Source organism: Mytilus galloprovincialis, chromosome 4 (genome assembly GCF_965363235.1).
Source record: "Mytilus galloprovincialis chromosome 4, xbMytGall1.hap1.1, whole genome shotgun sequence".
Lineage (NCBI taxonomy): Eukaryota > Metazoa > Mollusca > Bivalvia > Mytilida > Mytilidae > Mytilus > Mytilus galloprovincialis.
The window spans coordinates 94,888,130-95,131,922 of NC_134841.1; the positions used below are offsets into that span (position 1 = coordinate 94,888,130).

The following is a 243,793-nucleotide window of genomic DNA, read 5'->3' on the forward strand; positions in this document are numbered from 1 at the left end:
ATATGGTTGTATGCATATACATGTACACTATATTCACAATTTCGTTTCAAACTCCATCATTTGTTTCGGAGGGACGATAAACAGTCTACATTCAATTTTTGGTTTTGGTTAAGATTATTTGTGGTGAATACTGGCCATATATCTCTAAGAACAAACAAAAATACATGATGAAAATACTCAATCAAGACACTCGAAAATAATAGTTGTAGCTAACAAAATAATCTAGCTGCAAAAAAAATCACTCCTCCCTCCCTCTCTATTGTTTGTGCCCAATCAAAGCAACATAGAGGAGACACGTGTAAAACGTACTTATGAAGTCTTCTCCATATTACAATAAGGGTATACATACAATCATAATATTATGAATATGCATATGCATATAAAACGAACACATTTATTGGATATTATAAAGGACGAGAAAACGGGATCAGAGAAACGACAAAGAAAACATATCCGTGATCAACCGTGACCGAAGTATTCGATTGATCTTTAAGTTTAATATTTTCAAGAAATCGAGAAAAAAAAAACTTTACAAAGATCTAAAAGAAAATGATGACTATTTTGATAATTTATGACTTTTTATTCCACTGATGTCCTAAAAGTGATTGACATTTACTTTACTTCCGTAGGGTGATTGATTCTAGTTATAAGTTGAAGAACCATTGTGTTGTGATAAATATATATGTAATGAAGTGTGAAATGTGTGTTTAATTCACATACAGGAAGACAATATTTTGAACGCCCTAGTTTCGTATTGGTAAAAGTACTTCTAACTAGTACACTACAAGAGTACAGACGACCAAGTGTGTTCAAACAAATACATGCATTAGTAGTTCACAGTAACTATCCTTTTATGATGTGAAAATATAGTTTCGTCATAGGCTTAGAGTTAAAAATAATATTTTTCACAGTATGATTAGCACTATAGTACCGTAAATTCTATATTTTCAGAAATGTTTTTTAGGGGTCTGATATGAAAAATTTATTATTTGCAATAGTGGTCGTCACTCGGCAGATTTGGGAAAACATGAACTCTTTCAATTATGAAAAAAGAAGTAAAAACGGGAGAATATGTGATGACAAATGTAAAACAAATAACACATTGATATCGACTGAGAGTCGAGTTGCCGTGACTTTGGAGGGAAATATCCAAGTCGACCCGTCCTTTCTTCGCTTCCGCCGCCATCAGACGGCAGTGTCCATTCCGTTTTGCTATCGTTTTCCCGCCTTGTTGTTTCCACGTTTGTTTCCTCGTTTAAAATTTGTCTTGACGAGATTGAAAAATACTACTCCGACTCATGAGCTGTTTGGAGTTTTCTTTTTCTATTTCGCCTCTCCTTTCTGTTTATCGCCACTAGCCATTTCCCGGTTGAGCCGGGAGACCTTTTCGAGCTGTATATTTCTTTAAAAAATTCTCGGTAAGATCATTCAATAGATGTAACATTATTCCAAAAATTAATTCATCATTCTTTTCTTTTTAATCTTTACCGTGTTGAATAATAAGAAGGAAGTCGATTGCAAAAGTGGTAATGTTTATACTCAAACATTGTTTGAAACCTCTACAAACACAGGTCACCTTGGTGTATTCTGGACATTCTGTTTATAAAATGTCCTAGTATATCAAGTCAGGAAAATGGCAGATGTTATCTTATAGTTCGTTATCTGTGTGTTGCATTGTCGTTTTGGTATTTTTGTTGCATTTCAGTGTTTCTGTTCTTTGGTTGTTTTCCTCTAATAGTTGATGTGTTTACCTCAGTTTTAGTTTGAAACTCGGATTCGTTTTCTCTCAATCGATTTATGACTTTCGAACAGCGGTATACTACTGTTGCCTTCATTCATGAACCCAAAGGATGGATTGTTTTAACCTTCATCACCTCCGAGTTTGACAACGTCCGTTTACAACATTTGTTACTTGTTATATTACTACTGCATCATCAATTGAATTTAAAACATGTCGATTTTTTCCTGAACAAGGAACACGTAATACATTTCCATGCATGATGCTTACCTGTAGTTTGAGAAGTTACCCTAATTTCTACAACGTTTGAAATTTGAATCTAAAGATATGTTTTTACTGGAACTTTGTAAGCAATTTTTCAATCTGTCCGACAACTTATCATTTAGACTGTTTACTGGCATCAGAAATTTTTGACAAAATGCATAATTATTTAACCTTGTTATGAGCACATTTTAATCAACATAATATACGCCGTAAATACAATTATGTAGACCAAAACATTTCCCAGAACATAAGATGTACATTTGCAAATGGAACGATAAACACTATAGGTCATTTTATGCATCACTAAAGTCACGTTTTAATTATAATTAGTTTCATTATTTACTTTTCAGTTGTTCATTACATGACACTAGTTAAGCATTTCGTGACAACCTACGCACAAACAAATGTAAAAATAAGCATTTGACAAAAACTGCGTCATTTGAATTCCAGAAACTTCGAGAAAAAATAATGTGCATTGAGTATACAACTTTTAAATTCCTTGTTATGGTAATTTTAATTGCTTTTTATGAGGTAATCAGACTTGATCATGTGCACGTAATGTGACCTTTAATTGTTTATATCTTTCTCGTTTGAACTCTGATGAATAGCTGTCTCATTGGCAATCATACCACATCTTCTTATTTGTATAAAGATTAGTTTTAACGACCTTCTTAACAAAACAGCATATATCATATAACTCAATTATGCAATTCCGTGACAGATAGAACAATAGGTGTATTATGATATAAATTACAATCGGTTTCCATAAATATGTCTTGATATAAAGTATTGAAAATGTCGTATAAAATGTGCATCGTTCGTATATAATTGAGTTGTGTGCGACTTTAATACAAATGAGAGGTTAAGCTAGCTATAAAACCAGTTTCAATCCACCATTTTCTACATAAATGAATGCCTGTACCAAATCAGGAATTGACAGTTGGATTCCATTTGTGTATATAAACTTTTGATTTTGACATTTTAGGAATGACATTAATATTTTTCTGTCTATGAAGAAATAACATAAAAAAATGTGGTGCACACTGAATATTTTAAAGTGTGCACCACGTTTTTGATGTTGTGACTCAGTTGAAAAATCGAAATTATTAGTATCCAGGATAAATCGCATACAATGTATTTCGTATTCAAATTTATGAACATAGATCTTTTTACACTATGTATGAATTAAGAAGTTCAAAAAACCAAAACAACGACAATTAGAGATCAAATACAGTCTACAATAATAGACTTGTACAATAAACCAAGCTCTAAAGAGTGTATAACTATGATCTGACTAGATTTAAACAGGGACTGGTTTGGAAAGTTTGTTAAGTAGAATGAGCGTATATAGTGTATGTAAGTTACCAGTAGGTTGTTTATTCATGTCATTATTATTTATACTGAACTCATGAGATGTCAGTGATTTAAAACATAAAGAATTAAATTCTGACATTATTTCTTTACGTGATACAATTTCAAATATCCACAAAACGTGTATTTCAATGTGAAGTAAACAAAGAAAATGGAAACATATGCGTTATCTGCAGTTATATATTTAATTTTGGTTAACTCAGGTATCAATTTTGATAATTGAATAAAAGGGTTATGAGATAATATATTGAAAAATACTACAGTTGTTAGTAAACTTATCGCCTATCAATAATCGAAAACTTTCCTTTTCATTGTGAACATTCAAAACATTGAAATAGTTTGAAAAATGTAAGTACTATGCCTTCTATGATTTTATGAGTTTTTTTTTTTTTTTTTTTTTTATTTCATTGTGATATATTTCACTTTAAGATTCTTAAATTAAGAAATTCAAGATTTTATGTATATATTCAATTTTGGGCGTTCTCGTTGTAGGTTAATCAAGAACAACGCTTCGTGCATGTGGTAACCAAATTTTTAAAGTGTTATTATCATTATTTGATTTTAGTAGTTTGACGCGTATTATTGTTGAAATTAATTCCTTCCTTCTCCGAATAACAAATTTTTGTTGCGAATAACCTAAACAATCATTCCAAACATTTAAAAAAAAAAAAGAGGAACTATATCACTATGTGTCGAACGCTTCGATCTCTGACAAATCGATTGTAGTGACCATTTTTACAGTCATAAGTCTTAATTCAGAACATTTTCAGGTACACTTTTTGTGGCAAGCGATTAAATTTAAACATCTTCAGTTTTTGTACAGAAACCAGAATTAACGTTTTGTACGCCATACGCCTCCACCTTTTATAAAAACATCTGTGACTTACGAATAAAAAAGGTATAGGTGGCACGGTAATATTTCCTGGCCCATAAGGGATAATGATAGCCTTTTTAGAATTTTCACCACTTTCTAACACTGCAAAAAATTCTACGTTCACAGTTAACTGAAGTACTTTCATTTTACTATTCAGAAATGAATTTGAATATGTATCATGACCGTTTACTTTTTTTGCTATTTTTAAAAACCTAAGGCCACTAGTACTTTTAGGTCTTTTATGGTGCAGTGAATACAACATTTAAAAAAATTCTCAAAAATTCATTTTCATCTGTATGTAAAATTATTTCATATTTTTCTACACCTGATTCATCCCTCAGTTTGGGAAAGTATGTTCAGTTGATACTGTATTTTTTGTCCACTCACACTGTTTATATACATTAACCTAAGTAGGGTACACAAAAGAGCAACCTAAATTCTGGGATGCAAATACTACTGTGCCACCTATAAAGATCATCCAAACTACGAAAATTAAAATGCATTGAAGACAGAAACAGAACAGTTTTTGGTGGGGTTCGTGTTGCTTTGCTTTAAGTTTTCTATGTTGTGTCTTCTGTAACATTATTTGTCTGTGTATCTTTTTATTTTTAGCCATGGCGTTGTCAGTTTATTTTCAATCTATGGGTTTGACTGTCCCTCTAGTATCTTTCGTCCCTCTTTTATAAACTATTCAAAAACAGTATAAATTTTAAAACCTACTTTGATATTTTTTTATGACAAAAATGGGGTCGTTTTGTAGATTTGCAACTTTGAACACAAAAACTCTAATCGAAATTGGTAGATTGCAAAATAATCAGAGATAAAATCGTATTTGTACTTTTCCGGTGCAATTCCGGTGATATTGGCGACGAGTTCCATTATATTTTAGAATGTTCGGCAATGGACGAAAGTAGACAAATGCTACTAAAGCATCATTTTGTAAACAGAATAAATATTTTAAAATTTCAAGGTCTAATAAATAGCAACAACCCGTCTGAACTAAACAATCGGTTTAAATTTATAAGAATTATTATGAAATGCCTAGAATCTCCTGGGTAACTCCTTTATGTCTCTACTTTACATTTGTATCTAAAATTTATACTATGTTAATTTATTTGTATATGTCTCTGTACCATTGTACCTTTGGTTACGAGAATAGATATATATATATAATCAAAAATAATGTTTCCCATATGTACGAGATTGATTGACGTTATCAATTTGTGTTGAACAATTTAATGAAATTGAAATGATAGTTCATCATCCTCGACTTTTCCACAGTATAGTAATGCTTTGTGTCGAAATAATTTGAAGTCATTAACCCATAAAATGCTGTTAAGTTGAACAGAACCAACCCCACCAAGGGAACAAAGTTATACATAGATAAGATGCTGTTATACTGGAGATAACAACAAAGCAATATCTGAAATTACCTAAGCACTTGACAGATATATACATGTTAACTAAACTCAATTATACATTATAAATAAACAAAAACAATAAATAGGTATATGTAGCAAGATTGCAAATGAAACAACTATCCATATAAAAAGAACCAGAGAAAATGTGATCAACTATATGTCACCAAGTCAGGAATATGACAGGTGTTATCCATTCGTTTGATGTGTTTGTGCTTTTGATTTTGCCATTTAATTATGGACTTTCCGTTTTGAATTTTCCTCGGAGTTCAATATTTTTATGATGTAACTTTTGACCAGTCAGCCTTACAACAATGTAAAAAACCCATACTTTTATAAAGAGCTTTAAAGAGGCCCTGTTGAAATAGAATATGAAAAAACATCAGAAAACAACGACATAATTCAAACTATAGCAGTGAATGAAAATCAATATGTCAAATGACAACTTCTGGATTATAGGTTTCTGGCTTCGGACAGTTTCATAATAATTATGGCCGGGTTTAACATTTCTGTGCGTGCTGTGGAAAGAAAATATTTACAATCGTCAGACTATCAGAAAAATAAACTATTTATTTTAAAATTATTTTACTTACTACATCACGTCATATGTAAGATGACAGTTCTGCATTATGCCTAGTTCACACGTACATTTTATTCGAACGTTTAGCAACGACAATAAAAAAAAACTGTGTCCTATTTGTATAATCTTGATTTATGTTATCAATTTGTGATGGACAATTTGATGAAATTGAAATGATGTTTGACAATCCTGTACTTTTTGTTCAGTTTAATATTGCCTAAAGCCAACATGATTTGAAGCCATTAACCTACAAAATTCGCATTCAATTTGAATTGAGTTCGAATCGAATGCGAATAGAATTCGCTAATCGCGTTATACACTCTTCCTTTTTAATTCGAATTGTTTCAAATTGGCTAAATCGCATTAACCAATTCGCATTGTTGATACGAATTAAAATTAAAATTAAACGAATTACATGTGTACGCACCATAAAAAAGGTAGGATAAGAAACACTGCCTCGTAATATTTTTACGTGAAACAGTAAATGAACAGAAAAGTCGCTGATTATAACTAATCTTTTTAGGAAGATTTTTGTATCTGTATCCTTAGATAATGATAATATAAATCGAGGGAACTGAACGCCTTACCTTGCTGATCTGTTCTTATTTCCATATGAGTTGAGTTCCTTCAAAGACGTTAGATCAGTTAATTTTCTTTCCATAAACAATCCAAACGTTTTTTTATTGGGTTCCATTAATATTCCATCCAACAAATAAAGTAACAACAGATACTGCTTCATTCGCCTCATTTTTAGACTTATACCTCGAATTTGACATACACAGACATCAAAGTACCAAAATCCATAACAAACGAGTCGATTTTAAGTTTGAAATTATCAATGTCCTCGACGTAGTAGCAATATACCACTTTCACCCACCTGCGTAAAGGATATGCATTTCCCAACTCACTCGATATCCAAGAACTTGCAGCTGCTACCTAGACTGTATACCTGTATAGACCATATTTGGTAATATCCTATTGGTGTTGCTCGGTGCTTATACATCCTGGTAATGTGTTATTGTTGTTATATTTTGAAGTCTGGTCGTACATTTTTGCTAACGTGCTTTGTCGTTTTTTTTTACATATTTATTTTTACACTGATAAAGATTATAATCAATGTTGACTGCTGTACCCATATTTTTGACATTTTACCCATGTTGTCTGGGTTTTTTTTTTGTTCACACATTGTTGTGAATATAATGGAATTTTATGCGACTGTCATACACGTGAGAGGTTTAGCTGGCTATAAAACCAGGGGACTGTTCGTTTTGAATTATCCTTGCAGTATGGTATTTTTGTTATTTACATTTTATCAATATAAAAAAATTTGTAAGAACACATTCTAGCACCCTAACAAATAATAAAATACAAATGACATATGATACCACATCAGTGAAATTGTCAAGTAAAAATGTCCTAAGTGTGTTTTTGTCAGCATTATGGATAGCGTAACAACTAACAATATTGACAGTTTTTACTAGCCATATTATCTATTTGGTTTTCATTACACATCAGGATAGAGCCTAGATGAAACCAGAACCACCACCAAGTCTTACTTTTATTCGAAAATAATACTCCCTTTTGATAATTTGGTCGTTATTTATTTATTTTTTTTATATTTTTGCACATACTAGTATGTGTAATAATTGACCCGTAGACACGAAAAAAATCGAAAATAGAAATGTTGTATCCAGTTTCATACTCACGATATATCTTACAAAACAAAGGAGTTTCCATTTGTACAATATCTAACTTAGATAGACATTGTCAGTATATTGTTATTTATGTTATTTAATGTAAGCCGGATATTTTTTTAACTTTGTTTGAAATTATTTGTGCGCTAGATCAGTGGTTAGGCACCGCGGTCACCATAATTTCATATTAATATACTACGAAATTAAAAGGGGGAGTCGGAGAGTGATTATCAATACTCCCTGCGTTTGTGTTATTGCTAGTTTCAATAGTAGTAGGTTGATGAAACATCGTTAAATTTGGATAACAAGACCCTTTATTTTACATACATTTGTTTGGTGATATATATTTTAAAAGATCTAACTGTTTGAAATACCTAGGTCTATCTCCTTACTCTAAACATATGATTGGTCACTAAATATAAGAAGTCATCTGCAAGGCATTCATAAATCGAAATTCAACAGAACCAAGCAAGAATGACTAAAGAAATCAAAAGACAAACAACATTATAAAGGAAACATACCAATGCAATACCAGGAAAAGGTTAAGACTGACAATCCATCTACTTGTGCCTTTCCTAGTATTGTAGTTATTTGTTAGGTGTTACTAGTACCTTCATTGAATTAAGAATAAAAATGTGAAGTATGTCAAAGAGACATCACGCCGACCAAAGAGTAGATCACAGCCGAAGGCCACCAATTGGTCTTCAACACAGCGAGAAACCGACACCCGAAGGTATGCTTCAGTAGTCCCTTAAATAAAAATGTGTTCTAGTTCAGTGAAAATGGAAGTCATATTAAACTCAAAAACAAACTAGTGAACTAGAATTTGTTTAAAAAATACTTAACTAACAAAGGCCAGAAGCTCCTGACTTGGGAAAGTAAAAAAAATGCAGCTGGGTTAAACATGTTTTGTGTGACCCTCCCCCTCCCCCTCTAGTACATCTAACCAGCCAATGTAGAATATACATACACACATCAATGTAAAACTCAGTATTAATGCATGGTAACAGAATATTGTATCATTCTCATAATTAATTTGCACTTTTCAGATAAAGAAAGACGTGACACAGATTTAGAGGATATTTGTACTGAATGCCATAGAAACTGAAAATGTCCAATGAAAATATAAAAACACATACAATAGCAAATAGTACACGGACTGAAGTTGACGGTAAAACATATGAAAACATTTCAACCGTAAATACAAGCGGGGAAATGACAAATGGGCAACCCGAAAGAAGGAAATCGTTGGACCACACGAGAGATGCACTGGTGAGACCAAAAAGAAAAACATCTCTCGACCATACATGGGAACCTCAGAGTCAAGTAGACATTGATGTGCGCATGTGCAAGGCGTTATGTAAAAACGAGGAAAACAAATTCATGAATATGGATAGAATGTTTGATAGACAAAAACATGAAGCTATAAAGTCACAAGATTTTGCTATGTCAAAATACCATAAGAAATTGGAACGATATAAAAAGGCCAAAAGTTAAAAGGAAATACATCGTTTGAATATGTTTCAACCAAACAAAACTTATTACCTGTTGATTTGTTATTTTATTTCCTTATTGATATTCAAATGATATTATATCTTGAAATTGTTATTACATAAAGATCTGTCAAGTCCCACTTGGATTGCGTAAAGTTTAATCAATTCATGAATATTCAGTCATTGCTGTATGGTCCTCAATGATTGTAAAAGTTAGCTTAAGATAGTTGATCTAAATGTATAGCATGTTTGTTTCAAATGTTTTTCATTACATTGAATTTCATGATATTAGTATATATTATTCAATAATTTTTTTTTAAGGATAAATACAATTGTAAAAGTGTCTCTGAAAGTAAGAAATACATGTAGGCCAAATATATGAATAAAGAAAAAAGTAAAATCACAAAATACTGAACTCCGAGGAAAAATGAAAATTCAGGTCCCTAATCAAATGGCTAAGTCAAAAGCATAAACACATTAAACGAATGGAGTACAACTGGCATATTCCTACAGGGCAACATTGCTTGCCGCTGTTTAAAAAGTGCAACACACACAAACGCAAATATACATAGAAGAGAGTTATTTGATAATAACTGCCATATTCCAAATATGGAACAGGACAGAAATATAGAAAATATAGGTAGTTAAACCTAGTTTTGTGGCATGCAAAACCTCCCGCTTATATGGCAATGTTTAAAATATCACACATTTTACAACAACACTAGGTGACATCCGAAACAAACATAAGAAAACTCAGCACAGAGAAACACACTAATAAAAGAGGGACGAAAGATACCAAAGGGACAGTCAAACTCATAAATCTAAAACAAACTGACAACGCCATGGCTAAAAATGAAAAAGACAAACAAACAACAGCACACACGACACAACATAGAAAACTAAAGAATAAACAACACGAACCCAACCAAAAAACTAGGGGTGATCTCAGGTGCTCCGGAAGGGTAAGCAGATCCTGCCCCACATGCGGCACCCGTCGTGTTGTTTATGTGATAACAAATCCGGTAAATAGTAAATAATTCGGTTTGTCACATTCATGAGAGGGAAGATGGGGATTGTAGTTACGACGTAAGGAACATATCCGATATCATTTGTGAAACGGTTATTCCATAACGGTCAACCAACTCGTGATGGCGTCCGTAAAATTTACGAAGGGAGGATTTCAACTTCACCATTTGGAACTCTTGGTTCAATAGCTTCCTTGTGAGCAGCAACCCTCTATCAAGAAAATCATGATAGGAAATGCAAGCACGGGAATATCGTATCAATTGGGAGATATATACCCCGTATAAGTGTGAGGTTTAGCGCTATAAAACCAGGTTCAATCCACCATTTTCTACTTTTGAAAATGCCTGTACCAAGTCAGAAATATGACAGATGTTGTCCATTCGTTTGGTGAGTTTTGTCATTTGATTTTTGATGTGATTAGGGACTTTCCTTTTGAATTTTCCTCGGAGTTCAGTAGTATAGGGATTTTACTTTTTATACATAAAACAATTAAACAGTTTTCGTTTGCATATATTTACAACTTCTCCTTACTACTTCATTATTATATTTCTCTTGTCTGCACTGTTGTGATCTGTCATATCGATATCCTACTGTGAAGTGCATATTCTGTTATGTGGAATTTACCTGGAAGATAAAACGATATGCTAGTACATATATTTGTATTTGTGTATTTTCAAATAGTTTGAAAATGTAATGAACAACGAATTTATACAAACCTCTATCAATAATAAAGAACAACTATTTTCTATGTAATTCTTAGCAATACAAAAGAGCAACCTGTTACGCTAATAGGTCGCCCGTTTGTTTATTAAAATCATCTGTTATAAGTTAGTATTTGACAAAAGTATGCATGAAGATTAACATGATTTTATGTATCATTTTGACATTTATTCAAATTATTCAGAAAGTAATTAAAACTTAATTAAGCCTGTACATACACCTTCTTAAATACAGAGCAAGCAACATGACAAATACTTTTGTACAACTATAATTTGAATTATAAGGGAAAGAACTCAAATCATAAAAATCAAATAATATTACACAACCGATATTCAACAATGGCCGTAACATAATGAGTTTTAAAAATAGATGCATTAAAAAGTATTACAAATCAAAACGAATTCAAAGGCATTTTTAATAAGGGGCAAATCCATTAAAAATGACGAAATCAAACGCTATCACATAACGGAACTAGTGAAAAACAAATGCTTTATTCGAAACCTGGTCCAGGTATTTACCGTTGAAAACTAGTGGGTTTAATCTGGTTATATAGCTAGCTAAACATCCAACTTGTATGACATTTGTTTATAGTTCCGTTATATTGACAAAAATAAGTAAGCAACCCAAACAGACATGTGAGGTTAATGTAACAATACATAGGATCTAGTTGCCAAAACAATGAAAACAACATGTTATAAATGTCATGCGTCCGAAGCACACAGCACAAACATACCACACAACTAACTAAACATTTCATGTGATATGGCGAAAAATTATTTCTGATATCTTATTAGATAATAAATAAAATTAAAAAAATGGTAATAACTCATTATAGGTTACACTTTGTAAATAAGATGTTTCTCAAATCACGCCTCTTTTGGGAAGAATATTTATAAAAAAATAATTTTGTTTACATACTGGTTCCCAGTTATTTTGACCTTTGAAAAAAATAGTAGTGCATATGAACTTTCAATTGTAGGATGATTTTCTTTCAAAACTTCATAGTTAAAGTGGTACAGATTTAGCCGTAAAAGGAGTTCCTATGGGAAATTGCATTGTCAATATTTACAGAAATGCAACCTAAAAATATTAGGTATAAGGTGATAAATACATATAATGAGTGTATTTAATTATATAATAACTTGCGGAAGGTCGCTTTGATATCAAACGTTTCTTCTCTACAATAATACCGATTTTGAAAGAACATAAAATAAAAACTGTACAGAACATGGTTGCTCTTGTTGAAAAGACGTATTGCTTTTATATATTTATATGTATTTCGTTTTCGCTTTTTACATATTGATCATATGACAATCAGATAAAAAATAAGATAAGAAAAATACCGGATACCTAGGAAAATTCAAAACAGAAAGTTCATAGTCAAAAGCCAAAATCAAAAGCTCAAACACATCAAAAGAATTTATAACAACTGTCATATTCTTCAATTCATACAGACATTTGGTTTTGTAGAAAATGGTTGGTTAAACTTGGTTTTATAGCTAGCTTAATCTCTCACTTGTATGACAGTGACATATAATTGCATTGTATTGACAACGATGTGGTCAATAATAAGTTATGATCCTAATCACTATAAAAACAAACAAACAAATATACCAACAAAGAAAAAGGCATACATTTTTGTTTCTACAAAATAAAAGAAAATTTGCAAATACGAGAGACACAAGTACAAAAAAATACCATAGCACTATTTGTAGAAAACCTGGTTTATAGCTAGCCAGACATCTCTATTGTACACTTTAACCAGTTTCACCAAATGGTGTTGTTAATTAATCTCAAGCCTTGTTTGCATTGTACGATTATCTTTGCTTCTTTTTTTCGTTCTATTTATCTAGAGTGCAAGTTCTTAAACAGCAGTTTCCTTAAAGATTAAGACACCATATTAACTGCATATCGGTCATTGTCTACATGTTAGAATAAAGAGATGTGTAAAACAACTATCTTCCGCAGACTAAAGAACGAGTATGTTAACAATTTTGTGGCACTGTTCGGCCAACAATTAACAAAAGTCATATCGTATACTAAGCTTGTTACAAAAACAAATATGACAAAATATTGAACAATTCAAAATGGAACATAATTGTCCTGATTGATTCATGTTAATACACACAACAAAAGAAAAAAAACAGGGAATATTGCAACAAACAACAAGCACAGTTAAACATGCCCCTGACCGGAGACAGGCCCATAAAAATGTTTGTAAACAATCAACCCTTCCCTTTCATGGGAAAGTGATGAATCACCACAATATTAGAACAAATAATAAACATTCAAAGAGATAAGTTTAATTTGATTAGGCATTTTGTATCCGCTAAAATATTCTTGAACTCGTTTTGAATATTGACTTATCTCCCTTTTGCCAAATGAAACGCAAAACAATCTTTTATATAAAAAAAAGAAGATAGCCATACTAAAGCCGTAAAGACTGTCAGTAAATTGATTACATAACTTTCTATTTCAGTTGACTCCCATGCGTGCTTTTGGTGTTTATTTATATATGCACATGACGAATTTCTTGTTTTGTGTGCGTGCGATTGTAATTATCAGGATCAGTACTAAGAAAGTGCAAATGATTTGTACTCTCTTGGTGCAAATAATTGTAAACATATATAATACTATAACTAGCCATGGTGCAACAAATGCAGAAATCAATATCAAAGTACATGATCTGAATTTTTCGGAAAGTCCGTAGTCAAAAGGCAAAACAAAAAATCAAACACATCAAAAGAATTAACTGTCATAATCTTCACTTGGTACAGGCAATTTCTTTTGTAGAAAATGGTGGGTTGAACCTGGTTTTATAGTTAGCTAAATCTCTCACTTGTATGACAGTCACATACAATTGTATTGTATTGACAACGTTGTGTGAACAATACAAACACACATATTAGGTAACAATGTCAAAAATGTGGATACAACAGTCAATGATGTGTTATGCTCCTAATCACTATTAAACAAACAATATTATAAGGCATACATACAAAAATATTGGCAAATACGAAAGACACAAATACAAAAAATTAATATAGCACAATTTGTATAAAATGCTGAATTAAACTTGGTTTTATAGCTAGCCAAACCTATATATTTTACAATTTAACCAGTTTCAGCAAAACGGTGTTATTAATTATTCTCAAGCTATATTTGCACCGTACGATTATCTTTGCTTCTTTTATCGTTCTACTTTTTTAAAGTGTAAGTTCTTAAACAGCAGTTTGCTTAAAGATGAAGACACCATATTAACTTCATATCGGTCATTGTTCTATTTTGTCATTCAGTTGTTATCTATTGACTTTTACCTAACACCTTATTTCTTTAAACAATGTATTCACATTTATTGCAGTTTCTCATACGAATGCATAGATTAATTATACAAACAAGAGTTAATGTTTTATTTTTTTCATTGTGTACTTGTCTTGTGCAAGGAAAGCACATAATAACGTAAACGTCAACAGTGACGAAAAGCTTCATTAGTATACGTAAATTAATGCCGGTTTTGTATTTATATTGATGTTAAAAAGTAAAATCACATAAAAACTGAACTCCGAGGGGAATTCAAATCGGAAAGTCCTAATCAAATGGCAAAATCAAATAATAAAACACATCAAACGAATGGACAACAACTGTCATATTCCTGACTTGGTACAGGCATTTTAAGAGATATGTAAGACAACTATTTTCCAGAGAAAATGACGAGTATGTTAACATATTTATTGCACTGTTCGGCCTTCAAACATTAACAAAAGACATATCGTATAGTTAGCTTGCTAAAACGAAATCAAAATATTTAACAATTCAAAATAGAATATAATTGTCCAGATTGATTCATGCTTAAACACACAACAAACAAACAAAAACAAGGAATATTACAACTTACAACAAGCACTGTTAAGCATACTCCTGACTCGAGACAGACTCATACAAAATGTTTGTGAATGCTGAACTCTCCAATTTCCTGGGAAAATATTAGAATACATAATATACATGTTAAATTTTTATTAAGCAATTTTTGTCCGCTAAGAAATATACTTGAACTCGTCTGAAAATTGACTTATCTCCCTTTTGCCAAGTAAAACGAGAATACATCTTGAATATATAAAAAAGAAGATAGCCATACTAAAGCCGTAAAGATTGTTAGTAAATTGATTACATAATTTTCTGTTTCAGTTGACTCCCATGCGTGCTTTTGGTGTTTACTTATATAGGCATATGACGAATTTCTTGTTTTGTATGCGTGCGATTGCAATTTTCAGGATCAGTACTAAGAAAGTGCAAATGATTTGTTCTCTCTTGGTGCAAATAAATGTAAACATAAATAATAATTAAACTAACCATGGTGCAACAAATGCAGAAATCGATGTTAAGTACATGATCTGAATTTTTCCACTTTCAAATGTGTCAAAACAATCCAAGAATCAACATCATGGAAATTCAAATTCCAGTAAACATTTAGTATCAATAGAAAGCAATAGTTTTGTTCTGATATATGTTTTGCCCATGATTTTAGTTAGAAAAAAAAAACATGGTAAAATATGATATTACAATTTTGCCTGACATAATGAATGTATCGTATTATCGTCAATATACAGAATCAATCAAAGTAAGCAACAGCTAGATAAATTCCTTGTTTACCAAATATTTCTTTAGTATTTAAACACCTTTTGATAATAATAAAAAAAAAACGTATTTATAGCAATTTGACTAAGCATGATAAAAAATAAACTTTCAGAAAAAATATACGAACGAGAGAATGAAAAGTTATGAGACAAGTATAAAAACTGAAAAGACGTACAGTACAGACAAGAAACAAATAAATTTGACAAGACAGAGACAGTCGAATTGACAGATAGACAAACATACAAAAACAAAGGAAACATACAATACCTTTCAACTTTTTCGGCGGAAAAAAACGACAAAAAAAGATGAAAATTTTTTTGAATACTTTTCCTCGATTTCTGATATCAGTTTTTATTTTCTAAATATTACCAAACATTCAAAGAAGCTTACATCAACCGGGGAAAAACTAATTTACCTAATAAAGCTATATGGTTTAATTTTCAAAGCAATAACACATGTGGTCAAAGAAGACACACAATTCTATTTGATTTCGAATGGAAAGGAAATAGTTTGACAGAAAAATAAAACTAGAAATACACTATTGCCGAACACATGTTATTTAATCATTTAAACACAATTGGTTCGAAGTATCGATGTTTTCAGAAAGGAGTAACATAAAATTGTGTTTTTGAAACAAGTTTTAAAACCTTCGTGCAGGGCTTAGTTGTCATGCAGTGTCACATAAAAGTTTAGATATAACTGTAACCTTCGTACTATTAGAAAATATAACTGAAGTGTTATTCTTAAACAAGTTAATATGTTTAAATACTATTACCTAAATAGCAGTTAGAATAGAATAATGAGAAATTATTTTTTATAGTTTTGTTGACTGTATTGTTTGATTTTCTTCAATTAATGTTTTTAACTGTCCCTTTTTTTCTCTTTGTCCCTCTTGTGGAATTATTTTCTTGAAAAAAAAAGTTTCGTGAATGTCTTACGTGTCATTGGTATTTGTTAAGAACTAATACGTACGGTACCCATATCGTAAGTGCTTTTCTTATTATATACTTTCCTTCAAATAAATAGAAAGGAATATCACAAGCAATAACTTGTTCTTTGACTTAAGTTTCGTACCTTTCCTAGTAGTAAACGACTATAATATTTAAAGACTGGTGCTTCATTACTTTCTAGATATTGAATTACCCTTTGTTCTAACACGTATAAAATTACCTTATATTAAACATTAAAACATAATACTCATCAGAAGTTGATATTGAAAGCAATTCTGTTGATAAAAGTTTGAAATTTTTAGGTTAAGATATTATCCATGCGGCCATGTTGACAAAGGATAAGATTCACCGAAACAGAAACATAATTAATTTTCTGAAAAAGAGGTCCAAATATTTTCCAATCACTGTTTGCATTCTCCCTAGTAGGGGTCTGTGTATCTTGTTTTTATCGTATTGAATATTTTGACAGTAACTTCATATATATTGAGTGCTATACCAGCTGTCAAAAAGGCATTCAATAATGTATTCGTCTGCCACATATACAAAATTTTTCAATCCTGGTATCTATGATGGGTTTGTTTTCAAGCACTGGGTCGATGCCACTGCTGATGGAGTGTGTATTCCCCTAGGGTAAAACCAACCTAGAAGTCAGCTCTTCTGTGTTGAAATAAATTATCATAATTACAAATTAATTGTTTACAATACTTGACATTTTTGAAAAACTTTGGCTTTTCTACCTCAGGGATAAATTAATTTAGCTGTATTTTGCAAAACTTTTAGGAATATTTGGTTCCCAATGCCCTTCAACCTCGTTCTTTATTAAGCCTTTTTAACTTTTTTTATTCGAGCGTCACTGATGAGTCTTTTGTAAACGATAACGAAGATGACAAAGTCTAGTATTATCATTCCAGTAACTTCTACTGAAGAAAATATCATACATGAAACAAGACTTAATTCAAAATTGTAACTTAACATCACAAGGTTCCTATCATGTATGTTTAAAATGATACTAGAAGCTTTGGTAGTTTGTTTTTTTTATATCTGGATTAAGAAAATGTTCGATTAAATATATTTCTGTTCTGCTATCATTTCTTTTTACAATATTTAAAGCAGTAATACGCAGGTTTAGAATGTTGAAATTTCTTTAGACATTTTTATATTACTAGTATCTATTTTAACTCAGATAAAATGTCCACGAACCCAATGATGTGAAATTACTCAAATTGAAAAACAAATTATGTATCCTTTTAGAGACATTTTTTCTCAAAATGCAGTTACTTTGGTGCATTAATATGTAATGTTATTATTACCACTGGGTAAATATCTTTGCTTGTGGACTGATGGATTTCAAGGGTAACAACAATCCAAGTACTTTCGGGTATTGTCTTTAGAAATAATGAATTTGCAGTGATAAGACTCAACTTTTGGTCCAAGTTAGATAATTTGATTATATCATCTATATGAGGTGCATATTATATTTAATAGATTTTGTTTGCCTCGAACATGATTCAAAAGAGTTACTTTGTTGAAATTCAAATCTGAATGGTGAGGATAGAATTTTTATATTTCATATATGTCTGTACGAACAAAAACATATTGCTTTACTCCGACGTCGCGCCCGTTCTTGTTTTGTTTGTTTAGGGTTCATGCAATCCCTTCAGGTTTTTTTAATTTAAATTATAAAATCAACAATTGAAATTTACAATATTTGAACATCAACCATTGCTGCATCTAATTTGCATAAAATAAAACAAGAAAAATGTGTACATTTATTCTTCTTTTGAAATTTATGACTGAATTTGATTTTTATTATAATTCTGAAAACAGTTTCTGTTGTTAACGATTATAATTTGTTCAACAATGAATAATTTTTCACCATGAAACTCATATTAAAAATCAAATCCAGACAGTATTGTTTTTTTTTTTTTTTTTTCTAATATAAGTTTTTATCATTGCTTTTGATCAAAATCTGTTTTTCAAAACAATTACCAATCAATTAATTATTATATTTTAAATAACATCATATAGATTAGTTGTATAAGAAAAGAAATAAATTCGCTGTCTTATGAACACAACCATGTAATATTTTGAATAAACTTAGATTGCCTTGGCATTAGTCTTAAAGTTATATTAACAGAAATTGAATACTATATCTAAATATAAAAAATGCATTATCTGAATGAACATAATATTATCAAGTGGAATGCTCTCCATTGAAACAGATGATAATTTTATGACTATTTTCCAAGAATTTAGATTATCCCTGTATTTGATTCATGTAATATAATTAACGTTTTGCAGTTAGTTCTATAAATACATGAAGCACCATGAAGTCATAACAAACCACACGGAAACTATGTTTTTATTACATTTAATGAAAATGTCAATCAACCAGAAGCTGGCAGATGGAATAAGAATTTCCCTCTCCTAATTATAACTCCTTATTTTAATTTGAACTCGATCAACTTCAGTTTCGATTCACGAACTTGTGATCTGTATAAACAGTTTATGTTTTTCTGAACTTGTAAGAGAAATTTGATAAGAAAATTTTGTTTACTCTGCAGTTAGATTTGTTATGAAAGGCTACTGAATTTGACATTTTCTTTATTAAAAGCAGAAATCCATTTAAGATCCGTTTTCTTGACACTTGTAATACAAGAAGTGATTCATTCATAAAATAATAGGGAAATCAAGCAAGTAAATTGATAAATTGATGTAATTGTATTTTAGATTGGTGACAACACCCAATATTATCAAATTATAAATAGCGTTTTAGAATTGTCGTTTCACAAAATAACAAATATCTTTCTGTATCAATACTACAAAGTATGGTAAGGATTCCGTTTTAATACGGGTTTTTATAATAAAAATGAATACAATAATTTTGATCATTGATAACAGCTTTTGTTAGATTACTGTGTAACCAATTTAGTCTGTATTTTGCTGATATTACCCAGAATGTCTGAGTTAAATGCACAGATATGAGCTTGATCGAACTCTTACGTTTTTAGATTCGAGCATCACTGATGAGTCTTTTGTAGACGAAACGCGAGTCTAGCGTAAATACAAAAAATCCTGGTATCTATGATGAGTTTATTTGCATAAAATTAAGCTTAAAAAAATCTTATGGTCATTTCGCCTCGATAAAGGGGTGACTTTTTGCGCCGTTTTGAACGCCTTACTGTGTCTTATTTGACGACCAGTAATAAAACCTTTGTTTCTTTGAGTATTGTAAGGTGCTTGTGAAACTTTTGTCCTTTATAATCCTTCGATTTATTATTTCACGTTAAATTTGTAACTTAATATTACAAAATGGTTTAATGAAGGAGATTCCAATCGTGTGAACTTAATAAAAGAGAAAACATGAAATAACGTAAAACATGTCGCTTTACACATGACAAAATTCTCTTTATGTCAAATACAGACAACAATGAAAGCTTAACAACCCTGGTCCCGTCCAAGACATGCAATCTTATAACTAACCGATTTACGCCTTGATATGCAAGATTTATTAACTGTGCAAACCGGGAATGACAATACAGTTAAGCAATAACATGTCATCATAAACGGATCCAAAAACTTTTCTAGAAAATGTCTGACGCAGCATTGCAAAATTGATTGTTGTATGACATCAATAGTGAAATTTCACAGATTCCAAAATGATACATATTGTGCCTGACTTCATGGTTACATACATTATATGTTACAAAGAGAACAATGAAAGATATCTATCGAGAAAGAAGGTAATAGTCAGATATTTAGCAGAACGCAAAGTGACTTCAATGTAAAAGACAATTTTAATATAATTTAATTTTGGATGTAACGCGTCTTCTGATTGGCTGACGTTATTTTGTTATGAGCCCATAGACATAATTTAGTCATGTGACCGTGACGTCCTCAACGTTTTTTCATGGTTTTCTACAGTTTAAAATGGAATTTATAATTAAATTATAAGAAATGGCTGTAATATTCTTTCTGTCTATTCGAAATAACATAAAAAATATGGTGCACACTGTTAAATAACCCGCTACGCGCGTTATTCAGTGTACACCAATTTTTTTATGTTATTTCTTCATAGACAGAAAAAAAGTATTACAGTCATTCCTTAAATAAATGTTGGCATATAAGATGTAAACAACATATTTTCCTTTGATCAATTGACTTACTTCAATGAGTAAAAAAATTTGACTGTGGAAAAACCTTTTTTAGTAAGGCTGTTGTCCATGTCTACATACTAACATTATTTCAAAACCAGGCTATATTGAAGACCCATTGGTGATTTTGGTTGTTTTTTGCTGTTGCTCGGTTTGGTGTCTCTATGACACATTCCCCATTTCCAATCTCACCTTTTAAATCTATAAACAATGTCTCTGACGTTTTTTGTTGTTTTTTTTTATGTAAGCAGCCCGTACATATGAGTAAATAGTCTACAATAAGCTTTTGAAATACCATTACAATTTGATTTTTAATTTCAATTAAGCCTGTAACTACTAGTATTCAAATCCATTTTTTAAGGAATGAATAAATGGCGTTTGTTGAGTTTTATGTATTTCAATTGTAAAATTAATATCTGTTTTGTGAATGGGGAACATGTCTTTAATTGTTGAGTTACTTTGCAACTAATTTACGAAATGACATATAGGAGCTGACAGTTGCTAAAGGATAAAACATGTTTGCTTTGACGTTTCGACTACATTAACTACACCTTTGACACGAAATTTTTGCGTATATGCATGTTGATTCCACGTTATTTGGATTATACATAGATTATAACCTAACGAGACATGTTTTCTATATCAAGTGCATCCTGCAGTTGTTACCGATCAGAATATTGACAAAGTATTTACTTAATTACAATAACAGTTAAGAATAACTTCATAATTGGTAAGCCAACTGTTTTATTTAGTGCTAAAATCTCTAGCTTCAGTCACCGTGGTGGCAACTATGATTGGCAAGTTGTGTTCGGGTTTATTTAGCTGTAAAAAATTGCTTATATTATCACCATTTATTCATCAGGTCATTACGTGTAGATATCACGTAGAAATTAATTATGCAATATAATTGATTTTCTCTTGAGATTCGTTCCATGTTTCTTCGATCTCCCGATTAAGGCACTAATAAAGATAGACATGTAATTTAGATCTGAGAATTGGTTTAAAAATCAGTGATGCTTTTGTCGGACTGTGTTTGTACTTGACAAACCGATAGTTATTACAATTGATTAGTATATAATTCGATACCCTGAAAATGCTGGTAGCTTTTAAGTACAGTTAGTTTCCTGACATTTAAATACAAATACGAAAAAAACATGGCAACGGTCAAAGTTTTTATCAACAACAGGCATTAACTTTGCTTGTTTTTTTTAATTATATTATTTTGGGGGTCAAGGTAAGACAGTGTGAGACAATGTGAGACAAGTTTAACAACAATGTGTGAAAGGAAGAAACTTTGCAAACAAAGTTTATTTGCATAAGAAACAGGGGACAAGTTTATCATCTTAACACATAGATTCTCTAATTAACTTTACTTTGTTATCCTTTTTATTTTTTCTCGAATTTCTAACTTGAACGTTATTCTTATTATCAAACGACATTATAACTTATTTTTATTGTTATTTTTATGTGTATTGTTACACTGTAGATAAGGAAGGAATTGTATCTCACAAAGATGTCATTCCCGACAAATACTTCAATGGTCTGTCCTTAGTAAAAATGTTGGATAGGGACTATCGATTGTAGACGTCTCTCTTATTTGATTTTCTTTATGTGTTCGCATAAATCAGGGGTCAAGTTTTTCTCTTCTGAATTGTTTGTATTTGTAAAGCTGATGATGCTTCTTATACGTTTTATATGTCTCTAACTGTTTGAACTCCATATTGTGACCAAAGTTCTTTATATCCATGTCATTTGGTCTCTTATGGGTAGTTATATCATTGCAATCATATCTCATCTTTTTATATTTATATAATGCTACTTTTAGTTGTTTATTATAACAATAGACGTACAACAGTCGATTTTAGTGTGAACATATCCTTTCTCAATTAGCAAACAATATATTTCTATCTAGCTTTCAGAAACTGCAGGCATTCTTTGCTTAAAAAAGTAATGTTCCTTTGCTTTATATTTTGGCAAGTGTGTAGTGAAAATGTTCCATTAATCTATACTCCATATCATTTCATTTCAGTAACATATCAATACTATATTATATTTAATTGTGTTATGGTAATCTTTAATTTATAAATTCAATTTTATAAAACATTCAATAATCCGAAAGCCGAATTATTCCTGAAGAAATTTGATATGAAATTCTACATTTTTCTTCATTCAAATTTTAAAATTACCAAAATAAGTAAACAAAATAATTTTATCTTTTTTGTCCATTTTAAAAGACAGCAATATTTTGAAATGCGATATTGAAACAGATAGATTGTTATTGATACTCCACTGTACTCCTTTTGTATTTGAGCTCTCCAATAATACACAAGCGTTCGTGACTTTATATGTTTTGTTCATGCTGTTCAATTTTTACATTTCCTTTTTGTATTTTTGGAGATCAGCTTTTTATTGTCTTTATATTCTAACAAAAGCGGTGTCGGTTTTCCTTTATTTACTATGTGTTATTACTGCCAGTTGCTTTCTTTCCTTTTTTTATAAATAAAAACTACCTTTTCTGGTAAGTTAAAACCAAAATGAAAAGATGTAGATGAGCTGCACATTATTCAAATTAACAAATAAAAATTTGAATTATAATTGGTGTTGTCTAAATAAGATAAATATGTATTGCTATATAGTCATATATAAATAAACTCATCAAAGATACCAGGATTGAAATTTTATTGTTACGACAAATGCGCGTTTCGTCTATAAAAGACTTATTAGTGACGCTCTAATAAAAAAAATGATAAAAAGTCCAAATTAAGTACAAAGTTGAAGAGCATTGAGGACCGAAAATTTTTATAGTTTTGCCAAATACAGCTGAGGTAATCTATTCCTATAGTAGAAAAGCCTTAGTATTTCAAAAAAGCATAATTTTGATAACAGTTAATTTATAATTATGAATATATAAGTGCTGACTACTGGGCTTGTGATACCCTCGGAGAATTTAAACTCCACCAGCAGTGGCACCAACCCAACCCAGTGCTTGTAAATAAACTCATCATAGATACCAGGACTAAAATTTTATATTTACGCCAGACGCGTCAACAAGAGACTCCTCGTTTTACTATGTATTTTTCAAAAATATAATAAAAAGTATGAGTCACCGTGCTATTTTTCAAGCTATGAGTAGTTGAAAATTGCATAAATTTATTTAGATTGTTCATGAAAAAATATATGTGTGTGCATAAAAAAATTCTATGAGATAAATTTTTGAGATAAATTGTGAGAAGATAGGTTTTATTATATGTTTTAAGAAAAATGGTGTCACCGAATATGCTACAAGAAAAAAATGAAAAATTCCCTGTAAGTCAAGTATATTTTTTTTTACTAAAAGAGTTATCTCCTCTTTAATGGCTCATTAAAAAAACGATTCTTAAAACAAAACTATGGTTATGTGTTTAAATATTTTGAAAAATACAATACAACACCAAGTTTTCTTTATAAATAAACAGTCTAACCATTAAATTGAAAATCTGTCTCCAAATTTGCAGATTTGGGCAAATAACTACACCGATTTTGTACTGCGATTGTACAATCCAAGATGTTGATATACTATGAATCTACCTTAAGGAAAAACAATTCCTAAAAAAGTGTTGCCAAATACAGCTAACGTAATATATTCCTGATGTAGAAAAGCCTTAGTATTGTAAAAAATTAAAGTGTTGTCAACAGTTACTTTATAATTATGAACAAATCAAACAAATTTTGTGATACATTCTTTAAATATTCTTAGTTTTGCATTGAGAATACACGCGTTCATTCCTGATTTTATGTTTTTGTTTGTGTTGTTAAATCTTAATTTTGGGGGTAGTGTTTGGAGGATTGATTGTTTATCGTCCTTTTTTTTTTTTGACAATACTGGTCTCGGTCTTCTTTTAATGTTCAAGTTTATTATTGAGACTTGGTCCCTTTTCCTACGTTTGTAGGTCACATAATCCGATGTAGATCCAAGATAAATCAAAGATGTACAATTTGAATACTGTCTTGATCAGTATTACCATTGTTTTGGTTTTCAATAAAATAAAACAAATATGTATTTAAACATTTGTGATGACGTATCCTGAAAATATTCATGTTTTGACATTGCATGTTCCTTGAGTTTTTATCCTAGTAACCTCAATATATAGAGATCTTCATTTCATTATATGGTCATATGTTCCAGTAAGGTTGCAAGCTGATGTAAAGTATATAAGTAAAGTTTCGAAATGTTAGATTACTGGCGGACTGACGGATGAACGGGTCAAAAACTATATACTCCCACTATTTAATAACGTGGGTATAATAATAGCTTATCCTACTAAAAGTAAGTCATGATTAATTCCTTGAAAAAAGTCAAAGCATAAGCTGCGCTTCACATTTACTTGTCAGCAAAAGATTGCTATTGGGAAAAGATTTATTGATAAAAGAAAAATTGGAAGTTGTATAACCTATTAGCTTTTATGTCTTCCATCACCAGAAAAGGGAAATTAACTTATATTTTATCTATATTTATACGAAAGGAGTTGTCAGTTTATAAGTCTATATATTCCATGGAGAGTTAAGAAGAGATGAGCTTGATCGCCAGATATTTGCTAATTTTCCAGTTGAGATTTGATTTGACTGATGTCTGGGTTAATCGGTCTGCAATCATCCCTGATTGATAACGTGACCTTTCGGTATATAATTCGCTATAAAAACTTACATCCGGACTACCGATAAATTCACAGCTAAATTAATAACTATACGTCAAGTATACTATTTTGATTGAAGCCTTTATTGATAGCTAAAGAATATGTAAATATGTTCTACAGTCGCGGAGAACTTGAGAGATCGCTGACATTCACAGCACGAAAACTTCTACAAAGAAAAATAGATGGAATCAAATAAAAACATACACTAATTGTCTTCTGTAGACGATTGAAGATGTCGACTGCAAAGTTGAAATTGACAAGATGCAAATTTATTCAATCGTCTGAAATATAAATCTATGTTGACATTTATCTATATGAATCCACAAAGGATGTAACTATCGACATCTTTAACGGGATCTTGTCAGCTGTGCCTCAGAAGTTGTTCTATAGGAGACTACTTGTTGTTACGTATTGGAATCCAAATCAATCAAAACGATATAAAGAATTTACTTGCTAAGTTCTTTTAACTTTTCAGGATTTATATTGGTTAATATAGGAGGAACTAGTATAAATTTTACATAACAGTTGTGATTTCCTTATTGTTGTTTAAATGCAATGTAGCAGTAAACAAAAAATCTAGTTACAGGATCATTCGCTTCCTTTTTAACACATATTCAGTTCAGCTATCCAAAGAAAACTTTTAAATTCTTTTATTAAACAGTAAATCACAAATTTACCATAATAGCATTATCGCTAAGCTCATCAGAATTATTCTTTTTTTAGGTACAAACTTAATTGTGTAATAGTCTATCGATTTAATGAAGTTGATATCCTACCTTAATGCTTGGTTTTCATTGATATTTTTGGGGGATTAATTAACATTATTTCAAATTAGTACTAACAGAAAATATACATGCAAAAACGTGAGAAAATTATATAACTTTAATTGGTACCTATATATAGAAAAATAAGAGATTTGTTTCCCTAGAAATAATAAAAAAAGAATGAAAATTACCAATATCAGTAAAAAGTACAGTAAAACATAAAAAGAAAAGAGGCGAGGATACCAGAGGCACATTCAAATTCATGAGTCGAAAATAAACTGACAACCCCACATCTAAAACAGAAAAGGACAAACAACATATCAAAACACCTAACATAAAAAAAAAACAAATACTGAGCAACACGAACCCATCCATCTGTGGAATGCAATATTTCACAGAACTTCTTGTTTATTCATAAACTAGTGCTTGTATCCATATTAACACGATTTAACACTGTTTATGAATATCAAAACCTTGTAAAATTGAACGTGTTTTATAATTCTGAAAGGGTTTTTTTTTTGTCAAATAAGATATGTGATGAGCTCAAAACATAGTGTGCATAATCAACACATGTAGTCGAATAACATAAATATGGAGGTTCTTTATCATTACTTATTATAATTTATACCAAAATGATTTAAAACCTTTTCTTAATTTTGTTTTCCACAGAAAAATAACCTAGCTTTCGAAATAAAGAGAATGATAAAACATGTTTTACATTAAGGAGAATTCATGCTTCACGATTTTCTAATTTATACAGTTTTTATTGAGGAATCAAGGTGAGAACTATTAATCGTTATACTTTTATTGTTATTTCAATATAAACATGAGTTATTCCAATTGCGACACAATTCTATTTCATTTTTAAAACATCAGATGGAATTCTCACACTTGCAAAACATAAAAAGTTATGATACCCTTGGTTCATTGTTTTACAAGCGATAGCCACCACCTTTGTTCTATTTCCATATGAGCCAGAGTCAACAGGCGTTACATGACGATTACAGAAGACGTCAAAGTAATTATATATTTATAAATATTGTACTAATTAATGCAATGAACTTTAACCCATATAATCGTTTCAGCTGTATCTCTGGTTCGGACTTATTAATTGATGAGGAACTCATTTTTCACGGAGTTTCGACTCTTGTGCCTGGCATTGCGCTATTTCCTCACGTCAGGCACTTTGAATTGTGTCATTGGTATATTCAAAGTTCTAAATTGTCTTTGCTCTAAAATATCTCAGTGGTTATATGTATCCAACTCAACTTTCATAGTCTAGACATTGTTGGCTACAATCATATACGAGGTAATCGTCTACCCAGATAACCTTCCTTGTTATTTTGGGGCTGTTTTGTGGAGGGTATTTCTCAGAACAGGACAAATGAAGCATCGAATAATGCCATATCAGCTTGACTATTTCTCGGGGAAAGATCTATGAGAGATCCAGATATTGACGAATTTCCTTTCTTAGATTTTTCAAGATTTATTTTCTCTCAATGGATTTATGACTTTTGAACACCAGTTTAAAACTGTTGCCTTTATATGCATAAAAAAGAGCTATTCAAATTGTCTTTGAACGAATGAAATTCTTTATTTTACGAAGGTAACACATTTAACAATTACATGTTAATCTTCCATGAGGCCTTCCAAAACTATTAATACAAATAGAAAACAGAAAAAAGGGAAAAAAAAAGAAAATACATAATACAGTATACTATATACTTGATATCAAAATTTCACAATTTTTCATGAATATAAAGCCTTTACATACTATTGTACTCATATATAACATTACTGATACACATATTCTCAAAGGCAAAACAAAAATGCATTTTTCAAAACAATGTATTCTTGTTTTTCATTTTTGCTAATGAACTTTGTCTATATGCCTTTGTGTGTTTCTTGGATACCTATGACGTGGTTCTGTACATATAAATCCAGTCAATGTGTTATTATGCTATATGTTAATTTTTTGTATTCCTATCTTTAGTTTTTGCTAATATGTTTTGTCTATATGCTTTTGTAATTCCTGGTGACATATTTGTTTCTTTTTATAGTGATTAAGATGATAACACAGTGTTGACTGCTGAACCCCATATTTTGACATGTTTACCTATTTTGTCTGTTTGTTTTGTTCACACATCGTTGTCAATATAATGAAATTTGATGCGACTATCACATACGTGAGAGGTTTAGCTAGCTTTAAAACTAGGTTAAATCCACCAGTTTCTACATAAGAAAATGCCTGTTCCGATTCTTGGAAATGACAGTTCTTGTCCATTTGTTTGGTGTGTTTGAGCTTTTGATTTTGCTATTTGATTAGGGACTTTCCGTTTTGAATTTTCCTCGGAGTTCAGTATTTTTGTGATTTTATTTTTTATATGCTATCTTATCACTGTCAGAAGTATAGTCAATAACACATATTATAATGAGTGCTGTTAAAAATCTTATAGATCCGAGTGAAATTGAAACTGTCTCCTATTACTTTTTATGATAAATATATATAAATGAGTGAATTTTAACTAGGCTCTATGACAAAAGTGCCGATTTCAGCTTTCCAATTTCTTATAATTAAATGAATGTTATTCAACTAACAAACAACATGTTGTTGTGGACTATCTTCTTTAGTAACTAGAACCAGAACAGTCATCTCATCTGTAATATTCACAATTGTGACATTTTCAAGAGTGGGTATTCAAAAGCTCGTGGTGCATGCATATTAAGAAACCCGTGGCAAAAACTGTTAATATTTTTAAAAGTGGCAAACTTTGTAAGAGTATGCAAATTTAGAAGAATTTCAAATCATTGTCATAAAACACCTATCCACCCTATTTTGAAGTTACCCTCATTCTGAGTTAGAAATGGTAGGTGTTTTGTTTCTGCGTGTCTGGTCATTCGAGAAATATCTAGATAAATATTTGTTAAAATGGTAGAAAATTAATTGTTGATTTTTAGTGCATTTCAGGCAAATCATATCTTGAAATACCAGAACAGGAAAAAGGAAAAAATGTTATATTTATGGCCAATTATACTTTTGAAATTCAATTTATGTAAATTGGGCGGGTTTTTATTTGTGTTGTTTTCACCACTGCTTCATTCTTAATCAAATTTAAACTGTAAAATAAGTCATTGAAATAAACATCTTTATAATTTTTGGTTCATTTGATATATTTAAATGCTTTGGTTGTAGACTCGGAATATATTTCAAATGTATAAATCTCTCAAAACAAAAAAATACAGTATGTTCCAATTATAAAGATCACTATTAGTTTGAAATGTACGGTTTACCTGTTTGACTTCTGATGTAAGCCATTACTTATCCAGCAATATATCATTTGTGTAAATATCCTGAAATTATTTATTACACGTTTATTACATTTTTTTCTCTTTCAATTATCAAGTAAGGGGAAAACATTAAGTTATTAAATGAGAAATGGAAGCTGAAGGCAAGTGGCTTGTTACTCTATCATACCTTTATGTAATTGCTTCATACAGACTATTACAATTAATCTTTCTGAACAAAATGTTTTAAATAAGTTATTGTCACAAGTGTATTCAATAAATCTTAAACACAAAAACAAGGCAATAGTTGTTTGTCATATGGCGTCGGTAAAAACCACTGCAGAATACAAATACGCTGGGAATTACTGGAAGAAAATAAAAATAACAATAGATTAGCACAATGAATAAATTAGATGAAAAGACAACATCATTTATAATCCACTTCCGAAACATGTTCATTTTGCATTTTCAATTTATTGCAACTCCGAAGCGTATGCAATTTGTCTTCGAATTTTGCAATGTGTGTTCTCTCAATAGAAATGTCATCATTTAGGCCTTAATTTTAAATTACAACCCCATGAAGGTATATTAGGGGGTTAAGTGATATGTTTTTTTTTTATAAATGACATAATATGACAGTTGCTTCGCATACGTTCCTTTGATAAATATAGTCAAGGGTAAGGTTTTGTCAGGTTAAACGGACTGGCGTTTTGTCTTTTGGTGGTATTTTTAATTTACATTGGAGTTTCTTTATGCTTGTCATTCACTTTCGTTGAATATCTATTTTCAACTTCTTTATGTATACTGCTGTCTTCTTAATTTAATTCCTGGCTTATCAAATTTCTACTGCGATATATAAAGTCAACAGTAGTTTACCGGTGTTCAATAGTAATAAATCGATAAAGCGGGGGGACGGGTAACAATCCACAACCGCGGGAATATGACTTGAAGTGATTTGGCAATTACTCATCATAATTCGTTGATTTTACCAAATATTTCAGTTTCTTTTATGTACATTGTGTGTTTATTTCAAAACATTAAAGCTGCATGCAATTTTCTCGAAATCTGTCAAAATTTTTGATAACATTAACGGTACCATTTCGATAATAAATGTCTCTTCAGTGATGATCAATGCCAAAATACCTGATAATCCAAAAAAATATTCCAAAAAAGGACAAACGTATTGGCAAAGCTGGCCAAACACAATGAATCCGTCGATACTGAATAAGTGCAACTAAAACAAATGCCAATGCAAACTACGTAGAAACGAACTATTTGATAAAAAAACTGCTATATCCCTGACTTGGTACAGGACATTTATAGAAATAAAAATGAGTTGAATCTGGTTTTGTGGGAGATGAACACCAGGACCAACCCAGCAAACAGAAACGCTTTTGGAGTTATATTAACTCACAGAAAAACACAGGGATCGCCCCTCTGAAAGACAATGAACGATTATTTAATACCGCAATAGACAAAGCTAACATCGTGAACAGACAATACCAATCAGTCTTTACTAAGGAAAATAGCGACGACACACCAAAGCCATCAGATAAACAATATCCACAAATGCCAGAGATTACAGTTACAACAGAAGGCGTAAGAAAGCTATTGAACAGATGCAACCCAAGTAAAGCATGCGGCCCTGGTAAAATACCAGCTAGAATCTTAAGGGAAAGTGCTGACGTTCTAGCAACCCTTTTATGCATTGTATTTAATGCCAGTATTCAATCTGATACAGTCCCAGAACTGAAATTGGAAACAAGCAAACGTAATAGCAATATTTAAGAAAGGAAGTAGATATGATGCTAGCAACTATAGACCCGTCTCACTTACCTGTATATGTTGTAAATTCCTGGAACACATCATTGTCAGTAACACCTTGAAACATCGATCTAGACAATCACAAAATACTTACCAACTGTCAGCATTTGTCATGAACTTGCATCAGCTCTAGACAGAGGAGAGCCGATTAATATGGTCATCCTTGACTTTTCTAAGGCCTTTGATCGTCACGGGTTTCATATAAACGGCTGCTAAACAAACTACAGCATTATAAAGTTACATGCAATATTCAACCAAGATTAATGGCTACAAATACAGTTTTTCCCAAGAACAGTGACAGTTTGGAACTCACTACCAGCAACTATAGCTGAGGCTCGCTCCTTTGTATCTTTCGAGAGCGAGCTTTCAACACTTTCCATCTAATCTGTGCAGTCCCCCATTTGCCAAGTAAGTCAAATGATGGTCTGGAGCTGTGTCGGCGGGGATTATTTTCCCTGGTACGGCCACGGAAGCCGGATTGGTTCAGGCCAGATGAACGAAAAGCAAATGGGAACCCCCACCTTTTTTTATACATTGCTTTATTATTTTTTTTTTTATTTTTTTCTGTCATACTTTATACTCACTTAATTGTATATTCTTTGGTTATCTTACAAAATTACTCTTTTTCTTGCGCCCACCGGAAGCGTTGAGTATTGGTCAAGTTATATTCTTATAGTAGTCCGAGTTTTTAATAGTCCGATTTTGGGAGGCCGATTATGTTATAGGCCGAGTTTATTATAGTCTGATTTTGTTATAGGCCGAGATATCATGTTCTTTGTTAGTCTTGTATTATTTTTAATTTTAGTTTCTTGTGTAAAATTTGGAGTTTAGTATGGGCGTTTATTATCACTGAACTAGTATATATGTAAGACTCAGATCGAAGTCCGGTCTCTAATCGCCGTCCGTTCTTCAAATCGACGTCCAATGCTGATGTCACAATAAAATAAGATTCCAAATCGACGGCCAATCCTATCACCCTCTAATCGACGACCAATTTTTAACTTCTCTAATCCACGTCCGTTTTAATGGACCTATGGAAAGATCCAAAAGCCGAGACTCAGACATATTTGGCCAACATACCGTATTATACGGAAATATACCTAAAACAAATGAATAAAACTGCCGAAATTACAGAACTAAAACTTGAATTGTCCGAGAGAGGAGTAAAGACAGTTGTAGGTCAATATTTTTACAACCAAAACATAGTATATGTGACAAATAAAAGTTATAAAACATATTTTTTTAATTGTGCTTCCGATGTTTACAGGTAGTAATATTAATTTTGTTGTAACTTAGGAGCTTCTTAAAAAACAATGAGATGTGGTGTGATAGCTAATCGGACAACTATTATACACCAGAGTTGAAATGAAGTGTTTGTAAGCAATTATATAGCCCTTTACCTTTATAGCTTGCTGTTTGGTGTAAGCCAAGGCTCCGTGTTTAAGGCCGTATTTTGACCTATTATGTTTTTTTTTATAAACTGAAACTTGGATTGAGAGTTGTCTCATTGCCACTCATACCACATTTTCTTATATCTATAGGCAACCGTACGTCCTTCAACAATGCTAAAGTCGGCAATTAAAGGCCACCACAGCATGAAACATATAAAACAATTATTATAAAACTAAAAACTGAAACTGACTTATAACAAAAAAATCCGAAAAACAAATATGCAAGACATAAACCAACGACAACGGTGAACCACTAGACTACAGACACATAAAATATTTGGCTGGGTTTAACATGTTTGTGAGCGCTTAATCTTCCATTAACCTGAAACAGTGGTGTAACAGCACAACATAAAAACATAATGCCAATTTATTTTGTACATTTTTCACTCCAGGTGTAAAACTAATGAATTTGTTGAATACTAGTATATCTTACAGAGTTCAAATTATAATACCCTAAAATCAGTTGGTACTTTCTCCTTCATTTTGTCCATTGTTGAAAACTGAGTGTTGCCCAATATCAATGTCGTTTTGTTTTCTTTGTCGTTGGGTTCCTATATCTTAATACGTATACTCACATGCCATTTATCAATATGCATGTATAAGTGTAAGTGCAGCAATTTATTATTTTATTATTCATTGATATTGGAAATTAAGAAGACTACAATAGTTATCGAAGGTACCAGGATTATAATTTAGTACGCCAGACGCGCGTTTCGTCTACATAAGACTCATCAGTGACGCTCATATCAAAATATTATAAATCGGACGTCGTTTTGGCAATACATGACGGTACATTGGACGTCGAAAAGAGGATCAAACGACGATTTGAGAATGTGACGTCAGATTTGGACGTCGATTTGAGGAACAGACGTCGATTAGAGACCGGACGTCGATCTGAGTCTAACATATATATGTGTTTAGGGACCAGCTGAAGGACGCCTACGGGTGCGGGAATTTCTCGCTGCATTGAAGACCTTTTGGTGACCTTCTGTTGTTGTCTTCTCTATGGTCGGGTGGTTGTCTCTTTGACACATTCCCCATTTCCATTCTTAATTTTATTAATGAACACGTTTCCTTTTATACACGTCGTCACATGTTATACAGACGCAAATGCATATATATGGATTTAGAATTTTTCTCTAAATTTCTGTTCAGCATACTTGGTCATCTTTATTCTACCTGTAAGTGCCAGAATATGTAACACATAAAAACCGTAACACTGAAGACTTTAAATGGGGAAAAAAACACAAAAATGTATATACCACAGTTTTGCTACTGGGTCTATTATTGTTAGCTCATAATAATGTTATTTCGGATAAGAGTGACATTGTTTTTTTTTCAACGTAAGCTTCCGATCCCCGTACATAATAAGATACTTTATTTCGGAATACCAACATCAGTACAGCTCGAGGCTGAAAGTCGGGAAGGCAAATAAATAAGACATCTATGCTTTCAGTAACGACGGCTTCACTGTGTTTGATCAAATTTCCAATACAAAATGAGACTCCTTTGATGAAGACTTTCAAAACTGGAAAGGAATCATTCTAAATACTAGAACTGAAATATCTTTAAACATCTGGACGGAAAGTTAATAATTTAAGTATGACTCACATGCTTGAGGACATAGATTTACTACAGTTTACTATTTTAATACATGCTCTATATATTTAGCTACTTAGTATATTTATGGACAATCATTGTCGTCCTCTGTACAAACTACCGACTTTTTATATTTTTAAACATGTACAATTTGGTGTATTACTATAAGCCAGTTGCAAATTTTACAGTTATGGATTAGTTATTTGAAATAACTATTATCAGACTATTGTTCAAATCCTAGCTCTCGAAGTCGTTGACACGAAAACCCCAGTTCACAGTGCTTCAACCCTATCATTGATAACCAGAAATGGTGGAAATCCATACTTTATTTTTTTAATACTAAACTTGAACAGCTTACCAATGCAAAAAGAACTAAACCGTTTCGGAAGTTCATGGTTTTCATCTTTGATATAAACGCTTTATGTATTTAAATTTTTTTATTTATCCAAATGTTCGACCTTTTGTTGTTTTGTTTTGTTTTGATTTGTTTGGTTTTTTTTTTTTTTTGTTTTTTTTTTTTTTGTTTGTTTTTTTTTTTTTACAAAAATAATCAGATAGTATACCGAAATCTGTATGAATGTCAAGTTATAAGTATTATGGTTACGAAAAGCGCGTTTGTGTATCGAAGTGGTATCTTTAATGACTTTTTTTCAAATAAAAACAAAATCAGTCAGTCTCATGTAAATTTCAAACGTATTATGATCATTTAAATCAATCATTGGCTGATTTTTTTGCAGCTACCGTCGTTTAATTTCAATGTCATACCCAGTTACATATCCAATGGTCAAGAATTCGTGTAAATCTAGACTACTTTGGTAATTATTAGTAGAGTTTCCGTCAGTAATGGGGGTTTTAAAAAAAGTGATTTGATTGAACAAGTCAAACAAACAATAGAAATTATCGAAACTCTAAATCTATATTTGTCAAAATGAGATAAAAACTAAATTCGCACATTTATGTGTTTTATAATATTCATCAAAAGAAGCTACTACAGAAGAAAAGAATTTTTATTTGGTCTTTGATTTCATAGCTAATAATTTATAGGTTTTTATACTCTTTTCTTTGAACTACGCATGTGCAAATTATTATTTATTTATATTTATTCTTTTATTATTTATTATTTGTCTATCTACTTTTAAAACTGTTTTTTTCTTTTTTTTCTTTTCTTTTCTGACTGCATTCAAATCAATTAAGGACACGGTTTTGAAGGATATATTGAAACGCTAACACATGCTACCAATGTCAATGAACACAATAATTACGTCATAGGAATAGCATTGTCATAAGTGCACAAAGTGGAATGATGACGTTATTCTTTTATGAATATTACTTATATTGAATATAAAATATGCAATTATTGTTATCATGACTATTATTGACACTCATAACAAATCTTCTTATTTCTATTACGACTTCCGTGGACATGCTGAAATCTTTTAAACTTCTTGAATGGTATCCTCAAGAACACTCAAATGTCCTCACAAATCTGGAAGACAGCCAATTTCATGAGTCAACCATGACTCACAGACTTGTAGACACTTATTAGACACAATCTAAATATGTGTAAAGTGTATCATGGAAAAATCATCTTAATTCTATGAAATTGTAAAATATAGAGTATTTTCAATCGTTTAAATATGAAAACTTTAATATATCAAAGCAGCCTAGCCTAGAGGGAATACGTCTGCTTAGAACAGGTTACTTACACTTATCAATACCAAGATCTTTGTGTAATTCTAGTATTCGGTATTAATAACATTTTAGTCCCAGGTGTATGTTCATCAATTAGGGCGATATAAGTTTACCGATGTTCAAAAACTGTTAATCGATTAAGACATTACAATTCATAATAACAAATAGAAATGAGTGACATTCCTGATAATTCATAATTCATTTCCTTAAAATGACGCTGAACAAACATTACTTGCCATTAGAGGGTTTAGGCTATTGTGTAATGGCTTTCATAGACGCACTATATATTTGGTCTTTATTCAGCGGATCAAACTCAAGACTCTTTTTATTATGCTAAGTAATATGGTTAATATGCATATTGTTTGCCAAAATAGCTTATATTATTAGATACAAATAACAACAGTAAACCACACATAGAATGAAATTCAAAACAGTGTGGCTGTGGCCATTGATTGACACATTAAATTCATCCATTGACTGGGACAATTTACGTGAACGTTTGTCTGTAACGACCACAGTTCACGACGTACCAACTATAGACATTTAAACTGTGGGGTCACCAAAGGTTTCTTAACGCCTTTAATTATAAAATAATTCGAAAAATTAATCAGGAATAACCTTTATGTTTTGATTTATATAATTGATATAAATCAAAACATCGTATTATTTCTGATTAATTTTTCGAATTACTTTATTAAGGTGTTGAGAACCTTTAGTGACCCCATAGTTTAAGTTTCTTTAAAAAGTACATAGTGAGCAGTGGTCGTTACATACAAACGTTCACCTAAATTGTCCCAGTCAATGGATGAATTTAATGTGTCAATCAATGGCCACAGCCACACTGTTTTGAATTTCATTCTATAAGTAGTTGGTACCGAATAAATTTTAGATTGAATGACATCAGATTAATCTTTAATAACAAACGTAAAATCACAAAACAACTGAACTCAGAGGAAAATCAAATCGCAAAGTCCCTAATCACATGGCAAAATTAAATGACAAAGCACATCAAAAATGAATGAACAACAACCGTCATGTTCCTGACTTGGTACAGGCATTTTCAAATGTAGAAAATGCTGGATTAAACCTAGTTTTATAGCGCTAAACCTCTCAATTTGTTGACAGTCTCATCAAATTCCGTTATATTTACAATGATGATATAAAGTATCTTTTTGTCTTTGCCTGTTGTATCCGTCATTGATCTACACTGCAAACTCCAAAGGGGAAAGTCCACTTAAACCTATAATAATCAAACGCTCGACAACATCAAACAACGGAACGAATAGAAAACAACTGTCATATTTCTGACTTGGTACATGCATTTTCCGAAAAACTTTGAATTTTTCGAAAAACTAAGGATTTTCTTATCCCAGGAATAGATTACCTTAGCCGTATTTGGCACAACTTTTTTGGAATTTTGGGTCCTCAATGCTTTTCAACTTTGTACTGTTTGGCTTTTCAACTATTTTGATATGAGCGTCACTGATGAGTCTTATGTAGACGAAACGCGCGTCTGGCGTATTAAATTATAATGCTGATACATTTGACAACTATTATAGCTAGATAAGAGTCCTACAGTTAGTAATAGTTCCAATATATTGCAACAATTTGGTGAACAATCCCAACATGCAGACATGCTAGATTAACATAATAGTCATTGGGTTTAATACTATATTACATGTTTAGTCATTAATCAATGTGCTAGGACAAACAAAAATATTTGACTGCACAAAGAACAGGACATACTAAATGTAGATTCACTATTACTTGGGGAAACAACAATCGTTGATTTCATGAAATGAGGTAAAACTAACGCATATCGTATGTTTAATTTTAAAAGTTAACTAATGCTATCTTGTTGAAATGCGAAACGCAGAAGAATAACAAAACAAGGGAAGTGAACTTAAAGTCATGTGATAATACCAGGCGTTTCTTCGAAAGGGTCCACATTTTATAAAAAACCGACTAAAACCAACTTTGTTTGAACACGACAAAACTCTAACACAACGATTCATCTCATAACTAAATAATTTAACTTGGCAAATTGTATAAACAACTTTAACAATCCTGCAATGGGGATTACGAATTCAGAAAGATAACTCTTGAGAATTAGATGTCCACAGACAGCGGTATCGTTGATTGTAGATATACAGTCAACGAATTAAGCATACTAATAGTTGAACTGATCTTATGTCAGTTTTGCCTGAGTAAATTTTAGCTCTAGCTTCAATATCACCATCTAGAATGTTTTAAAATATGATGCATCGGATAAATCATGCAATTGGTTGCTTAATCACATTTGGGTTTCATAAGATAACTTACTGTGCTGGCGATTGAGAAAAAGATGTTTATTTATAATTAGTCAATAAAAAAAAAACGTTAATTAAAGACGTAAACAAAATAAACAACTCAAGAAAAGCACTGATCTACCCTATAGAGCACTGAACAAAACACAGTAAATGAGCAGTCTGAACCTAAATGAAAATATTGAATATACGAAGCACCTGTTTGGTTGCTTACTATAAAATTATGTCCTTATCATTCTAAAAGGAAAAAATGGATCGTAAATTGCGAATAACAAAAATTTTGAAAAACTTTTTTCATAACGTTCTATATAAGATATCGATACATGCATTCCATAAGGTCAAATAAAGTCATTGATAGTCAATCAGAGATATCTAAAATGATTGTTTAAACTTATTGGGACAAACGGAACATATAGGTCAAATAAAGTCATTGATAGTCAATCAGATATATCTAAAATGATGGTTTAACCTTATTGGGACAAACGGAACATATAGGTCAAATAAAGTCATTGATAGTCCATCAGAGATATCTAAAATGATTGTTTAAACTTATTGGAACAAACCGAACATATACTTCAAGATAACTTGTTTCAAAATGCACATGTAGTGTATCAATCAATTATCACTTGCTTGTAATTCTATATCGTCATGTATGATAAATCCCTATTTATCTCCATTCCTCTTTCAGTTTTCTATGAAAGAGGGAAATAAATGAATTGGAAGTACATAGAACTTAAATGTGTTTGCTTCCGTCTCTCCAGTTATACCAGTAATAACACATTTTAGATATCAACGATTTATCATCATAAATGGCTAACTTATTGTCACCAAAACAGTGACTAAGACGTGAATCATAATCGAGTGTTTACACAGATGCCAAAGGGAAGAAGCCTGTCAAGGATCAATTGCTCTTAAAGGTATTATATTGCATAGCAATTAAATTAACAGGACACTTGGCCACATTATGATGAGAAAATACATAAAAGCCATAATATACCTTCTGATAACGTCTGAAACAAGTTTTAAAGAGTAAATCAAACTATTTGTAGTCTGTCTTGCACACCTATGTTTTGCTAGTTAGATCTTTTGAGATTACATGTAGTATGTTTCATGCGTCTATTTCAAAGCGCAGAAAACCGCTGTACTTAAATTGATCTGGAATTTTTTTTATGTTGTGTTAAAAATACTTTGAAAAATATTGGAGAAGATACCAAAGGGTATAATAAAAATCAAAACATACAACTACCTCACAATTACGTTTCTTTGTTCGGTTAACCTTGAAATCAGGGTCAAAACCTTAATTTGAATTGATGAAAGTATGAACAAAGTAAAATGATTATGTCATCAAGGTGACGTCACGTCATGAATATGACAGATGTTTCCCATTGGTTCGATGTGTTTGAAGTTCATGCGACTGTGATGCATGTGAGAGATTTGGCTGGCTTTCAAACCAGGTTTAATTCACAATTTTCTACATAAGAACATGCCTTCATCAAGTCAAGAATATGACAGTTATAATCCGTTCGTTTAGTGTGTTTGGGCTTTTTATTTTGCCATTTGCCTAGCGACTTTCCGTTGTAAATTTTCCTCGGAGTTCGGTATTTTTGTTATTTTCCTTTTTGATAAAGGACTTTCCAATTCATATTTTCATTGGAGTTCGTATTTTGTTGGTTTTTTTCTTTCTTTTTTTTTTTTTTTGGAGCTTTCAACCTAAATTGTACCTGAAATGTGGTTCAACAGACTGGCCAATAGACCGGAAAAAAATTTGCTTCGCTATCATTTTAGGCTGACGACAAATAAAAATACAAATAACAGGTGCAAAACACTATGCAGATGAGCCAAACCAAAAACAATTATATAATTTATGTGCTCCTACATCATTAATAGGAACTATCGTCTTCCTCTTGACAAATAAAACGTTGGTGACGTCACAATGGATAATTCTGGGATTTTGACTTCGACATATTCGTGGTCATCTGTATCAGAATTATACAAGTACCAACAGGGTCCATGATACAATCAATTGCCATCGTCTTGCATTGACATTTAAGCAACATATATCAATAAACAAAGACAATAGTAGTATACCGCTTTTCAAAAGTCATAAATTGATTGAGAAGGAAACATTCTGGATTACAAATTAAAACCGAGGGAACCACATCAACTATAAGAGGAAAACAAAGGAACGACAAAAACACTGAAGTGCAACATAAACAAACGCCAACATATATATGTCAAGCCTTATTTCCTACATCTTGGATTTGTTTTCTTCTTTTTCTAATAGCCTTCATTCCAACCAAAACACAATGTATAGAAGTACTATTTTTTAGTTTTCTTTGTATTCACAGTGTTATGTTGATAGTATTAGCATTTTAAAATTAAAATATGTAGATCGTTTGCTTTGAGTTCTATCAAATGCAAAATCTGTTATTGAATCTGATAAAATTATATATATATATAAACCACCATATGCTGTATTGCATTTCAGTAATAGTTAGGAAGTTTTACGATAATAGGGAAGCTCTCAAACGACAAGTAGATGGCAATACTTGTAATACTTAGTGACTAAGTGATATATCTATAATATAGATATCAGTAACAAACTAACATACTGTGATAAAGTTGTTTATCAAATAAAATTATTTGAGTATAAGTACCCTTGTATTTATAAGCTTTAAAGTAGAATAACTATATATATTATATGCATATATTACAATAAGCGCATTGAAACTAATCTATTAAAAGATTTTGGAACTCAACTTCATGAGCTCAACATATGTTCAGGATTACCACCGTTAGGAAATGTTGATTTCATAGTTTGGAAAGCAAACTGCACATAAAAAAAATAGTTTTAAAAAATGCGAAGACATCCGCACTTATGAGGGCTTGCTGATAAAAAAAATAAGTTCCTGAAATTTCTAGAGTATAATATTTCAACTGCTTAAATAGCCACAGAGTTTTGGAGACGTATGTAATGGGTTTACTTTGAATGTAATACGAAAGATGAAACAAAAAAATAACTGTATGGTGGGTATATGAAAAGGAAGGGTTTTCGATTAGAATTTTTTGTGATATCTGCTAATGAGACTTGCCATAGAATCTATACATGTGCAACACGATGAATGACAATTGTAGTCATTTTTTGGTCTTTTTGGTTTTAAAAATTTGATTATCCCTGTTGTATCTTCCTATTTAACATTAACATTAAAGATATCAATTGTATTGCAACCTGTTGTGATTAATGAGTTTTCTATCATTGTTTAAGGTCAAAATAGAACTTTATCAAAAACGTGGATGAAATAGAATCAGTTTAATTTGTCTTGAAACTTCTGTTTAGAAATGATGTTTGATAAAAAATAAAATAATAGAAATGGTAGAAGAGCAGATGATTCTATTCAAAAGTACAAAAAAAAATAACGAATTACGAGGGAAATCCAAAATAGAAAGTGCTTTATCAAATAACCAAAGCTAAAATACATAAAACGTATGGAAAATAACTGCCATCTTCCTGACTTGGTACAGGCATTTCCTTATGTAGAAAAAAGGTTATTTAAACCTGGTTTTATAGCAAGCTAAACCTCTCACTGGTATGACAGTCGCATAAAATTTTATCATATTGACAATAAAGTGTGAACAAAACAAACAGACACAATAGGTAAAAAAGTCAAAAATAGGGGTACAGCAGTAAACAATTATTAGTTAAAGACCACAGACTTCTACGGAACATCATATCAAAAGAATAAAGTGTTAAGAAAAATATAAGAAGTTGAAGAGGACATTACAGTATTTCTGCAGGAATTTAACTCTCTTTTTAACTTGAATGTTTGCCTTTTCTTTTATCAATCCCTAAAAACGGTTAAATCACAAAAATACATTTATTAGAGTCAACAGACTACTTCAACCAAATATCCTATTTTAATGATTGCTATTCCAAGATTTCAAAGACAACATTGTTAATGTCGACAGAAACCATTAACTAAGTTTTCTTTGACCAAATGTTTGTTGTAAGACTTTGAGTGTCAACATGGATTCAGATCAAAACTTTGATAGTGTTAACAGGGTATTAAATCGACTAGGTTTACATTTACGTCTGATATTTCATTCTTTTTGTAATATTTTTTAGAATTTTTTTTAACCTTATTCACATTCTGTTGTTGCAATCATTCGATAGAAAATTGTTTAATACTCTCCGCTACCCACAGGAAGGGCAATGCTGCAAAATATGAAAATATTAACCATCTATTTTACGTAAGACCGTCTTTATTGTCATCGGTTATGTTGGATTGCCCGGTCTGAAAATCAAAGTTATCCCTTCTCTATAGTATACCTACATACAGTAACTACTTTAACCCTCCCTATGAATAGTTACAAGTATAGTATACCTACATACAGTAACTGCTTCAACCCTCCCTAGGAATAGTTACAAGTATCGTTTACCTACATACAGTAACTGCTACAACCTCCCTAGGAATAGTTACAAGTATCGTTTACATTACCATTTGAGTTCATACAGCTTATATACCCCAAATTAGTCCAAGAAGGTTGTTATTGAGTGTAATCCTTTGAAGGACTTAAATGTTGCCGGACAGCTGATAGTATTGCTTGCATCCGACAGTAAAATTCGAATTCTAAATACAAGGGCTATGCATTTTGATCGACAAGAATAAACGCTGGAACATTTGTTATGATTGATGGAATAGATTTATTGAATATAAGCGATCTCAATGTCGGTCAAATAGCGCCCATAAACCCTTTTACTTCCTGTGCGATTATGTCACGATACAAAAGTACACCATTAAAACGAATCGATTTCTGGGGTATTCAAATTCTAAGAGTACATAACCATAAAGAAGAATAATGCTTCTTGATGTCTGCATTGTCCGTTAGCAAAATTATGTGCAATTATAGACCTAAGACTAATAATTTCTGTAATGGTTGTGCGAAATGCGTCTTTCATTAACACAAACATGTTTTCTTTGGTAAAATCAATTGGAGATTAAATAATGTTATCAACATACACCCAAAAAAATAAGTGACATGTCCACAAGAATCATGCACAAATAAGTCATGCAGATTTGAGTTTAACCAGATATCTTCAAATGCATCATTTTAACCAGAATTAAACACCTTTATGTTTGTCATTTATTTGGAGTGCCTAAGGTGGTTGGGTTGTCTACATAGTCCAACTACTGTATCACAAGCCTGACAACTTTGAGGTTTTGATTGACTACACATATTAGTTGTCCTGTCGCAGGTCGGTGGTTCTCTTAGTGAACTTCTGTTTCCACCAACAATAAAGACTACGGAAAAGCTAATAGTGCTACAAGTTGGGATAAACACCAATCAATCAATCTTTTTTTTATAATTTTCATTTTCTAGCTAGTATATATAAGCCATAACTGAAATAAATTGAATTTTATGGCTAATATGGTTAAATAATCTTAAATCAGGTCACTAAAATCTGTTTTTATTCGATTTCATTAAGTATTTGTGTTTTTGTTATGATTTTCAATAAAAATGAAATCAACAATCATTTATATTATACATACTATGTGTGTGTGTGTGTGTATATATATATATATATATATATATACAACTCGTCTAAACATCAACCCAACAATGTTAGATCTGTAAATTTGCTTTCGCAAATTTTTGGTTCTTCCCTCGCCGGGATTGGAACCCATGCTACTGTGATATCGTGACACCAAATCGCCTGCACTGCAGCCGTCCCGCTAGACCACACGACCACCTGGGCTCTCAAAAAAAGAGCTTTCGCTGGCCGTGTGTTACCTTTCCTCGTCAGTTTTAATCTAGCGGCGTACTACAGTACATGATATATAAGGCATGAAGATGTTATTGTTACAGATCAGCTAAATTATCTATAGTAAAGGATCCTACAAATTAATGTAATATACAGTCACAGAAAATAATTATATTTATAAGTACGTCTCAGTCAGTGACAACTCTACAACAGATGTATCCATCGGATCGCCATCAATGATGGTGATACATGGCTGTGTACATAATGTATATACAACTCGTCTAAACATCAACCCAACAATGTTAGATCTGTAAATTTGCTTTCGCAAATCCCGGCGAGGGAAGAACAAAAAATTTGCGAAAGCAAATTTACAGATCTAACATTGTTGGGTTGATGTTTAGACGAGTTGTATATACATTATGTACACAGCCATGTATCACCATCATTGATGGCGATCCGATGGATACATCTGTTGTAGAGTTGTCACTGACTCAGACGTGTATATATATATATATATATATATATATATATATATATATATATATATATATATATATATATACGTCTGTATTTGTATATTCTCCGGGTGCATTTATAGAACTACATTCCATTTTATCTAAGCTTTTAAATTCATACTAAATTATTGACGACTTTGAAGAAGTCAAAACATTAACTGCCTACTGTGTTATTAACCAACTGTATTTTCAAATATTTTGTACACTTAGGATATAACAAGATAGTCAATAATAATAACTAGTCCATTGTTCTCTTGTTTTTCATACAGGTATTAACTTATTATCAAGAATCGTGATAGTTCATTTAAACTTTAGGTATTTGAGAAAGGTATTATTCGTTCATAAAAATCTTGATACTTTAATATTTCTGTATCAGTGTTTGTTTCCTCCATGAAGGTAGTCCTCACAGTTTATCATTGTGAACGAACATGATGCGAAATGTATATTTTCAATTTACTATAAAAGCATAAAGTTCCCCAGCTGTGATTGAGATCCTTAATATAAACACAGGTGTCAGTCATTTTATAAATATTTGTAATGACGGGTACATCAAACATTTAACTGGCATACATAACCTTAAACTCTTCTTCTGTACTATGAATTCAAATGACATGAAGGTTGGCTAACTTTAAAAAGATAGATTAAGAAATCAAAACTGCAAGACAGTGATGTTCCTGTATACCTTTTTTGATTGTTAATAGAAAATCATATACGTACGTCCTGTATGAATACAGGCATTATGGAATTATACTGAATGGATCTATGGGAAAAAATGTAATGAACAAATATTGGAAATGATCAGATAATTTTAAGAAGCTAAGAAAATATCATTGTTATGTGTCTCTTACTTTGCACAGAGCAAGCCATATATCAGGACTGAATATTTGTAACTGAATAGTAAGTAAAGAACCAACTAGCAATTCATCCCGTTAGTCAATCAGTGGCGGATCAACGGGGGGTGGGGGTGTTCCGTATGTTGGAACCCATCCTTTTTTTGGCCGATCAATGCATTTGAATGGAAGCATATAGTTGGAACTCCCCCCCCCCTTTTTACTCTGGGTTGGGACCCCCCCTTTTTTAAATGCCTGGATCCGCCACTGTCAATTACATGAACGTATTAGTTGACTAAGTATCTAAATTGATTTGTTTGTCTTTTGAAAATGTGTTCCCCGACCAGTGTTTTATGAACGTTTGATTTGCATTATGATTGTGTTTTTGTTATGCCTGGTCTTTCCTTGGAATCAATTCACGTCTTTATCTTTGTCGCTTTTAAACATAAGTATTATGAAACACTTAAGCAGTGATAACAAGTGCCGGAAGTTCCACAAATCAGCTATTGTTCTTTTAATCTGTTCTACTGAATTACAGTTTAGTTGAAGTTTAAAAGTACTACTTATATTTTTTCTATGGAACACTTCTTTTCTTTCTTTTTTTTTTTGTTTTTTTTTTTACGGTACTTTCAAAGCACAAAGATTAGTTTTGAAAAACTGTTTTTAATAGAAATGTGAATCAACAGAACGTTGATCGTTTACAGTATATCTACTGACCAACAAAGATATTTACACAATAATAAAATCGCACTTCGACTTGTGTGAAAATATGATTTATAATTCAATATCATCACTACTGATAAAAGATTACAATTCATAGTTTATCTGTTTAGTCTAAAATGTGCAGTTTTTCATCGGCGATAACATAAGTTCATGTCAACATTGGTGATCTCTGGTGTTGTAATGTTTGTTTAGTTATGTCATATTATCGACTGGTAATGCGAAGGCCGCTATCTTATCACGTGACCTGACATCTTATCACATGACAGCACAGTTTGTCGTCTTCCTGTTTTCAAAATCTTTCACTACTAACAGATGCCTCCTTCATAAAAACAAAAACCTTTATCATAATTCCCATTGAGATTTTGTAATAATAAGATATCATATGACGATGATTTTTTTTTAAACATCTATCATTACGGAACATCTCAGACAGGTACCAAAATAGTTAAAGAAAAAACAATATAAGGATTTTTACTTTTTGAACAGGCTTTTAACTTTATGTTTGCTGTGTAAGGTTGGACAAACCTCGAGGGACCAACAGTTTAAAAGCTTCAGTCAATAATGATTCTTCTCTTATTTCCTAGTTTTACGGTAATTGGATATAAGAAGATGGGGTGTCAAAGTGCCAATGAGACAACTCACCATCCAAGTCACAACTTTTTATAGCTGTTTGCTCATTGTTGAAGGCCTTATGGTGACCTAGATGTTAGTTTCTGTGTCATTTTGGTCTCTTATGGAGAGTTATCGCATTGGCAATCATACTACATCTTCTTTTTTATAATTAGTATAAAGTAAACCATTATAGGTCAAAGTACGGCATTCAACACTGACATACAATTGGCTCACACTGAACAGCACGCTATAAAAGGCCACCAAATAATCGGTGTAAAACCGTTCAAACGGGAAAACCAACAGTCTAATATATATGAAAAACAAGAAACGAGAAACACTTATGACTTTGAACCACACCAAAAAAACGAATCTGTGCTGCATTACGTAACAACGACTCCATATAGTTGTCTTGGTTAATACTATTCTAATAGTATGATGATGTCTATTGATAAGATAAGTTTCTTTTTGTTTTTCAGTAAATGCGCATAAACAGAGGTATAGTCCTTTAATTATTATTTTTCAAAAAAATTATAAATGTTATATAATATAAACTTCACTATTCATTGCGTGTGCACCTCATAGAGAAAAGAATGCACTCATGTCAAAATTCTGACTAGCCTTTAAATTAAATATTAATTCGTGTTTAAACAAAAAGGTATTTTTTTAAATTTATCTGTCCTTTCGCTTGAAAAATCTATAAATCTAATCAGTTGAAAGTCTGATATATTCAAGTACGATCTTATCCCTAGTCAAACCTGGCTGACAGATGTCTGTCAATGGTTGACTTATCTAATCCTATATTTGTACATAAATGGAGACATTTGGTCCAGAAAAATTACGCTTTCTTATCGAGAAAGGTCATATACTAATACGGGTTAAACGATTTGTTTGCAAACATTGTTTGAGCGGGAAATGTAGTTTTCACACTATTTGACGCGTTATCACCATTACTGTTTAAGATAAATAAAACTATAATTTGTTATGTTTTTTTATTTACTGGCTGCTGGTAAAAAATCAATTAAGAGAAATATAAATCTTGACATCAAACTCCTTGACCTACTGTGTTTGTTTGGTTGCTTACATTTTAAAATTAGTTGCGTTGGTGAAGAACATTATAAAATTGCTTCGTTGGGGTTTTTCCTACAGCCAAAAAAAATAGGAAAATAAAGATGGAAAAACTACTTCTCATGTTGAGAAGACATGTTTGTATAATTCCATATTTTTTATTCACAACCAATTATGCAAATTAAGATTAATAATATCACACAAACTGATTTATGATGAATCTTTTTTTTTCAGGTGCCAAACTCAAATACGGAATCTAACGGAAGAAAGTGAGCCATTAATTAACAAACCAATGAAAAAGAAAAGATATATTGTTTCACCTTATTTTTGATTTTTCAGATACTGAGATTTATTCAAAAATGTATTTTTATCAAATAAGTTAAATATTTTTAAAATCATTTCCAAATTTTCTACAATTGTCTATTAGTTGTAGTGTTATTCAAGCCTTAATACAACTTGAGGACAATTTTAGTACCAAAATCTAAAACAATAACATGATATTTGTAATATTTTCCATTGGAGAACATTCAGGAAACAAAATGATTCAATTTGGATTCGAAAGACAAAACACAGCTTTGATACACTTCCAAGCCGGTTGAAGTGTTTAAATGCCATTTATTTCCTTTTAAAAAGAATGGTATACCATTGTTACAGTTATTGGTTTAACCAGTTACCTCCACTACCTATATATGAGTCACTAGAGTTCAATCCCTCAGGTCAATTGTAAATTTATTTTTTCCGATTGGATTGTGAAGGTACTGACCAAAGGTCAGTGGATTGTTCTGGCAACTTGTTTCTTCCCCTTCTAAAAATTCCTGTAATTTAGGTTTTTTATTTATTTATTTACAGAAGGAGCGTTAAACCTTATTAAAAATCGAAAGTTTTGTGTATGTTAGTTTTTATGACGAGAGGTATGTTCCTTGTATAAAAATCACCAGAAGAGATTAATTCTTTTTTAAATTCCTTCAAAATCTACTTTTGTAAACTAAGACACGCCTTTAAAAAACATTTTAAATAACATTAATAGGTAAACTATGTAATTGTTGAACACTTGTAAAGTATAGCAGACTGTAACAGACCACATATCTTATTCTGATCATAATGTTTTAATGTAATTGAACATTTCCATGTTTGAACACTGATATTCTTTACTTAAGAGCACCACTAATTGATATGATTTCTCACGTACACAGAATAATTACCTATCTCAAGAGTTATTAATAATATTGGTAAAGGCAGAACAAACAAGACACAAGAGAATTGTTTGCTAAAGCTCTCATACTAGCTGTTTGTACAAACTATCAATCATTCGTTATAACTTAATGGATGTTCTGTTCTTGTGTCGCCTAAATCAGTGTGTCGTGTCTCAATATACCCAATCTGTAGAAATGATAGGAAATGTCCACTGACAAGTGCTTGGAACGTCTTGTCCAAAGATTGTAAAACTTCTTCATGGTGTCCATGCTTTACTTAAGATAATTGGTTTGGAGTATTTCTAGCTACAAACATATTGACTGTTTATCTCCAAACTGAAATGTAATAAAAAAAAAAACAAGAATATAGAATAGCAACAAATGACCTCCACGGTTGATCCACAAAGTAACAAATACGATATTTGGATATCAATTTTGCATTCCTGCCTTAAAACTGCACAGTCTAAACAGTAGTAGATTTTTATACATTGAATAAGTAATATTAAGATTTTCGTCATATCTTTACTGTATTGGTCAAAACTCGATAACGTTTGTCTGGTTTTGGGCAGAATTTGCGATATGTTTGACTCAATTATTTATTAACACTGCGTTACAGAATGTACATGCATTGCACACCTATTCAGTTTATATATGTTTTTGCCACATAAGGTTCAAATCCTTCCTACTATGGTATACGGTTTATCGGTTTTTGTCTACTCTTTGTTAGAGTTTTGGGATAAAGCTAGGCATATTTATACATTTTCATAACTGTTTAAACAATTTGATATGTTTGTTCCAGTCTCGAGGTTCCAGGAATTAGTAAATTTTGAAAGGGGGTTTGAAGGCAGCAAATCTGATTTGTTTAGTTTTTTGATAGACGACCATAGATGTTGACGTCACAAATTAACACTTGTTTGCAGATGTCATAGGAAATTAATTTATTATATGAGTGATTAAACAAACTTTGTTGAAGTGTAAATTTTTAATCAAATAAAACGAAAATATGAAATAAATGGCTAATAAAACACTTTTTCATAAAAAATTAAATTGTGTCACATGCGATATATGCCAATTTTAAAGTTGCACCTTAGATGTTATTTTTCATTGACTTCTACCACATATATCTTTTTGATTATTATTATTATTAATATCACTATTATCAATCTATCATTCATGTTTGATTTTTTTAGAATCATCATGGAGTTCCAGGCCAATATCAACATACCATTGTACAACGCAAACCCGGATAAGGCAAGAGAAAAGTCTTTAGTTTTTGTTTAAATAAATTGGAGAAACATGTCCTTAATTTTGGTGCAAATGAAACTACAAAATTTATGTATTTTAAAAAGTGGTGCAAGCAAAACGTTAGTGCAAATGAATCGTGTTGCAAAGGGAGAAAGATGCATAAAATATACCTTATATAGAACAAAAATGTTTTAAAACACGTTTGTTTTTTCATAAATCTCATTTTCTATATTACATGAATTTATCTTGTATACTGTGTTTCATACTACAGTAATTTATTATGTCCGTTTCTGAAGACTGCATATAGACTACATATAATTGTTGTTAGGAATATAGTTATGATTCTTGTATTTAGGGTTCATTATTGGCATGTTTATATCAAAATGTGTAGTTTCCAAACTAAGGGTCTTTAAAGGTCTATCCCCAGTTTCTTCTATCGTGCCGTATCTCTCATACTTTTCAACTATTAAAAATTATAGTGAATGTGTAATATGTATTACGTAAGCTGTAATTCGTTAGTATTAGGTGCATCATGTTAAAATAACACGTTAAGCAATATTTTTACAGCAAAATGATTGTTAACATTATTTAAATTTGACCTCATGTCAAATTATGACATATATAGATGTCGCTGCCAGCATCAAGTGAGTGTCTATTTGTTTTCTTTTTTTCATAACCTTCAAGTGATGTATTTTGCAACATGCATGTAATATGAAAGGTTCGTGAGGTGATTTTCTCACGTTAGCTTGGTTTTTACAAATATGATTTCAAATATGATGTCAACATAGAGGTATTTTTTCTTTATTAAAAACGAGTTTAAGATTCAGCCGTCCCTTGTGTACTATTATTTGCCTGTGTATCTTTTTCTGTGTTTAGTCATGGCGTTGTCAGTTTATTTTTCGATCGATGAGTGTGACTGTTCCTTTGGTATCTTTCGTCCTTTCTATATAAAATAAAACTGCAATAATGAAAAAAAAACATTAATAGTTCTTTCATTTTTATGAAACTTGCTACTGGATGTTAAGCAAACAAAAATCAATCATATGATATGTTAACATCACAATAGGTATGTTGCATTCATTATCATGCACTCTGTCTCATATCAGCTTTTCAAAAATGATTTTATAATTGGAAAAATGAGTCTGCCCAGCGGGCGTCATCTTGGCTGTACGACATATCTAAATGTGATATCTTGTTTGAAATCAATTGACTTCTGTTGAGAGAATATTGCACTTTCTTTATCGACGAGTCTGCGTGTGGCCTAAAAGAAGAGTCGGTTTTACGTGTCAAAGTATACATATCATTTTTATTTTTACCCTCATACGTATAGTGAAGGTCGTTAAAAATCGCCATACCATTGTTTACTACAGTATATACTTTGGCATTCATATAAAGGTTAGCGATTCGAGGTTATGCGATGATTCGTTTTCGACGTTTAATTTGAATAACTTGATTTTTTTAGTAGATCCAGAAACAGGTATGGAATTGAGATTGAAAATGGCGGGAATCGCCAAAGAGACAACAACCATCTTTGGGAGAGTGCGGGATTTTCTCCCTGTATTAAAGACCCAGTGGTGGCCTTCGTCTGTTTTTTGCTCTTTGGTCGGGTTGTTGTCTCTTTCATACATTCCCCATTTCCATTCTCAATGTTATATTGATATACTGTTCCAAGATAGACCTTCATCCTAGTAAGAGATTCGTCTAAAAAAATCTATTTTAACCCACCACTTTGCCAGTGCCAATTCAGAACTAAAGTTGTCATTTTTAATTCGTTCCATCAGTTGAAATTTTAGTGTTTTTGTAAGTGAGTTTTAGTTTTCGGTTTATAAATAAATAAATACGCTGTTTTTAGAGTCAATAAGGTTTACAAAAGAAATATATATGTAAATTTTATTGAGATTTTAACCGACGTTGATGGTTTTGAAACGAGATTGACAGCTTAACGGTTTTTTTATTTTCTTAAACTTTTATATTCAGTTCTGGGTATTCCATGATTGAGAGAGCTAGCCAACGTTGATCCTTTAAAATTGCATGATTGATGATGGTAATTTTTATTCTCTTGTTTTATTGTAATTGCATGAGTTACATATTCCAAAAAAAGAATTCTGAATTACTTATAATTCAATTCGGAAGAATATACATGTAAAAAAGAGGATGTGGTATGATTGCCAATGAGACAGCTCCACAAGAGACCAAATGACACAGAAATTAACAACATTAAGTAAACAACGTCCTTCAACAACGAGCAAAGCCCATACCGCAAAATCAGCTGTTAGTTTCAGTGGATATTGTCAGAGTGAATGGAATTTGACATAAAAGATTTGGTGAATCAAGACAGGGTTTTACCTCCACTCCCCATCCTCTCTTCCCCAACCAAAATGATTTCATAACAACTTTAAGCTTCAAATTTAAAAAAAAACGCAAAAATATAAAAAATGGTAAGAAACTAGACACATTTCATGAAAAGAAGAACAAGCCTGATTTGATTAAGTTTTATATACAGTTGTTTCATGGGTGTGCGCATCCACATACTCAAAAGACAATACAACTTAAGTAAAATTAAGATGTTTTACAAAGTGTACTTATTACGTTTGTACATAGGGAGCTGTCAAATGTAAAAACTATGTTTTTATTTTCTGAGGACCTTTTACCAAAAGTATGTAATGGCAAATTCATGATAATGTATGGTAACTTTTAAAATTGTACTATATTTTGGTCTAAATGTAAAAGCCTAACTGTCCTTACATAAGCAAAATACATACAGAGGTCCTAGTACGATGTTCAATGGTAGAATAATGTTCACATTTTATGCCAGGTTCTAAATAGCGACGACGGATGGTTTGTTAACCAAGTCAGGAATATATAAATTCGTTTGATATGTAGTTTTTGATTTCGCCATTTGCTTAGGGACTTTCCGTTTATGACTTTCCTCTGGGTTCGGTATTTTTGTTATTTAGCTTTTTTGGTATACTAGTAACCAATATGAATCCTAATTATTGAAAAATACATAGAAACGATATTCACTTACGGGACGCCTAACTTGTGGCAGTAACATTAAAATACATCTATTTTATTTGGTCATTTTTTAACAGCAACCTTAGATGTTATTTTCAACAAGCCCTATTTGTTGAGTTCCAGGATCCGCCACACTGATTTATTTGCGTTGCTTTATTCGTTACCATTTGATCGATGATGGTTTAACACTGCGTCAGAACACATGTCTCGGCGAGAATAAATTGTTACGTTACTTAAAATGATATTTGTTATTGCAATAGGAGATAATTTAACTCCTTATATACAATGCAGAGCGAACCAGCGTCCATTTATTTTCAGAAATAATTAAAATGAGCGTACCAGTTTGATAACTAAGGTCTAGTTATATGTGTACTTGCATGATCCATCTGAATACCTGTATCCAGATATTTTACCATCAGAACAATATCACCTATATGAATGTTACTATATAACAATCATTAGGCTGGATCATTTGACAAAGAGGTTTTATAAAAATTAGAGCCATTAAAAATTCATTAGCGTTGGCAGTAATTTTGTGGCGGATATTTGTCATTAATCTGTCAGTCTGTTACACTACAGACAAGTGTCCTATCTGTGTATTATTACAGTCATTTAGCTGACAGAATAAGTGTTGCCCATTTAGAAAAAAAGTGTAAACGATTTGGATGTAACCGAATCATTTCGACTGAAATAATGAGGGTGTTAGTATATTCTGTTATTGTGTGTCAGAAGTATAATAAATAAAACAGTTTACTATGTATTATGTAATAATGAAGTTGAAATTTACTACCAACAAACGTGTTTTCGAACGTCAATATTTCTAAAATTTGTATTGCAGGCGTCTCCATTTGTATAATGCAACTATAATAAAAATATTTTTTGTTTTATTGACAAAACTCATTGTCAAAAGGTTTTTTTTTCTTTATTTTCTTTTTTCCTATGCACCAGATGAACACCCTCAAATATAGGAGTCAGAGCAGAACTGAGACTCGAGGGAATGAAAGAAGAAAATAATAACAAGCCATTGTATTAATCATATAAAATTATTTAAACAACTTTTGGACTAAGGGCAGACGTCTCATTGTATTCTAAGCATTCTTTCATTTACCATTATTATCTTGTTGTCTTTCTCTTTAATTGCAGCTTTCCGGTCGCCATTACTGTTTTGTTATCTTCCTCTTTAGTTGTATCTTTCCTGTTATATTTGATATCTTGTTGTTTTCAGTTTAAGTTGTAGCTTTGCGGTTATTATGTTGTGTTCTTCCTCTTAATTATTTTGTTGTCAGCCTGCGTTTTATATGTAGCTTTCAAATTATCATTATAATCCCGAAGAATGGCAGGTGGCATACTTGAAGCAGGATATCATTATGCGAACCCGTAAGGTTTACGGGTGTTTAATAGTTTTGTGTCGTTAAGCCCTTCGTTTTCTGTATTCTATTCTTTATCGAGCAATTAACTTTGTCTTTTTTTTTTTGTCTTTTTTTTTTAACCTTCCGTTTACTCGCGCTTTTAATTTTCTCTACGAATAAATACAAACAAGGGTGGTATTTACAAAGGCAGTTCTTAAAATCCTTCTATAGTATGTTTTAAATAACTATTAGAGGACCTAAAGAGTGGTCGTTGTTGGCTTTACGTCCAGTGACAAAAAAGTGAATGATCATTCGTACTTTATTAAAGCACAAATTACACCCATAAGAGGGCCAAAGGCATGACAATTACATGTAATAACAACAATTTATTGGCGACATTAAAATTTACATAAAAAATAGAAATAACCAAAACATTAAACACAACAAATGACCTCAATTGCCCCCTGTCCTGAGTTCCATAGACTGTTTAATAAAGAACCTAAAAATTTCACTTGCTGTCTAGTGGTTGGATTTAGTATATATTGGATTTTTTATAAGAAAAGTCTTTGTATTGAGTTTTTAAATCATTAAAAAAGACATGTCTTAAATCATCATTTATTTACATATTAGAAAGAAATGGTGCGAAAAACAATATATGACATACATGTATTTAGCAATGAGAGTCATTCTGTCTGTTTTCTAGAAAATTATTGTACATTGCAGAGGCAGAAGTTTTGCCTGCAACAGAACTACTAAAAAAGTTGTTGCAAATGTTATTTTAACTTGCTTTGATCTTGGTTTTCTTCTACATAGGGCATCAAATATAAGGATTCTACTGCAACCGTAAGTTGCTACGTTTTCATAGATCCCACTTAGACAATCGGACACCCTCTTTGGCATGGGTTTTATTGGCGGATGGGACACCAGGGATGACAATATTTTTTATATCCCAGTGCTTATTCACCAACTTTTCTTATGTATCTTATCTGATATAAAACTATTAAACTGCAATAGTTTAGAAAGCCATTTATTATGAAAACGGTTTATAGAAGAGATCTCACTTGTAGAGATCCTTTTTTTAAGGCACAAATAAAAAAATGACCTAAATGACACTTTCATCATATGACTGAATATTTACACTACCACCATCAACAAGTCAACATTTTATAAACTGATAACGGTGACATTGATATAAAGATTAGTAAAATAACTTATTAGAAAATAATACTAAAAAAGTAAAAATATATCATCGACAAAGGTGCGAGCTTAACAATGGGTAATGAGAGTTGTAAATGGGGAACAAAAGACAAGATATCTATTACAAACAGCAATCAAAAAGCCTGCCTTCAAACATTTCACCTGAATTCCAAATAAAATCAAAGTCAACTCAGGTGTCAAAAAAGGTACAAACAATGCGCAGGTTTAAAAATAATTTTACTAAAGAAAGGAGAAGGGACGAAAGATAGGTAGTGAAAATGCAACGCACAGAAAATATATATCTGTTTGACAAACGTGTCATGATGACCATCCAATTCGTGATAATGACCTTATGTGGATAAAAAATATCAGATACTAATCAATCTTCCAAGGGTTTTTAAAGATGATTAATCTCAGATTATTGGAGATGACAGTTATCTTAAACCAGGTTTCATTGCCGTTTCAAATTAATCTTGTTAGAGAATACAACTCGGCGAAGTTTTCAGAAGAAAGTCTTAAATGACATATGTACTATACCTTTATATACTTTTAAAGTACTATCAAGTTTACTTCTGACAACACAATGTATTAGGTAATGAGTGTATCATCCTAATATCATCTTACTTAAACAGAAACAGTGCATCTGTTCAAATTCATAGGACTGAGAGACAGAACTATTCATGGACTAAACCTGAGACTACTATAACACATATGTGTTATAGTAGCCTCAGACTAAACACTGCAATGGAAAGTTGCGATTGTAAAAAGGAGATATTGCTCATTGGTTTGAGTCATGAAAGCAGGTATAAATCAACTCCCAGCTCATATTAACCGTGTGCAGTCAATGAACATTATTATGAGTATCCAAATTGATTAAAAAAGAAAACTTTTACATTAACTTACCTTATAAAATGGCATCATATGCAAAATTCGTATGTATCGAATAGATTTAAACTGATGAATTTGATATAATAAATACTAAAACGAATATTCGAATTGCAAAAGTCATACTACGAATCATTAAAATAATGCATCTAAAAGCATCAACATTTTGGGACCGGGTGCTTTCTAATTCACCAATTTGACATTGGAAAATATGCTTTTGATATGCGATTGGTTATAGTATACTAAACGGTACATGAATAGTTCCCCTTAAGTGGTGTCAGTCAGTCAAATAAAGGAGTAAGCCAAAAGAGATCAACATTTTTATTTTATTTCAAAGGGAACAAGGTATTTTTATTTATTGACATTTTTCATGTTCTTCATGTACTAGAGTTGGTTTTCATTGAGTTTGACGTAAACATTTTTTTCTTTGGTTGTATATACCCTTTGTATAGCTAGTTTGAAATCATGCTCAGTACGGTTACGTGCGATTTGAAATATGCAACATTTTCCCGAAACGATTTGTAGCATTTTAATTCGAACAGTACAGAACCGACAGTATACCCGGGAATATATATCTGGGAATGATTTGATCGTTGTATGTACTCGGAGAAACAGTAGAACCAAGTTTTCGGTGGTAGAGGTAAGTGTTCTGTTTAAAGTTCTAAACAATATAGAATGAAACACTGTGTATTCACTAGGAGAGAAGATAGTATCCAAAAAGAAAAATATCGCTTAGGAATTTTTTTTTAAAGAAATTAGACATGAGATGACAAAATTCACTTGTGCGAAGTTGAAAAATGCATGTAAAATATAAAAGAAAATATCAAAATATTTAATCAATATAACAAAATTATTTTATTAGGTGGTGAGGTCATCATTTCGCAGCAAATTAAAAAGATAAAGAACATAGTCAAAACTATTTCATATTTTTCCGGTTATTGCCATTTTTCTAAACATCTTTAAAAACCAGTTTACATGTTAAAAACTACTGTGTATCCTTAATAAAGAAAGAATTTGCCTTTCATAATCTACCATATTGTGTAAAAACAATTCTGTTTGAAAGATGTGAGACCCACCTATCAACATTGCAAAAGGTTTTCTCATAATATAAATATTCCTGTATCTATTTCAGAAATCAACGGAAACAAAAGTATGAAGTGTGATTAATGAAGGAAAAAGCTGTGCTTTTTGTTATATAACGTAGACAGATAAATTGACCGTCTCGGTTTCCTGTCGGATGACAGTAAGATCTTATTAGGGATAAAACCCTACAATTCTTCATTAAAAAGTTCCGTAAATAAATGCCTTAAAGTTGAAGCAAAATCAATAAGAAAAACTTGCCATGATTTAAAAATGAATTACTGCAACAATAGACAAGATTTCCATATTATCTTAAGGTTTTCTTCTTTAGTTTCAATTTCCCCCCTCTAGTCAAATTTCGACTTAAAAGACACGTTGTTAGACAGATAAATTATTATATTATTTAATAAAAATGATAAATTGTTTGCCAAGAGTTTGACATAGGTGGTAAACTTTTTTCATTCTGATTTATTTTCAGCTTAATTTTGTCCTGTATTCTATAACTACCTATGATAAATGATTTTTCGATGCTTCATATCAACTGACATATGCACAATTCAAAATTTAAACTAATTTGTCTTGCAAAACTTTCTTTTGACGGACAGACTGCTTTATTAAACAATCTTTGAAGGCCATAAATTCGTCTCCTGAAAGATATGCGGCAAATGTGTTCGATGCACAGTATAAATCAATCAAATTGTTAATAATAAAGTAAATATTTTATGATAAAGTCACAATTTTGTCAGATGATTGCAAAAAGATTGGGAAAGCGAGGTTTCGGTTGTTTCAGTCTAAAATATCCAATATACACAGTTTTAGACACTGAATATAAACAAAGCAAATCCATAGAGAAACAAAAATAATGTCTTTCAAATTATTTTTACAGTTCAGAACATTAAAAATTAAACATTAAACTTTTGGCATTGCGTTTCGTGTTTTTGTCCATTTAATCAAGGATTTGTATAGTAGCACTCTTATTATACAAATTCTGGATTTAATTAACTTTAGAATAGGAATTTGATCATTTACATCAATATTTTCAGCAAAATACCGATTTCGCATTTTGTGTTTATAACTGTTGACAAAACAGCCAACAACCTTTTCCCCGTTTGCTGAAGTTAACTGAAAAAACCTTTTCCCCGTTTGCTGAAGTTAACTGAAAAAACCTTTTCCCCGTTTGCTGAAGTTAACTGAAAAAACTCAAAACTAAGATCACTAAGTAGAGAACTTAGATACGGACAATTTCTACTGAAGTTTTTATCGTAGAGAAAAACGCGTCAAAAACAACTGAACTGACAGCTTCTATTGGACACTTTAGGGATCCCACTTTCCCACACCACATAAATATAAATTTCGTTTTATATAAGTATGTTGTTCTTTTTTATATTTCTCTGAATAATGTGTAATTCATTGCATAGACCAGTGCCACAGCCTTTGCCTTGAAATCGAAGCGGTAGGTAATCGAGCTTTTGATTCGAATTTAGAGACTTACTGCATATGACTTAGATGAAGAACAACTATAAAATTGTTTATCTTATATCTTTATATTTTGTTAAGAGCGTGTAGGTATATTTTTCGTGAATTGATACACCATAGCTATTCTTTTAACTAAGTAATTTTAAATTAAAACTTTAAAAATGTTTAATTAGTGATACACTTGTGTTTGGCTTACATCAAACAGTCCAATTTGAGTAAAGCTGTTTAATGTTCAAAAGAAGTCATGTCTTTACGAAATCATTTTAATTCAAATTTCTCTTTAAGTTTTTCAGTTCCCTTCTTGTAGACGTATAAATGTTACAGCAAGCAAAAACTTTATTTCTTCTATACAGTTTTTATTTTAATATTTTCCAACATTATTCTGTTGTGTGAAAAGTTTAAGCTAGAAATTTGAGAACTTTAATGCATTACTTTGTTCTCATATAAAATCATATTATCGTTCTTGATTTTACAAATTGAAAATCATCGATGAAACAATTTGACAAAATTAATGATGTTTTTATTGACGTCTTCTTTTATTGTCTTCTTCTTCTTTTTCTTCCTGGTACGGGAAAGACTCCGGTGCCGGAGTATGGAATTGTATTTGATTGTATAATTGTTTGTTTGTATTGCGTGACCCTTATGGGTGTAATTTTGCAATAAAAATACCATATTTCAGTTGAAGTCTGATGAAAATTGGTCGTATTGTTATATTATATACAAAAGACCGTATAAACCTAAGTTAGCATGCAATCTACTGCATCGTAATGTGATTTTCAAATTTTATTTTCTGTGTCAGCTCACTCTATTTTTCTTGGCTTTTCTTATATGAAACTTAGTCATTTCCAATATACAAATATTAATGTTGTGACATCGATTTCTTGATGACACGTTGCTAAGCCATTTGAGAATTACCACCGAGAAAACTCCATTACTGAAGATTATCAAAATATAGAAGATGTTGAAGACGCAATGCTGATAGGACAGAAAGCAAACCTTTGTGGCTGCTTAAAGTACATAGATAAAAGAGATTGCTGTGTTATATTGTCATAAATTCCAGTTTGGTTTATTTCAAATTCTGTTTGATTAGTCTGATGTAGGGGAATGATAGATATAATCTAATAACACTCCACGAAGAGTGCCAAACTGCCATTCAAATTAGAAAAATCACACTTTTTTGACTGAAGGTTACAAAACAAACATATTCAAATCATATAACGTACAAAGACAGGTGATTGATCAAATATGCAAATTAAAAAAATCATATTATGATTTAGTTCTACAATAAAAAAAAAAGTTTTGTATATAAGGTCACCTGAGAATGTATAATACCTTTTCATAGCTTTCCTCCTCAGTGGATCCAACAATTTTCAAAAGGAGGGGGTTTCAACCATATGTCCCCTTTCAAATGCATTGATCAAAAAAGGGGGTTCCAACTCCCGGACCCCCCCCCCCCTGGATATACCACTGCTTCTTTTTTCATTTTAAATTTTACAAAATAAAAATTATAAGATTATAAGAGACTTAATTTCGCTGTGTTCGGGTATAGTTTTATGCTGTTTTACTCAAATGAACCGTTATTTGTACTTGTAAATGGTTCATTTGAGTAAAACAGCATAAAACTATACCCTAGAAGGCAACATTTTTGTTCATTGTTCCCTAGTTTATTTTTTCTAAACAACTGTTGTTTTATTTTTTATCAGATTATAGAGGCCATCTCAACACATTTATTTATGTTTTCAAACAAAATATATTGCAATTGATAACCATTGAATTTTACTGTTAGGTATGTCTTGATCTATATTATATTTATACAAAGTATTTAATGTATTTACCTTTAAGAATTGGTTTATCATTTCTCTACTGGTTGTTTGAAACTTGAATCTCATAACAACTTCGGAAAAACAAAAATCAAAAACAAATTTGAAAAATTCAAGGAATACTAATACGTTTTCCTTGTTTCGAATAGCAGTTGTCAGTTCTTTTTAATTATGTGAGTAAAGTAAAATATATATTTTGACATATTACATTTGCGTTAGCTAGGGTGAATGATGAAGAGTGTATACGTAAAAGAAAAATACATTTCATTCCATTATTTGATTAAGGAATTGGCAGGTACAAGTTGTTTATGTTTATTGCACTCAAAGTTTGTAGATCGATGACTTTCGATATCTTTCGATAAACTTTGTATAGATAAGTTTGGCTGCTTGGTGGTGGGATTTGATTCTTTTCAACACATACAAATAAACGCTCAAAGTTTGATAAAACATGAAAAATATAATCTTCCAGCAACTGACGTGTCTGACAAATTGCTATCTTACAGAAAAATATAACGTGTGAAAAAAATAACAGATTAATTAACTTATTTTCTTTCATTCTGTTGAATGAAGATTACTCGTAAACTTTAATGCATTATGAGGAGGTCTCTTTTTCTATTAATGCATGTTAAAGGCTACTGTATTCTGTAAACATACATATAGTCTATGTAAAAAGTGAAAATATTAAAAATACCGAACTCCAATAAAAATTCAAAACGGAAAGTTCTTTAACAAATGGCAAAATGTAAATTGATGACTAGAATTATTTTATTATTTTCCAAATAAATAAATTTGGTGTATTTACTGTCTTCTGATTGGTTAAAAGAATTAGCTTTATTTTCAATGTTATCAATTTTTATGACGACACGCCCACTCTAACGTTGTGTATTCATACGCAAATATCTGTGTACGTTGTTATTCGTATTAATATACATCTTTGAGCCTTATTTTTGATAGAAATTTATTTATAATTAATGGCAATAATTTATTTTTAATTTATTGAACCATAAAATTAATTTTTGACTCTTCACATTTAACATAATCCGCTTCGCGGATTATTCAATGTGAAGAGTCAAAAATTAATTTTATGGTTCAATAAATTCAAAATAAATAACAGCCATTCATTAATTATTTATTATGCCTCCAGTCCGCACGATACATGATTACCCCTGTGCGTTCTTTCGACTTTTTTCGTAATGTTTGTAGATATTAAGGTGATTTTGGTTTTTACGTTTAACAATCAGCATGGATTTCATTTTGGATAACTCACTTTTCACGAAATAACTGTCCTTGGAATGAAACAACAGACTGGATCAGTTTTTTTTAACTTCACGATTTATCAAGACTTATACTATGAATAAAAGGAGACGTAGAGAAAAAAATCGATGAGACAACAACCCAACGACAAAGCAATCAATGAATATCTAGAGGACAACATACAGTTTCAACAAAAGACAGACGCATAAATAATATGCAAGCTCTTAACTGTCTCGAGCCTATAAAAGTTCGAAACAAATTTAATAGCAACAATCAGAGATCTGACATTCAAATTGATTCTCCAAACAGCGTAGAACATTAATATGCGACTTGTTTCTGTAATCTTACCGCTCGAAAAGCACGTTCTACGTGATATATGTTTCGTGCGAGATAAGTTTGTTGTTTAAGTGTCGAACATCTTGTAAAGCAAAGATTTACAGAAAAACTAGAACTCGCTAACAGATTTACTGATAAATTGATCTATTGTTAGAGAAAAGGCTGTTTCTGTTCAGTGATAAAACCTGCATTCTTGTTTCCGTTTAAGATGAATTTGTATTTCATGTTTGGTGTTACGTATATTTGCATCTTTTATACATTACAGCACATGCAGATGTCGCCATTCATAGCATTAGATATAATATCCGGCTTGGTTAATATCGTAATATCTTGTTTTGCAATGTTTTATCCTCGTTTTATTCATTTAGTTTAATTTTTCACATCCTTTATTGCAGTCATGAGGATTAGAAATCTTGAACATTTCTTTATATTCGTTTTGTAAAAAAGTCTATATTATTCTGGTATACTGACATGCTTAGACAAAACAATATGAAAGAAAATTGCATAATAAATCTGAAATTTTGATTATAGCAAAGACGAGGATAAGAATGCATGCATGTTTAGTAGAAATTGTTACCAACCTCTAGTATATGTGAATTTATTTCCTTTTTTCTTTTTTTTAAATTAAAGTGATTTTAAGCGAAAATGTATCTCTAGTTTTATTCATCAAAATTGGCGGCCTTTTGATAGTCAGTACTTTGTTTAAAATGTTCTTGTCTCATGGAATAACACACACATATATATTTAATAAAACTATGACACAAATTCCCATACGTTTCGGCCATTACGGCCTTCTTCATTGGAATCATATATATATATATATATATATATATATAGGTAAATGCCTTAAAAACAATGGATCAAGAAAATAACAAAAATAGAATCACAAGCCAGGGTTATACCGAATGTTTCTAAACAAATTGGGAATTTTATATCTCTATATATTCAATTTTCACGCTATATAAAATTAAGAATTTATGGAAAGATTAATTTAAAAAAAAAAAGATGGCAAACAAATCCACGAAGGAAGTGTACACCTTCAAGTAGGTGTGGATATTTGAAAACTGTAGAAGAAATGCACTACTCAAATTAAATTGGTACCATTTTTTACAAAGTATGATGAACAATTACAAAGAGACCTCGTCCGCAAATTAAGACATAAAATTAAACAATTCCATTCATATTATAGCAGATACACAACTTCAACATTTGCCTTAACTTTCTGTGAAGTTAAGGAATCAGTCTTTTATAACTTTGCTGAAAATTACAAAGGTCTGTAGGGAATTCCGCAAACAATTCCATAACAAAACAGGTACAAAACTAGTACACAAAATAAATACCTCATTTCTCTGCTCACTCAATTTCACCGCACTATTTCCCTGTTATTACGAAATAGTTAAAATGTGTTTTTCAAAATTATAAATAAGGTAGATCTTTTGAAACATGAAATAAAAGAGAATCCTTGTAAGTGAAACGTGCATTTGTTGAAAGTCTGTTAATTTCTGTGTCATTTGATCCCTTATGGGGAGTTGTCTTATTGACAATCATATCTTCTTTCTTACATGAACCCATATTGTGTTATATAATTAAAATTGATATAAATTAAGGCCATTTAAAGTAAAAATTCAAAAAGTAATTTATACATATTCAAATCCTCAACGCTCGTATTGCAACTTCTGGAACATATGATACTACATGTATTTGACACCAAAGCTAGAACCTCTTTTGTCACGTGGCGGCTTACTAAATATATCACGTCACTCGAAACTATAAATAAACAGTATTTGGAAGGAGTTGAAGATCTGTTCTGTTATATGGCATCCAATGTTCGATTGAAGTACATGCTTCGTACTTAAGATAAAACCGTAAGCTTAAAGCCATCAGGAAGTATGCCAAATAAAATACAAATTCAATAACTATTATTAAGTAGAAGACGATTACTTAACTTCATCTTAAAACTTTTATTTTTGTAGCTGTCACACTTTGTTATGTAATACTGACATCGCAATTGTCTTTTAATTCTATTTATGTCTGCTTCTTTTACTTTCTTAAAGTTCAAGTCATTAAAATTTATGATAAAACATGAATGAAGAATAAATATATACACTATAGCACAAGATGTCTAAACCACACATATCTATGCAATCTGTTCAGCACAAGTTCAACGAAAACTAAGAATCAACACATTTAAAGGCACACAGCAACTCAGTTTATTGATACCCGTAAATGAGTATTGGTCCTTATGTTTCTTTTTCATAGGTTTATCATTCAATTTCAAAATTTTCTCCAAGTACAAGTAAGGGTTTCAATTGAAAGAACAACATAAGATAATGTATTTCGTATACTTAATTACCAGTAAAAAGCCGATGTATAATGCTAACAAAGACGGATAAAAGTAGATATCACAAAAAAATCAGTAAATTGTCAGAAACCAAAGGAATTTTAATGTTTATAGATATAGGAAGCTGTGGTGTGAGTGCCAATGAGACAACTCTCCAAAAGTATGTCTGTTCATGTATCGCTGACGTTGCTTGCAGATTTTCAATTATAAAGCAAAGACCTACTCTAAACCGTCATCTAAAGGGACAGGTACCAAGCATTTACATAGAATTTGTCGATATCTATAAAACAAATCTTAGAATTAACAAGAAAATTCTATTTACTCAAAAGACAGATGAAAAGTGTGTTTCAGCATCTACTACACTGGATAATATTCCTAGATAACTCTGTCTTTTAACACTTATTATCTAAACAGTGTTCAGTGACGAAAATAAGTTGGTTCTTATGTATAAGTTAATTTATTTTTCTAAGATATGCAAATATATCAGTATTTATTTTTCTTAGATATCTATGCAATGAAGTAATGATAAATAACTGTTATGAACAGTGTGGGTTGAAAGACAGACGTATAGTATACAAAAAAAATATACGACGGAGTGTTTACATGGTCATATTTCAAAATTAGATTGCATTTCTAATTCAAGCAATGTTTTCTCAATTTCCCGTTCGCATATTAGTACGTGTTACTAACAATGTCTTCTATGTTTATATGAATTGCTGTTGATTCAATTTCAGACATAACTATTTGCCTTGCATGCTAAAGTTTATACTTGATTACTACGAGCCTTGTTTTTTTTATCCACACAGATATATATTGAACATAAATGATAAAGTATCTCAAAAAGGCTTAAATTAATGCATACTGAACGAACTTAACGAACTGTATAAATAGTTTGTTTGCATACATATTCAATAAAACTCAATTCCATGGACTTGATTTTTTCCAAATTAACCAAACATTGCAAGACAAAACCCAACGTTAGACCGTATTTATTATATAAATTAAACACTGATCTAATGATAGTTATAAGTAAGAGGTTTTTATTGATTCTTTAGTGGTTAAAAGTTTATTTAAATATTACAATAAATGCATTTATGGCATAAATTGAACACAATTTGTAAGTGCACAACCTCTTTTTTCATTGAATTTTATAAATAAAAGATAATATTTGTAAAATTATTTTAACAATATAACCTTTTAACATTTAATTGGTTTTTTGGAGTACTCAATAACACACTATATATCTCCAAATAAATTAATTTCAAAATTACTCACTGCAAACATAGTTGGGTTTATTTTCATTTGCAACGGGTAGCTTGCACTCTCTGTATACACGTTATCGAGATTTTATATTCAAATGTATTTTTAATTCACAGTGTAAATTACGGTAATATTTTTATTCCTGACTTCACACTCGTTTTTGGTTGGGATCAATGTGCTCAAAATTATAGTTTCTGTGTTGCCCTTTGTGAATTATAATCGTCAACTTTTTATAGTTTACCCATCTGTCCTTTTTCGAATTTTTGTTATTGTTAACTATCTTGTTATCGTTTCGTTTTTTTTGTTCTTTTATTAGACGTCCTTCTTTGGCAGTTAATGTTTTTTTTATTCTGTTTTGTTGTTTTGTTATGCATGGATTCTTTTCAAGGGTCTAGTTGCTAGTAATTAATATCATTAATTCATTAAAGACAAATAATAATAAAAAAAATATGTAATTTTTTAGGCCTAACAGTTACACAATTTTGATTATTAGAGCTGGGTATATTTTTTATATACGCTTACAAATATTATATATGTTATAGAATTTCCAGTCACTTTATTTTCTCTGCAATTAAACATAGAAAATATTATTCAAGAAACATGCTTCATGCACTAAATTGACTATCGGAAAAATATAATGTTTACAATTTCAACAACAAATCGTACTCATTAATCCGTAGTTGTGCCGATGTCATGAGTCATGCATATGCAATGTTTACAGTGTGTTCTTTTGTTGTGCTGTGTTGCAACACTGTCCCGTATTAAAGCGCTTACAAAAATGGAACCCTGTTAATTCTTAGTTGACTGTCCAAAGTTAATAGCCGTGGGAGGACTCGAAATGTCGAGAAAAATACAGACCACATTCACCATCGTAGATTAGAGAGAAAAATAAGTCAACAACACACCTGGCAGAAAATTAAAGACAAAAAAGCACTAACCCAACCAACATCATCGGATGCATGACAATTGACAATGAGCTATCTTTGATTATAAGAACACCACTTAGCAGTATCCACAACTTTATTTGGGTTGTGTATGCCAACAGGCATTGTTTTCTCTGTAGTTGTAAGTTTGTGATACATACATTATTATTATTATCATACTGGTGGGTATACATGTAGCGTTACATTACAAACTAGGACACTGCAGATAACAGTCAAAGCTTTTAAAGGTTGGTATTTCGTGAACGAGTTGCAGTCCCGATTCAGGAATTTTTATTTTCATATTCACCAATATGTATGCAATGTAAAATGACGTAAACAATATACTCTCGGGACTATATATAAATACTGGTAGTAAATCAGGTACAATTACAGTTTGTGTTTCTAACGATACGTTATAGGGATTCCAAACGCTAACATGCACGCAGTGTTGTAAAAAAGTCAATAGTTGATTAGAATGAATGTTCAGATCATGAATAAATACAAATACTCGGTTTGGAAATGTTATATTGTAAATGCGGACAAAATACTTAAACTACTACTTTGTCTCGGCTTAAATTGAAATTACTAGAAAAAAATAAATATATTGTTTATAAACCGTGCAAAGCTCTCATCGGTAATCAAGGTAGCAAAACACCCCGTAATATAGTGTGTTTTACAGCATTCTTATGTTTTGTTCAAGTATTCTTGAAATATTATTTATATAGTTTAATGTTTACTTTAACTGATATCCAAGCAAAAGTTGAAAATATGAATTAGTCATCAAAAGTCATATTGCATTTGATATCCCAATACAAACAAAACTTCATATAAAAACAATTCTGTTTTTGTAACGTTCTTTTTGGAACGGCTCTACTAGAAACAATTTTGCGTCAATGTCCATTACAACAACGTATATATTAACTATGTCCAAACTATTGTCATCTGTTCGATCAGCAGATAAACCAGGACTTATGATTATACCAATACTTTCGTTGATTCATAGTGTTTCATTTTGTCAGTCTTAAATTTATGGACTTCATCCTTTTTGTAATAGGCCTTGGCATTCGATATTTTTGTTATACTTTTACGATACGATAATGTAAACTATATGAAAACTTCCAACCATGATTTATTTAGTTTAAATTAAAACTCCGCATAGCACATATTCACTTGGCTCAGATGGAACTAGCATATGGCGAAATAAAGCAAAGCCAAATATGCAGAGAAATTATATCGTACTTTGTATACTATAGAAACCTTGTTTTATAGCTAGCTAAACCTCTTACTTGTATGACAGTTGCATCAAATTCCATTATATTGACAAAGATGTGTGAACAAAACAAACAGACTTGATAACTAAAAATACCAAAATAGTGGAACAGCAGTCAACATTTTGTTTTAATCTAAATCCCTAAATACAAACAAATATGTAAGAAAGGATGACTGCAACTCAACATTTGTTGCAATAGATTCAACGACAGGCTGTATATATCTCTATCAAGGAATGTATGGTAAGAAACGGAAGGTTCAATATATCATTTAAGCTCTGAGATATGTACTAGATATGCATGCGCTGCTATAGAATGTTTTACGCAGAAATGAAAAGTTAATTTGCAGTAGGGAAACTGAAATTATCATTTTTTCTCCAAGTGTAAAAACAAACCAAAGATACAAGGATTATAATTTGATATGATAAATTAGAACAAAAAGAAAACGAACTCCAACAGTAATGTTTCGTCTACATAAAACTCGTCAGAAGCGCCCGAAAGAGGGACACAGTTGGTTCCAATAGGCATGTTGATTACATGTTGAAAAATTATATGTTCTTGAAGTGTACAAAAATATGTATGCCGATCCGGAAAATGAGAATGGTTATAAAGTAACAGTGCAGTTTGATTACCAATGAGAAAACTATCCAACAAAGTCGAAATGACGTGGATTTAAATAAATATCACGGTACTGCTTTCAAAAAATAGCAAACTCCATATCGTATAGTCAGCAATAAGGCGCCTACATAAAAGATCACTAGAATATTTACATAAGCAACTTTGTACGAAATGAAAACAAGCAATGCAAGAATATCACATGTGCTCAATATGTCTATTTTTTTTTTTGTACACAATTTAATTGTAATAAATAATATTAATTTGCATATTTAACTTTGATGGACCAACAATCATGCAGGCTTGTTGCTCGATTTAACATAGATCTAAATCAAGGAATTATCATTAATAGAACCAAATATACTAAATGCAATGATATCTTAAAAAAAGACAAAGAGAAAACTCTGTTATTGGGTTCTGATCTAAAGCACTCTATTAACTATATTCTAGTAGTTCCGTTTGCATCTTATACGCGTATTATGGGTTAAAAAAAAGGAAGCAGTACTCAAAAAGAAAAGTATATAATCAGCATAATAGTGGAGATTGCATGCATGTTATATCCAAAAGAATGAAACAATACTTTAATAAATTCCTACTTCATGACGCTTGTCAAGATTCTACTTCATCGGGAAGCTCAAATCTGAAAATTTGAAAGCATTTATGTGAACCAAAACATTTGAAGATAAATATGACCAAACAGGTCCTTAAATATTAGCCAAGTTATCAATCTACTGATGCTAGAGTATGATATTATAACAAGGAGGATCAGTATGTCTGTATCTAATATAGACCATTTAAAGGCAATGTGTGTGTAAGTCACAAAGAAACAGTTCTTGTCACTTTTATCTTGTGAATCATTTTGACTATACGAGAATGAGTTGTGTTTTAAAATATGCAAAAAGTTAGCAGATACCAGAAGCTTTTTTTCACAAAATGTCTTACCACAAAAATGTATCGTAAGTTCCATTGAAATGATCATGACTTACATGTATGTGTACTTTTTTCTTGAAAGAATGTTTTGTGAAATGAGTCGCAGCTTTTTAGGTTTACTACGCACGTTTCGTCTTCACAAGACTCGTCAATGCAAGGATTTGTATAGTGAGATTATACAAATCCTTGCCTTAAATAGATCTCAATTCAAAAATGCAATTCAAACATGCAATGATCTTGGCATATATAAATTATAATGTGTGCCAACTTAGTTTAACTAATGTGACATATGATAGACTATTCGATTAGCTAGCAAGTTGTTCCCCGGGCTTTCTTGTTATTTGTACAAATATTGTTTATTGAAATTTGCTGTTGTAAAACTTAGAAAGTCGTATATGAAATTACTGCGTGCATCTTCCTCATGTATAATCTGTTTTTTTCAACTGGTTTTTGGTAGTTTTTTGGGGTCCTTTTTTATGATGAAAAATAATGATCCCCTCAAATATTTTATAAGGTTTTTGTTTTTTTATCAAGTATGACCTCGAGCATCACTGAAAATACATTGACACATGCATCTGGTGCAGTGAAATTTGTCCCGTTTAATGTGATTATAGAAAAGGTTTTCCAAATCGGCGTTTCAGTCTGATAAGAGCAATTTCCTCCATAATGAGAAAAGGTTCTATGCTGTCAGGTTTTTTTGGAATGTAATGGCGACCTTACAGTATATAAAAGTTCGGGAATGTTGATAGAATATAGAATCAAATAGAAGTTACAAAGAGGACAGAATAAAGTGATAAGATATTAATCATTTTGCACTGTAAAAATGAAAAGTTGCGATCATCAACAAGAGCCGCAATCGTTGATTAAAATCATAATTATGTTTTTGCACTATTGAATGTTTCTAAAAACAAGAATAATAAGACAAACAATTAGAGAGAACATCAAAAATGCACCGGATAGGAATGTACTGCCCCATGAATATTTATTGTTGATGTACTCTGTCCATAAAAAAATGTTTTCAAGGAATTTAAAAATGCGATAGAGATCTTCCTTTATTTAGTGCAGAAGTCATTTCACAGTTTTATACTACAGTGGTCTGATTGTAGGCTCTTTTTTTCATGTGTGACTTTATAAAATAATACAAAGAAAATAATAAAAAGAAAAAGAAGATATATTGTTAATCTTGGACTTTCCAAAATGCTCCATTTTATAATAAAGTTTTTTGTAAAACAAAGAGTAAATTAAGTTAAATGTTGTTTCCCCTATTAACAATTGCAATCACAAAATAACTGAGTTTTATCTACGGAAACGTTGATATCAAAGTCTTGTCTGCAAGAAGAGTTCATATCAATGATAAGAAATGTAAAGAATAAAAATATCATAACATACCAAACCTCTCAATATATTACCGAACAACTGCAGTGAGACCGAAGGTGTTCAAGTTCATGTTATTTGAGGAAGAAATAAAAGGATAACAATATTTATAACAATAATTAAGTTGTACTTGTAGGTACTGCATCGTGAATATTGAATTGTATTGCTTTTTTTTTACAAATTATAAAGAAAACCGTATCTTTTTGTTGAATTAATTAATAATTTGAATCTGAATTTGTGGAGAAAAAAAAAGATTCTCTGAGGTACTATTTCCCCAAAAAAGCTACTGGTTTCTGGTTAATACATGCAGTAATGTAAACAAATTGTTTTAAAGAACTTTTTTTCATCTTACCAAAAAGGAGGCTGCTACATTTAACTCTTAACGTTTCTACACATCTTTTGCATCTCTGGCTGGCTTTCAAATATGTGCGTTTTAGTTCTCTTGTTTGGAAGCTGAACCCAGAAAAGGACTTGAGATGCACGGAGTTTATAAAAGGATGAAGTTAGAAAGAATGAAAGGTCAACGTTGCATGACGTCTATCGATAAGAATTTAACCGATTCGCTTTTGAAAACGAAAACGTTCGAATTCGCTAAAGAAAACGTATATATACATCATGTACATTGCGGTTTTGAGAAAAGGGCGCAGAAAACCGAAAAACTTTCAAGTTGAAAAAAATATGAACACATACACGTTGTCTAAAAATATAATGTTACAAAATATAATATTACAAATCTTACAATGAAGACTTGAAATGGATCGAGTATGTACACAGCAAAAGTATAATGATATATTTTCAGTTGTATTTCTATTATCTTAGCGAACCCTCGCCAATAGTACACTGTCAATATTATAACTATTTCCCACATAAACCTGTGCAAAACGTTTTCGAGTTTTTGGTTGATTGATTGTTGGTTGCTTAACGTCCAGTGGCAAATATTTCATGCATGTTCAGGACGACCGACCAAACTTCATAGGCCCGCCAAAGCTCAAAACAGTTATTTATTATAGTAAGTTGTGCTTCAGTCTTTAACTAATATGCATAAAAATACTATTCCAATCTAAAACCTTCTTATTGGCAAAAGCTTGTCAGTTCCACACATGTCACGGTAGCAAATAAATGTTTTTGTTCATGTGGATATACTTTTATGTGGTATAGAAAATTGTCATAATTGTGTAAGAACAGTCAACTTGATAATTTATTGTCGTTATCAGTTTAACCTTGTTAAAACCACATGCTCTCCGCTCTATAGGTATTTCCATGTCACGTGACTTCTAACTTAATCATGTTTAGATTTTCATATTGTAGAGAATTAGTGAAGTTTTCACTTTATTTACATAGAAAATAAGGCTGCACTCGTGAAGGTGTGTCTATTACAAGGAGTTTAATTCATATCGTAACTTATAAAGAGCAACCAATTAATATAGTTGTTTGTATAGCTGAGGGCTGGACGAATACAAACTCTTTTCCAATGTTTACTAGGAAAAAACTTACTCCATTTTCTTACTTTTGTGAATTGAATTTCGAATCTTTGTTAAATTAACAGATGATAACATATAGTGTCGAGTGACAATTTATAAGGATGCGAAAAAGTTGACATATATGATTATAATATTTCATAAACAGCTGCCTGGATTAACTATTTTACAAGGTGAGATTTCTAATCTAATTTGTTACCTAACACAATTGGTAGATTTTCTGCATTGTGTTTTTTTGTAACATGTACAAGAAAATTTGCATGCAATTGATTACTCGATATATATGCATAGATTACAATGAACTTTGTATAAACTTACTAGTTGTATTTTTTTTAAATGTTGATACAGTTGTCATGTTTTGGTTTTATGTAATTGTTGGAAAATTAATATGGATGTCATGTAATTGATGACAAAAACTCTAAAAACACCTGAATAACGATTGACACGTATAGTGCAAGATTTTGTCTTACATATATGATATACATCTGAATTAATGAGACGGGACAATATTGTTTCTTGTCTTGTATTTTTGTTATTCTTGGTTAAGATAAACAGAGTGACATTTTGTATGGATGTAGTTGTTACCTTAGGAAGAAAATCTACGGTATCAAAGCAGGTATGAAATTTTATCTAAATTTGATAAAAATTGTACATTGGTTGGCATGCCAGGTATGTCTGATAACAATCTCTGTCATCATAAGCAGGTAAGAATCCAGGTGTAAAGTAGTATTCACCTTTCACATTTCCGTGATTATTTCTTATATTACTATTCGTCTTGTATTCCATGATTTCAAGTTATACTGTTTTTAGATATCCCATAGAGCTGCTCACTATTCGGCAACTTTTTTTATGGATGACACTTGCAATAATACTAAAAAAATATAATAAATATAATATTATACCTGCATTTTACAACTATAACACTCAAAAAAAACTTTCATTGCCAACTAAGGGAATATTGACAGGTCTCGACCACTGACTTTGATAAAGTTAGTACTGTTATAAACTAACTTTAAATGATTAAATACCGCTATGAAAAGGGCTTTCATTAATTTAATGTAACGGTAGATTTTATCTTGCATTTGACCTTGCCAGCGAATTGATATAAATCATAATTCCACCCGTGTCAAAACCGTCAGTACTTATTTTTGGTTTTGTCAATTTTTCTGTCAAATATAAAGAGGTTCCTTGCGTCATTTCTGTGTTGTTTCAATGAATTTGTCATTCACGGAGATAAACACAGCTTTTATTTTACGTTACAATCTAATTTTCATTAATCAAGTAATAGATTTTTCTTCTGTTTTTAGTCTAAAAAAAAAAAACACACACATTAAAACTCTCAAACTGTCAAGTTCGTTTTGATAAATTAAGTTGATAAAAATAAATTAACATAAATATCGAACCCCAAGGTAAATTCAAAAGGGGGGCTCATAAAACCTGACCAAATCACACGTTAGAATATATCAACCTATGGAACTTCAACGAATAGATAACAATATTTGTTACAGAGCTAACAGTTTTAATTCACTTCTACAAGACCTATTCTTAGTAATGAAGTCCCTGGACAAGATTAGTCCTTTAATTATTACAATTATTATCATTATTTAATGTCTCGTTGGGTCCAAATAAATATATGTTGTTCTCAAAACTTCTGGTCCTTAGAGTTTATTGTTACGGTTTACATAGAAAAGTGCTTCAGAAAGAAAGAAAGAAGCAAACTTTGGTTTGAAAGAGCTAGACTTCCTAACAATATTGGGCGATAAATATTTGACCAAAATATAATATTAATATGGACATGAATATTTGTGTAAGCCTAAAATAATGAGAAAGGGGATAACAGTTAACAACCATGTCACAACCCACTGTTACAAATACAGAAAGGGGATAACAGTTAACAACCATGTCACAACCCACTGTTACAAATACAGAAACAAATACATAAATCGATGTTATCATTGGCCTTCTAAATGAATTAGTACGTAAATATCGTCATATTCTAAAATGACATATATTGTTCATTAAAAACGCATTATCAACTTGTAATTCACCAAAAGACCATGTAATACTTGATGTAGTAACATAACTCTTAGAAATAGGATAAGATAAGGACAAGTGCTCGCGTGATATGCGTCAAAATTAATTAAATCTTGCTAAGAAAATCGGCTACCGAATTGAAACTTTAGCTAACACTTGTCATCGGATAATACATTAACGACATCTTTCTTCCTTTACAAGTAAAAAAAGATATTGGCTTCAAAACTGAAAAATGTATTAAAATAAATAATGTGTTTCATGTTCAGTTTCTGTGTGTTATATTGGCTGACGATAAATTCCTTCCGGTCAGCAAGTTAGCTTTTTACAATAATACTCCATTAATCCATAACTTTTCCATCAAAATTGAATAATATGTTCGGCTCTTATGAATGGAACAAATATAACAGTTTGGAATAGCAATTCTGTTGATTCACACATTTTCTATCTTAATTGCATTTTAAAACAAAAATTTAGTAAAAACTATAGCAACTGTGGACTTTGTTTGACGATATCTGTCACAGTATGGGTGAACACTTTTTAGATCTTAGATTAAATTATCATATAATAATATTTTGTATAGATGATTAATCATAATTGACCTGTCATTTGTCGCGAATTGTTCAAACACTATGTCACCTGATTAGATGTGTGCTAACCGATTTGACATTCCGCCCCGCTGGGCTTACTATTTTTACTAATTTTAGCACCAGATATTCTGATAATGATAAAAACTTGCAACACGCAAGGTGCACTATAGAACTGGATTAAAGGATTATTATTTAAGCAGGTATTTATACAAACTTCACATCTTTTATTTCTATTTTTGGAAACATTGAACGTCTCATACACTTGAGTTTTTCTTTCAGATTTTGTATTTTCATTTCGGCTTACCTAAACTTTGAGCGTGTTTTCAATTTGTTTTATTTTAATTCGTTTAAATTAAATTGTTCAAATAAGACCATCTAATTTAATTAATTCATACCTAAGTTAACGCAACTATCTATGTATTCCCAGGAAATGGTGGAATGCAAAATTCGCGTATACACAAACAAGTACACGGGGTCACACCCCGTAGTATAGTTATTTAACGGTAACTTTACAGTTTTATCTGGGTTCGTGTTAGAACTAAGAAATAACTAAGCAAAATAAGCATGCTGTAGGTAGTCATATCAATAAAAAAATAATCCGAATTTATATTTTCTTTAAAAACAGAAAATCTGTTTTTATCGCATTGATCCAATATGAAATAATATTATAAATTTCTTATTAATTAATTTTCAGAAATCGTGACTTCTTTCGATACACCCCTTCCTATGTATTCAATTCAAAAAGCTTCATTTTGATAATGTTACATCAATCTATAGCCTTTGTTGTCCCAGATGCTAGAAAAGGCATCATAATATATATGTTAAAGATCACAGATTATATTTGTTCTGTTTTCACACGGTCCAATAAATACTGAATAGTTATTAAAACTAATTGAAAAGTTAATAACAAAGTTACCGCGTTAAACCATTCAATAAATACCTTGTTCTCAAGTAAACATTGGATGAAAGACGTTCGGGAAATTTATGTACCGAGATCAGCGTATACTCAATCATTTTCCAATAATTTACGGATTTGTGACTTTAAATGTTCACTGATACTTATGAATGATATGGAAAATGGTCGTAAGATAGCTTTTCTTGGCCGCCTTTGGAGGAGCACTCACATAAATTTAGTTTGCGGTAGTTTTATGTTTTTGTAATACTTAGATAGTCAATTATCAGTTTATTTATTGGAAATTTATCTCTATAACTATAAAAATTAGAATAGGAAACTCTTTAATGATTTATAGGCATTGAGTTGTCAATAAAATATATTAAATTCACCGTTTCATATGATGTGAAAGTGATGTAACAAGATATATACCCTTCATTCACGACACACTTATTCTATGACCAAACGGTAAATGACCAGAGAAATGTAAGCATGGTATTATATGGGTGTGATGTAACAGATTAATGTATCCTTATTAAATCATTATCCTATTGTGTTTTTTTAAAAGAGAGAGAAAAATAATTGCCCCATCCCGAGAGACTGCCCCTGCTCCCTCCAAACTTCCATGCTTACAGACATATTTCTAACACGGAGAATGGTGAAACTACCGACAGGTCTGTGCTGTAGATAAAATTCGGTGGCATCCAATCAAAATTAATTTATCTTCGATAATCCTCGTCTTTTCACCTTTGCATCCAAATCTGGACAACGTTGCCTTTCGACTTTTGAGCAATTTGAGCCAAACGATCACAGACAATGTACAAGGACTAGGTACACTCATTCCCAAAGGTTTACATGCATGCTTGCAATTTATTTATTAAACGAGACCAGATTTTAATATGTTATAGCTACTAATAGATCATAATAAGAATAAAACAGGTAATTAGGATTTCGCCCGGAGAGCAGAATGCACGTAGCGGTCTCTTTTCAAGAGACGAATTTTGTTTTAAAACCTCGACAGATAGTAAATAGAGCGCTTAATTATGATCGATGGATTCTTTTTAACTTTACAGTCTTTGTTCATACAACTTTTAGATGTTAAAAATAACTATAAAAACATTGTAAATATTGATGGTTATTTTTTTAAATAAAAGGATTACTCGATTACCGATCATTACATGTAATTGGCTTATGATTGATTATCAAGGTGATAACATGGGGAAATCGTCAAATATGGGTTCTTCTTCTTATGGTTATCCATCAGATTTTTGATGATTACTAACTGCTGCAGTTATACTTTACTTAAACTGTTAGACCAGTTAGGTAAGATCACGGGGGGTCAACTTCCTATTATTGGGTATACGGGGATGTGCCAAAAATATGGGTCATAATTTTGCAAGATTTTATATAAAAATGACTCTCTTTTTTAATGACATCCTATATTAAAATGCAATTGCGTTTGAAAACTATATTGATTTGGGGTATGATCTACATATCATATATAAATATATGCTATTGAGAATCATACATTATTAATGGTCAATTATTATATTAAATTAAATCAATTCATTTGAAAGTTCACCTTTCAAACAAAGTGCTTTCAAATAAGTTCCCAAATGAACACCGATGAGTTAGTGCTTATATAAGCATGGGTCATATTCTTTAAATATTGTATATAAGTATAGGTCATTCTTTCTTAAATATTTATATAACTATAGGTACTGAATTTCAGTGAATGTTATATTAAAATGGGTACGTTTTTTGAGGCAAAAATGGCACACCCCTACCAAGAAAATATCGAAGTTACCCCCCCGTGGGTAAGATGTTTTGGTTGCTGATTGATGATAATTCACAATTTATTTCAAAAGCAGTTTTGAATTTTATAAATAACTGTTTTATGTCTTAACTTGAAAATTCTATTTCCAAAACTGTTCATAATTTTTTTTAGTCTAAAACAAAAAGGACCTGTTTGTGTATCTGAAAAAGCAGCATATATTTTGGCAAAGGGAGTGCCTCTGTTTTTCCAAATTATATTAAAAAGAACCAACAGAAATGTACAATGACATTTCCCTTTGAATTTAAAAATGTGAAATATATTACAGAAGAAAAATATATATGCATCATAAGCAATTTATGGCAATGTATAAGGTTTTTTGTACAAAATGAATTAAAAGTCTATAATGAACGGGATAATTTACCTGTCACAGTGAGGCCAGTTTATGTTATTATCTGATGATCATTTCCTTCAATGACACTTTTGTTGGACCGTATCAAAATCAATGAAAAGGATTCGTTTATTCGCGTACACACCACTGTCAAGGTTTGAAATCTTCACAATCAAATCACTTTCTCTTTCCCAATACAGAACGAGAGGCTTTGGGATCTTAGCTTGCAAATGGATTTTTTTTTTAATCTTTTCCATCGGAAGATGTGTGCCTATTGAGTCACCAACTCATTAACGTTTACAGATTTCAGATTGACATTGTTCACACAAATATTTATACAGTAGCGGAGTAAATAAATACAGTTTTTGTCCGTTCTAGTGGCTTTGACATGTTTTTAATTTTACTTTCATTGTGAAAACCTTTGTAATTTTGGATTAAATTTGAGGAAACATTGAAATGAAGCAAATTTGTGGAGCTTCAAGAGAGAAAATTATGTACTCATAGTTAATCAATAGTACATTGAAGAATTGTTAGGCATCTATCAAAAGACTGAATTTCCTTTCAGTGTCATATGCTGAATTAAATGGAAAAATCTAATCCGGCTTTTATAGAAAATATTTGACATGAGTGTCAAATTCAGTATATATTAGAGGCGGTTTCAAATTTACTTTACGAAAGCAAGTAGAAGTTGCTATTGAAAGAACACCTAATGATATTTTAAAGTTGAAAATTTGTGGAAATTAAGAAAGTTATTGTTGTGTGCTGTGTAAAGTGAATTGACATTTAGCTGTAGTAACCACTTGTACGGTGAAGTACATTATATCATATGACTTTATAATGTGCTCAATTCAAGGTCTCATTCAATATTAAAAGGGATTAATTATTTTTGTAATGTAAGACTTTATTTGTTAAAGGTAAGTGAGAGATATCCTTTTCTTAAGTCATCAACATTCTTGCTGTATCAATAAAAATTTCGGCTATTTCAAAATCGCAGAAAAAAAAGTGAAGAATACAATCGGATCTTTCAATAAAAAGAGAGGAACAGGAATTACCAAAAATGTGGTATGATTGCCAATGAGACAAGAGACCAAATCACACATAAATTAACAACTATAGGTCACAGTATACTGCCTTTAACAATGAGCAAAGACCATATCACATATGTACATATTATGAAAAAAATCCAGTATAACTGATAGTATGATCTTCTGTTATGGATATTTTAAGCTTTGTTGACAGTTAGACATATCTGATTCCAATTAGTATAATTCTTTATTTGCAAAGTAAAATAGTAGGAACTTAATATTGCTATTTTATGTGAGGAAAAAAATCTGCACTATCAACTAATATCTTAGAAGGCGTTGATTTTTTATCAATTCACTGATTGACAGATGAGCTTCAATCTTGAAGAATCTTTTCTTTGTGAAGAATTCCTCAGACAAACCTAAAATTGACGAGGGGTGATGATATATGCTCCACAACATTTGTTTTATATTTTGTAAGATTTGCTCTCAATAAGTATAAACCATGAAAACCTTAAAAAAGAGAAGTTTTTATTGCAATTTCTCAGTAAACATAGGAACTGCTTCAATTACCTGTAAACATCAATCACAAATTTCTTCAGCTTATCAGTTGTTGAAAAGGTTTAGTGTTAATTTTATCTTTTAAATATATTATGCCATATATATTATGTTTTAATGGCAAGATAACGAATAGAGTGTTTATTTTTTTTATTTTTTGTCATTGCAGATCATCAGAAGTAAAGATGAAGACACTTGTTATTAATTTAGTATTTACCCTGTTCTCATTCTGTACAGCTTATGGTAAGTCACAAACTAAACCTCTCCAGTATTGTACAAGGTCAGAAAGGGAGAGGAGGTTACTCTAAGAAGCCGTGTATAAATCTGGATCAAATTTGAAATATAAAGACTTGAACACCAATACTAAGCAACAAACAAAAAAACAAAAATGACATGATTTTGGTTTGTCTGACTGAGTTTAAAATTATTTCCTCAAACAGTACCAAAGTTAAGTTACTGCATATTTGAATGGGTCATAATAATAATTCCTTCAAAATTCTATAGAAAAGAATATGAATTAAATCAGTGATCATTTATCATTGCTTGAGACTTAAACCCAACATATGCATCTTACTATTTATTTTTTCATTTCTGCATTTTCACATAGATTTTAGGGAAAGGATAATTCACCTAGCCACCATCCCATCTTGAAAACTGTAAACAAAAATATTTCAAGGATGGCTTGAGTATTGACTAACTTGTGACACTACTAAATCAGTCGGTACAAGACCCGACGTTCATGCTTAGTTTAATCTGGGGTAGTAATTAAAGCCAAAACACAAATTAGACGTCACTGTACATGATTAACAAAATTGATAAAAAATCAATGTTTTTTTTGTGATTTTTCAGTCAGTGAATTTTAATCTGATAAGAAAAATGTTCTTTTTGTTTTGCTTTCTTTGAGAGGAATCATAATAAGTTTCTAAGTACAGAGTGATTACCATTTTGTGAAATCATATTGCGTAAAATTGGCTGATATTTCTTAATTGTTTTAATTTTAGTGCTGTTTTTTTGTTGATTAGATCTGAAAATGGTGGAGCCTAAAGTATAATAGATGAACAATATGTTCATTAATAGTGGTATATAAAACATATATGTCACCTCCCCAGCAAATTTTTAACTTCTACTTTAATTAAATTTTCATTTCTATCTGTCAGTTCTGGTTGTAATTTCGGCTTATTTTGTTGTTAGTAATGATATATTTTCAGAGATTATCTCGATCAGATCAAAATATTTGTCTTCCTAAACAAATGACTTTCCAAATCAGCTGATGATATTAATCTAAATGGGACATGTTAAAATCTATAAACGCTAGACATACTACCAAAGTAATTTGAGTTCCTCTAGTATAATATAATAAAGCTATGCACAGAATTATGAAATCGTAATGAAAGTTTGATAAAATTTGCAGGGACTCCATTTGTGTAATAGCATTTTGTAGATAAGTTGTTACCAAAAGCCCAACGGGACGTTGATTAATTCCATAATCTACATGTCGTTCTATATAATATTTGATATTTTTATCCATCTTTTACAAAAATTGACATGTACCAGTTGCAGATGTATTTTCCTCGTTTTATTTATGTTGCAAGAAAGTCATAAATTAGATCCAAGCTCTTAATTTAGTTTTGAGAAACATATATTTAGCTGTGTCAGAAATGTAGTCTTTGTTCTTATTCATAAAACAGCAGATTGTATATGGTTATAATCTTAATTCCTTAGCATTTTGCTTTATCAACTGAAAGTTCGAACTTAGAGCAAGATTGAAAGCAAAATTATTTTTCCCAAGAAAGGTTCCATTTGAAATTTATTTCTGAGTAATTTTATCTTTTTATGAATGTGAACTGTGGAAAAAAGGGGTATGTAATAGTTCAAATCTGCACAAAGTAATGTCCCTTATCTTTCCCCCCTTGTTTTTCCAGGAAAAAAAATGGTAAAAATTATTTATATTTTGATTAAAAAAATCCAAAGATCTCCTGCATATAACTTTAGATGCATCTGCTTTTGGTGGTCAAATGGAAATTTAAAACGCTAAACAATAACATGCATTTTACTATTTTTGCTAGATGTGCCCCCCAGAAAAAATTAATTAGTGATGACAGAGGTTGAAACAATTTCCCTAAAAACCCAAATGAGAAATGAAGACAGAGATGACTTTGGATGTAATAAGGATAAGATAAATGATGACTTTTTCATCTGTTCCTTACTGTTTTCTAATAGGTTTACTGTGTTTATACTAGCTGGTATATTAGTGTATGGGGAAGCCATTTTACAGTTGGTTTGCTTCACTAGAAAAATGTTGGTATTGACTTGGAAGCATCGCAAGCTGAAATGTAAACAATTAAAGATGGCTTGTTTGAAGTGGAATTTCCTAAATGAGCAAAATGTTTCTTGTCTCTCAAAACCATCTGGTTTGCTTTGGAAACAGAATCTTAATTAAAACACAGTTCTGGCACTACCTAACTGCTGAAAGATTGCAATATGAATTTAATTTTTCAATTAGAAACTAATTAATCTGTTCATCCATGTAAATTATAACATGTCAATATTTAATGTTCGGTAATTATGATGACGGACTTGGACCATGTGTGTTAGTATCACTTTCTAAACCAGCATTTCTTGTAATTCTTGTAGTAATTCTTATATTTTCTTTAAAAACATGAAAGACCTTTTTATTGTTTTTGATTAAGTAAGATGTGTGATAAATTATTAATAAACCAAATATTTTGGCTTTTCCCCTTTGGGTGTAATTGAGAAGTTGATGTACATGACTCTCAATCTTAATAAAGTGGTGGACATGATCTTGACCTTTGGACTTTTATTGTATCATGTTTAGGTGTGGATATGCATATTTTAATTGATACAGGAAATTAAAAGGGTTAATAATTTACTAAATTAACAGATACCAAGTAGTGCCAACTAATTCATGGAGATAAAGGAAATTGTAAATGATTAGGACAATGACACAAGTATAAGCATGTGTTTTTGATTGAAAATTATGCATGTTGGGCTTTAGAAAAGGCAAAGTCCACTAAACACTAGTTTAACACTTTTCCTTCTTGTATTCAGTAATTTTAAATAAGTGCAGTTTGGTCACATTGATATTTAACCATTCAGGCTGACTTTTCTCCTGTAAATCCAACCACTTTTTTTCATTGTTTAATGCTACATTTGAAGGTTTTGGAAGGTCTGTTTAAGTCATCATTAAGGGTTAATTTATAACATGTGCACTAATTATTTGACATGCATTGTATTTACAGTTGATCTACAATTGATGAGAAGCATGTGATGACATTTCTGTGGGTGGGAAATTCATTTTAACATGGAAAAAGCGCATATGCGTGTTTTGAATCCCGATAGAATCTAGTCTTTAATGCATGCCATCTTCCATCTAAACAACAAAGAAGCTAGACTGATCTGCACACGTTAATCTGATTTAGTTGAATTAAATCAATTTCCTGATTAATCTTTTCTTTTTTGTGACAGACCGAACAAGATTTTTGTAATTCACTTCTATTCAGAAGATTTCTAGTGTAAAAATGAAAGTTATTTGTCCAAGACATTTGTGTGACAGTGAAATTTTCTTGTGTAATTGTAATTCTGTAAAGACAAACAAAAGAAAGTTTGTATTACCACAGTTAAAGGTTAAAAGCTGTTCTTGCTGTAAAAATCTTATAATATTTTTAGTTGAGGAATAAATGACACAAACTATATTTATTTACATGTGTCACTTGAAAGTTGTGTAAGATGATGTAAGACTGGGAGGCAATTTTTGATATTTTATGAGAAAAACATCTTTTTAAAAAGACCTTTGATAATAAGAAATTTGTGAATGCTAAGTACATGCATATCTTATCTATTTAATATAAATAAACAGTCAATTTGCAGCACTAAATCTCTTGATTGACACTCCCAAGTGGCAACTTAGACATATCTTTATTTTCATAATATGATATATCATAATTATATAATGCATTTATGACCATTTGATGCTTAGGAAGTAAGTGCCCCATTACCAGCGCATAAACTAGCATGTGCTTGTAAGAAGGAGGGAGGATCTGATGCACAGAATTTTCAAGAAAGAAAAAAAAATTGGAAAAAAAAACAAATTCAGTGTTAGAAATAGGTAGACTTTATGAAGTAGTTATAGAGAAATAAAGGATATCAGTTATCCATCCATGACACAAAATCAGACAAAAAAACTAAAACAAACCACAAAAAGGAAAGGAACAGCACTTTTATTGCTGTTCTTCATCTCATAGTCACTGTGAGTGAGGCCTCAATAAGCTCTTAAAGATTCTTGCACCTTTAAAAGTAAATACCTTCCTTGACTACAGAAATACCATGAAAAATCTACATTTATTTCTTAATATATAAACAAATAACAGCTATGATCACTAAAATCACTCATTTTTTCTTAAAACCTGTGTAATGCCAAATATCTGGCCTTGGATGTTAACCATATGGCGTAAGGTGCTACAAAGTTTACTAAACAAAAGTGGATATAGATGTTGCTAAACTTACTGATTCTCTTCATTACTCATGATTTAAGCACACCCTAATAGCTTTAATATAGTTCTTAATGAGCCCAAGCCTCACAAGATGCAAACTAAAACCTAATTCTTCATCATAACTTTCAGTTATATAAAGGAGACTGATTCTTCATTCTGGAGTTCCATGTAATGTTTGAAACTTTGTGGCTGTTTAGTGAAGGAAGCAATTAGTTTTGTAAACAAATGATTTAATTTGTTTATATTTTTGGCTGATACTGGCAATAGAAGCAGTAGAATAAATGGATTCTGTTTCTATTAGTGATGTTTATTTTCACAAAAAAAAAGACATGCCTGCTAGATGCATGATATTTACTTTACCAATTTGAAAAAAAAAAGTGATTAATTCACCATAGAAGTCACCTCTACCATCTTAATTTTTTTGCCTTATAATTGTTAATAAATTGCTTAATTTTCATTTTAGCATATTACACTATAATCTAGAATAGGAGACGTGACAGCCGTGTTTGTGGGTGTTGAATATAAATTACGAACATCCTCATATTTAATAAATTCAAAAAATTGTGACATTTTAGATTATCTTCATAGGGACACCTGCATTATATGCCATATGATTGATAAAATGCAACATTATAGCATAGTATTTAGTTAAGCACCTTGACTTGACTGTGATATCAAATTTCATAATTGTGCTCCTGGTTGCGTTTTCTCATTTAGTTTATGTTGACTGTCACTGCTAATCTTAAATGCAATTAATTAAGTGCTGTTTGAAGTTTACATAAGACGACAGCCAGAAGGAAATGTCATTTTGTGAGTCAGTTAAAAGACCAACTATTTACATACCTCATTTAATATCTATGACAATTATAAATGGACACAACTTTTTATACCTATTGGCACTTTGTAAATTATAAGTAAAAAAGCACAGGAGTTTTAGTATTTTTTTGTGCATTAACAGAAACAAGCATGTTTTAATGAAAAACAATAGATAGTCCAATATTCACTTGTTTTTTCAAATGAGAAAACAGAAAAATCTTAATATCTTTTGAAAGGAACAAGATATTTAAAACAAAAATGAATTAAATTTTTTTTCCTATAAAATTGTCATTTTCAAAATTGCAAAGTAGTAGAATCACACAGACATGGGAATATATCCATTCTGAAAAAAAAACTATTTTAACTGGGAAATAAATGAGATTTTTTTCAAAATAACTGAAAACAGATGCTGGCTGCATAGAAAAAGTCTTTCTTTTTTTTTTTAAAAAAGACAAAATATATTTTTAAAGAGTAATGGCCTTAGTTGCAGGACGTGTGAATCAGGATTATAAAATACAATAAAATAGATTATCTTGACATTTGAATTTCATGGTACAGATAGTTCATCTATCTTTTAGAAAACAGGTGCTTCTTTTACATTAGTTTGTTTCCCTGGCAAACTAAGGGCTGATCATATAGAAAGAAAGTTGGGCATATTCCAATAACAGATGCTTTTTATTTAAGATCAAAACAAAATGATATATATAGGTTACCCCAACATTAATATTTCACCAGTCTCCTTTAGGGGTAAGTGTTGTCCAGCTCTCTGATTAATTGCCTGACACCCCTTTTTGCCCTGTATGAAAAGTATTATTGAACAATTTATGATTAAATCAGGAAATATATGAACGTGTTACCTAAGGAAATCTTCAGGAAAAAACATGATTTACAGTGTGGGGATGGTTAGCCATTAACTACATATAGGAGAAATGTTTTTCTTGTTATTAGATAGAGAAATATTATTTTGAAACAATGAAACAGAGACTGATTTAGTCCATTGGCAGCCTTTAGATTTTATAACAAAAATTCATCACATTCTATTAGCCGTATAGTTATCCTTAATGTAACCACAATTGAACTTCATAAAATTTTTGAATTTCAAAATTCAATTATGTGATAAACATATGACTTATAAAGATGAGTTTATTTTTGGAGGGGATTATCTTTTGTTTGCTTAGAAGGAGGATGTTTGAATAAAATTTATCAAGACATCTTCAACACCTGAACAAATATAAAAGGGATAAAAATTTACCTAAAGATCATGTATATTTGGCAGCAAAAAAAGCCTGACAGAGGTGTCAGACAGCAAATATCAAGGGATGATGGCTTCAGCCGAGGAAATCATTAGGATAATGAACAAAAAACAATAAAATACATTCTTTACAAAAATAAAAATTGCAAAATCAAAACGTTTTGCAATGAGTTGGCATGTGGTGTCTTTAATTGCAGTACCTACTGTGTTTTAATTGTAAACCAGACATTCTCCTGGTATTGTTAAAAATTTGGAATTTCGGTAGATGCACTCATTATTTTTTATTCTTGCAGATGTATTTTCATTCTCTGTTTTTCATGTAATAAGTCAAATCATTGTCACATAGCTTTTCAAAAGAAAAATTTCTTGTGCAAACCTAAATTATGCAATGATATGACTAGTTAAATATTCATATATAAGAATTTCTAGTTTGGCATTTTTATTATAACTTTTTGTCTGAATAAGGAATGTGTTATTTTAATTAAGTAGTCTGTCTTTTATTCTTAGGCCAGTCATGATTATACTGCATAAAAAGCCATGTGTCATTATTGAATGTCATCTATATTTGCACTAAGCCTTATTCTAATCAAGTTCAGAAATATTAATCTATTTCTAGGATATTATGACCCATTTAGTTCTGTCAGAGAGTGAATAACAATGTTCTTGTGTAAATTAAACACTGATTAAATTATATTTTATTTAAATTTTGATTGATGCATTCATGTAATATTATACATTTTCAAATTTATATGTAAATTGACCAAATCTTGACTTGAAAAACAATTTGTTTTTTTGCAGGGGAACAATGGGTTTCTCTAATAACAAACCAAGTTTATTTTTACTTAATTTCTGAATGAAAAGTGTATTTTTCTCCCAGTTTTAAGGTCAATTCAAAGTCTCCCCAATTTGACTTTCATTTTATGTTTGGTAATTGTTTTTAACCTAAGGATAAAAGGAGGATCAACTTGTGTTCATAAAGTCCTGAATAGCACGAAATATCTGCAACTGGACATATTACACAATCAATAATTGTCTATCAAGTTATGGAGTTGCTCAGCTTTTCACTCCTGTAATGTAATATCCATTTGTTAAATATCTATTTGAAATATGTGCTCAAATCAAGTTATTTGTTTTATCCTAAGCCCATCTTGAAAAAGGAATAAGGGGATTTGTCAATTCTCACAAATCTGTATTTTCAATCAATTTTAATTTGAGAACCAGGGATGATAAATTTATACTTGGTTATGTAATTGATTATTACTGCATCATGAACAAATTACAGAAAATAAATTTTTAGATTTTCCAAAAATGATACCAAAGTAATGGCTTTTATATCCTCAAGGTCCTTTCACCTTTGTGTGAAAATTCTTATGAATCTTTTAAAAAAAAAGCTTCAAAACATTGTTTTATTGTGTCAGTTGTAGATATGAAAAATTACTGTATTGGTCCTAGTTAGAAACAGAAAGCAATACACGTTAAATGGGTCTAATCAGCCATTTTGAAACACAAAAACATAATTCTAAGTTTAACATGTTTTTAGGAAAAAATTAGACCAAATATCATATATGTAAACAAAATACAAGTTAGTATGCCTGTCATTAATGTTCAGTAAAGACAAATTACTTGATTTGCATAAGTAGGTCATTACGAAGCTGTTTTGTCAAATCTTTCAACAGCAATTTCTCTTAACAAGAACAGAGAATGATATATAAGAACGACTACAAGAGAAAACATAGCTTCCACACCTGTTACATGTATTATATCATTCTTATAATCCTTTTCAAACGCATTCTTATTTCTTTGTTTAGACAATATTGCCTTGAAATTGACAAGGGAGGTAATTAGCAACTGTTGTCCGTTTCAGAAGTCACAAGTTTCCAAAGGATTGGATGAATATTTGAGAAACTTTTCTTAATACTTTTAAGGGATTGGCTTCATAATTAACAGGGATTGTGCTAGAATTCCCTTAACCATTAGGTATCAATAATATTTTTGGTGAAAGGAAGTGAAACAGGAGTTGGATTAGTATTAACAATTAAAACTTGAAAAACATAAAATTTTGGGACCAAATATCAAGTATGTATAAGGGAAGGATATGTGTACTTGTCTCACTATCTCAAGAGCCCACTAGGTAGGGCACTTATAACCAGGACTTATGATTTCATCCCTGACAACAATACTGTGTTAAGCCTTTCCAGACTAGAGCTTGCAGTGCTTTAAAACCTAATTCCCACATTGGTGACAGAATACAACACCTATTTATAAGCTCACACCCTAAAACATTGTTTACCAGTCAAAATCCATTTATCAAAATTATTAAATATTTATAACAGATATATTATACCTAAATACTCTAATTTCATTCTTAATTTAATAAAATGGAGATAACTGTAACATCCATTAAGGAGAACTGTCCCCAGGGAGTGGATTCAAATTATATACCACAGGCTCATGATCTATTTATCATATGTACATACAAATCAGGATTATTTTTCAATATTGCAAAATAAATTGTCTTTTTATATCAATATTTAATTGTCTACTTATTGTACCAGTCATATAAAGTGAATTTGATCCTCTCTTGGTAGACTCAGAAGAAAAGCTGTCAAAACTTCTCTATATAGTATACAATAACATAGTTATTAGTGGGAGTCATGTTAGAATATGGTATCACAGTGATACTGGTACTCAACACAGAATATCAGTCTTTTGTGTAGTTTGGAAATTGAATTTTAAGTCTCTTTAGATTAACACTAGATCAAAGGGTTTTAGATGAAATATCATTTAGCTGGACAACCATTTTTTTTTTCAATTTATAAAAAATTTTGACAGTTGAGTTTGACCAGCAAAAATGTCATAAAATTATGGCAAGTTTAATCTAAACCTCAGAATTTTCACTTTAGTATAGAAGTTTTTTTTTATCTAAAAATTTGAGTTTGCTGGTGGTCTATATATATATATAAGTGATTTGACACATGCCACTTAATGATAGGTATGTCTCACAACCCTGGAAAATCACTGAAATTTAATCGTATTTATTCTGCTCCAAAGCATCCACGTCATAAGAATCATGACGGGTACTAGTGAAATGACGTCTCCCTTACAAAGGATGATTTGAAGGCTAAAGAGAATCACGGATAAGTTCTCTTTTTAATTATTGGAAAATTCACATCAGGTTTTTTTCCAGTGACATTTGAAATTTGATAGTTGCACATTTGGGAAATTTAGAATTGGATTGAGATGGGGGGAATGTTTCACTGAGTAAATTTACTACTGGTTCATAGAGTTATCTGTTTCAATGATTAAATCAGATAATCCCCAAGTGGTAACCATGCCATTTAGTAATAGAAAAATAAAATAATGGTACATGTATTTAGGAACAATGCAATTTACACATAAAAAACTAAACTTGGTAAATAACAAGTATTTTAGAAAAGAATATACAGCATTTGAAAAGTTGACAGTAAAAAAAATCACTAGCAAAAATGGCAAAAAAACATTGCAAAAACTAATTCAGAGTACACAGTAAGAGTTTGATATTCATATCAACAAAGATGCTGAGACATGCAAGGCACCCGTTACAATAAAACATTAACAGTTAGATATTCATATCAACAAAGATGCTGAGACATGCAAGGCACCCGTTACAATAAAACATTAACCATTTTAGTACTATAACTGTAAGAATTTACTTTTATTTTTTCCATCATATTTTCTACAGGTCCACCCACTTTAGCACATCCGTATAAAAGACGACAAGTTGTGGATGTAAACACTACTAAAAAACTCTTGTGTCCAGTGGAAGCTAATCCACCAGCGTTAAATCAGTGGTATAAAGATGGAGATGATGTGAACGGAATATGGGATAAATTCAAGATTTTATCGGATGGATCTTTACGTATAACTGACATTACAATGGAGGATGCTGGGAACTATCTGTGTAAAGCTGTCAATGGTTTCGGCAGCTACTCAGTCAATTACACATTAATTGTAAAAGGTAAAGATTTCATAGGATAATTACTTATTTTTTTCCCAAGTCAGCTCCCTGAAAAATAATCAGACACTTTGTGTTGCTTAATGTCACAAAATTTTAAGTGTCCAGGATTGAAATTAAAAAAGAGGCTAGCAAAGCCTCAATATAAAATCATAATCTCAGAAGCATGGTCGAAGGTAAAAAGAACAGAAGACATTCTTTCATAGAACACCAACAAAGAACACTAAAGATGGAGCAACTAGAGAAATAATTTATGAGAAAATAGTACAAATGTATTGTGGTTTTGTTGTCATTACATAAAGTTACCAGGTTTTTTTATTCTATTGAAAACATTTCATTTTTATTGCCCTACATAATGGAACTGGGGCAATTAAGCGAAAAGTCTTTTTTTTTTGTGACAAATCTCCTAAGATTTAATGTTTTCATTCTTTACTCAAGGGTATAGTTGTTATTACTACAAACCAAATCAATACTCCACTGAGATTACTTCTAATTATCCTTAAGTGATAATCTTTCTACTCTTGTTGGAATAAAAATGGCTTTTTGGAACCATGAAATTGACTAAAACTAGAATATTGGTAATTATACCAGGTAAATTTCCTGCCTCCGTGACAATAATATCATCCCAATAACATACAAATCTTATTGAAAGAGACAATGCTGTAGATATTGCCATTTTAGTTGCTGTTAAAACTCGATAATGCTCAAAAGATGGAAATTTGACAAATATATTGAATATTGAATTAACTTTCCTGTTAAAGTACTTCTGAATCATGCTCAGTAATTGCTGAATGTGTGTATACTTTAAAAACCTCTTGAGGGAATATTGTTTAAACAAGTGTTTCATTTTAGAAATTGAAGTTAATTTCATTTTTGACATTTTCTTTTTTCATATTGTAATGATTTATTCGAATAAGGAATATTTGATTTGACACAACTCATTACTTATCAAAATAATACATATTAATTGACATCACTTGTCTTAATGTATGGGTGCAGTACACTTACAAAAGGGGGATTTTTAGGGGGAATCTTATTTTTATTTGGCATCATATATGAACACTTAAAAAGATCTTTTAATTTCAAGTGGTTCTTTAAAACTTCATGTTTTTTACTTTTACAGAGAAAATATTTTCAGATTTCTGAAAGATTTTCATGTTAAGCATATATCATTATCCTTTAAATCAACACAAACATCAAAAGAAAACAGATAGCCATGAAATATTGAGATAAATTTCTGTAAAACTGACTTCATTTTGCTTACTAATGAATCCAAATAAAGATGGTTTTGTTGAGGGTCAAAGGGTTAGGTGATTGTTTTTTGGAGGGTCACAGGGTCAGAAACAGAAAAGTAAATTAGTGTTTTTGTGTAAAGGGGTAAGAAAGATCATATCCAGGAACTGTCAAATTAGTTTTTTTAAACACTTTTTTAAGTTGAAAAGTTTTTATGCAGATATACAGAATGGTTCTCAATGTAATGGAACCTACTTCAGCCTTTAAGTGAATTCTACTTTTTGATAAAGATTCATGGGAAAATAATTATTTCAAATCATTAAAACTACCAGTAAATATACAATATTTTAATGCCTTTTATTATGATGACACAGATAAGATAATCATATTGAAAATAATATTCTGTTTGAAAGTTATAGGTTCTTAACACCATTTAAATCAGGGTTAAAGAGCTGAGGGTATAGTGTTTCAGTTTAAAGAAGTTTGACAGGGCTTAAGTGATCTTTAATTAATGTGTTTTTGTAATGAAGACCTCTCTATATATTCATAAGGTACTTGTGGACAGTTTGACCTGGAGTGAACTCTAATAATAACTTGAGGTCAACCATTTAACTTTTATTACCCCTTTTATTGCATTCAGTGATTTATTACAGGAGGTTTTGTATGCAGGTCATTTAGGGTGATAAGATGGATAGCAATGTAAACAAATCTTCTGAAATCTCTCCTGCAATTCTGTGCCTTTCATTTTTACTAAATTTAAACTTTTTTTGTTTTACAATGTTTAGTCAGAATAAAAATGAATGTATTTTTGTGGTTTATGTTTGGATTGCTGTCTCATTATAAACATATACCTTACATGTAATTTACCAAAAAATAAAATGTTGCTTCCAAACATTCTATTTTTTTTTCATTTTTATTCAGAAAGTTTCTCTTTAATATGTGTGAAATTTGCAAGGGTTAAAACATTCTAAGTGAAAAACATGTGAATCAGGTGTGCTAATAACAATAAATTTTGCCTGATTGAAAACTGGGACCATCTGCTGCATTTGACCAGCGGACATTGGTCCATACCTGTACTTGATGTAACTATACGAGTACATTAGACAGGTAACTAACCCAATTCTAATGTAGTGAAGCTGTTATCAGTCCAAGTTTAAAGGGGACACCCTTTGTTTTTAAGTGACAACTGATAAGTTTGTCATATTTAAATAAATAAATGATACTAAATGATGGCACCCAAATAAGACTTATAATAATACAATAGATGGTAATGATGGGAAATAAACATTGTAAAGGTCGCCATTGTAAATATCTATAAATGTCAACATTAGTAATTTACATAACTCACACCACTGTAGGAAATTAGGCTGTCATACTGAAAAATGTCACAGAACTGGAAAAAAATATTCAGAAATGTTTTTCGTGTTGGTTTAATGGGTTCTTGATATATTCTGACAATGTTTTAGCCCAGTGCAAATATTTACTTATATATTTGAATAAATAAACCTATTTTTTGTCCTCATTCGACATCAGTTAGACTTGCTCAGAATCAGCCTGAGTTACAGAAACTGAAGCGGTAATTACAGAATGAGACTTTCTTCTACATTTTCCATGGCAACCAAACCATGTGTCCTTGTACAGTTATAGCTTAAGCAATTGGTGGATACTTCATCTTTTCATATTCTAAACTTTATAATTTTATTTTAATTGAATTATGAGAAGTCTTTCAAACCTATGAATTATTTTCCCAGTAAAATCCTGTAGGTCTATTTCTAAATATTTTTTTTATATTCTCCAAACACCTGGAACTTTTGTTTTGGGGGCCATGTTTAATTGAATCCAATTTTTGCACCTAGTTGACACAGAGTGAGTGATTCTTCTCTTTTTATTGGTGTAAAGCTGTTTGAATATTGTGAATGAACATGTCTTAATACTACGGATTAGTGAATCTACCGTAGCACACCTCAAATTGTGGTGCGAGATCACCATTGAAGTCCTCCATTCTTGTGGAAAATATAAACGGTCTTCATTGAAATAAGATGTTGTGGTCTTCACTCTCAGCAGACGATATTCAGTTTGTAATCCTCAAATAAAAGAGAAATTTAAAAAGAAAAATTAACTTCCCATGACTCCAGGGGTGTATTAATTGAAGATCTAATATCAACGAATGCTTCAACAAAACATACTGTGTCTATGCATTTATAGATGGAAAAAGACAAAATACCGACTTTACAATAATTCTAAAAAGAAAGTTTTTAAATATTCAGATCTCTGAGTATTTTTTGTGATGAAGTTACGTTTCTTTACTAAGTTTAACTAAAAATTTAAATATTAATCAATACCTTGAAATTGGTGATAGGGTCAATTGGTCCATTTTCAGAGCATCGTTTGTCACATCTTATAAATATCTTGTATTTATTTATGAAACAAAGTTTTGATTTTCAATTTAAACCAAAGAGTCATAGTTATAGTTTTAAAAATAACAAATACTTAGTGATAAAGATATCACATGGATTGATCCTATAAATTGATTCCATGTTGAAATATGTTTGTACTTTTATTCAAAAAAAAAAAAAAAAAAGAGATAAAACAAGTTATTTTGACAATTGAACAAGTGACATGTGTGTTTATGTAGTACAAATACACATTTGGTAAACTCGACCAAAAGGAAATGAAGAATAAAAACAAGGGACAAAATCTGCTGTAATGCGACGTGATTAATGAGTCTTTGGTTAATTGTAACATTGACAGCCAATGCACAATAAATGAATTAGTCATCTTATGCAATCAAATTAAGAGCAACTCTTCACTTTTCTAAGCTTGATTCCTGAAAGAATCCCTATGGGTTTTTCTGAAATCTTCAGAGTTAGTAGGCAGATGTCACCAAAAATGAAAATGTCTTTTTCTCAAATAATGGTTATAAGACAATTAAGACCCTGTCTTGACAATGTTAAGTTCTTTGTCTCCAAAATGTAAATAGTTTCATGACACACTGCAACATTATTATTAGACACCTTTAATTTTTTGCATCTCATGCAATTTCTAGTATAAAAATCTGAGAAACTTAGTTTTATTTGTTACTTTGGAAGAGAATAAGGTGGGAAAAACCACTGTTCTAAATACATATTTATTTTCATTCAAACATTAACAAAACTCTTTATTAAATGATCTAGATTGGACTTAAGTAAACTGAAATCTAGACACAATATTGGTCATTTAGACCACTGGACAAACACATTTAGAAGGAATTTCATTTTCTTTAAAGTTCTCCCGATTTCAATCTCCAGAAATAACAAAAAGTCTCAGGGCGATTTAAACACAATCGTGTTTAAATCGGGAGAGGTGTATTGCAATTGTACCTAGATTTCTAAAGGAGTAATTGAAAATAAACAACTTAAGAAAGCATGTGGCATTTCAAAGGTATTTACTGACAGTACTTTGAGTATAAGGTTGTGAAAATAAATACACCAATATTCAATTAAAATGGCAGACCTAGTAATAATATGATTTTATACTTTAGTAGTGAGTTCATGTTTTCATAAATAATATTATTGTAATCAGATTTCACTAACTCCATTAAAATTTGGCTCAGAAATTAATATTCTCTTTGTGGTGTGACCTAGCTTGTCTTATTTGAACAATCAAGATTGTGATCTCTTGGTAGCTTCTGGTTTTACTTCCAAGGTGCCATATCTCATTTTTACTTTTTTGACATGAAGAAAAATAATCTCAACTTTCCTTTCATTTGTTGAAATAGCTGTTGGAAATTTAAAGAAAACACCTAATCTATTAAGTTTCATGGGGAGTCTTGTGTATGTATGATACTTTACAAAATCTACGGAAGGAGGAATTAAAATATTGTACTGGATTCTGAAATAAGAGGGGTTCCAACATCATATTGTCTGAAGTTATTTTATAATAAAAACTCATTGAAAATTACACTTTATGAAAACAGTGCCCTTAGTTCCACCAATTAATGAATAAACAATCTGCATTTTTTTTGTTATTTTAATGCTTATGGGTGAAATTTTCTTTTACATGCAAAGGCGACAATAAGCTGATCTTCAATCTCTGAATTTGATACAAAATTTGCAGGTTTGGTTTAAAAAGACGGAAATAGAAAGGATTCAAAAGCAGAATAAATGATTTCATTCATAAGTTATCGTTTAGCACTTTAATATGTTGTTACTTTTAATTTTTAGTGAAATTTACTAGTTTTCCTATCAATATAAGTTTGATGTAACCATGTTGTGAAGGGAAACGGATTAGCCGATGGGTTAACCAGTTAATTAAAAATACCAGCTTGCAAATATATTTCCCGAACTTTCTGCAGTGCATATGGTAAAATATTTTGACATGTACAGTTGTATTAAATGTAGAGAAACCTGCACTTAATTGCTGACATGTATTTGTTTAAGTAGCAATATGCACCTGTAAATCACTTTTTCATATACCTTCTATTAATGTCAAATTTATAAAACATAACGGGAATAATTCAATTATTTTAGTGGATTAATTTTAATGGTTAATACATCTGTGTTATTATAAATCCAATCAGAGGTTGGAGTTAATATAATTGGACATATTTATGGAGAACCTAATGATTAGACCACAATATATTACTAACTGGACATCATTGTAATGAATGCCCTGTCCATCAGATTTAGTCTGGACATGACAAGACCATTGTCCACCCTTGACTGACCACTATAAGGTTACCATTAAAGTCATTCAATAAAGTCTGTTAGCATTTCGTTTCTGAAATTTTTTGTATGATTTGTATGAAATTTTTATATTAGATCTGAGGTAATGAAGGGGTATTCAATCGTATTACATCCCGCTACAGCCAGTTCAATAAATGAAATTATTGTCATGAATAACTTTAGCAGCTACAATTATTCAAGAATAAGATCACAGGAAAAAATTTCAATATTACAAAGACAGCAAATTCTGGGATAGAATCAGCCTATCGAATAGAAATTTTCTTTTAATAAAAAAAAAGCTTCATTCTTTGATATAGTTACAAATGAATTTTATAAATTTCTGTCTTTAATAGCATATCATACTTTAAATATCTCTGCACATCTTTAATGCATGCGCCTGTAACATAAACCAATATTATGAAAGCCCATAAATTTTTATCATATTACATCTATAACACATTTATTGCCATAATAATTTTTTAATCTATATAATTACAAAAGTAGTTACGTTATAATAGTGCCAATTTAACACTAATACACCAGTTGATACAGGAAAAATGATACTGGTAATATTATCAATATTGACCAAGTTTGCATCGATTTTAATTGGTTTATGTGATAATATCCCTATGATTACATCTTATGGACACGTATTTTCCATAATTTATAACACTTTATTGGTAAAAAATATCACACTTTCTATGCTGTTTAAAAGCAAATTAGATTTCAATCCTGTCTATTCTGAGTTAGATTTATGTTCACGCTCTATCAGCAAATAGTATGTCAGGGACTTTTAAAAAACATCTAGACAAAACTGATATCTCTAGAAAAAAAATTTTACTGATTTTTTTCGGGGTTAAATTATATCGAGAGAAAAAAAGTTGGGGAATTAGTAGTTTAAATAAATAAAATTGAAATAAGTGACCTTAGACATACCAGAAAACCCATGTCCATATGTAAACATCAACAACAATATTAAATATGAATTATAAATCCATTGCAGATGTCAATTAAAGTTTTTCTCTATTAAAAATGAATTAAATTGAATATATATCCAGATAGATTACATGCCAGCAAATTTATTAGGTAGAATAATGATATATTTTATAACAATGGAGAGTGTAAAATATCTTATTTCATTCCCATTAAGTTGTGCATTAAGATTATTATCTTAAAGGCTGTCTGCCTCATCTGGCTTCATGTTACATCTTTATAACTTCACATTATTTAGAATCAAGTTTTTTTTGTCTATTGTGGTGGTATCAGCATATTCTATGTAGAGAATAGTACTTGTTGCATCATTGTCATATCAGACTTCTCAATCCTTTGATTACAATTTTGCATTATGCCCCCTACAAACTTTAAAGAAACCTTCCTGGAGGGCATGTAGCACTTGCCTTTCTTTTCTCCAGAAGTAATGGAAAAAAGGGTCATCAAAAGCTTACATAGTCTATCCCAAGGTCAGTAGTTTTCTGGGCACTCCGCTTTCCACCACCAATAAAAACTGATCACCATGAAATAACACAATTATGCTGAAAAGTGGCGTTCAACATCAATCTATCAATCAGATGCAGAACAAACACATCACATCCTCCTCTAAATTTCCCAATAAAAGCTTAAGTCTAAAAGTTGCGGTCATGTCTGACTGTATGTTCAGTAACATAATAAACTTTAGAATTATGACAGTCATCTTGTTTACTATGATTGGGTTTAATAAATTAAATTTCTAATCATATGTAAAGTAAGAATGTTATTAAATGAGGTTAGTCTTGTCATGTTTATTATATAGGTAGTGAAATGTCTGTGGCCGTTCTGACAACACTTCTTATGTACAAGTATACAAGACAAGGAAACCGTCAACATAATTATTGTATTATCATATCACTATTTAAAAGCAAAAACTATGTTAAACTATTAATAAAAGAATGGAAAAAATGTCTGTGTGAAAGCATTTCCTATTTAGTTTTCCTATATATGACTATCTTTTCAATTATAATAAATGAAATTGTTGACAATAGATTTTTAATGCTGACTTTAATTTTTGTTAATTACTAAACAAACAGTATTACGATGAGGAAACTGTTTATATTATCTAATAATGTTGTGATGAAGGAAAATTTAATTGGATTTTATTAGCATGATTTATTTCTTTTCGTTCAAATATGAAATTATATATCTACCCAGCTACCATTTTTATAGTGACCACACAGCCACAAAGTACTGTTTACTGTTGAAGGCTTGTCAGGTATTAGTTTACAAAAGGTTCTAATATAACAAAAACTATTGCCTTTATTATTGGACTTATTAAACAGTTTGCATGACACAATGTATTTTATCATCCCTACGGTGACACTAATAGTGATGTATAGGCCTTTAAACCATCTGCTCTAGTAATTTCATACCATATATTTTTTGTAAATTTTACCATATTTGTTATAACTAATAGTCTTTGGAAAATAATATTTGATTATGGCCATTTAATTGAGGGAAACTATTTATGTAACAGTATCAGATCTAGGATTTCAGTTTAAGGAGAAAATAGGATACAAAAAACAGGGATGATTTTTTGTCATTCCTCCACGCCTTGGTTTTCCGGTTTGAATGGTTTTACACTAGTCATTTTTGGGGGGCCTTAATAGCTTGCTGTACCCTGTGAGCCAACGCTCTGTGTTGAAGACCGTACTTCGACCTATGTATAATGGATTACTTTTACAATTCTGACTTGGATGGAAAGTTTTTTTATTGGCACTCATACCACATCTTCTTATATCTAATTTTGAATATAGAAAATATATATTTTTGATGCAGAAAATTAAAGAAAATGATTAAGTTGTCAGAACTAAAGTGAGTGTTGTTTAGAAACAGTATAGTAATTGTACTGGAAATGAAAGAATTAAAAAACCAAGACATTGTCATATTTCTTCCCTAATTAAACGTTGAAGTATTGAAAACATTGGTGACATGCTAAGTTTGGCTCAGGTTAGGGTTTAATATCAACATCGCCTGGTATGTAGGAGAAAAGTATATTATTGATGTAAGGTAATGTCTTATTGCATGAGATTGTCCCATCAATTTCATTACCGAGACATGAACATATATATGTTAAGTTATTTAGGAGATGAAATATTGACATGGTTTTAAGGTGAAATACGAAATTGTTGTAACGATAAAAGTAAAATTGTAAATGTTTTAGTACTTGACAATACTACATGTAATATTAAATTTGGTCCAAATTAAACAACAATCGTAAACGACATACAAGGCTTCATACATATTGTATGTGTTTGAATAAAAATAACCCAAAAGTAAAAACATGGCGGAAAAATAGATTTAAAAAAAGTTCCCAAGACCCCAGCTGTAGATGGCTGAACCTTTACTGACAGAGGAATGTTGGATGTAAATATCATTGACAGGGGGTCATTTTCTTGTCTCTCTCTGTTTCAGTCACTTGACTTGTTAACTTTAGATAAGACAGAATCACTCATTTTGTTGCTTCCTGGTAAAGAACATTGTGATTAAAATGTAAATGTTATAAAGCCTGCAATCTTAAATCTTACCACACAATATCAGAAGTGTATTGTGATTAAAATTTTAATGTAGGCCTGCAATCTTTACACACACACACACACACAATATCAGTGTTTTTATAAAGGATCTTGGTTTTTTGTCATCTTTTATAAATTAACAACATTCAAACATTTTACAATATTGCCCCCAAACTAATCAAAGTAGAAAACTTTCTGTTTCTTGGAGAGATTATTGCTTCCTTGTCAGAAATATGACAATTACAGTAGGGAAAGACAAAATAAGAGCCACATATTTTGTCTTTCCCTACTGTAATTGTCATATATATATATATACTTGTATATGTCTTTTACCTCTCATTGTTGTCTCCCTTCGTTTCTCTTGAAAGAAATCTACATTCACAAAAAATTTGATGATGTAATTGTACTCTTGAGTAAATGCATACAAAAACTTGCTTCATTCATTGATAGCAATGACAGCTTAACATATTATATCCCCTTGACAGAAACACTTACTGTTACAGAATACAGTATATTAAAACATTTATAATCCCTATCTGCAAGGTGTTGGATGTAAATTGGCTGTAATTGAAAACAGGTCATACATTTGCTCTTACAAGAAAAAAATAAGACACAGAAAAAATCAAACATACAATGTCAGAAGTTTTTTCTGTTTAATTGATAGATTCTGTTCAGTTGAAACATTTCTTTCCATGAAATATGTCTCTTATATTTAGTTCACAGTGGGGCCCCTGGTTTTATCACTTAAATCCCAGTAGCGAAAATACATTATGATAAATGCCATATTGCCAAATACTCATTAAGAATGAAGTAATATCCAGCGGAAAACAGTTTCTTATCTGCACAACTTTTAAACAAAGGTTTTCTTCACGAACAATTAAGTTATCATATTTTCATGCAACTTTTGTCTAAATGAGCCAAATTTAATCATATTTAAGAATGGAGATGTTTTACATTAAATCTCACAATTCAGATTAAAAAGAAATTTAAACTGATTACAAGAAGTAGTTATGAATGGTTTATAGAAGCAGTTAATTTATATTTATTGAATGAAAAGATTGGTGCATGTATTGCATATGTTTTATTGAGATTCTGCAAACAAGCTCTTTGACTGCTGACAAATAATGTATTAAATTTTACTCTTTTAATAGATGAATCTACAGGCATGGTTAAACAAGATAATAATCTGTATCCCAAATCAGATAGTGAAGACTTGTCCAAAGATGGAGGTACAAATATTTATCATAACTAGACCAAAAGGTCATATGTACTTTAGTGACAGCAGTTATAATCAACATTTTTTTGACAAATTTCAAATATACCCCTAGCAGAGTTGATGGTTTTGAATAAAATTTAGAATGAAAGAAAATGACAATATAACCCTAATATCAACTATGGTCTGAGTAAAAATACACCAAAATGTCTTCTGTGCTTGAAGCAATATAGAACTTAAAGGTCAACTATACTTGGAGAGAGAAAAGCCCAATGTTAAACTAGAATTTAAGTTAAAAAAGCTCAATGTGTTAAGTCAATTGATGGAAGAGATATGAGTTTTAACGCACAAAAATATTTAGAATAAGGTCATATAAAAGACTAATTATATTTATCATTATTCTTTTTGTTTTAGCTTCTCCACATTTTGTTCACAAAGACAAGATGAAACGACAACATTTCGCTAGACCTGTTTCAAGTTCTGTGAGATTCAAGTGTAAGGCGACAGGAAACCCGATTCCACATATAGCTTGGTTAAAAGACAATGAAGTTATCAATAATCATGGGAAGAAACCCATGTGGACATTAAAATTACTGGAACTGACCAAAGCTCATTCTGGAAAATATACATGTCTAGTAAACAACCGACTAGGGTCCATTAATTATACATACACGTTGGACGTTATAGGTAAGTGCACTAATTAAACCCATATTCTAACACTTTAGTCATACTTAATGAATTATTAATATTAAACTGTAATAAACTGCTAAAGATGACATTACAAATGGATTTATAGCGATTTTTTTAAATGAAATCATCATTGTAATGGAAATGAGTAATGAATTGTGTCAGTTTATCTGTCCCAAGTTAATTGTGGTACACAAACGTTGTGGTATATCCTGTGATTTAGTTCCTGGACGTAATATAAAAATAAACAATAGCTCTTTTCAGTAACATCCACAGTACTGCTTATGTAATAGGCAAAAAACTCCCTTAATTAATGAAATTCAAAATTGAAAAGATTTCATTCAGTTTAATAATGAGACATTTAACAAGAATTTATTTCAATTCGACTTTAATGTTGCTAGTATCAGTCTAACAGGCGTCCAAAAAAACTTTTTCTTTTTTTTCTGTTTTCGTCAAACACTGTACCGCCATCACAACAGCAATAAAGATAGTTTCTCCTGGTTTTGATACATTCTTTCTAATTTGATCTCTTGATTTGCACAAAAAAATATATTTAAGTCCAAGATATTAAAGTTACTAAGATACCAGTATACTTGACAGAATAATGGAGTCATAATTTAGAATCAAATCATAAGACTTCTGATATAGATGTCTGTTATCTTTTCTTTAAAACTCTGAGATTTCAGTCATATAACATTACGTAAAAAGTGGGGTAATGAAATATAAGTATATTTTACTTCTCTGATAAGACAGAAAAAAAGGCATTATCATTTACATTGAACTCTTCTTTTTGAACAGGTTGTCTTTCAAATTTGTATTTAAATTTGACTTTTATGCCTCTAGTATCAACCAGACTTCCAAAGTTGAACAATTTCATGTTTTTGTTGTTTCAATCAAACACCATACCACCTTAACAACTGTAATAAAGTTATTTTCTACTGGTTTCTATTTTGGTTTTATATTTCTATCAAAAATGTCAGCTTTGCACTACTTAGTATTTATCAGACGATGAAATGAACTTTACAACTGATGATAAATTCTTTAACAATCATTACAAAAAAAATGAAGTATTCTTATGTTAACTTTTTATGAAATCAGAAATTGATGATAATTTATATTTTTCAGAACAATACCAGGAAAAACCTGAATTAATTGGTCCTCATCCATTAAACACAACAGTAGATTATGGCCAGCAGGCATCTTTACAATGTAAAGTCAAAAGTTTAATAGAGCCACACATTCAGGTAAGATATTGAGTTATCTCCCATACCATGCTGCTATGTTGAGTGGTATATGAGTTATCTCCACTTTTTGCTGGAATTTTTTTAATTCCTTCTGATTCCAATGCATAAAGTTTTCTATTTTATTTATCAAACAAGTTTATTAAGAATCACAAGAATATTTTAAAGCTTTATTTATTTATTTTGTAACCTTTTGCATTTAAAAAAAGTATATAGTATACTAAACAGTATAATTTTGCTCATTTTCAAACATGTGTTCACATTTTTTTTTTGTTTTTTTTACATCCATGACGATGTCCTCTGTCTTTTATTTTAACCTCATCATGAATTTACAACAACAAAAATCAAGGATAATTGTATATGTAAATTTTAATTATTTTCAGTGGTTAAAACTCCTTGAGAATGCAAAAGTTGAGAACAACCAGTCAACTATAAAAGTAGGAAAAGAATTATTTGTTGTTTTAAAAACTGGTGATGTTTATTCCATTCCTAACGGGACATTCCTCAATAAACTAGTGATAAATCGGGCCACAGAGGAACACAATGGAATGTACATTTGTTTAGGAGCTAACATTAGAGGATACACCTTTAAAAAGGCCTATTTACACGTTAGACCAAGTAAGTACAATTGAGGACCATCTCAAAATGGACTATTTACATTTTTCATCATTCTTGATACTGGTATATGTAATTCTGCTACAGTTGCCATGAAAAAGTATTCTTTTATACATTCATTGAATATGTTTGAATTTTATCGAGGCATACATTCCTGAATTGCTGAGTGGAATGAGAAAATTCAAATATGATAGGTAACCCTTGTAAGGTAACCATTGTACAGATACATCAGGTTTTAAATTAAAATTGTATTATTTTTATGTAAAATTGGTTAATAATTAACTGGAAACCTTTTGAAGTGTGTATTAAAATAGCAATGATTGCGTTAAAGTCTATTGATGCGTAAGATTATAAGCAATGGATTAAATTAGTGGAGGGATGATATCTGCAATATCCTTTATATAAACGAGATGCATCTAATGAGATCAGGGGATAAATAAGGTTAAAGTACATATTGACCAATCATGTGGAAGAAGTCTTTGATTTGTTTTTATTTAGTTAGAATATTAAATACTTTGAATAATCATTGATCCAGGTGGGTTACAGATCACTATGTATTTTGCTATAAGTAAATGAGAATGCTGACTATTCGAATAGATTAATTGTTGCAAATTTAAAATTAATTGAATGTACAATTAATTATTTCTCTTCTATTTCAGATCCAGCATTATCAGAAATGACCTCTGATACCTCCAGTTCATCGCTACCTCTAACAATAGGTGTGCCTACGTGTTTCGCATTAATTGCAGTGACAATTGCTATAACTCTCCTTTATAGGAGGAAAAAAACTGATAATTCATCAAACATTAATAAGGGACCACGATTTAATGCAGTTCCTACAACAGAGACTGAATCGTTTCCTTCAATGCACTCTAACCATCCTACGAACTTACATGTGAATCCTATGCATGGGGTTCCACATCCGAACTTATATCCTGGTCTGCCTAACAGCCAGTACACTGGTATATCTAATAACCAAATGTTCCCATCGAGTATGGGCTCATCTAAAAATCATAGTATTGACTTCTATACAGACATTTCATCGGTATCACAGAAACATCACCATCATCACCATAATACACCACAGTTCTCATCATCCCAGTATTCTTCATAGCCAAAGAGAGACAACTTTAATTACGGAATACCTCAGACTTTATTAATCGCCAGTTATCGAGAAAAGATCAAGAAATTTTATTCTGTATTTTACATGTTAGTGAATGTTCTGTTATGATATTGAACTGTTTTGAGTTTGTTAATGAATGGGAAGGGAGGGAACTGTTTTTGATTTTTTACTTCTTCAAATTTTTGATATTATGGTCATCAATGGTCAATTATCTTATCAAAATTAATAAAACTGAAATGTTCTTAAATTCGGTTTGTATCTATGTCTAGTACAGTGATGTTTATGATTAAATCTTCTACTTTTTGGTTCAGATGCAAAAATGGGACCGAGTACAGAGTAAAATTTCTGGAGAAAACCAGTTGATTTATAGAAATAGTGACTAAATATTTTTGTCATTTACTGCAATACGATTTTTTGTTATGTAAATACCTTTTTATAAAAGAATTTATACTTATTTGTAGCAAGAAGTGCTTTTTGTTGATTCTGTTAGTTGTGTATATAGTTAATGTGATTTAATATATAATTTAATTTCATTCCTAAGGATTTTCTTTCACCAAAGAGGATTTCTTATTATTTTATTAATATGATTTCTGTATAGAAGTATTTAAGATATTTAAAGAAAAATATTTGAAATTCAGCGAAGTAAAAGGAATCTCTATTTTGTCCTTTCAATATTAGTTGTTTCATATAAAATTTTTAAAAAATGTATGTTAAATGATAAATCTTGTTTTCCTTCTCTCTTTTGTTAAAGATATTTTTTATTTCTGAAATATTGTGTGTTCAGTAATTAGTATTAATATTTGAACTGAAAGCTCTTTGAATATAAGCATGGATGGACTTATTTCTGCCAAGTTAATGCATTTGAAACAAGTATTTGAATTCAATAAGAGAATCTATGTGTATATGTGACCAGTGGGTTAAAGTTAAACCAAATGTTATTATAAAGATGATTTGAAATCAGTTGTAAACTATGATTTAGAAACTTAAAACAGGGTTATCACATTTTACTTCATTTTTTTTTTTTTTTACTTTTATATTGGTACGAAGACCACCATTCATGAAACAAAATATATTTTGTGATATTTATTTTATGCCAAAACGCTGAGATATGTTTTGTATATGTTGTATTTGTAAATAGTTTGTACATTGATCGTAGAGGTGTATCTTTGGTGCTGTATTTTAGGCAGTGAAGCCAAAATATGTATAGAACCTAGTCAACATAGCTAATATACAGTATTTGAGACATATCAACAAAAGTCTTTATCACAACAAATGCTTTATAATTTTTTTCTTTATAAGAATTTTTCCTTGTGGAGTAGGTTGCTTGAGTTCTCCATTACAACTTTGGAGAACAGATAACTATTTATTTTGTCTTTGCAGACTTTTTAATACTAACATAATTATTTTTTTTTTTTAAAGTGGAACTTTATTTCACAGATATTTAGGACAGATAGCCATATTCTATAAATTTACTACCAAACTGTGCTTAAATCAGAATCTGAACTTAACCTTTCAATAAGATTATATGAGTATGAGTACATTAAGGAATTGAATCTAATGTAATCTTAATTTTCTGTTCTGTAACATTTAACGTGAATCTTTCACATAAACAAAAAACTTTTTCTTGATTTTATTTTCTTGAATTTATTTTAACTCACAACAACTATTTACTCTAGTTAAATGTTTCGATGTTGATACTGGAGAAATCAAGCACCTACACCTTCAAAAATGTGCCAGCGCACATTTCTTTGGATTTGTAAATTTTCATGAACATTTGTATATAGAGAGACATTTTCCATGCTTTTTTGTTGAACAGATAGTTAAAACGAAGTTGCAATAGATAATACTGCGTCATGTGATTATTTATTTTAGTTTCATATTTTGATACGGTTGAATGATTTGTAAGAGAAAGAAAAAGATGACTGTTAATAGAATGTATGAATCTTGAATATTGACTGTGATGGGTGATAGTTGTATAAGAATGGAAGCTGTGATTGAAAAGTGAGGTTGTACATGTTGAAAAGTGAGGTTGTACATGTTGAGAATTATGTCTGTGGTCAGTGATACACAAGTGGTTGTGTTGAAGTATTATCTTCATTGCTGATATGTGAATTAACTTGAATATTGTCAACTGAAAATATAAAATTTATCACATTAAAAATTCTCATTGAAATTTTATCCCCAAAAATCTGTCTCTTTATAAATAGAGATCAATTCATTTAAAGAGGGGATGTTTCTTATGGGTGTTTTTTTTCACGAACAGCTTACAAAATCTACTAAAACAGAAAGTATAAGTTAAAGTTAAAATACACTGATTTCTATGTTCAATTAATACTGAAATATTTAGACTGATTGTTCCTTTATATTGAAAGTGATATCTCACAGCATTGATAGTACTTATGAATGATTGTTTTGAAAGAATAAGAGAATATGTTTATGAATGATTGTGTGATATCTGAATGATCCTCTATGACTGTGTGATACCTGTACGAGTCCTGAATGATCCTGTATGACTGTGTGATACCTGTACTGAATGAATCTGAATGATCTTCTATATTGTTGCTGTCTACTCCTTTGTTTTTGATAAAAGTCAACCAAAGAAAGTTGACATATTTGTTACGCCTTCAAAATAAATAGTAAAACAAAACATGTCTTTTTTCATTATTATATTTAGCATAACCATGCTTATTTTATGCCATTGTGAAAGACCAGAAGTAAATATGCCATATTAGGCCATGTCCATGTCACAATTGTATCAACCTCACTGTATTGATACCAAAATACTTCATTTGATGCAAACTAGGATAATCGGATAGTTATTCACCTGCTCTAAAAGTGGGGATATATTTCAAGCATCTTGTCTGTCTGTCCATTAATCCAACAAACACTTTTCTCAGAAACAAACAAACAATTTAACTTTACGTTTGATCAGCAGCTTGACAGTGATGAGTTGTAACGAGTGATAAACATCAGATACTTACTTCCTGTTTTATTATGCCTTGAGTTAAGTGCAAGATATGCTTAGCACATCTAGTATGTTAATAATTATTCCCATTTGTTGAGGTCACCAAAACACCAGCAGCTGAATCTAGTACGTTTATAGTAATGACCATTTAATGAGGTCACAACAACACCAACAACTGAATTAGGATCAATTAGTACGTTTATAAGTATGCACAGTTAATGAGGTCACAATAACACCTACAACTAAATATAATACGTTCATAATTATGAACAGTTATTGAGGACACCAAAACACCAAAGCTAAAAATATATGGTTTAACATTACACCCAGTTATTGAGTTCACCAAAACACCAAAGCTGAACATAATACAGTTATAATATTCCCAGCTATTGAGTTCACCAAAGCACCAAAGCTGAACATAATACATTTATAATATTCCCAGTTATTGAGTTCACCAAAACACCAACAGCTAAATATAATACGTTCATACCTATGTTCAGTTTTGAGGCCACCAAAACACCAACAACTAAATATGATATGTTTATTATTATGCACAGTTATTGAAGCCACCAAAACGCCAACAGTTAAATATAATATGTTTATAATCATGTTCAATTATTGAGGCCACCAAAACACCAACAGTTAAATATGATATGTTTATAATTATGCTCATTTATTGAGGCCACCAAAACACCAACAACTAAATATAATACGTTTATTATTATCCACAGTTATTGAGGTCACCAAAACGCCAAACAGCTGAATATAAAACGTTTATAATATGCTCAATTATTGAGGTCACCAAAACACCAGCAGCTGAATCTAGTACGTTTATAGTAATGACCATTTAATGAGGTCACAACAACACCAACAACTGAATTAGGATCAATTAGTACGTTTATAAGTATGCACAGTTAATGAGGTCACAACAACACCAACAACTAAATATAATACGTTCATAATTATGAACAGTTATTGAGGACACCAAAACACCAAAGCTAAAAATATATGGTTTAACATTACACCCAGTTATTGAGTTCACCAAAACACCAAAGCTGAACATAATACAGTTATAATATTCCCAGCTATTGAGTTCACCAAAACACCAAAGCTGAACATAATACATTTATAATATTCCCAGTTATTGAGTTCACCAAAACACCAACAGCTAAATATAATACGTTCATACCTATGTTCAGTTTTGAGGCCACCAAAACACCAACAACTAAATATGATACGTTTATTATTATGCACAGTTATTGAAGCCACCAAAACGCCAACAGTTAAATATAATATGTTTATAATCATGTTCAATTATTGAGGCCACCAAAACACCAACAGTTAAATATGATATGTTTATAATTATGCTCATTTATTGAGGCCACCAAAACACCAACAACTAAATATAATACGTTTATTATTATGCACAGTTATTGAGGTCACCAAAACGCCAAACAGCTGAGTATAAAACGTTTATAATATGCTCAATTATTGAGGTCACCAAAACACCAACAACTTAATATAATACGTTTATAATTATGCTCAATTATTGAGGTCACCAAAACACCAACAACTAAATATCATACGTTTATAAATATTCTCATTTATTGAGGCCAGCAAAATCACCAACAACTTAAAAATTATACGTTTAAAATAATGCACAGTTATTGAGGACACCAAATCACCAACAACTAAATAAAATACGTTTATAAGTATTCTCATTTATTGAGGCTACCAAAATCACCAACAACTTAATATTATACGTTTAAAATTATGCAGTTATTGAGGACACCAAATCACCAACAACTAAATAAAATACGTTTATAAGTATTCTCATTTATTGAGGCCACCAAAATCACCAACAACTTAATATTATACGTTTAAATAATGCAGTTATTGAGGACACCAAATCACCAACAACTAAATAAAATACGTTTATAAGTATTCTCATTTATTGAGGCCACCAAAATCACCAACAACTTAATATTATACATTTAAAATTATGCTCCATTATTGAGGACACCAAATCACCAACAACTAAATAGAATACGTTTATTATTATGCTCAATTATTGAGGTCATCGAAACACCAATCAGGTAAATATAATACATTAATATGTATGCTCAATTATTGAGGCCATCAAATCACCAACAACTAATTATAATACGTTTATAAGTATGCTCAATTATTGAGGTCACCAAAACACCAACAACTAAATATACTTATACGTTTATAAGTATGCTCAATTATTGAGGCCACAAAAGCACCAACAACTAATTATAAAACGTATATGTATAATCAGTTATTGAGATCGACAATACACCAACAGCTAAATATCATTTAATTATTGGTATGCCCAATTATTGAGGTCACGGGCAATGCAAATACAGAATGTGGCGGGGTTTAACTAGTTAGATGTCGCCAAACCCTCTCCCCTACATGGGACAGTGGTGAAACAACACAACACAAGAACACAGTATGTAAAAATAAAAAAAATAAACGAAAAACAATTATGCTAAACAGCAACAAAAACCCATCACTCAATTACAAACTCTTGACTTGGAACAGGCATATAAACAGAAGGCGTTTAAACTATAAATTGAAAATTGCTTAACTCGATCGTCAGATGCATATGGATACAAATAAAAATACATCTAACAAAAACAAAGAGTGGATGTGGACGGGTACTTCTGCACAGAAAAGACTTCACATCAAGCAAGAGGATATAGTCCGGCGGCTACAAGCATATTTCAGACGAATTGTGCACATCCTGTTACAAGCATGAAATTTGGCATAGACCTTCCTCAACTATTACTCTTTTATTTCAGATAGGGAGGCATTTGAAAAAAATGTCTCACTTCCGGTAAAATCCAAAATGGCGGACGTCATACTTAAATCAGCCCAATATCGAAGGCTAGCGTGTAAAAATGTGTTATTATCATGCTACTATCATAATATTTGGTACAGACCTTTGTTTTTTACTACTTTTGGATAAATTAAATAGATTAGATGTCTTCAGAAACCCCACTTTCGGTTAAAATCCAATATGGCTGACATTGTACTTAAATTATCAAGTGGGTGAAATAAAAGGAAGTCAATAGGTATAATTTGTATTGCCTGATATAAATATTTTTTCAATATATTACAAAATACAATATATCATAAATAATTAAATACACAAATGAAAATACATAAACATAGATATATAACCAAATTTTTTGGCAAACATCCGCCACTATGAATTTATAAAAGGAAAAAAAAAATTTAACAAGGGAGGGAGGGTGGGTAATTTCAACGTAATATCAAATTCAAAAATGTAAAGAAAACACTTTGCAATAGTATAAATAAACAATTAACAACAAAGGAAAAGTTTATATCCAATAAAAAGAGCGAAATAATATAGTGAGTAAATTTAATGCAAGAGTTTATACTAATGAAAATCTAGTTTGAACCAGTGTGATTACTGAGGTGTAAAATATAAATTTCACTGTTTTGCTAATTAAATAATTTAAATCTTAAATTAAACCAATTATCAAGTGGGTGAAATAAAAGGAAGTCAATAGGTATAATTTGTATTGCCTGATATAAATATTTTTTCAATATATTACAAAATACAATATATCATAAATAATTAAATACACAAATGAAAATACATAAACATAGATATATAACCAAATTTTTTGGCAAACATCCGCCACGCCTGCAAGGCCGCCAAAAAAAAAATAAAGATAAAATAATAACTATCAAAACAGTTATAATGATGATAAAAACCAGACATACTATCATCATTCTTTTTTCTCACTTCAAATAAGCTCCATCCTTTCAAAATGTGTATAGATAATGAAAGGACAAAACAGCAAACCAACTCAAAATATATGTAGATCTTGAGTAGTAAGAGGAAAACCAGCATCATATTCAGGATGCAAGTTCTCTGAAAAGAGAAAAAAGAATAATTACAGTAAACAATATACATGTATGAAGTAAATAAAAAACACAATTGTAACACATTACAATTTATATACTCTGATGCTTAATAATATTGATTATCTTTTTTCTGAAAAGTTCTGTACCAGCAAAATTTAAATGAAGCCCATCTCTCGGAGCAAATAAGGAAGAATCTGGAATATTGTCGAGTAAGAAACTCCTATACAAATTACAATATAATAAATTATTTCTTTTACACAATCTTTTTAACTCAGTATTAACTTTATTAACTTTAGCTCCAGTTTTCATGTGATCAACTGGTCTAGGAAGAATAGAAGTAAAGATCAACTTAGCAAATGTCATCTTTTTTAACTTGTGAATTAAATCTCCGAAATATGATATAATAGTATCTACGGATTGAGACGAAGAAATATTATTAGTACCAACATGAACTATAACGAAATCTAATGAAATTAAATCTACTTTCCCAGATGAAATTAACTCAGTAAGACGACCAATAGTGGCACCAGGAAAGGCCTGAGTTGTACACCCATCTATTCCACTAACATATTTAGGTATAGACGCTGACACAATGGTCGCCCTTTTTTCAAAGAAATTCCCTGTAAAAATTTATAATAAAACATCTGAAATATGTGCCGTCATCTTTTCTGCTACTGAAATCTTATCATCTAATGAAAATTTTAAATATCTTTTATAAGCATCGCTTTTCCAATCTCCGTACAATTGAATTAATTCAGTAGGTACTTCGGCTGCAAAAGCCCAGCTAGCCCCCCCTCGCCTAAAACTATGTGTAGAATATGAACAAGCATCTAAACCAATCTCAGTAATTAACTGTCTCAATATTGTCTGAAATTGTCTATACGTGACAGGTGCACATAATTTATGTTTTATAAAACAATAAGCTGGACTCTTATCAGAAGTACAAACTAAAGACTTCATATTCAAAAAAGCTTGAACGGGACACAATGGGGAATCTGGTATCGAGACTAAAGGTATCAATAATTCTCTCTCACCAAACTGAATGGTTTTCGACCATTTAACACTTATCAATAATAGCTTACGCTTACAATCGAAAATAATACTATCCCTACAAAGCTGCTTATTATGATCAAAAGTAGAAATGGAGTCTGGCACCAAATTAGATTTTCTAAACATTAGAAAAAAGGCATGTAAAAATAAACACCATATAGTAGCATCATATGCACTATTCATATCCAGCTTCTTATACATTTGAAGTAAAATGTGAGGAGTAATTGGCAAGGCCTGTTTTTGACAATGTGCCTTAATTCTACATAAACCTCTTAATACTAATCTCAAATGAAAAGCTTCAAACTGTGGATATTCTAAATCTAACAATAAATGCAGATATCTTACTGAACTAAGATAATTCTTTATAGAGTCAACAGATTTAAAACTTCTACTTAGAAACTGTGCATATAGTGTCAAAACATGAACTGTAGCAGGAACAGGCATAAGTTCAAAATATATACAAAACATAAAATATGATTCTAACTGAGTTTTCTTATTTTTATAAGTACTCTCCGCAAAAGCATGTTTAGCAGAATCTTTACATTGAAACCGCAGAACCTCTAACTCTGTAAAATAAATTACCAATTATTTAAAAATGAAAAATCTGACATGATAACTGGTACCTCTTCATATCTATCTACTGAAATAGCTGACTTAAATAACTCTCTGTATTTATGACTACAATGCCATCGAGACAAATAGTCAGCAAGTCTATTTTCTACACCTAAAATGTGTCTGGCTCGAACTTCAAACTGAAAACTTGCTTGAATAAAACAAAGCTCTCTCAAACAAGTTTGCATAAAAGCATCCTTAGATGAACCTGAATTCAAAAATGTAAAGAAAACACTTTGCAATAGTATAAATAAACAATTAACAACAAAGGAAAAGTTTATATCCAATAAAAAGAGCGAAATAATATAGTGAGTAAATTTAATGCAAGAGTTTATACTAATGAAAATCTAGTTTGAACCAGTGTGATTACTGAGGTGTAAAATATAAATTTCACTGTTTTGCTAATTAAATAATTTAAATCTTAAATTAAACCAATAAGCTTATTTTTTAGGGAGGGTAACTGAAATGTGTTTTAACGTATTGCTACTATCATTACATTGTGTATGAACCTTTCTTTGGTGTTTCTGATGGATACAATGCATAAGACATATGTCTTAAAAACCCTTTCTTCCGGGTATATCCAAAATGGCGGACAGAGAAATATCAATTTTTTATTCAAATTTTCATTTTTTTCAATATGTAAAGAAATGATTTTATTTTGTGCTGGTCATTAAACTTTTGGCTTAAAGTTATCCTCAAAACCACTTATTCTAGCATGTTGTAAATATTTAGATATAAAGTTGACACTTCCGGTTAAAAATATGACGTAAATTTCAAAGATGAGTCCTCAATCTATTTCTTCGATTTAGAGTTTTGGATAGATTGATTAAAACAAAATAAAATCACTATAGTACTAAAAATTATTTAAAATTATTACTATTTGGCCAAGAATACATGTTTATTCACAGTCACCATGACATGCACACATCGCAGTGCACGGGATACCCGATTTTCCACATTAAAAATGACCGCGGAATCCTTTCTTACATCCACAATGTATAAGCTTTTGACAAAATGATGAGGCCTCAAAAAGAGTTTTTCAAAAGTTATCCTCTTTGTCCCCGCCTGGAGTGGGTAGCATAAGAGCCAATCCCAAGCTCGTCTCCCTAAACACCTGCCTAAGTATATTGCATTATTTACATGCTGGAAAAGACTAGACCAAGTTGAGGGAATAGCCTCGAAAAGCCGTCCCTGTTGCGCAAATAGTTATTTTCTTGCTTCGTTAACCATGTTATACCCATCTGCTAAGTTTGTGCGATCTTACAGTAAAACCCCGGTGATTTAGTCTGATTAATCATCATTCTTTTTGTTAAAGTCACATCTTCAAATGCAATCAATGTCTCCCACATAGTCTTTTCCCCCCTTTCAAGCAAAGAGAGAACCATATCACAACAGGTAAAGACATGGATAACAATAAGTGTTTCAGATCACCCAGATCACTCATTGCCTAGTGCATTTGAAAGGCCATTGATAGATATTAATCCAAAGTCTTTTGCCCTCCCAAACACAACGTCTACCCCTATGTCACGGAATAGCGAAACAGTATTGACAACATCATCATTAACGACTGTTCGAATCATGACTCGTTTAAGTGCGTGTTTCACTGCATCAGACACATGCACCATGATTTTTAGTGTCTGCCTCTAAATGTAAACTTGGTGCTGAACTTGAAATACATTACGTGGTGGATAAGATAGAATATCCTGACCATTTGTTGCTATAACTACCATACGCATCCAAGACTTCATCCACTCGTATTTCAGTTTCAAGGTATTTTATTTAGGTAAGGACATAATACCCAATCAGCATACTCAGTAGGCCGCAATTCACATCGGAGAGCTGATTTCCAACATTTACAAAGACTGTGGTATTGTTTCTCACATCTTAATAAATTCTGCAAAAACACATATTTTCTTGCCTTGTTAACCTAATCTGTTTCTTTTTTTTTTTATCTTCCAACAAAACCACGTATCGTTTTCAATGACATTAAACATCAAATCCATATGGTGATGTTGGCTGGTCAATCATCATTCTAAATGCTATAGTCACATCTTCAAACTCCATTAATGTCACCAACGCAGTTCCTTTTCCAGCGAACGTGTTATCTTTTAATGCCTAGTGCATTTGAAAGGTCATTGATTGATATATATCTTATACTTTTCCCCTTCTAAATGCAAACCAAAGTTTGTCTGCCCTATGTCACGGAATAGCGAAACAGCAATGACATCAGTATCGACTGTTTGAGTCATGACTCAGTTAAGTCTATGTTTCACTGCATCAGACACATCTATCTTGATTCTAGTGTCAGTCTCTTCGTGTAAACATGGTGCTAAACTTGAAACATCATCAAGTGGTGGATAACACTAAACATCCTGAGCATTTGTTGCTTCAACTACCTTGTACTCAAAATTGTATTGAGCAAGCTCCTGTGAATGAAAACTTAAAAGTTCTTTCTTACTGTCGTCATCTCTCAGAAAACTTTCCCATCTTTCAGGATGTTTTTAATCCTGGGTTCGTCTGTGTATTCCCTTTCCCCCAAATGTTGCCCTTGCTTCTTTTAGCAGCTTTAAAACTACCAGTATTTCGCTATTCCGTAACAAAGGGGCAGACGAACTATTGATTGTATTTGGGGAGGCAAAAATCTTTGGATTAATATCTATCAATGGCCTTTCAAATGCACTAGGCAATGAGTGATCACACACTTTTATTTCTGACCAATACCTTATGACGGGTTGTGATACTGTTCTCTCTTTGCTTGAAAAGGAAAAAAAAAGACTGCGTGGGAGACATTAATGGTATTTGAAGATGTGACTTTAACATAAAGAATGATGATTGATCAGCCTAAATCACCGGGGTTGTACTGTACAAACTTATCAGATCTAACATGATTAACGAACCAAGAAAGTCAATTTTTGCACAAAAGGGAAATCTCATTTTAAGTGAGGCTATTCCCACGACTTGTTCTAGTCTTTTCAAGCATGTAAAACGTGTAATATACTAATGCAGGTGTTTAGTGAGACGAGCTTTGGATTGACTCTTATGCTACCTAGTCTTGTCACTAATGGATTGCGAAGGGACAAAGAGGGTCCCTTTTAAAAAAAAACTCTTTCTGAGACCTCATCATTTTTTCAGAAGCTTGTACATTATGGATGTAAGAAAGGATGCCGCGGTTATTTTTAATGTGTAAAATCGGGTCTCCCGTGCACTGCCTTGTGTGCATGTGGTGGTGATTGTGAATAAGCATGTATTCTTGGCCAAATAGAAGTAGTTTTAAATATTTTTTAGTACTATAGTGATTTTATTTTGTTTAAATCAATCTATCCAAAACTCTACATCGAAGAAATAGATTGAGGACTCATCTTTGAAATTTACGTCATATTTTTACCGGAAGTGTCAACTTTATATCTTAGCATTTACAACATGCTAGAATAAGTGGTTTTGGGGATAACTTAAAGCCAAAAGTTTAATGACCAGCACAAAATAAAATCATTTTCTTTACATTTTGAAGAAAGTTGAAAATTTGAATAAAAAATTGATATTTCTCTCTCTCCGCCATTTTGGATACTTCCGGAAGTAAGGGTTTTTAAGACATATGTCTTATACATTGTCTCCATCAGAAGCACCAAAGAAAGGTTCATACACAATGTAATTATAGTAGCAATACGTTAAAACACATTTCAATTACCCTCCCTAAAAAATAAGCTTATTTAAGTACAATGTCCGCCATATTGGATTTTAACCGAAAGTGGGGTTTCTGAAGACATCTAATCTATTTAATTTACCAAAAGTAGTAAAACACAAAGGTCTGTACCAAATATTATGATAGTAGCATGATAATAGGACATTTTTACACGCTAGTCTTCGATATTGGGCTGATTTAAGTATAACGTCCGCCATTTTGGATTTTACCGGAAGTGAGACATTTTTTTCAAATGCCTCCCTATCTGAAATAAAAGAGTAATAGTTGAGGAAGGTCTATGCCAAATTTCATGCTTGTAACAGGATGTGCACATTTTTTTACAAAGCCGCCGGACTAATAATTTACCGTCAACTAACTCAGTAACTTTTATCAAACAAACAATCGCAAGTTTGTAAACTGAACGGTAAAAAACTGCAGTTGACACGAAGAAGAATATCCGCCAGAATCAATAGGGAAGCAGCAGTATAAATCTGCAAAAATCATGCCATTTGTTTTAAATTGAATCACACATTTGTGCTTTAATTTACTGATGTGCTTGCTGTCATATTGAATTGCTGATTTAGTTTTAAATTGATAACACTTATTTCCACTGATTGAATTTTCCAAGCCAAAATGCTCGGAAATTCCAAAACGTCAGCGAGGTATCCTCGAAAGAATGACAGCTGCAAGTGCCGCTTGACACATCTTTGTCAAATTGAGGACAATGTAAATGGAATGTGCATTAGATGTGAAATATTTAGTGATAAAACAGTTAAATCAGTTAAAGAATACATTAAGAATACGGACGAATGAAACAACTAAATACCAACAGTCTTAGCTGATATGAAAGACCAAAAAAATGAATTTCAAATATAACAGTGATGCAGTTAAGTTTTGAAGATTATGTAGAATCCCTGAAATTTTTAGGGATTGTGTAGAATCACTGGCTAGTTTAGGGATTATATATAATCACTTAAATTTTCAGGGATTATGTATAATCACTAGAAAAAACGTCAGGGATTCTACATAATAACTGAAATGAAGAAAATGAATAAAATTAAAATAATCTATTCTATAAGATCACTTAAAAACATCATTATGAAGTAATATAAATTGTAAAATATTAAGCACAATACATCAAAATGATAACCTCAATTTTTTAAATGTTAGGCACACGCATATCTAAATGTGAAACACAATGTATCAAAATAATATGCTTCACGTCTGTTTTACCACAATATCCACCTTTTAAAAAACCTTTTCTCATGCACATATCGAATCAGATTTTAACGACAAGCCTAAGAGATTTGAAATTTTCAGTAAAAACATCTGATGGTACGGCCAACTCTCTCCCCCCCCCACCAAAAAAAAATAAATACATGTAAAAAAAAAAAAATTAAAATTTTGAACTGGTTCGAGCAAGAAAGATACCATGTTTTGTGGCCAAGCAAATATCCTTTTTCAGACTTTTTTTTTTAACAATTGCCATTATGTTTTTGGGTTCCCTTTCCTTTTTCATTTATTTACCTTCAGTTGTGGAATTGCTTTGAAAATATTACACCAAATGCAATCTTCCTCTTAAAATTGTTCGATTTGTCAATCCTTAGTACTGCCTGTTTTTCTGTACATTTAGATGCCTAAGTTCTCACAGTTTGAATTTCTTCTTCATTTGAAAAAAAAATCAAACCATACTTGAAAACTGATGTTCTATAATCTTCTTCACCATTTGCTTTACATGTATCACAAATAACACGTTTTGTGGGTTTACAAATAAAGCATGAATATCTATTTGACACTGGCTTTCAATAAACAAACAATGCATGTAAAGCTATTGCTATAAAGGGAAATTCAATGTTGATTATTGAATTTGAAGTCTTCAACTTTATCTCGAAACCCTATGTTGGTTATATCTTTTAGATCATCTTCTGTGTTTAAAAGCCAAATTATTTCATCTGGCAAGGCTTATGAAAGAAAAAATATATAATTTGTCAAATATCAAACAAAGGATCATTGAATTATTCATAATCCCTGAAATCATATCAGGGAATTTGTAGAATAATTATTAAAATTTTCAGTGATTATGTAAAATCACTGGTAATTTTCAGGGATTATATATAATTACAAATGGTTTAAATGATTCTACATGTTCCCCGAAAAATCAGGGATTCTACATAATCCCTGATTATACAAATTCACTGTAACATATATTTGCCAGACGCGCGTTTCGTCTACAAAAAACTCATTAGTGACGCTCGAATCCAAAAAGTTAAAAGGGCCAAATAAAGTACGAAGTTGAAGAGCAGTACGGGCCAAAATTCCTGAAAGTTTTGCCAAATACAGCTTAATAAAAGGAGACACACCGCAAAAGTCCTTGAAACAACAATCTTTATGTAAAATACTTATAAAAGTTACTCCAGCGATTTACACATACGAGTAATGCATGTCCCGGAAACAAGTTTCAATAAAACGTAATCATCAAATAAATGAAATAACAATTTTTTTCTCTTGATAGATCAGGCCGAAATTCCTTGATTTGGCTACAGACTATTTCTTGTTTGATGTTGTTCAAAATGACCTGTTAAAGTGTTCTCGCTGCATTGAAGACCAATTGGTGACCTTCTGCTGTTGTCTGTTCTATGGTCGGGTTGTTGTCTCTTTGACACATTCCCCATTTCCATTCTTAATTTTATTGCCATAGTGAAAGAGACGGGATTTATGATGTCAGACAATAATCAAGCCCTTGTAATGTTGGAAATGGAGTACATTTTAAGTTTGACCTTTGTCTTTGGGGAGGCAAAGTTTCAACAATAGTGAAAGATCCACACCATGCAATGGTATCAGAAAGTCACATATATATTTCACACAGAAAATAGTACCCCTGATTCTATGACGTACTTTAAATTCGCTTGGATATAGAGTGTCTTCTCTGAAACATGTCTACGTTTTCAAAGCAGCAATGACCTTAATCGCATTCTTTAGAGCCAGGACACCACTAGGACAACACAATCAGTTACACTATAAATATTTAATATCCGACGCCGTAATGGCTGTATGAATTACGCAGTTTCATGTATTAAAGTGTTTGTCATTTATTAGGAAAATACCACATATTTTGAAGCCAAAACATCCGATAATCCATAACTGATTAAAGCCGTTCAGTGTTGCCAAACATAGAAAATGTTGTCCGTAGAAGCTGGCTTTAATTCTAAGTTAATTTAAATTGGACAAAGAAAGGTAATTCAAAAATAGCTTTGGAAAAAGTAAATTATGGTATTTTAATTTAGCGGTTGTGTATCCAAGATGAACAAAAGATGAATAGATGATATGGTGGCTGCTAACCGGCCAGAGGAATTATTACAACCACATTCAGAATTATAGAAATAGTTAACTGCAAACCTATTTCGTACGCCGGAGACATATACCCCGGGTATTTTAATATCATTTGTGCAAAAGTTAATAATAAGTATGATGGATCGTATAGTCTTTCTTACGTTACACTACGGCGTTCTCAGTGGAGAAGCAGGAAACATAAATGCTCAAGTCTTTGGTTTGTCTGACAAATCGTCGGGCAGACGACCTCAAGCACGATAAGTCTGCACGCTAAAATGACACATGCAGTTTGTAGAAATAGTGAGGGTGTGATACTCCCAACAATTGTTGAGCCGAAAATCAAAAGGTTCAAAAATGTATTTTGACATCGTCGGACAACTTGAAATTGTATAGCGGACAATAAGGAACGTCGGACTTAAAAGGGATATCGGACAATAAGGAACGTCCGGACATAAAAGGGATAGCGGACAATAAGGAACGTCGGACTTAAAAGGGATATCGGACAATAAGGAACGTCCGGACATAAAAGGGATAGCGGACAATAAGGAACGTCGGACTTAAAAGGGATATCGGACAATAAGGAACGTCCGGACATAAAAGGGATAGCGGACAATAAGGAACGTCGGCAAAAAAAGCAAACCCGAATGGTGGACAAACAAGGCACTGTACAATTCCGGCCTCATGAGAAAAAGAAACCAAACATAGAAAAAACAAAGGACACATTCAGACGCTTTAGCTTACCATATCATTATAACTTATCTCATCACTTAAACTGTTATAAATCTATTGACTCTTTCCCTGCTCAACCTTTAAAATTATGAGTTGATATGAGTTCGCCATATCTTTAAGGCTAAGCTAATCCTATAATAGTATTGTACATTATAAACAATCTCCCTATTTTGAAACAACCCTTTTCAAGTTCCATCTTCAAAGAAGTATGGACAATCAGATCATACAAATTTCTTCGTAGTGACATAAACATTTTATACGGTGATGCAGGTCAGGGGCGGATCCAGCCATTTTAAAAAGGGGGTTCCTAATACATGATAAAAGGGGGGTTCCAACCACATGTCCCCATTCAGTAGATTGGTCGTCCAAAAAGGGGATTCCAACCCCCGGAACCCATCCACCGCCACTGCAAGGACTTTCTATACTAAAGTATAGCCTAGAAAGCCCCTGGGTGAGGCAAGCTTCGCTTTTTAGAAAAAAGCTTTTACTTGTATTCTTCTTCTATATATGTTTCTCCTTCCGATTATGGAGATCCTCAATGGACATTATGCAAGTTAATAAAAACTTAAATAGTACTTTACTTAAAGTTTTCCACAGTTAACTTTTTTTTATCCACTGTAGAAACTTTCGGAATTTCAGTGCTATTCCAAGTTTTCTTTCGATTTTCAATTATTTTGGACTTCCGGATAAACAAAAACATGTGATCAGGAAATCGTGATGTTCAAAGTTATTGAGTCTGGTTTTTCTGCTTTAAAAAAATATTTCCTGCTTTTTCTGCTTGTTCTTGTTATAAAGTCGTCTTCAGGTATACCTAATTCGTTTTAGAATAATTTGATTATTGAGATTTTCATTATCTAAAGTTCACGTAAAAATTAAACCTTGGCTTTTGGTTGATTTGTTTAGGTATCAGGTCCGTTCGCGCCCAAAACATTTTCGCACCCTACACGTTCGCACCTCGCACGTTCGCACCCAAGGTACGTTCGCACTCTACACGTTCGCGCCCAATTTTATTTCACATTCCATTTGAATAGTTGGAAAATTATGATTGTTGTTTAAAGTTGCTTTGGTTGCTAATGGAACATGTCATAACAAAACATTTAATTAATCACTTAGAAAAAAACAACTTATTATACGACCTCCAGCACGGCTTCAGACACTCTAGATCATGTGAAACACAACTTCTATCTTTCATACAAGAACTGGCTTCAAATTCAGACAATAACACCCAAACAGACCTTGTAATTATGGACTTTGCCAAAGCCTTTGACAAAGTCCCACATCAAAGACTCTTATACAAACTACACTTCTATGGAATACAAAATGAAACACTTAACTGGATCTCTGCCTTTTTATCAAACCGCACACAAACAGTTGTCCTGGATGGAGAGTCATCAGACGTTGCTCCAGTTACTTCTGGTGTCCCACAGGGAACAGTTCTGGGTCCAGTTCTTTTTCTGGTTTACATAAACGACCTACCAGAATATTTGAAAACCAGTAAACTCAGACTGTTTGCCGACGACAGCATCATTTACAAAAGCATCAAATCTAAAGAAGATTGTGATAGCCTTCAGGAAGATCTTGATGCTGCTGCAAAGTGGGAAGAAGACTGGCTGATGGCTTTCCATCCAGACAAATGTACAGTTCTCACAGCCTCAAATAAGAAAAATACAATTAAAAAAGACTACATCCTTCACAGTCATACCCTAGAATCTGTCTCCGCAGCTAAATATCTTGGTATAACACTGCAATCTGACCTAAAATGGAACCAGCATACAAACAACATCATTGGCAATGCAAATAAAAGTCTAGGATTTCTAAAAAGGAATCTAAAAACATCAATCACAAACATTAAGTCCCAGGCATACCTAGCACTTGTCTGACCAAAACTAGAATATGCTTGTTCGGTTTGGAACCCTCATACTGCTGAACAATGCAATAAACTTGAGATGGTTCAACGTCGGGCAGCTAGGTATGCCTGCAATCGTTACCACAACACCAGTAGCGTTACAGACATGCTCAATACCTTAAATTGGCCTACCTTACAACAACGCAGACTTAAAACTAGACTTATAATGTTCTATAAAATTGTTCACCATATTGTCGCCATACCATCAGATTTACTCATACCAACAGACAATAGAACCAGACAATTCCATCCACAAACTTACAGACACATACTTACTTTTAAAGACTGTTACAAATATTCCTTTTTTCCGTTTACTATTACACAATGGAATGTACTACCTCCAAAGGTACAATGTAGTACTTTCTCCGACCTTAAATATTTTTAGAGAACAGTTGACACCTACTGTTCTCTACAATATAAAACAGTAAACCTAGTAGTTATGTAAATAGTTTTAACCACATGTCATGTTAATATTTGTTTATTTTTGGCACTTTTCTTTTGTAAATATTTATTTATTATTATCCTACGCATGCGCAGCAGTTAGTAATCATCAAAAATCTGATGGATAACTGGATACCATAAGAAGAAGAAGAAGAAATACTGAATGTATTTATAGCTTGGTATGAGTAAAACTTTGAAGATTTTAAATGAAAAACACTTGCATGGTCCCTTTGACCTGAAACAATAACACAATTAAATATAGCAATACACTATTATAACCAAAACATGATAACATTTATTCAACACAGAAGAAAAAAAGATAGTCAGAATCTCCTTTCATTTTAAAACAAGTCAATGAAACAAAGTTATAGCAATACACTAACCAAAACATGATTAAGAGTTATTCAACGCAAAATAAAACGTTGACAGAATCTCACTTTATTTAGAAAGGATTATTAATTTTTTTAACAATACACTACTATCCAAAACATGATTAAGATTTGTTCAACACAAAAAAAATGCTGTCTCACTTTATTTTGAGACGATGACACCAATTATACTTATAAGAATACACTTGCCAAAAATTTGATTACAAAGTTATCAAACACAAAACCAATTAAAATTGGGCGCAAACATGTAGGGTGCGAACGGACTTTGGGTGTGAACATGTAGGGGGCGAACATGAGTGGGTGCGAACGTGAATGGGCGCGAACGGACCCAGATTCATTTGTTTACCACACATAAAAACTAAATTACAACTCAGAAATTTTAATCGTTGAACTATGGGTCAAACTTTGGAATCATCCAGCTCTTAAATCAAAATGACTTAAGGGATTATTGGAGCAGCTTTAGTTAGTGTTTATATGTAAATAATTTTGGTGGCAAAGGGGGAATAACTCTATTTGATACTTGATACTTCAAACTGCACAGCAAATTGTATTGTCATTCCAGACAGAGTCACACAAGCTGGTTTGTCACACAAGCTGGTTTGTCACTTTTAATGAGGAAATGGTTTTAACAAGTATATTTGTATAGAGGTGTGGAAATACTGTGCCTGACTTGTACTTTTGACCACCTTGGCAAATTATTCGCGGATGACAGCCTACTCTTTCGTATATAGCCAGATGATGAAAAGAAAATATGAAATGACAAATCTACCCACACAAGAGACAGATTATTCGATCTAATTCTTTCGTACAATCACCAACCAAGCAGACAGTGAACTTCTTCAAAAGAAGTTATCAGCATTGGAAGACTGGGAAAACAAATGGCAGATGAGTTTTAATGCAAAAAAATGCCTTGTTATAAGAATATCACCAATAAATCGACCAGTGATACAAACATCATACCAACTACATGGTCATACTCTAGACACAGAGGAAGCAAGTAAATATCTTGGAGTAACCATCAGCAACAATCTAACATGGGATAAACACATAGATAATACAGTAGGCAAAGGAAATAGAACGTTGGGATATATACGTAGAAACCTCAAAAGCTGTACAAAACCTGTAAAGCCAGCTGCATATGTATCCATGGTAAGACCTGCAGTGGAATATGCAAGCACAGTATGGGACCCAACCACCCAAATTATGGGTGTCACAAATATGTTAAAATATCTAAAGTGGGAAAGCCTCGAAGAACGGAGGAAAACAAACAGATTATGCATGCTATTCAAGATCCATCATGATCTTATAGACATACATGTAGACCGTCACCAATATTTGACCCCGAATGATATTCGGACCAGGGTAAAACTGCTTCTTCCAAGAAAAAACATGTACAGACATCTATGACCAATCTTTCTTCCCTAGGACAATCAGGGACTTGAACAACCTACAAACACCTGTTACAGCAACCACCACCGTTGAGGGATTCAGAGCTGCCCTAAAGACATGCTCTGAAAGGAAGTAGGAAAAATTAGTTGTAAATAATTTTAATTGTATATTTTTGCAAACGTTTTAACTGTAATTTGTAAATAGCCAAGAGAAATCTTGCCCCACACTGCATAAAGTTTTCGTGCGTAACCAATATCATTCAGCTTTGAATCTGGTTCCTTAATTACCTGGAAGAAGAAGAAGAAGAAGATCTTGTCAAATTTGCTAGTGGAAGAGTAATAAGAAATAATCAGGATAATAGATAAGCTTTATTTAGAGTCAGCATAGTATACAAATAACAAAATAGCATAAGCTCTCATGAGCTTTTAACCGACATTACAAATTACACTTGTCCAAATTCAATGAAAAAAACATATGGAATTATTATTCTCACTACTTTTAAATGGTTAGTTATACACAATGTATTTTTCAAGCTAAAGAAAACAATAATGAACACCTGAAAAACCAAATATTAAAAGTCAAAACATATGTTTTAAAATAAAATGTTTACTTTAGATAGTTTACCTTGTGACAATTAGATTTTATAAATTTAGATAGTTTAACATGTGACCAGAGAAGTTATGGACAGGGTTCTTATGTGTGTGTTTGTAACTCCACCTACTGTGACAGAGTAGAATCTAATGTTATTATTCCTAAAGGCAGATATACTGTGTACACTTCAAATAAAGATGGATATCGTCTTCATAAAACCTATGGCCAGTTTAATTCCACCCCTTCTACAACCAACAAAGGTAAAATACAATTTAATTGATTAAGTTTTTTTAGCTCACCTGGCCCGAAGGGCCAAGTGAGCTTTTCCCATCACTTGGCGTCCGTCGTCGTCGTCCGTCGTCGTTAACTTTTACAAAAATCTTCTTCTCTGAAACTACTGGGCCAAATTAAACCAAACTTGGCCACAATCATCATTGGGGTATCTCGTTTAAAAAATGTGTGGCGTGACCCGGCCAACCAACCAAGATGGCCACCATGGCTAAAAATAGAACATAGGGGTAAAATGCAGTTTTTGGCTTATAACTCAAAAACCAAAGCATTTAGAGCAAATCTGACAGCGGTAAAATTGTTTATCAGCTGGGACAAGATCCCTAATGCGCCTTGAAATGAGGAACTCAAAAGTCACGTGTAAACAAAAATTCTCTGTGTAGTGATATTTGACACTTTTCTATGATAAACAAGTGACTGAGCTTAACTATTTGAGTTAATTTAGAAAGTAGGGGAACACAGAATAAATGTGTAAAATCTATGGAGCTATTAAATGTGTTCAAAGTATTAAAATTTCAAAGAACTTTTTGTGTTAAAAATGGGATTATTTACCATGAGGAGCCGCATCACAAAAGGATACTCGGGGTTTGCTAATTTACGGAAAAAGTAATCTCACTTCGTACCCCGAAAATTTAACCACATATGTCAAAATGTCTCAGCTTCGAAACGAGCCATCACACATATCCAAGTTAACGATATGGACTGAGCAACAGAAGAAAACGTAACCATTACGGCCTATGGAAAAACTAATGCGCATCTGTACCCAATTTAGAAGCTCAATTCCAGAAGTTGTCGGACTGATTTATGGATGATTTCACCTGTACACCACCGAAAATGATGGTTAGTATTTTTTTATTTATACCTAGTTATCATAAATGGTTTAAGATAAATATTATTGATAAAGATCAGCAAAAACTCAAGGAAATTTTCGCTTTTAAAATACATTACTGGCACGGGCTGAACACTTTTTTTAGGCACAATCATAACTTTGTTTACCTATGAGAGATCCCAAAGGAATTTGTTTGCTACATTGAAAAGGCAAGAAATGACTTTTAAATATTATTAAATTGTAAGTAAACATGACACAATATAGTCTTTGTTATGTAATTATCACTCTGGTCTACAGGAATACCTGATAATCAAGGGAGATAACACACTTCATACGAGTAAAGTGAGATACATCATCGCATGTGGTTTTAACCAATGATTTGACCCCTGGTCAGTAGATATCATATGCATAAAAAACAGAAAAAACATTTACATGCTTTAAGAAAATCATGAATTATTATTTTTAATGCACATGAGCAAAACAAAAGATATTGTCATTTCTCAGCACTGAAAAAGGGGGAGGGTCAAACTTTTTTGAAAACAATATTTCTGCACCTATTCAATTATTAAGCTAGTTAGCTACTACCCATTGCTTCTAATACAAAAGGTTTAAATGAAGGTGGCTAAGCCACAAGGGAGAAGCATTTGTCTTTCTTTGTGATTAAACTTTCAAGAATAAGATTTTTCTCTCTCAATAATACTTATGTATTTAAATCAAATGATAACAAAGCCTGAGTATTTTTTTTGTCTTATTTCAGTTCCAGACGTATCATTATTTTCAACCTGAGATGGCAAACTAGAGGTTTTAAAAAGTCCTGAATAACTGGTAAGCATTTTGTTTTATTAGGCAAGCTCTAAATTGTTTTTTTATGATATTTATGCAATTGAAATTACAGTTGGTATGTTAAAAATATGCTAATATGAAAACTGTTGCTATGGTCTTGGTATTAAATGAAAAGGCTTAGTTACAGATCGTTACGACTCAATATTTCGAGTTAAATCTTGCGGCAACTGTTTCTCATGTAACACTGCAAACTATATTTAGCACTACTTTGATCTGTCGTTATTTAATGACGCCATTACACATGTGATGTCACAATGTTTCCGTTAAGACCTCTTGTGGATTTCTCACTGATAAAAGGTTTTCACTGAAATACATGTAAAAAACATTTTTTTCTCAAATAGAATTATGTGAAAGGACAATTTTTGAAAATTTGCACTATATTGTACTCTAATTATATGATATGGATGATTTCCAAGTAGTTTAGAGTGGTTTTAACAGTATTAAATACCAGATTTCCACTAGTAAGAATAATTATTTTGGTGTTGTTTTTTTTATACAACCTTCATTTTTGCATAATTTCTCTGTCAAAATGCACTTTAAGGCACAAGAAAATTTTGTAGAATGCTTTAACAGGGTCTGTGTATTGTAATAAGAGGTTATAATCAGAAGTTTTGTCCTTGTTTTGACTAGTGAAGGTATTCTGGAAGAAATTACTGATACATACTCATTGTATTCAAAATAAATGAATATAGCGACGAAAGTGTCATTGCCTTATAGTGCTAAAACAACTTTATTTTTTTTCAGAAATGGACAAAAATACACAGATTTATTCAGAATGTTATACCGATGAAGATCACATAAAAATATTTGGAAAAATCAGAAGTATGGATTTCAATAATTTAGAAGCTCAATTCCAGAAGTTGTCGGACTGATTTATGGATGATTTCACCTGTACACCACCGAAAATGATGGTTAGTATTTTTTTATTTATACCTAGTTATCATAAATGGTTTAAGATAAATATTATTGATAAAGATCAGCAAAAACTCAAGGAAATTTTCGCTTTTAAAATACATTACTGGCACGGGCTGAACACTTTTTTTAGGCACAATCATAACTTTGTTTACCTATGAGAGATCCGAAAGGAATTTGTTTGCTACATTGAAAATAGTCCAGCCCTGGCCTCAGTGACTCATTTTTTTTAATTTTTTTTTTTTGTTGTCACTGAGTCCAGCTCGCCCTCCATTACCTTCAATGGTGCAAGCTCCCGGGTAGATTACCCGGGGACGATAGAGACAATGCCAGAGCGCTCAAGTAAGAAAAATGTATCACAAATGGTAAAACTTGATAAAATAAACAAGTTGCATACCTGAAATGCTTGTACACTATATGGAAACTCATCTTAACAGAAGGAAATCCCTTGCAGTCGGAGCTGTGGACATCTTGTTTACATCAGTAACGCTATATTACGGAACGTGACGTTTCTACGCTATAACGTTAGACGAAACGAATTCAATGTATCGATACAGATTTTCAACGTTTAAACTCGTTAAATCAACTATTTTGCACCTCAAACTATTTAAACGCGGACCTTATGGCACTGAATGCTGCTGGTAAATTATGACACTTTAAATCATGTTGATATATACAAGTACACACCCGTGATATCGCGGGTCCGTGACTGAATTAAAGTATATAATTATGCCTAAGCCTTATTTTAGTAATTGGTATTGTCATCTGATAAAGTCATGTCGATTATAAGATACACAGTTTTCTCTGCTTTCAAATCTTTCTGTTTGAACCCGTCGACCTTGAACTTATCAATTATTGAAAATATTAATTATTTGCAAAACAAAAGGTCCAGGCTATCCAGGAATGGGGTATTTTTTAATCAACAGCATTGTCCTATATTAGTTATCTTAGAAAGTCTTGCTGGTTGCTGAATAAAGCTACAATAGGGAACAATTTGACAATGATTGAATTTAGTAGTGTCAGCCCTTTGATTATGACCCGTGTATATAGCAAAATCCTAAATACACCGTTTGGTGGTGCGCCTGTCAAATGCGGAACGTACAGATAAGGTAATAGCTAACAGGTGAATATACTATTGGTATCGGTATCGGATTAGACCCGGAACTTGTTAATTATTGGCAATATTAATTAAATATTAATGGAAAACAAAAGGGTCTGGAGTGGTGTAATTTTTAATCTACACCATTGTCCTATATTAGTTATATATAGAGTTGAATTCTTTGATTTGTCGTTTTTACCCGATGACGGCTGACAAATTGGACCTCGTAATTTTAGTATTATAGATGTGTACCTTCTGTTGTTCAGATGAAGTTTACTGATTGTGTTTTTTTCTTCAGTTACCGGCAAGTGACAGAAAGTTCAAACCAAATTAATCAGTTTTAACTTTTCCACATATCATGGTTCCTTTCAGTAAATGACAGGACAATTATTATAATAAATTTCTTCATTAATTTATCATCACACTTTTATTTATTTAACAATTTTTTAATCCCGAAATTCCATGAAAATTCCCGAATATTTAATTTGGGGTTGCCGTACGGCCAACAGGCGGCTCTGTACGTCCATTTCCTTGCGATAACATATAATATATCAACCTTTTTGAATGTGAATTAATTGTTACTTATGACAAAATGAAGAACAACTTTAATACTGACGATTTTCATTTTCTCTCATTTTTTGTTTTAAGTTCTTGTTAATACTTCAACGCGGTAAGTCTTCTTTTTTTTTTCTCAAGCAGCGAATGATAAGTCTGAAATTGTTTTTCACTTAAAGTCTTTTATTAGTGTATTCAATTAACATTAAAATTTAATGCAATTTAATACATTTTTCTTTCTTTCAAATTAAAGAAACACATACCCGCTATTAACATATGGACCAAAATAAAGTATTTTGGATGGTGATTAATCATTTTCCAAGTCCATTTTCCAAAATCGTATCAGGGCCAGACCATCTCCGTTAACATTCGGATTGAATAATTGTTAGAAAATAAAAGTGTTATGATTAGTTGATGAAGAGATTACATATTGTCCCGTCATTGACTGAAAATTTACGAAGAAACGGAATAATCGTTCGAATTATATTAGATTCTATTTTTTTAGTCCTAGAAGATATGACCAACTATGAAAACATTCCTTAACAGGTGTGAATGGTTTTTTTACCCGCAGAAATGCAGCAAGTTAATTATGAAATCATTAGAAAATAAAAATTCTTTTTGTTTTGGTAACTATGTGACATTTTTAACTGTTAATTTCCCTAGATGCAGAGTGTCGGCAGATTTGTTGCAAAACGTAACGGTTATTTGACATTGATTGCTTTATCGTTTTCCCCGGAATATTCTGCTCATTGTTATCATTTTTAAATATTCTATTGATACCTACATTTGTGAGCATCTGCAAGATTTATCTATATATATACATACATGTATATATCTTCTTATGCATTACGGACTGAGTTTTAACACTTTATTTTTATTCTTGCAATAACTTCTCATTTATATTCTTGCAAAAACTTCTCATTTATAATGCACGTCGTATCCCTATGAAATTTTGTTTTGGAAGAAGGAATTTAATTTATAGAAACTCAGGTTGATGTATGAAAATCCGGGAATTGTAACCCTATTAATGCAATTTCGTTAATCCCATCCGTTTGAATATGATCACAAAAAACACCGATAGAAAAATAGAAAAACAAAATTTATTGGACTGAAAGAATACGAATTGAATTAGGAAAAAGCAAAACACAAGCAGACGTTGAAACTCATGATCATACAAAAAATAGTTGTTAGCATGGAATGAGAAAAAAAATGGTTATTGTTCGAATAACTTTCCCTGTATTCCAAGTAAAAACAGTCTCTGAAATTCATTGTTCTGTACAGAAGAAATCCGATATAGAACCGATATAGTTTCTGGATTTTTTTTAGTGTTGGTGTTTCTTTGTGTGAATAAATGGAGATATGGGATATACAATAAGATAGCAAAGGCTATGCAATTAACGACATCAAAACCATAGACATTTTTCAGTTTCCTAGTACATATTTGTTTAAGTCGTTAAACTTCTAATTGAACTTCTGGAGAAAAATCAAACCATAATGAAATCAGGAGATGTGGTATAGTTGACAATGAAACAATTTTCCACCAAAGACCAACTGACGTACATGATAGCTTGCTAACATTGGTACATTTGATAACACCAGTTTATCATTTCACTACACTGCATATTCACTGATACATGAATTGTCACCACATTCCTTATAAAATAGCACCATCATATTGTTTTGACCGTTCTGCAGTCCAATTTGCACTGGGTATATATAGGTTTCATATATACGGCTTATCTATTAGGACGGCAGTCTTTTAAATTTTGCACTAAAGCTGCGTATATCGTCAGGTCTATTTGGAAATGACAGCCACAGGTTGCTGGATTTGGCATTATGATACATGATATAAAATAACACGCAGAATACAGACTCCGGCTTACATGTCGTACATGCACAATTTTAAACTGGAGTGTTTTACTTATATAGAGGGTGCATATGTTAGCGTAATTTCATTCCACCGTGTATTTATTCCGGGTATCTGTTTTTCACTAGAGAATATTGGAAGTAAAAAGTGTCACGAGTGTCGATCTTGGTATCGTTGTTTTGTTTATATTGACCGGTTTATTGTTTACATATACATTTATGGGTTGAAATTAGGGAACCAGTTTAATAGTCCTTCATTACTGAGTAAAAATATAAATTTTTCGTCAATAGACAAGTTATAAAATTGATCGTTGTTTTACTGCTTCATTATACAAAATATTTCGAAGGTCTGCATATAAAGGACATAAAGTAACTACATGTTTCTCATCTTCAATTTCGTTTTTACACATAAAACAACATCTTTCATTATTGGCTTTTTCTCATATCGTCCTGTTTCTATTTTAAGTGGCGCAACGCCACTTAAATTTTGCATAAGCACTTCTAAATTTAATAGATATATTTTGTTTTAAATATAACTCTGTACAATATTGTTATTTATATCGCTTATAAGTACGAAGCTTGTTAACATTACTCTGTGACAAAATTTTTGTTTGCCATTCTGCAATATATTTATTAAATAAAACATTTTCTATCTGTAGAACAATTTTCTTTATGCAGCACACTATCAATACTAGTATACAAATCAAAGTTACAATCTTTAAGTTTTTTTCATGACTCTATTACACCAGTTTTTCTTATTATTTACAGCATTTTTATGTGACCATTTGAAAAATTTATAATTTATTCTGTCATTGGTCATGGCACTACATCTTGCCCAATGCCTAAATACACATGTCCATTGTTTTACACTAGGAGGTCTCCAGCCCATGTCCCCGTTAATTTCATCATTTGGCGTATACTTGCCAACACCTATAAAAAAAAACCTATATCTCTGTTCTGGACAGCGTTGATACAAGAAAAAGAACGAGTGCCCCAAATGGATGCAGACCAGACCAGAGTATCAAATAATGTTTTAAAGGTACTGTGCTAGAAACCACAATGTGCTTTACATTTAACAATTAATAAACTTAGAGCTCGACTGGCAGACCCTGCTACAGTTTTAGCCATAATATTATGATGAGTGGTGGATATTTGGAACTGGATCCGGATTAACCAACCTTTTAAATTCTGTTGATGGATAAAAAGCAATATGCGAATTTGTCGCAAAAATTGACGTTTTCCTATAAAATTACAAGACCAAAAATGGTGACCCAAGTTTTTATGCATACAATGACTTATACTGATGTAACTCGATTCAAAATACAAGTGTGCCAAAAAGTTTAGAAATCGGGAGATATGCCATTCGGTATCGTGTTACGAGTTTAAACGTTGAAAATCTTTATCGATACATTGAATTCGTTTCGTCAAAACGTTATAGCGTAGAAACGTCACGTTCCGTAATATAGCGTTACTGATGTAAACAAGATGTCCACAGCTCCGACTGCAAGGGATTTCCTTCTGTTAAGATGAGTTTCCATATAGTGTACAAGCATTTCAGGTATGCAACTTGTTTATTTTATCAAGTTTTACCATTTGTGATACATTTTTCGTACTTGAGCGCTCTGGTATTGTCTCTATCGTCCCCGGGTAATCTACCCGGGAGCTTGCACCATTGAAGGTAACGGAGGGCGAGCTGGACTCAGTGACAACAAAAAAAAATTTTTTAAAAATGAGTCACTGAGGCCAGGGCTGGACTACATTGAAAAGGCAAGAAATGACTTTTAAATATTATTAAATTGTAAGTAAACATGACACAATATAGTCTTTGTTATGTAATTATCACTCTGGTCTACAGGAATACCTGATAATCAAGGGAGATAACACACTTCATACGAGTAAAGTGAGATACATCATCGCATGTGCTTTTAACCAATGATTTGACCCCTGGTCAGTAGATATCATATGCATAAAAACAGAAAAAACATTTACATGCTTTAAGAAAATCATGAATTATTATTTTTAATGCACATGAGCAAAACAAAAGATATTGTCATTTCTCAGCACTGAAAAAGGGGGAGGGTCAAACTTTTTTGAAAACAATATTTCTGCACCTATTCAATTATTAAGCTAGTTAGCTACTACCCATTGCTTCTAATACAAAAGGTTTAAATGAAGGTGGCTAAGCCACAAGGGAGAAGCATTTGTCTTTCTTTGTGATTAAACTTTCAAGAATAAGATTTTTCTCTCTCAATAATACTTATGTATTTAAATCAAATGATAACAAAGCCTGAGTATTTTTTTTGTCTTATTTCAGTTCCAGACGTATCATTATTTTCAACCTGAGATGGCAAACTAGAGGTTTTAAAAAGTCCTGAATAACTGGTAAGCATTTTGTTTTATTAGGCAAGCTCTAAATTGTTTTTTTATGATATTTATGCAATTGAAATTACAGTTGGTATGTTAAAAATATGCTAATATGAAAACTGTTGCTATGGTCTTGGTATTAAATGAAAAGGCTTAGTTACAGATCGTTACGACTCAATATTTCGAGTTAAATCTTGCGGCAACTGTTTCTCATGTAACACTGCAAACTATATTTAGCACTACTTTGATCTGTCGTTATTTAATGACGCCATTACACATGTGATGTCACAATGTTTCCGTTAAGACCTCTTGTGGATTTCTCACTGATAAAAGGTTTTCACTGAAATACATGTAAAAAACATTTTTTTCTCAAATAGAATTATGTGAAAGGACAATTTTTGAAAATTTGCACTATATTGTACTCTAATTATATGATATGGATGATTTCCAAGTAGTTTAGAGTGGTTTTAACAGTATTAAATACCAGATTTCCACTAGTAAGAATAATTATTTTGGTGTTGTTTTTTTTATACAACCTTCATTTTTGCATAATTTCTCTGTCAAAATGCACTTTAAGGCACAAGAAAATTTTGTAGAATGCTTTAACAGGGTCTGTGTATTGTAATAAGAGGTTATAATCAGAAGTTTTGTCCTTGTTTTGACTAGTGAAGGTATTCTGGAAGAAATTACTGATACATACTCATTGTATTCAAAATAAATGAATATAGCGACGAAAGTGTCATTGCCTTATAGTGCTAAAACAACTTTATTTTTTTTCAGAAATGGACAAAAATACACAGATTTATTCAGAATGTTATACCGATGAAGATCACATAAAAATATTTGGAAAAATCAGAAGTATGGATTTCAATATGGGACAAGATCCCTAATGCGCCTTGAAATGAGGAACTCAAAAGTCACGTGTAAACAAAAATTCTCTGTGTAGTGATATTTGACACTTTTCTATGATAAACAAGTGACTGAGCTTAACCATTTGAGTTAATTTAGAAAGTAGGGAACACAGAATAAATGTGTAAAATCTATGGAGCTATTAAATGTGTTCAAAGTATTAAATTTTCAAAGAACTTTTTGTGTTAAAAATGGGATTATTTACCATAAGGAGCCGCATCACAAAAGGATACTCGGGGTTTGCTAATTTACGGAAAAAGTAATCTCACTTCGTACCCCGAAAATTTAACCACATATGTCAAAATGTCTCAGCTTCGAAACGAGCCATCACACATATCCAAGTTAACGATATGGACTGAGCAACAGAAGAAAACGTAACCATTACGGCCTATGGAAAAACTAATGCGCATCTGTACCCAGGTCAAGATCTATCTGCACTCAAATTTTCAGATGAATCCGACAACCCGTTATTGGGTTGCTGCCCCTGAACTGGTAATTTTAGGGAATTTTTGCTGTTTTTGGCTATTATCTTGAATATTATTATAGATAGAGATAAACTGTAAACAGCAATAATGTTCAGCAAAGTAAGATTTACAAATAAGTCAAATGACCAAAATGGTCAGTTGACCCCTTTAGGAGTTGTTGACCTTTATAGTCAATTTTTAACCATTTTTCGTAAATCTTAGTAATCTTTTACAAAAATCTTCTCCTCTGAAACTATTGGGCCAAATTAATCCAAACTTGGCCACAATCATTTTTGGGATATCTAGTTTAAAAAATGTGTGGCGTGACCCGGCCAACCAACCAAGATGGCCGCCATGGCTAAAAATAGAACATAAAGGGTAAAATGCAGTTTTTGGCTTATAACTCAAAAACCAAAGCATTTAGAGCAAATCTGACATGCGGTAAAAGTGTTTATCAAGTCAAGATCTATCTGTCCTGAAATTTTCAGATGAATCGGACAACCTGTTGTTGGGTTGCTGCCCCTGAATTGGTAATTTTAAGGAAATCTTGCTATTTTTGGTTATTATCTTGAATATTATTATAGATAGAGATAAACTGTAATCAGCAATAATGTTCAGCAAAGTAAGATTTACAAATAAGTCAGCATGACCAAAATGGTCAGTTGACCTCTGAAGGAGTTATTGCCCTTTATAGTCAATTTTTAACCATTTTTTCGTAAATCTTAGTAATCTTTTACAAAAATCTTCTTCTCTGAAACTACTGGGCCAAATTAAACTAAACTTGGCCACAATCATCATTGGGGTAACTTGTTTAAAAAATGTGTGGCGTGACCTGGCCAATCAACCAAAATGGCTGCCACGGCTAATAATAGAACATAGGTGTAAAATGCAGTTTTTGGCTTATAACTCAAAAACCGAAGCATTAAGAGAAAATCTGACAGGGTTTAATTGTTTATCAGGTCAAGATCTATCTGCCCTGATGTTTTCACATGGATCGGACAACCCGTTGTTAGGTTACTGTCCTGAATTGGTAATTTTAAGGAAATTTTGCCGTTTTTTGTTATTATCTTGAATATTATTATAGATAGAGATAAACTGTATACAGCAATAACGTTCAGCAAAATAAGATCTACAAATAAGTTTGCATGACCAAAATAGTCAATTGACCCCTTAAGGAGTTATTGCCCTTTATAACACAAACACAAACACATCACTATCACCAAAACACAATTATGTCATGAATTTATCCGTGTCCATTGTTTAATATGCACAAACCAAGGTGAGCGACACAGGCTCTTTAGAGCCTCTAGTTTCAACTGTTTTTATTTTGAAAAAAAATAAATTGTAACTTTCCTTTTATATAAACATGATGATTTTTGGGACACTGAAGTAACTTGAAAATGTAAGCCAAGGCATTTAAGAGCTACAGGTTAATTTTACTCCATTTTTTTCCATGCCGAAAATGAGAAAATTTAATAAAGAAACACAAGATTTTTTAATCTTAGATATCATTGATTGATGTGAGTCTTTTTTGTAAGATATTTATTGTTTTCAAAGAGATAAAAGAAGCTCATTAATTGTATCAATAATTTTCTAGGCTTGCCTTTTGCATTCAGACAGGTGTACAAATGTATCTCACTCATACTGTCATGACTACTATTAAGTAAGGGTATTTGGTATGAATCCAAATGATGTGGATTTAAAGCTGCTTTCTATATTTCATGAATTTATAGTTAACTTATGTTCTGCACTCTGAAGTCAAAACTCAATGAGAACTGGTAATAAAAATAAAATACATGTTTATCTGTATAATCAGATAGTTTTGCACCACATATAATTTCTTACAATTCAAAACCAAACATTTTGCCAAAAATGCCAACTAAAAAATAATCTTTTGAACAGACATTTTGAGGCATAGAAAATAGGAAAGGTTATGAAATCGTCTACATAAATATTTTCTAAAATTTTTTACCTTGCATTAGATCTATCTAATACATGTAATTATAAAATGTTTTAATTTCACAATCAGTTTTTCAAAATCAATCATAGCTGACATATTTATCTAAATCTTTAATTTTTATTTAACCAATCTGAGATACATGTGTATAAGCATGCTGACTTCAGAACAGTTCATATCTATTTAAAAGCAGGTTAACTTTCATAATACCCATTATTAGAAATTTTTATTACTTGTATGCTAATTTTCTTTATTCCAATGTCAATCTCTCTTCTTTTATTAAGTTGAAAGAAGTTAAAATGACCATATATATAAATGTATATATTTTGATTTATCCATGTTATACTAACCAAAAAATCTACATGTATTTATGATGCAGGAATATTCACTATTAATAAAAATGTGACGTACCAGACCATGATTGGCTTTGGTGGAGCATTCACTGACGCTGCAGGGATTAACATTGCTAGCCTGTCAACTGAAGCTCAAGAAAATCTACTCAAGTCTTACTATTCTCCTGAGGGTGAGTCAAAACAAGAAAATCTACTCAAGTCTTACTATTCTCCTGAGGGTGAGTCAAAACAAGAAAATCTACTCAAGTCTTACTATTCTCCTGAGGGTGAATCAAAACAAGAAAATCTACTCAAGTCTTACTATTCTCCTGAGGGTGAGTCAAAACAAGAAAATCTACTCAAGTCATACTATTCTCCTGAGGGTGAGTCAAAACAAGAAAATCTACTCAAGTCTTACTATTCTCCTGAGGGTGAGTCAAAACAAGAAAACCTACTCAAGTCTTACTATTCTCCTGAGGGTGAGTCAAAACAAGAAAATCTACTCAAGTCTTACTATTCTCCTGAGGGTGAGTCAAAACAAGAAAATCTACTCAAGTCTTACTATTCTCCTGAGGGTGAGTCAAAACAAGAAAATCTACTCAAGTCTTACTATTCTCCTGAGGGTGAGTCAAAACAAGAAAATCTACTCAAGTCTTACTATTCTCCTGAGGGTGAGTCAAAACAAGAAAATCTACTCAAGTCTTACTATTCTCCTGAGGGTGAGTCTAGATCTGTTGATTGTGTTAATTGAAGACACTTTGCAAGTATTGTTCTTTACTTCTGAAGTTTACTTATTTAAGTAAGCAATATCTTACAAATTAAGATATTTATCATATATTCAACTGTTCTCCTTATGGTGCCATGATACTAGCCTACTTCTGAAACTAAATTTACTCATTTTTATACGACCGCAAAAATTTTAATTTTTCGTCGTATATTGCTATCACGTTGGCGTCGTTGTCTTGCGCCGTCGTCGTCGTCCGAATACTTTTAGTTTTCGCACTCTAACTTTAGTAAAAGTGAATAGAAATCAATGAAATTTTAACACAAGGTTTATGACCACAAAAGGAAGGTTGGGATTGATTTTGGGAGTTTTGGTCCCAATATTTTAGGAATTAGGGGCCAAAAAGGGCCCAAATAAGCATTTTCTTGGTTTTCGCACTATAACTTTAGTTTAAGTGAATAGAAATCTATGAAATTTTGACACAAGTTTTATGACCACAAAAGGAAGGTTGGGATTGATTTTGGGAGTTTTGGTTCCTAGTTTAGGAATTAGGGGCCAAAAAGGGGCCCAAATAAGCATTATTCTTGGTTTTCGCACAATAACTTTAGTATAAGTTAATAGAAATCTATGAAATTTAAACACAAGGTTTATGACCATAAAGGGAAGGTTGGGTTTGATTTTGGGAGTTTTGGTCCCAACAGTTTAGGAATAAGGGGCCCAAAGGGTCCAAAATTGAACTTTGTTCGATTTCATCAAAAATTGAATAATTGGGGTTCTTTGATATGCCGAATCTAACTGTGTATGTAGATTCTTAATTTTTGGTCCTGTTTTCAAATTGGTCTACATTAAGGTCCAAAGGGTCCAAAATTAAACTTAGTTTGATTTTAACAAAAATTGAATCCTTGTGGTTCTTTGATATGCTGAATCTAAAAATGTACTCAGATTTTTGATTATTGGCCCAGTTTTCAAGTTGGTCCAAATCGGGGTCCAAAATTAAACTTTGTTTGATTTCATCAAAAATTGAATAATTGGGGTTCTTTGATATGCCAAATCTAACTGTATGTAGATTCTTAATTTTTGGTCCTGTTATCAAATTGGTCTACATTAAAGTCCAAAGGATCCAAAATTAAACTAAGTTTGATTTTAACAAAAATTGAATTCTTGGGTTTTTTGATATGCTGAATCTAAACATGTACTTAGATTTTTGATTACTTACTTACTTATCCTCTTTGCTCCGATCTGAGCATAAGGTCAACACAAGTCCTCGCCACTCTGTTCTGTTCTTTGCCATTGTTTCTGCCTCTCCCCATGTCATCTTTAGGTCTTTTAATTCATTCTCTATTGTCCTCCGCCATGTTGTTTTGGGACGTCCTCTTGGTCTCTTTCCCTGTGGTGTCCATCTAAGGGCTGTTTTTGTTATGCTTGAGTTTTCCTTTCTCAAAACATGTCCAAGCCACCGGAAGCGCTTCTGTGTTATCTCGTCGATTATACATGACGACTCTGTCATTTTTAGTAGGTTGGTGTTCGAGATGGTATTAGGCCAAAATATTCTGCAGATTTGTCGGAGGCAGCTGTGGTGAAATGAAGAAAGTGCCCTCATATCTGCTTTCGTAACTCTCCAACATTCACTTCCATACAAAAGAACAGGTTTTACGTTGCTATTGTATAATTTGATTTTTGTTTTTCGGCTGTATTGCTTTGATCTCCAGATGTTCCTTAGTTTTTGAAATGATGTTCTTGCTTTTGCCAATCTGTTTTTGATGTCCTTTTGTGTAGAATCTTTAGTGCTGATGACTGTGCCCAAATAAATAAATTTATCAACTTTTTGAATTTCATTTCCATCAACCTCTAGTTTTCTTTGAGATGAGGTGTTTAATCTTATTTCCTCTGTTTTCTGTGTGTTGAGTTGGAGTCCGGTTTGGCTTGCGAAATGGCTGAGTCTGTTGGTCTTTTCTTGCATATGATCATGCCGAGATGATAATAAGGCAATATCATCTGCAAAATCTAGGTCTTCCAGAGATTTTTGATTATGGGCCCAGTTTTCAAGTTGGTTCAAATCAGGATCAAAATTATTATATTAAGTTTTGTTCAATAGCAAGAAATTTTCAATTGCACAGTATTCACCAATAGCAAGAAATCTTCAATTGCATAGTATTGTGCAATAGCAAGAAATTTTTAATTGCACAGTATTGCGCAATAGCAAGAAATCTTCAATTGCACAGTATTGTGCAATAGCAAATATTTTCAAATACTCAGTATTGCGCAATAGCAAGAAATATCTAATTGCAATTTCAATTGGAGTTATCTTTCTTTGTCCAGAATAGTAGTTGAATCAACTTAAATCTTTGTTTTATACAATACAGATATATAATTAATATTTCAATTGGAGTTATCTTTCTTTGTCCAGAATAGTAGTTGAATCAACTTAAATCATTGTTTTATACAATATACAATGTATATTCACTTTTTCTACCAACTGATAAATTAAAACAATCTTTACCATTCAGTGATAACAAGCACTTTATTTTACATTTTAATATTTTATGATGTATTTAAATGAGTAGTTATTGTTGCAAACTCCATTATAAATTTGAATTGAGATCAGTTTTGGAAAAAGGGAAAGGAGGATGTGAAAACAAATGGGGGTGGGGGGTTAAATTTTTCTCATTTCAGATTTCATAAATAAAAAGAAAATTTCTCTTCAAACATTTTTTTGAGAGGATTAATATTCAACAGCATAGTGAATTGCTCAAAGGCAAAAAATATATTTTAAGTTCATTAGACCACATTCATTCTGTGTCAGAAACCTATGCTGTGTCAACTATTTAATCACAATCCAAATTTAGAGCTGAATCCAGCTTGAATGTTGTGTCCATACTTGCCCCAACCGTTCAGGGTTCAACCTCTGCGGTCGTATAAAGCTGCACCCTGCGGAGCATCTGGTTTACTTTAAAACCAGTTCAGTCATCTCAGGACTGTTTACTCTTGGTACATTTTGTAAATCAAACCTGTGATACCTTAATTTCAACCTTAGTAATAGTTGATGTGTACAAATGTATAACAACATGTTTGTGTCTTCATTAAAATAGACTGCCTTGGATTTCTCACAACAAACCAATGCCATAAAACTTTATGATTACCAGGAAATTTTGGTGTGTGACTGAATAAAAAAGGATGTGAGACTTGACCCTCAGCGCAAGCAAATTAAAAATAGAATAACAAAACATCAAATTGGAATAAGTCTTAGATGTCAAGTTCAAATAAAGATGTGGTATGGTTGTCAATGAGACAACTCTCCACAAGAGACCAAATGACAAAGAAATTTAACAACCATAGGTCACCATACAGCCTTCAACAATGAGAAAAGTCCATACTTCATAGCCAGGTTATATAAGATAAAAAAAAACTTAAATATTGAATAGTTTTTGAAGGAATCCAAGTCTACATAGCTGATAAAGATTATATCTATGTAGACATATTGATTAAGTTGACACTTGTATAGTTACCTTAAATTAATCATTCTAATTTGAATTTAAATTTATTGTTGTACATGTATATTATTTTTGAACAGGTATTGAGTATACTGTGGGAAGAATACCAATGGCTAGCTGTGATTTTTCAACACATCCATATTCCTATGACGACCATCCTGGAGATTTTATGTTACAAAACTTCTCATTGGCTGTTGAAGATTTAAAGTATAAGGTGATTGTTTTAAAATTTAGATACAAAACAACAATTTAATGTTTTTTAAAAGAATGGAAGTATATTAATATGTTCCTGAATAAGACATTGTTTAAATTATGATTTTTGTCTAACAAAGATTTGCTAAAGACACAACCTGTTTAAATTCTTTCCCATATAAGATGGATAAGTTTAAGGTTGGGTCTTTAAATGTTAAATAAAATTAATACATCATATTCTGTCAAAGTGAGATAGTGATGAAATTATCCAAAAAAAATGAACGTTCAAAGTGATTTGTTGTGGGTATGTTAACAAATGAGTGCACTTATAACTGTCATAAAAAAATAATATTTTCATAGAGGGGTGTAAAGGGGGGTATCTACACTGAAGAACGCAAAATAAAATTGCCATTTCACGATGAACGAACAATTAGAAATTTCTTGCACATTGATCTTTTTACCGATTTCACAATATCCTGTTGTTTCTGAAAATTTAGGAAACCAGTTTTGGTTTTTATTTAGATTCCTTACATTATAGCAGCTCAGAAAATGAACAAAAGAAACCTGACTTTATTTGGAAGTCCTTGGAGTGCTCCTGCTTGGATGAAAGACAATCAAAATATGACAGGAAAGGGAAGCTTGATAGGGCAACCTGGAGGCAAATACTATAAAACATGGGCTCAATATTTTGTTAGGTAAGAAAGTCAATATATATTTTTGGTACAAGATGACTTCAATATACAAATTTAAATACAGACATCTGGCTATAGTTTAAAAATGATCATATATTGATTTACGCAAAAATTCCTACCCATTCATATACTGTATAAGAATATCACAACCCATTATTTCCCAGCTATCATAACATCTTGAAACACATAATTCATATTATATAAAAAGATCAGAACACAGTTTTTACAGACATTTCTGTAAAAAACTGTGTTCTGATCTTTTTATAATATGATACATACTATACACTCCCCTTTCAAAGGTATTTTCCTAAGAATGTACTTTTAGAATGTGCCATTGCTGCTCCAAATCACAATGTGGTCTCTCTCTATATAAAGGTGTACACTGATGTGCTGCTGGTATGGGTCACCTTTTTGAAGTGCCAAATATATCAATGGGGTACAATTTGACAGATATAATATATTTATAATAATGGGTTAGAATTTATGTCCATCTTCAGTTAGCAATAATTTGGAATTTTATTTTAATGATTTATTAGTATGTTTCACTTGTAGATTTTTACAAGAGTATAGTAAACATGGCATTGATCTATGGGGTATAACAGCACAGAATGAACCTTCAGATGGAAAACTTCCTAATTTCAAGTTCCAAGCTATGGGATGGACAGCTGCCCAACAAAGAGATTTCATCGCATTAGACTTGGGACCAGCTTTGGAGAAAAATGGCTTTCAGTATATCAAGTTAATGATATTAGACGATGCAAGATTCTTATTACCTTATTGGGCAGAACAGGTTTGGCATTGAATTAACAAAGAATTTATAAAAAAAAATTGAGACTTTAGAGACAAAAAGATTCCAGCATAATTTGTTAATGATTCTGTATGGTGCAATGTTCTTTTAACCTTGTAAAAGGTTTGACATTGAATAAATGATGAATTAAATGAATAAAATTGAGAATGAAAATGGAGAATGTGTCAAAGAGACAACAGCCAAAGGCCACCAATGGATCTTCAATGCAGCGAGAAACTCCCGCACCCAGAGGCATGCTTAAGCTGGCCCCAAAACAATAATGTATACTAGTTCAGTGATAATGGATGTCAAACTAAACTTGAAATATACACAAGAAACTAAAATAAAAATCATAAAAACTAACAAAGGCCAGAGTCTCCCGATTTTGGACAGGCGCATGAACACTATGTGTTCATTTACTTTCATAGATAAAGTAAAACTTGCATGGTTTCGTGGAAGTCTGCTTAACAAACCTATTGAAAATTTGTCATTTGTTGAAGATTGCCCTAGTCACAACAGGTTGTACGATTTTTTTGTCGTGGAAGATCTATAAAACAGTTGTCATGCAAAATGGTAAAAAAAAAATTTCGAGTGGTCACATCAGCTACGATATGTCGATGATGGTTCCATGATGGGTACAAGACAGAAAAAAAAGAATTGTAATTGTACTGTAGTGGGTTTGTCACAAGTCAGTCTTGTGACAGTCGTGAGACAGTTGTACGACAATCGTGAGTTGTTTGTGGCTATTTTTTAGGTTTTTATGTGACTTTGTCATGGGATCCGCGTGTTACTGTCCTGTCACTGTCGGATCACTGTCACTGTCGGATCACTGTCATGCCACTGTCGTACGATTGTGGTGCCACTGTGATGCGACTCTCAGAGAAAGCTCTTGAAACATGCCAGGCTCCATCTGTATGAATCCAACGAAATCACCGGCAGATTCCTGCGCCAACTCTTGCATCAGTGTGATATACTGCCCAAACATCAGGCACCGTTTGATCCATGGCTATCCAACCAACGTCGGGCATTTCATTGGTTCCTTTACTGTTCATGGGCTTGAATCAAAGATTACAGAACCATATTTTGCCCTTGTTGGAGTCCAGGAAGGCGCAGGGTCGAGCATAATCGTTCTGATGGAATAGCCATCCTCTTTAAAGGGTACACAATATGTTTTTCCAAACATTCATGACCCACGATTTGACCAAATTTCATGTCGTGGCGCTGCATAGATGTGTTGTGGGTTCCTTGTGACCAGGGCTTTACCCACTAAATACACCAAAAGAGGTATCCAATGAATGATAATGAACATTCAGTAGCATTGGAAGAAAATAAACCTTAATTTATATTGGATCAGTGAATACATTTCTGTCACAAAGGAAATCTTTGACATACCAGAACTTATATAACATTTTTCTCAGGACTACAATACAAGGATTTCTGAATTTGGTTTCAGGGTTTATTTAAGTCAGCTATATATACCATGTGGTGTGTTTTCAGATTCATCACTCAACAACTTTTAATATTTGCTAAAAATTTTGGTTAGGGTATCATCAGTGAGCCAACTACTAAAAACTCATGCACTTGAGCAAAATGATAAACTAATTTGCATGTAAGTGTTTACTGTAGACAATAGGAAATTTAATGCTAATGCCTTATGTTGATATTTTCAGGTATTTTCCAGTCCTGAAGCATCAAAGTATATCTCTGGAATAGCTGTCCATTGGTATGAAGATTTTATTACTCCAACTATAGCTTTATCCAGTACTCATCAGAAATTCCCAGATAAATTTATACTGGCTACCGAGGCCTGTGCAGGATCTATTCTACCATTTGGTAAAGTTATTCTGGGAAGCTGGGAAAGGGCTGAAAGTTATGCTCATGATATTTTACAGGTAAATTGCTATTTTTACTTATTTAAAAGTGTAAGAAAATTTTAAAGTTTACTTTGATCAGTATCTATATATAACAATTACATTATTTTATATTGAGATTAAATTATGAATTATTTCAACTTTTTTCACAGCTACATATCAGCTAATCCTTACATTGAAGAAGGAAAAAGTTATCAGATCTATTTATAATTTCTTGCAAATTAGACAGAAGCTTCTTTGATCAAAAGACAGTATATAATGTTAAATTATGAAACGTTGTTTATATCAAGAGCCTACTTATTGCAATATATCACTGAACATCTGTGCCAAGAGTGCATGAGACAATCTTATTATGCATATGGAAATTGTTGCAAAATTAAAATGGGTTATTTAGAAGGCATTTAATTTATAGAAACAATTGAAATAGCTCTATAGAAAAAAATCATGTGTGAGGATATCCTTAAGCAAAAAAGTCATAAAAATAAATGCAGATTCAACGATCTTGAAGACCTACACAATTTAAATTTCTCAAAAAAAAAAAAATGAAATTTGACTCATTGTGAAGTTTTATAGGTAAATGTAGCAATGTTCTGTAAGATGTGCATGGAAAAGGTGGTCAGCTAGATAAAGTGGTTCTGTGGTGAATGATCTGTGTGTCTAACAAAACCATAGGTGTTGCAACAGTAATTGCCACACTAGTACAGATTTATATAGACCCCATTTAGACCTGTAAACACACTGGAATAAATGCATTGAACTCTATTCCATGCATCTCCATGGTTTTAAACACAAGTTATTTTAAATGTATAATCAGCTTGTTATTTCTTTCAGGATGTCAATAACTGGGTTACTGGATGGACTGATTGGAATATAGCATTAGATATGGAGGGAGGACCAAATTGGGTGAAGAATTTTGTAGACAGTCCCATAATTGTAAATGCAAAGAAAGATGAATTTTATAAACAACCAATGTTTTATGCCATGGGTCATTTTAGGTTTGTAAACAGTAAGATTCATCTGCCAAGGAAATGATATGAATATCATGTTATTCTAGATAAATTTATATTTTTTTCCAAACAGTCAATATTTATTACATCTTTCATTGATCAATAATATGGTCCCCTTCTTTCTACATGTATGTCCCTATAAAAAGAAGATGTGGTATGATTGCCAATGAGACAACTGTCCACATGAGACCAAAATGACACAGACATTAACAACTATAGGTCACCTTATGGCCTTCAACAATGAGCTGGTTTGCTGTCAAATTGAAATGTCTAATATTCTAGATGGACTTGTAATAACACCTAGCTACAATTTTTTTTACAGTAAGTTTGTACTTCCTGGTTCAAAGAGAATAGACATTAGAGGGAGTGAGGTTGATGGTTTACAAATCTCAGCATTCTTACAGGGAGATAACTCTATAGTCTTTGTAAATCTTAACAGGTAAATCAACAAATATCAGCATTCATACAGGGAGATAACTCTATATTCCTTGTAATACTTAACAGGTAAGTCAACAAATATCAGCATTCTTACAGGGAGATAAAGCTATAATCTTTGTAATACTTAACAGGTAAATCACCAAATATCAGCATTCTTACAGGGAGATAACTCTATAGTTTTTGTAATTCTTAACAGGTAAATCAACAAATATCAGCATTCATACAGGGAGATAACTCTATAGTCCTTGTAATACTAACAGGTAAGTCACCAAATATCAGCATTCTTACAGGGAGATAACTCTATAGTCATTGTAATAGTTAACAGGTAAGGTGGCAGAAACCAGTTATTTTACAATAAATCTTTAGAATTTGTTGTAATACTTAACAGGTAAGTCAACAAATATCAGCATTCTTACAGCTTTATACTTAACAGGTAAATAAAAAAATATCAGCATTCTTACAGCTTATGCTTTATTCTTTGTAATACTAAACAGGTAAATCACCATTCTTACAGGGAGATAACTCTATAGTCTTTGTAAATCTTAACAGGTAAATCAACAAATATCAGCATTCATACAGGGAGATAACTCTATATTCCTTGTAATACTAACAGGTAAGTCACCAAATATCAGCATTCTTACAGGGAGATAACTCTATAGTCATTGTAATAGTTAACAGGTAAGGTGGCAGAAACCAGTTATTTTACAATAAATCTTTAGAATTTGTTGTAATACTTAACAGGTAAGTCAACAAATATCAGCATTCTTACAGCTTTATACTTAACAGGTAAATAAAAAAATATCAGCATTCTTACAGCTTATGCTTTATTCTTTGTAATACTAAACAGGTAAATCACCATTCTTACAGGGAGATAACTCTATAGTCTTTGTAAATCTTAACAGGTAAATCAACAAATATCAGCATTCATACAGGGAGATAACTCTATATTCCTTGTAATACTTAACAGGTAAGTCAACAAATATCAGCATTCTTACAGGGAGATAAAGCTATAATCTTTGTAATACTTAACAGGTAAATCACCAAATATCAGCATTCTTACAGGGAGATAACTCTATAGTTTTTGTAATTCTTAACAGGTAAATCAACAAATATCAGCATTCATACAGGGAGATAACTCTATAGTCCTTGTAATACTAACAGGTAAGTCACCAAATATCAGCATTCTTACAGGGAGATAACTCTATAGTCATTGTAATAGTTAACAGGTAAGGTGGCAGAAACCAGTTATTTTACAATAAATCTTTAGAATTTCATGGATTTATGATTTTATTTTCTTGAAAATTCATTCAAGCTTATATACAAATAAAATGTATGGTTTCAAGGAACTAAGATGTGTGCGTGCTTATGTTAATATATAGAAAACCTTTAAATTTGGGTGTCTGTCCAGCATGGAAATTTAAAAATTTATAAATGCATTGCAAATAAGGCAAAAAATGTGATGCTCTGATACCAATCTAATCCTCACCTGCAAAATCCTGCTAAAAGCCGACAAGAATTTTAGCCAAAATTCAAGAGAGAAAGGATATTCAGTGAATTAGAGCTTTGTCCGAACCTATCCTTACCATCAAAATCTCAAGATATTTTTGTTTACATAAAACTGAATTTTTCCCCCACTTTGATTGGATGCCGTCAAGTGAGGAGACCACAATTTTGACATCTGATTGGACCTATATGTGAAGGAAATCCCCAACCTGTGTATGCAACTACTTACTTGTGTAGTACAATAGCCTAGAATTTACATTCATTTATTTTTTCAGTCCACATGATGCAATTATATACCTCAATACTTAACTATAACAAAATTTCTGCGTGGGACACATGTTCTGGTACACCAAAACTGGTACCTGCCACCTTTAACCACTCATTGAAAACAATATAATTCCATTTTTTTAGTCTGATTGAGTTCTATAGTCCTTTACCATTAAAAATACATGCATTTTATATGGTTACAGCACAAAAGAAAACATTAATAGGCTTTGTAAGACCAAATTTATTAAAGCATTATTTGCGTCTTTTGCCGTCAAACTGCTTTGAATGCAAAAAAATTAGAAAAAAATGATTGTGTTCATATTTAATAAATTTTATTGTGTGAGTTGTCTGGTACAGTGTATGAATTATCCAACAGTTTTTAAAACTACTTAAGTTTATTGTTTCATGCATGATATAAAACCACTTACAACTGATCTCAAGAAGTATTTTCCCATTGTTTGAGGTATTAAATAGTCTCAATTCTTGTCACTATCATTGTTCTGTTGACTGCAGTGCTGAAAAAGGCTTAGTTATGAATGAACTAATATTTTTGGTACATATGTTTCACTTTGTAGATCCATGATGCACTAAACTAAGTGTACATTTATTCGCAATCAGTCTCATATCTCTTCTCCACATGAGCTAGCTGTGTAGGCCGCATGTTGACATTTTAGAATTGCCACACTATTGCTGATGAGAGAGACCAGTTTTCTTATTTCTATAGCCTGTCCTACAGTATCAACTATGTAGTAGACCTATAAAAAAAGAAGAATTCATATATTCATAGTTAAAAAGTAAATAAATAAGAAAATGTCCATATCATATGAAATAAATCATTATAACAGGTAATATACAGTATAATCAGCTTTTTCTTGTACTATGCTGAGGCTTATTTTACTTTTTTCTCTCTTTGTAATTGCTATTTCTATATAATTTATGGTATAAAATCATTGTTTGGTGAACATAATCATTTTAAAACTAATCAATTGAATGTCATTGTTTGTATTGGGATACAGAGTTATCTGTCTTGATATTTGATAATTCTTAAAATCCATGTAAAAACTATTTGCTTGCAAACAGACCTATACATTGACTGTGAATAAAAGAAATATATTACCACACACCTGTAGAACTCTTAAAAAGGCACATTTTGTGATATGTTAAAATCATGTTTAGGCTTAAGGTGGCAGAAACCAGTTATTTTACAATAAATCTTTAGAATTTCATGGATTTATGATTTTATTTTCTTGAAAATTCATTCAAGCTTATATACAAATAAAATGTATGGTTTCAAGGAACTAAGATGTTAATATATAGAAAACCTTTAAATTTGGGTGTCTGTCCAGCATGGAAATTTAAAAATTTATAAATGCATTGCAAATAAGGCAAAAAATGTGATGCTCTGATACCAATCTAATCCTCACCTGCAAAATCCTGCTAAAAGCCGACAAGAATTTTAGCCAAAATTCAAGAGAGAAAGGATATTCAGTGAATTAGAGCTTTGTCCGAACCTATCCTTACCATCAAAATCTCAAGATATTTTTGTTTACATAAAACTGAATTTTTCCCCCACTTTGATTGGATGCCGTCAAGTGAGGAGACCACAATTTTGACATCTGATTGGACCTATATGTGAAGGAAATCCCCAACCTGTGTATGCAACTACTTACTTGTGTAGTACAATAGCCTAGAATTTACATTCATTTATTTTTTCAGTCCACATGATGCAATTATATACCTCAATACTTAACTATAACAAAATTTCTGCGTGGGACACATGTTCTGGTACACCAAAACTGGTACCTGCCACCTAAGTCAACAAATATCAGCATTCTTACAGGGAGATAACTCTATAGTCTTTCACATGATGATTGGACATGATTTTAACTGTTTTGATTTGAGGGAATTTGTTTTCTGAAAAACCAAGTGTTAATGATGATTGAAATTACAACAAAAATGTATTACAAAACAAAATTTCATACTTGTGCTTACTATTACACATCTTTTTGATAGACAATAAATAGTTTCATTTATTAGGCATTTTACAGTTTCATAAACAGTATGGCTACATATAAACTCAACCTGTAAAACTTATGTAGTAAAGCAAGAATTAAAATAGACTCAACAGTAACTATTTAGAATTATAATTATACCCCCGCTTTAAACCCCGCTTTAAAAAAGGGGGGGTATACTGTTTTACCTCTGTCTGTCAGTCCGTCCATCAGTCCGTCCGTCAGTCCGTCCGTCAGTCAGTCAGTCAGTCCGTCCCATGAAACTTTCGTCACATTTTTCTCAGGAACTACACATCCACCCTTTCTGTAATTTGGTATCAACATTTATATATGTCAGCCATACCGTGTGATGCGTTTTCAGATTCATCACTTGACAACTTCCTGTTTACCGAACACTTGTCTGATTTTACACATGATAGCCAAGTTGAAAATTTTCGTCACATTTTTCTCAGGAACTACAATACAAGGATTTCTGAAATTTGGTTTCAGGATTTATATAAGTCAGCTTTACCGTGTGATGCGTTTTCAGATTCATCAATCGACAACTTCCTGTTTACCGAACACTTGTATGATTTTACACATGATAGCCAAGTTGAAAATTTTCGTCACATTTTTCTCAGGAACTACAATACAAGGATTTCTGAAATTTGGTTTCAGGATTTTAATAAGTCAGCTATACCGTGTGAAGCGTTTTCAGATTCATCACTCGACAGCTTCCTGTTTACCGAACACTTGCATATTTTTACACTATTAATATTATCCACTTGCGGCGGGGGTATCATCAGTGAGCAGTAGCTCGCAGTTTCACTTGTTTCTATTGTCTTTACTTTTTCAGATCAGAAAATGATGGCATCATATCTCTACTTGATCCAGAATTGGGTTATATTAATTTATCATACTCCAAACATTCTATACAAACTGTTATATGGTGGACATGAGGATTCTGAGTCCAACCTCGCTCTTTATATCATGGTATTGTGGCTCCAGCATATTATCACTACTTTGAACAACATGTGTAGACTGTTTTGATCTGTGCTACTCTTATGATGTTGATTGGATTGACTTGGAATTTGGATTAGAGTTTATTTTAAACACATTTTTAAAAGGTTATTTGAGGGGGATGACACACTTTTTAAAAATGACCGATGTAGGATAAAAGGGGGGGGAGGGTATAGCATGTGGAGATGTGGGATATGGGGTAAAAAAGGTGGGGTCTAGGAAAATGAATGGGGAAAAAGTGGCAAATGTAAAAAATTACAAAAAAGCAGGATTTTGAATATAAGCACTCTTTGTCACTCTGATCTTATTTCAGTCAACATCTTATTAATTTATTAAATGAAGCATTGCTATCACTGTTATGTTTCGTACTAAGAGTCACATGCATTGCAATTCCTGTTCATATAATGTCATTTAAAGCTCAATTCGTGGATAAACATGAAATCATTGACATTTAATACTTTAGTTTCATTTAAAATGTGCCATATTGTTATTTATATAAATAAATCATGTTAAGTTTATGTTATTTGTTATATTGACTTATACATAAAATAAAAGTTAAGACAGAGTTTATTATTGAAAGAAAAGTCAGGTCTGAAAGGAAGCTCAATATATACTTCATAAAGAATTGCTGTGATCAAAGTTCTTTAAAATATATTGAAGATTTGAATAAGTGGAAGAAAGATGCCTTTGGATTTAAATGGTTTGTTATAAACTCATCATAGAAACTAAAATTAAAATTGTGTATGCCCAACACAAATATTTTCTACAAAAGACTCATCAGTAACAAGTACTTGAAACAGAAATGTAAAAAATGCCACATATAGTAGGAACTTGAAGCGCATGGAGGAACCAACATCCCAATTACAGCTAAGGTAATCTTTTTGTGGGTTGAAAATCATTAGTATTGCAAAAAAATGCAAAATTTGGTAAACAGTCAATTTATAATTATAAATCAGTGATATTTCATGTCAACACAGAAGTCCTGACTACTGGACTTGTGATTCTAAAGATACAAGATTTCAATATCCGTCAGGTGTAATATTCACATATCTCACATTAAATCCACTGTGCTGAGATTGATTAAGTTTAAACTGTGCAAGGCTGTTTTGAAGCTTCAGTGGTCCTCGAATGTTAGAGCTACATGTAATGCTAATGAGTACCTGCTGAGTCAAAGCAAAGACTTGGATATATCTATTTGCTGCTTCCCAGTTATGAATGCGTATTTAACAGTGAGAAAATCACAATGTGTCCTAGTAAAATAAAATGTAACTGTGGACTGATATGTTGTGCACATGCAAGTAAAAAATCAGGCTCAGTATGTCAGTTTAGCAGGGTTTATATTCATATCATTTCTCTTGTCCTGGTTATACATTTAATTTGCCACTGGATGATAAAACCAGCAATCCATCAGCATCTGATGTTTTAATTGGTAAGAGTTATCTCCCTTTTATTAAAAAAACAGTTCTGGTTTGTTATTCAAGCTTCATTTGTTTAACCATTAGGAATCAGTTAGTATTTAACATGTGCACTAACTTGAGAATGCTCAGGTTTATTTACTGCAAGCATTATACTATTGTTGGGATCATTTTAAGTAAGGTACCTTTTGATTTAAAAAAATGTTATGATTTTTCATTCATGTCCAGCACATGCATATTTGAAATATTAGGGTTTGCTTTTCCAAAATAAGTGGACTTTAAATGGGAAATATGAGGCAACTTTTAAGGATATTCCAGGCAATTTTCTCTTCAGGACAATAGTTGAGCCTACAACTTTTGTCGCAGAAAGCTCCACATAGGGATATTGATCCGGTGGCGGTGTCAGCAGCGGCGTTAACTAACTTCTTTTAAAAAACTTTATATTTTAGAAGGTGGAAGACCTGGATGCTTCATACTTTGTATATAGATGCCTCATGTTACGAAGTTTACGTCAGTCACATGTCCAATGTCCTTGACCTCATTTTCATGGTTTAGTGACTACTTGAAAAAAAGTTAAGATTTTTTGTAATGATAATTATAAGTAATAGGATAACTGTATTTGGTATGTGCTTACCTTGTAAGGTCCTAATGACTGTCAGACACTTTTCACTTGACCTCTACCTCATTTCATGGATCAGTGAACAAGGTTAAGTTTTGGTGGTCAAGTCCATATCTCAGATACTATAAGCAATAGGTCTAGTATATTTGGTGTATGGATGAACTGTAAGGTGTACATGTCCAACTGGCAGGTGTCATCTGACCTTGAGCTCATGGTTAAGTGGTTATATTTAAGTTTTTGAGTTTTGGTCTTTTTTCTAATACTATACTAGTATGCAACAGGTCAACTATATTTGGTGTATGGAAATATTTTATGATATTAATGTCAGTCACACAGGTTTTATTTGACCTTGACCTCTTTTTCATGGTTCATTGCTCAGTGTTAAGTTTTTGTGTTTTGGTCTGTTTTCTTAAACTAAGCAATAGGTTAAGTTGGTTAACTATATTTGTTGTATGGAAGAAATAGCTGCCTGGCACGATTCATCTGACCTTGACCTAATTTTCATGGTTCATTAGTCAACGTTTAGTTTTCTTGATTAATGTTAGGTTTATATGACAGTTGTAATAAAGCTTTATATTTAGGACTGTCAACATAAAATCAATGATTTGTAAAGAAGCAGAGACATTTCAGTGTGTGCAATCTTGTTTAATAGCTTCTGATTTATTGCCTTTACAATATTTCATTTATTTCTTGCAACAATTCTATATACATATGGACAGGCATATATTGCATTCCTGGGTGTAGGTGCATATATGTTGGTGCATATATCTTATTTTATTGCTAAAACAAAGCTTTGTATTTGTATCGCTATAGAATTAGTAAAAAATCTAGAGTATCAATTTGAAGTAGAATTTGATTAATGTATTTTTCTATTAAAAATTATCTTTGTAACAAATTTAAAATTCCAATTAAAAAGCTTGTTGATTTGTTTTATCTGTGCATAATACACATACCTAAAATATAGCACTCATGATATTAAGCAAATAAACAGGGCCTCACCAAATTGCGGGTTGCCCTGTAGTGAACAGTCTGTCCACCCGTAACAAATTGTATATCTAGAGAACTGTTATAATTTCATACTTTATTCTTGACCTGTATATTAAGAGGGTATTTCATGATGTTTGTACAACTTCCAAGGTCAAAAACTTTGGTTTAAGTTTCCAACCTCATGTCCTATGGTAAAGATCATGTCTGCTTTATATCTTGAGAACTATTATGATTTGAAAGTTTATACTTGACATGTATATTAACCAACACCAGAAGGTGTGTCATAATGTATTACAGCTTCTTAGATCAAAGGTCAAGGTAAAAAACTATGGTTTTTAATTTAATTGAAGGTGTGTCATAATGTATTACAACTTCTTAGGTCAAAGGTCAAGGTCAAAAACTATGGTTTCAATTGACAACCCCATATTCAATGGTAAAGATTGTGGCCACTCTATATCTTGAGAACCGTTATGATTTCAAAGTTTAGACTGACATGTATATTAACCAACACCAGAGAGTGTGTCATAATGTATGTACAACTTGCAGGTCAAAGGTCCAGGTAAAAAAAATGGTTTCAGTTGACTACCCCATGACATTTAATAAATCGTGTCTGCTCTATATCTTGGGAACCGTTATGATTTCAAAGTTTATACTTGACAAGTATATTAACCAACACCAGACAGTTTGTCTTAATGTATGCATGTCTTCCTAGGTCAAAGGGTAAGGTTAAAAGCTTTGGTTTCAGTTGACAACCACATGTCCTATGGTAAAGATACATTTTTTTACCACACATTATTCACAGCGGGCCCACAGATATAACTCCCATCTCAATGATCTACTTTTCCAATTAACTAGTAAATTCAGAAAACTGGTGACAAAACTGCTCAGTATAAAACCATCAGTAAAAGTTGATCAACAAGAAAATTACGTTTTCAACTTCTTGGCCCATTGCAGCAAACTTGGTGAATGAAAACTCCTCTTCCAATGCCCCTTATTTAGTTACTGGCAAATGAAAAACATGGCTATCAGAAGCAGTCTTTGGTAGAGGAAATTAACGAGATTGTTTAGAACTTTAAAACATATATAAAATCATCAATAACATAGTTATTTGATACTTTTTGTCTTCAAAAGAAAACAATACTGCGCATTTGCAGGTTTACAGAATAGGCTTAATAAACAAATGGGTACAGTATTTACCTGACTAACCAAAAACTGGACAAACATGCAACATAATGCTCTTCTATGCAAAAATCGTTATTCCTTGCATTTTGTGTACTGTTTGTCATTTAGTTGTTTTCGGGGATTTTTAGCCATGTTTTTTTTATGCCCCACCTACAATAGTAGAGGACATTATGTTTTCTGGTCCGTTCGTTCGTTCGTTTGTCCGTCCGTCCGTCTGTCCCGCTTCAGGTTAAAGTTTTTGGTCAAGGTAGTTTTTGATGAAGTTGAAGTCCAATCAACTTGAAACTTAATACACATGTTCCCTATGATATGATCTCTCTAATTTTAATGCCAAATTAGAGTTTATACCCAAATTTCACGGTCCACTGAACATAAAAATTGATAGTGCGAGTTGGGCATCCGTGTACTTTGGACACATTCTTGTATAGTTTTTTTTTAACATATGAGTTTGAATATCCCTTTTTGTATCTTTCGTCAATTTTTTAGACTGCCTTACAAAAGAACTTGGAACAGACTTTTTCGGATAGGATATAGGTACGATACTGTTGTCAGGTCATTAAGGATTGCATATGTTGGTATTAATATTGATTCACTCATAGGGTCTTTGCATCGGAAATAAACACATTTATTTTAAAACCATTTGTTGACATGATACGGGTTATGTTTCTCTCCTATATTTCTGATGGTACATTACTAAACCCCTAACGGCCGGAGTACTTGATTTTCATTTGATGAAGACATATTAATCTTTCAATCAGTTTGATTGAGGTCTGGAGCACAGGGACTCGGTTAGCAGATTAAAATTTTATAAATCAATTTTTTTCATTTATTTTTTATTATTTCCTGTCTTTTTGCATTACTTTATTAACGTATTTAACGTTGCCATCACTATTTCTTTGTTTTCTGGCTATGTAATTTTTCAGTATACGGATATGGATAGTAAACTGCACCCGTATACTGAAATTTATCAGTATACGGATATGGATAGTAAACTGCACATTCTAGAGCTGGCATGTCAGTAACTGCTAGTGGTCCTTTGTTAATTTATGTATCATTGTCATTCTGCGGCTTAGTTTCTTTTGTCACCTATTCTGACATCGGACTCGGACTTCTTTTGAACTGTGTTTTACTGTGCGTGATGCTTTGTGTTTCTTTATTCTATATTGGCTAGAGGTATAGGGAGAGGGTTGTAATCTCAAATACATGTTTAACCGCGCCGCATTAATGCGCCTGTTTCAAGTCAGGAGTCTCTTACCTTTGTAAGTCTTGTGTTTTTAATTTTTAGCTCATTTGTATGTTTTTTGGAGTATAGTGTGACGTCCATTTTCACTGAACTAGAACACAATTTCATTAAGGTGCCAGCTAAAAAACACCCCGGGTCCGAGATTTTCCTCGCTGCGTTGACGACCTATTGGTGACCTTCGGCTGTTGTCTGCTCTTTGGTCGAGTTGTTGTCTCTTTGACATATTTCCTATTTCCATCTTCAATTCCACATATCATAACTCAAGTTATTGTCCGGAACAAGAAGTATGATTGTGTTTAGCCCATAATTCCTACAGTTTAAACATTAACCACCAAAATCAATCCGAACATTCTTTTTGTGGTATGGAACCTTGTGGTACATTTACATACAGATCAATTGATACACTCATACTCAGGTTATTGTTTGGAAATCAAATCTCTCAGCCGGACGGCGGAGACGTATTCGGTTTCGGCCGTATAAAATAGCTTTCTCGTCTTGGAAGTAAAAGGTAGCGACATATTGTCCGGCAGATGATTATTTTAGGTTGAAAACTGAACATATGGCTCTAGTTATGTTTGGTCTGACATATATCAATCACCCTATACCATATTTTCAATGTTTGATTAACACGATTAACAATATGTAGAACAGTTGTCGTGTTGTCTCTTTGACGCATTCCCCGTTTCCATTTCATTTCTCTTTTCTTGTCGGTAAGAGAGGTAGGGGCATCTAATATTTTTTTTTGTGTGTGATTTTTTACCGTTTATTTTGTTTTCCGAGATAGTTTGAATATGGACATATAGTTCAACGTCTCTCCTCCTCCCCCAACCACCACCACCACTTTATCCTTGGTTGGGAACCCCCTTTTAAAAAGCCGACTATATCGGATCCGCCCCTTAATGTACAATAATTTTGAACGGATATCAGGTTATTTGGAAGACGCACATAACAGCATTAACCACTTTGCGATTCCGGGAATGATTCATAATTCGTATCAACACACAAACAATAATATATATGAGTATGAACAAATTCTGTTACTTAACTGAACAAATATTTTAAATTGAAATCATTTCATTATATCAAAAAATAATACGTGAATATAAAAAATAAAATCAATTTAATTGATTACGTACTAGTCTACAAATTACCACAAATACGAATACTGTTTTGTAATCCTAATGTCACAATGTTTTCCATTTAGAATAGCATTCATTTTTGTGCATTAAACTGTTCATGGTCCTTCCTTTAGCTTGGCAAGATTACAGTGACCTGCTACGACACAGATAATTACAATACTTAGGAACACTAAATAATGTTGTTATTGTTCACTCCGTTTATTCAGCTGGAGGTGTTTCTGCAGCAGCCTTCACTACTTTTGCCTTGCCTTTCTTTCCAGCTTTTTTCTTTGGAGATTTTGCCTTTTTTGCTGGTTTAGATTTCTTGGTCTTCTTCGCAGGTGTTGGCTTTTTAGCCTTCTTTGGTGATGCAGGTTTTTTAGCCTTCTTTTGAGGAGTCGAAACAGTTTCCTTCTTCTTGTGGGATTTCTTTGCTTTTTCTTCTCCCAGCCTAAACGAACCAGAAGCGCCCTGTCCTTTGCTTTGAGTCAAAGTTCCATTTTTCACTCCTGCCCTTAAAGCCATTTTTAAATGATTATTTGCAGTTTTTTCTTCGACACTAATTTTATAATTTCCTATGATGTATTTAAGAATTGCCTGTCTCGAACTTCCACCTCTCTCCTTGAGACTTGTTAGCGCATCCTTTATCATGTCTCTGTAGTGTGGATGGTCAGATGGTGCTTGTTTTGACTTCTTCTTTTTCTTGCTTACTGTTGGTGTTGTTTTCTTTTTAAGCGATTTAACACTAGCTTTCTTTTCAGGTTTTACATCCTCATCAGACTTTGGTTCATCTACCATCGTTTCTGCCACTGCGTCCTCAGACATAACAATGTAACTTTCGTCGTCTTTGCCTTACAAATAATAAGAGAAACAGAAAGTAGGTATTGACAGTTTATTTATATTATAAACGCGGACCGCGGAGAAAGCACCAACAAGGAAGCAAGTGCGTGTGTATTGCCGATATTGTGATTTAAAATGGCGATGTGTTTCCACTCATAAGAAAAATGTTGTTTCTGGCATCGACTATGAGGTAAAATCGCCTGAAGTTGACACTGTGCGAATAATCAATGCCTTAGAAGTTCCGTGCATCTTAAATTTTTTTCTGAATTGTAGTACATTTATTGTGGTTTGTATAAAAAGAAGGGGCCACTTATCAATGACCCTGTCAGTTTTGTTGAAAAATGCTGTTTCTGGAGAAATACTTGCAATTTCATTTCTTATATTGAATAAATAATATAAAAGAAAGCTCGAGTAGAAAGGATCAAGCTTTTGGTATACAAAATATAATATAGTTATTCTTTAAAATCACATTTCAGAAGGGTACCCAAAGCACACCATAGCCTTCTTTGTCTTCTCGTACGACAATAATTTATGCAGTTATCGAATATTCCTTGATTGTCATATAATTTTGAATATATTAAGATATTTATTCATTGTTTATTTTCTAGAAATTCTGTAAAAAATAACAGAATTATGATCAAATCATTCAAAATAAAGGAAACTTATTGGGACATCATTAGCATACTGAATTTGCGCCATCTTGCCTTTATATATAAATGATATATTTTTTATATTTATCGAATGTTTATATTAGCTATCTTTCTTTCGATTTGTTTATGATAAATTAAGATACACTTATAGTTGTCATAGTTTGGTCAAGAGAGTCAACAGACATGCTCTTAAAATATAATTGCATCTATAATTAACAATGTCTGACCTACTTTCCTTTTCGGGTTATTTATAGATAGTCTACAGCTAAAAATCCTTAACATATATTGATATTATAAATGTCTTTTTAACTAAAAAAAAAAATAAAAAATCCATAAATTGTAATTTTCAAACATTCTTTTTAATTACCTAGAGTGCTATTAAGTTTGCAACTCAGGCACTGAATCGTTGTCTCTAAAATAAATATACAAAGTACCTTAAATTTATACCTTTAGTTTTGTAAAAGTATATAAGTAGATTATTTACGGACACACACATGCCTTTGGTCTGCAAGAAAACATATTGGTTTTTTTTATTCTCCATGATTGTTTTTCATTCTATACTAATTTAAAACGAGTCTCAATAATAATTTCTCGATCTGTCTACTTTTTTTCCCCATCAAGTGAAGATGAGTGGCGGAAGATATTTTTGATTCGTGGATATTATCCTCTTACAGCATACAATGAGTTTTTAACTTTTAAGCACTTACAGGGGTTTTACAGTGTTATTTCGTTAGATTATCATGAATGGTTTATTTTTTCTTAAAAGTTGTAGAGAGAGAAAAAAAAATGCCTCCCTTTTTTCCATGATTCAGCCTTCTATCTAAAATAAGGATATGCTATACAACTTAGTAAATAGAGAATTTAAAGTTAATATAGAAATAAGAGAATGTGTTATATGATTGCAAATGACACAGGAATTAACAACTATAGGTCACTGTTCGGCCGTCAACAATGAGTAAAACCCATTCGGGATATAGTCGCTATAAAAAGTCATGAATTGACAAAGGTAAATCAATCCAAGTTAGAAAACTAACGATTTGTGTACAAAATAATGCGCTAAAAACAAATATGATATACAGCACCAGACGACAAGCAATGAATTCCAGGCTTCTGGCTTGGGATAGGCACATATACAGAATGTGGTGGGGTTAAATATGTCAGCCCCCACCTAACAGTGGTGTAACATTACAATATATGATCAACTATAAAAATCAGTTGAAAAGAGCTAAACTCATCAGATCGATACTAAGCACTAAAACACAGAGTGGAAGTGGTCGGATACATCCCACAACAAATAGACACTAAGTCGTTGGCATGATACGGGTTATGTTCTTCTCATATATTTTATGGTGGTATGATACTAAACCCCTTACGGGAGGGATTGTACTTGATTTTCAGATGATGAAAACATCATTTTTCAATCAGTTTAATTGAAGTCTGGAGCTGGTATGTCAGTAACTGGTAGTACTTAGTCCTTTGTTAATATATGCATCATTGTCATTCTGCTTAGTTTCTTGTGTTACTTATTCTAACATCGGACTCGGACTAATATTTTAACTGAGGCTGCGTATTTTTGTGTGCTTGTTTATTCTACATTGGCTAGAAGTAGTTATAATAGATTGTTTATATCTCAAAAACGGCACGTTTAACCCCGCCGCATCTTTGCTCCTGTCTCACGTCATGACCCTCTGGCCTTTTTTAGTCTTGTATCCTAAATACAATCTAGGTTCATTTGAATCTTTAGGAGCACTTCGGGTGCGAAATTTTCTCGTGTTGGTGGCCTTCGATTGTATATGCTCTTTGGTCGTACATGGTCATTTTGACTCATTCCTCATTTTTATTCGCAATTTACTAAGCACATATCTGAGAGTACCAGCAGGCTAGTTCAAAGCCAACAGCAACTCATACAAAAATTCTTGCATTAAGACTAAAAGGTCTCTTTAAACCCTTTGTTTTTATATTGCTGTACTATTTTCTATTGATCAATCTAATTATAATTTAGCAATTTTTCACTAGACAGAGAGAAGTGTATGGTGTCGTCAATTATTGGTAAGGAATGCGTTTTACACTAAGGTCGTGTCATTCAGTTCGTTTTTGACTCAAGCCTTTGTCTATCCCTTTATATAATTATGTAATGAGGTGGTTTGCACCATCATAGTGATAAAAATAACAAAGAACAACATGAGGAGCTTACTTACATGAACAACAGCACTATACATCAACAGAAAAAAGAATAACGCAAGTGGTGTATCAACCAACAAAACAGCACTATATACCTAAACACAACAAAGAATAACGAGAGCAGCTTATCTACCAACAAAACATCACTATATAACTAGACACAACAAAGAATAACGAGAGCAGCTTATCTACCAACAAAACAGCACTATATAACTAGACACAATAAAGAATAACGAGAGCAGCTTATCTACCAACAAAACAGCAATATATAACTAAACACAACAAAGAATAACGAGAGCAGCTTATCTACCAACAAAACAGCACTATATAACTAAACACAACAAAGAATAACGAGAACGAGAGCAGCTTATCTACCAACAAAACAGCACTATATAACTAAACACAACAAAGAATAACGAGAGCAGCTTATCTACCAACAAAACAGCAATATATAACTAGACACAACAAAGAATAACGAGAGCAGCTTATCTACCAACAAAACAGCAATATATAACTAAACACAACAAAGAATAACAAGAGCAGCTTATCTACCAACAAAACAGCACTATATAACTAAACATAACAAAGAATAACGAGAGCAGCTTATCTACCAACAAAACAGCAATATATAACTAAACACAACAAAGAATAACGAGAGCAGCTTATCTACCAACAAAACAGCAATATATAACTAAACATAACAAACAATAACGAGAGCAGCTTATCTACCAACAAAACAGCACTATATAACTAAACACAACAAAGAATAACGAGAGCAGCTTATCTACCAACAAAACAGCACTATATACCTAAACACAACAAAGAATATCGAGAGCAGCTTATCTACCAACAAAACATCACTATATAACTAAACATAACAAAGAATAACGAGAGCAGCTTATCTACCAACAAAACAGCACTATATAACTAGACACAACAAAGAATAACGAGAGCAGCTTATCTACCAACAAAACAGCACTATATAACTAGACACAACAAAGAATAACGAGAGCAGCTTATCTACCAACAAAACAGCACTATATAACTAGACACAACAAAGAATAACGAGAGCAGCTTATCTACCAACAAAACAGCACTATATACCTAAACACAACAAAGAATAACAAGAGCAGCTTATCTACCAACAATACATCACTATATAACTAGACACAACAAAGAATAACGAGAGCAGCTTATCTACCAACAAAACAGCACTATATAACTAGACACAACAAAGAATAACGAGAGCAGCTTATCTACCAACAAAACAGCACTATATAACTAGACACAATAAAGAATAACGAGAGCAGCTTATCTACCAACAAAACAGCACTATATAACTAGACACAACAAAGAATAACGAGAGCAGCTTATCTACCAACAAAACAGCAATATATAACTAGACACAACAAAGAATAACGAGAGCAGCTTATCTACCAACAAAACAGCACTATATAACTAGACACAATAAAGAATAACGAGAGCAGCTTATCTACCAACAAAACAGCACTATATAACTAGACACAACAAAGAATAACAAGAGCAGCTTATCTACCAACAAAACAGCACTATAACTAAACACAACAAAGAATAACGAGAGCAGCTTATCTACCAACAAAACAGCAATATATAACTAAACACAACAAAGAATACCGAGAGCAGCTTATCTACCAACAAAACAGCACTATATAACTAGACACAACAAAGAATAACGAGAGCAGCTTATCTACCAACAAAACAGCACTATATAACTAGACACAACAAAGAATAACGAGAGCAGCTTATCTACCAACAAAACAGCAATATATAACTAAACACAACAAAGAATAACAAGAGCAGCTTATCTACCAACAAAACAGCACTATATAACTAAACACAACAAAGAATAACGAGAACGAGAGCAGCTTATCTACCAACAAAACAGCACTATATAACTAAACACAACAAAGAATAACAAGAGCAGCTTATCTACCAACAAAACAGCACTATATAACTAAACACAACAAAGAATAACGAGAGCAGCTTATCTACCAACAAAACAGCACTATATAACTAGACACAATAAAGAATAACAAGAGCAGCTTATCTACCAACAATACATCACTATATAACTAGACACAACAAAGAATAACGAGAGCAGCTTATCTACCAACAAAACAGCACTATATAACTAAACACAACAAAGAATAACGAGAGCAGCTTATCTACCAACAAAACAGCAATATATAACTAAACACAACAAAGAATAACGAGAGCAGCTTATCTACTAACAAAACATCACTATATAACTAGACACAACAAAGAATAACGAGAGCAGCTTATCTACTAACAAAACATCACTATATGACTAAACACAACAAAGAATAACGAGAGCAGCTTATCTACTAACAAAACATCACTATATGACTAAACACAACAAAGAATAACGAGAGCAGCTTATCTACCAACAAAACAGCACTATATAACTAGACACAACAAAGAATAACGAGAGCAGCTTATCTACCAACAAAACAGCAATATATAACTAGACACAACAAAGAATAACGAGCGCAGCTTATCTACCAACAAAACAGCACTATATAACTAGACACAACAAAGAATAACGAGAGCAGCTTATCTACCAACAAAACAGCACTATATAACTAGACACAACAAAGAATAACGAGAGCAGCTTATCTACCAACAAAACAGCAATATATAACTAAACACAACAAAGAATAACAAGAGCAGCTTATCTACCAACAAAACATCACTATATAACTAAACACAACAAAGAATAACGAGAGCAGCTTATCTACCAACAAAACAGCACTATATAACTAAACACAACAAAGAATAACGAGAGCAGCTTATCTACCAACAAAACAGCAATATATAACTAAACACAACAAAGAATAACGAGAGCAGCTTATCTACCAACAAAACAGCACTATATAACTAGACACAACAAAGAATAACGAGAGCAGCTTATCTACCAACAAAACAGCACTATATAACTAAACACAACAAAGAATAACGAGAGCAGCTTATCTACCAACAAAACAGCAATATATAACTAAACACAACAAAGAATAACGAGAGCAGCTTATCTACCAACAAAACAGCACTATATAACTAGACACAACAAAGAATAACAAGAGCAGCTTATCTACCAACAAAACAGCACTATATAACTAGACACAACAAAGAATAACGAGAGCAGCTTATCTACCAACAAAACAGCAATATATAACTAAACACAACAAAGAATAACGAGAGCAGCTTATCTACCAACAAAACAGCAATATATAACTAAACATAACAAAGAATAACGAGAGCAGCTTATCTACCAACAAAACAGCACTATATAACTAAACACAACAAAGAATAACGAGAGCAGCTTATCTACCAACAAAACAGCACTATATACCTAAACACAACAAAGAATAACGAGAACAGCTTATCTACCAACAAAACAGCACTATATAACTAAACACAACAAAGAATAACAAGAGCAGCTTATCTACCAACAAAACAGCAATATATAACTAAACACAACAAAGAATAACAAGAGCAGCTTATCTACCAACAAAACAGCACTATATAACTAAACACAACAAAGAATAACAAGAGCAGCTTATCTACCAACAAAACATCACTATAACTAAACACAACAAAGAATAACGAGAGCAGCTTATCTACCAACAAAACAGCACTATATAACTAAACACAACAAAGAATAACGAGAGCAGCTTATCTACCAACAAAACAGCAATATATAACTAAACACAACAAATAATAACGAGAGCAGCTTATCTACCTACAAAACATCACTATATAACTAAACACAACAAAGAATAACGAGAGCAGCTTATCTACCAACAAAACAGCACTATATAACTAAACACAACAAAGAATAACGAGAGCAGCTTATCTACCAACAAAACAGCAATATATAACTAAACACAACAAAGAATAACGAGAGCAGCTTATCTACCAACAAAACAGCACTATATAACTAAACATAACAAAGAATAACGAGAGCAGCTTATCTACCAACAAAACAGCACTATATAACTAAACACAACAAAGAATAACGAGAGCAGCTTATCTACCAACAAAACAGCACTATATAACTAGACACAACAAAGAATAACGAGAACAGCTTATCTACCAACAAAACAGCACTATATAACTAAACACAACAAAGAATAACAAGAGCAGCTTATCTACCAACAAAACAGCACTATATGACTAAACACAACAAAGAATAACGAGAACGAGAGCAGCTTATCTACCAACAAAACAGCACTATATAACTAAACACAACAAAGAATAACAAGAGCAGCTTATCTACCAACAAAACAGCACTATATAACTAAACACAACAAAGAATAACAAGAGCAGCTTATCTACCAACAAAACATCACTATAACTAAACACAACAAAGAATAACGAGAGCAGCTTATCTACCAACAAAACAGCACTATATAACTAAACACAACAAAGAATAACGAGAGCAGCTTATCTACCAACAAAACAGCAATATATAACTAAACACAACAAAGAATAACGAGAGCAGCTTATCTACCAACAAAACAGCACTATATAACTAAACACAACAAAGAATAACGAGAGCAGCTTATCTACCAACAAAACAGCAATATATAACTAAACACAACAAATAATAACGAGAGCAGCTTATCTACCTACAAAACATCACTATATAACTAAACACAACAAAGAATAACGAGAGCAGCTTATCTACCAACAAAACAGCACTATATAACTAAACACAACAAAGAATAACGAGAGCAGCTTATCTACCAACAAAACAGCAATATATAACTAAACACAACAAAGAATAACGAGAGCAGCTTATCTACCAACAAAACAGCACTATATAACTAAACATAACAAAGAATAACGAGAGCAGCTTATCTACCAACAAAACAGCACTATATAACTAAACACAACAAAGAATAACGAGAGCAGCTTATCTACCAACAAAACAGCACTATATAACTAGACACAACAAAGAATAACGAGAACAGCTTATCTACCAACAAAACAGCACTATATAACTAAACACAACAAAGAATAACAAGAGCAGCTTATCTACCAACAAAACAGCACTATATGACTAAACACAACAAAGAATAACGAGAACGAGAGCAGCTTATCTACCAACAAAACAGCACTATATAACTAAACACAACAAAGAATAACAAGAGCAGCTTATCTACCAACAAAACAGCACTATATAACTAAACACAACAAAGAATAACAAGAGCAGCTTATCTACCAACAAAACATCACTATAACTAAACACAACAAAGAATAACGAGAGCAGCTTATCTACCAACAAAACAGCACTATATAACTAAACACAACAAAGAATAACGAGCGCAGCTTATCTACCAACAAAACAGCACTATATAACTAGACACAACAAAGAATAACGAGAGCAGCTTATCTACCAACAAAACAGCAATATATAACTAGACACAACAAAGAATAACGAGAGCAGCTTATCTACCAACAAAACAGCAATATATAACTAAACACAACAAAGAATAACAAGAGCAGCTTATCTACCAACAAAACATCACTATATAACTAAACACAACAAAGAATAACGAGAGCAGCTTATCTACCAACAAAACAGCACTATATAACTAAACACAACAAAGAATAACGAGAGCAGCTTATCTACCAACAAAACAGCAATATATAACTAAACACAACAAATAATAACGAGAGCAGCTTATCTACCTACAAAACATCACTATATAACTAAACACAACAAAGAATAACGAGAGCAGCTTATCTACCAACAAAACAGCACTATATAACTAAACACAACAAAGAATAACGAGAGCAGCTTATCTACCAACAAAACAGCAATATATAACTAAACACAACAAAGAATAACGAGAGCAGCTTATCTACCAACAAAACAGCACTATATAACTAAACATAACAAAGAATAACGAGAGCAGCTTATCTACCAACAAAACATCACTATAACTAAACACAACAAAGAATAACGAGAGCAGCTTATCTACCAACAAAACAGCAATATATAACTAGACACAACAAAAAATAACGAGAGCAGCTTATCTACAAAGAATAATATGAGTGGATTATATATGTTACATTGATTTTGTAAAATCACTGAAAATATTGCCACAAAATTACTGATTACAAGTTTAAACTTGATACTAGTATTAGAAATCAACTGTTACACAATTCCCCTGCTTTTCAATTGACACACCTATTTCGTTCATATCGATTCTTTCCAGAACAACATATTTAAAAAAAAAAAAACCCTTGACCATCACAAATGGAAGTCTTTTGAAACTGCTTGTCGAACAGATATGAAATTGTCAACTGATACAGCGGATGATCTAAAAAACAGGGAGTCAGTGGATTCAGGCTGGTTTCAAGTGTATGACCCTAACAAAATGGCTTGTTTGATAACAAGACTGGTCCGTCTTAAAAGTTTTCAAGACATACATAGAATTTGATTTCTTAATCTGATGAATACATTTTTTTGTCTAGTTTTTATAACATCGTCACATTGAAAAACTTCATACCTACACTGATTAAACAAATATTTACATTTGATCTGTCTTTAAAGTCTGCAAATTAACAACACAAATCTTATTTGCTATTATCAGACCCATATTGTATTATATGTCTCTGCTATTATATACCAGTTTTCATGTCACAATAAGATGATCTAGTCCTGATGTGCATTTAACTTTTGCCACTGAATCACATAGCCTAAACGAATCAATGTCTTACTCTTTCTAGACATGTTTTCTCCTCTCATAAAGGCAATCACTGCAATGTAGTGTCTTTATAGTTGATAAAAAATTTAATATAATAGGTTTACACGCCTCAATTATTAGAATTAGATTTTGTAAGTTAACTTGGTCTTGATAGACGTATGTGTCTAAGCGATTTTTGTGGAAAGACGGTTCAAGCCGTCAATTCCCTATGTGGTTGACCAGAGTGACATCCCCTCACGTCATTCATTTTGTTTTTATAGTGTGGAAAATCCACCAACAAATCTTACCGAGATTGATGAGAAGGAGACACACAAATGAATAGATTGACTTTAAAAACTTTTTATCACATTTCCCTTCTGTTTCTCGCGAAATTATCGTATCTTGGGCTCTCCTTTACACTATTTACGTTTCTTTTACAATCCTGAAAAATCAGTATGACGAGATATTCTAAATATATCCAACCTACATTATATTTTATAGTGACGTCATTGTTGGAATGCTACACTAAGCAGAAGCAGGGACATCCTTCACTGGTTAGTTAAATCATTCTCAGAGTTCGTGCACTAATTAAAAATTGGTATTTGTTACAGTGAGTTGCTTATAGGTGTTACTGTAAAACTTTACCTATAGCTCAAGCTGTTTTTAAAATTGACAACACAATAGGGACACTTAAATTGACCAATTACAGTTTAAATTTTCAGATGGATATGTTGTTCATTTCTTCACATGTCCCTTCAAGATTCTCATTTTGGATTATTATTTGCAATGTTTGAAATCTTTTGGTGTCATTGTGCATACAATATTGGATTTATTTTATTTGAATTCACTTCTTAGATTTTTTATAGCAATTTTGCTTCTTAAAATGTGATGTGTTTTTTTCAAGATTTTATTGTCATGAAGGACATCAAGGAGGAAATAATTCATTCAAACTGTTTTGTGGGGCTTACATATGATGTTGTACATGTAAAATTCGAAAATAAGTTTGGAGTATACCTTGCTGTGTTTTTTCTTTGAAATCTATTATAATATTAGTGGGACTTTTGTGCATAAAATGCTGTGTTTGCTCAAGGAAATTCAAATTTTCATACGATGGGATTTAGTTATGTTAAAGATTAAAAAATTTCAAAACTGGAATTCAAGTAGGAGATATAGTGTGAGTTCATCCAACATGTTTCTGTGGCTTTAAATGTGATTTTAAAAACATTCATTATTAATTTGGGATCTATTACAAACTTAAGATGATTTACCATTTAAATGGGATCTTGGAAATGAAATAAAATGTTGAATTAATGCAGTGGATATAGTCTAATCTAGTGATAAAGTGAAAAATGAAAGTAAAATATTCTAAAATATTCCTTTTTAAGTGTTTTAAGTGAATGTGAAATTGGAAATAGTCATTATAAAATTCTGGATCAAATATTGTTTGATTTGGAAATTTATAATAGGAAATGAAATAAAATGTTTACTGTGGATATAGAAGAATCAAGTGATATATAGTAAAAATATAAATAAAATATTACAAAATATTTGTAAAGTGAGGATAACTATTTGGAATATAGTAATGGAAATGATAAAAAAAAATACAAGATTCTGAATTATGTATAGATTCTGCACCTGTTAAATTAGGATGTATATCATGGGAAGTTAATCAGAATTTATACTATGGATTTAGAAAAAAATCTAGTGAAGTAGTGAAAAATGAATAAAATTGGGAATTATTTAAAAACTTTGGAATTCTGGATGAGATGTCAAATATCAGTGTAAAAAAATAAAAGAAATTGTTTATTCAAATATGATTTTGATGTTTCATAAAGTGAGTGAAATATTACGACTGGATTATTTAGGGTATTTTAAAACACTGCTAGTAGTGGCTATGCAAACATTAAGATGAAATGTAGTGCATTTTAGGCCATGCAATTTTAAATAAACTGCAAGAAAATAACATATATGATATAGTCATTCTTGTTTGGCTTGATAACTCCTAATTTTTTGAATGACAGTAAAATAAAAATCTCTCAATAGAATAATCCTAGGTAAGAAAAAGTTCAGGAAAAAAGCATGCTGAAACTTTGGGTTAGGTGAATAAATTTTTTTACAGGTAGCATCAAGGTAGATTTAAATCTAACAATACCAACTGGTCAATTTAAATGTCCCTATTGTGTTGTCAATTTTAAAAACAGGTTGAGCTATAGGTAAAGTTTTACAGTAACACCTATAAGCAACTCACTGTAAATTTAAACATAATTATGTTTGCTGTAGATGGTTCAAACATCAACATGCAATACTTGAATTTGTAGGTCAACAATTTTCAAAGTAAACAAAGGCCGTGGTGATACATGAAAATGGTGAGAGAACTTTTTTTTTTCTTCATTTTTTCTGTAAAATTCTGTTTTGAGAATCTTCCTCCAATTCAGGAGCATCTCAATTGATGAGTAATTATCTACTAAAATAAAAGTTAATGTATCTGAACACTTAAAATGTGACATTTAGTATATGATAAGTAGTCTTCCATTAAAACTAAATTTTGTGTACCAACATAATCATTATAATGGTAAAAATAAATAAATAAATTAAAAATGTTGCATTTTGTAGTTTAAACCTATTTATTCAGGAAATTTACTAATATTTCAAAATGTAGGATCTGGAAACAAGCTTCACACAGTTTACATCAATCATATTGTTTTTTTATTAGTTTTTTATATTGTTTTATGAGAGTTGTAACTGGGAACTTAATCAATGGAAATTTAAAACTGAATAGATTTTTCAATCCTATATAACTTTCTTAATAAAAAAAATAAAAATCTTAGAGTACTGTCACAAAAAAAAAAAAGGAAAATGGCCCTAGCCTGCAGTTCAGTGGTACACAATTAAGATTTCAAAAAATATTGTAGTTTTTGTTAAATGACAGAATTCAGTTGAATCTTAGATAATTAGCTATCAACTTTTATCGAATGTTTCGATTTAGAATATGCAGATCTCTTCCATTGGTCCAAATTGAATCATAAACTAAGGAAACGAAATTACATTAAACAACAATTGATTTCAATATCGTAAACCTTTCTACATGTTCTAGCTTTTTCATTCGTTATATGAAGAATATCAAAAGATACCCCAAAAAAAAATAGCAACAAGTGCCGTCTTTCCCCTCAGAGCTATTCAGTTCTTTGATTTTACAGTGTGGCAGTTGTTTGATCGGAAGTATTAGTGTTAGTCTTAGAGTATAAGCAGAGACCTGTACATGTCTCTGGTATTAGAAGCCCGGGTAAAGTTGCACGCGTAACATTGAAATTATCAAAAATAAGCTAAAGACAAGGATTTGTTTAGTAAATAATCTATACAAAGAAGAACTATACAAATCAGTGCTTTAAAAATAATAATATGGGATAACTGATTAATTAAAAAAGGAAAGGGTAGATATCTTAAAATATCTCGAGACAAAAGAACATGTCTAACTAATATATGTTAAGGCTTAAGCCTTTTCTACTTCAGGAATAGATTACCTCAGCTGTATTTGGCAAAAATTTAGGAATTTTGGTCCTCAATGCTCTTCAACTTTGTACCTTATTTGGCCTTTATAACTTTTTTTGGATTCGAGCGTCACTGGTGAGTCTTATGTAGACGAAACGCGCATCTGGCGTAAATACAAAATTTAATCCTGGTATCTATGATGAGTTTATTTAAAACCCTTAGAAGATGAAAACCACTTTCTCCTCTATTGTCAAATTAATAATAAATAACGTATAAAACTTGTAATGACATCGCAATAGATAATCCTGTATTTCCAATTCTGTCTGATACTGAAAAAATAGTAGTGCTGCAAAATTATTCGAATATAAACCAAGCGGAAAAAAAAACAGGTTCCTTTATGAACAGTCTTTAGAGCTGAGGACAGAGGATTCTTAGTTATTTTGCTTGTATATATATATATATGTGTGTGTGTATTTATATACACCTATTGACTGGGTGTGAGGGTACTAGTAAGTTTGTTGTTCCTGAGATAACAACTATTGCTCGAGGCGAAGCCGTGTATGCGAAGGGACAACAAACCTGCTATTACCCGCACAATCAGTCATTAGGCGTTTTATTATACTGAACAACCCAATTATTAAGTGTTTCCGAAAGTCTTCGTATATCATCTGAAAGAAAAGAAAAATGTCACATTACACAAGACGAACTTTACATTATTTTTCATATTTCATGTTGTATTAATAGATATTTCATTTACTGCAATCAAGACTGGGAAAACTTGTGTTAAAATTTCCAAGCATGATAAAATAAATTCTAGCTAAAGTACACCAACTGCAAATTCAACGACAGATCCATATTATAAATTTAGTACTATATTTTAGATCCTTAAACATGCGTCCATAAGATTTTCTTTCTCTTTTATAAATTGCTTCTTGTAAGTGATATTTAATTTGAATTTGTGATATACACGGCTGGTAATCTACACACGCAGAACATTTGGTTCTGCAATGAAAACCGTGAGAGGATTTTCCAGTTGTGCTTGAGTGGAGCAATTGTCACCGCTTCGAAAGGTATATACATTTCTAAATCGCAATTTTCTTATTCGACTGATCAAATATTGAAAATCGGAGAATGCTATGCTGTGGTGAATACTTTAACGAAGAGATACATGTATCATTTACTGTTGTACGTGGAGTTGAACTCCTACAAAATAAGTTGCCCCACGAGAATTTGCCTAAAAAAGTGACATTTAAATTTTAAAATGGTTTTAATTACAGACCCTCAAGTTCAAATTTACTTTTTATTCAGTCAATGGGTATGAATGTCGTTTTGGGCGGCGTGTACGCTGTCCGGTGTAGATCGACATCTTAATAAATCTAAAAACCTCATATTTTCATTATGACATGCGTGAGGGGATCGGTTCTGATTGAGGACATCGTGAATGCGTGAGGGGACGTAAAATCCTAATATTATGTCCAAACTATGAGTATTTGAAAGTTGCCTAAATGTGGTCAGATTGTTCATGAAAAAACACATTTGTGTGCATAAACTGAGGGAAACACATCAAATATAAGAGGAAAACTACGACATAACAGCAACACAAAATTAAACTTTAACACACACAGAAACGAATTACAATTTAACAATGGCCATTTTCCGGAATTGGCACAGGACATTTTAAGAAAAAATGGTGGGATGAACCCGGTTTTGTGGCATGCCAAACCCCCCGCTTCTACGGCAATGGTAAATATATCAGTTAAATACAACATTACATGACAGGACTACAATACAAATAAATGATAGAACATATAGGACAGAGAAATACTCCAATTATAGCTAACAAAAGGTACCAGGTTTAAAAAACACTTATACGTCAGACGCGTCATTCGTTAACACAAGGCTTACCAGTGACGCTCAGATGAAAAAAGTTCGAAAGCCAAGACAAGTACATTGAGGACCAAAAGTTCCAAAAAGTTGTGTCTAATACGGCTAGGGTTTCTGTCTGGAATTAGGAACATCCTTGTTATTTCGAATAATTCATAATTTTGCAACCAGTGATGTTTTATAAAATGAATATAAAATAGATATACATGATAAAATCGAAGTGATGACTAACTACACAATAAAAACGGATACATAAAATTACCTAAACCAGCACATAAAAATTCACAGCCAAGTTAGCCATAACCATAAACGCACAAAGTGACGTAATATATGAATTTCTTAACCAATATCCCAAAAATAGGATAGACAGAATTCAGGATTAGATTTGCAATACTGATATAACATAAACAATCTTTAAGGCAACTTTCAACGACTGATAGCTTGTATACAAAGATATGATTTCAAGTCCCCTCACGCATTCACGATGTCCTCAATCAGAACCAATCCCCTCACGCATGACAAAATGAAAATATGAGGTTTTTAGATTTATTAAGATGTCTATCAACACCGGACAGCGTCCACGCCGCCCAAAACGACATTCATACCCATTGACCGAATAAAAAGTAAATTTGAACTTGAGGGTCTGTAATTGGAACCATTTCAAAATCGAAATGTCACTTTTTTAGGCAATTTCTCGTGGGGCAACTGATTTTGTAGGAATTCAACTCTACGTACAACAGTAAATGATACACGTATCTCTTCGTTAAAGTATTCACCACAGCATAGCATTCTCTGATTTTCAATATTTTGATCAGTCGAATAAGAAAATTGAGATTTAGAAATGTACATACTTTTTGAAGCGGTGACAATTACTCCACTCAAGCGCAACCGGAAAATCCTCTCACGGTTTTCATTGCAGAACCAAATGTTCTGCGTGTGTAGATTACCAGCCGTGTATAGACACATGCAGACTATACCGTTTATGATATAAGTGTTTGATGTTGTCAAGCGAACAAACCCATGCCGCGGTATGAATAGTTAATGACATCATTATTGTGTATTAAAAAGTGCGGGAAATATGATTATATAGTCTTTGAAACTATTGACTGGCAAATAGTCTGTGGAATGAAATAGCACATATATTTCATTCTTTCTTGTATAGAAAAATGATAGTAAGGTATAATAAAATCAGTTATTTTTTGTTGTTGTTATTTTTTGTTTTATGTCACAAGTAGCATTTTACTCGTAGGATCCTACTTATATGACAATTAAAGAATGACAGTGGCTATTTTGCCGGCTGCAGCAACATATCCTCCTAGGCGCTATTTTGCCGGTTCTGGCAAAATAGCGATTTATATCGAGGTTTGCTATTTTGCCGTTCTTAATTAAGATTGAAATAGATCGAAGTATAGAAATTAATAATAGAAAAAAATATAGAAATATACACTTAAAAAAAATGCCTATACAACTATGTACGGAAGCCGGTTAGACATTTATACAAAACGTGCATATCATTGTAAAATTGATATTCATTACAGTCTCTAAAACATGTCTTTTTTAAACATTTTTAAAAAGTAAAATATGAAAATTGATACTAGTTTTTTTTTCTTTCTCTTTAATAGGAGGTATACAAACGATTCTTTAAAAAAATCTATATAATACACATAAGCAAAAAAATATATATAATACACATAAGCAAAAAAATCTATATAATACACACAATAAAAAAATCTATATAATACACTTAAGCAAACAATCTATATAATATACATAAGCAAAAAATACGAACCCATATATAAAATCGATATCATGCGGTTTAAAACTTTTAATAAAACAAAAAGTAGCACCCAACAAACTCAAACTGCTTTACGAGTGTTACAGTGCCTTACTTTTCAGTGGTGATTTTCAAATATTTTTTTTAGTCTGGGCCCAGAAAGGTGTTGCCACTGCAGACATGAACTGGACGTAACATTTGATTCTTTTGCGTCTGCATCACTTTTGCAAAATTTGCAGATAGAGTGGGGCGCACATATTCGCCGGGGACACAATTTCGCCGAGGTGTAAAAACTTCAAAAGATGGCTGAAATGGGAGAAATATGCAGTTAAATTGTATTTTTATAATAAATATGATTATTCTTTACACTTAGACAAAAATGAGGCACTTACCGCAAAGGACAACGATTTACGGCCAATTTCCTGAATGAAAAACAGGATTTCAAAGAAATATTTCTTAGTAATTCTTTGACTGATTGCCCTTAATTTCAGTCCTTTACATCTTTGAAATGTCTGCTATTCATCTATAATGCAATTGATTTGATAAATACTGGTTAAAGCTGCAGTTGTTTGGTTTAAAATAGATGTGGAAAACGGTGAATATGTGTCCCCCATTGACCAAACATTAGGAAATTTCAAACACCCTTCAATTTAACTTTTTAGACAAACACGTTTTCAAGCTTCAGAAAATTTTGCATTTGAAGTTATCTTCATGGAGAAATATCAGTATACTTCATAAACATATATAGACCTGAACATCAACTGTAGAAAACATAGAAAGATATGGCGAAAATGAGCACCCCACTCTATATACATTTAAGTATTCAACATTTATAGAATGAATGTGTCAATAGCTAGATTTCTATGCGCCTATGTATCGTGTGTACAATATTTTTTCATATTATTCCATGATAGTCTTGTTAAAAAGTTGAAATAAGACCGGTAAAATAGCAAAATTCTATATAAATCGCTATTTTGCCGGAGCCAGAGCCGGTAAAATAGCATCTAAGTGGCTATAGCCACTGCCTAATGGAATAAAAGTAAAAAGTAATAAAATACAATATGTATTTGTAAAATTGCTTTTGTAATCATTGGGACAATGTATAAGATTTGAAAGTAACAAGAATTGAGTTTTTCTTTCCATTAATACATCGTATTTTATGTATTAGATATAATGTAAGGCGCATCAAGGATTTGTATAGTATTGTATTTCTCACTACAAATCCTTGGGCTCACTGAGATTTTATTATACATACATCATCATGTCAAGGACGTATCACATACATACGTCCTTGATCATGAAAATCTGATGCGATACAAACTAGGGGAAGATAACTCCATTATTTACATCAACAGTTATCTCCCATATAATAGTGGGTGTGAAGGAGGATGACGATTAAAATGGTCTAAATTCAAGTTAAAAGAATGTCCAACTTTATTTCATATCTAACCAGAAATGAAACTGAACGGGGTAAAGAGGTATGACTGTTTTCTTTATATTCATACGCTTGATTATTTCCTGAAGTCAATGGGAAAATGTAACCTCACCTGAAAAACAGTAAACGTATATTTGATATTGTTTATGTATACGAATAAGTTGTCTACTTTATTGTATGTTAAACCTGTTGTAAATAAGTTTGTTTAAATGATATAAATTACACATTGGTTTATAGTTTTCTCAATGTGTCAATATATATTCAGTTTTCCTGTATACAGTACAGAAGTTCCTCTTGGTCACAAGTTGGTGTCTTGTTGTTATTTTTCAGTGTACATGTACATTGTGAATGACACAATATTATTCCATATCCACAATACCATCAGGAACAAAGACATACTGTTTATTTCCTCCAATGGAAGTACTATTCCTGGATTTGATTATATTTGGAACAATACCAACAAACAGACTAAGAAATGTACCTTTGGTCTGGGCAAGGATTTGTTACTATGCAAATCCTTGATCTGGGCCATAATATATTGACATTTTTGTATGTATATTCATAAAATATCATTCAGTAGATGAGACATTTATTTGATAATTCATGTTTGAAATATTAATATTAGAACTTGGCATATATACTATGTATAAAACATACATTTGACAAAATTAATAATTATTTACATATATTTTTTTTAATGTTGAATATTTGAATTAAAATACATTTATCACCTTTAATGCATAGGGATAATTTTACAATATACATTTATTCATGTGTAGCACTTATAAGTTATGTTGATTATGATTTTATTAGAAGTTATCAAGACTATCATTGATGCATAATTGTAAGAGAAAAACTTATTACAGATGTTAGTACAATCAGAATTACCGGTAATGAACATTTATCAGTAATTTTCCTTATGACTTTCATCTTATTCTAATTTAACATTTTAACCATTTTTTTTATTTTTTTATAGCTGGAAAGCTGATACAAAATTAATTTTCTTTTTTGAAAAAGATTATAAAAAACACTAACAGTGAGGTTCAGGTTACTCTCAACCTGAAACAATAACTTTGATATAGTAATTATTTATTATTTTATTTTGAGACTGCATGGAAAAGGACTGAATTGACTTAAGTTGGAACGAGTTATGGTCTAGGGGACGACATCAACAGATCAATGAGGGATAAATAACTTTATTCAAATAGTTTGGGGGTGGGGGTCAAAATTGCTGCAAGCTTTGTTTATTATTGACAACAATTTTGTATACATTCTTATTGGTCAATGAATTTTTCCAAAATTAAGTTAAGAGGGGGGTAGGGGGTCAGTGAAAATACTATGTGAATTAAGTATTTTATCCTACATTGAACTTTTGATGTTGTCCCTTAACTTAATACACATGTTCACTATGATATGTTAGATCTTTCTTATTTTAATGCCAAATTAGAGTTTTGATCCAGATTTCATGGTCCACTGAACATAGAAAATGATAGTGCGAGTAGGGCATCCATGTACTATAGACACATACTTAGTCTTGTTAAGGATTAAAATGATTAAAATTGCATATATTTTCAATAAAAAAATCTAGCAACAGCATTCAGACTTTCATCAATGGATATTCATTAAGAAAGAGTATTTACATCACAGTTGATTTTCTCTATAATATTATTTTTTATTTGCTATTAATTTTTTACCATGAAAATACTATTTATGATTAAATTTTTTATGCCCAACCTACGATAGTAGACTTAGTACACTTGAAACTTAGTACACATGTTCACTATGATATGATATGATTCAAAATTAAAGTTTTGACCCCAATTTCACGGTCCACTGAACATGGAAAATGATAGTGCGAGTGGGGCATCCATGTACTATGGACACATTCTTTCTTAACATGTTTCAATCGCAAAAATATATAAATATTTTATTCTTATTTTTTTAATCTTAAGCATCATTATTTTTTTAATTTTACCTTTAAAAGTCATAGTTTGAAAATAAATTGATTTTAATTTGAAATTTTATAAGTATGATTTGTATGATTAATGATTGAGAAATTGATAGTCATCACAAGAGATCATTTAACATGTTTAAAGAAAAAGGATTAAATTTTATCCAAATACAGTAGCTCTTCACATGTATTACAGGTAATTGAGATACAATGTATGAATCTTTAAAGAAAGCCCATCAATTTACAGTTTTTGGGATACGATTGCTTTTAAGCAATCTGTAGACTTTTACCGTTGACTCAGGGCTCATTCCCTCACGTCAACCATTTTATTCTAAACATTCAGCAACATCTCAGATTCTTATGATTGTCTTGCTTTAAAAGGTAAAAACAAGTAAAAGGATTGAACATAAACAACTTTCCTGTAATGTTCTTCTCATAATCTTCATGTTTGATTTTTCCCTTGACTTACATGCGTGTTTTTAACAACACGGAAAATCAGAATTAAGCAGTATTTATATTTCGTGTTTTTATAAATTTAGAAACACGTCAGAGGGAATTCCCCAGTTTTGATAAATGCGAGAGTTCTTTGAATTCCGATAATTCTATTTCTGTCATGTAAGAACTGAAGTGCAGTTTTCTATATATTACCGTTATGAAACTGATACTGTACTCTCATAAAGAAATTGAGACTCATTCATCATATCATAAATTAAATAAACGTTCTTGTTCCAAATCGCACGTCGCGGGTTTGTTTATGTATTAATGCACATGCGTATAGTTTTCTTGATTTCAAGGGGTATCAGATTGAGTGGTTGTTCTGGATTCCCCGCTTATTAATTAATTTGAAACTCATTGGATTCTTTCTATGTCTGCCTGCTATTGAGGGTTTAATATTGTTGTTGCATAATTTAAATCAGTTTTAGATCAGCTTGATCAGTTAAGGGATCATGATCCCAAGAAATATTGGAAACTCATAAATTCACTTAAAGAACGTAAAAATGATAACACTCTAGATTCAGCCAAGCCAGATGATTGGCATGAATATTTTTCAGAGCTCAATAAGCCATCAAATTTACATAGTAATAGAATACATGAAATAAAGTCTGAGGTAGAAAAATTGGAGAAAGTAAAACAATTTTGTAAATTAGATTTTAGAATCTCAAATACAGAAATTGCAAACTCTGTGAGAAAACTTAAAAATGGAAAAGCATCAGGTTTAGATGGTATTCCTGCAGAAATGTTAAAGGCAGGTTCATCAGTTTTAGTTCCATTGTTACAAAAACTATATAATATTGTATTCTCAACAGGATTTTATCCTCTACAATGGTCATCAGCATATATAACCCCGGTTTTTAAGTCTGGTGATCCATGCAAACCAGAAAATTATAGAGGTATTGCTATTAACACCTGTATAGGTAAATTATTTAATTGTGTTTTAAATAATAGACTAGACCACTTTCTTGAAGAACATGATATCATAAGTAAATGCCAAATTGGATTTACAAAAAAATCAAGAACATCCGATCATATATTTGTTCTTAAGACTTTAATTGACAAGTGTATTAATAGCAAAAATGGTAAACTTTTTGCATGCTTTGTAGATCTCAGAAAAGCATTCGACTCTGTTATTCATACAGGTATACAACTTAAACTACTCCAACACAACATAGCAGGACAGTTTTATGCTATAGTTAAAGATATGTATAATAAAAGTAAGCTATGTGTCAAAATTGACAACCAATCAACTCCTTTATTTAGATCATTTATTGGAGTGAGACAAGGGGATGTTTTAAGCCCCAATTTATTTAAACTTTTTATTAATGATCTCCCTGATGTCTTTTCTTCTTGTGCTAACCATGTCAATGTTAATAACCAAAGGGTTGATTGTTTAATGTATGCTGATGACATTGTTATTCTCTCAGATTCACCAGAGGGATTGCAAGAGAGGTTAACCCTGCTTAACAATTACTGTTCTAAATGGTGTTTAAATGTAAATGAGAACAAGACAAAAGTTATGATTTTTAATAAAACAGGGAGACATTTTAATCTCCCTTTTTACCTAGGTGAAAAAGCTATTGGTTGTACATATAATTATAAATACTTGGGCATTACTTTTATACCCAGTGGAAAATTTTTTCAATGTAAAGATGAACTGTACAAAAAGTCTATGAAAGCATGTTTTAAATTACAACAATGTATGTCATCGTCAAACCCTAGTGTTTCAACTTTACTTCATTTATATGACCATACTGTAAAACCAATTTTAACCTATGGATGTGAAGTCTGGGGTATGTTTTCTGTAAACTCAGCTGCATGTAAGAAAAATGATCAATATATTTTAGAAAAGGTGTTTTCAAATGATACATCTGAAAAATCACATATCAAATTTATGAAATATGTTTGGTGTAAATAAGAAATCCAGTAATCTTGCTGTGACTTCTGAACTAGGGAGATACCCAATGTATTTTTATACGACCGCAAAATTTGAAAAATTTTTCGTCGTATATTGCTATCACGTTGGCGTCGGCGTCGTCGTCGTCGTCGTCGTCGTCGTCGTCGTCGTCGTCCGGCGTCCGAATACTTTTAGTTTTCGCACTCTAACTTTAGTAAAAGTGAATGGAAATCTATGAAATTTTAACACAAGGTTTATGACCACAAAAGGAAGGTTGGTATTGATTTTGGGAGTTTTGGTCCCAACATTTTAGGAATTAGGGGCCAAAAAGGGCCCAAATAAGCATTTTCTTGGTTTTCGCACTATAACTTTAGTTTAAGTGAATAGAAATCTATGAAATTTTGACACAAGGTTTATGACCACAAAAGGAAGGTTGGGATTGATTTTGGGGGTTTTGGTTCCAACAGTTTAGGAATTAAGGGCCAAAAAAGGGCCAAATAAGCATTATTCTTGGTTTTCGCACAATAACTTTAGTATAAGTAAATAGAAATCAATGAAATTTTAGCACAAGGTTTATGACCACAAAAGGAAGGTTGGGATTGATTTTTGGAGTTGAGGTCACAACAGTTTATGAATTAGGGGCCAAAAAGGGGCCCTATTAAGCATTATTTTTGGTTTTTGCACCATAACTTTAGTTTAAGTGAATAGAAATCTATGAAATTTTGACACAAGGTTTATGACCACAAAAGGAAGGTTGGGATTGATTTTGGGGGTTTTGGTTCCAACAGTTTAGGAATTAAGGGCCAAAAAAGGGCCAAATAAGCATTATTCTTGGTTTTCGCACAATAACTTTAGTATAAGTAAATAGAAATCAATGAAATTTTAGCACAAGGTTTATGACCACAAAAGGAAGGTTGGGATTGATTTTTGGAGTTGAGGTCACAACAGTTTATGAATTAGGGGCCAAAAAGGGGCCCTATTAAGCATTATTTTTGGTTTTTGCACCATAACTTTAGTATAAGTAAATAGAAATCTATGAAATTTAAACACAAGGTTTATGACCATAAAAGGAAGGTTGGGTTTGATTTTGGGAGTTTTGGTCCTAACAGTTTAGGAATAAGGGCAAAATTGAACTTTGTGTGATTTCATCAAAAATTGAATAATTGGGGTTCTTTGATATGCCGAATCTAACTATGTATGTAGATTCTTAATTTTTGGTCCCGTTTTCAAATTGGTCTACATTAAGGTCCAAAGGGTCCAAAATTAAACTTAGTTTGATTTTAACAAAAATTGAATCCTTGGGGTTCTTTGATATGCTGAATTTAAAAATGTACTTAGATTTTTAATTATTGGCCTAGTTTTCAAGTTGGTCCAAATGGGGGTCCAAAATTAAACTTTGTTTGATTTCTTCAAAAATTGAATAAATGGGTTCTTTGATATGCCAAATCTAACTGTGTATGTAGATTCTTAATTTTTGGTCCAGTTTTCAAATTGGTCTACATTAAGGTCCAAAGGGTCCAAATTAAACTAAGTTTGATTTTAACAAAAATTAAATTCCTGGGCTTATTTGATATGCTTTATCTAAATATGTACTTTGATTTTTGATTATGGGCCCAGTTTTCAAGTTGGTCCAAATCAGGATTCCATATCAAGTATTGTGCAATAGCAAGAAATTTTCAATTGCACAGTATTGCACAATAGCAAGAAATATCTAATTGCACAATATTGTGCAATAGCAATTAATTTTCAATTGGAGTTATCTTTCTTTGTATAGAATAGTAGTTGATAATATATGTTGGAAATTTGCCAGACATGACTATGATGTCATTTTCTATTTTTATTTGCCAATAACTTTATGTAAATAACTTCATTGGAAATTTGCCAATATAAAATGTTGCTGATGAAGCTTTTTTACCTTATCTTATCTAAAATGTTTTAGATAATGTATGTTGGAAATTTGCCAGACATGACTATGATGTCATTTTCTATTTTTATTTGCCAATAACTTTATGTAAATAACTTCATTGGAAATTTGCCAATATAAAATGTTGCTGATGAAGTTTTTTTTATTGTTTTATACAATAAACAATGTATATTCACTTTTACTACCAACCAATCTTTACCATTCAGTAACATTTTAATATTTTATGATGTATTTAAAAGAGTAGTTATTGTTGCAAACTCCATTAGAAATTTGAATTGATATCAGTTTTGGAAAAAGGGAAATGGGGATGTGAAAAAAGGGGGGGGGGTTAAATTTTTCTCATTTCAGATTTCATAAATAAAAAGAAAATTTCTTCAAACATTTTTTTGAGAGGATTAATATTCAACAGCATAGTGAATTGCTCAAAGTCAAAAAAAAACTTTTAAGTTCATTAGACCACATTCATTCTGTGTCAGAAACCTATGCTGTGTCAACTATTTAATTTTAGATTTAAATAAAAAGAAATCTTTAATTGATTTGTAAAATCTTGACATTTGTTTTGTGTAAAAAAACCCATGTAATGTCAAAAATTTGATCACAATCCAAATTCAGAGCTGTATCACGCTTGAATGTTTTGTCCATACTTGCCCCAACTGTTCAGGGTTCGACCTCTGCGGTCATATAAAGCTGCGCCCTGCGGAGCACCTGGTTACATCTTATTTCCTTATCTTATCTAAAATGTTTTTAGATAATGTATGTTGGACATTTGCCAGACATGACTATGATGTCATTTTCTATTTTTATTTGCCCATTACTTTATGTAAATAACTTCATTGGAAATTTGCCAATATAAAATGTTGCTGATGAAGTTTTTTTTATTGTTTTATACAATAAACAATGTATATTCACTTTTACTACCAACCAATCTTTACCATTCAGTGATAACAAGCACTTTATTTTACATTTTAATATTTTATGATGTATTTAAAAGAGTAGTTATTGTTGCAAACTCCATTAGAAATTTGAATTGATATCAGTTTTGGAAAAAAGGAAACGGGGATGTGAAAAAAGGGGGGGGGTTAAATTTTTCTCATTTCAGATTTCATAAATAAAAAGAAAATTTCTTCAAACATTTTTTTGAGAGGATTAATATTCAACAGCATAGTGAATTGCTAAAAGGCAAAAACAAACTTTTAAGTTCATTAGACCACATTCATTCTGTGTCAGAAACCTATGCTGTGTCAACTATTTAATTTTAGATTTAAAAAGTTTGAAGAAGAAATCTTTAATTGTAAAATTTGTAAAATCTTGACATTTGTTTTGTGTAAAAAAAAACCATGTAATGTCAAAAATTTGATCACAATCCAAATTCAGAGCTGTATCACGCTAGAATGTTTTGTCCATACTTGCCCCAACTGTTCAGGGTTCGACCTCTGCGGTCGTATAAAGCTGCGCCCTGCGGAGCACCTGGTTATTATTATATTATATTAGCAATGTTGAAATATTATCATCGACTCGATAATTCTAAGAACATGTTATTATATGATGCTTATTTATGTAGTAAAGAACTTCACAATAATAAAGTGAATACATGGTTTTCAAGTATAGACTGTATTTTAAAAAAGCTGGGCATACAAACATGTAATTTAAAAACCAGTATCTACTCTTTCACAAAATTTATCAAAGATAAGCTATATAAAAACTATCTCCATTTCTGGAAGGAAAATAGAAATAAAGTTTTACAATCAGATCAAGGTAAACTTACTACCTATTTTTCCTTTAAAACTCTATTTTGTTTTGAAAAATATTTGGATCTAAAAGATTTTAGATTAAGACAATCAATCTGTAAAATTAGAATAAGCGCTCATCCATTAAGGATTGAGACTGATAGATATGCTAAACTTCATGTGAATAGGACACTGAGAAAATGTTTATACTGTACTTTAAATAAAGTTGAAGATGAGATACACTTTGTAACTGAATGTCCACTATATATTGATAACAGAAATGAGATTTTTACTGAAATTTCTCTAAATTGTAATAATTTTCAATCTTTGGACAATTTTTCAAAGTTTTTATGGCTATTTACACAAGAAATGGGTTAGAAATGGGGTTCCTCCTAGAATTAACGGTGATAAGATACGAAGTGAATAGTCCGAGATTACTGGGTACAAGTCAAATCGGCACCTGGTCAAATCGGCACCTGGTTAAATCGGCATCTAGTCAAATCGGCACCTATTTAAAAGTCAATTCGGCATCCAATAATATTTGATATAATATATGGGACTGGGAAATGGGGTTCCTCCTAGAATTAACGGTGATAAGATACGAAGTGAATAGTCGGTACAAGTCAAATCGGCACCTGGTCAAATCGGCATCTAGTCAAATCGGCACCTATTTAAAATTCAATTCGGCATTCAATAATACTTGATATAATATATGGGACTGGGACTATTTAAGTTTGTAATTTAAGTATTCTAGCATAAAAGTCCCCCACGGTCCCAGCTTGTCTGGCAAATCAGCCGTCGGCCATCAGAGTAATCTCGAACTATGAAGTGAAATACCTTCTCTCTCTCTCTCAGTGACTGCTGTGGAAAGTAAACTTGGAATTGATAGCACACAAATAAAACACAATAAGTACATTGCTCGTACACTTGTATCCAGGATTAGCTATTTTTAAAGTTGAGTGACTATTCAGATTTATATTACCTTTGCATGTGCAGTTGAATTAGTTTTGAAAGTAATACTATCCAGCTGTACCAGGCCTTGCGGTCATAAAACTTTTGAGTCAGTTTTTTTGTACTCATACTCGAAAATCAACCAATGAAATTGATTTCTTGTTTCGAGCATGATTTTTGTGCTCCAAGCACTGAGCAAAGTTTTATGCCTTCAAGGCCATAGTCCAAATAATTATGACGTCTTGGAAGGCTATTATAATTTTTTTCTTTGAAGCCTTACTTCGACGTCGAAGTAAGGCGTCAAAGAAAAAAAAATATAATAGCCTTTCAAGACGTCATAATTATTTGGACTATCAAGGCCAGGGCTGCCAAAAATGCGTGAGACTCGCGCATGTTCATGCTTTTTTGCAGCAGTATCCTTGGATCAATTTTTTCCTCTTTGATCTTTTCTATTTTGGCCAAATCTCACGAATTTGTTTAATGAAAAGTTGGCAGAACTGCTATACATGTGTCAATGAAAACTATATGGCAATCGTATCCCTCAGAGCATTCTGCTCTTTGATTCAGGAAATTTACCAAAAAACATGACAGCTTACAAGCTCAAAATATTAAACATGACAGGGGCAGATCCAGCCATTTTAAAAGGGGGGGGGTCCCAACCCAGGACAGAGGGGGGTTTCCAACTATATGTCCCCATTCAAATGCATTGATTGGCTAAAAAAAAGGGGGTTCCAACCCCCCTCTCCCCCCCCCTTTTTATCAGCCAATGCATTGCAACATTCTTGGGTTGTCCTTATAGAAGGTTTGAGTTGTCTCCATAAACAGTTTGATTTGTCTTCAATATGTACAAGGTGTCTGTTTAGTTGTTTGTCTTCAATATGTACAAGGTGTCTGTTTAGTTGTCTTCAATATGTACAAGGTGTCTGTTTAGTTGTCTTCAATATGTACAAGGTGTCTGTTTAGTTGTCTTCAATATGTACAAGGTGTCTGTTTAATTGTCTTCAATATGTACAAGGTGTCTGTTTAATTGTTTGTAGGCCATATGTACAAGGTGTCTGTTTAGTTGTTTGTAGGCCAAGTAGTCTTGTATATTATATGTACAAGGTGTCTGTTTAGTTGTTTGTAGGCCAAGTAGTCTTGTATATTATATGTACAAGGTGTCTGTTTAGTTGTTTGTAGGCCAAGTAGTCTTGTATATTTATGACCAATGACTTTTGCAATGAAAAATATCAATCCTGGTACATTTGTACTGGAAAGTGTTCCTCCTCACATTGACCTTCAGTTTGGACTCTTTCAAATGATGAACCCTGAAAGGAAGTTGATTGATATTCTGTTTTATTTGCACTGAACACAATTGTAAATATACATAAGAATCTAACAGTGGTAACTGTAAAGAAAGAAAATCTCAAGACACCAAAAGGTAGGAGTTATTCATTAATGGACATGTAATATTTTCATGTAAAAAGCTTATATACTGAATCTAATATCTCTTAATGTATAAACTGTACTGTCATATAAAAAAGTTCTACAAAATTATTGAACTCCAAGTTAGATTCCAAAAGGGGGAAATCTATTTAAACTGTTAAATACAAACTATCAACCCTGACTCTTTATTCAATTGTAATATTTAGAGGGATGGGGAGCCACTATCTGTCCATCCTCTAGGAAAAGTACTGAATTTCTTCTGTCCCTCCGTGTATCCAATGCAATAGATGATAACTTGAGTATCTTGTGTTGATTGGAAAGATAAAGCTTATTGTTTTTAGGGTCAGATGATCAAAGGTCAATGTTACTGTTTCAAAAATATATTTTTTATTTAATGCATTTTGATGGTTTGTTTGCATTCTAATTTTTTTATCTGGATTTATCAAACGAATACCTGCTACTATAAACATGATAAAGGATTGATAAATCATAGGCAGATCCCAGGGTTTTTTTTTTTTGGGGGGGGGGGGGGGGGAGATGTCTAGGGCCACCCTTTTTGTAGGAAAAAATTGGTTAAATATATAGGGAATCACTGAAGGATGACTATTGCAGGCCCCTCTTATGGAAGTCAGTGCACCCCCTTTTAAAAGTTCTGGATCCACCAATGCATATTAGATGAAAGTCTTGATATAAAATATTTCTTAATTGACACGACTATAGAGTTATTTGTCCTAGAGTCAACATAGAAATCAGTAACAACAAATACTTTGCACTAGCTTATATATAGATATTACAAAATGTATATTATCTTTGTTTAGGATGATAACCTAGTTTTAAAGGATTGATTATTTACTTATATGTATATCAATGACTTGTATATTTGCAGGTCATAGTAAAAGTTAGTCATATCGAGTGATATAAGAAGTTTATAATGATGTTAATCAATGGATATCTTACATAGATTACCATATATATCCTCAGGTTACATCAGTGTCAAATATGTACAAATTGTGTACCTCAATAATCAATCCACCATGACATATGCAAACATTAATTCATAGGATAATACCTGTACCAGTACTATACATGTAAAAAATGTTTTTAGTTAGGAGAATACAGGGTGTATCTTCTCCATTGATGGTAAATTGACATTTTTAATATCTAATAGATTTTTGTAAAATAATAATAGCATGAAGGTTTATATTTAACCAATTAGGACTCATGAAAGCCCTACGGCTTATTTCCGGTTGTGTAGTTGAAAAGTTGGAAGCATTAAAAAGAAAATAAGAGATGCTTACATATTTATTATTTTGACCTTGGTGGATAAATGTCTCATTGGCAATCATACCCTCCTTACTTTCATAAAGTATGAGTTCCTAAATATTAGAAGACATTTTTTCAAATAAAATTATTTCCTGGTAAATATATATAACAAGTTTATTTTTATATAAATTAGTAACTATTTTTTTAAGGAGAAGATAAAGATCAATCAATTTCAGGAAATACCTAGAAGAATGGGTTATCTATTCTTTTTAAAAGGCTTCAAAACATTTAATAATTTGGAAAAGATATGTCCTAATATAGTCTTAGGACATGTCCTTATTCTAAGACTGCTTCAATAAATAGACTCCATGTGATAGTTTTAAATATTGATATCTGATATAAAGACTATTTTATGACAATAGTCTGATTAATGTTTGCCTGCAGATAAAATAGCTTTTTACTACAATAGAATATATATTTACTAGTCATGCTAGTAGAAAACTTTAAATTTCAGTACATCGTGAGTAAAATAAATCCATCCATGCTTCGTTTTTTACAGGGTTTTAGAGAACATAAACATTGCAACTTTTCAAAAAGATATGCACTGTTTCTATATACATGTATAGCTACATATACATAAAGTAATTTACATTCAGACAAGCATAATGAAGGTTTTAAAATGGTCACTATCACCAATGCCAAATAATTTTAAATTTTCAGTGTTTCAGTTCACTACCATCCAATTATAAGTCATTTATGCCTTATACATTGTACCACCTGTACAAGTAAATCTTGGTTTTATGCCAGATTATGTAAATTTATAATTAATGTAATTTAGGCTTTATTAGTTTGAATAACACCCACTGGCACTTCCCTCAAAGATAGGAACAAGCAAACAAACATTTTCATGTCTTTAACTATATAACTGTTCTTCAGAATGGAAATGTTGAGATACAGCATTATCATCGAATGCAGGTAGGTAGTCCATTCAATACTCCAGAGTGTATAACACCTTTGTTCTCCAAGATTTGTTCCTCCTTATTATCCTAAAAATATGATGCAAAATAGAATACACTCAGAATCATTATAAAGACGCTTAATGGCCAACTTTTGAAATAAATTTCAAGTACAAAAAAATGTATATGACAAAGTTACTGTCCAAGTTTTTTAAATGTGATTAATTTAAAGAGACTGTGTTAAAAGAAAATAACAAAAAAAGCTGTTGTGTATGTAGTAAGTTACAAAACAATATAAATTTCGGAATTGAACTTTGACCATATAATAGTTATCAAAGGTACCAGGATATACATATATATTTTAATAAGATAACATAAAGGCATACATATACATTATAATATTATACAGCAAACATTTGCATATTATATATTCATTTACCATATTAACTTTAAAATGTAGATATATTTTTTCCAATTTGAAATGATAAAATTGAGTCAGTCATTCATTGAGTTTGTTTAACATGTTTAAAATATGAATTCTTGTGTACATTGCGTTCTTAATTTTCTATTCAAATGTTTTGTACCTTATCCTCACTATGGATGCACCACTGTTATCCAAACTCATTCACACTGATTACATAGGATAGCAATTGTCACTGAATTATTATCCTCACACTGATATGGACTCACCTCAAATACATAATATATATCAATAAAGCCTCATAAAATCTATTACCCAAACACATTCTTTGCTGCACAGCCCCTAACACTGGGTATTATATGTCACTGATTGTTTATTCAAATCATTGGATATGTCACTGATCTTAGTGATCTATCAACCAATATTCATACCTGATCCTAATACTAGATATGTCACTGATCTAAGTGATATATCAACCAATGTTCATACCTGATCCTAATGCTGGGTATGTCACTGTTCTTAGTGATCTATCATTCAATATTCATACCTGATCCTGATGCTGGATACATCACTGATCTTAGTGATCTATCAACCAATATTCATACCTGATCCTAATGCTGGATATGTCACTGTTCTTAGTGATCCATCATTTAATGTTCATACCTGATCCTAATACTGGATATGTCACTGATCTTAGTGATCTATCATTAAATGTTCATACCTGATCCTAATACTGGATATGTCACTGATCTTAGTGATCTATCATTCAATGTTCATACTTGATCCTAATGCTGGGTATGTCACTGATCTTAGTAATCTATCATTCAATGTTTATACCTGATCCTAATGCTGGATATGTCACTGATCTTAGTGATCTATTATCCAATTTTCATACCTTATCCTTACACCAATTTGTCACTGATCTATCATTCCATATTTTCATACCTGATTCTCACACTATATATATCACTAATTTATCATCAATTTCAAAGCTGATTCTAATTCTCATACTTAAAATGTGCCAACATCTTTACAAGAAAAGAGAAGCTACAAATGTACAGTTTGTGCATCAATGAGACAGCAAACCAACAAGAAAACTTCACATACAAAGAAACATTGCTTTTTATTAGCTCACCTAGCCCCAAGTGCCAAGTGAGCTTTTCTCATCACTTTGTGTCCATCGTCGTCATCGTCGTCCAGCGTCGTCTGTTAACTTTTACAAAAATCTTCTCCTCTGAAATTATTGGGCCAAATTAAACCAAACTTGGCCACAATCATTATTGGGGTATCTAGTTTTAAAAATGTGTCCGGTGACCTGGCCAACCAACCAAGATGGCTGCCATGGCTAAAAATAGAACATAGAGGTGAAATGCAGTTTTTGGCTTATAACTAAAAAAACAAAGCATTTAGAGCAAATCTGACATTGAGGTAAAATGTTTTATCAGGTCAAGATTTATTTGCCCTGAAATTTTCAGATGAATCGGACAACCTGTTGTTGGGTTGCTGCCCCTGAATTGGTAATTTTAAGGAAATTTTGCTGTTTTTTGTTATTATCTTGAATATTTTTATAAATAGAGATAAACTGTAAACAGCAATAATGTACAACAAAGTAAGACCTAAACTTAAGTCAACTGACCAAAATGTTCAATTGACCCCCTAAGGAGTTATTGTCCTTTATAGTCAATTTTTAACAATTTTCATAAAATTTGTAAATTTTTACTAACATTTTCCACTGAAACTACTGGGCCAAGTTCATCATAGATAGAGATAATTGTAAGCAGCAAGAATGTTCAGTAAAGTAAGATGTAGAAACGCATCACCATCACCAAAACACAATTTTGTCATGAATCCATCTGCTTCCTTTGTTTAATATTCACATAGACCAAGGCGAGCGACACAGGCTCTTTAGAGCCTCTAGTTAACAATCTTCAACAATAGACTAAACAGCATCTTAAATTAAATCAAGCTCTTAATTGTCCTGAGACAAGAATATTTATGAATATATTTACCAGAGACAATAAAAAATGTGCTATTGTGAGCACTTAGGGTAATTTTAATATTATATAATGCACTGTTATAATTATTGTATAATATATAATAATAATAAAAATAATAATAATATTGCCTGTTTTTCAATTAAAGTAGCAACAGCTATTAAAGGAAATAGTTGAAATTTATCGCACCAATCATATATCTGTACTTAATTGTTAAAATATAATATATCCCATTCACAGGAAGTAAAATGTATATGAAACATATATACTTGACAGATAACCATAGTATCATATAAACAGAACTTTTGTAATTGATTAATCAATGAAATTACTTAAGCTTTAAGTGCATAACTAATTGCATGCATTTATCGAGATTTCTGATCGCAGGACACAAATGAGAGATGAAATGTAGCAACTTATGACTAATTTTTAGAATACATGTAATGATATTACAATTTTAAATATGAAATTTGGTGAAGTACTGTCACATTTATATTTACAAAGCGAAAAAGCCTTGCAGAAACTCTGATTTTAGAGTATAAATTCTGCGCTCTAACATACATAATATAACTCCAATAAATAAATTCAGATTTCTTCTGCTCTTAAACTACCATGACGATTCTCGTAAAACTTTATTGGAATGATAATGGGAAACCCTTTGTACAGATTTTGTTGGTGTTTTAGTCCTGATTGGGTGGCATATCCTAAAAGTCAACGTAAACAAACCATTTGTAATTTATTATTGTTTATTATTATAAAGAAAATCTCATTTTCCCCAACTTATTTATTGATTCTGATGAATGAATTTTCAATTAATTTCCTCTGAAAATAATATTTTAAATCATTCTAAACTGTATAGGAATGATCAGGGCGATAACCTCTTGAAAGTCCATGCTTTAATTATATTGGTGTTTGATGCCACATAGGTTCCCATTGTGTTATATGGCAAAATTCAGAAACTTTAAACAAGTGGTCAGTATGACAGATGTGATATACTGTATGGAAACCAAAAGATTGTAAATAAAAATGTTGTTTTCATTCTGGTCAGCTGTAATTCAGGGCCTTTCACAATTGTCTGCAGCCAGACACTTTTCTAAATTTTCATTATTTTTTAGATACAGGAATTTTTTTTTTAGTAAAGATTCTGTTGAGAAGTCAGGTTTAATGTTGGAGAACTTTAATGTGATAACATAAGTTTAGGTATTCAGCATAGCTCAAAATAATAGTTCGGTCTCTTAAGAGCCACTAGACCTGATGTCAATTATTTTAATTATATCCTTTTATTTTAGTAAATAATTTTTTCATGCTTAAAAATAGGTAAGGAATAATGTGCAACGTAATATTGGAAAACAACTAAAACAGTCTTACCATAAAAGGACATGCTTCCAATCCTTTCTGAGTACATGATATTAATAAGCAGAGGCTAATTAAAATGAGGAAGTAATTGGTGAAATTTTATTTTTCAGACATTCAAGTCCTACATTGACGAGGACGAGGACAACGAAAAAGTAAGTCACTACTGAAACCTTTTTTCTTATGAATTATTATTATTTTATTTAACACATAAGTGTACATGTATATATTCAGAAGTTACCGAATAACATCTATCAATTATAGCTGTAGCATTCTATCAATAGAAATATTTTATTATGAGTAGAGATATTCTTGGTGTGTAAGATATAAAAAAATCTTTGTTTAATTTATTAGACGTTTTATACCTTTACTTGTGGGTATAACCTAGTTCTAATAAATTCTTCCACTTAAGGAAGTAAAATCTTATTGTTTTGAAATAAATGGTTTTATGTACAATTTCCTGGTTAGAAGTACTTATATTAGGAAGGATGTTCACTGACCACATTTATAAAAAGATGGAGGTATTTAGTTCAAGATTATGTGTAAAAATATCACACTTTCAAACATTCAGATTTTCTTTCAACAATCTTTCCTGTTGTAAAACTTTTGCGATATTAAAGGAAAATCCTGTTACATATTGACATTTAAGGCGTTAACACTTTCATAAAACACTTGAAATCACATGAATTGTTTTTTTTTCTTACATACTATAGTAGAACTTCTTTAAAATATAAGAATTTCCTGACTGTAAAGAAAATTGTTTTGTCAAGGTATTGTTAATTGTTAGTGTTGGTTTGAAACACAATACTTTATCGTAAATCTTGTGAATTGATCTTAATATATTAAAGTAAAGTTATTTAATACTAAATTTGTTTATTTTCCTTTTTTAGGACGACATGAAGGAGAGAGCCTCATCGTTCTTCCAGACAGATTTGTCTCCACGACTTCTTGCTGGTAAGATATAAAAAAAAAAAGATCTGATTTCCAGTCAGCTAGGAGTTTTATTTTTAGTAACCAAGGAAGTTTAAGAGCTTAAGCTTGTTGTTTAACTGTAAACACAAAACAAACTTCACATGAAAACGAGACTTCATACTTATATATAACTTGAGTTCACATTAGTAAGTGATAAATATAGATTCTTACATTGATACGAGTGGATTATCGGGTTTATCCAAGCCAGATAGTAAAATTATCAATTTTAAAGTACGAGCCTTGGCGAGGACTTTAAAATTTACAATTTAACTATCAAGATTGGATAAATCCGATAATCCACGAGTATCCACGAGATAAATTTCCATAGAATTAGAGAAGGGATAATATTGGGTAGCCATATATATAGCTAGATATATAGGTTTCTGTATATCAGTGTGTTGACAATTGTTAGGGCGTCCTCTGTGTGGTGTCTATAGCTTTTAGGTTTCTTATTGCCCAAGTGATATATACTCTTTTTTGGTGGAAGTTCCAATTTTCAAAAATATTTCACTATAAAATTGTATATTGGTTATATTATAGAAATCAATCATAAGTGGGAAATATATGACATATTTGATGAAATAAAAGTTTATGCATTCGTAGTAAGGATGGCTATATTTTCTAAAATCAATACTCATATAATCTGTTTAAATTTAGTTGTAAGTGATATTGTGTGTTTTCTTTAATTAATCTCATATCATATAAGTAGTTTATCAAAAGCAATACACATTTTTGAATTAAAAATAAAAAAAAAACAATTGAATATATGCACAAGGTAGCCAAGTAACAAAAGTACACTGTCAGTCACTTCATACACCTCATCAGTAACTAGCACTTTGTAATGTTTTTAATTGGACCAGTAGATGGAACTGATTTCACTAGTACTGCCAATTAACAGACTTAATGCCACATGTCTTCATTGAATTTTCACTATTGTTTTTTTGTGATTATTTTTTGCTGTTAATACTAACAGTTTACACTTTTCATCTAGAGAAAAAGGGGGGAAACTTAAATGATGTTAACTGCGATGTAAACTATTGGTCATGTATAACCCATACAATTTATTTGAGTACCAGAATACAACCTCTTATTTTTTTAAACAAAGAAATTATATAGTGTTTTACCTATTGTTTACATTTACAGGAGAATGTAAGATAGCGGAGGCTGACAAGACATTAAGTTTTAGTGCCTTTACTGACAGGAAGTCTGGCGTCTCAGGGAAACTGTTTGTCACTAACTTTAAAGTTTCCTTTGTCACAGAGGATAGATCATCATATGAAGGGGTATACTTATCGCCTTACAATACATAGACATTTGCAATTTTGAAGGCATTTTCCTGCCACTGCCTTAGCGGACAGGGCATTAAGTTTTACCTTTGTCTGTCTGTTCTCTAACTTTAATTTGACTCAACCAAATGTTATGAAATTTATACACAATGCTTAATACCACAAAAAACAACAGATCAAATTTGTATTTTGGTGGTGTCAAATTAACTGTTCCCTTTATAGTTGGAAAAAGTTTCTGTTCTACAACTTTAGTTTGCCTCTATCAAATGTTATGAAACTTATGCACAGAGCTAATTACCACAAAATTAAGATCAAGTATAAATTTGGTTAGCCGAACTTTCACTATTCTTGAACTATGTCCCTTCATAACATTATATGCAAACCATGGCATCATCTGTGTTCCAAGAACACATTTACATTGTACCATTTATTTTTGATACATCATTTCCAGAAATTGCAATAATAAGTCTTACATTTTTGTCAATTTAAAAATATTGCAATTATCAATGCATGCAAATATGCATGAATTTACAGTAATTTTAAAAATAACATGTATGTGGAAGTCAACAGCAAAAAATTAACGTAAAAACATTAATTTTTTAGCGGAAATTTTCTTTAAAGGTTAAACTCTTTTATAGACAGTATTTATCCAAGAAATAAATAAAAAGTAAGTCCAAATGAAAAATTTAGAGTTAACAATAATTATAAGATTGAAACTAAGAAATTCATTGATATCAGACATAAGAATACATTCGACATACAGTTTGTTAGTTTTCTTCAAATACAAGAATTCAAACAGTTATTTTAAAATGATTCAGCATTTGTACTTTACAAAGTGTTTATAATTAAAGAATTCACATAGTAAACTTCTATTCCATTTTCATAGAACATTTTAAAGATCTGTATTGGTTTTAAGAAAACATTTTGTTTATTGCTGCCATTTTATTTCCAGTCAAATAGAAGACAAAGGAATTTATTGATGGGTGATTTTGACATTCCACTAACTTCAATAGATACTGTTTATCAAGGTAATAATATTTTAGATATTTGTCTCTGGTAAATACATGAAATATCAGGCACGAGATTTTCGCATTTATAATTGTTCTACTCATTTAAACATGGTACAAGGATAATTCTTTTGCAATTAGATGGGCAAACTCATGTATCTATTGATTATATGTTTAGCCTAAAAATCATTGGTCAAATTAATAACATTTTATAAGAACAAAAAAACAAAGAATGCATTTAATACATGTATCTATTCAATTTCATCAAACAGTGTAAAGAAATTAATTTAACTAATGATAGGAATGTTTTCATCGCTAAAAGTTCTTTATGAACTTTTGTTTACAAATGTGAAGTTATACACCTTGTGTTGGATTTTTCTGTTCAACAGGTATTTTTCCATGGAATATTTTCTGAGTACAAAGTAGCATTAATCATCAGCATTACCTTCTTTTTTCATTTAATAGCTAATAATAAGTTTTTAGCAGTGGACAAGACGTTTCCCATTGAAGAAGGTTGAAATGCACAGAGGCAGATTTAAGGGGGCATAGGAGGCCTGGGCACTCCACTATTTTGTGGGAAAAGTTTTGTTGATTATTTAGGGTAAACTGGAGCAGGCCCCTTCTTATGACAGTCAGTGGGCCTTCCTCCTTGTGAAAATTTTTGAATCTGCCACTGATGTAGACATGTCATTAGAATATTTTATAACCTTAAAAATATAGAAATGATATATTTTTTTTTCATGTACTAGTAAACAAAAATGTATATAGATTGGTGTTTTCTTTTCAGAAATAGACAATGATCCATCACCAAAGAGTAATTACTTTGATCTTAAAAGCTCAATTATGCTTTTGAATTGTTATTTTCCTAGTAATATAAAATTGTCACTGTAATAGGAAACAATTTGCCTAATGCCGTTATTAAAATAATGCAAAACAGCTTGATAACTCACCAAATAACTTTAAAACATGACATTTAAGTTATCCAGTTAACCTTCAATCTATGACGAAAATTTAACATTTTTTGGGGAAGACGGCTTGAAGCCGTCAATCCCCTATGGGGTTGACCATAGTGACATTCCCTCACATCATTCATTTTGTTTTTATAGTGTGGAAAACCCCCCAACAAATCTTACTAAGATTGAAGAGAAGGAGACCCAGAAATGAATAATTTGACTTTAAACAATTGACAACTAATAGTGTTTGGCGAAAGGTGCTTTATTATAGTAATGCATATATAGTTATACCAAGCATGGTATCAATAAGCTACAATGAACAAAATGTGAATATGAAGCACCTGAACCCCAATGTGGGTAATAATAAAAGTAATTAGAAAAAATTAACAATGAAAAGAAAAAAAAAAATGTTTTATATCAATTACATAATAAAAGTGGCCTGGAACATGCTCTTTTGCTTAAAACCACATGGTAATATAAACCCGGATGAAGTATCAAAGGGATGCAATTCTTACAAGGTGTTATCAATTATGTACAATGAGAGTTGCCTCCCATTGTACGCACTTATTTACACATTTCCCTTCTGTTTCTCACGAAATTATCGTATCTTGAGCTCCCCTTTACACTGTTTATGTTTCTTTTACAATCCGGAAAAATCAGTATGACGAGATATTCTAAATATATCCAACCTACATTGTATTTTATAGTGACGTCATTCTTGGAATGCCACACTACACAGAAGCAGGGATATCCTTCACTGGTTATTTAAATCATTCTCAGAGATCGTGCACTAATTACACATTGGTATTTGTTAAATTTAAACATAATGTTTGCTGTAGATGATTCAAACATCAACATGCAATACTTTAATTTGTAGGTGAACAACTTTCGAAGTAAACAAAGATCGTGGGGATGCATGATATAGGGGAGAGAAACGATTTTATTCATTTTTTTCTGTAAAAATTCTGTTTTGAGAATCTTCCTCCAATTCAGGAGCACCTCAATTGTTGAGTAATTATCCACTAAAATAAAAGTTAATGTATTTAAACACTTAAAATGTGACATTTCATTGGATTAGTAGTCTTCCATTAAAACTGAATTTTTGTGTACCAACATAATCATTGTAATGGTAAAAAAAAAAAAAAATTTTGCATTTTGTAGTTTAAACTTATTTATTCATGAAATTTACAAATATTTCAAATTTAGGATTTGGAAACAAGCTTCACACAGTTTACATCAATCATATTGTTTTTTATTAGTACCTGTTTCCCTGTGATGAGAGTTGTAACTGGGAACTTTATCAATGGAAAGTTAAAACTGAATACATTTTTCAGTCCAAACTTTCTTAAAAAAAACTTAAAAATCTAAGAGTACTGTCACAAAAAATGGAAAATGGCCCTAGCCTGCAGTTCAGTGGTACACAATTAAGATTTCAAAAGATACTGTAGTTGTTGTGAAATGACAGAATTCAGTTGAAATTTAGATAATTAAATATCAACTTTAATCATATGTTTAGATTTAGAAGATGCAGATCTCTTCCATTGGTCCAAATTGAATCCTAAACTAAGGAAATGAAATTACATTAAACAACAATTGATTTCAATATCGTCAACCTTTCTACATGTTCTAGCTCTTCTTTTTTCCATTCTTTATATGAAGACTATCAAAAGATACCCCCCCCTTCCAAAAAAAATAATAAAATAGAAACAAGGGCCGTCTTTCCCCTCAGAGCTATTCAGCTCTTTGATTTTCTATTCTTATTAAGAAATTTTCAAGGATAACTATCAAGACAATGTTGATGTACAGTTTTGTGGTTTCATGTCTGATATTTTGTTCCTTTTGAAATTTTCAGTAGTTTTTCATTTAACTTTTCATAATATCTTTTTCACAGCTTTGTACTTACACAGAGGTGATAGTCATTCATATGTTTAACCTGCTTATGTTCACTTATGGTTATAATACACATTTTGATTGTTTACTGGGGTTTTGTCCTATTGACTGGGTGTGATATTCATTATGGTTAATAATTGTTGATTTTTATCCATAGTATTCTTCGTATTTTTTTTCAGCAGTGAAATTGAAAGCTACAAATGTTTTAAATTTATTGAAACTAACAGAGAAATTTACCTGTTTTCTATATATAATTGTATAAATAAACCAATTGTTCAAGACGTTTCGGCCATTGGCCTTCTTCAGTTGTTTATTATTCCTCTAAACTACATGGCTGCCATTTCTTTTTTCAATAAAATGTAGTTTAGAGGAATAATAAACAACTGAAGAAGGCCAATGGCCGAAACGTCTTGAACAATTGGTTTATTTATACAATTATAAAAGGTATGATTCCTATTGGAATTTTGAAAACAAAGTGTTTTCTATATGTCAAGCTGTTCCAAAGATTATCATTTCATTATTATTATAGAAATGATGGGTTATTTCTGTTTTGATGTAAAAAGATTTCTAAAAATTAAGATACCAATTAGCCTTTCCATAATAGAGTAGAAAAGATGCTGTTCTATTGAGATTAGAACTTGGCTAAGTTTACAAAATAAAAGAAGAGTGGCGTATTAATCTTAAATTTATTTCTTTTTCAGTGATATCTGGAGGAAGGAGAAGAAAGTTATCACCAGGAACAACTGTCAGTTCATATACAAAGTATATAGAGATACATTGTAAGGTAAGATAATAGGAATGCATGTACATTAAGAGTGGTATTTAAAAAAATATACATACTGTCAAACCTGTTGTTAAGTTTGCCTCCCTAGAAGCCATGAAGTCAGTTTTCTCTTGTCCTGAGGGCAGAGGGATGTTTTTAACAACAATGAATATTGTAAAATTAACACAAGTCCAATTACAAAATCGAAGAAATAATTATAGAATAACTAATCGAAGAATTCAAATAGAGAAAAATATTCAATGAGTGACCGAACAACACATTTAAAATTCACAAATGCGCGTAGCGCATGAGTTAATTATCAGTGTTGTTCGGTCACGAGTTGAATATTTTTCTCTATTTTTCTCTATTTGAATTCTTTGATTAGTTATTCTTTTTATTACATTGGCAAATGATTTTTTTATGAAATTAAAGTAGAAAATGTAAGGAACTATATCTTTTTCTACACATTCACAATTTGTTTTGATCCGACGTTATCGACGTCTTGACAACACCTATTGTTGTATGATGTCAGAGGAGTGAAATAACCACGTTTATTTCACATGTGAAATTATTGGGTTTTTTTTTCACTGGGAAATCAATGTAATTCGTTGCAATCAATTTTATAATTATACATATAACTGCAATCTAAAAAAAAATATATTTCAGAAATTCAAGTTATTTCAATTTGATGGACAAAGCAATTTCTACCTTTATCTTTAAGTAAAATTAGAAGTCTACACTGAAGTAACTGTAAACAAATTTCTTTTTCAGAATTTCAACGTCCATGTTTTTGGATTAAAGTTTACACCAAGAGACCAAAACAAAATGGTAAGATGTCATAGTTATACATTCAGACTATTAGCTACAAATACTGTTTTTCTGCCCAATCTGTAGCGGTGGGGTTATTAAATTTTACCCATATCGATCTGTCTGTTTGTAAGTCCAGAAGTTGGTTTCTGTTTTGCTTATTACCACAAAATACAGATCATGTTTGAATTTTGGTGGTGTCAAGTTTGCTGTTCTAGAGTTATGCCCCTTTACAATTGGAAAAATTGCTGAATTTTTCGTTTCTTTTCTATAACTTAACTTTGCCTCAACCAAATGTTGTGAAAATTATACACAATACTTATTACCACATAACTCAGATTAATTTGGGTAGCGTCACTTTTACCATTCTTTAGTTATGTCCCTTTATAACTTTCTATGATATCCAAGCGGGTGCATCATCTGTGTCCCGTGAACACATTTCCCATATTTTTTGCTTTGATAATGTTGTTGGTGCATTTAATTTTTTATCTTTTACTAAAAACGGTTGAATGCAAGTTCACTTATTACTGTATATTCTGTAAATAACAATGGAATAAAAATTGTTAAATTCATGAAAATTTTATTTAATGTATGCTTTTGTCTTATTTATTGACAGATAGTTAACACAATATTACACTATGCATACCCTACAAAGTCCTCACTGTTGTTTGCCTTTTATTATGGAAAAGAACAGCAACATTTTAGTAAGTACAAATTATGTAGGATTTGATGGACTATTGTAAACCAACTCAATTATGCAAGATTTAGAGAAGGTAAAGTTTGGCAGGTATGAGAATTTTTAAATTTGTGTAATTTTTTGGATGAAAATAAATTAGTTGGTTTACGGTATTTAAGATCTGTGAATTCTAGTTAGATATAGATAAATTACTGCACCACTGTAAAAGAAAGTTTGATGGTATACACCAATACCAGTACTCCTGCTGGTCAATAATTTGAAAAGGAGTGAAATAAGACCTCATAGATTTTATGCATCCCAGAGCTTTTCTTAATTCACCTTTTTCAGGAACGCTCACACTACTGCGCTCATAGCTGAATATCCAAAAGCCAGTATGATCAAGAACCAAAATAGTTAAATTTTGTTTCTTTAATTCACTTTTAAACTTTAATTGATGTATTTGTTAATCAATTTTAATTTGTTAGTTATCAGAAACTGAAGCAAGTACATCTTTCAGACAGGTACATCTTTTAGTTCTTATAATTCTGCATTTTTGCAAAACTGAATCGAACAGAAATACAATACTTTTAGGATCAATATTTTTATAAAGAGATAGTACTGTATACAGGTAGAGTGTCCTATCTTTTACAGATTTTGGCAGTTCTGTTGACACCCCCCTGTATGATAGTCCTACTGACTGGGAAAGGGAGATAAATCGATGTAGATGTTCCAATAAATGGTGGGTGACGGATGTCAATGCCAGTTATCACATGTCTACAAGGTATAGGTTATATTTAGAATAATAACTTTAGCACAAATCACTTGTTCATTTAAAAAAAACATACAATATAAGGCCATGGTTTTTATACGACCGCAAAAATTTTAATTTTTCGTCGTATATTGCTATCACGTTGGCGTCGTCGTCGTCGTCCTGCGTCGTCGTCTTCGTCCGAATACTTTTAGTTTTCGCACTCTAACTTTAGTAAAAGTGAATAGAAATCAATGAAATTTTAACACAAGGTTTATGACCACAAAAGGAAGGTTGGGATTGATTTTGGGAGTTTTGGTCCCAACATTTTAGGAATTAGGGGCCAAAAAGGGCCCAAATAAGCATTTTTCTTGGTTTTCGCACTATAACTTTAGTTTAAGTGAATAGAAATCTATGAAATTTAGACACAAGGTTTATGACCACAAAAGGAAGGTTGGGATTGATTTTGGGAGTTATGGTTCCTACAGTTTAGGAATAAGGGCCAAAAAAGGGCCTAAATAAGCATTATTCTTGGTTTTCACACAATAACTTTAGTATAAGTAAATAGAAATCTATGAAATTTAAACACAAGGTTTATGACCATAAAAGGAAGGTTGGGTTTGATTTTGGGAGTTTTGGTCCCAACAATTTAGGAATAAGGGGCCCAAAGGGTCCAAAATTGAACTTTGATTTCATCAAAAATTGAATAATTGGGGTTCTTTGATATGCCGAATCTAACTGTGTATGTAGATTCTTAATTTTTGGTCCCGTTTTCAAATTGGTCTACAGTAAGGTCCAAAGGGTCCAAAATTAAACTTAGTTTGATTTTAACAAAAATTGAATCCTTGGGGTTCTTTGATATGCTGATTCTAAAAATGTACTCAGATTTTTTATTATTGGCCCAGTTTTCAAGTTGGTCCAAATCGGGGTCCAAAATTAAACTTTGTTTGATTTCATCAAAAATTGAATAATTGGGGTTCTTTGATATGCCAAATCTAACTGTGTATGTAGATTCTTAATTTTTGGTCCCGTTATCAAATTGGTCTACATTAAAGTCCAAAGGGTCCAAAATTAAACTAAGTTTGATTTTAACAAAAATTGAATTCTTGGGCTTTTTTGATATGCTGAATCTAAACATGTACTTAGATTTTTGATTATGGGCCCAGTTTTCAGGTTGGTTCAAATCAGGATCCAAAATTATTATATTAAGTATTGTGCAATTATAGCAAGAAATTTTCAATTGCACAGTATTCAGCAATAGCAAGAAATCTTCAATTGCACAGTATTGTATGCAACAGAAAGTGTTATCAATTTTGTTAGTGATTAATGCATTTCATTTCATAAAAAAAGAAATATTTTAATTATTTTTTAGGGACAATGCATTTGTTAGGGTCGGCACGAATAAAAAGCATGAAAAGTCAATATTATTTTTATTCTGAAAATCGGCAAAATCGGGTCGGCGGATCCGTAAACCAACAAATTAAAAAACCATAGCCTAAACAAAAAAAGTTTACACAAAAAACATCTAGAGGTTAACATATGTGAACGAAAGCAGGACAAATGGCCCCACTGGCGAATTGCTCCACTCCAAATCGACTCACTTTTTCACTAACTCGCCCCACTTTTAAAAAATCTCCCCAAACTGGTTTTACCAACTTGAATCACTTTTAAAATATAGCCCCACTTGTGAAAAGGGTTAAATCCCGTTAATTTTTCTCCTGCCAACTCACCCCACTTAATACAAAAAGGTAAAATCTAGATCATATATGATTGTCAGGTCTTCCCCACTAAAAAAAGCGAAAAATTTATTAAATTATTTTTTTTACTATGAGATGGCATGACTCAATTCATCAGGATTTTTCTATTTTTCACAAGTGGGGCTAATTGGCATTCACATATAAAGGGCCCCAAAATGACTGGTGTAAAACCATTCAAACGGGAAAAACATGTTTAAGGTTTTCATAGGAATTGATTTTATTTATGAGTGGGACAGGAACATATATATAAAACGGGATTGCATCTTTTGCATCAATTGGGGCGAGTTGGCATTACTAAGGGACGACATCAAAAGTTCAATGTAGGATAAAAAACTTAATTCACATAGTTTTTTCACAATTCAAATTTGTAGCTGTACCAAGCTTGAACGCTGTGTCCATATTTGGCCCAACTGTTCAGGGTTCGACCTCTGCGGTCGTATCAAGCTGTGCCCTGTGGAGCATCTGTTCCTAAGAGGGGCCAGTTGGTGAACAAACATTGAGCGATTTTTCAGAAAGTGGGGTTAGTTGGTGAAAAAGTGGAGCGATTAAGTGTGGGGCAATTGCAAGTGGGGCAATTTGTCATGGATTCTGGTGAACAAAAGACAAGTGTCATAAGATCTCTAAATCAACCCTAGTTGAGAAAGCCTGTGATAGATTTATCAGAGTTTACCAAAGATATACCATCAATATTGAATTCTCTAATTGACCCCAAAAAATCATTAGAAAAGGAGACAGCCACTGATGAGATTGGGACAAGAACACAAGATCAATGACTTGCTATACCTACCTGTTACTATTGTTCTCTTGGAGTATTTGGAGTAACTTGACTTAAATGGAAGAAAATATTCATATGATTGATTATTTTTATGTTGCAAAAATGTTATACAATATCTATTTCAGTTTACCAGAAAGATTTGTAGTTCCCTGTGGTTTGCTGAACTTTGACCTCCAGAAAGCTTCCTCACATTTTGTAGACAGAAGAATACCAGTAAGCCCTTATGTTTTATAGTGTTAAAACTACATGCTGTTATAAATTCTCAATGTCTCTGTATATTTTAAGAACTTGTAGTACAAGAACATATGTGTGCCTTTTTTCAATCTAGCTTCTATATTCTATTATTTCAGACACACACAACCATTTAAGGAATAACAGTACTGTAGTTGAAGAGTTGCCACCGTCAATTGTAGATTTGACGGTCGCAAATGCAGTAAAAACAGTAAAACGGAGATTTGTGACCGTCAAATCAAAATTGACGGTGGCAACTCTTCAACTACAGTACTGTTATTCGGATTCTAATGCATTTCAAAAAGAAATGATACGATAAAAATTGGAAAAATGTCTAAATTTGACAAATAAAACAAAATCTGCGAAACTTCATGAATGATTTTGGCGCCCAGCCGTCATGGGTAAATGTGATGTCATAAAAATGAAAACTTACAAACTGGAGGTTATTACATTACCTGTACGCTTCAAATTTGAATAAAATAACATTAAAACCGCGAATTCGAGGTAGGTGTTGTTTTATTTTCGATTATATAGTAGTAATCGAACATTTGTTGATTCAATTATTTCAAAATGGTTGTCCCTCCTTAGTTACGCCTGGTCAACTGTGGATTTGACAGCAACTTTTAGGCAATGAAAATAAATGTTACATACAAATTGCATTAGAATAGTGTTTAACCTCAGTAGTTGTATTATGTTAAGAAAACTTTTCTGTAGAATGTGATTATATTGTTTGATTTGTGATTGAACAACTCCCCTTTTGTAACGTACATATAGTGCTATAAAATGAACATGGCCAAAATGAATTACCTAACAAAATAAGTATTATTTTACATAACTGCTAGTTTGTGTATTAAAGTCTGTGTATTACTGTTTGTAGACATGGTGTTATACACATACCAATGGTGTAAGTCTGGTTAGAATGGCCAACCTATTACCTCAGTCTGATGTTGCTACATTTGAAGAAAGGTAAAATTTTATGAACTACATTAAATATAAGTAGCATATACATCACATCAAACAAAAGGCAAAGCAATCTCATTATCAGATTTGTAAAACAACAGTCAGTTGTGTCTGTCAACAGATACATACCGTGTCAAGCTTTGGATGCACATTATTTGTAAAAAGGAGTTTATACATAAACACTTATTGTTAAAGAAGAGTTGGTGAATCAAATGGCATCTAGAAAGCAGCACACATTTGTCAACAATAGACAAAGTGTCAGTACATGCAGCATCTCAAGCTCTTAATTTAACATTAAGATGCCTACATACCAGGGTTATAAAATCTTAACAGCAAGCCAGACAATTTCCAATGCTAAATTTCATTTTGCTTTGGTAAATAAAGGTATTCAAGCCAATACAGGTTATATACCACCACTGAATGAAGAGCAAGGAAATAGGTCACAATATATAAAAAATGATTGTTTTGTACATGTATTTTGATATGGGTTCCTTTAACTGACTGTAGCTTGCACCTTGATTTTTTTTTTGTTAATTGACAGTGCATCATTTAAAGTTTGTAATTACAGCAGACTTATGCTTGTGCTTTTCTTGATTGACAATACTGAAATATATTTGGGGAATGTTGCATTCTTCATGATGAAATAGTGATACAGTTTATGTGAATCACAGATTACTCTAACAGTACTAAGGCTCATGTGTGGGCAGCTTTAGATCAACAATTAGGTGCTTAATATTCATTCATTTATTAAAATTTATATATGAATTGATTGAGTAATTTATTCAATCAATCAATCATTTATTTATAATTTATTCATTCATATTTTATTAATTCATTGATCCATCTGTTTATTGATTTATTCACTCATTCATTTATTCATTCAGTGATTCATTTTATCATTAATTCATTCACTCATTGATTCATTGATTCACTTATTTATTCTTTCATTGATTGATTCATTAATTGATTCATCCATTCATGGATTCATTCACTCATTCATTTATTCAGTCAGTTAGTCATTCATATATTCAAATTTAAAATGAATATAATAAGTATTTAAATGTGTATGAGTGTGGGATATGTGTATAGGTAAAGTTATTATTACATTTACAGGGAATACACATCCAAGATGTATGTACATTTTGTTGTAATTGTTAATAGGCTTTGTGTTACTGATTCTTAACTTCCCATAATTTGTATTGCTGGTTGAATTAATGATATAATGTGTGATTTTTTACTTCCAATACATGTAAGTAGAAGTTGACACCTGTTACATCTAAAACGAAAGAGTGGTAAAAATAGTATGTGTGCTTCTGAAAAGATATTAAGAATATGAAAATTTAGAAATGTCAATTTAAGAAATTAAAGTTTTTATAATGTCAATTTAAGAAATTAAAGTTTTTATAATGTCATTTAAAAAATATATGAAACAGTAACACATGTCTGTATAGGGCATTTATATGAGAACAGAGTTTGCTTTTTTTTAGTTCCAAGCATGGAAAGGATCATACAAACAAATTATGCATGTGTTTTATTTTTATTTTATTTTTTGTTTTGTTTATGAGGGTATTTTAATATAAGTATATTCCAGGTTGTAATTGTATTACATGTCATATTGTTATGCCAGTTTGTGTATGTAATAAGATTATTGTATATAACATTTAGAATGCATGTGCGATCCATTTTAACATTCCATAACATTTCATCTTTAACACAATAGACTATTTTCATATTAAAGACTTTTGACTCTGAAGTTTAATTTTCAACAAGTTACCTACTTTGTAGTTTAACATTCTCGTACTTGGTCAAGTAGGAGCTACAAAAAAAAAAAAAAATTAAGCTTAATATAGCTGTAGTTTTTGGAAACAGTTAACTTTATTTTGTTGATTTTGTTGTGTATAGGAAACAGAAAACAATTAAAGATATCTGAGTAACAGAATGTTATTCCACAGAGTAGGTAACCTGCCTAAAATTATATTCTCTCGAGTCTAAAGTCAGTTATATGAAAGTAGTTTATTGAATATCATAGTTCAATGTTGTATTTTAAGTATTGAAATTTTAAATACATTTTCAAAATCTTTATGACCCTACTGGAAAACTTGAATAACTCTTTTAAAAGTTGAATTAAGAAAAACTGTGTATAACTTTTATCTATTTTTTTTTTTAACTTTCATATATTTTAACATTGTCAGAATGTAGAAAGATGTGAATTCAATGTGGATTCAATTCAATTTACATTTTATGCACACTATACTTGTAGTGCTGGTTAATGAATGTGTAACGTACAACATAAGATATTAAAATTTCTCCCCTCAGATGAATACAAATTGCCTGCATTGTCTTGCCAATTACAAGTAAGATAGAAACAAACAAACTTCTTCATCAACATATAGCCTGTTTTGGGGAGAGGGATGTAGTGATATCAGTGATGATCAATTATAGTTCAATAATATATATGTATGATTTATAGTATTATTCTTTATATTATCTTCAGGTTGTTAACAGCTGTACAAATGGCAGACAACAAGGGTCCACCTGAAATCATAGACCTTAATAAGTCATGTCCGTCACTGAAAGATTTACAGAGTAGCTATGACAAGTTAAAAGAATTATGTGTAATAGGTAAATTTTATAACAGCTGATTGTTCTAGGATATTTGTATTTACACTTTTTCTGCAGTTTGTATTATAATAGCTAAAAATTTTATTTTTTTTCATATTATTTGATTTAAATAACAACATTTTTGAAAATCGAATAGTATATTTTTATATGAATTTTGTTTGTGCTTCAAAACATTCATTATGTACTAACTTATCCTATTGTTAGTCTAAGCTAGAGAAGGAAAATTTCATTTTTTTCATGTAACTATAGAGTAACATGAATAAAAATGTAAACTGTATCTGTAAGTAATCATTAAACACTCATGTACCAAAATCAGCTTTAGATCTTCAGGCATTACAAAAATCTTCTGGAAAAGAACTATTTCATTAAATTTTCTAAGTCATCATTATCATTAATCATCATGACACACTAAAAGTACAGTCGTCTGAAGTACAAACAAAGAGCAGACAACTGTTTGATTTCAAACACACCCAAAGTTGGATAGTGTCAACACTATAAACCCTGTCCACTTAGTGGCATAGGAATACATTTGATTTGATAATATCAGGCCTTGTGGTCATCAAACGTACATACTCCATCTTAGAAATCAACCTATCAAAATACTAGATTTGGTGTTTTAAGCACACATTTTGTACTCCTGAGTACTGAATGAAGTTTTATGATGGATAACTCAGATCATGAGTATAATTTGTTTGTTATTTAAACAGGAGATAGACTGAAGAGATCAATTTCCCTAGGTATCAAGCACATTATAACCAAAGAACTATTCACTTCCAATTATTGCATGATATCATATATGAAATTGATTATTATACATATTTGCTGTGTTATTGAAAAAACGAACATCTTAAACTGTCATTCATTAGAAAACAGTGATCACTTTCTATCATAGATATCATTTGAATTCGTATACTTACTTTACTACTCAAGACAAGATTAAATTGGAACTGTTTATGATATTTATATCAAAATATAATTGTAGTATGTGTCTGCTATATCATTCTGTATACAGTGAAACTTCTCAAAACAGGCCGCCCATCGGACCACGGGATTCGGCCGGTTTGTTAAATTTGAAATCAACAAGAGTTACTTCCCTTCAATATTTGTGTATTTGTATATTTGACCATGTATTGTTACTCAGTCATAAAGTTTGTTTTGTTGTAAGCACTAAGATTAAAATTTTATACATAAACAATACATTTTCCAATTAAGTGTGAGCACTAAATGTTACAGTTACATTCACAAACATTACACAAGAAAACTGTCAATGGCACATTGCTTCTTTTGGCACTACTTTTTCACTATAAGCACTTCTAAATCTGTGATCATTGCCTGTGTTGTTGAAAGGATTGAAGTTGCTGATGTACTGACCTGGTGCGATATTCTTCTACTGTTGTTGTGTCTACGCTGGCACTCTCTCCATTTACTTTAAATGCGTGTACTGAGTAGCGGGACTTCCATCTATCTAACCATCCATTTGAAGCTTTGAAGTCTGGAATGGTTAGTTCATCTGCAATTTGAAGTGCCTTTTCTTGGATTATTTGTCCTGAAATGGGTATGCCTTTTGCACGGGCAAATTGAACCATTTCCATACAATGTCGTTGATATCAAAGAATTTGCAGTTGGCGTTAAATCTTTGTTTTGAAGAATTAGCATTAAGCTCAAACTGTTGCAGATAAGTATCTTTCTTGCGTAGAATATCGCCGACTGTCGACTTGCCTACTTTATACTTTTCGGCAAGCTCTCTCTGTGATGGCTTAGGTACTGAGTCATGATCTTTTATCAATTTCACTTTATCACTAAGTGATAACTCTACACATTGACGTTTCACTGGACGAGGCATTTTTGATGAATTATTGCAGTAACTACCCTTTTTATTTTATTAAAAGCGTGTATCATTAGTATAAATTAAACATCAATAAATTATCCCGACGATATCTATTTACGATTTATTTTGAAAGATCAAAGTGATTAATTTCTGTAATTTGCATAAAAATTAATTTTTTAAAATGATTAAATAAAGTAGCCAAGCTAAAACATTTAATGAAAATTAATAATCATCATTGATTAGCGTGGGTGAAGATCATAATCTCTCAACCGATAATTTATTCGGGTATTGATTTGACATTAACAGGTAAACACTACTCAGTGGCCATGCAGGTGTCCTAATTGATCGGATTAACTTGTTTGTTTATATAACATTATTTTATATGGACTAATGATTACAAATGACAAGGCCAGTTTTATGAGGTGATATTTTATTGATTTTGATTACACAAGTACACAAATATCGGCCAGTATCCGGTTTAAAGGGGTGGCCGGTTTTATAAGGTTACCTGGCCGGTATGAAGGGAGAACCGGTATTAAGAGGGACCAGTTTAGAGAAGTTTCACTGTATATATCATTAAACAATCTTGACTACATCTAAAACATTATAATTGGTCATCACCCTAATTGATATACACATGTATTAATAGTTTAGATATGAATGTAAAGTATAAATCACTCTAAAAACATATCTGCTAATGATAATTTTTCATGATTTATTTTGTAAAAACCCTTTTGTAATCCACATGCATTTTAATCAACAGAAAAAAATATCAATCCTTTATTAAAGTGGAAATATTTAAACCCTTAAAGTGGAAATACATCATTTATTTAGAATTTTGTATCAGTACTTGCATGTATTGAGTTTTAATTTTACACACACTAATTTTATGTTTCAAAGATCATTGCTGTGTTCAACAGATCTTTTGAAACAAGATTTTTTTGGTAAAATTAACATTCAATACTATTCTTGGAAAAAGTTTTCTCATATAGAATTATAAATGTATTACTGGCAAACCGTCATAATGTTCCTTCATTCTGGTAATATATTGGCGTTATGTGATGATAAATTCTAAAACGTCTGTTTTATTGTTTTTTTCAGATTCCGAAAAGGACTTTTTAGTACAAGATATAAATTGGATGTCAAGTTTAGAAAACTCTAAATGGCTATCATTAGTATCCCAGTGTATGGCTGTTTCTATTGAAACAATGGATCTTATAGTCAATAAACAAAAGACAGTTGTTATAAAAGGTAGGTAAAGGTCATATTATGGATAGCATCACAATATCAAACTGTTTCTATAGAAACCATAGATACTATAGTCAATAAACAAAAGACAGTTGTTACTAAAGGTAGGTGAAGGTCATATAATGGATATCATCCTGACACCAAGCTGTTTCTATAGTTACCATGTAAGGAACACTTTTGATTAAATGTTGTTTTAAGTATTTTCTTCAAATCTTTGTATATTTTTTTCAGTTTCATGCTCATCATTCTTTTGATAAAAAATAATTAATATCTGATCTGTCATAGGTAGTTGAACAGGTTGAATTGTTGAGAATTATCTTTAGGTACATTGATGGATTTCCTGAGTAAAGATGAACTACAATTTCCAATTGGTACATATGCAGACTTTGTCAAAACCATGACATCTGATAAATGTATATTTGTTAGCTTTTAAGTCATTTGGTCTCTAGTGGGGAGTTTTTATTTTTTTTGTTTGAAAAAAAATTATTTATTCCTCAATCCTATAAAATCAGAACTATTAACAAAAAAAAAGTGAATCACAGTACTATGTATTCCATTTCAATTTAACAACTTGTTGCAATAGATTAATATGTAGGTCAGGAAGTTGTTGATTTAATAAGAGGAGATATGGTATTGTAAAATACTAATGAAATAGAATTTAAATCAAAAGTTTTCAAAAAGTTATGCTTATTTTCTAGAAAAGGATCTTCCTACAGACTTAACAATCACACAAAACAGTCCATTTAAAGTGTTAAATTTTAAAATCAGGAGACTGTCAGACTAATGTATGAAAAAAACTCTAAAATGAAAAATACACAGGAACTCTTGGTAATCAAAATGATTGTCAATACAGAGATAAATGTCTTGCCCGATATACAGGATTTTGTATTTTTTTAAATTCTCTGAAGGAAAAGTAAAATCACAAAAATTCTGAACTCTGAGGAAAATTCAAAATTGAAAGTCCCTAATCAAATGGCAAAATCAAAAGCTTAAATATATCAAACGAATAGACAACAACTGTCACACTCCTGACTTGGTACAGGCATTTTCTTATGTAGAAAATAGAGGATAAAACCTGGTGTTATAGCTCGCTTAACCTCTCACTTGTATGACAGTCACATAAAATTCCATTATAATGAAAAAGATGTGTGAACACAACTAACAGACAAATTAGGTAAAAATGAATAGGGAAGTATTGCTACATCTTTGATTGGAAGTACTTTTAAATGTTTTATTTTACAGAATTTGACAGCAGGAACTTTGCTTGCCTTGTGTCTAGTCTATCTCAGATTCTGATGGACCCAAACTTCCGTACCCAAGTAGGATTCCAATCACTGGTACAGAGAGAATGGATTATGATGGGACACCCATTCCAGAAACACAATAACCTCATACAGCAAGGCAACAGTGAAAGGGTAATGGCAATTTTACTTAAGTTATTCACTATTTGTTTGGAAATAAAAAGTCTTATAAACAAAACAACATAAACATTAATCAAAGATAAACATTTTAATTTGATATCATAAATCCAGAAAACATACTGAAATGACATCCAGATTCACTGTAGATTTGTTGATTGTGGGCATTTTGCATGAATATTTTATCACCCTTCTTTAGCTGCAACACTATGTTGAGTTTACCAGGCTTTGTATCGTTATGACCAGGCCAGATTGCTACTGTCTTGACCTCATTTTTCCACAGGTGAATTCAAATATGATTTGAAGATCTCATTATCGTACAAGAAAATTGATAAACCCCAGCCTGTGGAGTAGTGAATATCCCACTACTGGCATTATAACCATTTCCAATATTTGCCCATACTTTGTCAAATATTACATTTTCCTTGATTTTGAAGTTTTTAGCAGTAGAAAGAGAAGCTGAAAATGCAGGGACATCTTTCCTAGAACCTCCATTACCTGTAAATGTTACAAATAAAGAACTTCAAGATATAAGTAGATCCATTTGAAGCTTTACATTTTGTTTCTATTGCTCACAGTTGAAAACTTTGAAAACTATTTGCTGTACAAGTTGTTGAACAATTACCAAAACTTTTACACCTTAAATAATTTAAAGCTTGTTTGAAAATAAGGTTTCTGAAATGCATATTTAGATATCTATGACAATATCAATATATTTAGAAAAAATATCTTTTGAACAACAATTATTATGCTTAAAAAATCAAAAGATGCTCACCTAAATGACAACTCCCTGATGATGATCCTTTTAACTTTAACATCATATTAAGCAGATCTTTGAAGAGGTTGTTTTCTGAAAGTACAATAATAAATATTCAAGCAATAATCTTTCCTTGTATTTTCTTAATCATAGTGTTACAAAATGTTATTGAATTATTTTAATAATGTTTTAAACTAGAGATTGTTTTTATCCACCAGTCCTATCATTTTCAGAATAATGGTTATTGTATTAACATAAGTAAAGTAACCACTTGAATAACTTTTTTTTTTTTTTTCTATCAAAAACATTTCAACTATTTTTTGCATAAATGGAACATATTTACTCACATTCTAACAAAAAATAACTAGCAATGTACCATGTATTTATTGAGACATAACAAAAAGTAATACATACCTAGTTTAGAGTCACAAGATCCCTGGATTTTACTCATTTGTCCACACAGGATCACAGTCAGAACAGACACTGTTGACAAATGCATATTGGTATTCAAGGGAAATAACTCCAGTAAGATAGAATATTCAGTTGATGTAATGTGTTTTTCCACTAGGCATTTTATACCATCAAATAATTACTAAATCACATGCTAAGGTATCATTAATGTAATATGATATACGTAATATACCAGTCATGTAAACATGTTGCATTCACAAAAATTGAAGAAGAAAAGAAATTGGCATGTCTACAAGAATTCACCTCATATGGACTAAAATTTGCATTATGGATCGTGTGCTTTTCCAGTAAAAAAAAAAGAAATGCTTAAAGATCCATATTTCACCTAAACAAAGGAAAAGGTTGACTTATGATTTAGATTTATGGGAAAAAATGGCCTGGTTCACAATTTGGTTTGTAAATGGGTCGATTTTAAAAGCATTGATGCTAAATAAATCAGTTCTTTTCATAAAAGTACATAATATTCTCCAAAGTAGGTCCGTTTTGGACATTTTGTCAAAATATGATGATTTTGTGCAATTTTCAGACCTAAAAGCTTTAGGAAAATCATGGCTGATCCAAATTGTTTTGTAACTAAAAGATTCCAATTTTGGTATAGAATTCATCAACATAAAATCTTTTTGGATCGTGGATGGCGGCCAAGGTAAATAATGCCAAAAATAATTCATCTTATGGAAAAAATTTACTTAAATTGACCTAAAATACAAATAATTTTTATTTAAGGGGTTATAACTTCGTAAATTTTAAAGGAAGGTGCCAAAAAAACTTATGTTTGTCTTAAGGGGGCTTGCGGGTCTAACTAATTTTTCATGCCCCACCTATGATAGTAGAGGGGCATTATTATTTCTGGTCTGTGCATCCGTTCGTACGTCTGTTCGTTCGTCCGTCCGTCTGTCCCTCTTCAGGTTAAAGTTTTTGGTCAAGGTAGTTTTTGATGAAACTGAAGACCAATCAACTTGAAACTTAGTACACATGTTCCTTATGATATGATCTTTCTAATTTTATAGCCAAATTACAGTTTTGACCCCAATTTCATGGTCCACTGAACATAGAAAATGAAAGTGAGAGTTTCAGTTTAAAGTTTTTGGTCAAGGTAGTTTTTGATGAAGTTGAAGTTCAATCAATTTGAAACTTAGTACACATGTTCCCTATGGTATGACCTTTCTAATTTTAATGCCAAATTTTTTACCCAATTTCACGGTCCATTGAACATGGAAAATGATAGTGTGACTGGGGCATCTGTGTACTTTGGACACATTCTTATTTTTTCTAATATAGGATTTTGCTATTTTTTTCTATAAATGAACTTTAACTTATACTTAATAGAAAAATAAAAAACAAAAATGGGGTCACCGTTCATTTACGCTCACAATCTGCCTTCAAAAAAGCATACATTTTTGTAAATGTACTTGTTTTCTAACTAATAAGAGAAATGGAGGTAATATCGAAATAAAAAAAGAACTTAAGTACAGAAATCGCTCAAATCTTACAATTTTTTAGTTGAAGTACAACTTATTTGAAAATAATAATAAAAGATATAGGTCATCTATGTGTTAAAAAAGATATTTCAATTTTAATGCCAATAAATGACATTTTTTTCTCCAAAGGGAGATAATTTGGAGCTTTTTTCATTGATATATACATTTTAAAAGTCATCTGAGGCCAAAAGAAATTGATTTTTTTAATGATTTGTGTACCACATGGTAAAGTAACAACTCATAAAGTAATAAATAAAATTTGTAATGAAAAAAAAAATGTTTAATTTTTTTCTGAAATTTTTATACCCGCGATCCTCCTTAATAGAATTATCACAAGTATTTCTACATGAATTTTTTTTTGGCCAGATTTAATATACATAAAAAATTTAGAGTCAATTTTAACCATTGTGAACCTTCTTCTTTTTTTTATCCAATCAGCCATATTTTGCTAAAAAAAAATGTGAAGAAAGTAGTAATTCAGAAACTATATATTTTTGGGAAAAATTATTTTGTGTTTGCTGCAACATTTTTATGATGCCATTGCTACACATTTATTAAAAGGAGTTTTCAAAATATAAATGTACAAAAAGTTTATTACTAATCATAACACTGATTTTATGCCCCCGCCAGAGGGTCATTAAGTTTTACTATTGTCCGTCTGTCCCAAATGTTGGTTTCCGTTCTCTAACTTTAGTTTGCCTCAACCAAATGTTATGAAACTTATACACAATGCTAATTGTTACCACAAAATACAGATCAAGTTTGAATTAAGGTGGTGTCACCAACAAATTTTGCTTGTCCAGGTGTCAATAACAGTGATGTCCACACCACGCATAGTTTGATATGAATGACACAATACCCATGCAACTGTCCTCCCTCCTCTAGTAGGTGACTATGTCTTGCCATGCAATACTCACAGAATGCTTATTAAACATTTGTTGTAAAGAATTTCTAACATCTTAACATGTATTGAACTCTTCACTATTTTTTTCAGGTGCCAGTGTTTTTGTTATTTTTGGACTGTGTTTGGCAATTACTTCAACAATTCCCATCATCCTTTGCATTTACTGAAACGTATCTAACTTCTGTGTGGGACAGTGTACAACTGGGGCTTTTTGAATCATTCCTGTTTGATAGTCCTCATCAGAGGTCAAGGTTTAATGTGGAGAACAGAGTGATGCGTCAGTTCCGACTGCCACCTGTTTGGAGTTGGAATGTTCAGTTTAGTCAAGACGATCAAGCAGTTTTTAATAATCCACTATATATACTGAAATGTAAATCTCAAATAAACGGTCCTGTTAAAGACACAATGTCTGACAAAAGCAGTTTGAATGGCAGCCTGACTAGAAATACTAGCTATGTTTTTAAGTTAGGAAAATATTACGATGACATTAATGCTGAGGTTTTTTCTGATGAGCCTTCTCCTATTTTAAATCCAATGATTGGTGAATCTGTGATAAAACTGTGGAGCCAGTGTTACCTAAGATGGCAGACGCCTGCCCAGATTATAGGGGGAGGTAACCCAGCTCAGTATTTCCAACAATGTATCATGATGGAAGAAATAATCCACCTCCAGCATAGACTTTCGTCACTGAATTCCAAGTGTCATCAACGTAGACCGAGTAGTAATCTTATTTTTAGTTCCGACAAACAGAAGGACCAACAAGATAACATGTTGGACAGTACTTATTTGACTTCATCGTTTCCATTTTCTTCGGGTCCGAGAGCACTGAACAAACCATCATTAATTTTTACACCAATAAGTGTCTACTTACAGAACAGTGCTATTGACAATGATTACAGAGACTCTGAAGATTAAACAGTACTAGTTTTCTTCTCTTGATTTCGATTAAAAAGTACTAATTATCTCCCCTTTCATAGATTACATTCTTTAGGTCTATTCTAGTAAAAGTGTGAGATATGATTTTCATTTTGTTTGCAATGTATGCAAATGGAATATATTTTGATACTTTAAAGGGACATTATATAAAATTGATATTATTATTTTCAACAAGTCACTAGAGTTAAATCCTAAGGTATTAAATTTTGTCAGACATAATGAATTTCAAATTTTAGTGAAATTTGCAAACTTTGTGGTGAAATACAGTCCATTTTCATTGAGAAATTAATATAATCTGATCTTTAAACTTGATTTTGTATAACTATATAAAGAAAGTCTAGATTTATTTGAAGATTTGTAGAATCTAATGTCTATGAAAAGGGAAAGTACCAACAATTAATTGATTTTACAATTAATTGTTATACACGGAATTATCAAATAATGGATTTTAGAAAATGTTATTTCAAAATTCAGTGATCCTATCTATTTGATCTTTTCACATCATGATAGTTTTGATTAACCTATAAATTCTTAACAAATGAGTTAACTTTGTACAAACATGAGCTAAAAATTAAATTGATATTTTTATAACAACTCTTTTTTGCCAAAGATAGATTTTGATAGTTTTTGTTCAGAAGCTGCTTAGCCTTAAACTTGTAAATTGATTGTAGACATCCGAGAATCATGGATAAATAAGTGAGACATCTCTCATCTACAGGTTTTCAGCTTAGTACTAAATATAGTACACTTTCATCAATCAAGGTCCTTTTCATATTTTTTAAAACCTCAAATTGTGAAAGAAGGTGTGATTAAGCCCCTTTTTTTCATGTGTCTAAAAATGGTTCTTAAATCATACCTCATCAGTTTTAGCCAAGATGAATAAAAAATTATCAAACACATTCCAAATATAGTTTTTATATTTTTGAATAGATGATTTAAAAGAATGATAAAATGCATTATTTTATCCAAATCAAGCATAAAGATGACTGGATGAATTCCATTCATTCTGTTTGGTTTACTTTGCTTGTTTTCCCTCCAGAAATTTTAAGAAAATAATGAATAAGTTAGAAGTGTGCAAATTTATATTTATTTTGTTTGTTTCAGGGTGTATTAAAACATCATAAACATTTTACACATTAAATTTAAGATGCCATGTAATATATTTATATTAAGATGCTCAGTTGATGTGAATTATGTTCAGCATGCATAGTTAATTGTTTACGTTCAATATGTGTTATTTTTGTAGTAAAACAGCCTTTCCTTATTCTAGTTGAACATAGAAAAAAAAGTTATCTTATTATTCTGACAGCATTTGCAGGACCTTCATTTTATGGGAATTTTAAATTAAAAGTTACAAGTCACATGTTTAGGCAAAAACCTTTCCACCATGTTCAGCTTAGTTTAGTTGTAGATCATGTTTCGTTTACCTTAGGGGTTCATCTTAAAGGATTTGAATTGTTGATATTGAAAAAAAAACTAGTCTCTTCTTAAATCTACTATGGGTTTCTGTCTCATAAGTAGTAATGCATTGTCCACTTTGGATTCTTCAAAACAGGTTTAAGATCAAATGTAAAAAAAAATGGCTGTAATAGAACCGACCCACTCATTATAATTTCAAATAGAATGATATCTTATAAGGAATAACTAGCCTTTCCAGTAACCATTTACTTGAAATAACCCAAAAGCATTCTTTTTAAATGCATTGCTATTGTTAGATGGGACTGTCTGAAACTGCAGTATATTAATTGAAACGTTTTGAGCACTGAGCCAATTTATCTATTTGATATTTGTTTGTGTTTGTTATTTTTAGGTGCTATATATTAGTAGTAGTCCTTAGTTATTTTAGTGAGGATTTAGTTTATTTAAGTGTATTCAGACCAGTATTTTATTAAGAGAATGTGATACCAGTAGCCGTGTGTTATTCAAGAGTACTAAAACATGCATGATAGTTCAAAGACTATTCTATTTAGATTTTGAAATTCATACTGACCCATGGAAAATAGATATTGTTGGGTATTATATTTTGATTGTAGATCCCCCCCTGTACAAATCATAGAGTCAATGGATTTTTTTGGCAGTCTTTGGGATATAGACTATATTATAAGATAAAGATGCTTATAAAGGTGTTATGCATCAGTATTTACACAATGAAGATGGTCATATTGGCACATTTTAGATGTAAACACATTGTTTATTTTTATTTATAATCATGTACATGTTTATGATAAAACAATAATATATTTTATATTTTGTTTCTGTTGATCAGTTATGTATTCTCATTTAAAGTTAATTATTTATGTAAAAAAATTAAGCCATTTTTGTGGTATGATAAATAAGAAAATATAATGAAATTGTGGATAATTTGAGTTCCTATTTTATGTTGTATTTATGCATCATTTGGTATGCATCATATTTTAAGTACTGAGAAAGAAACAACCATGAAAACTTTACCTTAACCAATAAACCATGAAAATAGCCAAATGAACTGTCAACCAACAAAAAAGTGGCCCTATTGTGTATAGTATCTGAGAAATAGACCAAACCACAAAACTGTGTCCAGTAAGCCATGACAAAGGTCAAGGTCAGAAGAAACTTGTAAGACAGACCTGGGCACCCTACAATCAAACCATACACATAAATACAGCTTATAGAATCTCAGAAACATACCAAACCATAAAAACATAAAATTGACCAATTAACCTTGACAATGAGGTCAAGATCAGTTGAAACTAACAGAGAGACATTTAGTTTACAATCATTCCCTACACCAAATATTGTTTGAGTGATCACTAATCCATAAAATGAGGTCAAGGTCTGGTGAACCTTTCAGACAGACATGTAGACACTGCAAAGATTCCTTGTACAAAGTAAAGTAAAGCTTCAAACAACTGTACAGTTTTTAGCAGGTGCTGAATCATGAAAATGAGGCCAAGCACTTAAAACATGCCAATCGGAAACTGCATATTAAAAGCATGTGTATCAATGTATGACGTAGCCAGGTTTTCTACTTTCTTAAATATAAAGCTTTACACAAATGATTAACCCTACAGCTGGATTCGCATACCCATGTCTTGAGTTTTGTGTTTTTTGGTTACAGACTGAAAAAAAAAACAGACTGATAAATGATTAACATAATTAAGAGACATGAAAAAGAAACACTGAAACCTTATCATTGTTGAATTTTACCTTAATTATTACAAACAAATCACAGTTGATAAAAGCATATACAAGTACTTTAAATCAACTGTTGTAGAAATAAAACTGTGCTTGCTCTAATATTGGTGACTGTATTTAGTGGTACTTTTGTCAAAAATGTAATAAACAGGATAAGCAACTTTCAGTTGTATATAATTCAGCAAACTGGGATGGAATAAGTGACTTGGTCGTCTAAATATCTATCAAGCTGTGTTCTGTCTGACTTTTCAGAAATGTGACCCAAAACAAAACTGTAATCGATGTTACTGAGATTGGGTACATTGCAATACTTATAGAAATGAAATGATTCATCTTAAAAGAAAACAAAACGTATATAAATATCGTCAAGCAAAAACAATTATGGCTATGCATGTCCAATTTGTGAGATCAATCATTTTACAAAAAGTTGTAATGACAAAATAAAGATCTACCAAGATTTATCTAAAACTATTTCAGCAGGAATGAAAACTAGTGCTAGTATGGTCTTATTGAAAAAAACATTAACAGTTAACACCAATATAATAACGATTCATTTTCCATAAGCATACATCTTCTAGAAGTATTGCTCTTAAAACTGGCAATAAGTTTTGGGTCACATCGTTAAAGTCTTGAAGGCCATGTTGAACGTTGTCTTCGGATTGTCTCCCTTTACAAACTACTTTTACTTGGATGTCCCCAAAATTTTTGTAATGTTCATGTTCAACAACCATAACCTTATCGATCGTTGAAACGAAAACACATGACTAACATTTAGGTCTTTAAAGTTTTGAAAATTTGAATTTAAATGTCTAACATGTAGGTGTTAGTTAAGGATTGCCTAATCGTATATATAAAGTGTATTCTGACATACTAGTTCAGATTCAAAATGTCGTGGAGGTATACCTATAGTTCTGGGATAGAACCTCGATCCTCAATATTAACAGGTAAGTAACACAATTCTCATTGATTGACCAAAAATGTGTAAATAGATAATTATATATTGTAATGCATTATCCATTGAAACATGTACTTCTGTCAACTTGTTTGTATGTCATTGTACATGTGTTGATTTGTAAATACTAAATAGAGTTCCTATTTACGCACCACACTTTGAATAGGAATAAGCTTTTTGCATTTAACATTCCATACATTCTGTTTTTAACTAAAATTATTCTACTTTGATTTCATTCAACATGTGCCAAATAGAAAGTGGTTCTCGAATTTCTAATATTCATAGTATTAATTTATCCGAAAAAAACCACACCGACCAACCAAAACAAGATTTAATATTATACTTGCAACTTTTTACCGAAGTCTTTTCATTGAAATGTGGTTCTCCAACAGAAATTTCGAATACAGCTGTAGACTCTATTGGAGGTCTGAAGACAACTTAACTGAAAGCTGCATGTGAAATTACTTCTTTAACATGATCATGTGTTACTTACTGATTAGAAACAAGCTTGAATATTCACAAGAAGTAAACAATCATTGATACAAAAAGGAGAGGCAATAACGAGACTAACAGAAGTAGAAACCCAGACTGAAAACCAAAGACAGGATTATTACCACGAACCAAACAAAGGTTATAACCTCCTTGGTCAGATGCATCGCTGAAATATATAAAACTGGGACAAGATGCAACGTAACAACTGCTATTCTCAACTTCATACACTGAACCAACTTGCTTAAATGTAAACACTAAAATATCAAACATCCTTATAATGTACACAAAGTTGTTAATTTCTGTGTCATTTGGTCTTTTGTGGAAAGTTGCCACAGAATATCAAGTGTTATACAAGTCAGGAATGTGGCAGTTGTAATCCATTCGTTTGATGTGTTCAAGCTTTAAATTTTGCCATTTGATTGGGGACTTTCCGTTTTAAATTTTCCTCGGACGGGAGTTCGGTATTTTTGTGATTTTGAATTCCTTGTTGGGTGCTGAGTGACTGTCAGGTAGTTTTCTTTACCAGTCCAAGCATTTACTTAGAAAAATATTCTGATGTGCACACTACTAGATTAATAATATACATCACAGAGTGAAAAAGTGCTAACCCCACACCACTCAGAGTTTACGTTTATAATCACTACGAATTCACAGAACAAACAGTTAAACAGTTAAAAGTAAGTTGTCTATTCCCAAAGTTATATCAGAGATATGGATCACATAAAATAGTTTCAAGAGCATAACTAGTTTGAAACACCTATTGTGGAAGAGGTGGTATCATAAGAACGCCCTTTAAATAGGAGATCTTCTGACTAAAAATGTGGGATTTCTGCTAACAAGTCTCGTTATTCAGTTGATTTCACTTTCCCTATATAGCTGAATAACTATGAACGATGAACTAGTGCATAATCAATATATTCCTAGAAAGATGCGACAGGTCCAATTTTCAGGAAAGAGATGAGAAACAAAATCCGAAAAAAAGGACTCGATAGCAGTTTAATGTTGCAAGGAGCAGATTATAAACTTCCACTATGCCTACAATCTTGTCTAGTATTGTCAAAGACACAATATAAATCTCCATAGAGAAACCAAATTTAGTCATTAGGACATATGCTATCAGTTCTTCGGCGAATGTTTGGTTCAACAAATAATAGATAATATGATTTATCAAACCAACTTGTCACGTTGTAAGAAGCCTAAAAGTCCTTTGGTTTGTGGAGTATATTGGCAATTATTCAACACCTCAAGATTTTTATACTCACTTTTCTTGTCAAGTCTTACCAGACATCCTACTGAATCTAAGTACAAAAAAAAAGTTCTTTTCTTTGCAGTCAAAATTTTTATTTGGACGAAATCATTCGATGATAGATAGCCTTTGAACTATTATTTTAACAAAACAATCGTTTATGTTTGACTGCATTTATGTTTTGCTTTTATTTTATTCTCCTTTTAAAATGGTCATCATTTCACCTAAAGCAATTTTTTTTTGTACAAAAAAAAAAAATAATAGTAAAAATTGATATTAAACCAAATCTATCTATTAAACATAATCACTGAAAAGCGATTGGTCCCTTCAAATACGTTACATGTAAATTTCATGCTCAAATAGTATTTATAGTATTTATAGTCGTTGCTGCGGGGAATTACTTGACATTATAGAGGAATGAACGCACAGGATGATGAGCAACTTATTTATTAAGCTACATACTAGTAATCATTTTACAATTTTGAATGTTGTGGGAATATATTAAAGGAAAATTATTTTGATAAAAATAAATGCAAAACTAGTATTCAATTTGGTCTTATAGAAACTGTGATCAAGTGTACAAAAAAAGAATGAAATGAAATACGGATCATTCCTTAATCTTTAATTCGGATTGTTATGAAGTAAGCAGAAAGAGGTGCTTAGGAATGTATACTTAAACCTCTTACTTGTGGAAATGTAAAGATTTATAAAGTACAAATAACAAATAATTGACTTTACAATATACTATTGTGAATCAGAAACATAATAAGTAGTGATTTTGTTGAAAACATGTTCTAATTGGACAAGTTTTAATGTATTTTCCTTTGATGTGATTTATAAGAGCTTTAGGGACAAAATTTAACGACCCGATCAAGTGATGCTTTAATTTTGGCTTTAATCCATACCTGAACCTGATGATTGAAATTTATGGAGCACGACTTTAAAAAAAAAAAAAATACATGAAATTCGGTGGCCATGTACGGTTCACTATAATTTTGAGAGACTAAAATGTTGGCAAACCTTTTCAAGAACAGGATTCTTGTGTGAATAAAAATTTCAAGTGATTTTATTGAAGTAAGATTTCTTCATCAACAAATTTTCAAGGAGAGTTCAACGATGTAGATGACTAAAAAGAAATAGTTTTCTCAACGTGACAAACTTTTCTAGAAATAGAATTGGCTACTGTGTCCAGTTATACAACCTATGCCTTCAGATATATTGTTGACAGAGATATTTCATTTTCTTAGTGTGATATTGAAATCTGAAAAACACGGAGATAACAAAATATTTAATGGCTTATGTAGCCCAAGTTTGTATTTACAATATAGACAGGATTTGTGTGCACAAACACAAAATTTATGGATGTTTTCGATAATATCCCAATTTTTATTGCCAAATAAATGCAAGATGAAATAAACATGGTAGGCTTATATTGTTTTCACTGATAATGGCATCACAAAAATAATAAGTGATCTTGACACAATATGGGAGATAACTCACTTGACAGATATCACCACGAGGGTGACAATTCTGAAAACCAAGATAACTTGGACAACAGTGAGGAAGAGTTTATCATAGAGGAGTACGAAACTTTCTACGTTCCTCAACATTTACTTGATGAAGATCAAACTAACTCAGACGCATGTGACGTAAAATCATCAGCAACTCATCAGGAATATGCTAAACAAAACACATCTGGCTGTGGCTTAAGAAAAGGGAAAGATGCTTCAAAAATTAAAACCATTACTAGAATTGATGAAGAAACAGAAAATGTAGTTATTTTAATACGGCCAAGAAGGAGATCTGTGTCACCAACTGGAGACAAAACCGGAGGTTTCGGAAATATTTCTGAATCTTGTGGATGGACACACAGTGATTTACCCAAAAGTCAAACTTTAAAACGGGATTTAAGTACGAATTCTTCAGGAGAAAATATATGTGATGTTGAAGACAAAGCGGAAGGTTTCGGAAATATTTCTGAATCTTGTGGAAGGACACACAGTGATTTACCAGAGGGTCTAACTTTAAAACGAGATTTAAGCTCGAATTCTTCAGAAGAAAATACATGCGATATTGAACATAATAACACAATTCCTTCTGTTACTTTAAACAATTATAAGAATGAGAAAAATTTACAAAATGAAACAAACTGTGATAGAAATGTAGATGTCAATACAGAAACAAATAGTTCGAATGGTAACTCACATACACTGGCAGAAAATACAACTGTTTCAACATTCGAGGAAAATGTATCTGTGTTCAGTGATTTAAATGGAAATGACATTATTTCAACTGAAGAAAATTTACCTGAAGTAGAATTAATATCTAAATATGAGAACCAAGGAGCAAGACCAAAAACTACATCCAACCTGCCGGCTTTAGGAGACGATAATCTTGCTGTTAGAGATAAGGAGATACAGTGTGCAGTTATGGACAAGTCCTCTTCAAAACCTGGGATTTCTAAAGAGGCAAATGAAAAGGTGAAAAAGCTTAAAGAAAGTGGACACTATGATGTTCTAGTAAAAAACTGTAATGTTCCTTTCAGAAAGGGAGAAGTTAATGATATTGTGAATAAATTAAACATTGACAGTTCAAATCAAGCAACAGACGAGGATGATGTCCTTATATGGGAATTAATGAAATCATTAAAAGAAAGGTCAAACAAAATGGAAAGTAGACATGTTATAAATCAGGAAATAAACCCGTCAGATTCAAGTCCTGAAGATAAATGTGACTGGTCATACGAAAAGGCTACGCTCAGTAAAAACAAATATTTATCAAGGCGTTTACAAACAAAAGAAATTGGACAAGTGAAAGTAATAACTTTTATGTCCCCTGCTAAAGAGAAAGGACATGTAAAAATAACTCCATTGAAAGTTTCAAGGACGCTTCCATTAAATGTCAAAAATATTTTCCAGCAAAAAATGGAGGAATTGAAAAATAAAAGACGTGTTTGTTTAACAGGAGGAAAAGAACTTATGTATACTACAATAAATATTGATGATCTTTGTTTAGAGGGGTCAGATGATAAATAACCACAACATTTAAATGTCTGATATTAAATACAACATTAGATAACTAGGTCACAGACAAATTACTTAAATAAATCATCTGAAAACTTGAATGATTCTGTTTTATATATCCATTTAGAAACAACATTTAAATTCTGGCTATTTTGCTGAAGAAACCCAAAATCTGGCGTTTGTCCTAAAACTGAATTAGTGTTTTGCAAGAACTATGACATAGCCATGCACGACCACTTAGTAAATATCGTGTTATATTCTCTTACATTTGAATACCTTGTTGACTACTTGATATTAAAAGTTTAACTTAGTTTTTGAACATAACCTTGGAGGATAACTTTCTAATCTTACAAAATATTTTCCTCTGTAACTAAAGGGCTTAGTTTATTACAGATAGAGAAATTGTAAGTAGCAAGAATATTCAGTAAAATAAGATCTACAAACACACCACCATCACCAAAACACAATTTTGTCATGAATATATCTGTGTCTTTTGTTTACTATGCACATATACCAAGGTGAGCGACACAGGCTCTTTAGGGCCTCTAATTTTTAATGTCAGCTTGACCTTGCAGATAGCCATTCCAATCTTATTTGTCACGGTGACATGGTCGTTAAGCACACAAATATCAACCAACCAACCAACCAACCAATCAATCATAGTGTTATTGTAGCAGCTATTTTGCGAAAACGTGACACATCAGATGTGGGCACCACATTAACTTAATATTACCCGTCCACACATACGTCAGTTATGAGCTACATTCAAATATGGAGTTTGTAAAGCTGAACTGCGTTTATCACCTTTACTCTGACCTTTAGACCATCATTGAAAAGGTTTTAAGTTAGAAACCGCTTGTACAGACAGATCTAACCACGAGAGATTTGGGGTTTTCTTTATTTTGTTGGTACCTCTACTCTTAATTAAGACGAACAAACGTTTTGTATAACTGCAGATTTTAGAAGCGTTTTGTATAACTGCAGATTTTAGAATTATCATTCTCAGAAAAACTCCCAAGTTGAAGTTAAGGAAAATATCGGCCTAACAGCTATAGGATAAGAAATTTTTAAAGGATATGTGGTTGTTTTATGGGGCTTTTTCATTTAAATATCCGGTATACTCTGACAGAAAGGAAGATTTTAGTATTGATTTCAGAACCAAGATGATGATATTCTCTTCGAGTTCTCATTTGAAAAAATGTTTGAAATAAAGATGGAATAATCCATTAATTGCACTGAAGTTTTCACAAAAATGTGTGCAAATTCCTCCATTTTTACAAGCATTGAAGTTTTCCTCCTTCCAAATATATACATTTTAGCAGGACTATAAGCTCTAAATGTAATTCGGCTGCATACTCAAATGTGTCTTGATGTTTCTTTTTAAATCCAATGTAACAGCACACTGTTTTAGAGGCTTTCTTACACTGGTCGAGGTCACTATAGTACACCACGAAAGTTTTAATATACTGACAATATAATACTTCCATAAGTACACCAAGAAGGAAATCACTTAGCTGTTACTCTCCAGACTTCATCATACAAGAGCCTGTGTCGCTCATCTGATTTTATTTGGGATTTTGAAATAATATTAAACAAGAATGTGTCCCCAGTACACTAATGCCCCACTCGCACTATCATTTTCCATGTTCAGTGGACCGTGACATTGGTGTAAAAACTCTAATTTGGCATTTAAATTAGAAAGATCATATCATAGGGAACATATTGGACTTCAACTTCATCAAAAACTACCTTGACCAAAAACTTTAACCTGAAGCAGGACAGACGGACGAACAGACGAACGGACGCACAGACCAAAAAACATAATGCCCCCCTACTATCGTAGGTGGGGCATTAAAATGTAAAAAGTTGTAACAGATACTTATAATGATGTTTTAGGCCAAATTTGGTTTAATATTGTTATGTTTAGTTTTTATTTCATTCAGTAGATCTCTTAAAGAAGACATTTGTATGTATTTTCTATAGGGTACCATGTTAAACTAAGTCCCCGTCTGGCGGCCATCTTGGATAATGGATTGGCTACAAAGTAACAACACTTGGTCAGCACCTCATAAAGAACATTCATGCAATGTTTGATTTCATTCCATTCAGTGCTTTTCTAAAAGAAGACATTTGTATTTATTTCCCATAGGGTCCTATGTTAAACTAAGTCCCCCGCTGAAGCCATCTTGGATGATGGATCGGCTACAAAGTAACAACACTTGGTCAGCATCTCATAAGGAACATTCATGCCATGTTTGGTTTCATTCCATTCAGTGGTTCTCTAGAAGAAGTTCAAAGTGTAAAAAGTGTACGACGACGACGGACGACGGACGTCAAGTGATGAGAAAAGCTCACTTGGCCTTTCGAGCATGGTGAGCTAAAAAAGTGACCACTATGGTGTGCATGATTTAAATAGCGACTTGTCTATTTTAAACCATTAAAAGAAATTAATTAGCATGCACATCAAAGAAGCAAAGAATCAATAATGCCGTTTATAGCTAATTCAAATTACATAACCATGTGATAAAAAAACTCATAAAAAAGTTTAATGACCTTGACAAAATGAAGACAATTGATGACAGTACTGCAACAACCATTCAAATACATTGCAGAATATGTAAATAATCAGATCTAAGATGTATTCAGGAAGCTCAAAGCTAATACTTTATTCACCAATTCCCTTTATTTGTGCAACTAGAAAGCAGACGGATCAATAAACTGGAATGTTTTCTGATGATATTGATTGTACAATGTTTAGAATATTATGGTGGAATACATTAAATTGCATGGACGTTTACAATGGTTTCCTCAACAGAAAATTCAGAGAATTATCTTTGGGATGACAGGCCAAAATGTCTTATGGTCTTGCAAGGTATTGAAACATTTTTTTTGTTTTATAATACTTTTGGTCATCTTGACCTGAAGATGTCTAATTTGATCAGGGCGTTAGGTTGCATAATATATAATCATTAATTATAGAAATTAGCAACAGATCTGTATGAAGTTGCTGAGCTTGCAGTTATATTTCAACAAGTATAAATACTTGTAGTTTTAAAATAAATTTAAATCAGAAATGATAAAATAGTATTACATGTATATCTATTCTGCAAGCAAGGGATTGTACTTATAAAAAACATTACAATAGAAACTGCAAAAAAATGCATAGCTTCTTTTAACTTACAATGGAGTGGTTTAGACAGTTTTCAACTTTCTATTATCTAATGCATGTATTGGTTAGAAATTTGTCTGCAATGAACTATTTCTTTATTATGCAGAATTTAAATATGAACAAAACGAGGTGCAGGGTGGGCGCAATGAGACAACAGCCTTTGACCAAATTCATAACATCTAAATTTTGAAATATGCTTTTCAACAGTAGAAAGTGTTCATATGTCAGGTTCAGAATCTCCATGGAAACATTATTTGCTGTTGTCACTGTGTCAACATCCCTTTGTTGACACTAGGTGATATAATATGCAGAATTATGTTTACTCAGCTCAGCTGCTCTCTTCACATAAAACAGAATAATTCTCACTGTGTTTAAGATCCAATGGTGGCCTTTAGCTGTTTTCTGCTCTTTGGTTGTGTTGTTGTCTCTTTAATACTTTCACCATATCCATTCTCAATTTTAACTCTATGTTGGATCTGTGGATAACCTGTTGCAAAGTATATTCTGTGCACACCCATCATAATCTCATTCTCCTTCGGTTGTTAACATTTCCAGCCTTAAGACTGGTTGATCCTCTGCAGAACATCATTGTCCCAAATATGCATGAAATACTTGCCACTGGATATTAACCAAACTTTCTTAAAATACACTGAACTTCTTTAGGGACCAGTAAAAAGTGACATACTTTTCACTTGCATTATTATCATAAAATTTATTAAGTCAGAGATTACCAAACATGGTGTTATAGTATATATATAGTAATCTCAGTTTACGTTAACATATATTTGATGTTCAATAGATTCACTAGACTATCCTATACATGTATTAAGTACTTCAAAATATGCACATTTATCAATGGTATGAATCACATACGTGTATTTGTATTATGATGTAAATCATATAGTGATAATAAAAATATATTTCATTGATAAAGATTGAAAATTGATGTTCACATCATTACAAGTATTTAAATCTTACACCTCCGCATACAAGTATCTTTAATGACTCTTTAAAAAGAGATAAATAAAACATTTCTCTCAACTATTCTAATTAAAGGTCCAAAATTCTCAGGATAAGACTACCTACAATAATTACTAACAGCCAGACACTATTGTAATTTAATAGTCTTACAGTTCAGTGGAGTACAACTAATATAAGGCTCTCAGTATATAATAAATGTTTCACACAATAAAAATACCTTTATAGTTATATATTAAAACTATACTAGTATAGCAGATTATTTGTTGTAAAACTGGGAAAAAATTATACAAAATGTGTTGTTCCATGTGTCACTGGTAGCTTCACTGATTTTCATTACAAAGTATACATGACATAATACTTACACTTGATTTTGTATTTTTTCGTATTGAGGAATCTATACTTTAATGATGAATGGCCAAAGTATGTTAATTTGTTTTATAAATTCTGTTTCAATGGATAAACATGTAATGGAAATATATGTACAAATAAAATACTAGGTTCTAATCAATCAGACATAAAAAAATCTTTTTCCAAAGTTGAAATAATGTTATCTCTTTTACTTTGTGGATGTTGGGACAGATAGGGGAGATAATCTATGAATATTTTCATATTGGCCTAATATTTTCTGGTACATGTATTTTTATCTTTATGAAATAATTTGAAACACAGTATGTCCTTCATTATGTGTTCTTTTTATAACATATATAATAAGCATAGGTAACTCATAAACATATTAAAATACTGATAGCCTTAAGTCGATTTTGATTAAATATTTTGAACAAAAAATATGACCTATTTTTGAATTTAGCACACCTGATAAAACTGACCTTAAAATTTGGGTAAACATGCAGGAATCAGGTATGTAAACTAGTGATTGATTATATGCATAGATGAATGTTTTCTTATATTATTTTAAGATTGACAAAAATGAAAATCATCCTAATCTGATTTATGAAAAATTTTATAAATAAATGAGACATTTAAAATTTTAAAAAGTTAAACAATTCCAAGTAAATCAGTGATATCTAGCTAGTTAAGGCATTGAAGTCGTTCTTAACCTCTTTACTGAAAAGGATAGAAAAACAATTTACTTATGTATTGTAGTACACCAAAAATCTACATGTATTAGAATAAACCCAGTGTATTAGCATACTTCCTTTAGTATGCAAAAATTCACCAGTGAAATTTTTTTTTTATGTTGGCATACAACATATATATATTACACTATCTACATTTCTTCCATGAACATGTCTCCAGTGACGTTTATATAAAAAATACATGTAAAAGGTCAAAAAAGTTATTGATAACAAGATAAGTATTATCATACACAGTAATGTTTACATAAAAGAAAACTGCCTGAAGTGAAACATAACCATAATCTATCATTTTTATAACATTATTTCACTGTACAATAGACTTCTTCTGGAATAATTATCAGTGGCTGATTTTAGCGCAAAAGGGGGGTGGGGGTGGGGGTGGGGTAGAAAACCTTCACCCCTCTTCCAATTTTGGTGATGGTGGTGGTGGGGGAATATCTATTTTTGTTATATAATTGTCAAAATGGTTTTGATTTGCTACATTCAGTGCTATGTTTATCATTATATATATAAATCCTTCAACCCTGAAAAGACCTCTTATTATTCAATGATTTATTAAAGTGTTCTTGGTTTTAATGGTAACTTCTTTCTTAACTTTCTTTATGTACAACTACATGTACAATGTATGTACTAAGACTTTCATCAATACTTAGCTTCTGTAGCTCTATTCCCCAAAAAATATTACCATACTTTTAATAATGTTCATTACTTTACTGTATTTCCCCAGACTTTTTGAGAAAATAGTTGCTTATACACATTATAAATAAGAGTTCTCATGACATTTAACTGAAGTATGCCTCTGTACAAGATGTTACAAAAAAATGAGTTGCCCTAACAACAAAGAATATTGAGAAGGGGCTATTATTTTTAGCATCCTATAATTCTTAAACAATCTAATTTAATTTTTACATGCATCTATAATATGATTTATAAGTTAATAAAACACCACCTCATTTGAATGAACACTACAGTCTTTTAATATTGAAAGTAATTTAGCTCAGTTCACATCTTTGATGTGAATAATATCTCATTAAACTTTGTTTTTGAGGTGAATGGTGTTGTCTAGCTTGATCATAAAGCAATGAAAGACGTCATTTAAACTAAGCAATGCAAACATAGAGTTTTACATGTATACACCTTTGGTAAAACAGTGTGAAAATGAAAAAAAAACATAAAAATCATGACTGTATGAAATGAACACTGGAAAAAAAAAACCAATTAAATTGCATGCATGCAATTAACACAAAGCTTCCAGCATATAAACTGTTAGAAAATTTAGCCAGAGAATGATGTATCTTTAGGATTACAAATGAAAATAGCCTTTGGATAGAGGGGATAAACAACATGTCTCAATTTCTACCATCACAAAGGCATACAATGAAAGAACTTTGAATGTTGATTTTCTTTCTACTGTTATGCTACAGGTCTAATATAATAAAATGAAGTTTTGATCATTTTGTCCTTTTATTCAAAGAACAAAAATATTTGATATTATTTCATTATAACAGTAGTTTAGATCACAGCTAACCAATGTAGATTTTAGCTAGATTTTACAATGAAGAAAGATGTCATTGGTCCTTGTTTGCATTGCTTAAAGTTAGATTTTGTAGTTTATAACTTATCTGCAATCTTAGAAAACTTGCATTATATAGCTGACTAAAGGGTATGGGTTTTACTCATTGTTGAAGGCCATACTGTGGTTGTTAATTTCGGTGTCATTTGGTCTCTTGTGGAATGTTGTCTCATGGCAATCATACCACATTTTCTACTATCAATAATTACCTTCAATGTAACAAAACATGCCTGTCAGTTTGCCCCCAGCCCTGTGAATCTAAGCCAGTGCAAGTCAATGAAAGCTGATAAAAAATGCACAGTTGCAGTTGTTACAGACTGGAACTTTGGGTCTAGAAAAAAATATTAAAACAAAAATTGTTACCCAAAAATAACAAAATGTCATTGATGATAATATAAACTGAATGAACAATATATACATTTACACATTGCATTTTTTCATTTACAGATGTACCCCTTCACGAACCAAAGACATACCAGATGTCATCTACCAATGTGGTCTTACAAAGACATGATTTGATTGGTTCATCTAAGTCTTCATCATCTAGTAGTAGTTCTACTATTGGTTCATACAGATCATCCTCCAGCTCTGGCTCATACAAGTCTTCATTAAGTAGTGGCTCTGTATTAGGCTCGTCTAAATCTTCCTCCACTGACGATGGATCTGTGACCTATAAACTATCTGGCAGTGATTCCACTGTAGACAATGACAACAATGAATTTGATACAAATGCTAATCTAAAGGACAGCGATGTAAGTATAATCTAAGGTTTACACATATTACATGATATTAGCTTATAGTCATAAACTTTTATGAAATATGAAACAATCTTATAAAATGTATATGTTCAACAAGAATGCTGTCAACTACATCCAAGGGCAATATCTCCATCAGATGTTTATATATCAACCTCAACAAAACATTACATGGATCTGTATTCAGAGAATTAGGACAAGCATCTTCATTATAAGACTGGAGTACTTAATATATAAATAGGTATGGGTGTCTAAAAGCCATATATATAGTCAATGCATGGACTATTTATATTTTCTACATCAACTGTTGCCTAGTTTTTGAATCCCCATTTTTAAAAATCCTGGATCTGCATTTGATCCCTAACATCCAATATTTTGTGTTTGGCTGCTGTCTCATTGAGGTATATCATACACAACATATCCAAGAAATGAGGTAATATATTTGAGTTAAAACTCACTTATACCCCTGTCACCTCTAAAATATTAAAGGTTCAATATTTCTTAATATTCTATTACATTCAAAATAAAACCAATATCAAAGCATACAGAACATGCTATTATGATGAGTTTGAAATAATCAAAATCAGTATCTAAAAACTCATGGGACAAAGCAGAAATATTTTAATTGAATGAAATAAACAGATCTACACATTTTTGGATAAGGAAATCTATTTCTGTCACTTGATATTTACTTCAAGAATGTTGTTGGTCTATTTAATTCTAAATAAATATTTGACTTTTAAAGTTAATTATACCTATATAATTCTATATAAAAGAAATAAAAATATAGTCTTGTCATTTGATGCCCTATTTTATCTGTTGACTGTACATTTAAAATAGATTGAGCCCTTTATTTACTAAATATTTATAAAAACATATAATATTAAAATTTAAAGGATTTAAAAGCAACCCAACAAACAACAAATCCAAATAAAAAGAAATGCACAAGTGTCTTTGCATGAATAATTTCAAACTTTATAGCCCCTTTTTTAATCAAAAAAGTATCATCAATCTATAAAAATGATCACAACACATTCAACTGTTGACATTTAAAAATTGTTGTCTTACATATTTGCTTAAGGACTTTAAACTTATTGCATCAAAGCAAATTTGTAAATTAACCTTATTTTGAGACCTTATTAATTATATTTAGATTTAAGTCACAACCTCACCCCAAAAGATTTGGCTACAAGATATCTGATACAAAGATGTTTATCTGGTAATATATCTTTTGGGTAAGGTTGTGGCTCACAAAAATATTAAAAAAGACAAATTTAGGCCAAATGTGTCAATTTCGACATGTTTATACAACTACAAACTCTAGGCAATCCATACCACCCGCATCACTTAGAATACATGTAAAAAGGTAATTTGACAGAACTTCACAAGTTCCCTCCCAAGATTCAATGAAGTCTAGAACTTTAATGCCAATATTTGTTAAATAATAAGATAAGTATTGCTTCAGGGTATTTTACTATATTTGGTTTTAATATCCGGCCAAAAATAAACAAACAAATAAATCTGACCATTTGCAAGAAAAAAGGGAAAGTTTTTGAAGTTTTTCATTTTTACAAATTAAATACAAAATTATATTTGTTTTTCAGATGGTTGAGCAGACAAGTCAAAATGAGTCGACCACATCCAGTGGCTGTTTGTCTGACTCCTACGATATTGCTGTCAAAATGCTTAGCTCATCACAGATTGATGAGGCAGAGAAGCAATTCCTTTTTCTCTATCAACAAATGCAAGAGAAATCAGAGGATACAACACAGATTCTTGTTCAAACATTGAATGGGCTTGCTGATGTCTGCACAAGAAGAAGTCGTATGTGCCGATCCAACCCGATGGAATGGCAGTGGCTTTGTATGCATGCTATTGCCCTACTTCAATATACAATGGAAATTTGTGATTCTGAATTAGAAACTGAAATGGAAAATGATACTATTGAATGGTATACAGAACAAAAGCAAGCTCTAGAACAGAAATGTAAACCCTTAGAAGACAGTCTAAATAGAGCTTTATATAATTGTATGAAACATGAAGCAAGAAAATATTTAGACCCTTTTCGGTCATTTTCTGTCCCAAATACTCCTGGAACACCATCAAGAAGTATGTTTCCCTTGTCCACTGGAAACAAATTCAATCTATATTCAACCATGCATTCTCAAATCATTAGTAAAACCAATGAAAACCAAAGTGCTGATGATAGCCATACTGGCCTTTCATGGCTATCTAAATTCCACGAGTATTGTAATGACAGACTTCAAACCAAAAATATAGGAACTATTTTCAATAGACTTTTTCTAAAAAAGCAGGTCCAATCCAAGCATGATAATGATGATGCTGAAAGTGCAGTATCAGGAGGTTCGTTAGATTGGGATCACAGTGATTTAGATAGGGAAATTTGTAATGATGTTCCAGTGGAAGAAGAAAAAGAGTCTCCCGTCAAAGAACATTCACTTGGTTTCGAACTTGCTGCAAGTGACATAAACAATGAAGGATGGGATTTCTTCTTAGGGGATCGCAAGAACTGTACTTTTGAAAGTGTAGTACAAGTAGCATCAAATCCACATCATATAAATGGGCCTTCAAAAAACGACATTATAGACATTCAAAGAAGAGAAAGCATTAAGGAAAAAGAAGTGGTCTCCCCTTTACATGATCACAGTATTAAACTGACTCTGACTAAATGTTATGCTAAGTTAGCCGATAAACTAATGACAGAGGAAGACTATGCAAATGCAGAAGTCATCTATGAACAAGTGTTAGAAATTGTAGATGAAATCCAAGATGGTACTGCTGGCATGCTCAGATTTTATGCTCGACTTCTTAAGAATTGTGGAACTGCAAAATCAAAACAAGGAAAAATGTCTCAGGGTTTGAAACTACTAAACAAAGCACTTGAGACTTATCGTGACTTACAAGATGACGAGGCTAATTTTGAAATAGCTCTTGCATTATTGGAACTAGGAAATGGATATGTTACCGGTCGAGATAAAGATAATGCTGTGTTCAGTTATGCCATAGGTGCCATTTGTGAATTCTTCGAAAAAGATGGATCTGATGATATTACAAGCTCCACATCAAGTTCAAAATCTGAGTTTTCCTCACCAGAGAAAATTGAGGAAGAGCAAAATATTGATGATGCTATACAGTGTTATAAAGAAGCTTTACACCTCCTACGTAATCATGAAAGTCAAAGGGAGGATAAACAATCAGACTTGGTGGCAAGATCTACTAGAAGATTAGCGGACTGTTACTTTATGCAAAAGGAATATGACAAGGCACTTGAATGCTATGAAAAATCTTTATCCATGTTAAGGAATACTCCATCCGTAGGAAGAGATCTAGTACTAGAAAATGCTCATGTGCTGTGTATGCTGGGAGTCTCTAGTTTTATGTTACTAATGTTTCCAAGAGCTGCATCAACCTTTGAACTGGCATTACACATGGTTAAGTATGCCTTTTCACTTAAAAGTACATTTTTCCATGGACTTTTACTGGCCTTAATGGGAATTACATTCTACAAAATGAGAAATTATCATCGTTGTGTTTCGATGTGTTATCAGGCTTTCGAAATATTTTGTGCCCTACATGGTGATAAATTACCAGAACTACCAAAGCATAAATTCTGGCTGGTTTGCCAAGTTCTCTATGTCATGGGAAATTCTTACAACAATCTGAACTTACATCAGAAAGCAATCAAATATCTCTCAGTGGCAAGATCAGTATTAATGGCATCCAGACATAGAGACCGTCGACAGTTCATGCGAGTATTACAAATCTTAGGAGATTGTTATTTTGCTCAGTACGATTATAAATCAGCTTTACAATTCTACAATGAAGCACTAGAATATGGAGATTGTGAAAGTCAAATTTCCTTCAATGAAGTATTTGATGCCAATGCCAATTCAGATGAAATGTCAATGCACAATCAGCTGGTTAGCAAATCTGCAGAGGCTCATATTAGTATGCAACAATATCAAAATGCAGTTCATTATCTAGAACAAGCTCATGACATGCAAGAAACTATGGGAGATGATATTAAAGGAGACTTAGCCGCTACTCTTCATTCTCTTGGACAAATGTACTGCGGAGCAGGGGATGTAGATAAAGCAATTGATTCATATAATGAAAGCTTAGAGGTCTACAGAGAAATTCATAATGGAAATCTAGGGCCTGAAGTAGTTTCAACATTGGGAGATCTTGCCGCAATGTGTTATGTGAAAGCTTGTCTTTGTGATGATGTTGATAGCGAGCTGGAAATGATTGTGGCCACTGAAAAATACTTCCAGGAAGCTTTAGCTCTTGGCAAAAACCCGGTAATTACTATTCGTTATGCAAACTTTTTATTTAGCCAAAATAATTATGTTGATGCTGTGAAATATTTGAAAAGTGTTCTAGAGATAGAGGACATTGAAACAGCACCTGATCTGGTTTATGGTGGTTTAGAAAAAGTCACTCTACCAGATGTCCTACAGGACGAAGTTGACTGCCAAGAAGAAGTTGTTCTTCCACCATCATCCCTTGCCAGATATTTATTGATATTATCCCATAAAAACTTAGGTCATACAAAACTTGCCGAGGACAATCTAATCGATCTCCTTATGGAAACATTAGATTATGATATTCCAATTTTATACTCAGTGCTTGGATATTCAATGATGGAAATGGGAGTTATCGAAGAGGCAATTTGGTGCTTTGGAACAGCAGTATCTCTAGAAAATGACTATAGACTTGCAATTGATAATTTCTGTACATGTGTCTGTATTTGGGTTCTACAAACTTTAGAAAGAGCTGTTGGAGTTATATGTACTTATTATGGAATATATGTTAGTCCCATGTACTTGTCCACTACAAGTGAGAGCATTTTTTCTTATTCAACTTACCTTATCTAATAATTTCAAGAACATTAGATCTATAAAATTCAGATACTCTTTCAGGAAGTGTTGGTGTGACTATTTAAAAAGCCTATGTCAAAGATTTCCTTATTCTACAAACCTAAAAGTTAGTGTTGCAAACATAATTTTGGTAATAAAGATGTATTACAATCATTTTTTACTTAAATCCAGTGATGCCAGTTATGAACTTCTGAGAGCTGAAAAGATTAAAATTACCGGTCAAAATAGATTTTTTAGTCAGGTTTGAATCAACATATGTATGATATTATCTGCTGTACACATGCTCAAACTACTCTGATAAAGACAATCAGTTAGGTGGTAAAAGGGAGATAACTCTATTTTTATCATTATCAGTTTTGTTAAGTGAAAAATGCAGTATAATGTGAATAAACTGCATATAACTATATACTGTAAATTCAGAAATTATTGGTGCAGTCATTATTGCCATTTTGTCATTTTAGACTCAAATGCGATTTTATTTTTTACTATTTCGATGAAAAATACTGTTTAATTCATATAAAACATTTCAAAATGCGAGTTTAAATTATTGCATTTACAACTCAATCACATTTTTTGTAATAATAAAAACCTCGCAATAATGTCTGAATTTACAGTATCCTATAACCGTCACATTTTTTACATTTAAAGAAAAATGAATTACCAGATACAGTAATGTAAGACAAAAATTAAATACTTTCTCAAATTATATACAAGTTACTTTGGCATCACAATATAAAATAATTAAATACCTTATCAAATTATATATAAGTTACTTTGGCATCACAATATAAAATAATTAAATACCTTATTAAATTATATATAAGTTACTTTGGCATCACAATATAAAATAATTAAATACCTTATCAAATTATATATAAGTTACTTTGGCATCACAATATAAAATAAATAAATACCTTCTCAAATTATATATAAGTTACTTTGGCATCACAATATAAAATAATTAATTTAAATGGCTCAGACTTAATTTACTGAATCAAAATGACCAAATCAAAACAAGTTACTGTGGATTCATCTATTTTCGTGGATTGAGGAATAACTATACTTTCGTGGATAATTTATTTCACAGTTTTGTCAAAGTCTGCATACAAAACTACAGAAAAAGTGTACTTAATTAAACATTTGACATTGTGGTTAGTTTAAACATATTTATTTATAGTGGATTGGGAAACAAGTTTTGCAACTTATATGAATCCCTTTCCACTTTGAGGGTGCAAGTGCTGCCTTGTAGCGGCATTAGCCTACTCTTTTTCGAAATCTACAAGGGTGTCTTTAACGTGCAAGAGATATGGCTCTCTCTTATCAAGGGTCAGCCATTTATCGTCCCGTTCCAACGGATTATCATCGTTTCCTCAAGACCATACTCGCAGATGGTGTCAAGGGAGAGCCAAAAATTGAATTCCTGAAATGTTCACCCCAAACGGGAATCGAACCAGGAACCTTTGTGTTAGTAGTCCGATGCACTAACCACTACACCACAGCTTTCACCTTTACCAACAAATTCATTGAAAATTGGTATAATACGAATAATAATGAATCCACAGTAGATAAACTTACATCTGAAAATGTTGTAAACAAATAAACAATCCCATCTCCAGACACAATATTTTTATATTTGCTTGTAAAATATGCATAAAAAATACATGTATTATATTATATAGTATACTCAGTAATAAGTACAAGTGTGAAAATAATAATTGCTATAATCATATAGTGTATTGGCTATTCTATTTAAGTTAGAAATCATTTTAAAAAATCAATTTGTCCAGAACAGGCTGAAGCTTTCATTGTTCAAAGTTCCTTATTAAGAGTGGTAGATACAAATATTTAAAAATGTAATGTTTACAGTATATTAATTCAGTCTATTCTGTTCTTGTTTCCAGTATGATTGAGTTGCTAGTGAATCCTTACTTTGATATTAAACTCATTTCAGTCATTTCAGTCATTTCAGTCATTTCAGAATGCAAGTGATGTATCTTATTAGTATGATTGTCTGTATAAACTATACTTACATTGATATATCTATATGATCATGATGGTGTTAGAGTGCATTTGCTAAATGTGATTTTTTTTTATTCTGAAAACTCATTGAAGGGTTATAGCCTTGGATGAGTGTAAGCCAAGAAGCTTCATCAGTTGAAAGCCCATACACATAGACAATCTTTTGATATTTCCCTAAGCAACTTCAATGACTAAGCATATGAACGTCATCTTTATTCTTTTGAAATCCAGAAGTTATTGCAATGTTTGTATTAAAGATAAAAATAAATAAATGCATTCATAATTTTGATAGGGATTTTTCTTTTTACGAATTGCAAATTGCATTAATTAGAGTTTGCAATTTTGCCAGGGCAGAGGTCATGGATTTACAATAATAAATACACATTAATTTCTGAATTTTTTTTACTGAAAAAATCAATTCTCAGTCCAGTAGCTACGGATGGGGAAATATCAAACAGAACGATTTAACATGGAAAACGAAAGTTTAGAAAATATAGATAAAAATTAGTATTACTCAGGCCTTATTTTCATATCATAGAATGGCTGGTAAATAAACTGTGTTTATAAACCACACATATTGATATTAATATGCTATGTTAAGTGCCATTATTTATGGTTTTTATCGTTATACACATAAAAACAAACAAATCTTGTTCTTTGGATATTTTGGATTTAATTTTTCTTTTCTGTTTTCTTTTAAATAGCAATTTTTTAAACTTTAAATATATCTGCCAAAACATATTTGTGTTATATAGGCAACTTATTAATAATGAACAGATTAACCTATAAATATCAACTTCTCTGTCACATGATACAAAACAAATATATATCTTTAATATACTGTCATACACAAAACTTAATTATTTAGGGAACATACCAATGTAGATCTGTGAATTTCAAATTTAAGAAATAATAAAATTATTAAAAGAACAAGATTTTTCTGTGTTATCCAATATATAGTTGTAATTTGTTACTTTTTCTAGTTTATAGTACTTTGTTGATTATTTCACAATATTAAAATGTTACAAAATATTTTGGACTTACATTTTATATATGATAACAATTTTCAGTTTTAGATGGACAAAAAAATAAGAGTTGGCCTTTTAACAACCAGTGGCAACTGTTTGAGACATTAATTAGGAGAACAAAGTATGAAAGTAACATAAATAGATTTCAGAGCTGACTACATGGTACTGTTTTTTTTTTCTCATTGTTGAAGGCTGTACAGTTACCTTTAATCGATTCTATTGCAGACAGTTACTGCAGCCTTATTTCAAGAGAGGGGGTAGGAGGGGTCCTGATCCCGAAATCCCGGGCTAAAAAAACCTGATCCCGAAATCCC

The 243,793-nt window shown here is 31.5% G+C and overlaps 6 protein-coding genes and 4 long non-coding RNA genes across 26 annotated transcripts; 7 read left to right on the forward strand and 3 right to left on the reverse strand.

Moving 5' to 3' along the window:
* Positions 1-3,631: 3,631 nt before the first annotated feature.
* Positions 3,632-9,718, forward strand: LOC143073459 (uncharacterized). Its single transcript, XR_012977505.1, has 2 exons — positions 3,632-3,721; positions 8,989-9,718. It is a non-coding gene; the product is annotated as an uncharacterized LOC143073459 (long non-coding RNA).
* A 35,718-nt stretch (positions 9,719-45,436) lies between these two features.
* On the forward strand, positions 45,437-51,005 carry LOC143070851 (uncharacterized). Its single transcript, XR_012976740.1, has 3 exons — positions 45,437-45,684; positions 48,252-48,286; positions 50,401-51,005. It is a non-coding gene; the product is annotated as an uncharacterized LOC143070851 (long non-coding RNA).
* A 21,850-nt stretch (positions 51,006-72,855) lies between these two features.
* On the forward strand, positions 72,856-107,894 carry LOC143073460 (fibroblast growth factor receptor-like 1). 5 transcript variants are annotated; one of them, XM_076249020.1, is made up of 8 exons: positions 72,856-73,229; positions 80,484-80,557; positions 90,615-90,890; positions 101,520-101,597; positions 101,996-102,268; positions 103,394-103,512; positions 103,893-104,127; positions 104,784-107,894. In XM_076249020.1, exons 2-8 carry the CDS (start codon positions 80,500-80,502, stop codon positions 105,236-105,238), a joined length of 1,494 nt encoding a protein of 497 aa, XP_076105135.1. In that variant the 5' UTR covers positions 72,856-73,229; positions 80,484-80,499; the 3' UTR covers positions 105,239-107,894. The 5 variants fall into 5 exon arrangements, with proteins under 5 accessions (XP_076105135.1, XP_076105138.1, XP_076105136.1 ...); XM_076249023.1 differs by lacking the exon at positions 72,856-73,229 and adding an exon at positions 73,588-73,672; XM_076249021.1 differs by lacking the exon at positions 72,856-73,229 and adding an exon at positions 75,749-75,877.
* Positions 107,895-122,217: 14,323 nt separating this feature from the next.
* Positions 122,218-153,171, forward strand: LOC143073462 (lysosomal acid glucosylceramidase-like). 2 transcript variants are annotated; one of them, XM_076249026.1, is made up of 11 exons: positions 122,218-122,341; positions 126,315-126,512; positions 138,718-138,861; positions 142,966-143,099; positions 143,600-143,772; positions 144,322-144,559; positions 146,227-146,448; positions 147,259-147,422; positions 147,757-147,854; positions 148,242-148,260; positions 152,490-153,171. In XM_076249026.1, the coding sequence occupies exons 1-11, from the start codon at positions 122,254-122,256 to the stop codon at positions 152,590-152,592; spliced, it is 1,581 nt and encodes a 526-aa protein (XP_076105141.1). In that variant the 5' UTR covers positions 122,218-122,253; the 3' UTR covers positions 152,593-153,171. The 2 variants fall into 2 exon arrangements, with proteins under 2 accessions (XP_076105141.1, XP_076105142.1); XM_076249027.1 differs by lacking the exon at positions 148,242-148,260 and adding an exon at positions 148,595-148,613.
* LOC143073463 (uncharacterized) lies at positions 126,852-135,998 on the forward strand. Of its 2 annotated transcripts, none has more exons than XR_012977506.1 (5): positions 126,852-127,380; positions 128,127-128,194; positions 128,957-129,123; positions 134,959-135,026; positions 135,789-135,998. It is a non-coding gene; the product is annotated as an uncharacterized LOC143073463 (long non-coding RNA). The 2 variants fall into 2 exon arrangements; XR_012977507.1 differs by lacking the exon at positions 126,852-127,380 and adding an exon at positions 127,542-127,578.
* Positions 149,950-151,458, reverse strand: LOC143073464 (uncharacterized). Its single transcript, XR_012977508.1, has 2 exons — positions 151,067-151,458; positions 149,950-150,397 (listed from the first exon to the last, which is right to left on the reverse strand). It is a non-coding gene; the product is annotated as an uncharacterized LOC143073464 (long non-coding RNA).
* A 6,029-nt stretch (positions 153,172-159,200) lies between the features above and the next one.
* On the reverse strand, positions 159,201-160,128 carry LOC143073465 (late histone H1-like). The gene has a single exon (XM_076249028.1). The coding sequence runs from the start codon at positions 160,040-160,042 to the stop codon at positions 159,437-159,439; it is 606 nt and encodes a 201-aa protein (XP_076105143.1). The 5' UTR covers positions 160,043-160,128; the 3' UTR covers positions 159,201-159,436.
* Positions 160,129-178,128: 18,000 nt separating this feature from the next.
* Positions 178,129-221,420, forward strand: LOC143073466 (myotubularin-related protein 10-B-like). 9 transcript variants are annotated; one of them, XM_076249029.1, is made up of 19 exons: positions 178,135-178,268; positions 190,795-190,833; positions 194,696-194,737; positions 195,473-195,536; positions 196,698-196,837; positions 197,793-197,868; positions 198,635-198,661; positions 201,392-201,474; positions 202,225-202,281; positions 202,877-202,964; positions 203,588-203,717; positions 206,342-206,429; positions 207,325-207,413; positions 208,521-208,538; positions 209,902-210,029; positions 210,737-210,766; positions 212,959-213,108; positions 214,348-214,520; positions 218,224-221,420. In XM_076249029.1, exons 1-19 carry the CDS (start codon positions 178,215-178,217, stop codon positions 219,046-219,048), a joined length of 2,301 nt encoding a protein of 766 aa, XP_076105144.1. In that variant the 5' UTR covers positions 178,135-178,214; the 3' UTR covers positions 219,049-221,420. The 9 variants fall into 9 exon arrangements, with proteins under 9 accessions (XP_076105149.1, XP_076105144.1, XP_076105148.1 ...); XM_076249030.1 differs by lacking the exon at positions 178,135-178,268 and adding an exon at positions 189,676-189,735; XM_076249034.1 differs by lacking the exon at positions 190,795-190,833 and having other exon boundaries at positions 178,129-178,268.
* On the reverse strand, positions 214,600-215,811 carry LOC143073468 (uncharacterized). The gene is made up of 3 exons (XM_076249039.1): positions 215,695-215,811; positions 215,299-215,373; positions 214,600-215,021 (listed from the first exon to the last, which is right to left on the reverse strand). Exons 1-3 carry the CDS (start codon positions 215,777-215,779, stop codon positions 214,813-214,815), a joined length of 369 nt encoding a protein of 122 aa, XP_076105154.1. The 5' UTR covers positions 215,780-215,811; the 3' UTR covers positions 214,600-214,812.
* A 1,582-nt stretch (positions 221,421-223,002) lies between the features above and the next one.
* LOC143073469 (uncharacterized) lies at positions 223,003-243,483 on the forward strand. 3 transcript variants are annotated; one of them, XM_076249041.1, is made up of 3 exons: positions 223,003-223,187; positions 235,224-235,528; positions 237,136-243,483. In XM_076249041.1, exons 1-3 carry the CDS (start codon positions 223,130-223,132, stop codon positions 240,427-240,429), a joined length of 3,657 nt encoding a protein of 1,218 aa, XP_076105156.1. In that variant the 5' UTR covers positions 223,003-223,129; the 3' UTR covers positions 240,430-243,483. The 3 variants fall into 3 exon arrangements, with proteins under 3 accessions (XP_076105156.1, XP_076105155.1, XP_076105157.1); XM_076249040.1 differs by lacking the exon at positions 223,003-223,187 and adding an exon at positions 230,596-230,828; XM_076249042.1 differs by lacking the exon at positions 223,003-223,187 and adding an exon at positions 232,924-232,964.
* The last annotated feature ends 310 nt before the right edge of the window (positions 243,484-243,793 follow it).

Coding starts and splice junctions, on each gene's coding strand:
- LOC143073460 (XM_076249020.1), top strand. CDS start 80,500: ATGAAGACACTTGTTATTAATTTAGTATTTACCCTGTTCTCATTCTGT. Junction 103,513..103,892: donor TAATAGAGCCACACATTCAG/GTAAGATATTGA, acceptor AATTATTTTCAG/TGGTTAAAACTCCTTGAGAA. Junction 104,128..104,783: donor CTATTTACACGTTAGACCAA/GTAAGTACAATT, acceptor CTTCTATTTCAG/ATCCAGCATTATCAGAAATG.
- LOC143073462 (XM_076249026.1), top strand. CDS start 122,254: ATGTTCAAAGTTATTGAGTCTGGTTTTTCTGCTTTAAAAAAATATTTC. Junction 138,862..142,965: donor GTCTTACTATTCTCCTGAGG/GTGAGTCAAAAC, acceptor ATTTTTGAACAG/GTATTGAGTATACTGTGGGA. Junction 147,423..147,756: donor TATGCCATGGGTCATTTTAG/GTTTGTAAACAG, acceptor TTTTTTTTACAG/TAAGTTTGTACTTCCTGGTT.
- LOC143073469 (XM_076249040.1), top strand. CDS start 230,756: ATGGTTTCCTCAACAGAAAATTCAGAGAATTATCTTTGGGATGACAGG. Junction 230,829..235,223: donor ATGTCTTATGGTCTTGCAAG/GTATTGAAACAT, acceptor TTTCATTTACAG/ATGTACCCCTTCACGAACCA. Junction 235,529..237,135: donor CTAATCTAAAGGACAGCGAT/GTAAGTATAATC, acceptor TTTGTTTTTCAG/ATGGTTGAGCAGACAAGTCA.
- LOC143073468 (XM_076249039.1), bottom strand. CDS start 215,779: ATGCATTTGTCAACAGTGTCTGTTCTGACTGTGATCCTGTGTGGACAA. Junction 215,374..215,694: donor ATCTTGTGACTCTAAACTAG/GTATGTATTACT, acceptor TTGTACTTTCAG/AAAACAACCTCTTCAAAGAT. Junction 215,022..215,298: donor ATCAGGGAGTTGTCATTTAG/GTGAGCATCTTT, acceptor TAACATTTACAG/GTAATGGAGGTTCTAGGAAA.
- LOC143073465 (XM_076249028.1), bottom strand. CDS start 160,042: ATGTCTGAGGACGCAGTGGCAGAAACGATGGTAGATGAACCAAAGTCT.
- LOC143073466 (XM_076249029.1), top strand. CDS start 178,215: ATGTCCAACTTTATTTCATATCTAACCAGAAATGAAACTGAACGGGGT. Junction 198,662..201,391: donor CAATGATCCATCACCAAAGA/GTAATTACTTTG, acceptor TTTCTTTTTCAG/TGATATCTGGAGGAAGGAGA. Junction 213,109..214,347: donor AAAGACAGTTGTTATAAAAG/GTAGGTAAAGGT, acceptor TTTATTTTACAG/AATTTGACAGCAGGAACTTT.